The sequence below is a fragment of the Jaculus jaculus genome, chromosome 11 (assembly GCF_020740685.1).
Source record: "Jaculus jaculus isolate mJacJac1 chromosome 11, mJacJac1.mat.Y.cur, whole genome shotgun sequence".
In the NCBI taxonomy this organism is placed as follows: Eukaryota; Metazoa; Chordata; class Mammalia; order Rodentia; family Dipodidae; genus Jaculus; species Jaculus jaculus.
In genome coordinates this window covers 94,244,379-94,493,425 of record NC_059112.1, presented here as the reverse complement: position 1 = coordinate 94,493,425, position 249,047 = coordinate 94,244,379, and the positions used below count along the sequence as shown (strand labels likewise).

The 249,047-nt window shown below is 46.4% G+C and overlaps 2 protein-coding genes and 1 long non-coding RNA gene across 4 annotated transcripts; 2 read left to right on the top strand and 1 right to left on the bottom strand.

Moving 5' to 3' along the window:
* Positions 1–7,337: 7,337 nt before the first annotated feature.
* On the bottom strand, positions 7,338–16,222 carry LOC123453272. Its single transcript, XR_006632720.1, has 3 exons — positions 16,163–16,222; positions 12,812–13,620; positions 7,338–7,395 (listed from the first exon to the last, which is right to left on the bottom strand). It is a non-coding gene; the product is annotated as an uncharacterized LOC123453272 (long non-coding RNA).
* A 1,434-nt stretch (positions 16,223–17,656) lies between these two features.
* On the top strand, positions 17,657–140,623 carry Fam120a (family with sequence similarity 120A). The gene is made up of 18 exons (XM_004652309.3): positions 17,657–18,130; positions 45,987–46,233; positions 47,863–47,945; positions 70,522–70,650; positions 71,313–71,409; positions 85,441–85,538; positions 85,734–86,017; positions 94,469–94,556; positions 96,368–96,595; positions 99,263–99,437; positions 111,553–111,802; positions 118,852–118,966; positions 124,783–124,992; positions 125,781–125,964; positions 126,448–126,585; positions 128,979–129,120; positions 129,563–129,659; positions 139,128–140,623. Exons 1-18 carry the CDS (start codon positions 17,657–17,659, stop codon positions 139,437–139,439), a joined length of 3,351 nt encoding a protein of 1,116 aa, XP_004652366.2. The 3' UTR covers positions 139,440–140,623.
* Positions 140,624–151,504: 10,881 nt separating this feature from the next.
* Positions 151,505–246,163, top strand: Phf2 (PHD finger protein 2). 2 transcript variants are annotated; one of them, XM_045161476.1, is made up of 22 exons: positions 151,505–151,632; positions 204,571–204,656; positions 208,927–209,041; positions 220,178–220,338; positions 221,816–221,957; positions 223,755–223,941; positions 224,914–225,076; positions 226,402–226,489; positions 226,847–226,953; positions 227,386–227,477; positions 228,469–228,558; positions 229,068–229,427; positions 230,255–230,374; positions 230,830–230,945; positions 233,087–233,265; positions 233,357–233,427; positions 234,305–234,468; positions 239,602–239,876; positions 241,668–241,763; positions 242,208–242,317; positions 243,151–243,499; positions 244,240–246,163. In XM_045161476.1, exons 1-22 carry the CDS (start codon positions 151,535–151,537, stop codon positions 244,326–244,328), a joined length of 3,258 nt encoding a protein of 1,085 aa, XP_045017411.1. In that variant the 5' UTR covers positions 151,505–151,534; the 3' UTR covers positions 244,329–246,163. The 2 variants fall into 2 exon arrangements, with proteins under 2 accessions (XP_045017411.1, XP_045017412.1); XM_045161477.1 differs by having other exon boundaries at positions 151,530–151,632; positions 234,308–234,468.
* The last annotated feature ends 2,884 nt before the right edge of the window (positions 246,164–249,047 follow it).

Sequence of the window (249,047 nt, the reverse complement as noted above, 5' to 3'; positions counted from 1 at the left end):
TTCCTGTCTATCACAGTACTAACCTTCCCACTTCATTTGACCTACTTCTTTTGGCTTCAGATTTGAAATTTAGTGATCTTCTAGTAAAAGTAATAGTAAAAGTTTACTACTATGGAGACAGCAGTTTTGGCAAAGTCTTGTAATTAAGCATGGTAATCGAAGTTCATTTTCTTATTATTATTACGTTGAGTCCATAGAAGTATGTCAGGGTTAATCTTTTGGCCCTCAGTGGGCATTGCATGCACGGAAGAACTTGAGAAGTAGGCCTTCAGTTTATTTCTCAAATGCTCACTTGAATTGCCTCTGCTTAGTTTTCGAAAGGTGGTTTGCTGGCTCTCTATTCATTCGAGTAATGCACCCTCTCTTTTCCTTTGTAGATTTGGACAATTCATACCCCTGCTCTCTCCTTAGTGTCCAGAAGTCCTGGTCTATGAAGCATTGTTGCTTAGCAACAGGTTAATGAGTTCTTCCTCTTCGTGGCCTGTGACAAAAGAGCTGAGCAAAACCTCCACCAACCCTTATTTATGCAACAAATATATGTTTCTTCTGCTGTCTTAGTGACGAGCAAAATAATTCTGTCTTTAAACTGCAGCATCAGCATGATTGAAAATCTTTGCTTTTAAAATACATTTATTAAACAGTACAAACTTGTTTTATCTGACTTTAAAACAATTTTTTTGTTTGTTTTTTGAAGTAGGCTCTCACTCTAGCTCAGGCTGACCTGGAATTCACTATGTAGTCTCAGGGTGGCCTCAAACTCACAGCAATCCTCCTTCTTCTTCCTCCAGAGTGCTGGGATTAAAGGTGTGCACCACCACACCAGGCTCTGAAATAATCTTTTTACCTACAAAGATTCTTCCTGGAGAAATGCAGACAATATTTCTCCCCAAATTTAAAACAAAGGAAATAGATATGACTTTAAGCTTACAAAAACACTTCAAAAATCTTTTCTTACTGAAGTTAGTTTATGTGACTAATGTTTGAGACAAGAGTGGTGATAAAATGACCTTCAATCAAATTTACATACAAGGTCCCATTCTCTCTCTCCCTCTTTCCCTATTTCTCTCTCTCAAATAAATAAAGAAAAATAAAATATTACAAAAAAAATGGGTTGGAGAAATGGCTTAGTGTTTAAGGTGTTTGTTTGCAAAGACAAAGGACCCAGGTTTGATTCCCCGGGACCCATGTAAGCCAGATGCACAAGGGGGCACACACATGGAGTTCGTTTGCAGTGGCTGGAGGCCCTGGTGTGCCCATTCTCTCTCTCCCTCTCTTTCCCTGCCTATTTCTCTCTCTCTCTCTCTCTCTCTCTCTCTCTCAAATAAATAAAGAAAAATAAAATAGTTTAAAAAATTTACATAGTAGGCAATTTGGGATACACCTTGAAAAATCTAACATTTCTTAAAAGACATCTATCTTTAAGAAATTCTAAGCCGGGCGTGGTGGCGCACGCCTTTAATCCCAGCACTCGGGAGGCAGAGGTAGGAGGATCGCTGAGTGTTCGAGGCCACCCTGAGACTACATAGTGAATTCCAGGTCAGCCTGAGCCAGAGTGAGACCCTACCTCAAAAAACAAAACAAACAAACAAAAAAAAAAACAAGAAATTCTAGCTGGGTATAATGTGACACACATCTGTAATCTCAGCCCTTAAGAGGCAGGGAAATCAGGAGGTTAAGGTCATCCTTGGCTACATAACAAGTTTGAAGCTATCCTGGGCTACCTGAGACCCGATATATTAAAAAAAAGAAAAGAAAAGAGGGAGGGAGAGGAAGAAGGAAGGAAGCCAGGCATAGTGGCTCACACCTAAGAGCCTGTGATCCCAGCCCGAGGGAGGCTGAAGTAGGAGAATCACTGTGACTTTGACGCCAGCTTGGGCTACATAATGAGTTCCGGGTCAGCTCCTCAAGACAAAAACAATTCTAAAACTGGGCTGAGAGTGTAGCTCAGTGGTCGAGACCTTGCCTAGCATGTGCATGGTCCAAGCTCTGGTCCTCCAGTTCAACTCTATTGAACTGGGAAGCAAATAAAGCCACGAAGCGTGACAACTGTCATGTCATCACAGGAGCTGTAACCCAGTAGGACAATCCTGCACATCTAGGTTGCTAGGGAAAGAAGCGGAAATAACATGGTTTGGTTACTTATTAGAAGAAAGAACAAAAACCAGTTGTCTACAAACAAAGACAAAAATCTTAAACTTAAATGTCACAGGATTTGTAGTCTTAGGCCTGCTTCTGTTGGCTAGGATGCAGTAAGAGCCCTTTAGCCTCGGTCTCACTCGTCAGAATGAGAAATTCTGAATGAAATTAAATATTGACTTCCAGAGGCCTCTGAAAAGTAAATAATGGCAGGCAAATTGAAAGGGGGAAGAGGAGGTATCAAACCCGAGGAAGCAATGGGAACAGGAATGTTCTTCAGCTCTGGGTTAATTCTCCCAGCTTTGACATTTTATGGAACGCTCTGCCTGAGTGCGCAACAAAAAACACAAAGAAAAGTCCTTGTAAACCCCAGAATGTAAGGGGAAGGAAGTCCTCTTTCTCCTCTCCCTTGTTCCCTTCTGGAAAGAATCTGTGAGAAGCTCCTTTCCAAGGCTTTTTTCTCCTGGACTCTCACATCCTCTAGCTCCCAGGCTTCTCTGTGAGGAGAGCTTTTCCTAGAAAGATGAGATTTTTTATTACCTCCCTATAATACCCTATGCCCTTATCAACATAACTACCACTAGGCAAAAAACAGAACAAACAAAGAAACAACAACAACAAAAAAAACAGAAAAAAAAAATAGATTCTGTAGGCCACCTTCAGATCACTAGGTCACTTCTGCCTCTTCCCTCGCTTTGGCCAGAGCTTGGACTCCGCCAAAACTTTTCTCCATGGCTGGGGCTTTCTGGTGACTGGCTAGTTATTTTTCTTGTCATTGTGACAGACTGCTTGACAAAAACTAATTTATGGGGAGGGGGAAAGGATATATTTTGGACAGTTTGCAGGGAAGTGCTTTTATCCACTGAGACATCTCAACTTTCCTTTCTGCATTTTTATACAGTATGGGACCCCAGCCCATAGAATAGTGTTGACCATATCCAGAATGGGTCTCTAGTTAATCCCCAAAGGCATGCCTCTTCAAAACCGGGAAGAACAAGAGCTGTTGCTGAGGAGAGATTGGAAGATCGCTGCTTATAGCCAACTTGAATAAGATTCAATCAGACATGAATTCAGGGGCAGGTGTGATCATTTGAATGGACGCCTTCCAATAGAATCAGAAGTTTATTAAAGCTTGTAACTTAGACCTCCAGCCGCTGGCTGGAGGAGGTGTCAGTGGGTGGATCCTGGGGTCTAACCCTAAAGTGTGTTTGGGGGCAGATCTTGAATTCTAAATGCCAAGCACTTAAGCTTTGTCTAGGACTCCTGGAGTGTGCTTTGCTTGTAGCAGCTGGTAGTATTTCTCTCTGCATGGATTTATAACAAGGAGCCAGCTTCTGCCATGGATCTGTAAGTTTCAATAAATCCTGTTCCTCCCATAAACTGTGTTTAGTTGAGAAGCTCATCCCAGCAATGTAAAGTTGACTATGACAGCAGCCAAGATGGCATCCATGGCTCTGTGGGACCAGTCCCTAGCTACCTACCTATGAGAAAACTACCTTGCTCCTAATCCATATCACAAGCTTCATCTACCTAGTTATCATTTCCCGTTATTTTCATTTGTGTAGACCCAGAGTTTCATCTGATAGAATTTTACTTACTCCTGAAGGCCACCATTTCATAGTTTTCAGGTTTGTGTGTGTATATCTGTGCCCCAGGGTCTTTTGCTACTACCAATGAAATGCCAGGTGTTTGCACTATTTTTTAGCATAAGACTTTTTAAAATTTGTTTATTTTTATTTATTTATTTGAGAGCAACAGAGAGAGAGAGAGAAGCAGAGAGAGAAAGGGGGGGGCGGGGAGAATGGGTGCGCCAGGGCTTCCAGCCACTGCAAATGAACTTCAGATGCATGCGCCCCCTTGTGCATCTGGCTAATGTGGGTCCTGGGGAATCGAGCCTTGAACCGGGGGTCCTTAGGCTTCACAGGCAAGCGCTTAACCACTAAGCCATCTCTCCAGCCAGCATCAGGCTTTTTATATGAGTGGGTGGGAAACTGAAAAATGGGCAGGTTTTGCAAGCAAGCACTTTTAACCTGAGTGGTCTTGCCAGTGCCAAGACCAGGTCTTTGTATGCAGTCTAGGTTAATCTTGACCGTTCAATCTTCCTTCTCTAGCCTCCCTAGTACAGGGGACTATGGGAGTGGTGTCCTTTTAATAAAGATTTTTTGTGTGTGTACAGTCAGGAATTAAACCCAGGGACTTGTGCATGCTATGCAAGCACTCTCCCACTGTGTCATAGCCCCAGCCCTGATTTTTATTTTTTGTTGGCTTTAAGCAATTAGATAATTTTCTGTTAGTGTGGTTTTATTTTGAGACAGTGTCTTGCTGCATAGCCCCAGGTTGGCTTGGAACTCACTATATACAGACTGGCCTCAAACTACACATCCTCCTGTGTGCTGGAATTACAGGTTAACAGTCACCAAGGCTGGCTCTCTTCATAGTTCTGGACTTTCTTTTTAGGCTATTTAATGTGTGGATTTAAAATTTCCATCAAATTTGAAAAATTCTTGAAATGGTTTATCAGTCCATCTGAGGAGTCCACTTGCTTTATTACTCCAGTCCTGTTCTGTGGTTTCCCTTTGTGTCGTTTCTACTACAGCACATGTTTTGCTTAATCATTGATTTCATATAGCGTATTTTTTCATTTCAGACATCGCATCATCTCAGTTCAACTTTAAAATTTTAAAAATGTATCTTTAGGGCTGGAGAGATGGCTTAGCGGTTAAGCGCTTGCCTGTGAAGCCTAAGGACACCGGTTCGAGGCTCGGTTCCCCAGGTCCCACGTTAGCCAGATGCACAAGGGGGCGCATGCGTCTGGAGTTCGTTTGCAGAGGCTGGAAGCCCTGGCGCACCCATTCTCTCTCTCTCCCTCTATCTGTCTTTCTCTCTGTGTCTGTCGCTCTCAAATAAATAAATAAATTTAAAAAAATGTATCTTTGGGCTGGACAGATGGCTTAGCAGTGGCAACACTTGTCTGTGAAACCTAAGAACCCAGGTTTGAGTGCCCAGTATCCACATAAGCCAGACACACAAGGTGTCTGAAGTTTGTTTGCAGTGGCTAGATGCTCTGGTGCACCCTTTCTCTTCCTCTTTATTTCGCCAATAAATTACACACATACAGTTTTGAAAAATGAGCCAGGTGAGGCGGCACATGCCTTTAATCCCAGCACTTGGGAGGCAGAGTTAGGAGGATCACTGTGAGTTCAAGGCCACCCTGAAACTACATAGTAAATTCCAGGTCAGTCTGGACTAGAGCGAGAGCCTACCTTGAAAAAATCCAAAGGAAAAAAAAGTCTTTCACACAGCTGGGTAGACTGCTCAGTGGAAAGTGCTTCTTTATTTTTTTTTATTCATTTTTATTTATTTATTTTATTTATTTGAGAGCGACAGACACAGAAAGACAGATAGAGGGGGAGAGAGAGAATGGGTGCGCCAGGGCTTCCAGCCACTGCAAACGAACTCCAGACACGTGTGTCTCCTTGTGAATCTGGCTAACGTGGGACCTGGGGAACCGAGCCTCGAACGAGGGTCCTTAGGCTTCACAGGCAAGCGCTTAACCGCTAAGCCATCTCTCCAGCCCCAGAAAGTGCTTCTATATGCAAGCATGAGGACCCTCCCAGGTGTGATAGCTCATGCCTGTAATCTCAGGACTCTGAAGGTGGAGCCAAGGATCACAAGTGTGAGGCAATCCTTGGCTAGCTTTTCTTTTTGTGTGTGTGTGTTCATGGGAGCCCAGGCATGTGCAAAACAGGTCAATGCTCACCTATACACCTCATTTGAGGCAAGGTTTCTTGAGGGGGATTCTAGCTCGTGTTGGTTGTTGTGTATGCCATAAGCTTCAGGGAAATTCTGTCCCTGCCTCCATCTTGCCATTTGTGTTAGTTTGCATGGATGCTGAGGCTGGCATGAGGCAGAGCATGATGACCCTGATAAAGGGGCCGCTGAAGTCATTGCAAGATGGACTGTGGTTAGTCTGGAGATGCAACGGTTTTTCTGGATGTATCAGGACTGTGCAAGGACTACTATGGAGCACTACTGGCTCAAGACAGAAATTTCCCTGGCCACTCAGCCCAGTTGGAGGGGCAGAATTGGAAAATCTGGAGACTGTCAGTTACTGGTTATGATATCGGACTTGAGTGGAGGATGTTTGCTTGATGGTTATTGAGTTTGCGTTGGTGCAATCTCTCCTTATGCCTTATAGCAACGGAAATGTTTACCCTGTGCCATTATATGTTTAAAGTATATAACTTGTTTTGATTTTACAGGACTCACAGTTAAGATAGCCTTAAATCTCAGATGAGACTTGGGAGTTTGGAATAACCTTAAAGTTGGGAAAAGACTATGGGACCTTTGAATTTGGAGTGAAAACAATATACTATGAGATGGTTATGAATCTTTTGGGGACCAGGGAATGTTCTCTAATACATCCAGTTTTATTCAAGCTTGTAACTTAGTGTCACTGTGGGTGGACTTTAGGTCCAGTCCTAAGGTATTTGGGGATGGATCTGGAATTTCCAGCTACAGGTATGCAGAATGCATGAGCTCTGCCTGGGGTTCCTGGAGTGCTTCCTTATGATGTTGGTGATGGTTTTTCTCTCTGCTGGACCTATAAAAGGGGGCCACCTTCTTCTGCCATTATGGAACTTCCCCTGGATCTGTAAGCTTCAAATAAATTTACTTCCTCCCATAAACTGTGCCTGGTTTGGAAGTTCATCCCAGCGACATGAAGCTGACTGTGACACCATCACTATCAGAATGCTGGAATTACAGAAGCCAGTTATGGCTTATGGCTCTTTACGTGGGGTCTGGGGATTAAACTTGAATACTCTAGCTTGAGTGGTGTTTTATCCTGAGCCATCTCCCCATGCCCTCTTCTTTGGCTCCATAGTGAGTTCAATGTTAGCTTGGGATACAAAGAGTTAAGCATCTGTTTTGTTTTGTTTTCAAATATTTGATTCATTTGAGAGAGACAGAGGCAAATGGGGGGGAAGATAGAATGGGCATACCAGGGCCTCCAGCTGCTGCAAACAAACCCCAACCACATGCACCACTTTGTGCATCTGGCTTATGTGGGTCCTGGAAAATCAAGCCTGGATCCTTTGGCTTTGCAGGCAAGTGACTTAACCGCTAAGCCATTTCTCCAGCCTGATGGTGCACGCCTTTAATCTCAGCATTCTGGAGGCAGAAGTGGGGACGTTGCCATGACTTCAAGGCTACCCAGAGTCTACCTAGCGAATTCCAGGTCAGCTTGAACTAGAGACACTACCAAAAAAAGAGATAATTTGTCATTTTAACAGAAATTATGATATCACAATAGGAATACTTTTCATTGAGGGTTGTTGTGGTGGTTTAAATGCAAATGTATGCCCCCCATAGACTCAGGTTTTTTTTTTTTTAATCAAGGTAGAGTTTTGCTCTAGCCCAGGCTGGCCTCAACCTCACGGTGATCCTACCTCAGCCTCCCGAGTGCTGGGATTAAAGGTATAAACCACCATGCCTGGCCCGATTCAGGTGTTTTATTAAGCTTGTAAGTTGGCTCTTCAGCTGCCTGGCTGGAGAAGGTGTAAGTGGTGTATGCTGGGGTCCAGCCCCAAGGCTTCACTGGGGGTGGATCTGAATTCCAGCCAAAAGGTATGCAGAGGTCCTTAGGCTTCACAGGCAAGCGCTTAATCACTAATCCATCTAGCCATCTTTCCAGCCCCCTAAATTATTTTTGTTGTTGAGAAAGGGTTTTATATGGCCCTGGGTAGCCTCACTTGAACTCATTATATAGCTGATGACCCCGAACTCTTATTCTCCTGCTTCTACCTCCCAAGTGCTGGGATTACAGGCATGCTCCATGATGCCTGGCTTTACTTACCATATTAAAGCCCTTAGGCATGATAGTGCTTTCACTGCCAGACTGAAGACACGTGGTCCATTCTCCCTTTCCCATGACCAAATATTTTTTTTCTCAATTTTTATTAACATTTTCCATGATTATAAAAAGTATCCCATGGTTAATACCCTCCCTCCCCCCATTTTCCCCTTTGAAATTCCATTCTCCATCATATCCCCTCCCCTTCTCAATTGGTCTCTTTTATTTTGATGTCATGGTCTTTTCCTCCTCTTATGATGGTCTTGTGTAGCTAGTGTCAGGCACTGTGAGGTCATGGATATCCCATGACCAAATCCTGAACAAATGATTACAGCGTCAAACTGGAACCCACATCACTAGTACTCCAGCTGTGTTGTGAAACCTACCCATTCTTGTCATTTCTAGGCCTGGTTCTTCAACTTTTACACATTGAGTTCCTAAGCTTTGGAACGCCTTTTTTTGGGGGGTTGTTTTTCAAGGTAGGGTTTCACTCTAGCTCAGGCTGACCTGGAATTCACTATGTAGTCTCAGGGTAGCCTTGAACTCATGGTGATCCTCCTACCTCTGCCTCTCGAGTGCTGGGATTAAAGGCCTGTGCCACCATGCCTAGCTACATATTTTGTTTTTATCATGTAACTTTTGTTGCCTGTGACTTAAGAGCCTAAATATAGTGTAATGTGATCTTGCCTGTCCAGGCTCATGTTTTATATGGTCTTTTCAGCTAACCTGGCCATTTACTTGACTACAAACCCTAAGTGGACAAACTGTGAGAGGTGTCTATTAGAATGGTGAATCAGGCAACAAGTCGAGCAAGGTATCCTTTTCTTTTTGTTTTTTGAGGTAAGGTTTCACTCTAGCTCAGGCTGACCTGGAATTCACTGTGTAGTATCAGGGTGGCCTTGAACTCTTGGCGATCCTTCTACCTCTGCCTCCCAAGTGCTGGGATTAAAGGCATGCACCACCACCACCCCCGCCAGTTTATAAGCAAGGTATTCTTAAGATTGATAGCCTGGAAAGAAATCAAGAAGCATCTCAGAAAAAGCTCAGGTTGGGAAGTTCTAAATATAGGGGACATAGCCTTATTTTATGATGTACACATTTCTATGAGGCAGAATGGCAGGGAACACTTAACGTCCTCTTCTTGCCTCCACATATGTGCACACATGCCTACACCCTGCCACCCCATAATTTGTACATATCTATAAATGATTTTTTATCAAGACACATGGGATATCATAATTGTATTATGATTGTTAATACTGCGGTATTGCTTATTTACTGAGCAAATTACATTGTCACATGGGGCTAGGCTGGTACAATTATTTTCTTTGGGAATTAAGATCTTCCATTAGCCATGTGTAACTACCTTAATACAACTGAAATTCAGTTTCTCAGCTATATTGGCCACACATGCTCAATAGCCACCCATGGCTCCTGTATGATATAAATCATTCTACCATATTATTATTTTTTAATGGAGGAAAGGATTTGTTGAAACTTACAGATCCAGGGAAAGTTCCATAATGGCAGAAGAAGCTGGCCTGCTTTCACAGGTCCAAGGAGATATACATATGGGGGGGGGGGAGGAGGGGGAAGGAGGGAGGGAGGGAGGGAGGAAGAGAGAGAGAGACACACACAAAGAGATCATAAGCCAAAAGCACACTTTGGGCACTCCAGGGGGAACTCAGGGATTTTGCATGTCTTTAGATTGGAATCTCAAATCCACCACTACACCTTAGGGCTGGACCCTAAGCTCCACCTCCTCTAGCTAGGTGGCTGTAGATCCAAACTACAAACTAATAAAACACTGAATATATTGGGGGCTATCCAAATTATCACAAGGTTTTTTTTTTTTTTTTAATGACTCTTTAATGCTGATTTCTATTCCTTCCATTTTATTTTTTTTTTTGGAGGTAGGTCCACCATAATTTTATTGGACTGTACAGCTCAAGAAAAAAATGTTATCAAATGTATAAACTTTTTATGAATATAAATGCTTCCTGGATACATGTGTTATTAAGTCTTTAGTTAATGGTGCTATTTGGGGGAGCATCTTTGAAGGCTGTACCTGCTCCTCAGCTTTTTTTTTCTTATTTCTACTTCCAATTTGTTATGAATAGCCTCTTCCACCATATGACTGCAATCATGGAATTTTGCCTAGAGCCAAGAAAGCATGGACTGAACCCTCTGAAACTATGAACAAAATAAAACTTTCAACTCTTAGGTTTTCTTAGGTATTTTGGGCATAGACTTGCAAAAATACACTTATTTTTTTCAGTAATAAATAGAATTTGACTTTAAAATTTTGTAGTTTCCTACTTTAGTTAAATTAGGGGTATCTTTTATATTATGGACTGTGCCTTGTAAGTGATCATGCTGAAACTCATGGTCCTGATTACTCTGAAGTGGTAGATGATCCTGACCCCTACGGCCAGTTCTCCCTGCTCAACACTTAGGATGGGTCTTTCTAAGGCTCAGGGTGTAGCACTACTCTGAGGCTATTTGTATTTTAGGTAAAATTTTCTCCCTGCTTTCTGTAAGCACTTACTTTCTTGTTATAGCTCCCCAGGCTCCAATCTCTTCCTTCTGCAGCAGTCACAGGCCTGAAAAAGGAGGCCCCACTATTCACAGGACGACTGGGTATCTCCAACTGAGTCTAAGGGCCCAGACTCCTTGGAGGAAATCATGTCATGTTGTCTAGCCTGGTCAGGCCTGGATGCTTCTCATATTCTGTTATGAGTTGGTCTTTCTGGAAGCGTTTTAACTGGAGAGATGGCTTAGTGGTTAAGGTACTTGCCAGCAAAGCCTAAGAATGCATGTTCGAATCTCCAGATCCCACATAGTCAGACACAGTGATGCAAGCGTGCAATGCTGCACATGCACACTAGGGGGTGCACGTGTCTGGAGTGGATGAAAGACCCTGCACACCCATCCTCTCTCAAAAATAAAATAATAAAAAATTATTTGAGTATTGGTGCACAAGTGGAGATCAGAGGACAACTTCAGGTGTCTGCTAAGGCACAGTAAAGAATGACCTGTGAGCTCAGGCTTTCCTGGCTCCACCTCCCTCTGTTGTGGGTACATTGGGATCATCGACGCATGTACCAGTTTGCATATTGGTTTGGTTTATGTGGTGCTGAGGAACTGAACCCCAGTTTTGCAAGCACCTCTAACAGCTGAGCTGGCCCCAAAAGCATTTCTTAACAGTTTGCACAAGCTTAACACATCAATGAATAGCTAGTCTCTAAATGATTAATATTCTTTTTGCACGTGTGTAGGTACACCAGAGTCTCTTGCTACTGCTAACAGATGCTGGTGGGTGGCTGGGGAATTGAACCTGGGCTGCCAGGCTTTGCAAGAAAGTGCCTTTAATCACTCAGCCATCTCCCCAGCACTCTCCCACCAATAAACAGTCTTAAAATTGTTTTGTACTTGTGAGTTTCTCAAATTTTTGCTGGGGAGGATTAGTAGGTAAAGTATGTGCTGCTCAAGCTTGGGTACCTGCATTTGATCTCTAAATTCCATGTAAAAAGCCAGAAGCTGTGGTGGGCTCTGACCAGAAGATGGACAATAAGTACAGCAAAGAATGAGAGAAAATCCTCAACCTAAAAAACAAGATGGAAGGTGAGGAAGGACTCCTGAAAGTTGTCCTTAGACCTCCACACACGCACTGTGGCATGCATGCACCTGCCTTCTTACACACCAAGAAAATAAATAATAAAAAATAAAACATTGATATTTAGTTCGCTTAATAGTTCAGTGGCCAAGGGTGGTGGTACAAGCACATGGGAGGTAGAGGCGGAATAGTGGCGAGTTTTAAGTCAGCATGGCCTACAACAATGAAAATGTCTCCAAAAATTGGGGTGGGGTGGGGCTCACTCTGGATTCCATCAAGCCGTATTTAAGGAATAATTAAGAAGTTCTGTTACTGGAAGTCCAAAAAGGCACAAGCAGATCCAACTGAGTATTGTCTTTCAAAGCAGTTCCTACAGACATTGTACATTTATTCCAAAGCTCCTAGTACCTATTGCTGCTGCTGTGTGTGGGTGGGTGTGTGGGGGGTATCTTTGGAGTTCCCAAAGGAACCTATAGCCCTCATTTCAGTCTTCAATAACATTTCTTTTTAAAAATATTTTATCTTAATTTATTTGACAGAGAAAGAGGGAGGAGAGAGAGGGAAGGAGGGAGAAAGGGGGGGATGGGCTTGCCAGGGCCTCCAGCCACTGCAAATGAACTCCAGATGTGTGTGCCCCTTTGTGCATCTGACTAACGTGGGTCCTGGGGAATCGAACCTGGGTCCTTTGGCTTTGCAGGCAAATGCCTTATCCAGCCCAATATCATTTCTTTCTTAACTGTGTATGGTGGCTCATGCCTATAATCCTAGCTGAGGCAAGATGATGGCTGTGAGTTCAAAAGCCAGCCTGGGCTAGAGACCCTGCTTCAAAATACCAGAAAAGATTCTCTTATGGATGGTTATTTCTAATTCTACTCACAGCCATTTGGACATAAGTTTGCTGAATGTGATGTGGGACTAAAACAACTCAAGTGCCAGGGACAGTGATGGTTACTGTCTTCCTCACTCTTATGAAGCTGTGTCCCTGTTCTGTTGACAATGCCAGTAGTTGAAGCTCAGAGGGACAATGAACGCTGCCTAGCATGACATTTAGGAGAGGCAGAATTGGGATCTGCACATGAGCTGAGTGTAGTTCGAAAGTACCTGTGAAATCAGTGAGGGGTAATTACCTCCAACTCTCAAGGCAGTATGACCTGGCCCAGGAGGCCTGAAACCTAATTTCTCTGCAAGTATGCTGATGTACTTACCAGATGACACTACGATCTATTTACATGTCCATCTTCCCTGCTGGGGTGAGGTTCTTGAAAGGGACTGCTTTCTTCATGCTCATTTTTTTTTTTTTTGAGGCAAGCCCAACATACTGGCACGTGTGTGCGCACGCATGTGTGTGTTTGAGAGAGAGAATTTGGCATGGTAGGGCCTCCAGCCACAGTAACTGAACCCCAGATGTGTGTTACCTTGTGCGTGTGTGCGACCTTTCAAGCTTACGTCACCTTGTGTGTTTGGTTTATGTGGGATCTGGGGAATCGAACATGGATCCTTAGGCTTTGCAGGCAGGCACCTTGACTGCTAAGCCATGTCTCCAGTCTGTGTTTGTATCTTTAGTAGCTAGTCAATGCCTGCACACACTAGGTGGTCAGGTGGTTTGTGTTACTGTTCTGTTGTTGACCCTACTCTGACATGATACTTCCCCTTCTTGACCTGATGATCTGTGGAAACAGTAGGTGTACAAAGGCCCTTCTAACTTCAAAGAGTTAAATGAGACTTGCAACTGCTTGTGGTGGCAATATGAACAATTTCCAAGACATATTATCTGGCTCTTCAGCGAGGGGTATTTGATTTAATATATTTTTTCCTGCCTTAAGTTGCCATCTTAAGACCCAAGAGCTCTGAGGACTTACAGATCTGGCTACTAATGTGTATCTTGCCACTTCAATGACCTAGTTTTCAAGTTAGTCTCAGGAATGTTCGTTAGTATTTGTGAGGTGCTTTTTTGTTTAATTTGTTTCAGTCCTCTGGGAGACATTTTGTTACTGACCCAACAGCTTCTGGAAATCTGAAAAGAAAGAAGACAATTTACCTATCAGTTGTTTAGAGTATAAAATGCTTGCCGTCATGCTCTGAACAGTGAGATGTTAATCAGTGTCTCCTACGCTCATGTTGGTACATCATGGGGTCTAAATACTAAACAAACTTTTCAACTGCTGATATGCTGGAAAGGCAGTGTGATCAGTTACTGCTCATCACATCCTATGGAGTTAGGGCTAGGTAAGTCACTCTCCTTCATTTCTACTACAATATGGGAGGAGCTAGCAACTCTTTGAATATTCATCATTTGTGGGAAAAAGGCAGAGACCTACCAATGCCTAAGACCTTTCCTACTAGGAGCCTTGTTTCAGGATGAAGAATCAGGAATCTCTCTTTCTCTTCCCCTTCCATCCTGGCCTACAGCAAGTAAAATCTGAGGGGCACTAGGTAGTTCAGTGAGCGTAATTCCAAACCTTTAGTTACAGAAAAGGGATGTGGGAGGAAAAGGGCTCAGATGACCACAGCTGTGGTAGAGGCTTTAGGGATCTGATACAGCAAGAGTGGGACGTGGGGAAGGGACACCTAATAACCCTCCACTGTTGTGGATACAGAGGTAAGGTACAATTCCAGCAATCAAGGGAGTGCAGTGACTATTAGGCTGAGATGGTAAACAAGTATCATTAAAAAAAGTCAGCCATGGGCTGGAGAGATGGCTTAGCAGTTAGGTGCTTGCCTGTGAAACCTAAGGATTCCGGTTCTAGGCTCGATTCCCCAGGTCACACGTTAGCCAGATGCACAAGGGGGCACATGCATCTGGAGTTCGTTTGCAGTGGCTGGAGGCCCTGGAGCGCCCATTCTCTCTCGCTCTCTATCTGCCTCTTTCTCTCTCTGTCTGTTGTTCTCAAATAAATAAATAAAAATAAACGAAAAAAAAAAATTAAAAAACAAAGTCAGCCATTAGCCGGGCCTGGTGGCACGCACCTTTAATCCAAGAACTTGGGAGACAGAGGTAGGAGGATCACTGCGATTTAGAGGCCACCCTGAGACTACAGAGTGAATTCCAGATCAGCCTGGACTAGAGTGAGACCCTACTTCAAAAAAATAGAAAAAGAAAAAAAAAAAAAAGAAAAAATCAGCCAAGTATTTGAGCACTGTACTGATAGAAGTGTGATTTTAAGAAGTATGCTTACACATTTCCACCGGTTTGTCACTTAAAACATTAAATGCATCATTCTTGCTTTAAAGATTGTTACTGAAAGGCAGAATAAATTCACAACTATGCAGAAAATGCTTTCTAATTCCAGAGTACCAAAAGCCCCCAAACAAGAAAATTATCATGATTGTAGAATAAACCTTTCAGGTAATTTCAAGTGACATTCAAATAACAGATTAGGCTTTGGTAATCATCACAGGTTTAAGTCCCTAGCAGGGATTCCTTTGTCTCTTCCATGCATGGTCACAGGGTCCAAAATTAGCTCTAGCTATTCCTCTAATAGGAGTAGTACAAATCTCTGTGATCTTACTTGAAAAACTGAAAATTCACCTATTATTGCTTCAGCTAATTTAAGATGTCATTTTATTTTTAAAACAATGGGCTTGAAAAAAGTTGAGAAGGCAATATTTTTAGTAGGACAGATGGCTTATGCCTGTAATTTCCGTATTTGGGAGGATACAGCAGGAGGAGCATTATGAGTTCGGGCCAAGCCTGGGTTTCACAGTGAGTTCTAGGGCCCCCTGGGCTACAGAGTGAGACCCTATTTCAAAATAAACAAACCAACCCAGGAGCTGGGGAGATGGTTCAGGAGTTAACCATGCTTCTCCAGCCCAGAGATGGCCAAGCTCAGCTCCTTAGAAACCCACTTTAAAAAGCTGCGTGTGGGGCTGGAGAGATGGCTTAGCAGTTAAAGCGCTTACCTGCAAAGCCAAAGGACCTTGGTTCAGTTCCACAGGACCCGCATAAGCCAGATGCACAAGGTGGTGCATGCATGTGGAGTTCGTTTTTCCAACCATGAATAATTTTACTTAAAAGGTTTTGTTAAAAAGGTGGACCTCAGTAAAATAGGGAAAGTAAGCAAAAGTGAATTTTATGGGTCTTATGAAAATTTTAAATTTTCAAAAAGTTCTCAAGCATGAAGCCTATACAATTATATATGCATAGTACGCTATAAAAGCTAACATCTACTGAGCACTTGTACAACAACCTGCAGGTAACTGCTATTAAAATCTTCATGTTACAGATGATAAAAGCCAAACTTCTAATTGGTTAAGTAATTTTAAAAATTTTTTGTTGTTGTTCATTTTTTATTTATTTGAGAGCGACAGACATAGGGAGAGAGAGAGAATGGGCGCGCCAGGGCTTCCAGCCACTGCAAACGAACTCCAGACACGTGCGCCCCCTTGTGCATCTGGCTAACGTGGGACCTGGGGAACCGAGCCTCGAACCGGTGTCCTTAGGCTTCACAGGCAAGCGCTTAACCGCTAAGCCATCTCTCCAGCCCAAGTAATTTTAGCAAGGGCACAGAGTGAGCATGAGATAGATTTTAAGCATAAAAGTGGCATGACTTACTTACCAGGAGTTCTTGAGATAGGGTCTTACTGCAGCCCAGGCTGGCCTTGAACTCATGGCAAATCCTCCTATCGCAGTCTGGTCCAGAGTGCTGGGATTATAGGCATGAGCCACTGCAATTTATTTACTAGCAAGTTGTTTTTTTTTTTTAAAAAAACAAATTAAAGAAAACTTTACCAAAGCACCAATACCATTTCATTTATATCCGTATGTTACAAGAAAAGGAAGCCTAGAATTCGACCTGCCTGTTCTGGAAGACCCCGGTGTCCGCAGCGGCCTGCAAGGGTGCAAGGCGGCGTCGGGTGCACCCCGCTGCTCCACGGGTGGAGCGCAAGGCACAGAAAAGATGGGCACCGTCGAAGCGAAGACGCTCCTTTAAGCGCCTTCTGAAAGCCGCTGGTCTTGGCGAGCGTTGGGTGCAAGCACAGCCCCCCTGAGCCGTGGTCCGCTCGGGGCTTTAGCAGTCATCGCCCAGGACGCGTTTCTTGCTCGGGCGGCGCGGCGCACGCAGGTCGGCGGGTCTCGGCGGTAAGGGGTGGGGAGGAGGGCGGGTGAGAAGCGGCACCAGGCCGGGCAGCGCGCCCGCGGCTCCCCGGGAGTCCCCTCCAGCCGTCCTCCGCCGAGCACGGAGCGCGCCGGGCCGCGGCCCTCGTCACACCCGGAGCCGGGAAGAGGAGGAACGCTCTCCGCGCCGGGCAGCAGCAGCCGCCGCCGAGGAACAGTCGGCTCCTCAGCGCCGCCGCCATCTTGCGGGCGGCCTCCCGAGCGCTCCGGGGGCGCAGGGGCGGGGGCAGCCGGCTGACCGGCCCCCTCGACTCGCCGAGCCCACCGCGCGGCGCCCACGGCCAGGGAGGAGGAGGAGGAGGACGAGGAGGAGGAAAAGGAGGAGGAGGAGGGGCGGGAGGAAGCCGGCCACGCCTCTCGGGCCTTCGAGGCCCAACGCGGGGCGGGGCAGCCTGTGGCCTCGGGGCGCGGCCTGGTTTCGGGCCTAGGCGCCTCCTCTTAAAACCCGCCCGCCCGCTCGCCCGCCAGCCCGGCCGGCCGCGGCGGCCCCCCGAGGGCCCGAGAGGTGAGGCCCGCTCCTCCCTCCCTCCTCGTGCTCCACGGCCTCCGCCACCGCCCGCGGAGCCCGAGCGCGGCCCAGCGCCGCCTCTTCCGCCTTCCTCCTTGCCGGCGTCCGCGCGGGCGGGCGGGCCTTACGTCAGCGCCGCCCAGCCCCGGCCCAGCCTCGGCCTCGGCCTCGCAGCGCGGCGGCGGCAGCGGCAGCGCACGTCCCTCCCCAGACATGGCCCTGGGAGGCGGCAGCACATGGCGGCCGCGGCGGCCGTGAGCGCGCCCCCCGGCTCGCCCCTCGCCTCATCCTAGAGGCCGTTTCCCTGCCCCGCCTGACCTTCGAGCCACGGCCCCGCCGCCTCCCGCCCGGCCGCCGCCGCCGGCCCCGCCGCCGCCGCCGCCGCCCGCCCGCGCTCGCCCCGCCGCCGCCGCCGCCGCCGCCGCCATGGGCGTGCAGGGCTTCCAGGACTACATCGAGAAGCACTGCCCGAGCGCCGTGGTACCGGTGGAGTTGCAGAAGCTGGCCCGGGGCAGCCTGGTGGGCGGCGGGCGGCAGCGGCCCCCGCAGACCCCGTTGCGTCTGCTGGTGGACGCCGACAACTGCCTGCATCGTCTCTACGGTGGTTTCTACACCGACTGGGTCAGCGGCGGCCAGTGGAACCACATGCTCGGCTACCTGGCGGCGTTGGCCAAGGCCTGCTTCGGGGGCAACATCGAGCTCTTCGTCTTCTTCAACGGCGCGCTCGAGAAGGCCCGGCTGCACGAGTGGGTCAAGAGGCAAGGCAACGAGCGCCAGACGGCGCAGCAGATCGTCAGCCATGTCCAGAACAAGGGCACGCCACCGCCCAAGGTCTGGTTCCTGCCGCCCGTCTGCATGGCCCACTGCATCCGCCTGGCGCTCATCCGCTTCCACGTCAAGGTGCGGCCGGGGAGGAGGTGGTGGTGGTGGTGGTGGTGGTGAGGGGGGTGGGGTGGGCTCTTTTAAGAGGCGACGATGATCGGGGCTGGGCCAACGTCTTGGGGGAGCCGGGGTGGATCGAACCCGGGTCTCCCCCCCCCCCACCTTCCCCGCAGATCCCGTGCCCGGGGTTGCTCTTGCCTCCTGCAGGCCGCACCACCTCCCCGGGAAGCCGGGCCGTGGAGCGCTGGAGGCTCCCGAGGAACGGGCCTGGGAGTCGGGGCACACAGGCTCAAGATGGATGTCGAGCGGTGCAGGCCCCGTGCGGTTGAAGTCCGCCCACAGCCGGCCCTCCCCACTGGTCTGCTTGAGCTCCGTCGACTTGTGAGGACACTGGGGGAGAGGACTCGGATTGGCGGTGTCTTCATCATCTCCCAGCCTCCTTTAAGTCTCTCTCCCCCTGGCCTTCGACTCGAGCCATATACTCACCTATCGAAATGGATCCGTTCTTTCCCGGCAACAGGTTTAGCTCCTGGAAGCCTGTGGCATGGGAGTGGGGGAATCGCCAGAGCCTTGGCAAACCAGCGGCTGGAAATAGCAAGAGCTGCCCTCCTTAGCTGTGGGTGGCAAAAGTTAGGTACAGGCCTGTGACTTGGCCTCTTGATTCTCAAGGCAGAGAGCCGTCCCCGTATCTTTGGAAACGAGGTGTTTAGTGAAATGCTTTTTATTTGTTTGTTTATTTTTATTTTTATTTTTTTGATGTTAGCGTTCTAGGCACTGAAAAACGTGACCAAGTGGGAATCTTGTCAGTTTTGTGACTTAGCTGCTGAAGTAATTCCGTTCTCTGTGTCTTCTGCGAAAGTAGTAGTTCAAAATTAGGGGTAAGGATTTGCGGGCCATGCAGTACGCGCATGAACTTGCAGGAGCTATTTTTCTGGTTCACAGTAAAGTGTTCATGACCTTCAGTAGTGCCCTGATGAGTGGGTAATGAGAGCTCTCCGTTGTCGGACTTATGCCGTCCCTTTGGCAGAAGGCTGTGTAACCAAAATTGAGCTAGAGAACTTCAGGATAGGTCCAGCACTTGCATATAAATGATCAAGTTTTTTTTAAAAAAAAACATCTTATGCACTTATTTTCAAGCAGAGGAAGAAAGGGGGGGAGGAAGGGAGAGAATGGACATGCCAGGGCATCTAGCCACTGAAAAACGAACTCCAGGTGCAAGCACCACTTTGAATCCTCCCTCTTCCTGATCCCCTCCACTGGCAGGGATGAGATGGTGGTAGTTAAACCTAAAATGATAGCGGAAGTCCCTCCCATAATCCTGTTGCAATTGGGGAAATGGTGTTTAAGTCTGTGGGTGGAGGCGGCTGGAGGAGTGGTGATTGGCCCATAAGCCTGGCAGATACACTGCATGCCATTTCTCAGGGAAGTTGGAGTGAGGGAGTGTGTACCTTTCACATTTTCTCTGCTGCCTGGGGCTGTTGGAGAGGGAAAGTGGTGCTGTTTCTCTGATGGGCTCCACTTCCAGTTGACATCCTGAGTTCCTACTTTTATTTTCAGAGGTGGAAAATATCACTTGAGACACAGTGAGCTTTACTTACTTGCTTTTGCATAACTTTAGTCAGGGGACTTTTAGGGAACCCTAAATACTCAGATTAGAATATGTGTGTGACATCTTTAATTCTAAGGTTTAGTTTGGGGGCCTTTTTAATTTTTTTTTGTTTTTTCGAGGTAGGGTCTCACTGTGGCTCAGTCTGACCTGGAATTCACTATATAGTCTCAGGGTGGCCTTGAACTCGTGGTGATCCTCCTACCTCTGCCTCCTGAGTGCTCGGATTAAAGACGTGCGCCACCACGCATGGCTCTTTTTAAAAAAATTAATTCTATTTATTTATTTGAGAGAGAGAAAGAGGCAGACACAGAGAGTGAGTATGGACAAGCCAGGGCTTCCTGCCACTGCAAGTGAACTCCAGACACATATTCCACTTAGTGTATCTGGCTGTATGTGGGTACTGGGTTATTGAACTCTGGTCCTTAGGCTTTGCAGGCATATGCCTTTACCATTCAGCCATCTCTCCAGCCCCTTTGAGACCTTTTGAATGCTTCATATACCTTGTAAGTGTTCAGTTTTTATTCCATTGTGTTTGAAAATTAGATTCAAACCATATTCAAGACAATCTCAAGGACCTTGATGGTGCACACCTGTCAACTCCAGCACTCAGGAGGCTGAAGCAGGAAGATTGTGAGTTTGAGGCCAGCCTGGGCTCTGCATAGACCTGTTGAGGGGGATAGGGATGAAAATAGGGATATGACAAACTTAGTTGTCTGAACACAAGATAATTTTCCTTTTAGAGAACCTTAATTAATTTATTTATTTATGACAGGGAGAGCATGGGCCTGCTAGGGCCTCCAGCCACTGAAAAGGAACTTCAGATGTATGTGCCACCTTGAACATCTGGCTTATGTGGGTTCTGGGGAGTTGAACCTGGGTCCTTAGGCTTCACAGACAAGCGTCTTAACCGCTAAGCCATTTCTCCAGCCCTTAGAAAACCTCTTAATCCCTAATATAGAACCCCAGGGTAGTGTTACTTGGGCAGGTTAATACTGTAATGACTCCATTACCCTGACAATCCCTTTCTTACCTGGAAACCTCACCTTTTTGAAAAAAACTTTTAGGAATTTCTTAGCAACCAAGCAAGATAGTAAGGTGAGGTTCAGAGACTATTTTAGGGAAAGAAAAATAACCCTATGTACTTCATTATTCCTGAGAGTCATGCTGTGCTTATTCTATACAGATGATTTTGAGTGAAAAATTTATTTTCAGTATTCTCTGTTTCCAGGAGCAAGGCTATGTGTGTGTGTTTCCTTCTTTCCTTCCCCTTCCTCCTCTCCCTCACTCCCTTTCTAGCCCACATAAAGGGCCATTGCTCAGGAAGTGGAGACAGGATCCATTGGGGCAAGCTGGCTAGTTAGACTAGATTAATTGGTGAGCATTGGGTTCTACAAGCAATCCTGTCTCAGTAAGTAAGGTGGGAAGTGGTTGAAGAAGACACCCATTGTTGATCTCCCACCTTCACACACACCCACACTCAGGTATATCTGCCAGCAACATGTGAACACAAGCAAACACACATACACACAAACCACACACTTTCACATGCAAAAGAAAAAAAAAAATAGCCATGAAAATGGTTTAAAACTTGAAATCATGTGACATCTCACTGTAAACCTAACAGACAGAACCACAGTTAAGGGGGCAGGTTGGTGCTGTAATAGGAGAGAAGTATGTGTGAATACCATAACAGCAGAAATGATCTTGGGATGGTGGAACTGTTCTGTGTCCTGGGAGTGGTTGCATTTAAAAATCAGAACTATATCTCAAAAGTAAATAAATAACAATCTCACCATATGATAATTACTATTTTCTTTAACTTTAAAAAATTATTTGAGAGAGAAAGAGAATGGGCATGCCAGGGCCTCAAGTAGCTGCATGTGAACTCCAGATGCATGCACCACCTTGTGCATCTGCCTTATGTGGGTCCTGGGGAATTGAACTGGGGTATTTTGGCCCTGTAGGCAAATGCCTTGGCCACTAAGCCATCTCTTAAGCCCTTAATTACTATTTTTTTTTTTTAGAAGGCTAAGTATTGGTAAAGGAATTGACATGAACACTTAACTATAATGTGTGAAAGACATTTCTGTTACAAAACTTACCATCTTAAACTTGTCTAGTGTTTTATAAATTGACAGAAAGGTATAATTTTCTATCATCCTTACTTTGAGAAATCTTTATTTTTAGAGAGTGCTTTGTTGTTAGACTACTACCTGTGTTTGTGCAGTTACAATAGCATTTCTTTGAACTTTTCAAGTTGACCTGTGCCTGAAATAACTTTGTTTAGGGCACTAAACAGCCTAACATGAACTTGGCTTTTGCTGGTTACTGAGAGAGTTCCTTCTCGGGTGCCTTGAGTCATCATAACCTTTGAAACTTCAGGGAGTGACATGTTTATTTAAAAATCTTGGTGGCATTAAATCGCTGGAATTTTCCTAAATGCTGCTTTTACAAGATTGGTGGTGTAGGTGTAACGGCTTATCACGAAGTCCTTCCATCTTGTCCTGTATTTGCTTCTGGTGGAGTTGAGTTAAATCAGTGCTCTGCTGTATTTATTAGATCTTACATGAAATGGTGTTGGCATTTTCAGTCCAAGGAGGAAGGGAGAGACTGCTTTCAGGTTTTCAGGGTCAGTGCTCTTCCTGGGAGCTGATGGGGGAGGACGTAACACCAGGTGCTTATTGGTTCTTCCTCCCATTGCTCTGTTCTTAAGCCTGAAGCACTTTACTTGCCCCATTTTATGTGTGAGAAAAAGTATTTGCTGAGTCAATGACATCTGGGTTCCATGCTCTTGACCCCTGCGAAGGAAGTACAGTCAAAGTTTAGTTTGTGTGAGAGTATTTTGGGGGCGTGCCTACCTCTTGATGCCCAGGGTAGTTCTGCCTGTGTGCGTGCAGGTCAGGGGAGAGCTTTCGGGTGTAGATTGGTCCTGGCTTTCCACCTCATTTGAGGCAGGGTCTCTTCTTTTTACTAGCTGGTCTACAAGCTTCTAGGAAATTCTTCTGTTTCTGCTTCCCACCTCATGGTTAGCATGTTGGGATTACAAAAGCCTGCAATCACTCTTGCCTTTCACTTGAGACTCACGCTTGGGTGGCAAGTGCCACTGAGCCATCTCGCCAGATGACGATGACTACTTATTCTCCTCCTCATTATTATTGTTGTTGTTGTTTTTCAGGGTAGGGTCTTGCTGTAGCCCAGGCTGACCTAGAATTCACTACGTAGTCAAGCAGCCTCAAAGTCACAGCAGTCCTGTTACCTCTGCCTCCCAAGTTCTGGAATATAATGCATATACCTCCACGCCCTCGCCTGACTCTTCTTATTATTTTTAAGGGCTTCTAAACTATTCCCCCCCCCCTTTTTTTTTTGTTTTTCAAGGTAAGGTCTCTCTGTAGCTCAGGCTGACCTGGAATTCACTATGTGGTCTCAGGGGGCCTTGATCCTTCTACCTCTGCTTCCCAAGTGCTGGGATTAAAGGCATGTACCACCATGCCCGGCTCTGAACTGTTTCTCACAGTGATTGCATAATATGCTTTTATCATGTGTTGTATACTGTTATAATATAGTTCTAGTTTTTAAATTTTTTTTGTTTATTTTGTATTTATTTATTTGAGAACAACAGACAGAAAGAGGCAGAGAGAGAGAGAGAGAGAGAATGGGTGTTCCAAGGCCTCTAGCCACTGCAAACAAACTTCAGACTAGTGCACCCCCTTGTGCATCTGGCTAATGTGGGTCCTGGGGAATTGAGCCTCGAACTGGGGTCCTTAGGCTTCACAGGCAAGCGCTTAACTGCTAAGCCATCTCTCCAGCCCTAGTTCTAATTTTTTAATTGTAATTTTATTTTTTAAAGAAGGGGGCAGATAGAGAGAGAATGGATGCACTAGAGCCTCTAGCCACTGCAAATGAACTCCAGACCCATGTGCTGTCCTGTGCATCTGACTTACATGGGTCCTGGGGAATCAGACCTGGTGTTTTTTTTTTTTTTTTTTTTTTTTTTTTTGGCTATGCAGGCAAGCTCCTTAACCTCTAAGCCATCTTAACAGCCCCACAATGCAGTTATAACTTTTTTTAAAAAGAAATTTGCAAGCAAAGAGAGATAAGAGGAGACAGAACAAGCCTGCCAGGGCCTCTAGTCAACTGCAAACATACTCCAAGAAGCATGTGTCACTCTTTGCATCTGGCTTTACATGGGTACTGGAGAATCAAACCTGGGTCATTCATTAGGCTTTGCTGGGAAGTGCCTTAACTGCTGAGCCATCTTTCCAGTCCCTAGTCTTATTTTTTTCCTAATTTTTTTTTAAATTTTTATTTATTTATTTGAGAGCGACAGACACAGAGAGAAAGACAGATAGAGGGGAGAGAGAGAATGGGCGCGCCAGGGCTTCCAGCCTCTGCAAACGAACTCCAGACGCGTGCGCCCCCTTGTGCATCTGGCTAACGTGGGACCTGGGGAACTGAGCCTCGAACCGGGATCCTTAGGCTTCACAGGCAAGCACTTAACCGCTAAGCCATCTCTCCAGCCCTTTTTCCTAATTTTTAATATTAATGTAGTTATACTATACATTATTCAGCAATTTGTTTCTTTTTGTTTGTTTGTTTTTGGTTTTTCAAGGTAGGATTACTCTAGCCCAAGCTGACCTGGAATTATGTAGTCTCAGGGTGGCCTCAAACTCATGGCGATCCTTCTACCTCTACCTCCCCAGTGCTGGGCTTAAAGTCATGTGCCACCACGCCTGGCAGCAATTTGTTTCTTATATATAAAAATTTCCTTGACTATACTTAGTTTCTTTTTAATGCCATATGGTATTCTATAATTTGTTCAGCCTTCACACTTGTTGATACATTAGTGTACTCAGTTTTTTTTAAGAGAGGGAGAAGAGAGAATTGGTATGCCAGGGCCTCAGCTACTACATTTGAACCCCAGATGCTTGTGCCACATAGTTGGTATGTACAACCTTGCATTTGCCTCACCTGTGTGTGTCTGGCTTACATGGGATATGGAGAGTTGAACATGGGTCCTTAGGCTTTGCAGGCATGCATGTTAACCACTAATCCATCTCTCCAGCCCCTCCCCTTTTTTTAAAAAAATTATTTATTTATTTGAGAGCGACAGACACAGAGAGAAAGACAGATAGAGGGAGAGAGAGAGAATGGGCGCGCCAGGGCTTCCAGCCTCTGCAAACGAACTCCAGACGCGTGCGCCCCCTTGTGCATCTGGCTAACGTGGGACCTGGGGAACCGAGCCTCGAACCGGGGTCCTTAGGCTTCACAGGCAAGCGCTTAACCGCTAAGCCATCTCTCCAGCCCCCTCCCCTTTTTTTTGAGGCAGTGTCTCACTCTGTAGCTCAGACTAGCCTGAAACTGACTATATAGTCCATCCTGGGCTCGAACTCGATACTCTCCCTGCCTCAGTCTCCATGTGTTAGAATAAAGGTATGAACCATCATGTCTGGTGGTATGGAAGCCATACTGGACTATAAAGTCCATATTGCCAGACCTTCAGATTTTTCGAACAAGCCAGAAATCCAGATTTTATTCCAAGTTACCCCACTTGAAAAAAATGCCAGGCCCAGCAGAACACTCTCCAGGGTAGATTCAGCACTTGAGACATTCACTTTTTCCTTGAGCTCTGATCTTTATCCTTGTCTAAACCTTAGCTATTTTTTTCTAGTTTCAAGTTAAACCTCTCAAAGCCCACTGTCTCTTTCCAGCTGCCCCTTGAGCCCTTCCTGATGATCAGAGCACTTCTATTTCCTGGGTTACTGCACAGTCCTCTAGGCCTTCCTGCCTGGCGCTCTTTTTACTGTCTAGTATCACTTCTTGCAAGATGGAGCCCAGCCGTGTACTCATCAACATGTGACGCTTCCCAGTTCTCACCCTCACTGCATCCCAGCCGTACATGGACCAGGCTCATCCCCAACCTGGTCTCCTAACTCCTCAACTTAAGTGACTTTCTAATTTCACTGTGGCTGTCTCAGTGCTTAGACCACAATAATGAGCAAAGAAAAGTGCCCACATCATTTGTGTCCTTTCACCCCATCTCCTCTTGCTTCCCAGATTTCCCCCTCCCAGCATGTGCCTCTCACGAGCACACACCAGTCACTGCTGCCTCTCTGATTTATACTTGACCATGCTAGCACCCCAGCCTCCCTCCCCTTGTGCCTCTTCGTCATTCTTGATACCTCCACAGAAGCTTACCAAGACTACTCTACAGTATTAACAACTGCTTTGCAAGCCCCTTGGAAGGTTTGATGGAAGGGCACACCTGTGTACACACAGCTGTGCACACACACAGCATCTTGTTTTCAGTGGTTATCCCAGTGTGTGTGACTACCTGCTTCTTTATGTTCTCCTGAGCCCAGGGGCCATGCATCTCACTCTGCGTATACTCCCTATATGTTTGACATACACATTCACTCCCCCCCCCCCCCCCAAGGTAGTGTCTCGCTCTAGCCCAGGCTGACTTGGAATTCACTATTTAGTCTCAGGGTGGCCTCGCATTCATGGCAGTCCTCCTGTCTCTGCCTCCTGAATGCTGGGATTAAAGGAGTGCGCCACCACATTTGGGTCACACTCACTTTTATTTATTTGTTTATTTGAGAGGTACAGAAATAGGCAGGTAGAGAGAGAGAGAGAGAGAATGGGTATGCCAGGGTCTTTGGCCACTGCAAACAAACTCCAGATGTGTGCACCCCCTTGTGCATCTGGCTAATGTGGGTCCTGGGGAATTGAACCTGGGTCCTTTCGCTTTGCAGGCAGGTGCCTTAACCACTAAGCTGTCTTTCCAGCCCATACTCGCTTTTTTGATCAAAATTATTTTCTCTGTCTTTTCTATAGCCAGACAAATTTAGTTATTTTCTTTAAATATCTGGACCATTGGCCATTACTGAAGATGTATTTTTTTTTTTTTTACCTTAGATTTCTTATGTTCTTTTTTCTGACTGTTTTCCTAGGGTGCTAAAGTCTTTCAGCAGACAACCTATGTGCCTGTTATTACCCAGGCATGGAGGGGTGAACATAACTAGGAAGTAAGGAAGCCTGCAGGAAGCATATAGTATGGTAGGGTCATTCAAACCATTTTTCCATGTTAATGTTTGAAGTTTGTTTTGATATTCTAAAATAATACAATTGTGAAGAACTTGAGTTCACATCTAGGGTTGACAGATGAGATGATTGGTGGTGTCTGGTGGCACTTGCTTGTGAGAGCATGTGGGCGTTGGTAGAAGCCAGGGTGGCTGTTGAGTATTCTTCAGTGCACAGACCAACTCCTACAGCCAAGAATTAGCTGGCCAACTCGAAGAAATGCTGATGTGACTCAACCCAAGAATTCCAAGTGTGGGCCCTTTGTCAAGCCATCTAAGTGTTTGAGATCTCTTTAAATACACTCCACCTTTAAGATATTGTTAGACCTATGTTGCTTTTCATTTTAGTTTTCGGAAACTCATGGAAAGAAGCTAATTGACACATACTATACATTCCAACCTCAATAAGCAAACAACTGTAGGAATAAATGTCAAGTACTATGTGATTGAAAGAAATGTTTTAGAATTTGAATCAGACTATTTTCCAATGGATTTATAGACAAAATTTTAGAAATAAATCAGTTAGACATAAAATGAATCAGACCCATCAAATATTTCAAAATCCCCCCAGATGTCTGCATGGTTCATTATTTACTTTATCATAGCTTGTTTCCATGTTTTCTCTAGGAAGTAGGTTCTGTGGAGATCTTGCCTTCTTAGAACAATCCCTGGTCTATCCATGGTGTTTGCAGACTGTTTGAGTGAGTGTGACACATCTGGCGGTGTGACTGTCCTGTAGGGTAGTATGATGGGGAAAGTGGAAGTTTTCCAGCCTGTAGTCAGAATTAATTCCCAACTGACTGGTCTCTGCCTGGCCACCTGGGGCTGAGGGTTTATCTTTGAGTAATCCTTTTATGCTTCTTAACTCAAGACATGCTGTGTTCAGAAGACATAAAGGAGCAGCAGCCTGGGTACATTGGCAGAATTTAGTTGCCTTTTCTCTTTGACGCACCTGATTCTATGGCACATTGTTCCCTGGCATCACAGGGAGCGTATACTGCAGCATCTGTGAATGTGATGGTAACTACATGATAGCAGAGGACCTGCTGTGGAGAAACAGGATTCTTTTGGTAACTTGGTATTTATTTCTCAGTTGTTAGGCAAAAAGAGTCATGTGGGAATGAATGGACTTACCAAGCTTTTGGCATTTTACCAGTTATTATGGGACACTGCTAGAGGGTACCAGCTGGAGGATTGACTCTTCACAGGTCCTTCTGCACCAGCACATTTATGAAGAGCAGTATCCAGCCTGCTCATGCTGCTGGTGAGCTTCTTTAGATCCTGTTCATACCATTGCACCCTTTGGCGCCCTAGAAATTGGCAAGGGTCACTGTCTTAAATTGTGTCAATCTGAGGTTTATTTTTCTGAAATGTGGCAATTAAATTTCAGTATTTCATATTTTACAATAAAAAATTAAATTTTTAAAAAATTAAATCTTTATTATTTATTTATTTAGAGAGAACATCTTGGTATGTCATAGTTGGCAACAGGTGCACACCACTGCATCCCTCTTATAGTGATATTTTAGTGAGGATATATAATCTTGTTAAAGTTTAGCTGGGTCATTTGGAGATTAACATAGTAGGCCATTTTAAATAGATTACAAATACAAATATGTAGATGTCTCCTCTTGTCTTTTTTTTTAATTTTTGTTCATTTTTTATTTATTTATTTGAGAGTGACAGAGAGAGAGAGAAAGAGACAGAGAGAGAGAGATTGAGAACAGGCACGCCAGGGTTTCCAGCCACTGCAAACGAACTCCAGATGCGTGCGCCCCCTTGTGCATCTGGCTAACGTGGGTCCTGGGGAACTGAGCCTCGAACCGGGGTCCTTAGGCTTCACAGGCAAGCGCTTAACCACTAAACCATCTCTCCAGCCCTTGTCATTTTCTTTTTGAGAGAGACAGAAAGAGGCAGATACAGAGAGAATGGGTGCTCTAGGACCTCCAGCCGCTGCAAACAAACTCCAGATGCATGTGCTACCTTGTGCATCTGGCTTATGTGGGTCCTGGGGATTTGAATCTGTGTCCTTTGACTTTGCAGGCAAGCACCTTAACCACTAAGCCATCTGTCCAGCCCGTTTTCTTAATTTTTAAAATTTAACTTGAACTTTTTTTTTATTTTTAGGTAAAAAATGTTTTATTATCAAATAAAAAAAAAAACGTTGAACCAGACTATAACCACATTGCAATCAATCTGCTAAATAGAGAAGGGAAAAGACCAGGGATACCCTGGGAAATACGTGCTAACTGTTCTTATCCCAAGGGAAAATAAAATTTTATGTTTTGATAAGTAGAAGTTACATCCTAAGTCTTCTAAGAACACCCAGAGGCAGAGTGCTTCTTCTTTTTACTCTTGTACTCATAGTAAGATGCACATTAAGATAATTTACCATCTGTTTACTCCTGACACACAGATCACTGGCGTCATGTGCAGTTGGTGCTGGGCAGCTGCTATTACGGTCCATCCTACAACCTTTAATGTTGTTCAACTGAAGCTATGCCCATTACACAAATCCCTATTCTTCTCTCCCAGCTCATGGCATCTGCTTTCTATCTCTGTTGCCAGGTCTTTTGTGTAATAGGATCATGTAGTTTTTTTCCTTTTGTACCTGGTTTGTAATCCTCAGGGTTTCTTCCATTTTATAGCAAGTGTTAGAATTTCCTTTTCAAGTCTGAGTTATATTCCATTTTATGGAAGGATTTTTTAAAATTATTCATATGTGAATAGGTACCTGGGGTACTGCTATTTTTATGAATAATGCTGGTATGAACATGCATGTGTAAGACCATGCTTTCAACCCAGAAGTAGAATTGCTAGATCACAGGGCAATTCTATAACTTTTTGAAGAGCCATTATACATTTTCCGTAATAATCACACCACTCTATATTCCTACCCATGGTACACAAGGCTTCCACTTTTCTCACACATTTGCCTACACTAAATTGTTTTTATTTTATTTTTTTGAATTTATTTACTTGGTGATAGAGAGATTCTTGCTTAGCAGTACTTGTCTTGGAAGCCTAGGTACCCAGGTTCAATTCCCAAGCACCCACATAAGCCATATGCATAAATAGCACATGTATCTGGAGTTAGTTTGCAGTGGATAGAGGCCCTGGTATGCCCATTCTTTCTTTCTTTCTAGGAGGGAGAGAGAGAGTGTGTGTGTGTGTGTATGTGTATAAGAGAGTATGGGCACGTCAGGGCCTCTAGCCTCTGCAAACAAACTCCAGATGCATATGCTACCTTGTGCATATAGCTTATGTGAGTACTAGGGAATTGAACCTGGGTCATTAGGCTTTACAGGCAAGCACCTTAACTGCTGAGCCATCTCTCCAGCCTTGTTTTTCAACTTTTTTATTTACAATCTCCATATAATCCTTTCCCACCACCCTCCTTTGTCCCCTCGTCTATATCCCCCTTCTACTAAACTCCTTTCTTTCTTTCTTTTTTTAAGAAACTTGGGGGCAGAGAGACCTGACAGTTTTTATTTTTATTTGTTTAAGAGAGAGAGAAAGGCAGATTCAGAATGGGCACACCAGAGCCTCCACTGCTGCAAACAAACTCCAGACTCATATGCTACCTCGTGGACCTGGCTTGGGGAATTGAACCTGGGTCTTTTGGCTTTGTAGGCAAGTGCCTTAACTACTTCCTTATTTCTAACTAATATAAACTTATATTTTTGATATCATCATTTTTGTTTTTGTCCTCCTCTTATGCAGGTCTTATAGGTAGTGTCAGCCACTGAGAGGTCATGAATGCATGACCACTTTGTCTCTTACTTTTTTTTCAAGGTAGGGTCTTGCTCCTGAGAGTCCAGGCTGAGCTGGATTTTACTATGTAGTCTCAGGGTGGCCTCAAACTCATGGTGATCCTCCTACCTCTGCCTCCCAACTGCTGGGATTAAAGATGTGCACCACCATGCCTGGCTTTAGCTCTTACATTCTTTCTACCACCTTTTCCACAATGGTCCCTAAGCCTTGAAGCTAAGCCATTTCTCCAGCCCTTATTTTGTTTTGGTTTTTGGTTTTTACGAGGTAGGGTCTCACTCTAGCCCAGGCTGACCTGCAATCCACTATGGAGTCTCAGGGTGGCCTTGAACTCACGGTAATACTCCTACCTCTGCCTCCTGAGTGCTGGGATTAAAGGTGTGTGCCACCACGCCCGGCCCTTATTTTGTTTTTAATGGAAAAATTTTAGGATTACTTACATGTTTTATGATCAGGTTAATATGTGTCTTCCAAATAGGACAATGGCTGGAAAATGGTGTCACATTATTCTCTGAGCTACTTCAATGTTATTCTGAGGAAAAGCCATATAATTTGTTGTGTCTTTTTTTTTTTCTGAGGTAGGGTCTTACTGTGGTCTAGGCTGACCTGGAATTCACTATGTAGTCTCAGGGTTGCCTTGCACTTACAGTGATCCTCCTACCTCTGCCTCCTGAGTGCTGGGATTAAAGGCGTGCGTCACCATACCTGGTTGTCGTGTCTTTATGACAGTCTTTGATGGAAGGTATCAAGAAACCTTTTTCATATAGTTTATTGAAAAAAATAGTAATAGGCATGTTTCTAGTGTTACTTGAAATGATTCTGAGCAGAGAGCATGCAATGTTGAATCATCACAGCTTCCCTATGATGGAGAGGAATGCTATTATTATTTTTTTAAAATATTTTTTTGTTCATTTTTATTTATTTGAGAGTGACAGACAGAGAGAGAGGCAGATAGAGAGAGAATGGGCGTGCCAGGGCTTCTAGCCACTGCAAACGCACTCCAGATGTGTGCACCCCCTTGTGCATCTGGCTAACGTGGGTCTTGGGGTATTGAGCCTCGAACCGGGGTCGTTGGGCTTCACAGGCAAGCACTTAACCGCTAAACTATCTCTCCAGCCCGGAATGCTATTTTTACAGATGAAGAGGTCAAAGGAAGGTACAAAGTGTTAAGTAGGAAGTGCAGTTCATCTGTCTGTTGCCAGGAACAGGAAAGTTCTTTGAAATATGAACTTGGTTGTTATAATTAAGCAGTAGTATTATTTCCAAGGCTATCCTTGCTGTTTTTCACAATTAACAAAATAATTACTAGCTATACTTGCTGAGTAATCTTGAGGAAGTTTTCTGTCATTATTTTGTAAACATAATCTTGATATATCTGTCTTTTTTGGTGGGGGTGGGTTTGAGGTAGGGCCTAGGCTGGCCTTGAACTCAGAGATCCTCCTACCTCTACCTCCTTAGTGCTGGGATTAATGACATGTGCCACCACACCTCGTGGGCCTATCTTTTATGGTATTTTTTTCTTTTAATGAGAGGGAGAGAGAGCAAGAATTTATGTGTGTGTGAGAGAGAATTGGCACACCAGGGCTTCCATCCACTGCAGTTGAACACCATACACATGCATCATCTTTTGCGTGTGTGCAACCTTGCACACTTGCATCACCTTGTGCACCTGGCTTACCTGGGACCTGGAAAGTCGAACATGGGTCTTTAGGCTTTGTAAGTAAGCACCTTAACTATTAAGCCATGTCTCCAACCTGATGTACCTATCTTTTTAATAAGACATTTAAAGCTGTTAACACAAAAAAGAGTAATTAAAATTTTGTGGTAAATTTATAATAGAATAAAATTACCAACCTTAGCTAAATATAAAGTACTTCAAGACCCAAAATGGGACTTTTTTGCTGTCACTTAATCTCTTCAGCACTAATTTTACCTACCTTGTTTATTGGAGAGACTTTAGTGGAGAGGAGGAAACTGAGGTTTTGCAATCTCCTGCTTGCTGTCCTTGGCTGGAGCCTAGTGTGGGTCACTGGCTGGCCCACATACTCATCTGAGCTGAAGTGGAATGTGCTTCTGGGCATGCATGGGAGTTTTGGAGTTTCACTTCCTTGAACTTAAGCTCACACCACTTGTAATATGGCAGATGGCCGGTTACTAGCTGGGATTTCTGGCGATGAGAAAGCTCAATCAACGTCTGAGCCATTTCTATTGGAGGCTTGTTTTATACCAGTTGTGGGCATTTCTAAGTAGTTTTGGAGGCTTAGTTCTTTTTGTGCTTTGGGGGAGTTAAAAATGAAGTAGTCTTCTCAATATGTGCATGTCAAGGGTTATTTTTTATTTATTTGAGAGAGAGAGGGAGGGAGGAAGAGAATGGCCATCCGGGGCGTCCAGCCACTGCAAATGAACTCCAGACGCATGCACCACCTTGTGCATCTGGCTTACATGGGCTCTTTGGCTTTGCAGGCAGATACCTTAACCATTAAGCCATCTCCCCAGCCCTCAAGGGTTATTTTTATTAAAAATGAAATTTGTGTGTGTGCCTGTGTGTGGTGGTTTGATTCGGGTGTCTCCCATAAACTTAGGTGTTCTGGCTGCTAGGTTCCCAGCTGATGGCAATTGGAAATTAACACCTCCTGGAGGCAGTGTATTGTTAGGGGCAGGCTAATGGGTGTTATAGCCAGTTTACCCTTGCCAGTGCTTGACACATTCTCCTGTTGCTCTGGTCCACCTTATGTGGGCCAGGAAGTGATGTCCACCCTCTCCTTATGTCGTCATTTTCTCTGCCATTATGGAGCTTCCCCCTCGAACCTGTAAGCCAAAATAAACCTCTTTTTTTCCCCCCCACAAGCTGCTCTTGGTTGGGTGATTTCTACCAGCAATGTGAACCTGACTGAGACAGTGTGCAAGTTCATTTAAGTGCAGATATACACGTGTGCACGTTTCCAGTTAAGCTCAACTGGCCGGCAGACCTCAGGGATTCTCCTGTCTCTGACTCCCCAGCCCTGGGATTACAGGTGTGTGCTACCAGGTGTAGCATTTTTACATGGATTGAAATCAGGTCCTCATGCTGACAAGGCAAACGTGACCATCTGAACTAGCTCCCCAGCCCTCTCATAGGGTTCTTATTTATTTTATTGTTTTTAAATAGGTTTTGCTATGTAGTTCAGACTAGCCTTCAACTTTCCATCCTCTTTTCTCAGCCCCTGAGCACTGGGATTAAAGGTGTGTGCCACCACACTTGGCTTCACAGTCTTTATTAACTTCTAATATAAAATCAAAGACTTTATGAATAAAGTTGAAGAAAGAGTTTCACTATATAAGTTCAAGAGGAGAGGCAGAAGAGCAACAATGAAAAAGAAAAGGGAGTGAAGCCATTTTTGCTCTTTAGAGGAAGAAGCAGTGTACTCCCATTTGACCCTGGTTCTCCAGCGCTCAAGCCTGCTACTTAATTTTTAGGTTTTTGTACTTTTTAACTACTGAGTCATCTCCCCAGCCCAAGTTTTTATTTTTATTTTTTTGAGACAGGATCTTATGTAGCCTAGGATAGCCTTAAACTGGTCCTCCTCCTTCACCCCCTCTGCACCACCTGGCCCAGCCTCTCAAGTCCCCCTTCCCCCCACTGTAGGGTCTCATTCTAGTCCAGGCTGGCCTAGAACTCACAGTGATCCTTCTACCTCTGCCTCCCAAGTGCTGGGACTAAAAGGGTGTGTCACTTAGCTGGCTTTCACTTTTTTTTGTAGATAAATACCTGACTCTGAGGTCTATTGTGACACAGTATGGAAATCTCTTTCCTAGTGCATGCAGACCTTGCAGTACGTCATCTTTTCACCTCGGTCACATCCTCTGCCAGGCTTTGCCAAGCTACCTTTGACCTAAATCTTTATTTTTATTTATTTATTTATTAGAGACAGACAGAGGGAGAGAGAGTGTGTGTGAGAATGGGCACGTTAGGGCCTCTAGCCAGTACAAATGAACTCCAGACACATGTGCCACCATGTGGGTCCTGGAGAATTGAACCTGGGTCCTTAGGCTTTGCAGGCATGTGCCTTAACTGCTAAGTCATCTCTCTAGCCCTCCCCCCAAAAAAAGAAATACATATTTTATTTGAGAGAGTGGAAGCATATGGGCATACCAAAGACTCCAGCCTCTGCAAACAAACTCCAGGCATTTATGCCCCTTTGTGTTTGACCTAAATCTTAAAAAAAAAAAAAAGTTTGTGTGTGTGTATGTATGAATGAATGCTAGAAAGAGAAAACATGGGTGTGCCAAGGCCTCTTGCCTCTGCAAACAAATTCCAGACAAATGCACCACTTGTGTATCTGGGTTTACATGAGTACTGGGGAATTGAACCCAGGCCTAGGCTATGTAAGCAAATAACTTTAACTGTTAAACCACCTCTCCAGTTCCCTTTGACCTAAATGTTAAAGAATTGTTGACTTTTAAAAAATATTTATAGGGGCTGGAAAGATGGCTTAGCGGTTAAGCGCTTGCCTGTGAAGCCTAAGGACCCCGGTTCGAAGCTCAGTTCCCCAGGTCCCACGTTAGCCAGATGCACAAGGGGGCGCACGCGTCTGGAGTTCATTTGCAGAGGCTGGAAGCCCTGGCGTGCCCATTCTCTCTCTCTCCCTCTATCTGTCTTTTTCTCTGTGTCTGCCACTCTCAAATAAATTAAAAATAAAAAAAAAAAAAGAAAAGAAAAGACAAATCTAGGGCTTTAAGAGATGGCGCAGTGGCTACAGAGGACTTCCTGTGTAAGCATGAGGAGCCGAGTGACTGCTCCGATTCAATGCCCTGGACCCACATAAATAGCTGGATGTGGGTCATGCATGCGGGTAACTCCAGTCTTATAGGGGGGAATAAAAATTGGTGAAGGAACAATGGAATGAAATACCTGTGTTCCACCCCGGCCATTGCAGGCAAGTATGTCACTGAAGGTGAAAGTACGATGCATTACCTCACCCCCCCCCAAACACACACACGGAATAAGAGACACGTTTTTCCCATGACTCTTGAAGGAAGAGGCAGATCTCCCCATGCCGATGGGGTTGGGAGTTTGGGGGAAGACCCTGGCCAGAAGGAGCAGCTGCTTCCAAGGTTGATAAAGAAGGAACAAATGCTGGGCTGGAGAGATGGCTCAGCAGTTAAGGCCCTTGCCTGCGAAACCAAAGGACTCAGGTTCAATTCCCCAGGACCCACATAAGCCACTTGCACAAGGGGCACATGTGTCTGGAGTTCGTTTGCAGTGGCTACAAGCCCTGGCGTGCCCATTCTCTCTCTGTCTTTCTCTCTTCTCTCTCGCTCTATGCTTGTAAATAAATAAATACATTTAAAAAAAAATTTATAGTTGTTTTCATTCATTCATTCAATCCTCCCTTTATAGTTAGCCAATTTCCATCCTTTGTAGACTTTACTCACTTATTTCCACAAGACCTGTGGCAACATTTCTATTTTCATATAATAGGTTTTTAAAGAAAAGTGTTTTACTTTTATTTATGGGATGGGAGAGAGAATGAGCATGCCAGAGCCTTTAGCCACTGCAAATGAACTCTAGATACGTGCGCCACCATGTGCATCTGGTTTATATGCGTACTGGGAAATTGAACCTGCGTCCTTGCAGGCAAACACCTTAATGGCTAAGCCGTTTCTCCAGCTCTCATATAGGCTTTTTGACTGTTAAGTTCAGTGTGCATGCAGTTTGGGTGAGAGATGACTAAGTTCCACCAGTCTGGCAGGGAGATTATACATTGTTTTAATTCTGTAGGAAACATTGTCCTACCTCTTCCTTTTATTCATGCAATTGAAGAAGAAACAGGAGTAAGGCATTATTTTTTTAAAAGTTTATTTTATTGACAATTTTTTGTTTGGTTTTCTTTTTGGTGGGGGGTTCGAGGTAGGGTTTTACTCTAGCCTAGGTTGACCTAGAATTCGCTATGTAGTCTAAGGGTGACCTTGAACTCACAGCAGTTCTCCTACCTCTGCCTCCCGAGTGCTGGGATTAAAGGTGTATGTCACCACGCCCAACTAGGCAGTATTTTTTAAACAGGTAGCTAGTTAGGGACAGAAGTCCAAAGAAGGAATAAAGAGATGCCATTCTGTCCACCCTGGCAAAACTGGAACTGATCCTGTCTCCTCCAAGGGGGCTGCCAGGTACATACCCACCAGGAACTTTCTGTTTCTCAGCTCTGCCTCTCTGAGCCAACCCTTTGAATCCATGAACCCATCTGGTCTCTGCTTACACAACTGTGATTGGATGTCTGATCCATATAAAGGAGGCCAGACCACTCCCCCTCTTATGCCTTTGGCTTTACTTGGGTTCTGGGGACTTGAACCTGGGTCTTTAGGCTTTGCAGCCAACTGCCTTAACCACAGAGTGGTCTCTCTAGCTCCTCTGTGTGGTCTTTTATTTGAAGGGGATGTTTTGGTTCTTTCTTAGTCTTTTCCTTCCACGAATGGGTGTCTCTCACCTTTCCTCTCCCTAGTTTCTAGCTGGACAAGATAAATTCTCTGGCTCCAGTATTTCAGCTAGTTTCCTCCCTTGATCTAAATTTCCCCTAAATAAGCCTCACAAATTATGATTGCTTCCTAAATAAAATCATTTATTCATTTATACTTCTCATGTCTGTTTACCAACTTTTTGTAAAATAGGATAAGTTCCAAAAAATTGGGGTTACCAGTCTGAGAGACCCTCTCAAACTACAGAATTCTGGATCATAATCACTTGATGTTGTCATTATATGGGACATAATCAGTTTGTTTGGGTTCTGGTCCACTACCAGTGCAGACACTCTCCTCAGGACCTCTTTGATTGGTTCTGGGATATGCACCATCCTTCAGTGTAGGGGCTTTTCCTTGCTTTCTTTCTGGCCCTGCAAAATGTTCCAGCTCCTGCCTTGGGGCTGGGGAAGTCTTTATGTACTGGCACACCTGCCCTACCGCGGTTCTGTCTCTACCAATCTATATCTTCTTCTGAGCACCAGATTTTACCTGAGCTCATTGCTAAGCCAGAGCCACCTTGCCCCTTGCTTGTCTATTTCTTCTGCCAGTGAGAACCTGGCTCCATTCCTGTTCACTTTGATCCTAGTATTCCTGCATAGTGGTTTTAGAAACAACCCAGATCCTAGGTAACACACTTACAAAGCAGAGTACAGGGTTTGCCCAGCTCTAAGGCTTCTATCACACATAATTTTCAAAGTCACCAAAGACGGCCTTTGCTCACTCTGTTCAGTGATGATGCATTTGATAGTACAGTTGTGTGTTCTGCCTTGCCATCTCCTGATAGCTTGGTTTACAGGTTGTTTTTTTTTAACTTGCATATACTAAATGTCATTCTTGGTAATGCAAATGTATGAGTTTCGACAAATGCACTGTCATCTCTCTCCTGCCCCCCTCATAGGGTCTTGCTCTAGCTCAGGCTGATCTGGAATTCGCCATGTAGTCTCAGGGTGGCCTTATACTCATGGCAGTCCTCCTACCTCTGCCTCCCTAGTGCTGGGACTAAAGGTGTGCTCCACCATGCCCGGCTACACTGTCATCTTCTGTGCACGACTCCTGTACCGTCAGCTTTTACTTGCTTTACGCTCTTTGTCGTTTTCTTTGGTAGATCCTTCCCCCACACCGGATGACTGCTGAACCATATTTCCACCATTCATCCACTGAGAAAGATAGCCTCTGTGACCTGTTACCATGTGGGAGGTGATTTTTTTTGTTTTTAATTTTTTGTGTGTGCTGAGGATGGAACCAAGGCTCTTTGCATTGAGGTATACCACTGAGCTATACCCCAGCCATGCTAACTTTTTTTTTTTGTATAGGGAGATCCTGGGGACTAAACCTAGTACCCTGTATTAGTTACTTTGTTGTGATGAAATTCTGACAAGAAACACTTTAAGGGCAGAAGGGTTCATTTTGGTTTACAGTTTGAGATTATAGTCCATCATGGCAGCAGGAATATTCCAATAAGTAGCTGGTCACATTCAACTGGCAGTCAAGAAGCAGAGTGATGAATACTGGTGCTCAGCTCACTTCTGTGTAGTTACTTGAGGACCCCAGGCCTTGGAATGTTGCTGCCCATACCTAGTGTGGGTGGATCTTCCCACCTCAACCTAATCTAGAAACTCCTTCAGATATGCTCAGAGATTTGTTTCCTAGAATTCTGAATCCCATCAAGTTGACCATCAGTATTAACCATCATAGGCCTCTATGTCTGCTCAACAAGTACTCTTACCACTGAACTAAATCCAGCCACTTCCCCCCATCCTTTTTAACTTTAAAATGAATTTATTCTGTATCCCATGCAAGCACTGAACTTGAGATTTTCCTGCCTTAAGTTTTCTAAGTAGCTGGGATTAGAATCCCGAACCACCAGGCCTGGCTTAGCCTTGGGTTTCTAAGTCTGCTTTACATTTCCTCAGATGAAGTTATAATGAACACTAGTGGGGGAGGAATGCTAGAATCGTAGAAGGAAAGAAGCTTGAAGAGTCCATTAGTAGGGCAGGTTGTATCATCTCTGACTAGTGTGGTGTGGTGCCTGTTCTGGCTCATGGGTGTGGTGCCTTTACCTGGTGTTGCAGGACAGTAATTCTTGCAGTCAGCTGCTTGTTTAATGCTTTGTGTGCCTTTGGGGAAGGATTAAGGTAGTGTTCATCATTTGCAAATTAGAGTTGTGGTGGATTACTAATAGTTTATGTCCTTTTTTTTTCTTTTTTGTTTTTTGAGGTAGGGTCTCACTGGCCCAGGCTGACCTGGAATTCATTATGTAGTCTCAGGGTGGCCTCTAACTCACAGCGCTCTTCCTACCTCTGCCTCCCAAGTGCTGTGTGTGTGTTTCTTGGCTTTTTATACACTTTTTAAATACATTGGATTTTTGTTTTGTTGTTTATTTATTTGTTTGAAACTTGGTTGGCCTCAAACATGCCTTGTTTTCTGGGATTGTTGGCACTCACTGTCACATCCAAAAGCATTTTCCTTTTTACTGCTGATCTGAAACCTAGTGTTCAGAATGAACAAGGAGCTCTATTGGGGTGAAGGTGACCAGGAAGAACTGCACAAACCATTTTGTGTTGTGAAGTTCTGCATGTTGGCTGCTACTGGGGCTTTGCTTTCTAATTCATATCCATTATGGGGGACTGGAGAGATGGCTTAGCAGTTAAGGGGCTTGCCTGCGAAGCCTAAGGACCCAGTTTCAATTCCCTAGTGCCCACATAAGCCAGATGCACAAGGTTGTGCATGCATTTGGAGTTCATTTGCAGTGGCTAGAGGCCCTGGCGGGGTCATTCTATCATGTCTGCTTCTGTCTTTTGCTTTCTCAAATAAGGGAAATATCCATTATAACTTACAAAACCCTTAGGGGAACTTACAAGATAGGCATTTTTCCTTTCCATGTTTTCTAGGTGTCAGCTGGCAAGCACGATCCTGATCCACAGGTGTTGTGGTCTTCGTTTTTTGGCAAGAGATCCATAAGAAGTGAGAATTTGTCTAAAGTGCTACAGTAGCCCAGAGAGTTGCTTGCTTTCCAGTAGGACTTCACTAGCATATCTTTTGCTCCTTGCTTCTTCTCTTTCTGTTTTGTTCTGTGGATAGAGCCCTGGGCCTTTCACATGTTGGACAAACATGGCAAACATTCCAAAACAAGCCTATATTCTCAGCTCTTAACCAGCCTTTCATTAACGTATTTTTTTCCCCTTGTAAGAAGTCTTTTTTTTTAAAATTATTTAACATGTACCTGGAGTTTGTTTACACACTCTCTCTCTCAAATAAATAAATAAAAATAAAGCTGGGCGTGGTGGCGCACGTCTTTAATCCCAGCACTCGGGAGGCAGAGGTAGGGGGATCGCCGTGAGTTCGAGGCCACCCTGAGACTACATAGTGAATTCCAGGTCAGCTTGAGCCAGAGTGAGACCCTACCTCGAAAAACCAAAAAAAATAAATAAATAAAAATAAAAAATTTTTAAAAGAGGCTTCTAAAAAAATGATTTAGTGTGTGTATATGTGGTTTGCGTGTGTATGCAAGTACATATGTATAAGTGCCACAACACTCATTTGGGGATCTGAGGACAACTTTAAAAATTAAAAACAATTTTTTTTTTTTAATTGAGAGTGTGAGAGAGAAAGAGAGGGAGAGAATGGGTGCGCCAGTGCCTCTAGCCACTGCAAATTAACTCCAGACGTGTGTGCCACTTGTGCATCTGGCTTACATAGGTACTGGGGAATTGAACCTGGGTCCTTAGGTTTCGCAGGCAAGCTCCTCAACCATTAAGCCATCTCTCCAGCCTGAGAACAATTTTTGAGTTAATCTTTGCCTTCTCCTTTGTTTATTTTTTTAGTGCTCTTTTTAAGCAGGGTCGTTCCAGGCTGACCTGGAACTCACTCTGTACCCCACACTGGCCTTGAACTCATGGTGATCCTCCTTAGTCTTCCAAGTGTTGGGATTAAAGGTGTACACCACTGTGTACACTGAGGCAGAGTCTCTTGTTCACCCCTCCATCCATGCACTTTCAGAAAATTCTGCTGTCTCCACTTCCCTTTTTGCTGTGGGAACACTGGTATTATAAAAGTACACCATAGCTTCTAGCTTTTTATGTGGGACCTGTGGATCTTAACTCAGACACTCAGCTTACGTGGGACTTGTGGATCTTAACTCACACTCAGGTTCTGTGGGACCAGTAGATCTTAACTCAGACACTCAGTTTTGTGGCAAGTACTTTATCCACTGAAACATCTCCCCAGCCCTCTGAAGTTTTCAAAGCATAATTGCACTCATATAGTTGTAACTACATCAGTTTATATTCTTATATGATTTGTTTAATGTCTTATGAAACTTTCTTCAAGTTTTTCCACCATAGCCTGCAGTGACTGAATGTATCTGTCTCATAATATTGATTTAGTTTTCTCCTATAGAAGTTCTATGATCGTTTTTTATGCTTTTGGTAAATTTCATTCATTCTTGCGCATGCGTGCATGTGTGTAGTTGGACTAGGAGGGTCTCTTGCCTCTGCAAATGAATGCCTGTCAGGCTTTATGTGGGTTGCTAGGAAATTGAACGCAGGCTGGTATGTTTTGCAAACAAGTGCCTTTAACCATTGATCCATTTCCTGAGCTCCCTGCCTCTAATGGTTTTTATTTGGTGGATTATTTTTTTAGTTTCTGTTTCCTGTGGTGAGATTGCTGGGTCAAAGAACATGAGCGTTTTATAGTCCTTAAAATACATTGCCTATTGTTTTACAATGCTCACAGGGTTATTTGAAAGCTGGTAGGTTAGACCTGACCCCATCAGCCTCAGGCTTTACCTTCCTCCTTTGTTTCTGGTCCCTGGTGGAACCCTGGGTCATTTTGTGCTAGGAATGCATGCCCACTTGCCTCAAACCTTCAAGGTGGGACCCTTTAACTCCTTTTCCTTCAGCCCGTGGTTGAAAAGCCACTCCTCATGAGTTTTTCCTCCCATTTTGGGCTTACAGAGAGTGAGCCATGGGCACGTGGATACCCTAACAGTGATGGAACATCTGCTCTCGGTTTCAGTTTCCCAGGGGACGGAAGGGTGCTAATGATGTGGAATATACATACTCAACTGCTTGTCTTCATTCTGGACCACCTCCCACAAGTGCATGAGTCTTAAGGAACAAGTGGTCATCTACCTTTTCTAGAAATCCTGAGAAGTGGGATGAGAGAGTGGTGACTCACTCACTCCTCTCAGGACCTTCTCAGAATACAGATTTGTTATTAAAGATGTCTAAAAAACAACTATAATGATTTAAAATACTTTAAAACATCATTGAAAGTATAAAGTTCTATACATGAAAATTATTTGAGGATAAGAATTGGACTAAAATACTATTTCTGGGAGGAAAAGGATGAAGCCAGCCTAATTTAAGATTGTTTTTAACTATTCTTTAAGTTTTTTTTTTTTTTAAATTTTCACGTGTGTGTGTGTGTGTGTGTGTGTGTGTGTGTGTGTGTGTGTATGGGCATGCCAGGCTCTCTTGCTGCTGCAAACAAGTGCCTATACAGCTTTACATAAGTTGCTGGGGAGTTGAACTTCGCCTGGCAGTCCCTAAGTATTCTTTCCTATTTTAGCTAGTATATAATGTTTCTAGACTTAAATATAAAGCAACATTTCTCTGCCTTTAAGGGATAAAGCATTATTTGACTATTGTGATTTTAATATATAGTGGTTTTAATAAACTTTTTTGCCAAGATAATTCAGAACGTTATTTTTTTCTTTAAATATGCATTATTAATAGACTTGTTTTGTCTCTTGGTGTGGCTTAATTATAGCTAGTATTTTAACAAGACTTGGAAGCCACATTTGTTTATTGTGTTTTTTTTTGAGGTAGGGTCTCACATTAGTCCAAGCTGACCTGTAATTCACTATGTAGTCTCAGAATGGCCCCAAACTGGAAACTACTTTTATTATAAAAGCCAATAAGAATGAAATTACCTTAGTGATGTCTAGTAAAAATTTTCTGAGGTGATAGAAATGTTCTGTCAGGTCCAATTGGCATATCACTGGTCACATGTAACCATGGGATGCTAGAACTTTTGTCACATGTAACCATGGGGCATGCTAGAATTTACCTTTTTATTTTATTTTATTTTATTTTGGTTGTTTTTTGTTTTTCGAGGTAGGGTTTTGGTGTAGCCCAGGTTGACCTGGAATTTCCTATGTACTTTCAGGGTAGCCTTGAACTCATGGTGATCCTTCTATCTCTGCCTCCCAAGTGCTGGAATTAAAGGCATGTGCCACCATGCCTGGCTCAGAACTTACCTTTTTTAAAGATTTTATTTTCATTTATTTATTTATCAGAGACAGAGTCAGAGAGAGAGAGAAAGAGAGGGAGAGAGAATGGGCACACCAGGACCTCTAGCCACTGCAAATGAACTCCAGATGCATGTGCCACCATGTGCATCTGGCTTATGTGGGACCTGGCAAATTGAACCTGGATCTTTAGGCTTCACAGGTATGCACCTTAACCGCTAAACTATCTGTCTAGCCCTATTTATTATTTTTATGTAAGAGAGGATGAGCAAGCCAGGGCCTCCTGTCACTGCAAACAAATGCCAGATGCATATGTTGCTTTGTGCATCTGGCTTTCAGTGGGTACTGGGGAATCAAACCCAGGCTTTGCAAATAAGCACCTTTAATCACTGAGCTGTCTGCAACACCCAAAACTTATCTTTAATGTAGTTTGCATTTCCATTTAGACCACCCACATGTTAGATTGCAGTTCTAGAAATTTCAGGGTAATGCATGTGCGTGTCCTCTGTGGAGACTTAACTTTCCATTGCTGACTTAATTCCCTAGTTTACTGTAAACTTTGTCTCCAAAATGCTTTATTCATTTGTAGAAACCAAAAATTCTTGAGTTTTAGCAGCATGTCAAAGTGTGGGAATCAACAAGAATGAAATCAGTGGTTTTGGATTGGAAACGTTTTGTGTGTGTGTGTGAGAGAGAGAGAGGGAGAGGGGTGAGGGAGAGAGTAAGAGTTTGTGTATTTTTGTATGGGCTCAACACATGCTACAGCACGCATATGGAGGTCAGCGGACACTGTTTGGGTGGTCCTCTCCTGCCCACCTCACTTGAGGCAGAGTTTCTTGTTCTGGATTCTCACTCTACTTCCCCCCCCCCCCCCCCCCCCCCCCCCCCCCCGTGCGCTTGCCATGAACGTCTCAGAAAATTTCCTGTCTGTCATTCCTGTCTTACCATCAGCATCAGCATGCTGGGATTACAGAAGTCTGCCACAGCTTCTGGCTTTTTTTCCCCATAAGTACAGACAATAAACCATGATAATTCCCACCCACTACCCCTGTTTTCTTCCTCCCAAATCCATCCTCCATTGAATCCCTTCTTTCCAGTTAGTCTCTCTACTAGTTTGGTGTCATCAGTTTTTCCTCCTGTTACGAAGATCTTGTGGAGGTAGTGGCAGGCACTGTGTGGTCATGAGTATCAGGGCCATTTTGTGTCTGGAAGATTGCATTGAAAGCACTACTACCCTTCCTTTGGCTCTTACATTCCTTCCACCACCTCTGAGCCTTGGAGGGTGTGATTGAGATGTCTCAGTGCTGGACACTCCTGTCACTTCTTAGCACTATGGTGAGTTTTGAGTTGCCCCAGTGGTCACTACCATCTGAAAAGAGAAGCATCTCTAACCAAAAGTGAGAATAGCATTTATATATGGGCATAAACACAACAAAGTGCTTAATCCTAGCACTCAGGAAGCAGAGGCAGGAGGATCCCTGTGAGTTTGAAATTACGTAGTGAATTCCAGGTCAGCTTGGGATAGAGTGAGACTTTACCTTGAGAAACCAAAAAGAAAAAAAAAAGTGTTTAGTGGGTCCTGGAGAATAGAACCAGGATCCTTTGGCTTTGCAGGCAAACAAATGCCTTAACTGCTAAGCCATCTCTCCAGCCCTCTCTTTAAAAAGTAAATATTTATTTTAAAAAAATTGGGCTTTTTTTGGTATCAAAATATGGTAAAATATAATTCAGAACTTTGGGCTACATTTCTAGGACTATAGGGAGACTCCAAAGGAATTCTGCTTTTTAGAGATGCTGGTTTTTCTTCCTCCTCTTTGCATGTGTTTGGTTCATGGTTGGGAAGTAAAGAAGCTTTGGTTTAACATTTTCATCATGAAAATGACAGTTGATTTAGCATGAGTTCAAATGACAGTTATGACAGCACAGGACAGTTCTGTTTCTGGTACCTGTGTGCGCCCTCACAAATTTCCTGAACAGAAGGCTTCAGGAATGTAGATGTAGTACACAGGCCTGGTCTTTGGTTAATGAGTTTTTAAAAAGCCTTCTAATTTTCACAAGTATTTAATGCATTAGATCTACTTGAAAGAAATTGTTTAGGTTGTACCAAAGGTGGGTGGTCTCTCTTGTCTCCTTCCTTCCACATTTATTTTCCTCCTTTTGTCTTTTTTCCCCATTTGCTTCTCTTTCAAAATGGTGTCATAGGGATCAATTGAATTTGCATATCTTCAAGCAAAGGCTTGGGGAGATGGCTCAGCAGTTAAAAGTGCTTGTTGGCAAGTTCTATTGGCTTGGGTTGGCCTAGGTTCTATTCCCTAGTACCCACGTAAAGCCAGAAGCAGAAAACTGCATGTATCTGGAGCTCATTTGTAATACCAAGAGGCTCTGGCACACTCCTGCTCTCTCTGCTCCCCTCCCCCCCAAAAAAAACTTAAACAAAGGTGGTCTTTCAGCTTGACACAAATGGAAAATTAATTTGCAGTATAGATGGGATCATAAGTTCATTACAGGGGTCTAGACTCCAGTTTTCCATAAAGATTTCCAATTGGAGCAATATATTTGGACCATTTGGATAGTCTTAGTATCATTAGTTTTTTAGTTTCTGTACAAACAAATCTGCTTGTTGAGCATGCCTCTACATCTGATGACATTTCCTTCTCATTTGTGTAGGTTGCACAGAGCATTGAGGATCACCATCAAGAAGTGATTGGTTTCTGCAGAGAGAATGGTTTCCATGGCTTGGTGGCATATGATTCTGATTATGCACTGTGCAACATCCCCTATTACTTCAGTGCCCATGCCCTAAAACTGAGCCGCAATGGGAAAAGTCTCACAACAAGCCAATATCTAATGCATGAAGTTGCCAAGCAACTGGACCTGAATCCAAATCGTTTTCCAATTTTTGCTGCTCTGTTAGGTAGGTGGAATGGTGTGAAAACTTAATTTAAAAGGGAATTGTACTCTGAACATACTGATCTTTTGAAGATTTTGGTGCTTAAATGTTTTAATTGTGGTTCTTAAATTTAAAAGAATCAAGGAATGGGCCTTTTCATACTTAAGGACAAAACAGCATCTTATCAGCCATATTAAAAAAATTTTTCCAAGCTGGCTGTGGTGGCGCACACCTTTAATCCCAGAATTTGGGAGGCAGAGGTAGGAGGATTGTCTGGAGTTCAAGCCCACCCTGAGACTACATAGTAAATTCCAGGTCAGCCTGGGCTAGAGCAAAACCCTACCTCAAACCAACTCCAGACACATGTGCCACCTTGTGTGTCTGGCTCAAGTGGGTCCTGGGGAATCAAACCTTGGTCCTTTGGCTTTGCAGGCAAGCACCTTAACTGCTAAGCAATCTCTCCAGCCCAGAAATTGCTGCTCTTGACTTGCAGTGAGAAAATGATCCTATATGTTAGTATGTCAGACCTTCAAGCAGTGCAATGAAAGTACACTTGAAGAATGTAGTTTTTCAGCTGAGCATCATTCCTATATAAAGACAAACACAGCCCTAGAGGTAGGATGAACAGCCTAGTAGCAGGCCCAAATAGTAATGCTGATATGCATGCTACAATCAGTAGTCATTGCCATTTTGTCTTCCTAAGGAAGATTTATAACTACAGATTCTACATTTGATTTTTATCCTTTGCTCATATCATTTTGAACCACAACTCTTTCGTTACAAATGAAACCTTAAGGGGATATGGTGGAGAATGGAATTTCAAAGGGGAAAGTGGGGGGGGGAGGGTATTACCATGGGATACTTTCTATTTATAATCATGGAAAATGCTAATAAAAATTGAGAAAAAAAAAATGAAACCTTAGATCTAGTCAGTATATGGCATCCTGGAATTATCAGACTGACTTTTAGCAAACCGGTACTCATTTATTAACACTGCAGGGACGCCGCTTAGGTGTTGCAGTTATCTTCTTGTTGCTGGGACACAGATACAGTATTTGAGCCCAGCTATTAGAGATGGCACTTTCCCAGCCTGCATATCGCTCACTATTGCCAAGATCAGGAGCTCAGGGTCAAAACTTCAGATTGTAATACTTCACTCATGAGAACACAGCAATATATGAGAGGAAAGTTTTTATTTTGGTTTATAGTCTTGAAGGGAAGCTTCGTGATGGCAGGGGACAACATGGCTGGACATCACCTCTGCCACAGCAGGTGAACAACAGCCACAGGAGAGTGACTCAAGTTCTGGCAAGGAGGAGCTGGCTATAACAATCCTAAGCCTCCTCCCAGAAACACACTTCCTCCAGCAAGGTTCACCTCCCAAATTGTCACCAGCTTGGACTAAGCATTCAGAACAAATGAGTTTTCAGGAACAACTGATTCAAACCTTCACAGGTGTATAGCACTTAGTTTGAATTATATTGAAAATTCAGTTATAAAGAATCTGTTGTATATTACTTTATGTTAACATGTGAAGAAATATTTTCTATTTCTGTTTGGAGGTTGTATGTGATGCATTGGCAAACATGCAGTGATTAGAGGTTTCCTGTGTCATTCGTGATTGTTTTTACAACATCCACATTTATATTCTAGGAAATCACATACTACCTGATGAAGATCTGGCTTCCTTTCATTGGAGTTTACTTGGTCCAGAACATCCACTAGCCTCACTAAAGGTACAAAAGTCACTTCATTTCCAGCATTTATACTAGCTAACTGTTGATCTTGTTATTGCTTTTCTAATGTCTTATGACCTTTGTTGTAAAAGATATGCTATAAGCTTAGCAATGTCTTGTTTTTCACTAATCATAAGACCTGCACTGCCTTAATAAACAATCATCTTTGTTCCCAATACCTGTAAGTTAGGTAAATTTATAAATCCTTTGAGGAATGCCACGTGCCTAAATAGGAAGAAATTCTTGAGCTGAAGTTTTTGTATGTTCATTTTTAAATTAAAATTTTTTTTCAATAGGTAATATGGTCATTTGTCACTGCAATCATCACCATTTAGTATAGCTTTAACATTTCATAACTTATTTTTCTAGTTAAAAAAATAATCTAATGTAATGTTACTTGGTTGGTGGGAAACCCCAATTCATTAGGGAAATGGTCTGTTTGCAGTGTTTTATTAACATAAAGTCTTCTCTTAACCTTTCTCCCTTTTGATTTCCTCCACTTCTCATAGTAATGAGCATGTGAGAAGATTTTCTGAAGTGAGGAGGTTATGTATTTGATGTGAGAATAACAGTAATGAGTGAGATTGGAAGAGTCATGCAGACACTTATTTTTTTTTAAATTTTTTATTTATTTATTTGAGAGTGACAGACACAGAGAGAAAGACAGATAGAGGGAGAGAGAGAGAGAGAGAGAGAGAGAGAATGGGCGTGCCAGGGCTTCCAGCCTCTGCAAACGAACTCCAGATGCGTGCGCCCCCTTGTGCATCTGGCTAACGTGGGACCTGGGGAACCGAGCCTCGAACCGGGGTCCTTAGGCTTCACAGGCAAGCGCTTAACTGCTAAGCCATCTCTCCAGCCCCAGACACTTATTAATGACTACTGTGCCTGTGTCAATTGTTAGGTGCTCTTTGTGACTAGGAAAGGGGGTAAAGTAAATGACTTTCAGAGACTGCTTTCCTGTGATTTTCTGAATTCTGTCAGAATGACCCTCCCCACCATAAATAGGATTTAAAAAAAAATTTGTTTTATTTATTTATTTATTTTCTTACTTATTTATTTATTTGAGAGAAAGAGGTAGAGAGAATGGGCACACCAGGGCCTCCAGCTGCTTCAAACAAACTCCAGATACATGCACTACCTTGTGCATCTGGCTTATGTGGGTACTGGGGAATCAGGCCTTGAGCCAGGGTCCTTAGGCTTCATAGGCAAGCACTTAATTGCTGGGCCATCTCTCCAGCCCATAAATAGAATTTTTATGTTTTTATTTGTGTTTTGTTTGTTCGAGGTAGGGTCTCACTCTAGCCCAGGCTGGCCTCAAACTCACATTGATCCTGCTACCTCCTTTGCCTCCCAGTGCTGGTATTGAAGGTGTGCCCCACCATGCCCAGATCATAAACAGTTTTAGCTGGTGTTCGGTTTCAAATATGAGTATTTCTTCCTACTGTTTTTTTTTTTTTTTTTTTTTTTTTTGAGGTAGGGTTTTACTCTAGCCCAGGCTGACCTAGAATTCACTATGTAGTCTCAGGGTGGCCTCGAACTCATGGTGATCCTCCTACGTCTGCATTAAAGGCCACCATGCCTGGCCTCTTTTGCTTTTAAAATTTCCTTTTTCCTCCTTTCATCTCTTTTGTGCTTCACAGAGAAGTTTTCTATTTGCTATTGACAGTAGAAATCCTCCTCTGTGTTCTCATGAATGAAGTGATTTGATCTGCAGTCTTGACCCTGAACTCCTGATCTTGATGATAGTGGGTGAAATATAGGCTGGGGAAGTGCTGTCTCTAATAGCTGGGCTCAAGTACCGTGTCTGCTGATTTGGTCTGTTAAGTAGGCTTTTTTAAGTGGCGACACTAATGGAGACTTGTTTCTTAGGCATATTTCCTTCAGGGGTCTCCTGACATGTTCCAGTTGAGCTGTCATTTCTTTCTGTGCTACAGGCCAAGAAGTAAGCAATGTGAAGAATTACTGGAAAGCTGGTTCCGTTTGCAGTATCTTCACTGATGTCCTTGTCCTTCTCTTGTTAAAGAAAGAGTGGAAGATTTTGTTGTTGTTGTTGTTTTGGTTTTTGAGGTAGAGTCTTGATCTAGCCTAGGCTGATCTGTTATTTAGTCTCAGGGTGGCCTCAAACTCATGGCGATCCTCCTACCTCTGCTTCCCAAGTGCTGGAATTAAAGGTGTGTGCCACCATGTCTGGCTGAAAGATGTTTATTCATGTTTACACTATCTCATCTCACTGACTGTTGACATTTTGCCATAAAGTATATGTGCTTATCTGCGTCATTTTTGTTTTAACTCAGGCTGTTTGGAAGTAAGTTTTAGGTTTCACCACATTTCACACTTCAGCTTGCAACACCAAGACCTAAAAATGGCATTCTCTCAAAATGCATTATTATTACCACATTAACAAAATTAATAGTAGTTCCCTAATATTATGAATACCTTATCCCCCAAAAGTTATCTGTGGTTTTTGTTTTATTTTGAACAGGAGCCCATCAGGTTTCATGCACTATTAACAAGTGTTCCAAACATAACAAGGTATTTTTCTGGCATAGTAGATAGGTAGTCTAAAATATTTTTTTTAGGGTTTTTTTTTTGTTGTTGTTGTTACTTATGGGGTTTTAATCTAATTCAGAAATACTAGTATGGAGCGGATTCTTCCATGTTGTCTTGAATCAGAATCATTGTCTTGAATCAGAGCACTTGTGATCACCCACACAAGAACCTCAAGAGATTGGGCCCTTGATCCTAAAGGAGAGGGACAGGCAGGCTTACAGGGGCTATGGGGCCCAGGAGCCTTTGGGAGATCTTCGTGAGACCTTTTGCTGTCCACGATATGTAGCAGGTGGAAGGGGACCAAAAATTAGGATTCTTCACTGTGATAGCTGTTGGTGTGTCTTCCATAGGGGCTCTTCAGTGATGCACCTTCTGAGATGTGTGCACTGGCTATAAGTCTTTCAGGGAATTCCAGTGGTGTAGCTGCCTTTGAGTCCCCCACACTTCTGTACACAACTCCAATAAACTCATTGGTTCACCAAGCTGGCCTCCGATGGAATCCTGCCTGTGGTTGGGCCCTCTAAAAGCACCTGGCAACAAGTGTACTGGCTTTGAGAAGAGCAGAAACCACATTTTTTGGCTGCTTTTATATTTTGTCTTTAGAGTTTTAATTGGTATTAATTTGGTATTTAGTTTTAATTGGAGTTTTGTTTATATGAATTATCAGATTTATTTATGGCAAAGTTATGAATTGTGAGGCGTATTTAGGAGAAATTGGTATCTTGGAAAGGGCTGGAGCAGTTACACACACATGTGGAAGACAGGACATACAAGGCTCTTTGAACAAAAGACCAGAAAGGGGCTGAGGAGATGGCTCATTGGTTAAAGGCACTTGCTTCCAAAACTTGATGGCCTGGATTCGATTCCCCAGTCCTCATGAAAAGCCAGATACACAAAATGGCGTAGAGTTGTTTATTTGCAGTGGCAGAAGACCCTGGGATACCCATATTCATTCATTCATTTATTCATTCTTTCTCTCGTGAATGAATAATAAAAAAACAAGATTAAGAAATAGTGATTGACTCAGTGATAAAAAAAAATCATAAGTGTCATCCAAGTGAGAAGGTATCCCAATGCATGACACGGATTGAAGGCAAGGAGAAAAATAACCACATCAAGAGAGATGGATCAGTGGTTAAGGTGCTTGCCTGCAAAGCCTAATGACCCGGGTTTGATTCACCAGTACACATGTAAAGCCAGATTCACAAAGTGGTTTATGCATCTGCAGTTTGTAGTGGCTGGAGGCCCTGGCATGCCCATATCCTCTGAAATAAACAAATAAATGAATAAGTAAATAAAATTTTAAAAAGAGAAAAATACCCAAGTCAAGATAAGTCAGGCTGGGAAAGAGAGAGACTTATAGGTGCTTAGGCCAGCTCATGGGGTAAAACTTCTTCTGGATGGATCATACATCCAATCAAGGTGAGTTTCATCAGACTCAGATGTGTAAGCAGAGATTCATGGACTCAAAGGGCTGACCCGATCTTATTTGTTCATGGACTTGGAGTTGACCTAGAGAGACTGAGCTGACAAAGAAACAAAACAGGGCTGGAGAGATGGCTTAGCAGTTAAGCGCTTGCCTGTGAAGCCTAAGGACCCTGGTTCAAGGCTCGATTCTCCAGGACCCACATAAGCCAGATGTGCAAGGGGGTACATCCATCTGGAGTTTGTTAGCAGTGGCTGGAGGCTGTGGTGCGCCCATTCTCTCTTTCTCTTTCTGTGTCTGTCTGTTGCTGTTAAATAAATAAAAATAAACAGAAATTTAAAAAATAAGAAACAAAACAAAGTTCTTGCTGGGCGTGTCACCAGCAGCCATCTGAGATGAGATGGTATCAGATCTGAGTTTTGCTAGGATGGACACAATGGCATTTCCTTGTCCCTGTTTGGGCTTCTGTCTCTGACTAGGGGAGGGAGGGACTACCTGATTCCTGTTTCTTCTTATTAACATTTAAATCTACTGATTCCGGAAGTGGGTTCAAGCAGAATGTCTTTGCAACTTGTTTCATCTGTTCCTCGGTACTTAAAATGATTTTGGGGCTGGAAAGATAGCTTAGCAGTTAAGGCACTTGCCTGCAGAGTCAAAGAACCAAGATTCTATTCCCCAGGACCCATGTCAGCCAGATGTACAAGATGGCGCATGTGTCTGGAGTACGTTTTCAGTGGCTGGAGACCCTAATGGGCCTATTCCCTCTCTGTCTTTCTCTGTCTCTCAAATAAATAAATAAAAGTAAAAAATTAAAAACAGCAACTTTTCATCTCTTTTTGATGTGCTGTGGTGCTAAATTGCTTTGAATTGATTAGATAATAACTTCATTTAGTATTGGCCTTCTGATTTGATTTTGGCAAAATACTATAGCGGTTATATGACAAAAGGAATAGGTGAAGAAGGCTACAACTATTTGTGTATTAGCGCTCTTATCCTTTAGTGCACTTGTACTCTCTTCACTAGATGCCTTGCATCCATTTACCGTGAATATTACCTCATGACTGCCATCCATGTATCAGCTGGAAAGCATGAGTACCAGTGTGTCTACTTTGGGCTCCATGAGGCTAAAATGTGCACCAGGATTGGGAATGATTAAGAGCAGCTGAGATGAGTAAATCCTTGGATAATACCTGCAGAGAAGAAAGCTAGGAGGGAGTAAAATTCTCAGCTGCGCTGCCTTGTTAATCAGCAGCTAGTGCTTGTTCTGGATTGTGAATGACGTGCTGGACGTGCTAGTCACCCATAGTTTGGGGCGGCAATAGGAAGTGGGGCGGCTTAGTCAGGTTTAGGCTGCTTCTTAAGTATCAACATTAAGATATGGTAGAAAAGCAAAGTGGGCATACATTTTCTTAGGCTTAGAAGTAAATAACTTTTTATTTGCATCCAGGACAATGGGAAGCTTTTTCATACGTTGTGAAATTCTAGGATGAGATCAGGGAAGAACTTCTAAGATTTGGTGAATTTTAAATGAAAGAAAGAAAATTAATGCTATGTGTCATGTCCTCTAGGGACATGGCTCTTTAGGTCCCTCATTGTCGTCTTGGAGACCCAGTGCCTGGTTTGTCCTGCTAGTAGGAACATGTCAACAGCAGAGACAAAGCAACCTTGGAGGTGGAGTGGGTGGAGCTGAGGTCTAGTCAGACTCTCAAACCTGAGGCTGTACTTGAACAGCAGATTTCCTGATGGAGGGAATTTCTTTTCTTTCTTTTTTTGCTGTGTGCAGGTCCATATACCCTGTGTCCTTTCATGTGGAGGCCAGAGGACATTAATGTCCTCTTCTAATGCTCTTTCACTATACTTTGCAGAGACAGAGTCTCACTGAACCTGGAGAACCCATTTTTCTGTTAGACTGGCTGACCAGAGAACCCAGGGATCCTGCTATCTCTGTCTCCCTCAAGTGCTGAGGTATGGGTGTGCCTGGCCACACCCAGCTTCTTACATGGATCCTGGGGATTGAACTCTGATCCTCATGCTTGCACAGTAAGCACTCTTACCCACTAAGCCATGTCCTCATTCCTAGAAGAAATACTCCTTTCTAAAAAGGGATATCACAAGCACAATAAATAGAACATCCTTTTAGTGTATTTTTGACTCAATTTTGTAATTACAAAGAGCCTTCATTGTACTTACAATAATGAATACCAGGCCAATGTGTCTTGGCCTTTTGAAGATACTCCTGCTGCCCTTCCTATTTTGGCTGTTGTGTCCATTTGGCCTTGGGGAAGAATGTTCTCGAAGTGTCATGGAAGGCTTCAGGCAGCTGGATTACCAGAATGCTGAGTCATCAGACTCAGTAAATTACTTTACGGGTAGTGCTTGTTAGCCCCCTAGCCTGCCTCCTTCATCCTGAACCCTAGGAATCATGTGGCTACTTTGTCTGGGTGTGGGGATTAGTTACTTGGCTGATCACTAACAACTTCACACAACCTCACCTTATAGGCACTCCACAGAAGGATGTGAGGCTGCTTGGCACAGGGCCCCTGCCTGCGGACACACATTAATAATGTTTTTTTTGTTTGTTTGTTTTTCTTTGAGGTAGGGTCTCTGGCTCAGGCTGACCTGGAATTCACTATGTAGTCTCAGGGTGGCCTTGAACTCTCGGTGATCCTCCTACCTCTGCCTCCCGAGTGCTGGGATTAAAGGCGTGCGCCACCACGTCCAGCTCAAGAATGGTTTTTTAAAATGTGCTTTTGAGACTTTTTATTCTGTGGGGTTTTTTTTTGTATTGTCGACGCAAAAGACAGCTCTCACCTCAAACAGGTTAAGAGAGAGTTTATTTTGGAGCCAAATATGAGTGACCATGGCCTGAAAACACAGATTTAGGTTACCTCAAATTTTATGTTTCAATGTTTTAACAATTTCATGAAGGTTTTATAGTTACAGAACAAAAGAAAGTCATAAATCAAGGCACTTTTCAAATACATTGGCTGGCCTTCAGGTTGGCAGGTTACAGCAAAGGGGGAAGGGGGAGGAATCTCTTCTATAGGCTCAGACATTCTTAGCCCTTGGGTTGGTGGAAGCTGGGATCTGTTCTTGCATTCCAAAAAAGATTACACCTGATCAATTGATAGTTACCAGGATGTTAGTTCAGACATAGGGGGGCAATAAATGGCTATTAAGGGGCCTAAGAGCCTGGATTTAAAAGACATTTATTCCTTGCTAATTAAAATTTTTTTTAAATTATTTGCAAGCAGAGAGAGAGAAAATGAGTGAATGAACAAATGAATGAATATGAGCATGTTGGACTCCAGAAGCATATGCCACTTTGTGTATTTGGCTGTATGTCAGTACTGGAGAATCAAACCCAGGCTACCAGGCTTTGCAAGCAAACTCCTTTAACCTCTGAGCCATCTCTCCAGCACTTTGCTCTTTTTCTTTTTCCTTAACTCTGTCTTTAAAAAAAAATATTTTATTTATTTATTTGAGAGAGAGGAAGTTGAGGGGGGAGAGAATGGGCATTCCAGGGCCTCCAGCCACTCACTACAAATGAACTCTAGATGCATGCCCATCATGTTCGTCTGGCTTACTAGTGTACTGGGGAATCAAACCTGTGTCCTTAGACCTCTCAGGCAAATACCTTAACCACTAAGCCATCTCTCCGGCCCCCTCATTTTAAATTTACACATAGAATTGTTAAAGGGAATAATTTTAAGTACAAAGATTTTCCATTTGGTTGAAAATAAAGGTGGAAACCATGCAGTTTTGAGGAATTGGCTACAATCTGTTGGCACTCAGGAGTAGCTTTCTGTCCCTGCTTTCCAGGTTAGGATGGGTCTTCTGTCTCCGTGCTGGGAGGAGAAGCTTATACATCCGTGGACGAATGCCATGCTTCCTGAAGTGGATAGCCAGGTACCAGGGTTTGAAACCTCACAGGGTCACCTGCTCAGTCTCAGTGGGTCTGTGATATATTAGACCAAGAAGAAGGGAGCAAAGGGAGGCTCCATGATAGTGTTTTTGCCCTCTGTCCTTGTCCTGAAGCAGTGTAATACGAGTCTTAAAAATAATTGTTCACACTTTCTAGCTCAGTTCCTGTCCTTTGAGCCACAGTCCTGGCTGTGTTCCATACTTGCTTCTATCTTTGAAAGTCGTGTTGGCGCTGGTGTGAAGTGAGACTCGGCACTGCACTCGAACCCCTGTGCTGCATGAACCCCTTGCTCTGGGCAGATGGCTGGCACTGTTGTAACACTCTAGCCACGTACTGGAGGCTCCAGGGCAGCTCACACCCTAGAGATTATTGTTTGTGTAAGACCAGACTATTAGTGCTGGGGATATAGTTGGTGGTAGAGCATGTTCTTACATAAGGAAGACATTGGGTTCCATCCTCAATACTGGAGGTGGGGATATCACCCCCTCCTCCCCATGTCTGGTACCGGATTTAGTGCTCACACACATCTTTTCAAGACTAGTCCTTGGTTAGAAACAGGGTTTGCCAGCCTAAGCGTTGTATACTTAATGGCTTCCTTGTGTTGTGTCTCTTGCTGTTCTTCCTGACCTGGAAGCTGTCTTTCCTCATTGAGAATCTCCTCACTCGCCATAGGCTGTGTTTGCTTTGAGTTTCTATGATGGTGTCTCACATTCTCTGTTGTGCTCCCACAGCCACTACAACAGTAAGCCTCTCCTTTACCTCCTCTGTTAGTGGCAACTTCATTGAGATGTAAAATTCAGCTGCCCTGAAAGCTAGCATGTTGTCCAAGTTAACAGCTTTTGGCATTCATAGCTATGTAAGTATCTCGGAATATTTTTGTCATTCCAAAAGACATCATGGAATTATTAACAGTCATCTACTTCTCCCCCTTCCTAGTCCCTTAGCAACTCTCATATACTTCCTGTCTCTGCACATTGCCTATTCTGGACATTTCATTCTGAATAAGTTAGGTAATATGTCATCTTTGAGTCTTGGCATAATAGTTTCAAGGCCTATGTGTGCTGTAGCATAACTTGGCATTGCATTCCTTTCTGTGACTGATAGCACTCCATTGTATAATTATGTTATCTTCTGTTTACTTATCAATTAATGGACTTGTAGGTTTCTACTTTTGTTTATTATAAAGCTGTTATGACCATGTGTGCACAAATTTTTGGACCTATATCTTCAGTTATCTTGAGTGTAGACATAGGATTGTGTAGGCTATGTGGTAATTCCATGTTTAATTTTGTGAGGAGCTTTTTTGTGTGTGTTGCATGCAGACGTGTGGTAAATGCATCTGTGTGTGTAGACGTGCATGCCTATGTATATGTGTGGGAGCTTTAGGAAAATGTCACATGTCCTCCTCTATCACTGTTCCCTCTCATTTCCTTGAGACAGGGTCTCATTAAACCTGAAGCTCATACCACGTTTTTGGCCAGACTGGCTGACCAGCGAGCTTCTCTCTGCCTCCTTCAGCACTGGGGTTACGTACGTGTGTGTGTGTGTGTGTGTGTGTGTGTGTGTGTGTGTGTGTGTGTGTGTGTTTGTGTGTGTGTGTGTGTCCATGTTCAGCTTTTTATGTGGATGCTGGGGATGAACTCAGGTTCTCTTGCTTGTGCAGTAAACTCTCTTACTGAGACATCATCCTGGACCCCCATATTGTTCCTTGCTATGCAGTACTGCATATCCTCAACCACACTAGTTACTGTCTACTGTTGAACTTCAGTCTCCTAGGGATGTAATGAAGTCCCCCTTTTGGTTTTGATTTACATTTCTCTGATAACTAATGACGTTGAGTGTCTTTCCCCATGCCTGTTAGCCATTTTTCTGCCTTCTTTGGATAAATGTCTACTCAAATCCTTTGCACATTTTTTACAAATTATTTATTTATTTGAGAGAGAGGGAGAGGCAGGCAGTGGGCACACCAGGGCCTTCAGCCACTGAAAACGAACTCAACATGCTTGTGCCCATGTGCACCTGGCCTACGTGGATCCTGGAGACTTGAATGGGGATCCTTTGGCTTTGCAGCCAAACACCTTAACTGCTAAGCCATCTCTCCAGCCCCATTTGCACAATTTTAAATTGAGTTATTTGTCTTTATTATTGAGTGGTAGATAAGTTTTTTTCCCCCTATTTTGAGGTAGGGTCTTGCTCTAACCCAGGCTGACCTGGAATTCACTCTGTAGTCTCAGGGTGGCCTTGACTTCATAGCGATCCTCCTACCTCTGCCTCCCCAATACAGGCATTGTGTCACCACGCCTGACTATAATTGGTTTTAATACATTCCAGATGCAAACCTCCTATAAGATCCGCAATTTACAAATGTTTTGGTTTTTACTTTTTGAGATAAGATTAATGAAACTGGCCTCCAATTTGTAATCCTCCTGCCTCTACACTTTCAGTGCTGTGGTTACTGGCATCTACCGACACACCAAGACAGTGGTTATCTTTTCACCTTGTTGATGGTATCCTGCTCCTATCTATGTCATTTACTAGATCATATTCTGTCATTGTCCTCATTCCCATCTCCTAGAACCTCCAGACCTCAGTGAGGCTGAGGTCAACTTAGTCATCTGGGTGGCATTGTTCCTGGTCCTCTAGGACTGTGCTGCATTCTTCCATCTTTAGAGCCCAAAGTTGTGTTTTATTTTCTGGAAGGTTCCACTAAACGTCTTATATCTGAATATTCCTTTTGCCTATGCCACCAAGGCCTTCTGCATCCAGTGCTAGCATAGGTTAACATTTGATACTGGCACTTGGGGACACTTTGCAACCTCACTGGCTTGGGGTATGATGTAACTGCTACCCTATATCATCCACCTTCCCTTCCCACTAAAACTCCATGACTGCTGGGCACTATGATCTGTGCCCTCTCAGTTGAGCAGATGCATGTCACTGTAGAGAAATGGTCTCAATTAAAGAAGGGTCTGAATTGCTAAAGAGATGCATTAGGTAACCCCACTGTCAAAACATCCTCTTATTCATAGCCCTGCAAGATTTTGTGTAGACATTGATTTAAAAATTCATGTGGAACTTCCGAGGAAGGGAAGTAGCAACTAACATTTTCTTTCTCCCTTTTCTATTCTTTTCTGTTAATTGTTGGGATGGGAATTGAACCCAGGTTTCATGAAAGAACAGGTGCACTACCACTGATTGACTTTTCCATTCCCAGCAACAATTTTCTTTCTTTCTCTTTTAAAAAATTTTTTCCCATTATTTTTTTAAGGGGGGGGGGGCGGCAGATAGAATGGGCATGCCAGGGCCTCCAGCCACCACATACAAACTCCAGATATATGTGCCCCCTTGTGCATCTGGCTTATGTGGGTTCTGGGGCATTGAACTTAGGTCCTTAGGCTTCACAGGCAAATGCCTTAACAACTAAGCCATCTCTCCGGCCCTTTCTTTCTCTTTTGTCTTGGTGTGTATGTGTGGGGGGGAGGGTTATTGCATGGTAGTGTCTTGCTCTAGCCCAGGTTGACCTGGAATTCACCATGTAGTCTCAAGCTGGCCTCAAACTCATGGCAATCTTCCTACCTTTCTCTCCTTAGTGCTGTAATTAAAGGCATGTACTACTACACCCGGCCCCAGCAACCGTTTTCAAAAGGAAGAATAAATTTGATTGCTTTTAATACTACCAAATTTCAAGACTTTAAAGCTACCATAATTAAGTCATGATGGTCTTTAGATCAATGGAGCAGAATAGAGTCTAGAAATAGAGCCACATATCTGTGGTCAGTTATTTTCATCAGAAGTCCCCAGGTAACATTGGGGTAAGGACTATCTTTGTGATATATCCATGGGTAAAAATATAAAGAATACAGACATTAACTGTAAAATAAAATGTAAGAGAAAATCTTCATGATCTTGAGTTATAAAGTAAGACATTTTAGTTAAGAGAATAAAAGAAAAAATGCAAATTAAGAGAAAGTAATTGTGGAATAGAATATCCCTGATAAACAACTTATGTGGAGAACAACGTGAGAATTACATAACTCAGTAATAGATGATGGTCACAGATTTTGAACAGGTATTTTTACAAAGAGATGCTGCTTGTCAGTGGGGGATGCACATTAAAGCCACGAGGAAATAACCCGGTAGGGTGGCCGAGTGAAGGGGACTGATGACACGTATGCTGGGAAGGGTGTTGAGCAGCTGCTGCTAGAGAGTGTAGCACCAGCTTGACAGTCTCGTGAAAGTTAGGCGTACCCTTCCGTAGAACCCAGTAGTCTCACTCCTGGATATTTATACTTGGAAATGAAAGTTCATGTTCACGCAGAGACTCTTACCTGAACGTTCATAGTTTATTATAGCTTAATTCATTATAGCCTAAAGACAGTTATTGTTGGTAGGTGATTGGTGGATAAATAGCCATGAAAGGAACACATTACTGATGTTGAAATATGCATGAACCCCAAAGCACAAGCTTCAGTCAAACCCACAGGAAATAAATGTTGGATTTATATCAAACTTTAGCAAAGGCAGAAATTGTTGTGAAAAGAAGCAGATCGGTATTGTCTTGGACCACTGTGGACAGAGACCTCAAAGCATTCAGACTAATTCATGTAATAATACTGCAACTTCTTATAAAACATAAATACTTTATAGATGCTATTTCCTAATCCTTAGTAGCATATTTCAGTACTTCCAAAATCAGCATAAAATATTGAAAAATTGGCCTAGGAGAACCTTGTAAACAGCAGAATTGATATATAACTTTGGCCCTATTCAGACAAACACTTTGTAGACTTATTTTTACTTTTGCTTCATTCTTTCAGCATTTAAGTGCTTTTTTTTTTTTTTTATTTTTAGCAAGGGTAAGAAAGATAGAATTGGCGTGCCAAGGCTTCAGCCACTAAAGTCAAACTCCAGATGCTTGGGCCACCTAGTGAGCCTGTGCGACCTTGCACTTGCTTCACCTTTGTGCTTCTGGTTAATGTGGGATCTGGAGAGAGATTGAACATGGGTCCTTAGGCTTTGCAGGCAAGTGCCTTAACTGCTAAGCTGTATCTCTAACCCCAGTATTTGAGTTTTTAAAAAATATTTATTTATTTGACAGAAAGACAGAATGGTAATATCAGGGCCTCTTGCTACTGCAAAGGATCTCTAGACACATGTGCCACTTTGTACACCTGGCTTTTGTTTGGTACTGGGGACTTGAAACCCAGCCATCAGGCTTTGCAAGCAAGTGCCTTTAACCACTGAGCCATCTCTCCAGTACCTAGTATTTGAGCTTTTAACAAACATTGTTAGGTTTTCTAATTATCTTTGTAAATAAAATGTAAGCCACAAACAGTTGCTTACCACAAACTTAATATGTCATAAAGTATAGCATATTGGAGCTGTGTCCATTTCCCTACTCCAGTGTCTTAACCAAGTTAAAATGTACTTTATTAACGTTTTTATCAAAATCAGATCTCTAATTCAGTTGTGCTAGTTGGGTAAAACTGATTTATTGCCATTTTCTTATATCTACACACACACACACACACACACACACACACACACACACACACACACACGATGGGTAATGAAGCTATTTACTACTTTATAAGCTTTAGTTTTCCTGAATGCCTATGTTCCTAGCATTTCTGCTACTATACAGAAGATGACTGAAATGGCTAAAGATACGTATTCTGAATAAGGAGAAATATCTAGAATGAATACTACTTAAAGAAAAAGTATTATATGATGCCTTTTTCTGAGTCACAAGTGCTGACATTAAATTCCTTTATATGAGCTGGGTGTGGTGGCACATGCCTTTAATCCCAGCACTTGGGAGGCAGAGGTAGGAGGATCACCATGAGTTCAAGGCCAGCCTGAGACTACATAGTGAATTCTAGTTCAGCCTGGGCTAGAGTGAGACCGTACTTCAAAAAAATAACAACAACAACAACAAAATTAATTCCTTTATGTGGATGGCCTGGGAGATAAATCAGAAGGTACAGATACTTCCTGTGCGTATATGAAGACCTGAATTTGATACTCAGCACCCACTTAAAAAGCAAGGCATGGCTATACACATCTGTATTCTCAGCACTATTAGAGGTATGGCAGAGATAGGAAGGTCACTGGGGCTTCCTGATCAGCCAGTCTAACTGAAAAACAACTGGCTCCAAGTTCAGTGAGAAATAACTCAAGAAAATAAGGTGGAAAAATGATAAAAGAGGATGCCTGATGGCCATATTTGGCTTCGTGTATGTACACTGTACATATATATCCCACATGTATACCCAAAAAAGAAAAAAAAAGTTTATGTGCCTATATAATGCCCTTTTAAATCTCATATACTTTGCTGAGTGGAACGAGCTAATTTTTTATATTAAGAAGCTCATGTAGGTCTGGAAAGATGGCTTACCAGTTAAGGCACTTGGCTGCAAAGCCAAAGGACCCAAGTTCAATTTTCTAGGATCCTTGTAAGCCAGATGCTAAAGTGGTACACATGTTTAGAGTTTGTTTGCAGCAGCTGAAGACCCTGGCGTGCACATACTTTTTCTTCCTCCTCCCCCCTGAAATAAAATAATTAAAAATAATTTAAAAATATCCCAACACTTAGGTGGCTGAGGTAGGAGGATCACCATGAGTTTGAGGCCAGTGTGGTGCCACAGAGTAAGTTCCAGGTGAGCAAGAACTAGAGTAAAACCCTACCTCAAAAATTTAAAAAAATAACTCACAAGTGTAAATGAGTTCTTCTAAGTTTATGGCCAATGTAATGCTAAACTTCTTTTTCCCTCAAAATGCAGTGGATATGAATGCTATTTTTAATCACATGTGCAGGGTACAAACATAAGGCATGGTCCATTTCTAACAAGTACTTATGCTATTCTACATAGGAAAAATGGGTAGCAACAGTTGGTTAAAGCAAAATTAAAGCAAAGGTTTGAAAAAGAATGTCCATTCTTATAAAGGAAAAAACGTATAGGGGCTGGAGATATAGTTCAGTCAGTAAATTATTTACCTTATAAGCACAAGGACCTAAGGTTGACCCCCAGTAATGCATGCCTGTGATCCTAGCATTGGGGAGGTGAGGTAAAGACAGAAGAACCGTGGTATTTGTTGCCTAGGCAGTCCAGCCTAATTGGTATACTCAAAACCAGTGACTCTGCCTCAAAAAAAGATATACAGCAAATATACCATTGCTGAAGAACAACATTCAGGGGAGCCCTCTGGCCTCCACATTCATATGCATGCACATACAAACACTTTATTTTTATTTGTTTATTTGAGAGGGTCAGAGAGAGAGAGAGAGAGAGAGAGAGAACGAGTGAGAGAACGAGAGAATGAATGGGTACGACAGGGCCTCCAGCCATTGCAAACTCCAGATGCATGTGCCCCCTTGTGCATCTGGCTTACCTGGGTCCTGGGGAATCGAGCTTTGAACTGGGATCCTTAGGCTTCACAGGCAAGTGCTTAACTGCTAAGCCATCTCACCAGTCCCTACACATACTTTCAAAGAAGGGAGAAATTGGGCAAGGAATGATGGTGCATAATTACAGCAGTAAGGAGGCTGAAACAGCAGGATCATGAGTTTGAGGTCTGACTGGTCACTATACTTATTTCCAGGTCAGCTTTGACACAAAAAAGTGGTGTGCAAGGAGTGCCACCTAACATAAAAGTACATATATCAATTAGTAATTTAAAAAGTGCTCATTTCCCATTCTCTCTCTCTACCTGCCTTTCTCTCTCTTAAATAAATAAATCTTAAATTTTATTAAATTAAAAAAATGGGTTTTTTTGTTTTTATTTTTTTTTAATTTATTTAAGAGCAACAGACAGAGAGAGAAAGAGGCAGATAGAGAGAGAGAGAATGGGCGCACCAGGGCCTCCAACCACTGCAAATGAACTCCAGATGCGTCCACCCCCTTGTGCATCTGGCTAACGTGGGACCTGGAGAATCGAGCCTCAAACTGGGATCCTTAGGCTTCACAGGCAAGTGCCTAACCGCTAAGCCATCTCTCCAGCCCAAATTTTTAAAATTTTTATTTATTTATTTGAGAGCGACAGAGAGAAAGAGGAAGAGAGAGAGAGAGAAAGACAATGGGTGCACCAGAACCGCCAGCCACTGAAAATGAACTCCAGACACGTGCGCCCCCTTGTGCATCTGGCTAACGTGGGTCCTGGGGAATCGAGCCTTGAACTGGGGTCCTTAGGCTTCACAGGCAAGTGCTTAACCGCCAAGCCATCTCTTTAGTCCTGAATCTTAAATTTTATAAAAGGGCTGGAATAATGGCTTAGTGGTTCAAGTGCTTGCCTACAAAGCCTAAGGACCCACGTTAGATTCCCCAGGTAAGCCCATGTAACCCACATAAGACAGATGCATATGGTGATGCATGCATCTGGAGTTCGTCTGCAGTGGCTAGAGGCCCTCATCTGCCTGTCCCCGCTCTCTATCCCCCCTTGTTTTCTCCTAAATTAATAAATAAAGATAAAATATAGTAAACCTTAAAGTGCTCATTTTGGGGCTGGAGAGAGAACTTAGTGGTTAGGGCTGTAGTGTGCGAAGCCTAAGGACCCGGGTTCAATTCCCTAGTACCCACATAAGCAAGATGGCACAATGTGGTGCATGCATCTGGAGTTCATTTGCAGTGGCTAGAGGCCTTATTGTGCCCATTCTCTTTCTCTCTTCTATCTTTCAAAACTAATTTTTTTTTTCAAAAAGTGTTCATTTTTTTTAATTTTTAAAATTTTTTTAAAAGTTTTAAAAACTTTATTGACAGCCTCCATAATTATAGACAACAAACCATGATAATTCCCTCCCTCCCCCCTTCACAAATTACTCCATCATATACTTCCGCCTCTCAATTTTTCTCTCTAATTTTGATGTCATCATCTTTTCATCCTATTATGAGGGTCTTATGCATGTATTGCCAGGCATCATAAGGTTATGGATCTCCAGGCCATTTTGTACTTATAGACTCTAGGGAAGAGTGTCTGAAAGAGTACATTTTAAGCAGTCCTACCCTTCCTTTTGGCTCTTGCATTCTTTCTATACCTCTTTCACAATGGACCCTGAGCCTTGGAAGGTTTGATAGACATATCTCAGTGCTGAGTACTCCATTGTCACTCCTTCTCGGCTCTATGGAGCCTTTTGAGTCTTCCCAGTGGTCACTACCATCTGAAAAGAGAATGTGGTGTATGATTCAGGTGTCCCCTATAAACTTAGATGTTCTGAATGCTAGGTTTCCAGCTGATGGAGATTTGGGAATTAAGGCCTCCTTGAGGCAGTATATTGTTGGGGGTGGGCTTATGGGTGTTATAGCCAGTGACCCCATGCCAGTGTTGGGCACACTCTCCTGTTGCTATTGTGTACCTTATGTTGGCCCTGCTCATGCCATCATTTTCCCCTGTCATCTTGGAGCTTTCCCATGAGTATGTAAGCCAAAATAAACCCTTCTTTCCCAAAAGCTGCTCTTGGTTGGGTGATTTCTGCCAGCATTGTGAACCTGACTGCAACGGTAAAGTTGGTACCGAGGAGTGGTGTCATTTGCTGCTAGACACCTGACTGTGTGGCTTTGGCCTTTTGGAGCTGATTTTCAAGAGGAATGTGGAAGGATTTGAAACCCTGGCCTAAGAGACACCTTGCAGTGCTGTAAGTACAGCTTGATGGACTATTCTGGTCAGAGTTGAAAGATTTGATTGCAGTAAGAACTATAGACTGTGAAGTTTGGCTTATGAGGGTGAGGGAGAGCTTTTCCTGGACAGAGCTACAGGCAGTTTGTGTGAGAGGCTTGCTGTTGGGCCCATGTCCTGAGAACTTGTGCAGGGTTACATTGCATAGAAATGGATTGGTATGAGCAGAGGGATATGGCACAGAAAAAATGAAAACTTTGGGTGAATGAAACTGCTGTCCATTCAGCTACAATTGTGTGAGAGATTGAGATTGGGCCAGTTGACCTGCACTGGGGCAATAGGGAGAATGTAGATTAGTTGCTAATAAAAAAAGATAATTAAATAAATGAAAAGATTTTTAAAAAAAGAGAATGTAGAAGGTACCTGAGTGATCAAAGAGTATCCTGTTCTTCAAAGTCTGCTTTATCCCTCCTGGATTAACAAATTGGCACCCTACCTGGTATTGTGAAGTATAAGAAATGCAGGAAACAGGCTCGGTCACTGAATTTGCAACACAATCTTGTGTTTTGGAAATAGCCATAGGCAGTGTGAAGCAGGTTTGCTGGATGCCTGCATGGAGACCTAATGGAGCCTTGAGGATGGACTGTGGGTTACAATGGAGGGAGACCCAGTGGAGATGCCAGGACCACGAGATGGCTGCCAAGGAGAGCTGCCGGCTCTGGATAAAGTTTTTCAGGACTATGAGTAGCCCAGCTGGAGGGGTAGAATTAGAACACTTGTTGCTCCAGAGATATGTTGTCAGACTTGGAGACTTGTTACTGGCTAGAGTTGGAGCTACAGAGTTTGATGTTTGCCCTGTTTAAATCTTGTATTGGTTGAATATTTCTTTGCTATGCCCAATACAATCTTTTGCAGTGTGTTTGTTTATTCTGTGCCATTATGGCGCTTGGGATTTGGTATTAAGGGTCAGTGAAAAGACCTTGGACTATGGGAATGTTTGAGTATCTTTGCAATATGTTTATTCTGTGCCATTATGGGTTTTGGAGGATTTTTTAGTATCATGGCTCAGTTAAAAGATGTTGGATTATGGGGATGTTTGAACATATTAGGATTGATAAAAAATATGGGGACTTTTAAAGTTGGAAGAACACATTGCATTTTATATCATGTATGGTTGTCAGTTTATGGGGGCTAGGGGTGGAATATGGTGGTTCAATTCATGTGTCCCAGCTGATGGAGATTTGGAAATTAACGCCTCCTGAAGGCAGTAAGTATATTGTTGGGGGCAGGATTATGGGTATTATTAGTTTCTCCTTGCCAGTTTTTGGCACACTCTCCTGTTGCTGTTGTGTACCCTATGTTGGCCAGGGGGTGATGCCCACCCTCTGGTAATGCCATTGTTTTTCCCTGTCATCATGGAGCTTTCCTTCAAGTCTGTAAGCCAAAGTAACCCCCCTCCTTTTTTCCCCAAAAAGCTGCTCTTGGTTGGGTGGTTTCTGCCAGTCATGCAAACCTGTGTGCAACAGAGAAGCTTCTTTAACCAAAAGTGAGAGTAGCATTAATATACGGATTTGAACGTTAAGAAAAAGTTCTTACAGGGCTGTTTGGTGGGCATAACTTATGTATTTAGCCGGACATCAGAAGGTGTTAACACTCCTGAGGTTCATGACCTCCCCTGTCATAGGCTTTTGACTAGGTTTTCAGTATCAGGCATATATTCTCTCCTGTGGAGGGGGCCTCCAGTCCAATTAGAGAGTGGTTGCTTTCCCCCTTAACAGACATGCAACTGTTGCACCTGTCCAGTTTTAAGGGATAATGGTGCAGTTATCTGATTTATGAAGAAAAATGCCTGAATAAAATAAATTTTCAGCCTTAATGCCTGGCATCAGAAATAGAGCGTGTAGATTTTCCCCATGTCTCTGTGAGAGGTAGATCTTGTGTAAATCACTTGTGTAGTGAAGCAGACATCCACCAAAGACTGGCCCTGTGTTGAAGCTGCTCTTTCCCTTGCCTAGAAGGGCTGTATTTCTGTCTACGGGCAGTTAAAGACTCTGCCAAGTTAATCTTTCTAGTGATAAGGTTTGAAGCACTTTGGGTGAGGTTGTAATCCACCTTATTCCATGAAAAAGACTCTTAGATTGTGATTCAATCATTTGAGTAGTGTGTTACAGTAGGTTTAATTTAACAGCTGGAATATAATATGATGACTTCATTTAAATGAATTCATAGTTATAGAAAATATAGTCAAGATAGAATTATAAGCAATGAAATACTTGAAACGAGTCAATAAATAAATAAATGTTTCTGTAGCAGAGGCTGTTTCTTTTGCCTTACTAGTCTGGAAGAGATTGTTTTCTTTGTGCTTCAATTGCTTGTTACAGTGTATTGTTTCTTAGTTTCCTTAATATGCCTCTTGAAAGCTGAAATCAGTGCCTCCAAAGACTCAACATTCTTGTATTAGGGAGATGGCTTAGTTAATACAGTGCTGGATTTGTAAGCATGAGGACCTGGGTTTGATTCTTTGTTCAAAAAAGCTGGGCATGGTGGTGTGTATTTGTAATCCCAGCTCTGTGGAGGCAGAGGCTGGCATTTGTGGCCACTCTAACTTAATAGGTGAGTTGCAGGCCAGTGAAAGAGACTAAGGAACAACACCCAAGTTTGTCCTTTGGCTTCTATGTACTCTACACATGAGAGAGAGAGATATTGAGAAAGAAATAAAGAGAAAGGGAAAATGGATTAATACGAAAAAGATTTTTCTGTGGCTATGGAGAGGGCTTTCCATCCATCACCCCTTTGAGGAACACATGATTTGTTTGCTAGGGACTAGCTTGTATTGTCATGCCGTAAATGTCATCTTATGCTTACCCCTACCCTAAAGGCATCTTCACATCCATTAGTGAGAAGCTGCAGGCAGCTGGCCCCCTGTAGAAATGTCTGCTTTAGAGACAGGCATGGGGATGTGACCAGTCACTACCCACACTACTGATACAGCCATGGGCTCTAGCTCCTGGAAGTTTATTTATTTATATATATTTATATTACATATATAATATATATTATATATTATATATATATGTTATAGATATATATATATATTTATATATATATATATTTTTTTTTTTTGAGAGTGACAGACACAGAGAGAAAGACGAGGGAGAGAGAGAATGGGCGCGCCAGGGCTTCCAGCCTCTGCAAACGAACTCCAGACGTGTGCGCCCCCCTGTGCATCTGGCTAATGTGGGACCTGGGGAACCGAGCCTCGAACCGGGGTCCTTAGGCTTCATAGGCAAGCGCTTAACCGCTAAGCCATCTCTCCAGCCCTATTATTATATTTTTAATAGAAACCCAAGTTAAAAGTTAAACAGTGCCAAAAGGACAGAAGTTTATAGTAGATGTGACACAGGGAAGACTGGTAATACCCTGTGTTGATGAGCTGCCTGTCACTGATGTATAGATGATACTACAATTTTTTTCTAGTAGAAAAGGGTTCAGTTTGGGGAAAGATAATGATAACATAAAATTTTTTGCCCAAGAGGATATTTTACAGAGAGTCTTGTTGCCATGTATACCCATATTGTGTATACTTGTTACTTAATTAAAGCCTGTGGAGGTTTTCCTATCCCCACTTTTTTTTTGCATATAAAATCTTTACAGTGAAACAATTTAGCATGTTATAAATAAGAATATAAACATTCTCTTTAGTGAAACAGATTACTTTCTATCCTTAGGAGAAAAAAATTATACTTGAAATTATAAATGTATGTATTTTCTTTCCATCTCATTTGTTAGTTGAGCTTTTAAAATTCATTTTCATTCTCATTTAAAATAGCACAATAAGCTGGGTATGGTGGCACATGCCTTTAATCACAGCACTCTGGAGGCAGAGGTAGGAGTATCACTGTGGGTTCAAAGCTACCCTGAGACCCCATAGTGAATTCCAGGTCAGCCTGGGCTAGAATGAGACCCTACCTCAAAAATATAATAATAATAAATTAGCACAGTAATTTTTGTTAAGCAGACTGGGTTAAAAATCAAGAAATAAGCGGGCTTGTTTTCTTCTGGTGGCTTCAGAGCAAATGTTTCCTAACTTTTTCCAGCTTTCATCAGCTTTTCACATTCCTTGGCTTTTGGCCTCCTCCTCCATCATCAAAACCAACAGTGGCAGGTCATGTCCTTCTCATGCCAACTTACTATGACTAGCTGACTGCTTACTCTTTTAGAGGGTCCTGTTGTTTGTTTGTTTGTTTGCTTGTTTAAGAGAGGTAGAAAACTCTAGAAGCATGCGCCACCTGCCTTACATGGGTCCTGAGGAATTGAACCTGGGTCCTTTGGTTTTGCAAGCAAGTACCTTAACTGCTAAGCCACCTTTCTAGCCCATAAGACAGTTGTTTGAGGAATACTTCCATTTTGCCACATAACAATATTTACTGCCTCTGGAGAATGGAAGTGGACAGTAAAAGGAAGCAATTATCCTGCTGACCCCAAAGTCCTTATCAGATGGCTTTATTTTCTTTTTAATCTGCTAACTTGTCTTATTCTGATATTAACCTTTCTTGGATAATGGGCTATTCCTATATTTTATTTCATATTCTCTATCCTTCTTAATTCAGTGTGCCATGGAACCTTGTTCTCAAGTTCAGAATTGAATTTGACCTTTTCGAATGGATGCAGGCATTATCTGTATAGTTTCAGGCAGTCATAAGTTCAGGTGCAAAGATCACAGCAGTACTGGCCCTGTCTGTTAAAACAGAAAGAAAGGAAGCTGCTGGCAGCTCTGTTGCTTTCAGTGGGCTGCTTTGTATTAGCTTGTGGGGTGTATGCCCTGTTCTCAGAACTCAGCAGTGCAGGGTTTGAGCAACGAAGTTACGTTTTATCAGCTGAGGAAAAGCTGCCTGCAGTACTTCACGGGCACTATAGGAGCACGATCTCACAGGTAGGTGGTAAGTGGTGCTGGTGGGTAGGAGCCTATGAAGCGCACTGTGCTGCAGTTTCTGGGTTCTGTGTCCAGATGTGCCTGTCTCAAGGCCCATGCCCGCTGCTGATGTGTGCATTTGTCTTCTTCCCAGGTCCGCGCCCACCAGCTGGTCCTGCCACCTTGTGATGTAGTGATCAAAGCTGTTGCCGACTATGTCCGCAACATTCAGGACACCACTGACCTGGATGCCATAGCTAAAGATGTTTTCCAGCATTCACAGGTAAAAATAAAGATGAACAGAATAGGGCCTGGCATGGTGACATGGCCAGGTCTAGAGGCACAAGCTGGTGAGGTGTGTCTGGGAGTGCTGCTTGGCTGTCAGGCTACCAGGAAGAAGCTGTTGGTCAGAGTTGGAGGACAAGACTGCCCTGTATCTTTGCTAGCCGGGTACTCTCAGCCACTTCGCTTTACAGCCTTTCATCACTCCTGAGTTAATCGACCTAAGTTCTGTCTTAAAAAGCGCTATACACCAGAGTTGTGAAAAGATAAAACCACCCATGATTCAATGGTATTTTGGATCTCTGATTTGTTTGTACCTTCCTCTTGGAGCAAAGTAAGGCATGTAAATGAGCTCTAATAGAAGAGGTAAGGTTTGGGCTGGCACACCGTGTTTGTTTACTGCATCCATTCTACTTGCTGCACATAGTGGCTCTAAGCCCTTGAAAGGTCAGGCAGAGAAAGCTGGTCAGAGAAGTCATAGAGCAAGAACCCAGCCCTATGGCCAGCTGAGAATTCTGATTGCTTTAAAAGAACTTATTAATCTCTTGGGTTTTCCCTTAATATTTTATATCTTCCTAAGTTCTTATTCACATTCTGAATTTCAAAAACATGTTCATACACATAACCAATGGCATAACTAAAGTTTTTCTACATCTATTTCAGTCTAGAACAGATGACAAAGTTATTCGATTTAAGAGAGCAATTGGATATTACTCAGCGACTAGTAAGCCTATGTCATTTCATCCACCACATTATTTAGGTAAGTAAATATAGCCTTGCTGATTGATATGGGGCATAAAAATAACACAGCGGTCTAATTATTTACCGTCGAATCTTGTAGGTTTCTTCTTTGGAAATGTGTTTTCTGTACTAGTATGTGTAAGTGTAGTCCGCTTTATTAGTAATCTGTGAGGGAAAATTTCTGCATTTACCGAAAATGAGAGGTTGTGGAGACAAGCTGGTAGAATATACAAATATAGAAGGCTCTGTGTCTCTTGAATTCACTGCAGACACAGGAAAACCTTCATAAATGTTTAGCTCTTCTTTTGGTGCCCTTCCTTCCTTCCCTGCCTCCCTCTCTGTCTTTTTTCCTTCCTTTCTCTCCCCCCATCAGACTAGCAAAGCCTAAGAAGTGGTCCCCCAGCCTTATTGAACTTGTACTGTTTGTTTCATGTCAGCTGTTCAGAAGAAGGAACATTTGCAAGACTTTTGTGGGAATTAGATTATTGATTTCAAAAGTTTAATTCCAAGGTTGAAAAATGACCCTAAGAGCTGTCCTTTACTATAATAGGAGTCTCTTTTGGATTCAAGTATGGTACTGTCTGTGTGCCAGGCACTGAGGACACAGATCAGAGATGTATAGGCTTGGCATGATAGGTTAGAGATGGACAAGTCAATGTGGCTTGTTGAGTGCTCTGGCTAAAGGATGTGGGGCTAGAGTTCCTGCACTGCCTGGACATTACTTGCCCATCCTGTCTGCGCTGTGTTAACATCATAAAGGTAGTCACTACTGATAGGACACTCTGCATTACTCAGTTGCATGTTCTGTAATTTATTTTCTACAAACCAGTCAGTAATGTTTTAAAATTTAGGTTACACTTAAGCCCTTCATTCACTTCTTTTCACATTTGCCCTATACTCCCATTTCCTTGCCCCAGTTACACCCTCACAGCCATACCTGCTGACAACCTGATCCTCATCTGAGGCCCAATCTTTCTTTCCACAAATGAACAAAGCTGGCCTTAGCCTGGCCTTTGCACCAACTATTGTGCCTGGTGCTTCTTTTCCTAACCACCTTATGGTTGGATCATCTCATGTGTAAGATGCAGGCTTGCTTGTCTGTTCTCTGTAACCCTTTGCAGGCTCCTCTGCCTAATTGTTACTCTCCCCTTTTCACTTCTTTCTATACTAAGAGGGTGGAGACTAGGAGAACCGGGGCCTGTTTTGCATTCCCAGTGGATAAATTTAAAAAATCTACCACTAACAGCTTTTAAATTAGGGTTGTGAAATAATGTGACCCATTTGGGGATATTTTTGGAGAAGGAGCATGAGGTGTTGAATGGAGCAGGTATGCACTGTTAGTTAATGTCTTTGTCTGCTGCGTACCTCACAGAGTTTTTCACATAATTGTTCAATGAGATGATGGAAAGCATGAATTTGACTCTAGACTCTGTACCTGGCCCATCTGGTCCTACCACTTGCTAGCCTTGGGCTCCCTGTTCTATTAGAATGGAATCAGTATAGAAATATTAAAGAGAAAGTATATGTAAAATGCTTTAGTGAAGTGCTTGTTCAATGGCAGATATAGTTATAGGCAAAATGGTCAAAAAGGGTACCAGGTGATAGGATGTTGGAATGAATAGTTGGAATGAATAGTTAGAAAGCCTGATATTGCTCACAGAAGCGAGACAGGCATCTTTGAGTATCCCTGCCAACTTTGTGCTCCTCCTGTATATTATTTTGGTTTTCACCACTATACCAACACTATACCAAGATATCTGAAGCTGAAGTTTTTTTTTTTGTTGTTGTTGTTTTTGTTTTTTAAGAAAAAAGGTTTACTTAGCTTACATTTCTAGAAATTTAAGGTCATGGCATTGGAATCAGGTCTGCTCTGGTGGGGCCCTAATAGCAGATAGGATGCACTGGCAGTGCTATACTGTGTTGAGAGATCAATTACAAAACAGGAAGCCAGAGAGAGATGGAGTTTTCACATTCCCTTCCAAGGGCCTTATTCCCGGTAACTACTTCCCATGAAGCTCTAGTGTTGGAAGCTTCCTTCACCTTCAGTACCACCAGCAAAGACTAAGCCTCCAGCCCTTTAATCTTTGGGAGACAGCGAATACAATCTTTGTGACACCTCTCCCTCCCAATCAGTCTCTTTTATTTTGATATGATCTTTTCCTTCTGTTTTGATGTTCTTGTATAGGTAGTGTCAGGCACTGTGAGGTCATTGATTTCCAGGCCATTTTGTGTCTGGAGGAGCACATTGTAAGGAGTCCTACCCTTCCTTTGGCTCTTACATTCTGTCCAACACCTCTTCCGCAATGGACCCTGAGCCTTGGAAGGTGTGATAGAGATATTTCAGTGCTGAGCACTCCTTTGTCAGTTCTTCTCAGCACCATGGTCACTGCCATCTGAAAAGAAGCTTTTCTAACCAAAAGTGAGAGTAGCATTAATATATATGGGTATGAACATTAAGAAAAGTGTTTACTGGGCAGTTTGCTGAGCATAGTATATACACTTAGCCAGACAGCAGCAGACATTACACCCCTAGGGGAAATGACTACTACCCCTGTTGTAGGTTTTCAGTATCAGGGATGTATTCCCTCCCATGGAGGTCATAAGGTGCAAACCCATGGTCTCAAGCATGCTAAGCAAGCACTCTACCATTGAGCTGTAGATATGTTGTGGTATTGTTGAAGGATGAGACAAGAATATATTCAGGTCCACACTGTCTTTGTGCTGTAGATTCCAGAAATGATCTATTCTTAGGTTTTTTTAAAAAAAGTAATGGGTTAGGGAGATGGCTTAGTGGTTAAGGCACTTGCCTGCAAAGCCTAAGGACCCATGTTCGACTCTCCAGGTCCCGTGTGAGCCAGGTACACACGGTGATGCACGTGCTCAAGCTCAGGTTTTGCACACATGCACAAGGTGGCACATGTGTTTGGAGTTTGATTGCAGTGGTTGGACACCCTTGCGTGCCAGTTCTCTCTCACCTCAAGAAAATAAAAGTAACGGGTATAATGAGTAGTTAATTTTTATGTACTCATTGACTTAAACACTGAGAAGGACAGGCAACATTGGGAATGAGGGTGATTTGTCTTTTTTGTTACAGCATGCAGTCTGCTAGAGGTTACGAGGAATCATCACTTTGAACACAAGCACAGAAAAGACTTGTCCCAGTTGAATTCTCAGAATTTGTGGCACTCTTTAAACTAGTAGCTTCAAATCACTGGCAGAAAATTTTAACAGTACAGATACTAGTGTCCCACTAAATATGTAGGCACAAGCTAGTGCTCATGTACATTTAAAAAGCTACACAAGGGCTGGAGAGATGGCTTAGCGGTTAAGCGCTTGCCTGTGAAGCCTAAGGACCCCGGTTTGAGGCTCGGTTCCCCAGGTCCCACGTTAGCCAGATGCACAAGGGGGCGCACGCGTCTGGAGTTCGTTTGCAGAGGCTGGAAGCCCTGGCGCGCCCATTCTCTCTCTCTCCCTCTATCTGTCTTTCTCTCTGTGTCTGTCACTCTCAAATAAATAAATAAAAAATGAACAAAAAATATTTTTTAAAAAAAGCTACACAAGTGGGCTGGAGAGATGGCTTAGTGGTTAAGGCACTTGCCTGCAAAGCCAAAGGATCTGGTTTCGATTCCCCAGGACCCACATAAGCCAAGTACACAAGGTGGCACCTGTGTCTGGACTTCATTTATAGTGGCTTGAGGCTCTGGTGTGCTCATTCTCTCTCTCAAATAAATAAATAAATTACATATATATATGTATATGTATATATCTATCTCTACATAAGTGAGGCCAATGCCCACCAAGGCTAAAGAAATAACACTGTACCTAACTAGCCTTCCGTGTGTGGGAGTAAATAAGCTCCCACTGTAGCACTTGTTTAAGGGGCTAACGTTCAAAGTCCTGACAAAACCAAAAAACTGCTGAAGATGTAGACCAGCAACAAGAGGTATGTTGTTGGTGAGAATGTAAAATGATGCACTTTACAAGACAATTTGACAGTTTATTATAAAAAGAATTATGTTCTTAACATATGATCCAGCAGTCATACTTGTGGATGTTTACCCAAAAGATTTCATCTAACAGAGTTGAAAGCTTTATATCCACATGTAAATGTGCACTTGACTATTTGTGCCAGCTTTATTTATATCTGCCCAAACTGAATGAAGATATTTTTCAGGAGGTGAATTGATAAACTGTGGTATCTCAAGATAGTGGGGCTCTATTTAGCTCTAAGAAGTGAGCTTTTCAGCCATGGAAAGACACTGTAAGTGTATATTACTAAGGGAAAGAAGCCAATCTAAAAGAAGCTTCATACAGTGCAATTGCAGCTGTGTAAAATATACTTCCCTATTTCTATAGGAAAAGACAGAGCTATGTGACGGGAAAATAATAATAGTTGCCACGGGATACAAGGGGGGAACAAGGAATAGGTGAAGCATAGAGTACTTTTTTTTTTTTTAAGGTAGGGTCTCACTCTGGCCCAGGCTGATCTGGAATTCACTATGTAGTCTCAGGGTGGCCTTGAACTCATGGTGATCCTCCTGCCTTCCTAGTGCTGGGATTAAAGGCGTGCACCACCACACCTGGCACATAGAGTACTTTTAGGGTAATAAAGCTATCATGTGTGATACTGTAATGGTGACAAGTTTATTATATGAGTACTGAGCTCATTGCTATGTTCATTCCATGCCTATCACTGTACTGAGTGATGGGGCTGTCTACCACTGGTACCCTTACAGACAAGTGTATATAGGCTAATGGGGAAGTTAGACACCAGATGGTCCACTGAGGGCTATCATGATTGAATTAATATAATTAAATTAGAATTTGGTTGTTTGGGGAGGTGTTTGTGGGTACGGTATGCATACCAGAAGCTAGAGGTTGACATCTAGTGTCTTTCTCAATTGCTCTCTTGCCTTTTTATTTATTTATTTTGGGACAGTGTCTTGCACTGAAACCAGGACTCACCAATTTGGCTAGACTATCAAGTCCTGGTGATCTTGTCTCCACCTCCCCAGGGCTTTGCTTGCAGCAAGTGTTTGGCCCACTGAGCCATCTTCCCAGTCCTAGAGTTTGGGTTGGTATGTGTGTGGGTGTGGGTGTGTCTTTCTGTCTATCTCTCTGTCCTTTAGTTCTGGCTGAACTTCTGCCCAGATGACCCTAGTTAAGTATATAGCTCTGTCTCTCCCTTCCTACTTTGTGCATCTGGCCTTATGTGGATACTGGGCAATCAAAACTGGCTGGCACGTTTTGGAAGCAAGCACCTTTTATGTGCTGTGCCATCTCCCCAGCCCGAGTTTGATTTTTGATTAGTTAATATTGAGAGTGAGCTTTGAAAGTTTGTCAGGATTTTAGTGTGGTATCAATGTAGGAGGAAGTACATTCTGTGCAGAGGAGACATGTGGAGGATCCTGAGGTGAAGAGATACTATATAAGTTACTCTCCTTTGTTGGGACAAAATACCCAATCCGAAGCAACTTAAGGAAGGAACGGATTATAGTTTCCAGGGGAAACCCATCATTTCAGGAGTGACAGCTGGGGTCACATCAACAGGGAGGAAGTAGAGAGGTGAATGCTGAATGCTCAAGAATCTCAGGAGCTAGCTTTCACCTTTTTTTTATTTGGTCAAGGAACCTAACCCATGGAGTAGGTTCTAGGAAATCTCTGACAGACATGACAAAAGATTTGTTTCCATAGTGATTCTAAGTCCTGTCAAGTTGACAACCATCACAGTCATGGTGTTAGAATAGGAAGAAGACCATGTGTGGGGCACAGATGTATTTGAGGGACATGTACCACTGCCTTGGTTTATAGACTTGGAATGATAGGAATTCATTGGAATATTTCTAATTATGAGATCGTCAATGCTTGTGTAACTAATAAAGCAATGTATTTGTCCCTAAACCAATGTTGATATCTAAACTTTTTCATGTCTCTCTGGTCACATTCATACCCTTCTATAAATGCTGTCCTTATAACCTTTTCCTATGTAATTTTACCGTATCTACATTCCTGGGTGCTGAATAGTTTAATTGTCTCTTATTTTCACCCAGTATTCTTATTATCTAGGCTTCATTTTTGTTAAGTGGGCTTCATCTTTGACTACCATATAGCTTTAAAATGAGTATTAAAATTTGCATAACATGTAGTCCATAATTTATATTACATAGAACATAATATTTTTACCAATATGGCTAACAGTTGATAATAGATAAATTATAACATTTTAAAATGTTAAATTTAAAACAATTAGCATAGCTATTTATCCATTCTGCTGTTGATGGGAGGCAGGATTCAGACTGCTGTGTATGGCAGACAGCGTCACTGAACTTTTCTACACATTGCCTACTGTGGACAGGCTTTGGCATTCTGGGCAGACTTCTAGGTCCTGCAGTTGTCCATGTTATTTCCTGGTCTGACTCTACCAACTTATTCTGCCTATAGAAGTAGGCAGACCTTTAGTTATTCCATGTTCTTTTTTTTAATAATTAAAAAATTATTTTTTTATGAGAGGGAGGGAGGGAAAATTGGTGTGGCAGGGTTTCCAGCTACTGAAATAGAATTCCAGGCGTGTGTGCCACCTTGTGTGCTTTCATCATCATGTATGTCTGGCTTACGTGGGACCTGGAGAGTTGAACATGGGTCCTTAAGCCTCTCAGGCAAGTGTCTTAACCACTAAGCCATCTCTCCAGACCAATTACACTTTTACTTCCCTAATTACTAATGAGGTTGAGAAATTCTTAATGTGTGTATGGATCTGTAGTGCTTCTCCCATTAAAAATGCATGCTTAAGACATAAAAGAACATAAAGAACAACTGCCCCCATCTTTTTTTTCTTCTTCTTCTTCTTTTTTTTTTTTTTTTTTTTTTTTGTGGTAGGGTCTCACTCTAGCTCAGGCTGACCTGGAATTCACTATGTAGTCTCAAGGTGGCCTCGAATTTACAGTGATCCTCCTACCTCTGCCTCCTGAGTGCTGGGATTAAAGGCGTGCGCCACCACACCTAGCTAAGTGCCCCTCTTTTTGTCTTCTAATAGTTTTAGTTGGGGCTGGAGAGAGAGTTCAGCAGTTAAAGGCACTTGCTTGCAAACTGTCAAACCGTATCAGGCCAGGTTCAGTTCCTTAGTACCCATGTAAAGTCAGGTGAACAAAGTGGTGGCACATGCATCTGGAGTTGTTTACAGTGGCAAGAAGCCCTGGTGTGCCCATACTCACTCTCTGTCTGCCTCTTTCTTTCTGTCTCTGTCTCAATAAATAAATAAATATTTTAAAAAAATTAAAAAGGGTTTATTTGCTTGCTTGCTTGTTTATTTTGGCCTTTTGAATCTTCCTGCATTGAATTTTGGTTATGACATTTTTCCATATGGATAGCCTGGTGCCTCTGCACTTCTCAGGGACAGGCTGCCTAGCTGTCTTTAATCCAGTGACTCACAATACATGGGTCTGTATCTGATCCTATTGACTTTCCAGCTGTACTTGTGATATTACATGGCTACTTGTTGGACAGATCTGGCTATTTATTATTTCCACAAGTGGCCTGTTGTAGTCAGGTTCACTTAGCTGGCAGAAATCACCTGACCAAGAGCAGCTTTTAGGTAAAAAGAGTTTATTTTGGTTTATAGACTTGATGAGATGCTCTGCAATGGCAGGAAAAATGATGGCATGAGCAGAAGGTGGTCATCACCCCATGGTCAACATAAGGTGGACGACAGGAACAGGAGAGTGTGCCAAAAACTGGCAAGGGGACACTGGCTATAATAATCATAAGCTTGCCCCTGACAATACACTGCCTCCAGGAGGCGTTAGTTCCTAAATCTCCATCAGCTGAGAACCTAGCACTCAGAACACCTAAATTTATGGGGGCCACCTGAATCAAGCCACCACATTCCACCCCTGGCCCTTATAAACTAATAACCATCCATGACATAAAATGCAATGCATTCAGTCCAACTTTTAAAAGTCCCAATACTTAAAAAAATTTTTTTTTGTTTTATGTTTATTTATTTATTTGAAAGTGACAGAGAAAGAGGCAGAGAGAGCAAGTGAGAGAGAATGGGCACTCCAGGGCCTCTAGCCACTGCAAATGAACTCCAGACGCATGTGCCCCCTTGTGCATCTGGCTAACATGGGTCCTGGGGAATTGAGCCTCGAGCCGGGTTCCTTAGGCTTCACAGGCAAGCTCTTAATGGCTAAGCCATCTCTCCAGCCCCCAATATTTTTTTTTTTATTTTTTGTTCATTTATTTATTTATTTATTTGAGAGTGACAGACAGAAAGACAGATAGAGGGAGAGAGAGAGAATGGGCGAGCCAGGGCTTCCAGCCACTGCAAACGAACTCCAGATGCGTGCGCCCCCTTGTGCATCTGGCTAACGTGGGACCTGGGGAACCGAGCCTCGAACCGGGGTCCTTAGGCTTCACAGGCAAGCGCTTAACTGCTAAGCCATCTCTCCAGCCCCCCCAATATTTTTTAAAATGAATCTTAATGATGTTCATACATCCCATAATCAAGCTCTTTTAACTTAGCCATAATACCAACAAAATCCCCCCAAACCCATAATGGCACAGAATAAACACTCACTGCAAAAGATGACATTGGGCATAGCAAAGAAATATTCAACCAATACAAGATTTAAACAGAGCAAACATCAAACTCTGTAGCTCCAAATCTGGTAATTCTAACCAGCAACAAGTCTCTGGAGTTCCGATTCCACCCTTCCAGCTAGGCTACTCACAGTTCTGGAAAACATTGGGGCCAGAACTTTCCTTAGCAGCCATCTCATGGTCCTGGCATCTCTACTGGGTCTCCACTGCAATCCACGGTTCATCTTCAGGCTCCATCAGGTCTCCATGCAGGCATCCAGCAAACCTGCTTCATACTGCCAATGGCTGTTTCCAAACACAAGGCCATGTTGCAAACTCAGTGACCTTCTCTTTCCTGCAAATTTTATACTCCACAATACCAGGTATGGTGCCAATTTGTTAAGCCAGGAGGAAATAAAGCAGACTTTGAAGAACAAGACACTCCTTCAGCATTCAGGCCCCTTCAAAAGACTGCGTTCTTTCTGTTGTCCCAATGCAGGTCAGCTGGCCCAATCTCTAAGGTTGTAATCTCTCATGCATTTGCAGCTGAACGGGTAGCAGTTTCATCCAAAGATTTCTTTCTGTGCCATACCTTCTGCACACAACAGTCTGTTTCTATGCACTGCAACCCTGCACACCTTCTCAGGACATGGGCGTAAGAGCAAGCCTGTGACACAGACTGCTTCTAACCCAGTCCAAGCAAAGCTCTTTCTCACCCTCATAAGCCAAACCTCACAGTCCATAGTTCTTACTGTATTCAGGTCTTTCTTAACTGTGACCAGAATAATCTATCAAGCTGTATTTACAGAACTGCAAGGTGTCTCTTAGGCCATGGTTTCAAATCCTTCCACTTTTCTCTTGAAAATCAGCTCTAAAAGGCCAAAGCCACAAAGTCAGGTAAATGACACCACTCGCCTTACCAACTTTACTGTTGCAGTCAGGTTCGCATTGCTGGCAGAAATCACCTGACCAAGAGCAGCTTTTGGCTAAAAAAAGGATATATTTTGGCTTAAAGACTCAAGGGTACATCCAACAATGGCAGGAAAAACAATGGCATGAGCAGTGGGTGGATATCACCCACTGGCCAACATAAGGTGGACAAACCGGAATGCAGAATGTGCCAGACACTGGCAAGGGAACACTGGCTATAATACCCATAAGCCCTCCCCCTGACAAGACACTGCCTCCAGGAGGCATTAGTTCCCAATCTTCCATCAGCTGGGGAACACCTGAATCAAACCACTGCATGACCTGTGTTGATACTTTGCTTTTATATGTATTTTATGATTCTTGGTCTTATTTCGTAAGACTTAAGAGAGATTGCACATAGATTTTTTGGCATGAGCAGTTCAGGTGAATGATGTCTGTTGGAAGCCAGAGACTAGTGGAGGAAGAAGGAGCATGGTTAGAGAATAGTTTTGAGACATGGATTTTCAGTGTCTTCTAGAATCTAAGTGGAGATTGTAAAGAGGCAAGTGAACATATAGAGTAAAACAGTGGGAGAACTGAGTTGAAGGTCATGGTGGAGGCTCTATTGGTGTATGATGCTGGTGAGGCCATGATAGGTGGTGTGGAGTGTGAGAGCCTGAGTTGAGCCTTGAGCCACATCTGAGTGGAAGGGGATCGTGCAGTGCAGCTGGGTGATCTGAGAATGGCTTTAAGGCAGGCAGGATGAGGACCACTACTTGATGGAGTATCAGAAAATGGCCTAAGTCAGTCACTGTTGCTGGTAAAAGAACTCTCATACTTCATACCAGGCAAGGGATTACAGGAAAGACTGCATCTCGCTCTCCACTTAGTGCACCAAATGATGTAGAAAGGGTGGATGATCTGCTGAGTAGGGCCCTCCCAGGCTGCCTCAGCTTACTCTGTAAACACTGTGCTTTGGAAATAGGAGAGAAACTTAAGAAGGTTTAAGTTGATCAGGGGATGAGAAATAATACAGAACGAGTGTGGCGATGCCATGGCTGTGGTTGATGCCGGTGGTCCGCATGGAAAGGACACTTGCTTACACCTAACACTCACCGTGGGGATCTGCCCTGAGTCTAGCTTATCTTTCAGCAGGGTGGGCTAACCACAGGTGACATAGACTGAGGCTAGGGCTGTGAGGAAGTAAGATAGCTCTGCAAGGAAAAGGGACTAAGAGGACTACTTAAATCAGTGCTCATCACCACCAAGCACAGCCCAGTTAAGCGGTACCCCAAGTGCTTTTATAAGCAGGCAGAGAAGCAGTCTTTGTCATTATTCATTTCTGCTTCTTAGCACATCCCTTCTCTTGGCAACGTGAAATAGTCTTCCTTGGTTTAATTTTTTTAAGTGTTTTAAACAATTTTTAAAAATTATTTTCAAAGACAGAGAGTGTGTGAGAGAATGAGAATGGGCAAACCAGAGCCTTTAGCTGCTGCAAATAATTTTCAGATGCATGCTCCACTTTGTGCATCTGGCTTTACATGGTGTTAAGCTTTGTAGGCAAGCACCTTAACCGCTAAGCCATCCCTCCAGCCCCCCTTGGTTTAACTTTTACCATGGTTTCCAGTTTTTTCAGTTACCTAATTACTTGTGTCTTTTCACTTCCTTAGACTTAGCCTTCTCCCAGCTGACCATCCCTGAGATACTGGTCTTATACAACTAGACTCCTCCTAAACATTACCCTAAGCTTGGGTTCCTACCCGTGGTGTGGCCAGCCACAGGCTCTGAGTGCACATTAGCTCCTCTGGCTCAGTCTGTCTGACTTGTTTAGCCAGTCTTCTCCCTGCAGCTATAGCTGGACTATCCTCTATTTCTTCGTCTATGCTCCAGGCTCCATCCTTGCCTTTCTGGAAAATATCCACCTCTAGGATAATGTAACAGACTATAACAGAAACTCCTCCTGTGGCTTCATGCCTATACTTCTATGGGACAATGGTATTTAATAAATATGTTCAATTGAAATAAATTTACAGTACTTGGCATTTTTACTTTGTGGGAATAAACATTGAAAGCTCATGGGCTGACAGGAGGGATTGTATTGATTTATTCTTTGAAATAGAAAAAATTAAAGCTCTGTTTTCAGCATAACCCTAGAACATCATACAGCAGCACTTATCTGCATTATAGATTTTTTTAAAAAACAAAACACTTACTCTGTACTATCATGTGTTTTGTTTAACATCTCAGCAGTAATATGCCAAGTTAACAGAAGAGTCTTTGTACACTTAGATAGGAGTGGGGGCTGGGCTGTGGCTGACTTCAATTCTAACTTATTCTATTAGCACTGTTCCTTTAAACAGGCATCTCCGTTTAATATAGAGCAAAAGCTGGGCAGCTCAGAGTAGGTGTTGTGAGTCATGGGGGTGGGTCACGAAAAAGTGAGCTTTGGGGTCTTGGGAGGAAAGTCAGCAAGTATTTTGAAGGCTACTGATGGTTGCTGCTTTTCTGTATATTCCTAAAGAAGTTCATAATATATAACACAGTTATCAAAGCACTCTCTCATAGTAATTAAACATTCTTTCTACATTCTTTTCTCCTGTCTATGCCGTCTTTCTTTTGTATACTTTCTAACAAAACTCTGCCTCTCTAGCATCTGTTAGTAAAAAGAAGAGAATGGAAAACCACCCTATGTCTCTTCTTGTGACAGAGAAGGGAGTTCATGGTTCCACTCAGCTGCTACACATAGCATGGAGAACAAGAGCTGATTTAGAGGGAGGCCTGCATCCCCAGGAACAGTCCTGCATGTCTGCAGCCTTTAGTAAAATGTAGACAAAATTTATTCAGCTATTATAGAACTAACATATGAGAAATAGTGATCCACTTTGTGGAGACTCAAGAGTTTGTTTGAGGTCATCAATTGCAAGTGAGTTTTAGAAAATATTTTTTTATAGAAATCTTTGGTTTTATGTGATAATATTGTTTTATTTAAGGGTTTTTTTTTTAAAATAAACCTTTTAAAGGTGTTTTTAGCATGAAATAGCCAAAAGTAAAATTATAAAGAATGTACAGTTTAGATGATATCTTCTAATGACTACTGCTGTGTAATCAGTGAACCTAGCCTTTCATTTTTGTTATTCAGAAATTATGTATGTTATTCAAAACAGCTAGACATCGAAGGTAGGTTTAAGACCTTACAAAGTAGACTTTTTACAGTGATTTGAATTACAATGTTAGAGCCTGGCTATGTTTCAGAATCAGCTGAGATTGGGACTGTAACAGTTCCAGCAACTTTTACCTCATGCTCAAAGGTGGAGAATTAGTGGACTTGTTTCTTGTGTGCAAGGGCATGCATATGCAGTGTGTCTGTGTGCGTGTGTATAAATGAGCCTGTGAACACATGTGCTGGTGTCACTACCTGCAGCTGTTTATGCTGCAGCTTCTTTGTTCATTACAAAGGTGGAAGCCATGCCAAGGCATGTCAGTGAGAGCCAGGATCAAAGGCCTCTTGTGGCATTTTAGAGCTTGAGAGCTACAGGCCCTCAGAGATGAAGACTGCAGATAGAGGGCAGCTTGTGAGGCTCCTAATCTTCACCAGGAGGAAGGAAGTGAACAGTATTCTATGCTTCTTGCCTAGCTTCTGTGGCATGTGCCATGGCTCTCAGAGGCCATGGGTCTGCAGGGTCGGGGCCGTGTGTCCAGTACTATGCTTGCAGTCCTGATTTTACTCTGACTTGCACTGTTTAGGCAGTGTTCTGACAGGAGAGGGAGAGTTAGGAGGAGGCGAGAGTTCCTTGGCTGAGAAGAGTTGGTCCTATGCTGTGTTTCCCTTGCCACAGTGCTGTTTAGATCAGAGGCTAGTGAAGGCCCCTTGCTCCTTAAAGAGAACATTGAGTTCAGGGAGCTCTGAGCTTGGTTTTGTTCAATGTGTTTAAAAAATACTTTTAGGGCTGGATGGATGGCTTAGCAGTTAAAGCATTCGTCTGCAAAGCCATAGGACCCAGGTTCCATTCCCCAGGACCCACAAAAGTCAGATGCACAAGGGGGCGCACGCATCTGGAGTTCATTTGCAGTGGCTGGAGCCCTGGCGTGCCCATTCTCTGTCTGTCTGTCTCTCTCTCTCTCTCCCCTCCCTCTTTCTCTCTGTCAAAGAAATAAATAAAAATAAAATATAAACATAATTTTATTTATTTATTTGAAAGAGAGAGAGAAAATGGGCATGCCTGGGCCTCCAGCTACTGCAAAGTCCAGATGTGTGTGTCCCCTTGTGTACCTTACGTGGGTCCTGGGGAGTCAAACCTGGGTCCCTTGGCTTTGCAGGCAAGTGCCTTAACCACTAAGCCATCTCTCCAGCCTGGTTTTGTTCCATTTTTAAAGCAAGATGAGAAAGCCATGGCTTCTGGAGTTACCTGTTCAGTCCGAGTTTCTAAAGGTTTCTGACAAGTGGGACCAGCGACATTGGTGTCTGAAGGTCAAGGCACATGAACTATGAGTTGGCCCCAGAAATGTCCTAGGGAGATGATGTTCACAGTTGTCTTATTATTTTCTTCCCGTATTGATGAAACAGCCAGACCAAATCCGTTTGGAATGCCTGGGATGGTGCCACCTTATGTTCCCCCTCAGATGCTCAACATTCCACAGACTTCTCTGCAAGCAAAGCCCATGGTAAGGCTTCCACTGAGGGGGTTGTGGCTGAGGGCATGGAGGATACATTTAATGGCTACTAAAACACTTTATTAAATTCTTGAATTGATATATGAGATATTTATCAAATTGAAAATTATCCAGTAGGAGGGAGCCAGCCCAGGCTAGCCTAAGCCCCTGCTAGCATCATGTGCTTACCTGTACCCTGTGTTGCAGGCCTCACAAATGCCTAGCCCAGGAGGTGCCCCAGGCCAGGGTCCATACCCATACAGCCTCCCTGAGCCAGCCCTCACTCTGGACACGAGTGGGAAGAATCTGACAGAGCAGAACAGCTACAGCAACATTCCTCATGAGGGGAAGCACACGCCACTGTATGAGCGGTCCTCGCCCATCAACCCAGCCCAGAGTGGCAGCCCCAATCACGTAGATTCTGCCTACTTTCCTGGCTCTTCTACATCGTCATCGTCAGACAACGACGAGGGCAGTGGAGGGGCATCCAAGTGAGTATGCACTGGGGCTGGAGGCTCCCTTTGGGCTACAGCTGCTTGGTCACTTTTCTCAGGGTCTACTACAGGTGGGTCCTATGCCTATGATAAAAGAAGATTGGTCCTGCTCTGTGGGCTCTCCCCAGTGTCAAGGCTCACTATGTTAGCCCCATGGCTGGAGCTCCCAGAAACTTGAAGAAAGGTTTGACAGGAATGACTTGAGTGGCACTGCTGGGCCTCACGTATATCAACCTTGCCATCTGTAGCACTAACCTGCTGGCCTCTAGGAGAAAGGAACCCTGAATTTCCTCAGCAGCTCATAGGACTGTTCTTGAGATGGCACTGTTTGTCTGGTCAGAAGCATGGAAAGTTACCTGGACTCAGGTCAGAATTCCTCTTAGAGAGTTTTCATTTTACAAATACACAGTTGAAATCTGATTCAGGAAATTCTAAAGGTACTGTCTCCATAAAGGTATTCCGCTTCAAAAGAAAAATAGAAAAAGGATGTCCCCTTTTCTTTAGTTGAGTGCTATTGTACAGGCAGATGAACTGTATTCTGGCTAATGCTACAAAGATATCAGTAGGGCTGGTGGACATTATAACCATCTCTGACTTTAACATAGGAAGTATCAGAGCTGTAGCTTTTAGTGTATATGCAAGTCCTTTGGGGTGTGTCTTCCTGAATTCCTCTTGTTCTTTGCAGATCTGTTTTCAAATGGGAGCAGAGTTTTGGGGGGAGAGGCAGGAGGGGTTGGTTTTTTGAAGTAGGGTCTCCTTCTAGCCCAGGCTGACCCAGAATTCACTATGTAGCCTTCAGGCCTCGACACAGGTATCTTTCAACCTCAGCCTTCCAGAGTGCTGGGATTAAATGTGTGTTGGCATCTCCTGCTTCCAGAAAGATTGTTTTTTGGAGGTAGGGTCTCACTCTGGCTCAGACTGACCTGGAATTAACTATGTAGGGTAGCCTCTAACTAATAATGATTGTCCTACCTCTGCCTCCCAAGTGCCGGGATTAAAGGCATGTGCCACCATGCCCGGCTGTTTCTCCCCCACCCCCCCCCCCCCCCCACCAGGTAGGGTCTCACTCTAGCTCAGGCTGACCTGGAATTCACTATGGAGTCTCAAGGTGGCCTCGAACTCACAACGATCCTCTATCTGCCTCCCGAATGCTGGGATTAAAGAAGTGTGCCACCATGCCCAGCTCCAGATTGTTTTCAAACTAACCATTTAGCAAGATGATAGGTTTAAGACTGTTGCAGTTGCATTCTTGTTGCCAGGACAAGCACTCAACCAGAAGCAGCTTATTTGGCTTACAGATTCGAGGGGAAGCTTCATCATGGCAGAAGAAGCTGGCTCACTTCCTCATACCTCCATAGCAGAGAGAACACCAAACAGCCAAGGCTTTAAGTTGGCTCTTCACACACCTTGTAAAGCTGAACTCGATATCTGCCCCTAGTGGCACACCTACTCCAGCAGGGCTCTGAGGCCTGCTGAAAGACTAAGTCCAGTTTAATCAGAAGTACCTGATACAATGGGGCAGTTTACATTCAAAACACCACAAAGACCTTTTGAACCATAGTCTCTGAGCCTGGACCCATAAATCTGTGTTTTAAACAAGCACTCTGCTGAATTGCTATACATGAAGTCTAAAGACAGCTATCAGGTGACCCAAGACGCTCTTCTGCTCTAGATTTCTGAGCCACTCTCTGTATCTTCTCTCTTTCCCTAAATATTTAATTTTTTTTTAAATTATTTATTTGAAAGAAAAAGGGAGAGGGAGTGGGAACGGGAGAGAATGGGCATGCCTGGGTCTCCAGTCACTGCCAACGAACTCCAAACACATGCACCTCCTTGTGCTTCTGGCTTATGTGAGTCCTGGAGAATTGAACCGGGATCCTTTGGCTTTGCAGGCAAATGCCTTAACCACTAAGCCATCTCTCTAGCCCTTTTTTATTTTTAATTATTTGAGAGAAAAAGGCAGAGAGAGAGAGAGAGAGATTTTATTTCTTTATTTGCAAACAGAAAGGGAGGCAGGGGATGAGCATGCCACGGCCTCCTGCCACTGCAGCCGAACTTGCATGCACCACTTTGTGCGTCTGAGTTTTACACGAGTACTGGGGAATCAAGCCCCAGCTACCAGGTTGCGTTAGCAAGTTCCTTGACCTGCTGACATCTCCCCAGTCCTGTCTCCTTTCTTTTAAAAAACATTCAGTATGTCAAAAAGATATAAATCTATAAAATGTAAGCCTCTTTGAATAGAAACATTCTTTCTAAAGTTACAGATATTGGAAGCCAGGTTGAGGCGGTTACTTGAGAAGGAGGGCAGTGACTAGATGTTGAGGCTATCATCTTGAAGTGGGCATTCAAAAGACAAGTGTTACCCGTCTACATCGATTTAGAATGGGAGCTGATCTAACATTCTTCCCTTCTTCCTGTGTCTTTGGCTTCTAGCAGTTGCAAAAATTCTGGGCCGCTTATCCTGGGTCTTTATAAATTGCACTCCACCCCCCCAAGATTCTCATCATTTTTACTACAGACTGACTTTTTTAAATCATAGGCATTTATTTATTTATTTAGTCCTTTTTTAAGGCAGGGTTTCACTTTAGCCTGGTCTAACCTGGAACTTATTCTATAACCCTAGGCTAGCCTTGAATTTATGGTGGTCCTCCTACCTCAGCTTCCTGAGTGCTGAGATTAAAGGCATGCACCACCACATCTGTCAGACCTGCATTTTTATTATTTTCTGGCAGAGCATCTTGTTCCTGCAGTAGTAGAACATGAATCGCTCGATCTGAAGGGTAGTGTTTTGTGTCCTTGCCACATGAATTTTGTTTGGTGCACATGCAACTTCAGTCCAGAAGTTGGTCTCAAGTTGTGTGGCTCAGCAGAGATTTGTTTTTGCTTGAGTCTGCTTCTACATTTATTACAATGAGACATTGTTAGAAATGTGAGGAAGGAAGGCAAAGATATAAGGGTGCTTATTCCTGAAGCTTTGGGGTCAAAGCCTTGCTTATGGCAGATGATGTGATGTGTTTGGGTTTATGTATGTGCAGGGGCTAAGGGGACAGTGATCATAGTTCTCAGTGAGAATTATACCTTGCTGAATGCATTGTATGTTGTGTGTTATGTGCACCTTAGGGTGCCATGAACCCATACAATTGTCAAATATTTGTTCATAAAGATAAACTGGAGCAGGATGGATATAGGATGTGGGCTTTTTTTTGTCCCTACCTGGCAGGGGGGCCAGTGCTGCTTCCCAGAGATGTGCTGTGTTGTCTACAGAAGACAGTGAGCAAGGGCTGTCTGCAGGGGGCACCGTCACTTAGGCTGCAGGGTTATCCTGAGGAACTGCAGGTGTGCTGTGATGCAGCCAAGGGTGCGTGTACTTCTAGCTGACCCTTGGGGCAGACAAGAGCAGCTCATGCAGCCAGCATGCACTCCCTTTACTTGTTTATTGCTTGTCCAGTATTTTGGTTTCTCCAGTTAGGAGAGTGGTGTGGTGACTCCGCCCTACCTTCCTGTTGGAGCAAAAGTTTGGCAGTTAGGTTTCTCAGTGTGGGCAGGGCCTTTTTCTAGCACAGGTTGGAGATGAGCTGCAAGGACATGCTTGTGGTTCAGTTGGTGACTTCTGAAAAGGCCCGCTCTTTTCTCTAGCTGTATTTATAGAAAAATCAGGCCATGTCTTGAGCAACAATTGCACCAGCCAAACACTAGGCCGGCTACAGTTTAGCAAAGAAATATCAAGGAATTATGTTGCTCTCTAACTAAATTTCTGTCCTATTTTCTTTCATTACAGCAGTTACAGCATATACTTTTTGCCTCATTCGTGCTTTTCTTCCTTTCCTAGCCTCTGTGAGATCTCTGTAGTTCTGTTTTAAGTTAAGATTTACAGCTAAATCCTTATTATAGGTGTTTATATTAGTTTCATCCATTTGAGATTATAGAATTTGAATCAGAATGCAGTTGATAATTTTTACAAAAGTCTGTAGAATTGAGACACTGGAAAATAAAATAAAGAATATCCCATGGTCCTATATCTGGATAAGTAACTATTCAAAAGACTGGTGACTCATTTTAAAACATCTTGTTTTCCCCTCTGCATATACTAAAATAAAATATTTTTATAATGATGAGGTCCTAGGGGCAATGTGTTTTTTTTTTCATTTTCTTCCTTTTTAAAAACTTTATTTTTATTTATTTATTTGAGAGAGAGAGAGAAAGGGGGAGAGAGAGAATGGGCATGCCAGGGCCGCCAGCTACTGTGAACGAACTCCAGATGCATATGCCCACTTGTGCATCTGGCTTACGTGGGTCCTGGGAAAACGAGTCAAGGTCCTTTGGCTTTGCAGGCAAGTGCCTTAACAGCTAAGCCATCTTTCCTGCTCCTTCTTCCTTTTTTTTTAATACCTAATACACCTATGCTAGTTTACACTTTGCATATAAGTATAACAACATACTTAATGCTTTGTAAATACACATATTGCTACATGTTTTTGTAGTCAGCTTAAAGTGTCTATGTAAAAGTTCTGTTCATTTTGGTTTGTGACCTATTTATATACATGTGTTTTGTTTTCTTGAGCATTATGTGTATGCGGGGGTGAAGAACAACATGAGCCTAGTGTAATAGGGATATGTAAATGTGTGCTATTGATTTTTGCCATGGTAACTCAGTAGCAGGGCAACATTTCTGGCACAAGCTTTCTAGTCTCCATTCCTATACTGACAACACATGACTCCTGGAGAATCACATCTGGTTTGTGAAAGATGAGCCCAGCAAGGCAGATTGCTGGATGTCAGTGTCCAAGGGCCTGCCACATAGCCCTTTGTCCTTGCAAGATCTGGACTGGCATTTCCAGGTGCCATCATATAGTTTCCTGCTTATCAGACTGCATTGACTCAGATGTGGATGGAGGGGGAATGCTGCTGAGAATTAAATAAGCTTGAAAGTGCATATAATAAATGGCAGTTATCACTCTTACTCAGAAATTAACTACTGGAGTAATGTAAAACCAAAACAGTGATTTGGCTTTTAATGTAACTTGATTTTGTTTGATGCTTACCCAGCATTTTGGTTTATCCAGTTATGAGAGTGGTGAGGTGGGTCTGTCTTACCTTTCTGTTGTAGTGAAAGGCCTGGTAGTTACGCGTCTGGGTGTAGGTGCTAAGATGTGTCTTTTAATTTTTCTTTTATTTTGAATTTTCTCAAAAATTTTATGGTTCACAAAGAGAACTTAAGCCCCATGTTTTTACTTTTCTGGGATTCAGGAACACCAACCACCTGGGGGCTGCAGGAATGGTGTGTGTATGTAGCTGTAGGCTTTTCTTTGGGTATTGTACCAAACAATGCTCATTCACATTTACATTTTGATTTTTTTGTATGTGTGTTTTCGAGGTAGGGTCTTGCTCTAGCCAGGCTGACCTGGAATTAACTCTGTAGTCTCAGATTGGCCTCAGACTCACAGTGATCCTTCTACCTCTGCCTCCCAAGTGCTGGGATTAAAGGTGTGTGCCATTGTGCCTGGCTATTTTGTTTTCTTTAGTACCTGGTAACATTTCTAATATCTCCTCATAGAAATTATTCTGAACTTCGTATGTTGGGAAAAATTAATTTTTATCTATATCATCATAGTAAAAGGGTCTATTGCACTGTTTGGATGCCTTGTATCAGTTTTTATCACAACAGACAGTAGCTCCCAGGTTGATATATTAGAACCCTCACTTAGGGGCTATTAAGAGGGCAGCTTAATGACTAGAGAGTGAGAAATTCTAACAGTCTGATGAGCTGTGCAGAACAAGCAGGCAAGCCTAGGTTCTGTGGGTTCTCAGGTGACATGCCACTGACGTGTGGGAAAGCATTTTTCTTATTCACAGGAGGAGACTAAATGTGGGACAGGGTTGTTTAGGGCCCAGAACACATTGCCGCCCTAAACAGGCTTTTGTGACTCAAATGTCCCCAGTGAAGTGCTGACTTTAGATTAGCTTCCTGACATCTGTAAAGTTTGCCCTGCCCTGGTGGCCTTTGACTTCACAGAGTCAGTTGGAGTGATTCTTTCCTGTTGCTTGTTGGGATTTTGCACGTGTTTGTGACCCCTGTCTGCACCTGGCTGTCCTGTGCCAATATATGAAATAATGGTCTGAGCTGAATCCTTGCCAGTTGTTGTTATTGTTAGCAGTTTCTTTCTTAGTGAATCTGTAGTTTATCATCAAAGATTTAGGCCGTGGGAATATGAGTGAGGTTTAGAGAGAGAGTCACCCTGTTGCACAGAGCCCAGGCCATGCTTCCCTAGATCCTAGAGGTCGTTGGTGAGTTATATGGTTCCAAAGATAAGTAGACATCCTCTAGAATGAAATTTAAAAAAGTTTATAAAACCAGGCGTGGTAACACACGCCTTTAATTCCAGCATTTGGAAGGCAGAGGTAGGAGGGATTGCCATGAATTCAAGGCCACCCTGAGACTCCATAGTGAGTTCCAGGTCAGCCTGGGCTAGAGTGAGACCCTACCTCAAAACAACAACAACAAAAAGTTTATAGAAGAATTCTGAAGTTCATTTGTTTTTCAAAGCAAGGCATTTATCCTGTTTACATTTTTTGTTGTTTTTAAGTTATAAAGTAATGATTGCCCTCTTGAAGTGTAATGGACTTCTTAAAAGTTGACTGATGGCTGTAGAGATGGCTTAGTGGTTAAGGCACTTACTTGCCTGTGAAGCCTAAGGACCAGTGTTTGACTCTCCAGATCCCATGTAAGCCAGACACACAAAGGTGAGGGAAATACAAGGTTGCACATGCCCACTAGGTGGTACAAGCATCTGGAGTTCGGTTGTAGCTAATTCTCTCTCTCTCTAAAAAATAAAACAAACCAACAAAAAAAGTGAAAGACTTGAAAAAGTTGATTGATGGCAAGATGCTTTCCAGGAAAAGTAATGCTGGGTTTTGCAGTGTGATCATCATTTAGTCCTATGAGTATCTGGATGGTGGCATTATTACACTTTCAGTTTGATGAGCTGTGCAGAACAAAGAGGCAAGTGTAGAATCTGTGGGATTTCAGATGGTATGAACAGTGTCCATAGGGAGATGTGTTGTCTCCTGGGCTGGTGATTCCCTGATGGGTGTGAAGCCTTCTCTGCTACTGTCCCCATATCTATCTTCAGGTGACCTCAGGCATCCTAATCATTAATTTAGTGAGTATTTCAGGTGATTTTCTTGCCTGAAAGCCATTTGACAACTTTTGCTATTCTTCGTATTATATAAGAAATCATCAATGATGCCATCATTGCTGTGCACTCTGAGTGATTTATTATCCTGTACTTTTCCCTGTTGTATATGTCATATCACCACCGTTATTGAGTGGCTGGTTTGTTGATGAGGATCTGTGTGGTTGGATCTGATCCAGCTCTCATCCCACTGTGTTGTCAGAGCTACTTTTTGTGTTCTGTTTCTTTGGAACAGACCCCTTACTTGTTAGAGATTTTGCCTCCTCATCACTGTAGCCTCCTCGTTTGTTAAGTTACGCCTGCCTTTTTACACATGGTGGTGACCTTGTACAGAACAGCGATTTCTCTGAACCTGTGAACCTGGACACAGTGGTGATTCTTTTCCTTTTTCTATTGTGTGGGAGAGCTAAGAGCCTGTTACGTAATGACTGGTATCAAGGAGCTGGAAGGAGACTGAAATATCAACACATGGAACTCTTGGTTTATGATGGATGGAACAGTTTTCTCATCTTTGTTTTGTAGTTTTTTTTTCCCTCTTTTTTTCTTGTATAGACCAAAATGAAATTGATTAGCAAACAAGGAGTGTTAACATTGCTCTGTCTATACATGAGGAACTTAGAAACACAAGCTCAATAGTGTCAATAGGTGTATGTTTATTACCTTCTCATTGGTGTGACTGAATACCTGGAAAACAGCAAGTTAAGGAAGAGTTGATTTTGGCTTATAGTTCAGTGTCATAGCCCAGCATGGCCCAGAAGTATGGTAGCAGGAGTTACAAGCAGCTAAACCCGCTTAGTCTTGTGAGGAAGCAGAGAGCGATGGATGCTAGTATTTGGCTAGCTTTCTCCTCTTTGTCCTGTCTAGAGCTCGACCCTTGCAGTGATGTCACCATGGTGGTGGTCTACTTCAGTTAACCCAATCAAAATAATTCCTCACAGGCATGCCCAGAGGGTAATCTCATGTAGATAATCCTGTCTTGCCAAGAGTCTCATTTCCTAGATGAGTCAAGGTCCTGTCAAGTTGATAATCACTTTAATCCATCACAATGAAGATATTACCCACCCTTTGAATCAGAAAGAAATATTCCTACAATAGAAATACTTCTAAGAGTAAATTCTGGGAAAGAATATAAGATTAGTAAAATATGAAAAGTATTACTATTACTATTAGTCTGCAGGTTGGTTTGGGTGGGTCCTTTTCGTTGTGAGATTGTTGGGGTCATAGTGATCAGTGATCATGTTCATTTTGTGTTCAGCCACGTTAGTGGGAACAAGATTGGCTGGGAGAAGACGGGAAGCCATGTGGAGTCGCAGATGCGAGGAGACCTAGGAGACCAAGGAAAGGTACAGAGCCTCCATCTTCTGTCTTTAAGTTCTGACTGGGTGTGTATGTTAGCAGATAAAGGAAAATCCTCTGTGTGAAGCATGTCCTGAAGTCACATACACCTTTCCAGCTGGGACATGAAGGGCAGGAATCGTTCAGAGCCGCTCTAGTCTGCATGTGTCAGGGAGATGAGGCATCTGGCACAGCTCCCTCTCCTTTGGACCAGGTGCCCAAGCCTTCCTCTGAGCCATCTTAGTGGGTTGTTGAGGATTAACTGAGATAGCACCTAGGATTGATTGATGTTTAAAAAGTGGAAATAAACTAAACTCCATTTCTCTTTTCTTATCCACTCCTACTTGCTAGTAGTGATCTCTAGAAATACCTTTTTAATTTGCAAAGTCATGTTTGCCAGCTGTGGTCCCTGGGAAGGAGCAGGACTCCTTCTGCAAGAAGGTTGGTTTATATACAGGATCATCTGAATACCAGAAATCCACTGAAAACTTTTTGTTGTTGTTCTTTTTTGAGGTGAGGTCTCACTATAGCCCAGGCTGACCTGGAATTCAGTATGTAGTTTCAGGCTGGCCTTGAATTCACAGCAATCCTTCCACTTCTCCTTCTTGAATGCTGGGATTAAAGGCATGCGCCATCATGCCTGGCAAAAACGCCTATCCTTAGTATTGAATGATTATGGATTGGCAAAAAACACAGCACAAAAATACTTTGTGAATAGCTGTCGTTTTCAAGGAACCTTCCAAAGCATTTTGAGTTGTTCAGTATCGGTATTGTTATAGAAGAGGGGAACACAGAAAACAATGCTGAATCTATTATGAGTTATTTCTCCTAAGACCAATTTTGACACTTGTGAATTAAAGAGTAAAATTAGCACTTAATTGCATAGTGTTGTAATGAAGACATTTGTTCCAAAACAGAAAAAAAAAATTTTTTCTTTAGGATGACACTAAGTCAAGCAGTAAGTGGTTCTCATTTCCAGCTTTTATTCTCATTAGAAAAAATGTTCACTGTGCAAATAGTAATTACTCTTGGGAAGTTTTTCAGATGATTCAGACTATGGCCAAGCATCTCCCTTCTGCTTCTCCTTTGCTCAGTGCCCCTGCCTGGCACTGACCTAGCACTGGGCTAGTCAGCCAGGGCAGCATTCATTTCTTGTTTGCATGGTCAGTTGTTATAGAGTGAGCCTTTTCTTCCTAGGAGTATAGTGTCCATACCTTTTCTGTTGGTGTTTATATATGAATCATTGTTTTTGATGGGATTAGCTTTGGTTTGTGATGCTTTTTTGTTAGTTATTTGCTTCATTTTTTTGCCTGTGTGTAATTAATTTTGGGCTTTATATTGACTACAAAGAATGATATTTTTTAGTTAACGGTTTTGTTCTATAAAATGTAAGACTTGAGTCAGACCTGGATATGAATCTACTTCCTTGAGTTCTTGGTTATAAAACAGTGGCCAAATTGCATAGATTCTCTCATGCTTAGTTTTCTCATTAGTAGCATTATTAGAAAGATTGTAAGGATACCAGAAACACAGAGGACCAGATCACATAGTGATCAGAGAGCCAAGCAAGGCCAGTTAGGCAGCCACAGAAAGCTGGAGGCCCTAAGGGAAGAGCCCAGGCTTCCTGAATCTTCAAGCCTCTCATTGCACAAGGAGGCACACATGGACTATATCTGTAGCACTTTTGGTCTTGCTGGCATTTCTGTGCATAAGGCAACTCTGGAAGGGATCAGGTTAGAGAGACAAGCGCCTTACACACTTACGATAATGGGACCAGAATATGAACTCGTGTTTCCCCCTCCTGCCCTTTGCTCTATAGGCAGAAGGTTCATCCACTGCCTCTTCGGGAAGCCAGCTAGCCGAAGGCAAAGGGAGCCAGATGGGCACTGTCCAGCCAATCCCATGCCTCCTGTCAATGCCCACCAGGAACCACATGGACATCACCACACCTCCCCTGCCCCCCGTCGCACCTGAGGTGCTGAGAGTGGCTGAGCACAGGCACAAGAAGGGGCTGATGTACCCCTACATCTTCCACGTCCTAACGAAGGTATTAACCAGGGGCCCTGGAGTAGCTTCTATTATTTGGCAGGTGTTCTGTCCCTTTCTGAATTGTTTTTGTATCTTATTAAAGTAAATCACTGTCCACAGTCCCCTATCTAACTAAGTATTCAAAAAAACTGTGAATATAATTTAAAATTAACTTGTAAAAAGACTCATTTTGCCCGTCAATTATAAATATTAAAATATTTTAAAATTTTTAGAGAAATGACACATAATGTATTATGACTTGTAATTTTATTTTCTTATTTCAACTGAAGACTTATACCATATGTGTGCTGTAATGTCAAGTTTAATTCTAATGTCATATATGGTCCCTGATTTCTTTATTATTTTCCTTAAAAAAGAACGTCTCCCCTTTTGAGTGGCCAGTAGTATGTCTTGCATTTTGACTTGTTCATCTGCCTCGTTGAGTGCAATTTCAATGAAAAGAACAAAAAAAAGAAATAATGGATTTTGTTAACATGTACATGGTCAGAAAACACAGCTATCATTTTATACAGTGTCATAGTTCTATTAGTATCTTACCAAATGTATGGTTAAATATATACATATAGTTGGCATTGTTTTTTAATTTTGTGTCTCAAGTGCATCTCTGTGTATTTAAATTTCCTCAGTAATTTGTAGTCTTGATGTCGGTACAAGGTACTTCAGTGATAGATTCATCATGCAGAATTGGTTCATTATGATCTTGTAACATGTAACCTATGCCACCATCATTTTTTTTGTTTTCCACAATCCATCTGTGATTTGTAAAATGGAGTCAGTCAATGAAAAGACTCCCTCTTTTATACAGTTTTCACGAGGTACAATATTGACCAATTAATCCAAACATTGTTTACATTTATAAGTTAAAAGACACAAATAATGTTTATTTATTACTATTTACTCAGCTCTTGTAATCTATTTTTATTATTTATTTATTTTAAATACTTTTACGCGCCAGGGCCTCCTGTTGCTGCAAACAAACTCTGGATGCACGCGCCACTTTGTTGTGCATCTGGCTCTACATGTGATTCAAATCCAGGCTATCAGGTTTTGTAAGCAAGTGCTTTTTACTGTTGAGCCATCTCACAGCCCCCTTGGTTCATTTTTTAGTTGTAACTGCCTTCAAATTTCATCTTATTATTGGATATAGGTATGCATGGATTAGTATTTGTTTTCAGAGTGTGTTTGGAAGATAAATGTCATCTTTGAGGATTGACCATAAATTAATGAAGGGTGGAAACTTTTGTTATGGGGAAAAGGTTTGATATATTTAAAAGACCAAAGTTTTGGAAGACACCTTTCAAAAGAATGTGTATAGAGGTGGCACACTTTTCCCATGGGGTTATTTGCAGTGTAAGGTGCCCTGGAGCCACCTTCTGCACCCATGCTGCCAATCATGATGCTTGGGCAGTTGGATAGGTCCACATGAGGGGTGCAGACTATACCAACAATCTTCAAGTCTCATAAATTCCAAGAGAACACACTGACAAAATGACTGTGGTTTAGAAAGTAAATGTAACAACTTTTCAGATTTTAAAATGCTACTTAGACTTTCTGTATTTTAGGAAAACGTTTAGATTCTAATACATATTATTTCCTTTGAACCGAATCCCTAATATTAACTTGTCCAGGCTGACACTTGCAGTGACATGAAGCTTCATATGAATGTAGAGAAGTGTCAAAGCAGCATAGTAAAAGAAATAGTGCCCAGATCAAAATATTAGAGTATAGTACTGCTGGATCAGTGAAGAGTAAGAATTAATTATAAGGGAAATGGCTGTTTTGAAATTAAATTTTTGTGAAACAGCTAATATACAAAAGGATTATGGAGAAAATTTATCAATTAGTATCAATAAATATAATGGAATTGAGGTGCAATGTGTATTTTTGCTAATAACAAAATAAAATTCCTTGAAAAATACCTTGAGATGTATTTGTGATGCCATAAAATAGAATTTTGGCACAATCTCAGCTGAAGGCCACAGTCATTTGTCTGTAAGTGGCATGTTCTTGAGTCAGATGAAGCTCTTGCCATTTGGCCTGGGATTGTGAGCTGGGGACAAAGGGTGCTTCTGCTTTCTTCCCTAGCGACTGTCCATGGCTCGCCCACAGTGGGACACATGGTGAGCACCTACCACACTGAGGCAGACTCCGAGGACATGTTTAAAACAGATTCACAGAGAGATTGTTTCCAACATTTGCTAACTTTTAGTGGAAGAGCTTGGTAAAGAAAATCTACCAATTTTTAAAATACCAAAGGCCTTGGATTGTCTACAGGTCATTGAAAATGATAAATTTCATTACACATGACCATCTTTATAAATAAAGAAAAGTTGCAAATTCTCCATGCTTTCTGTTTGTTGTCTAATGTTACCTGTGTAGATTGTTTCAAAGATTTTGGATCATCTATGTGGTTTTCTTCTGTTCTTGGCTTTAGATTAAAAATAAAGTAGTGCAGGGTTAATTTTGAGTCTTTGGATGTACATTTGGACTGTAAACAGCCAAATAACCCCCCCTAATAATCTCTCTGTAGTCAAGATGTTAAGCCATTGATTTTTGAATAGAATTGCAATGTCATTAATGGAGATAATGCAGTATATTGCTGTGAGTTTATTGTAAATTCATCATGAAAAATATGCAATATTATTCTGCTTTCTTCCATGCAAAGGGTGAAATCAAAATTGCTGTTTCTATTGAAGATGAAGCCAACAAAGACCTGCCTCCGGCCGCCCTGCTCTATAGGCCAGTTCGTCAGTATGTTTACGGAGTCCTGTTTAGTTTGGCAGAAAGCAGAAAGAAAACTGAGAGACTTGCTTTTAGAAAGAACAGACTTCCACCAGAATGTATGTACTGTAACAATCCATTGTTTGTTTTCCTCGGTACCTCGTAATCTCTTGTGCCTTTTCTAAAGCCTTAGAAGAATCATGACTGAGTTGCCCTGAGAGCCTCCTTGTGCAGGAGGTAGGCTCTCTTTGAGGCGGTAGGCCAGAGTAGAGTCTTCAGGACAGGAGGAGATGGCAGACTTTATTTCTCAGTACTGTTCCAGTAACAATGTTTATTTGGTAAAATAATAAAACAGGAGGTGTACACTTGAAACTGATTGTTGAACTGAAAACAGTCTTGAATGGCTGCAACTCTCTGTTATTTACCCATCTGGGTTTCTGGTATGCGCGCTCCAGTGTTCATGAGGTGCAAATCTGTTCTCTCCAGCAGCTCCAAGTCCTGGAGAGCAGGTCTTGCAGGGCTCTCCCACAGTGACAGATCATTGCTGCACTATCATGGTTTACTTTAAGTGTCATGTGGATGTATGTGCTGTGCACTTCCAGCTCACTGGCTGTGGGCAGGAGCAGGAATACTGACTAGGACTGCTTGGAATGCCAGTCAGTGTTGGAGTCATAAGCATTTTCCTTCATGAGGCCTGCGTCATGTTGGGCAAGCAGTGATTTCCCTTGACAGTTTCATGTTCTAATGTAAGGGATGCAGAAGTCACTGTGCATTTGCTAGGAAATACAGAAAAGATACTTAAAACATACAGTCTAACATCAGTATATTATGAATTGTGGGAATTCTAAATTATCAGAGCATTCTTTAAAGCAAGGACACTTGGTTACGGCTTCTGCTTTGTGGTGGGCAGATGCGGCCTCACTTGTTCACTAGGTAGTGAAGCACATGGCCAGTCTTCCCCAAAGTGAGGTTTGGAAATTTAAAATCAATACACCAGATCTTACAATACAGCTCAGGCTGACCTGGGCTCAGCAGTCCTCCTGCCTCAGTCTTCTGATGGCTGTGATAACAGGCATGAACATATACCTAACTAATTAAATATATTCTTAAATTTTATTTGTAGTTGTGCCAAAATTGTGGCCTATAAGGCTTTAAGACAAACGCCTCTCACTTTCCTGGGGATAAGTACAATGATTGCTGCTGCTGAGTTGCTTATGTGCCATAGCTGGCTCTCAACCTTTCTATGTCTTCTTGATGGCTGGGAACACTGAATGTTGTGAACAGCATTCTACTCAAAGGTCTAGGGCATTTTCTGGGGGCGGGGGGAGGATTTAAAGGACCTGGAATTCCCTCTGTAGTCTCAGGGTACCTTGAACTCACGGCAATCCTCCTACCTCTGCCTCCCAAGTGCTGGGATTAAAGGCGTGCACCACCATGCCCGGCACTAGGGCATTTTTATATGTTCACAGATTCATTCTTTCCCCACCTTATTAGGATTCATTTATTCATAAAAGAATGGCATCTCTTACCTTGTGCTTGACCAAACACTGTTCTGTGTTCTCCAGGCTAGCTGGGTCCAAGAGCTGAGGATGCCTGTGTCTCCCATCCTGGATCATCTGTCTGCTCAGCCCCTTTATCCTTAGCTGCAGAGCACTTGACTGGTTTTGCAGTGGAGAGTATTTGACTGCAGTTCCAGATGAGCTTGGTGATTAGTCTTGACCCTGATGCCCTGGTCCAGGTCTGTAGGCAGAACCTATACCTAGCCCACCTGTGCCTGGATGTGACAATGCCAACAGGCAGTGGGGACAAGCTTTCTGCAGAATTGAAATGTATAGAGTGCATGGGGAATGGGAATTGCTGGCAGCAGCCATGCAAGACCTTGATTTTAGGGTTATTCACCTGTCTCTAACTTTGTTCCAAGCAGGCCAACCCCAGCTGGGTTCAGAAGTCATGAGATTGAGTCTTCAAGGAAAGAAAAGGCCAGGATGAGGAAGTGTGAGGTAACTCAGGCAGGTACTGCCTAAGGCCTCAGATGGGTGGGCCATTGTCCTGTTGGAAAAAAAAGAACAAACTGCTCCAAGTTTATTCTCTTCAGGCACAGCTGAGTGGCAGAAAGGCCATGGCTTTACAATAAGGATTTGGTTGAGGCTTTCTCAAGGTTGGGAAATCAAATACATTGACTACTGTGGTATATTTTGAACTCTAGGAAGGAGTAGTTGAGAATGATAAATGTTGCAGAGAGAACAGGAAAAACATCACGGGGAGTCATTGTTCTAGAGTAAGGTTGGAGAAAGAGAGGGAAACATCCATTCTTTAGAACCACTGTTCTTAGTGAGGATAGGAAGGACTGGGGATGGGAATAACTCAGGCTTGGTTTGGAAAACAGAGCCAACTCTCAGTGTGCAAAAGAATGAAGGCTCAGCAGTGTGGGTTGAGGAACAGAGGGCATCTTCTCCATGCCGAGGAGTGACTGTCACGTGCCTGCGGTAGTTGTATGTGTGTTGCTCTTACAGAAGTATCTAGCAGATGATAAAAGTGAATGAATAATTGATATGCTTTATTGAGTAGTTATTTAATGGTAAGCTTGGTATGTTAGAAAATTAAAATCCCTGTATGAGAGTACTTGGAATTGCTGAGCTTCTTTGAAAGGTCAGCCCTGGAGAAATTTCAGTTTTTTTGCACATGTGATTTGTGCACATAGTCTTTCACTTTGACATAGAGGTGAGGGACCCATTCAAGGTTTGGTATCAATGGTGTTGCTGTTTAGAAAGATGAGTTAGGTAGTCATGGATAGGTAGACCGAGCCAAAAAGTTCTCTTAGAATGGGAACAAAGACACCTTCAGATGACATGAATAAATAAGGTTAATTAAGTCCCTTCATATTTTCAATGTTTTTAGAAATTTTCTGAATGGAAGTGATTAGTAAACTTGACTATGAGGGTTAAATGTTGTAGGACCTCATTACTGTAAATATGGTGGGTAAGGTTTTTATGAGCAGCTTTGGAATCTAGGTCTCTGTGGTGAGCTGATAAAATGAAACTTATTTGATTCATAGGTTAGGTTCATGAGGGGAAAACAAGTCTATAAAAAGTTTTTATAGGCCTGAGGTGGTAGGTGGTTCATGCCTGCAATCCCAGCACTAAAGAGGCAGAGATAGGAAGATAAGTTTGATGTTAGCCAGTGTTACATATTGAGACCTTGTTTCAAAAAACCAAACCAAATCACAAAACACTACCAATAACAGTTTTTATGGTAGTAATTTTTCCCCACCAATGACCACCATAATTTGACCCCAGCTGTTCTAACATGTTTTGTCCTTAGCATCTCTTGTAACCGTTGAGGCAGAATGCTTTCAACTTGCTCAAAATAAGCCCTCCATGAGAGCTTAGTAAATGGAAGCAAGGTTGGTACAATTGCCTAACGCTCTTGAAGAGCATGCATCAAAATATATCCCTTTGTAAATTGCTTATATATAGGATTTCACCAGACTGAATATCAGCTCTGTCCTTCTGCCCTGGCTATTATTTGTGGCATCATTACCTGAAATATCTATTGATCATTAATCAAGAAGCTGCTACTTCTTAGCGCTTTTAATGAGACAGGAAAATGTGTAATCATACTGTCATGAATTGACCTGAAAAAGGTTCTCAGGAGTACCTGGTTGACTTCCTGGAACAGTGATTGTATTTTGGTCTTGTCTGCATGTGCACTCAAACACAGAGCTATTCTTGGATCACAAGTAGATTATATGGCATTATTGGAGCAAAGAAGAAGACCCACAAAGCACAATGTCCTGAGAGGTCAGGTCCCTGTGCAGGATGCTTCTTTCCTTGGAGACCCCTGGCAGTGGGCTCAGAGGGAGTTTGTTGCTCACGCCACTGGCATAGCCATTTCTGAATGGAAGGTCTGTGATCCAAAATAACTTCAGAATGTTCATGTTTATGCAATCACTGTGAAAATAATTTTCTTAAGATGGCTGGGTGTGGTGGTACATGCCTTTAATCCCAGCACTCAGAAGACAGAGGTAGGAGATTGCTGTGTGTATGAGGCCAGTCTGGAGCTACAACAGAGTGAGTTTCAGGTCAGCCTGGGTTAAAGTGAGATATTGCCTGGAAAAAACAACAAATCTTAAGTGACCTTATTAGAACTATTTAAAAGGCATATTGAAGTCTTAAGCCTTGTTTAAAAAATACCTAACTCTGAAAAAAATGGAAAAATAAATAATAATACAAAGTTATCTAACTTGGGCAGGTATGGTTGTGCATGCCTTTAATCCCAGCACTTGGGAGGCAGAGGTAGGGTGATCATCATGAGTTCAAGGCCACCTTGAAAATACATAGTGAATTCCAAGTCAGGCCAATTAGAGACCCTACCTGGAAAAAGAATACATTTAACTCAAGCTGGGTGTGATGGTGCACACCTTTCATCCCAGTACTTGGGAGGCAGAGATAGGAGAGTCATTGTGAATGTGAGGCTAGCCTGGCACTACAGAGAGAGTTCCAGGACAGCCTGGGCTAGAGTGAGACCCAAACTTGAAAATCTAGTCTTGTGACTAATACATGGAATATTATGTTCGTAATTTAGTTAGTTGTTTGTGTGTGTATCTTGCATAAGGTTCATGGAAGCAATTTATTAGGATATTCGACCCTTAAGAATTCCAGCTTATTCTGGGGAGATAGCTTGTTGTTAAAGGCACTTAACTTACAAAGCCTGAAGGCCCAGGTTCAATTCCCCAGTGCCCACATAAAGCCAGATGTACATAGTGGCAAGAGGCCCTGGTATGCTCACTCTCCCTGTCTCTTTTTCCCTCCCTAGTTCTATCACTCCCTCCCTCCCTTCTCTAATCTTTCCCCTTCCTCCCCATAAATAAACTAAAAAAATGTGCCAGGTATGGTGGCACACACCTTTAATCCCAGCACTCGGGAGGCAGAGTAGGAAGATCACTATGAGTTCGAGGCCACCCTGAGACTACATAGTGAATTCCAGGTCAGCCTGAGCTAGACTGAGACCCTACCTGGGGAAAAAAAAAACCCAAAAGACAAAAAAGCTTTCTTACTGTAAATTTTTTTTTCCAGCCTTTTACAAGTCTACTTGAATTATCTGATGGAACTTTGTTTTCCAGTCTTCTTTTGTTATCCCTGGGTTCTGTCATTTTGCTTTTAAAAGTTCCTTTAAAAAGTTCCTTTTAAAAAGGGATGGGAATGGCAGAATGCTTGCCTAGTAGGGGCACTACAGAAACAAAATCAGTCTTTACTGATTATGGCAGTGTGCCCTGTGAAATTCTGATTGCTGCTGGTGGAATAAGCTAAAATGTCCCCCTGGCCTATCAACCCCATGACACGCATTTGAGGGCAGGGACAGTAGTCCCTGTCTTTGGGGAGGCTGGAGCCCAAGGACTTTTTCTGTTGGACCCTTGAATAGTAGTCGGACTCGGAAACTCCTGCCACGAGGCTTCACTTTGGGAATATAGAGTCTCTAGAGAGTTTCCTAGACCCGTCTCTGCTGCACAGGTGGCTTTGTGTCTCTCTGTCTCCATTCGGAGTCTTTGAATCCCCAGTGGCATCTTGGCTACCCACTGGTTCTCTCTAAGCATTGATGGCTGCAATGAGTTAAGGCAAGAGAGCAAAGGCCAAGTTTTAAAATAGTATAGTGTAATGAGGAGCCTCATTCATAACTAAACAGTGCAAAGTTCAGGATGTAAAAGCTCATTGATGAGCAACACTTTTTAAACGTACCATAATGTACTTAAGCTGTGTGTAGTGGCATACAACTGTAACTCCAGCATTCAGATGTGCAGGAGGTTCATGAGTTTGAGGCCAGTCTGAAACAAAAGGTAAAGCCCTGACCAGACTGAGCTACACGGTAAGACCCTATCTCAAACAAAACATCACTCATAAATTTGGCCGTTGCTTCATGTTTCCTATAAGTCTTTGCTAGTACTTCAAAATTATGGGGAAAAATAGGCTTATAAGTAGATAGAGAACTGGGGATGTAACTTAGTAGTAGTATAACACTTACCTAGCACGCGCTGCCAGAGAATGTGTGGGAAGTGGGGATGGGGGAGGAGAGGTGACAAGAGTGGTGGTATATGCCTGTGATCTGAGCACTCAGGAGGTATGAAATACTCAGAAATATAAGACTTTGCACACTGACTCAACAGTTTTCAGAGCTGGAAATGTAGCTTAGTGATTATGTATGTAGCTCAGTAGTACAGCTCTTGATTGGCATGTGTGAGGCCCTGGCTTAAACTTGAGCACCTTATTTCCCGTCCCCCCCAAAAAGAGGATTTTGAAACATTTATAATTAGGGACTCAGCAAAGTCTATGCAAATAGTCTCCAAACCTGAATAACTATGAAATGTTGAATGCTTTCAGTCCCAAGCATTATTAATTTTTTTTGTTGATTTTATTATTTATTTATTTGAGAGCGACAGAGAAAGAGGCAGATAGAGAGAAAGCCACGTGTGGTGGCACACGCCTTTAATCCCAGCACTCGGGAGGCAGAGGTAGGAGGATTGCCATGAGTTCAGGGCCACCCTGAGACTCCATAGTGAATTCCAAGTCAGCCTGCGCTAGAGTGAGACCCTACCTTGAAAAACCAAAAAGAGAGAGAGAGAGAGAATGTGCACGCCAGGCCTTCCAGCCACTGCAAATGAACTCCAGATGCACGAGCCCCCTTGTGCATCTGTCTAATGTGGGCCTTGGGGAATCAAGCCTTGAACTGGGGTCCTTAGGCTTTACAGGAAGCACTTAACTGATAAGCCATCTCTCAGCCCAGTCCCAAGCATTTTAACTAAGAGATACTCAACCTGTATAGGAAAATATTTATCAAAATAATACTCATAGTCTATAAGCTTGCTGTTTAGTTCCCTACATTTATCTCATGTGCATGTGTCTGCAATTTATGTTCGTTTACTTTTGTTTATTGCTTATTTTATTTATTTGGTTGGTTGTTTTGAGGTAGTTTCTCACTCTAGCCCAAGCTGACCTGGAACTCAGTCTACTCACAGGCTGGCCTTCTGGCTTACTGTTAATTTTTTTGTGTCAGAGTCTTGCTTTGTAGGCCAGACTTCCCTGGAACTTAGTCATTCTCCTGCCTCAGCCTCCCAGGTATGAGATTACTGGTGTGTGTGTTATCACTTGCCGTGGTTTCTATGAAGGACAAGTCACTTTGCATTTCTTTCTTCTACGATGTGTTCTGGGAGCAGCACAGGTGTTTTTCTCACACAGAGAGTTGACCTCGCACAGAAGTAGTTGCTTAGTGCCCTCATCTCCACCAGAGTCTGTGGCACTGCTCTTATGGTTTGATACTTATTTCCTAAGTCCTTGAACTTTGGGGTTTTTAATGTGCTAGGAACCATATATATAAGGAGAATGAGCACTGTGAACAGCATTTATATATGTGTAGTAATAGGTCTGCTTCATGACCTGTGGCCTTTCAAACATCATCTTCCTACAGACAGTGGAAATGCCCAGCCCGAGATAACCAAAAGTTTTTTTTTTTATTTTTATTTTTTTAAATTTTTTTGTTTATTTTTATGTATTTATTTGAGAGCGACAGACAGAGAGAGAAAGAGGCAGAGAGAGAGAGAGAGGAGATTGAGCGCGCCAGGGCTTCCAGCCACTGCAAACAAACTCCAGACGCATGCGCCCCCTTGTGCATCTGGCTAACGTGGGTCCTGGGGAATCGAGCCTCGAACCGGGGTCCTTAGGCTTCACAGGCAAGCGCTTAACCGCTAAGCCATCTCTCCAGCCCCCAAAGTTTTTTAAAAATATTTTATTTCTTTATTTATTTGGGGGGGGGGGAGGCAGAGAGAAAGAGAATGGGCATGCCAGGGCCTCCAGCCACTGAAAACCAGCTCCAGACACATGTGCCCTCTGTACATCTGACTTATGTGGGTCCTGGGGAATTGAACTGGGGTCCTTAGGCTTCACAGCCTAATGCCTTAGCCACTAAGCCATTTCCCCAGCCTGATAACCAAAGTTTTAAAAAAAGCTTCCCAGTTTCTCACCTTCAGGGATTGTGGAGGTGTTTGACAGTTACACCAGTGTTTTAGAGGTGGCGTGCCAATGAGCCCCACATGCTGACAATACTTGGAAAGGAGTGGGCAACTGCCCTATTGAAAGAACAGACTTCAAATTACCAGTTCTTTCTCTCTAATGTGACAGGATTGGATGGTGGCTTTTGTTGTTTTTCTTTTTGGCTTCCTGACTGCTTCAGGCAGTCTCAGAGGCACAACAGTAGCTCCTCCCTATATGAACTTACACGTGTATATACACACACACACACACCAGCCAAATCTTAGAAGTCACTTATGTTACTACATCTTTTAATTGATTGTAACTGGGATACAGGTACACCGACCACCTCTAACCTTTGTTGCTACATTGCACTGAGCTGTAGAGGCCATCGTTGCCAGCCGGTGGGAACTGGCTTATCAAGTGAATCATGCTTATTACTGCTAGGTTGAGGTTGTTTGCTAAGTCAGCCTTGTGACAATTTCCAAGGCAGCTAGGTCTCCTATATTAAGTATGCTGCAAAGAAATGATTAGCAACCTAATGGAAAATGCTAGATTTTTTACAGACAGCTGAAGTATGACAGCATTTTATGCCTCCAAATTGCATTTTGAGGGTATCCTTTCTGGAAAGTAGATATATTATGATTCAGTCACATGGAAAGCTAAGGTAAAGGTGGGCTTGGGGTAAAAGAAAGAAGCCGATCTTGTGCTGTCTTTTAGAAGTGGGCTCCTTCCTGCAATCATGACTTTGTCAGTAGAAAAGGAAAGAAATATTTGTTGAAGTTCTTAGCAACATGAGCTAACCTCTGAGATGCTCTTGTTGTTCTGCTCTGAAGAGGTGCTGTGAGCAAGACTTTGTGCACTACTCTACCATGGAATCATGTGTCCTACTGTGCTGGTCCCAAGGCCAGGCAGTGCCCACCTAGATGTCCTGGTGGTCATTGCCCTGGCACCCTTGAGCAGCATCCATACCCAAGCAATTTTGCAGAAGTGCTAAGAATGCAGGTACTATTAGCTGGTTGGTGTGAGCTAGAGCTCCACTGGCAAGCCCTCGCTCCTGGGCACCCAGGTCTCTGAGAGCAGGTTCTCAGCCATTGCCCTCTTGCTGCCTGGCTCAGTCTTGTCAAGAAAGCCAAGTCTTTGCTTTGTTCATTTCCCAGCACCTTCGAGGCTGCTTTGTCAACCTCAAAATTTGATGTCCCTTGGAATTCTTTAATCTCTAAGTACTATTTTAAAATAAATTCAGCCAGGCATGGTGGCACACACCTTTAACCCCAGCAGTCTGGAGCTGTGTGGTATAGTTAGTGTGGCAGATGGACCACAAGAGTGCTTATTATCAGGTGAAGCTAATTCAGCCTACTACTTCTGGCCCTCAGTTGTCCCAGCATCCTGAAGTTGGAGGCAGTGTTTCTAAGGGAGCCAGGCAGGCAGGACCAGTGCTTCCCAGACTACCTAGATGAAAACAACATAATCAGATTAATTCATGTAGAGCATGCTTGTTAAGACATACTGATATACTGTGATTTGCTCTCAGAAATAAAAATGATTGCTAAAGTCTATTAAAGAGAGGGCACAAAAACACAGCTGACTAAAAGGAAATACTGAAAATTATAAAGATTCAATCAGGATCAATCTCTCTCTCTCTCTCTCTTTCTCTTTGAGGGTAGTTTAAGGTAGGGTCTCACTCTAGCCCAGGCTGACCTGGAACTCTGTAGTTCCAGGCTGGCCTCGAATTCACAAGGATCCTCCTACTTCTGCGCCCCCTCCCCCACGTGCTGTAAATGTGTTCCTTGAGAAAACCCTAAGAAGTCCTAGGTGACACATACATTCTGTGGATTGGGTTTTTTGTTGTTGTTTGTTTGTTATGATTCATGAAAACTCATGCAGTGCGTAGGATATGTATTTGTGGAATTGATGTGGTGTGTATATGAAATGATTTTGTGTGTGTGTGTGTGTGTGTGTGTGTGTGTGTGTGTGTGTATATGAGAGATGTGCTAGGAATCTGGTCAGCAGCTTGGTCTGAAGCTCTCTTTGCTGGCTTTCTCCTCCCTGGACTATGCATCTTTGTATTGAATGTAAGAGGTAGTCAGGGCAAGGAATGGGCTTCTGGAATGGCTGTTTGTGTGATGAGATGTTACTATATGTTCTATTCTGCGGCTGGGGGAGCTTCTGGAAGCTGAGCTGAGCTGTGCTGGAGCTCAGTGGCAGCCAGGTGGGTGGGTGGTGCTTTAGATTGTGCGTCCAAGGACAGGCTTTGCTTGGCGGTAGAGATTTTAATTATCTTCTATTTGACACCTAAAAATATCAAATAAAAGCAAATAAGTATATGTTTATGTATACATGTGCGTATGTCTGTGTTCTTAGTTGATGAACTTTCAAATAAGCATCTTGAATGTTTCAGTTATCCCTTTAACACGTGAACATTAACTATCCCTTAAGAATGTCAACACTTAACATTTACATCTAAGATAACAAAATGTAAATGTCTGATGGCAGCAGTACTTTCCTTGTAAGAAGAAAAATTTCAGTGACTGTCTAGACTTGTATCCCTTTGTGGCCCACTGTGCTTCATGTGACGGAACACCATGTGGAGCCCTTCCCCAGTGTGCGCCCATGATACCCATGTATGTGACATCATTATCTGAACTTTTGGGATTGAAATGTGCTTGAGCATTTTTTTTCTGTTGCTGATACACTGTACATCTAGTACCTAACTCCTGGTGGTTCTCATTACATTTGAAGAGATTATTGTATTGACTTTGTTAGATTTGGAGTGGAACTGGAAATCATCCAGTTACATAAGTAACTGCCACGATTTTGGAGTCTTCTGAATCTCCGCAGCATTAGGCATTGCATTAGAGAAAATGCATCTGGCTGGTTAACATTATTTGAATAGAATTAATGTGCTGAAGATCAAACTAGGCTCCACAGCCCCGTCTGGTTGCCCTGCTGGTGGTGCAGTGTTGGGTACAGGGCCCCTCACGTCCCCACCCTGGTCCCAGTGTTCGCTGAACTGAAGCCACTTGCTACTTCTGAAATGCACACCAAAATTTCACCATCAGATTGTCACCTCAGTGCAATTAATGAAACATTTTAAGTTACTAGTAGCAAAATGGATTCTTATTATACGCCTGCCCTTATAGAATTTCCTTGATATATTTGAAAATTGTGGGGCAATGTGTATGTTTCTGTTTGTAAGAACTAATTAACTCTAATAGTGATAAAACACTGTGGGTAAGAGATCACTATTTGTATTATATGAACTTAGGATAACTTGCCTTGAAATGAAATGTTGGACAATTTTGCACTGTCTTACATCTTGCTGAACATGATTATTGTGCACTGGTATCATCTGGGATTCAGTATTGGAATGTTGATTCAACTTGTGTCTCACTGGCTACATTTTATTAGACTTTATATCTTATTCAAGTAGGAAGTCCTTAATTTGCTACAAAATGCAAATTATTTGTGAAAATATTTATGCAGAAAAAGTTAATCTAATTTGGATTTGCATGTTGAAGTTACCAAGCACATACTTCTGTGAATCATACCCATTGTTATCACTAAGACAGATTTAAACTGCTGAACTGTGCTCACACCTTTGATCCTAGCACTGGAGAGGCTGAGGTGGGAAATGACTGTGAATGTGCATTTGAGCCAGCCGGGGGGCTGTAGAGTGAGTTCCAAGTCAGCCTTGGCTAAAGTGAGAGCCTGCTTTAAAAAAAAAGGGAAAAATATTTATTTAAACTATTAACAAATTTTGCCTAACCTCCTTTTGTTGTTGTTGTTGTTGTTGTTTTTTGAGATAGGGTCTCACTCTAGCCCAGGCTGACCTAGAATTCACTTTGTAGTCTCAGAGTTGCCTTGAACTCCTGACAGTCCTCCTACCTTTGCCTCCTGAGTGCTGGGATTAAAGGTGTGCGCCACCACTCCTGGCCTCACATTCTTGATTTACATATTTGGCACATGGGAAAGTCAAGTCTTGATCTGCCTGTGAATACATTTTTGTGTGGTCTGACTGAATGTCTGAATGAGCCGTAATCACCGATTAGAAGGCCAGACAGACCTAGGGCTTATAGTTAGTAACTTGTTACACAGCCTTGTTAGTTATGAGGGAGACTGGTCTCTAGGCCTATTGCAAGAGAAGGTTGTTTTTGTGCAGGCTGAAAGTTAGTGAGCAAGCCATGATTAGTTTCTCCATTTTTCTCTTCTGCAGTCTCGCCAGTGATCATTAAGGAATGGGCAGCTTACAAGGGGAAGTCTCCTCAGACTCCAGAACTGGTGGAGGCCCTGGCCTTCCGGGAGTGGACCTGCCCCAACCTAAAGAGGCTTTGGCTGGGCAAGGCGGTGGAGGACAAGAACCGCAGGATGAGGGCTTTTCTGGCATGCATGAGGTCCGATACCCCAGCCATGCTCAATCCTGCCAATGTGCCCACTCACCTCATGGTGCTCTGCTGCGTGTTACGGTGCGTGCCAGTATGTGAGAATGGGGACTCAGAGGTTTGGGAGGGAGGGCACAAGGCAGGGCAGACATGGTGGTCAAAGCCTTTTTAGAAAAGATGGCCAGATCACTCCATAGGAAACATGCTGTTAAGTTCTGTTTTACGCTAATGTTTGTAGATATTGTAGGAATGTAGACCACATAAGTGCATGCAACTATTAATTTATACTGTAGAATATAGAGTATATTTGGGAAATATGTGACCTGTGGCGATTATATAATTATTTTAGACATAGTTTATTTTCTTATTTTAATTTTTTTTGAGGTAGGGTCTCACTCTAGCTGAGGCTGACCTGGAATTCACTATGTAGCCTCAGGGAGGCCTTGAACTTACATCAATCCTCCTACCTCTGCCTCCCAAGTGATTAAAGGCATGCACCACCACGCCCAGCCTCAGTTTATTCTCTTTTAAATTTCCTAAAAATTTTATTTATTTATTTATTTGAGCAAGAGAGAAGAGGCAGAGAGAGAAAGAGAGAGAATAAGTGCACCAGGGCTTCCTGCCACTGTAAACAAACTCCAGATGCGTGTGCCACCTTGTACATCTGGCTTACGTGGGTCCTGGGGAATTGAACTGAGGTCCTTTGGCTTTGCAGGCAAACGCCTTAACTGCTAAGCCATCTATTCAGCCTATAGACATAGTTTATTCTTTAAATATTGAAAGCTATGAATGCTTTAAGGGAAATTATAGTACATATTATTTGAAGTTTATAGGAAGGGAAAATTTCTCTTTATTTAATCAATATTAACACAATTATACCTATGTAATAAGTAGTATTCACTTTGTTCTGAGTTGCAATTTGGTACGGTGTTACCTTTTTTTTTTTATTTTTTGGTTTTTTGAGGAGTCTCCCTCTAGCTCAGGGTGGCCTTGAACTCATAGCAATCTTCATATCTCTGCCTCCTGAGTTCTGGGACTAAAGGTGTGTGCCACCATGCCCAACCCCAGTGTTAATCTTTTGTGTACATTGTCCTGGCTCTGGCCTGAGGATCTTTCTTGGCCTGGCCCTTTGGCACATACTCATCCTTTGGTTTGATAGCACTTTCTGTCCCTGTAAGATGATTTGGATGTTTTTGGTTTTGTTCTTTTTTTTTTTTTTTTTTTCCTTCAAGGTAGGGTCTTGGCTTTAGCCCAGGCTGTCCTGGGATTCAGTGTGTAGTCTGAGATTGGTTTCAAACTCAAGATGATCCACCTACCTCTGCCACCTTAGTGTTGAGAGTAAAGGTGTGTGCCACCACGCCTGGCTGGTTTGGATGTATTTTGTTTCCCTGCTCCAGTGCTGACCATCAGCCAGTAGCAGCCTGACTCCCTCTCTAGGAATTATGGAGTAAATGTCAGGATCTGGTGTCCACCTGGGGCCCCTCCACTGGGTTTTTGTATTAGAGTTAGGAGGCATACAGGATATCTATATTGGTTGGCTTACTTTCTTTTTCCTTTTGAAACAATTCCAGGTAAAGAGGTTATGAGTATAGTACAAGATACTTAAAAATGTTTGTTTTAGTCACATATTTTGGTGTGAGTTTTCTAACAAGTAAGACCATTTTCTTACAGAACCACCTGTAAAATCAGCCCATATGAATCCTTTCATCTGTCCCATCTCTGGCACATTTCTGAGTTGTCCCAGCAGTATTGTCTGCGACATAGGACCTGCGGCTGGTTCTCTGTTTTCACGATGGCATTGCACTTGAGTGCAAGGTTTCTGCTGTGGTTGCCTCAGCTGCTCCATGCAGAGTTGGTCTTATGCTCTGTCGCTGCTGTATGTCCTATGGGGGGTACTCTGACCTCAAGGAATGCTTTCTCCTTAGAAAGTATTTTGCATATCTGTGTCAGTGTGAACTTTTCTTCCAGAGGCCTTTGGCCCATGGTACTGTTATTAATTAGAATATTAATAATTATAACATTCCAGCCTGGTTTGGTGGCACACATCTTTAATCCCAGCACTTGGGAGGCAGAGGTTAAGTTCGAGGCCAGCCTGGGACTATAGAGTGAGTCCCAGGTCATCCTATGCCAGAGTAACACCTATCTTGAAAACAGAACAATAACAACAAAAATCATAATAATTATGACATTCCTTAATGTGTCAGCCGGTGTCTGATCTCTAATGGCTCTGCCATTCTTTGAGCACATTTTTTTCATTTCTGCTGATATTCTCCTCCCCACCTCTCTTCCTGCCTAGTTCTAGGACCCTCATTTCCTCAAGTGGCCCTGATCCCTTCAAGGTGGGGGTGGCATTTAAAAATAGACTTTTCTACCAGTGGCTCCTCCTGAGGCATTTATGGATCCATATGATTGCCTGTGTGTTCTTGTTTCCTACTCACCTGGCCCAAATACTGTCCTCTGCATAGGTATGACCTCCTGGTCTGGCATCCTCTTGGCTTCCTGCTTGTTCCTGTTCCCTGTGTGGTGGGTCCCCAGAACCTACCTCTTTCACAAGATTGCTTGTTCTCCCCTTGGCTGCATCATGTGGCAATCCCCCTACCCTGGGTGAATGTTCCTGACTTTAGTTAGGAAAGGGCAAAGCTTTATTTATATTTTTATTTCCTGAAGCTTAAGTTTGTAACAAATACTAAGACCACTTTTGAATTTTAGATGCCTTCTTCTTTTGTTAAAAATATTATTTATTTATTTATGAGAGAGACAGAAGCAGAGAAAGAGACAAAGAGAGAGAATGGGCCAGGGCCTCCAGCCACTGCAAACGAACTCCAGGCACATATGCCACTTTGTGCATCTGGCTTGCATGGGTTCTGGGGAATTGAACCTGGGTCCTTAGGCTTCACAGGCAAGTGCCTTAACTGCTAAGCCATCTCTCCAGCTCTTAAGATGCCTTCTTAAACAGAATGTTGTCAACTAGAACACAGCATGTCAATTTGTTTCCTTCCTATGAGTAGACTTTTTTTTGCTTTCCTCTGATGACAGTTCAATTAAGGACATATTTTGTCCATCAAGCTATATTTTAACCAAATGTTTAAGATGAACACTTTGGGTGCTTTGAGATCAAGTTAGCATAAGTGAATTTCCTCCACGTGTGAACTGATGTGTGGCACCTGACTGTCTACTGCCCACCTGCCCTAAAGTGCATCCTGGAACCCAAGTGATGCATACTATGACAGTGTCAAGTAAGGGATGAGGTATGACATCCATTCTTTATGGTATGGCTGTAGAAGCTGCTGACGTCATGTGCTGGCTATTCTTTTAGCCATTCATGTGGTGGAGACCACTTAAAGGATCGCTTTGTGCCAGCTCTGAGAGGCACAGACACGGAGGAGGGTGAAGCATCCCTACCTCTGTACCTGGATGCATAACTTCTGCACAGGACTCTACAGTTGTAGTTTTTCAGCTCTGCTTGGACTGGCCTTCATTTAGATTTGGCTCGTATTTCTTTGTCAAACTCAATCTGTACATAAGGAGTCCCACATAAGGAGCATAGCAATCTAATTCATCCACTAAAAGCAGCTTTTTCAAAAAAAAATATTTTATTTATGGGGGGGGGAGAAATAAAGAAGCAGATAGAGAAAATGGGCATGCCAGGACCTCCAGCCACTGCAAACAAATTAAAGATGCGTGAGCCACCTTGTGCATCTGGCTCATGTGGGAACTAGGGAATTAAACCTGGGTCTTTACTTTGCAGGCAAGCACCTTAAGTGCTAAGTCATTCCTCCAACCGAAAGGCAGTTTTTTTAAAAATTATAAAATCATATATATATATATATATATATATATATATCATAAAAAAAAAAATATATATATATATATATATATATATATATATATATATATATGAAGAGAGAATTGGAGCACCAGGGCCTCAGCCACTGAAATCAAAGTCCAGATGCTTGCACCACCTAGTGGGCATGTATGACCTTGCACTGATCTCAATTCTGTGTGTCTGGCTAATGTGGGATCTGGAGAGTTATGGGTTCTTAGGCTTCTCAGGCAAGCGCCTTAACCACCAAGCCATCTCTCCAGCCCTCAAAGGCAGCTTTTGATTTTACTCTTGCTCTAAATCTTGATAAGGTCATATTTGACATTCTTTTTGTTGTTGTTGTTTGTTCATTTTTATTTAGTTATTTGAGAGCAACAGATAGAAAGAGGCAGAGAAAGAGAGAGAAATGGGCATGCCAGGTCCTCCAGCCACTGCAAACAAACTCCAGATGCGTATGCCCCCTTGTGCATCTGGCCAACGTGGGTCCTGGGGAATCGAGCCTTGAACTGGGGTCCTTAGGCTTCACAGGCAAGCACTTAACCACTAAGCCATCTCTCCAGCCCACATTGGACATTCTTGTTGTGAATATCCCATTATAATAGCAGTTAGAATGGATAGGGAACAATGTCAGTTTAGTCTCTGGAATCCTGGGTAGCAGAGATAAGGAAGGAGGACATCTGAACAGACGATGTTTTAGGGTAGTCTTTTGTGTTAAGAAAGTAAAGATGGGGCTGGAGAGATGGCTTAGCGGTTAAACGCTTGCCTGTGAAGCCTAAGGACCCCGGTTCGAGGCTCGGTTCCCCAGGTCCCACGTTAGCCAGATGCACAAGGGGGCGCACGCGTCTGGAGTTCGTTTGCAGAGGCTGGAAGCCCTGGCGCGCCCATTCTCTCTCTCTCTCCCTCTATCTGTCTTTCTCTCTGTGTCTGTCGCTCTTAAATAAATAAATAAAATATATTAAAAAAAAAAAAAAGAAAGTAAAGATGAAGGAACATGGCCTACCACTGATGAGCTGGCCAAGTAATGTTTTTCTACTCTGCCCAACTGTATGGAAAATGAAACCTAAAGACAACCCCCCCCCCCCCCCCGCCCCAAACAAAAAAAGGGAGTGATCTCAAAACATTCCTTTTTTTTTTTTTTTAATGAGAGAGAAAGAATTGGTGCACCAGGGCCTCCAGCCACCACTGCATTTGAACTCCAGAGGCATGTGCCATCTTTTATGTGGGTGCCATCATGTGTGCATGTGTGACCTGTACACTTGTGTCATCTTGTGCATCTGGCTTATGTGGGATTTGGAGAGTCAAACGTGGGTCCTTAGGCTTTGCAGGCAAGGTCCTTAGCCACTCAGCCATTTCTCCAGTCCACGTCTCTTTTATTATTATTGTTTATTTGAGAGAGAGAGAGTGAGAGAGAGAGAGGGTATGGGCATGCCAGGGCTTTCTGCCACTGCAAGCAAGCAAACTCCAGATGCATGGGTCACTTTGTGCATATGACTTTTTTGGGGTACTGGGGAATTGAACCCAGTCCCTCAGGCTTTGTAAGCAAGTGCCATTAACTGCTGAGCCATCTCTCCAGCCCCCTGAAGGTTTTAAAAATTTCATGTATTTTGAGAGAGAAAGAGAGAGAATGGGCATTCCAGGGCCTCTAGCCACTGCAAACAAACTCCAGATGCATGCTCCACCATGTGCATCTGGCTTACCTGTGTACTGGGAGTCAAACCTTTGTCCTCAGGCTTCATAGGTACCTTAACTGCTGAGCCACCTCTCCAGCCCTAGAGAACATATTTTTCCCCTAGGCAGGATCTCAATAGCCCAGGCTGACCTGAAATTCACTGTGTTGTTCCAGGCTGTCCTTGAACTCACAGCAGTCCTTATACCTCTGCCACCCCATTACTGCAATTAAAGGCGTGCACCACCACTCCCGGCTCTGAAAACATTTTTAATGCCCTGATAGGAATAAATGATATATACAGGAGTGGGTTGCTATTCTTGCCATCTGTGGGTTCTGGCATCTTAACACATGCAACTATGCACATACTTTCACCCAGTGTTGGTATCTGAGAAGAGCTAACTACTCTTTGTTCTGTGGCATAGAAAGGGGAATAGGGAAAACAGCATTCTGCCCAACATGGACATGTGTTCTTGTAGCTACATTGCACTCTGAGCAGCTCCGCTGCCAGAAAAGCAAGGAAGATTTGAGACTATGGTCAAGGCCATTTTTTTCTGATCCACAAAAGAACCTAGAACTAGGATATGGTCAGGGGACTTAGTGCTCATAGGGCAGAGTTACAATTTGGGAAGATGAAAAGTGTCTTGTGGATGGATGGTGGTGAAGGTGCAGGACAATGTGAGTGTGCTGATGGCATGGAAATGGACAGGTTGAAAACTGTACACTTAGGATAGTGAGTCTTTTGTCATGAGTGTTACCACCATTTATAAAAAGTAACATTGAGGTCTGGGGAAATGGGTTAGTAGTTAAAGGTGCTTGTTTGCAAAGCCTGCTGGCCCAGGCTCAATTCCCCATCCACCCATGTAAAGTGGACTAGGCATTTGTTTGCAGTATCAAGAGACCCTGGCACTGCCCCACCACCAGCACACACACGTTTTAAAAGGACATAAGATAGATTTAAAAAAAAAAAAAAACACTCTCATATGATTAAGGAGTAGTACCATTAGTGTGTAGCCCAGTAGGTAAATACCAGTTATCACCAAAATGAGTAAGGGTATAGCTCTAACTTTGCTTTTTGTTAACTTGATTTAACTCCTGAGAAAGCTTACAAAGCAGATGGTGGAAGATTGTTGTTAGGGATGTCATAGTTTTCTGAACTCCTTCATGTAACTCTCTAGAACTCACACAGGAGTCTGTCATTGGAAGCTAGTTTTAGCTGTTAGCTAGCAACTTGGTCAGATCCTCCCTCAGGTTTGCTGATTGCAAAGAATTGGGACTGTTTGACTTGTAGCTTGACTGTTGTATGGCTAGTCATTCATGTTCCCACAACAGACACTAGCTGAAGTTGAGCGGTGTTTCATGGCCCAGGCTGTTTGTCTCAGCAGACCGTCAGAGTAGAAGACCTGACTAATTAGTTTTTCATATGCATGATTTAAGGTGTCATTTTTTACTATTCTGAAGTACAACTGTCTGGACAGGCTGAATGTGAGTGATCATTTTATTGGCATCCTCCTACAAAGATAAGAAAGCCTTAGGAACCTTCATCAGTCGCATCATCCTAGGCTTACTTAGAAGTTCCTGCTCACTTTAAATAATGGGTGACAGCTCAGTCATTCCTCTCTCCTCATTTCTGTCCCTGACCAGGTATATGGTGCAGTGGCCTGGAGCTCGTATTCTGCGGCGTCAGGAGCTGGATGCCTTCCTAGCTCAGGCATTATCCCCCAAACTCTATGAACCTGACCAGCTGCAGGAGCTCAAGGTAATGTATCAGCCTTGTTTCATTGACCTGGGAAGTCTTACTTTGGATTTCAGAGTAACACAGCTAACTTTCACTGGGCAGACTTAGTCAGTGCACTAAACTAAGGATACTAATGATTACTGTGTGAGCTGAGAGCCTTCAGGGCCAAGGGGATGTGCCTGTCTAGGGATGGATTTGCCAGCCCCAGCTTGAGAGCAGTCAATTCCACTTGTATCAGATTTCCCTTGTTTACCAATGGGTATTTATTCTTGTTTTTCACATCAGGAAATAAACTTCTCTTTTTTATTTTAGGAGGTGATTCCAAGCCCTGGGAGGGCTTGATCTTAAGAATTTTCTAACATCGAGCCAGGATTCTTTTTCTTATTTCATTCCATCGTTCCTAGCTACAACTTTAGTTTTCTCTAAAGCATATTCTTTGCCCTTCTAGTATTGTAAAATCCCTTTAAGAAAAATAACAACTACTTGAAGAACGATGTTACAGCATCATTGCAACACCCATTTTAGTGAGCATTTAATATCATATTCCTTTTACATTTACTTTCTAGTAATTCCTTTTGTTCTTTGTTTTGACAATGTTTATTTTCTCTTAAGTTGTCACCCAGTTTTTTAGTGAGCATCCTTTTCAGCACACTTATTAGTTGCTATGTTCACATAATTACAATTGCTTTCATATGAAATGTTAGAAAGTTCAAGACTTCAAGTTAAGCCAGATTCATAGATTTGCCTTTTCTTTTTAATGCTCAGGGTTTTTTTTCTTTGTCATCAGTTATGTTTTTTATAAAGTTTGATTTGAAATTAATCTCTTTTGACAAACTTTCGTTCAGCTTTTTAAATCTTTTTGCTGTTATTTATGAATACATCTTTTACTGCAGAGGGATTTTAGACTTTATAGATTTTTTTTTTAGCATTTGACAGGTGGTTCTCAATAAATTTCTGGTTTTCTCTAAATTATTGTGTTAAATTGTATAATTTGGTATTGAGTGGAGCTTCCCAAGGCTTCTGATGATTTTGAAACAAGCTAAGTACAAAACCAAAACTTAGCAAAATTATTCTCAAATTGTGTTCTTTGGATCAAGCTTTTCTGTTTGCTAGGCAGAAATTGTTATTGTCGTTAACGCTTTTGTTTTCGGTGTCAGGCAGTGTGGCGGACCCAGTCAGGTCCTCCCGAGTGCCCCGTCACCAACCGTCCTCGCTGCAGGCTGTGCTTCAGGGGGTGGAAACACTGTCCTAGAGTGTGGTGCCACCCTCTACCTCTCCTCCTGTTTCTCTTGTGTAGATTATTCCTTCAGTATTGACATCCCAGTTCTGAAAATCAGACCGCCAGGGACCAGGTATGCCCACCAAGCCTTATTCACCATCAAGTTACTTTAACCAAAGTTCATCTTATCTCCCATCTCCTTTTCATTTTTGGATCCACATGCAGGATGTAACTTTTGAAGATGCTTTCATTTTGGTTCTTTTGAGGCCTTAGTGCTTTCATGGTTTTCTCCTGGTTCTTCATCTAAGTCAAGGCATTTCTAGAGCGGTATCAGAGATACATTCCATGTACAGTGGCCTTCTGTCTCACTCATCACTGCCCTGGGTCTTCTTGTGTGGAGGTTGATGGTCCCCTTTTACAAACACAGCCCACACCCTATGAGTGTTATTGTGAGAATTAGTGCAAATTTAAAAAGAGATGGGAAAATAGTGCTTGTTTGAGGGGAAGACAGTTTGCTTATTTTTTTTTTTGTTTTGTTTTAAAGAATAAAGATCATCTCAAGCTATTTGACTAAGAAATGATAGGCATATCCTTATTTCAATGTTAACCAAAATACCTATACAAAAGTTAGGGTTCCAAAATTCAGTGACAGAAAATTAAATTTTAAAACTGCTTTTTCATTTAACTATTAAAGGTTTTTGATGTATCAGGCAATGATGGTGCTTTTCTGTAAGACGCCTCTTCACCTTTTAAGACACAGTCAGCTCTTGACTGTTGCTGTTGCTGTGCCGGTACTGTTACCCGGTTTGTGGATTGCCTAGACCCTATCACTCTTGTCCTGCCAATATTCAGTACACACTTTGCCATCAGGGAAGGAAAACAGCTTAAGAAAGGACCCACTTCTGCCAGATTCGACTCTTGTCAGCTTTTCTGAAGAGAGGGTTAGGGGGAAAAAACATCGCAACCATTAGCTAAAATGAATTTTTAAGAATTTCATCTCATCTGTGCTTTCTCTGTCCACTGTGTCCATGAATAATTGAGCGTGTTCTGTGTGGTTTTAAGTACCTGTGACAGTGATTGATGAGCCTCATTTTTTTCCTGTTATATTTTCTAAGCTGCTCTCCTAGGTTACCAGCATGAATATAATTATTAAGGTAAAATTAGCATTGAGCCTGGGCTCAAGGAGGGCGGGTGAAGGACGAGGAGAAGGAACTTTGTACAGTATTTGTCCAGTTTCTTCTCCCATGTTCTTGGCATCCCTATAATTGCCTTAAATTCTTTTAACAGTCTCCCATGCCAAGTGCAGAATATAAAAGATGGAAAATGAAGAGCTTTAAAGACAGTATTAGGGGCGAGCAACATGTCTGTGGTACCTGTAAGAATTATTTTGCATATAGGTAAATATGAAAAATTAAAGTAAACATCTGTTGCCCAGTAAGTAGAATTCAGACAAAGTTACTTTACTAGAATTTGGTTCTTAAACTAATTGGGCAGAGATTAAATTCTGTAACTGTATTTCCTATGAAGTCAGAAATATTTTTCTGTGCTTCTCGGGTTGAAGGACTTTGAATAATGAATATTTTATCTCAGTTTGCATACAAAGTAAGATTAGACTGTAACTATTGCAGACATTTCTACAGTTGAGGGTTCAGATTTGAATTCTACCAACCACCAGTACTGTGATGGTCTATACAGTGGAATACTGCTAGAAATTGCTGTGTCTTAAGGTTACTGAAAGCTGAAAATGAGATCATATATATAAAATAATTTTCAAAAGTTTTTAATATATATTTTTAGTAATACCCAATAAATAGTCTAAGTATCTTGTGTATAACATTTGAAGTAAGAAAAACCCTGTAATGTCGAGTCTTAGAAAATGTTGGCCAGGCACCATGGTACAGAGTTGTATTTTTAGGACTCAAGAGGGAGAGGACAGCCTGGGCTATACACATTGTTAGCTCAAAAATAACAACAACAAAATTGAAGAAAATAAAATCCACATGATAATACAAAATTTATTCACATAGTTATATAGCTTTTATTTTAAGCACTTTAATCTGTAAAACCAATGGTAGTTGTAATTGCTAAAATTGTTAATTGCCTTGAAACTATATACTTTTAATTTTTATTTATTTATTTTGCATCCTTGGGTATTAAACCCATGGCCTCATGCATATCAGGCAAATGCTATACCACTGATCTACATCCTCAAACCCAACATCATTTTTTTTTCTTTCTTTTGGTTTTTCAAGGTAGGGTCTTGCTGTAGCCCAGGCTAACCTGGAATTCACTGTATGTATTCTCAGGGTAGCCTCGAACTCATGGGGACCCTTCTATCTCTGCCTCCCCAGTGCTGGGATTAAAGGCATATGCCACCATACCTGGCTCCAACATCATTTTTCAAATTCACAAAAAATACAGTTCTTTAACCAATGCTGAGGCTAGTGTAATTTATGTGTATTTGTGTATGTACACATATATACACACATCTGCTGAGATTTCTTAAACTCACCATGCAGGGACAGTTGGCCAGTATGTTGGTCAGTAGGGCATTGTATTTAGATTGACCATGAACAGCTCATCACCTCAGTAGTTGCCTTCAGGCTGTTGCACATGTGCCTGCGGGCAGGCAGCGTGGTAGTCTGTGCAGGATGTAGCATAGAGATAAAACTCTTCAGAGCATCTCCACTTTTCTCCCTTTACTTTGACCTTGATTCTCCATCCTCTGAGCATAGGGTATAGAGGACCTGAGCTAGAAGCAATAGCTTGGGTGACTATAAGAAATTCCTAGTCATTGTCCCATAGAGTGAGGAGCACTGGAACCTATGTCCTAGAGTGGCTATATATACTCACAGCCCTACCTCTTTTTGCTCCTCTCAAATAAGGCCAGCTAGCTCTCTTTTCTGTTATGTAGGTTCTCTTTCCTTCCTGTAGTGCACAGCTGACGCAGCTGGGGTCTCAATAAATGAAATGCATTTTTTTTCATTTTGCTGTAGGTTGACCCTTTCTCTTTGTTACACATAAATATAAAAATATATCTAATTCTGTCACCCAGCACTACTCACTCCCCAACAAGTATATAGATGCTGGTGATACATTAATGATCAGGATGGACATATATATATATATAATGCTTCTAAATTCATGAGCAGACTCCTTGAGGTTTTGGAAGTTTAATTGCATCCCCTTAAAATTTTAGAAAAGGTTGGAAAACAGTATTAGCTGATGGTAGGAAATATTGACACAAACATTATAAAACAGCAGATAATCATAAAGCTATTAGCATTTGGTACCAAATTAAAGCAAATATTTCATTTATTTATTTGAGAGAGAAAGGGAGAAAATGGGCAGAACAGGGCCTCTAGCCACTGCAAATGAACTCCAGATGCATGTGCCACTTTGTACATCAGGTTTATATGGGTACTGGGGAATCTAACATGGGACTTTAGGCTTCAAACACAAGGACCTTAACTGCTAAGCCAGCTCTCCAGTGCCCACCCCCCAATTTTTTAAAATGTTTCATATAAAGCCATTTTCCCTACCATAGTCAGGCCTTGCATAGGTTGGTAACCACAAAAGTCTGCATTGTAGAAAAGTCATTGAGGTGATAAGACAGAAACCAAAGTAGTTAGACCTTTGTCCTGGATAATCCACAAACTAGGTCCTTTGCACGCAGATGATCAAGAGTTGACTGTACTTGGGCCAGGTGTCTTACCTAGCCCCATTGTATGTGAGAGGAGAGAGCTCTGGCTACTCACATGCCACCGCTCAGCACAGGAAACACAAGTTTTGCCAATTACAATAGTGTGTATTATTTAAATATGGTATTTCTGTTTTTGCATTTTCATTCATAAGCTATATGCATCTCCTGAAACATTTAGACGATTTTACAAAGTTGTTCTGAAACAACATATAACAAACAGTGCAAATTTATTTCAAAATGAAACTATGCCAGCCTATGTTTTGTTTTCTTTATTTTTAAATTTTTATTTATTTATTTGCAAGGAGAGAGGGGGTGGATTGCCAGGGTCTCTGGCCACTACAAATGAATTCCAAGACATGCACCACTTTATGCATATGGCTTTACATGGGTACTTTGGAACTGAACCTGGGTCATTAGGCATTGTAGGCAAGCTCCTTAACCACTGAGCCATATCTCCAGCCCCCAGCCTATTTTTTAATACAGCTATAAAAATGCAAAATCTTAAACATGTTCCTATTTGCCCCCTTTCTGTTTAGTGCATAGCTAGGGTTCAGATCAGAAGTATGTTAAGTGTTATTTCATGACAGGATTGTGAACCTCTGGGCTGTGAGGAGACTTGGTTCCTTTGTTACATCCAGCCTAAATACTGTGTTTGTCACACTGTGTAACAGTTTATAAACACCAACTGAAGTATTTTAGTATGTTCATAATACATGCTCTTAGATGTTTTGATGCAACATAAAAAGCAGTTTTCTTCAAGTAGGACCAGGCTGAGTGAAGCCAGAGTGGTGGTAGGACTACTTAGTGGTGCTGTTGTCACAAGGAGTGTGCTCTGTAACTTTGGGAGAGTTTTAGTGGGGCAGCAGGAGCATTAGATACTCTTATTCCATAGAAATTACTCTTTTCAATTTAAAGATTGAAAACTTAGATCCCCGAGGAATTCAGCTATCAGCCCTCTTCATGAGCGGAGTAGACATGGCATTGTTTGCCAACGATGCGTGTGGGCAACCCATCCCCTGGGAACACTGTTGTCCTTGGATGTATTTTGATGGGAAGCTTTTCCAGTCCAAACTCCTCAAAGCCAGCCGGGAAAAGACCCCACTCATCGACCTCTGTGATGGTCAGGTATGTTTTGGAGGGGGGGGGCATCCCTGACATAAGGAAATACCACATGTGTGCTAAATCTGTCATCTTTTATTTCATATGTAGCATGAAACCATCATGTGAGGGATGTTCCAAATGGATGTCATTAGACCATTGAACTCATTCCTTGTGGTAGTTAGGTCCCAAAAATCTCCTTGAACATTGAGTTAGTGATTGTGAACTCTTGTTCCTAGGAAGTGAATTCTCAGGCCTACAAGGTTCACTCACATGTTTTTATCCAGTGGTCAGAATAACCTTGTTTTCTGTGGGTTCTGCTTTCAGAGCCTTCATTTAATATATGTTTGGTCGTGATTGTTGAACTCAAGGCCAACATCACTATAATTCATGCTGAAGGAAGCTTCTCTGACCCATATTTCTCCATTCCCATCACAGCTTCATGTGCATTTAGACCCTGGAGAGCACTTCATACTGGGGACTGTCTTAAATAGTGATTAAAAGGCACAGAAGTGCAAAAGTTGTGACATTAGAGCACATTTTCAGAATGAAATGAAATAAGCAGGCCAGCGTTATTTTATTTGATCTTAGAGGGACCATTTCATCATTCCCCACACTATTCCCTATAGATCTGTACATGACCAGAAAGTGGCCTGAGTATTGATATAGGGATTATGAATAGAAGTCGATAGTAAGTCAATGTCCAGATACAGAACTTGTTTGGCAGTGACTATGTCTTAATTTGTTAATGTTCATTCAAACATGATTTAAATGCTATGGATGAGATGTTTACTTGCTGGGTCCTTGAATTTCAGGCTGAGCAGGCTGCCAAGGTAGAGAAGATGCGACAGAGCATCCTGGAGGGCCTCAACTTCTCTCGGCAGAATCACCCACTCCCCTTCCCACCACCTCCCACTCTGCCCTTCTACCCCGCCTCTGTGTACCCTCGGCACTTTGGGCCTGTCCCACCCTCACAGGGCAGGGGCAGAGGTTTTGCAGGTGAGTTATGTATTGAGACTCATTGAGGTGCGGGCAGTGTGTGATTCTTCTAGTGGCAACCATAGCTTCTGTCTTGAGAACAGTCATTGTAGGTCTTAGGAAGTGTTACAGCAGTAATAATTCCAATTAGGAAGGAGACAGTTGGGTCCTGGAGAGGATGGTGAGAAAGGAGAAAGGGATTCTTCACCTGTTTTCAAGGCTATTGTTTTAGGGGGGTTGTAAATACATATGGGTCAGCAGGAGCTCTCTTCTAATTTCATGTTTCTATGGGCCTATAGGAACCCCAGCAGTACCCTGATGGATGGCTGCTGAGGGAAGGTAGCTGGGAACAATGGAGCACGATAGTGAGGTGGTGAGAGGATCCAGGAGAGCCCGTCCCAGTGGCTGAAGGAGATGGGTTACTCTGCCTGGTGTCTCACCCAGCAGGTCTCCCTGAGCCCTGCCCTTCATGCTTCTTCCCTCTCTCTACTCTGGGTTCCACAGGAGTCTGTGGCTTTGGAGGCCACTATGGGGAAACCGTAGCAACAGGTCCTTACCGTGCCTTCCGAGTGGCAGCAGCAACTGGACACTGTGGAGCCTTCTCAGGCAGCGACAGCGGCAGGACTAGCAAGTCCCAGGGCGGTAATTATACCCACACCCTCCTGAGCTTCTGCCTGCCAGCACTTCCTCTGCTCCAGCATCTGGCACTTTCCTTCCTTGACTGTCCTTGTGAGCCACCTCTTCCAACACAGTGCCCTTTCTCACGGGTCCCCAACTGACCCTCTGCCCTCAGGTCTGTGCAGTGGCCTTGTGGTGGCTATCTCTCCTTCCAGGGTAGGCCAGAGTGTCCACCTAGAGCAGAACCTGTCTGTGCGGCTGGGGGACCCGACCCGGCCAGTGCCTCGTGCTGATAGCCTGGGTTGCTGGCTCATGCAGTGGCATCTCTCCCATGCAGCCTTCCTTGGGTAAAAGTTCTCGTGCTTATGTAGAAGATGCTAGCAGGCGCGAACTCCTGGCACAAAAGCCTGTCAGTTTGTTTCGTAGAAATGTTTTTAAAGAAAGATCTAATATCAGGTACATAAATAACCTGGTTTACTGTAAATTTTCCTTGCTTTTCATTTGTATTAGTCTTATAATGGGGAACAAAGTCTTAACATATATCATTGGAAGTAGTGCCATTGATACTGCTGTCACTAAAAGCTTGTGACTTTGAGTTTTGTCCTCATCTACTTTTAGGGAATGTTGAGCTAAATCTGGCTACCAGGTCACATTGCAGTGTTGTCTTGATATATTTTGAATAATATTTAGGATGGGCAAGTGTTTCTGGGTGGATAATGTTTCTTCAGCTCAGTTACCAGGAGACATGGTGTATGGAAAAGAGATTTGGCTGTGGGTCAGTGGCAGCAGCCCCGAAAGGCCCTTGTCTTTCCTCTTGTCCCCCAGCCTCCCACAGGGCTTCTCTGTCCCATGGCTCTCTTGTGGTGTCTGGACTCTACACTGGCCTATGGTTGGGGAACAACAGGGGGATTGAGGTGCCACTGTGGAGAGTGAGGAGAGGAGGGCATGAGGAACCTGTTTCCTGACTTTGCAACTCAGACTTGTGCTATAGGTAAATGCATGACATAAAACATAACCGTAGGCCATGCACACATGGAGTGCTTCAGTTGTGGTCACTAAGTACAAGAATAGTTTTTGAAGACAAAAAAAAAAAAAAAATAGATACAAAGACAAAGTAGCTCATTGATGTTTTATTTTAGCAGAATTAGTGATCCATGCCTGTAATCACAGCATTTGGGAGCCAGAGGCAGGAGGACTACCAAATTTTAAATCCAGCATGATACATATAGCGAGTGCCAGGTCAACAAGGCATTGTGAAACCTGTCTCAAAAAATTAATCTAAATTGCCTAGTTAAATATTATTTGAGTAAAATAAGATATTACTAAAACATTTTGTCTGGTTTTTTTTTTTTTGTACTTATTTCACTGGAAAATTTAAAAGCCTATTATAAGTATGCTATCCAGTGCTTTTGTAGCTGTTGTGAGGATTATAGGGGCCCAACTAGCAGCAGGATGGCTGATAGATTCTGGCAAATCCATTCCTTGCCAGAAAGATGTTTATGCTCTAATTTGTTTTTGTTTTTGTTTTTTTTTTTTTTTACCAGTTTTGCTATTAGGTAATGATTTAAGAATTTTCCTAGGTCAGAAAACCATTGGCAATTGATAGAAGTTGGTAATTGCAATGAATATTTAGGCTTGTTCTTAAGGAAACTTTAGTTTAAACAATATAATAACTGCAGTGCTGGGTGTGGTATGCTTGTAATCCCAGCACACAGGATTAAGAGTTGAACCCAACTGGGTGTCGTGGTGCACGCCTTTGATCCCAGCACTTGGGAAGCAAAGGTAGGAGAATCGCTGTGAGTTTGAGGCCAGCCTGAGACTACAAAGTGAATTCCAGGTCAGCCTGCGCTAAAGCAAGACCCTACCTCAAAAACCAAGGAAAAAAAAAAAAAAAGAAAAGAGCCCAGCTTAAACTTCACAAGGAGACCCTGTCTCTAAAACTCCTGGGCTAATAGTGTAACTCAGTGGTAGAACACTTGCCTAGTGTGTGCCGTGCCCCAGGCTCAATCCCTCACATTCAGGGAGGCATGGGAGGAAGGCAGGTAGGCTGGCTGCCTCTGAATTTATTGATTAGTTCCTCTAATGTTTGGCTAAGGAATAAAAGTTTATTATGTATTAGCCGGGCGTGGTAGCACACACCTTTAATTCCAGCACTTGGGAGGCAGAGAGGTCGAGGATCACTGTGAGTTTGAGGCTACCCTGAGACTACTTAGTGAATTCCAGGTCAGCCTGAACTAGAACAAGACCCTACCTAAAAAATAAATAAATAAAAATAAAAACAGTTCTTGTAAAGTGATGTAAAGTAGCTGCAGACTACGTGATATACCCAAACTGAGAAGGAATTGCTTTGCTTGTTTGCTCCTTGCCAGTCTTAATGTGATTGTAAAGATTGTATCTTTTGTGTATTTTTTGTGCAGGAGTCCAGCCTATACCTTCTCAGGGAGGGAAACTCGAAATAGCTGGCACGGTGGTGGGCCACTGGGCTGGGAGCAGGCGAGGCCGTGGAGGCCGGGGGCCTTTCCCACTGCAGGTGGTCTCTGTAGGAGGACCAGCAAGAGGGTAAGCTCCAGGCCCTGAAAGTGTGCTTTGTATAAATGTAAAAGGGGGAAACCATGGAATTTTACTTGCTTTGTTTTGTTTTTAATTTAGTGGAATTGTTTTTATGTCACTGGATAATTCTGGTTTAACATCATTCTTAGTGGTTGCATGGGATTTCCCTGTATTATATCATTGTTTAATTAACTTATTAAATAATGAACCATATATTAATTGACCAGTTGTCTTTTTCAAATATTTTTAAATACTATTTTGCAAGTTTATGCCTTGGATATGAACCAGAAAAAAATATGATGATTCCTTGAATCTTTGCTGTTACCATACTTATAAACTTAATGGTTCATGGAGTATAAGATTAGACCCCCTTAAATCTACTTAATATTTTAAACTTGGTTTGGGGCAAATTTAAGTCTGCTTTCCCTTGTTTTTCTTTATTATCCCCCAGACGTCCAAGGGGAGTTATCTCCACCCCGGTGATTAGAACATTCGGGAGAGGTGGAAGGTACTACGGCAGAGGCTACAAAAGCCAGGGAACAATTCAGGTAATGTCTGCATGGTGTCTCCATTTCCCCCTTTTAGGATAATCTCCCTACCTATATTCTAACCAAAGGGTGGGGGGTGTGTTCTGTAGGAGTCAGGCCTCTGACACGATACCTAGCTCATAGGTGCCCCATTTCCTTGCCACTTAGAAACTTCTTCAGGGTGGCTCTGTCCTTTGCTATGACACCTGTGATGTTCAGCAATGTCTTGTGTGGGTCAACTAAGGGCCTAACTCCTCTGATCATCCCATCACTCAGGGTAGTCACTTCTTTAGTTGGAATGGCATTTCCAGACCACAGACTGGGCACTGGCAGCTGTCACTCCACAAAGCAGGTCATGGCTCCTAGACTCTTACATAATTGTGCCCGCAAGACATACTAGGTGCTGGTTTTCTTTGCTTATTATTATTATTTTGTTTGTTTGTTTTATGTGGGGTGTTTTGTTTGTTTGTTTTTATTTTTTGCAATGGGGTTTCACTCTAGTCCAGGCTGACCTGGAATTCACTATGTAGTCTCAGGCTGGCCTTAAACTCATGGCAATCCTCCTACCTACCTCCTACTTGTGAGTACTGGGATTAAAGGCATGCGCCATCATGCCTGGCTCTGTTTCGTGTTTTTTTTTTTTTTTTTTTTTAAATGCTCATGTTTTTCTGTTGTTTCCTGATTCTTCTTTCACCTCTTCTCACATGTCCATGTTTTGAGGAAGGGCGTACCTGCTTATTCACACTCTAGAAGTATGTGCTGCCCCTCTCCTCGGCTCAGTAAAATACTTTTTGAGCATGTATCAGAACTTCCAATTTCAGCATGAGAGGAGAATTTTGTTTACCCTCTTATAGCATCAAAATGTCCTTCTATCCATTCTGAGAGTCTTGGCTTTGAAGAAGCTGGGGTTGATTAAATTCAATCTCATGAGTCATTGCTTTGTCCAGTATTGCATGTTCAGGGTCAGAATACCTGCTCACAGTGTCATCCCCAACATCAGTCACTGAGAGCAGCTAAAGGAAGGAAATGCTTGCCTATGTCTTCCCCTTCACTCTCGAGAAATAGTTATGCTGTTCTCCTCTGTATTGTATTGGCAGGCAGCCATGATCCACTATACTTTCCTTTTTTTTTTTTTTTTGCCTCATTTTTCTTTGTTCTTTCTGTAAATTCTTTTGAGTCTATGTCCTCTCCAGTTCCTAGGCATCCATTCTGGTCTCTAAAGCCCTTTTTTTTTTTTGTTTTGTTTTGTTTTTTCAAGGTAGGGTCTCACTCTGGCTCAGGCTGACCTGAAATTCACTCTCTAGTCTCAGGATGGGCTCGAACTCTCAGCGATCCTCCTACCTCTGCCTCCCGAGTGCTGGGATTAAAGGCGTGCGCCACCACGCCCGGCTTCTAAAGCCCTTTTCTTGGTGAGTTCTGCAGCAAGGCCCCATCGGGAAGGACTTGGGGGGAAATCATTAAGTGTAAAGACTTTTCCTCATTAGGAAGCACTGGTCTGCAGGTTTTCTCTCTTTATCTTGCATTATTACTTCATTTTCTTCATATATAAGCCTTTGTTATCAAAGACTTTTCTAATATTTTTCCCTTTGAACTCACTTGTGGATTTGATCTAAGTGCCTGGATTGTTTTTGGTTTTCCATGAATGTTTAGTGGCTTTCCTTAGCTGACTTTGGCACGGTTGTTAATGGATCACCACATTTGGTACTGTGAGTTCAGGTCTGCTCTGTTTCAGAATGTTCACTCCAGTTGGTACTATTTTCGTTCTGTCCTTTTTGTTGTTTTGTTTTCAGCTTTGGGGCTCCCATTGCCTTCATTCTTATGCTTCTGGGGGATGGGCTATCTTCAACATTTCATGGATTCTTCATTTATCTCCATTCTTTTTTGAAACATAATTCACTGTAAAGCCAGATGCACAAAGTGGTGCATGTATCTGGATTTTGTTCTAGCAATGGCTAGAAGCCCTGGTGCACCCACACTCAGTCTTTTTTTCTCTCCCTCCCTCCATATCCCTATCTATGACTATCTCTCCTTGCAAATAAAATTTTAAAATGTAGGCTGGAGAGATGGCTTAGTGGTTAAGACACTTGATTGCAAAACCCAAGAACCCAGGTTCGATTCCCCAGTATCCATGTAAAGCCAGATGCACAAGTGGCACATGCATCTGGAGTTCATTTGCAGTGGTTGGGGGCCCATTCATATTCTCTCTTTCTCTCTCTTTCAAAGAAAGAAAGAGTTTTTTAAGTGTACAGTTCAGTGGTATATTTTTATTTTGTTGTGATTGGTAGTAATGAAGATTGAACCTAGAGCCTTGCACATGCTAAGGCATCTGAGCTGTAGCAGTAATTTTTATTAGACTTATTTTATTCCAGTTTTAGGTCCACCACACTAAGAACGGGAGATTTCTCTACAACCCCACCACAACCTCCCCGTTCCCTTCTACATCTATCATTAGAGCGAGACATTTTGACAATTGATGTGTCAGAGTCCATGGTTTACATTAGCCTTCCCTCTTGGTGTATACGTTCTCTAAGCTTGGGCAAAGGTAGACTTTTTTAATGGTTTTTAAATTTTTTTGTTCATTTTTATTTATTTATTTATTTGAGAGCGACAGAGAGAGAGTGAGAGAGAGCACCAGGGCTTCCAGCCACTGCAAACAAACTCCAGATGCGTGCGCTCCCTTGTGCATCTGGCTAATGTGGGTCCTGAGAAATCGAGCCTCGAATGGGGGTCCTTAGGCTTCACATGCAAGCGCTTAACCGCTAAACCATCTCTCCAGCCCAATATTTAAAAAAAATTATTCAAAGGTAGACTTATGTGTCTACCATTGCAGAACTATCAGAGTGGTTGCACTGACTACTTATCCTCCTCTATGCTGAATATCTTACTGTCTCCCAGGTTTGTTTTTTTCTAGAATGTTAGATGGATGGAATCGCAGTCTGTTGTCTTTTCAGACCAACTTTACAATATGCATTTCAAATTCTTCCATCCCTTTTTGTGGACAAATAGTACTCTATTGTCTGGACATACCACAGTTTGTACCATTCACCTAAAGGCTATTTTGGTAGCTTTCAGTTTGTGCAGCTGAATAAGCATAATTATAAACATCTTAGTGGGGCTGGGGATATCGTTCAGGGGTCAAGTGTTTGCCCCAGTATATGTAGAGCCCTGGGTTTGATTCCTAGTACCACAAACAAAATGATGATGACAATCTGTGTAGTTAACTTTCACTTCCTTTGGGTAAATGCTAAGGAACAAGATTGCTGCATCATATGGTAAGAGTATGGTTAGCTTTGTAGTAAACCACTGAACTGTCTTCCAGAGTGGCTATGCTATTTTTCATTCTTACCATTGGTGAGTGAGAGTTCCTTTGCTCTACATCCTAACCATGTTGACCCTTCTAATAGTTGTGTAGTAATATCTTTGTTTAACTTGCATTTCTCTGACATAATATAAAATATCTTTTTCTGTTTATATGTTATTATCATCTTTCTTGGTGAGGTTTCTGTTCATGACTTTGCATTATTTTTCTTTCAGGTTGTTTTAATTCAGTGGTTTGTAGTCTTGTCTGAAGCTCAAGTAACTATCATTATTAATTCCACCACTATACACACTTCAAAAAGAAGCTCTTTGCCCATAGCCAGTCACTTCCCTTTCATTACCCCTAAAAGCTGGCAACCACTGGTGTACTTTCTTTCTAGATATTGCCAGTTCTGAGATTTCTCTTAAGTGTATATGTTATACAGAGTGTATTTCATTCTTTTTTTTTTTTTTTTCACAAGAGGAAAAAACTCCAGTCTGGTTTATTTTGAAAGGACAGAAGTCATGAGAGGGAAACTTAAACCTGCATATTTTTCCCTGGATATCTACCCTCTGCGGTGCTGGATGCTGGTCCCAGGCCATCCTTATAAGACAGTTTCTTCTGTGTAACTCTTGATAGTCCTGTGTTTGTAGCTCTGGGCCCTAGACTGCACTGTCTCCTGGCCCAGGATGGCTGGGAAACTCTAGTCCATGATGTACACATTTTCTGCCTCATAGGGGACATAGGTCATGTAATTCCTGCCCCTCATGGGCCACCAGCGGTCAAGGCGGTAGATGGCTGGGTAGGCCTGGCGCTTCTGATGAACACAACTGAAGATGGCCTGACTCCGATCCCTGGTCACAGTGGGCAGGTAGAGCAGCAGCATGTCCAGAAGGTGGCCAGGTCAGAAGGAATTGGGGTGGGTGAGCTGGATACCACTGAGCCTCTTTGCTGTCAGCTTCCCAGTAAAATCCTGGAAATCCTCAGAGTTCATTTTCTTGAGTTTTCTTAGATATTTTCTTCTTATCCCCGGTCTTATGGAGGTCCTGGGTCCTGAGCATAGCCAGAGTATGGGTGATCTTCTCATCTACGTAATATCCTCCAGGCCGCCGGATCAGTTGCACTTGGTCATTCAGGGAAATGATATTGTCTCCTGGGTATAGCAATGCCAGAACTCTGTCCTCAGAGCTTCTCTCTCACCACGCTCAAGGCTCCAGACCCCCACAGTGTCAGCTGATGAGCTCAGGCCTCTGGGCTCATGTTCCAGAAATCCCGTTTAGCAGTAGCCAGGCAGCTGTCCTCCTGTCTTGACCCTCCTTCCCAGCATCTGTATTTCATTCTTTTAAAAAAAAATTTTTTTTTTTAAATTTGAGAGCAAGAGAAAGGAAAAGAGGCAGATAGCAAGAGAGAATGGTATGTCAGGGCCTCCAACCACTGTGATTGAATGTATGCATAACCTTGTGCACATGTACAACCTTGTGCATGCAACACCTTGTGAGTCATGGAATCTGGGGAGTTGAACACGGGTCCTTAGACTTCATAGGTGAGCACTTTAACCACCAAGCCATTTCTCCATCCTGCAAACAAGGACACATGTACCACCTTATGCATCTCGCTTACATGGGTACTGGGGAATTGAACCTTGGTCCTTAAGCTTTGAAAGCAAGTTTCTTAATCACTAAGCCATTTCTCTAGCCCTCATTCCTTTTTTTTTTTTTTAAGTTGTTCAGTCATGTTTCATTATAATCCCACTATCCCTCAATGGACATTTAGGTTATTTCTAGTTTGGGACTATTTTGAGCACTGCAGTTCTGATCATTGTACTATAAGTTTTTGTATAGACATCTGTTTTCAGATTTCTGAGGAATGTATGTCAGAGAGGTTCTGTGCTCACTCACTGTAACATTTTGAGGAGCGACAAAAATGTTGACCACAGTAACTACATCATTTTTCATTCTTACCAACAAGGGTTCCAAAATCTTCACATCCTTGCTTTATTATTTTCCATCTTTTTTTTTCTAGCCATCCTAATGAAGGTAAAGTGGTATCTTGTGGCTCCCCCCCTTTTTTCTCTCCTACCTCTGTGTGTGTGTCTGTGTCCATTTCTGTCTGTCTGTGCATCTGGTTTTATTTTGATACTGGGGAATAGAATCTCAGGCCAGCATGCTTTACAGATAAGCACCTTTAACCTGAATTTCTTCTAATTTAGGCTTCATTTCTGGAATGTTGTTTTTCTTTTTGTTCTGAATCCTTAAAGTTTTTATTTTTTTTAACCTCATTTCACCTTTTTGAATTTTTTTTGTTTTGTTGTTCGAGGTCGGATCTCACTAGCCAAGGCTAACCTGGAATTCACTATGTAGTCTCAGGCTGGTCTCAAACTCACAGTGATCCTCCTACCTCTGCCTTCTGAGTTCTGGGATTAGTGCCAACACTCCTAACCCCTTTTTAAAATTTGACTTGTAATATACTTTTATGTATCCAATAATTTTATTCTCAGGTTTAGACATTAGAAGAGGCATGTTTTTCTTTCTTTCTTTCTCTCTTTCTTTCCTTCTTCCTCTTTCTTTCTTTCTTTCTTTCTTCCCTTTCCTCCCCTCCCCTCCCCTCCCCTTCCCTTTCTTTTCTTTTCTTTTCTTTCTTGGTGTGCTGTGCCTGGAATTTGGGAGCACATACATGCTATATACAAGGAAGGGTTTCAATCTAGCTCAGGCTAACCTGGAATTTACTGTGTAATCTCAGGGTGGCTTCCAACTCACAGCAATCCTCCTACCTCTGCCTCCCAAGTGCTGGGATTAAAGGCATGCGCCACCACACCCGCCTTACTCTCCCCATCTTAAAGTTTTTTAAGAGACAGAGCAGGTAGAGAGAAGGATACAGATTTATTTTTATTTATTTATTTGAGACACAGAGAGGAAGGGAGGGAGAGAGAGAGAGAGAGAAAGTGAGTATGGGCACACCAGGGCCTCTAGCCACTGCAGACAAACTCCAGATGCATGTGCTGCTATATGCATCCGACTCATGTGGGACCTGGAGAATCAAACCTGGGTCTTTAGGCTTCACAGGCATGTACCTTAACCGGTAGGCTATCTCCAGCCCTAATTTTTTTTTTTTTTTAAGTCAGGTCCTCACTGCAGTTCTTAAACAAGGCTAAAACATTGCAGTGTACCAGGGATTTCAGGTCTGGAATACCAAGCCTTGACTGCTCTCCATCTGTGTTTCTAGACATGTCTTGCTGCCATGCTTTTCCTCTGGGTTGGGAGTTGTGTGTATTCCTACTTGTTGGCAGTGTCAGGTGTGTGTCTGTGGAGTGCCTATCTCCTGCTTGACCTTTGCCTGGTTTTATGTTCCTTGAAAGGATGTAATACTGGTGACTGCTCTTCTGTTTGTATTTCTTGTTAAATATATGGCCACTTGCTTCCTGCAGTTTCTGGACCTGCTGTCTCCTTGCTTTTCCTATCCCTGTCCACATATTCTCAGGGTGGAGTCGTGGCTTGGTGAGTGTTGCAGTCAGGTTCGCAATGCTGGCAGAAATCACTCGACCCAGAGCAGCTGTTGGGGGAAAAAAGGGTTTATTTCGGCTTACAGGCTTGAGGGGAAGCTCCATGAAGGCAGGTGAAAACTGTGGCATGAGCAGAGGATGAATATCACCCTCTGGCCAACACAAGGTGGACAATAGCAACAGGCGAGTGTGCCAAACACTGGCATGGGGGAGCTGGCTATAATACCCATAAGCCCACCCCCAACAATACACTGCCTCCAAGACGTGTTAGTTCCCAAATCTCCATCACCTGGGAACCTAGTATTCAGAATACCTAAGTTTATGGGGGACACCCGAATCAAACCACCACATTCTACTCCTGGCCCCTGTAAATTGATGACCATTCATGATGTGAAATACAATGCATTCAGTCCAACTTTAAAAGTCCCCATAGTTTTTATCAATCCCAAAGTTGTCCAAACATCCTCATAGTCCAAGATCTTTTTAATAGAGCCATAATACCCAAACAATCCCCCCAAAACACATAATGGTTTAGAATAAACATTCACGCTGCAAAAGGTGGCATTGGGCATAGCAAAGAAATATTCAACCAGTACAAGATTTAAATAGGTAAAACATCAAACTCTGTAGCTCTAAGTCCAACTCTAGTCAATGACAAATCTCCAAGTCTGATAATTCTTTTTTTTTTTAATTTTTTTTGTTTATTTTATTTATTTATTTGAGAGCAACAGACAGGCAGAGAGAGAGAATGAGTGCGCCAGGGCTTCCAGCCACTGCAAACGAACTCCAGATGCATGTGCCCCCTTGTGCATCTGGCTAATGTGGGTCCTGAGGAATTGAGCCTCGAACCGGGGTCCTTAGGCTTCACAGGCAAGCGCTTAATTGCTAAGCCATTTCTCCAGCCCCAAGTCTGATAATTTTAACCAGTAACAAGCCTCTGGAGTTCCAATTCTGCCCCTCCAGTCTACTCACAGTTCTGGAAAACTTCACGTAGGGCCGGCAGCTTTCCTTAGCAGCTATCTTGTGGTCCCAGCATCTCCACTGGTTCTTCACTGCAACCCACTGCTCATCCTCATGGCTCCATCAGGTTTCCATGCAGGCATCCAGCAAACCTGCTATACACTGCTCATGGCCATTTCCAAAACAGAAGACAGTGTTGCAAACTCTGTTTAAGGGGGGACTCCTTAATCAAACCATCACAGTGAGTTAGGTCCCAGTAATTCACTTCAGGCACGGAGCAATGCTGCTCCCTCTGGTAGATTTATTATTTACTGGAACAGCAGGAACTCCCTCACTCAAGAAGCTGGTTGCAGTCACTCAAGGCCTATTTTCACACAGGGAAGAGCGTGTTGTCCTTTTCAGTGCTCTGTGTACACCCTACCCCGTCCTTGAGCAGTGAGTGCCTGTGACTGCCCCAACGTCCCTGCAGCAGGTGTCCAGGAGCGACTGCCTCCTCACTGGCAGTCTGGGGAGGTGTTGGTTAGACCTCCTGGTAAGCTTGAATTGAGAGTGCCTTTGTGAGGTTTGCAAAAGTGTGGAGAAGATCCTCAGCATTCTTCTTTTTTTCTTGGTTCTGCTGTATTTTTGTATTTGTCTCAAGCTAGGTTATGGCTCAAGGCCCTAGGTTTGATCCCAAGAAAACAAAGCAAATTATTTGTTTTAAGTTTTCAAAGAAACAACAATAGCACTGACTTGGGGCAGTGTGAGTATTTCTGAGTACTGGAGATGGCAGTGGAAGTGATGAGAAGACAGTGTAGGAGATGGGGATGGGGCAGCTTTTTGGTGAGGACCAAAGGACACACTCCTTTCCTGAGTAGTACGAATGCACTTTGTTCTCAACAAGACAGATCCTTTTCTGTTTTCATAATAGGAGGCCTGAAAGGTGCTGAAGGCCACCACTACCCTGTGGAGGAGAGGGCGAGGGCTTCCTGTGAGATTTCTCTTTCATTTGAACCATAACCCTTCAGCTCTGGTTCAGCCCCTGCCAGGCATCCTTAGCCCTGTCAATGTTGCAGATGCTTATTGTCACAACTTGGTGCTGGTGTTACTGGCTTTCAGGGAGTGGAGGCTGGGAGTGCTATTGCTCTTGGCAGACCCTGCCAAGCTCACGCTTTGATGCCAAGGAAGATCGAAGCAACTAATGCCATCAGGCTATCTTATGAGAGCCTTGTTTGGGAAATTTACTGTGCTGTGTCAGGCTGAGGTCTGTTGTGTTAGCCTGCTTAGAGGAAGTAGGTGCATCCGGAAGGGTGTGTTCACAGCCCACGTGCAATTATTAGAGCAAATTTCCTTCTTGTTGAGGTTAACCATCTGTGACTTTGTTTCCCCGGTTGACTAGGGCAAATATGATGTCATATATTCTGGGCCCTGTGTGTTTTGGAGAGGATGGGAGCAAGCTCCATTTCAGAGGAGAAAAAGGATCAGGTGCTGTGTAAAGAATTATCTAGAATGCCGCAAGTGGGACTTGCTCATTAACATTAGAGAGGTTGAGGGAAAATGCCACAGAAGGAACTGGCTTAGACAGGAGAACTTTCACCAGCTGAAGGCCATGCAAAGCAAAGACAGAGCCAGACCAGCCTAGCTGTGTGATTTTTGTTCTTGGGTCTTTAGACGTGGTCTTAGGGCAAAGCCAGTGTTCTCTCCACAGCTGTTTATCTGAGGTTGTTTTACCATCTTTCTTCCTTGTCAGCAGGGCAGACCTCCGTATGCTGCTTCAGCGGACGAAGTGGCCAAAGAACTGAAGTCGAAATCTGTGGAATGCAAGTCCTCTGTCATATCCTCAGATGGGTCCCTGGCTGAAAACGGAGTGATGGTGGAGGAGAAGCCGGTGCCCCAGCTGAATGGGAGTGCGGGCGACACCAGGGCCCCCAGCCACTCCGAAAGTGCCTTGAACAATGACTCTAAAACGTGCAATACAAATCCTCACTTAAATGCACTAAGTACAGACAGCGCCTGCCGCAGGGAGGCTGCTCTGGAGGCAGCTGTCTTAAATAAAGAAGAGTAAACCTATTTTTTATAGAGGGTGAAGGATGCTGGAAGGGTAAGGATTTAGGACTATCTGGAGAGAAAGAGAGCCTGCAGTTATGTACATTTTGTCCTTTCCGTAAGAGAAAAATGAGGACTTTGGAAATTCAGATCCCTCTTTGATATCAGAGATTTAAACAACACATGTTTACTTTTAACCAGTTGTAGTCAAAATGCTACAATAAAACAAAAAAGAGAGAAAGAAAATGAAGAGCATTTGACTCCCGCACTTAAAATGAAGTACACAAAGTTTAAACTGGTTATGACAAAAGCCTATAGTTGTGTTTCTTGAACTATAAAGAAAACAAATTTTGGCAGTCTTTAAGTATATATAGCTTAAAATATAATTTTTAGCATTTGGCACCATATGTATGCCATTATATTTGATTTTGCATTACTGTTTCACAATGAAGCTTTGTTTAAGGCTTTGATTTTTATGATTATGAAAGAAATAAGGCACAACCACAGTTTTTCTTTACTTAAATTTCATCACTGTTGATGTGGTTCTTTTGTGTTGAAAAAGTGCAACTATCGAAACTGAAAATTATAGAGTAATATTGCCGTTCTGCTGATTTTAAATACACAGTACATCATACATACTTTACAAGCAAGTTACATGGAGATAAAGTTGAAATCATAGAAGATGCAAATGACCTTTCAAAATCAACACAATGTGTTCTGAAACTTCGTGACGAATACCATGCATCTGTGATCAATGAACTATGTGGTTTTGAATCGGATGTAGACCATTAGTACTACTACTTGAGCTAAACTTCTGCATGGTTCATAATTTTTAAAGTGTGTAGTTAATATTATGCATGTTATTGTCCTTTCTTCCATTCTTACCAGTATGTGCCCATTTGCAAAAACAAAAATGCTAATAATCAGTAATAGTCCTATAAAAGATGTTAACTCTGTTTAGTCATTGACTGATCTTGCTCTAACCTTAAAATTTTGTGATTATTGACCTCTGTTGCATTTATTCTGAAACCCCCGAAAATTATCTAGCCGTTTCAAATATTGACATTACCCTGGTGTATTCACTGCTGTATGCATTATTGTTCTTTGTTGCTGTTTTATGCCTTCATATTAGCAAAATATGAAATTCTGTGAAGAAAAAAAACCCTTGATCTTAAAAAAAAAAAAACCACCCCCCCTTCTGTAGCAGGAAACAAATTTGCTTGTTCTTGAGAACTTTCCCATCAAGAATTTAGTAGAAGCAGGTATACTTCTATCATTTTGATGTTTTTGTTAATGTTTCCAAACAATGTACTTTGAAATCAGAATCACTTCTTATCGTTTTCATATACTTCTGATGCTCTTCATCACATTAGTGATCAGAAATGAGGTGTAATTCCCCAACCCCTGCCCGCAAGAGCTAAGTAGGATCTTACTGTAAGTTGAAGGGAGTTCTGCCCTAACTCATGGATTGTGAAGAATGAACTGCTGTTGGGTCTGATTGACTGTCGATGGATTGTGGTGTGGCGTATCCGGAGGCTATTGAATGCAACTTACAATGCTTAATAAAAATCTTTATTCTTTTAGTATAAAGTATGGTGTGGCTTTTTAATTCGCTTGTAAATGCATACATTTTATAAAAGGTTAATTCAAATTTAAATAGTTCATGAAGGTTAGATAACAAAAGAAATACTGTGCCCTTTCAAAGCCATTCACATTTCTAGCTCTAAGAGAATGTTAACACATGGCCAATAGGAAAATTATGCTGACGTGCAATGTTAGTTTGAGTTCCAGTAGTTAGGTTTCATGAAACCAAAAAGAAACTGGTTTTGAAGTAGAAAACTTACTTTTAAACTCTGAGGCAAAGAACAATTTCGGTCTTGTTTCAATCGCAGAATTACAGGTGTGGGCAGGTTTACAGGGCGTCATTTTGACTTGGGGTTCTCCGTGACTTGGCCTAGAACACAAAGTGCCTGACCAGGCCCAGGACTTGCGTGATGCCGCCAAGACCAGAGCGCCTGCTCTGGAAGGAGGCGGCGCGCCGAGCCGGAGGGCGGGGCTCACGTCGGCGCGCGGGGCGGGGCCTTTCTGGCGCTCAACTTGCTCCGCCCACACCCGCGGGTGGAGTGCGCGCGCAGCTCGGGGCGGTCCCGATCGGGGTAAGGCCGGAGGCGACCTACGCAGCGTCCCGAGGGCCGCAGACCGCGCCTGCTCAGAACCTGCGCGGTGAGCTTCGGACGTACAGGGACGAGCCGGAGCTGTGTGTGCTGTGCGAGCGTGTAGATTTGGCTCTAGATTTTGAAGGAGATAAAGCTTCACCCGGTATCTCCGACTCTGACCCCCGCGATCTCAGGGACGAAATTTGAACCTTTGACCTGCTTGCCAGCGGTATGGTCAGCGCCAGGCCACGAAGCCCTTGCTCTGTGTTTGAGAGCCAGGACAATTACGAAAAGCCACTTTTCCAGGGAGACCTGTGGCATATGGAGGGGCAAGTTTTATCCATTCTAGATGCCAACGGAAAAACTCAGCGACTGTTTGAGAGGACTTTTCCCCAGTTGGCCTTTGCCGCCGTGCCAGTCACAAACCCCAGTATTTCGGCTTCCTCTAGGTTCAGTTCATTTCACTTGAGAACAGCAGTCTGGGCCGTCTCTCCGATCTGGCTTGGAGAGAGTGGCCCAGTACAGGTAATGTACAGTAAAGTCACTAGAACAGGAATTTCAGGGATGTTCCCTTTGTGAAGCCCACCAGCTATCACATCACTTTCGCAATTGCGGGTGCTCTAGGCCCTGTGAGATTTCTCTTGGCCCCAACGCAGGTTTCCATCTGCTTGCCAGAACACCAGGGTTTATGCTTGAGCAGGACAGAATGCAGGAGGTTCCAGGGACATGGGTCTGGAACGGCTCTTGGCTATACTGGTGGTTCTTCCCACACCACCAGAATTCCAGAGTAGCACCAAGGGATTCTTCATGTGCCATTGATTGGAGCTCAGGACCAGTTCTGAGGCTGGGTGCAGATCCAACATGAATTCAATCCCAGTGTCATTTCTGGTCCTGTGGCGCTCTGGGGCCAGGATTGACACTTTTCCCCTCTTATTTATTGTATGTGTGATGTCTGTTTATGTGTGCGGGGTTGCAGCTAGAAGAGAACTTTAAAGGTCAGTCTTCACCTCATTTGAGGCAAGATCTCTCATTGTTCACCTCAAGCTTTTAGGAAATTCTTTTATTTCTGCCTCCTGAATTTCAGAAACCCACCACCGCTTTAAGCTTTTTACATAATGTATGGGGATTTGAACTCAGGTACTGAGTTGCACCAGCAAGTGTTTCGTTCATTGAGCCATGTCCCCAGTCTCCTCTTAAAATTTAGCTTTTGGGAGCTGGAGAGATGGCTCAATCAGTAAAGGGCTTGCTGTGCAAGGATGAAGATCTGAATTCAGATCCCCAGTACCCAGTTGGCATGGTGGCACATGCCTGTAATCTCAGCACAAGGGAGGCAGAAAGAAGATCCTAGGCTGGCTTGGCTAGCCAAATTGGTGAGCTCTGGGTTCAGTGAGAAGGCCTATCTCAAAAAACAAGATGGAATGCCAGGCGTGGTGGTGCATGTCTTTAATCCCAGCACTAGGGAGGCAGAGGTAGGAGGACTGGTGAGTTCGAGGCCACCTGAGAATACACAGTTAATTCCAAGTCAGCCTGAGCTAGAGTGAGACCAGACCTTGAAAAACAAAAAATAAAAATAAAAAAAAAAACAAGTAAATAAATTGATTAAAATGAGGTGGAGAGCGATTGAGGAAGATCTCTGGTGTCCACCTCTGTCATTCACACACGCGTAAACACACACACACACATACATGCAAAATAGCTTTCTTATTTATTTTTTCCAGGTGGGGTCTCACTGTGGCCCAGGCTGACCTGGAACTCATCTAGTACCAGGCCAGCTGTGAACTCGCAATGGTCCTCCTATCTCTGTCTTCTTGAGTGCTGGGATCAAAGGTGAGCACCACCACACCAAGCAGATTTTTTTTTTTTTTTTTTTTTTTGAGAGACAGAGACAGAGAAAGAGAGAATGATGACTGGCAAGCTGGGGGCCGGGGAGCCTCTCACTATTGCAGATGTACTCCACGCATGGTACTATTATGTGTCTGGCTTTAGGTGGGTACTAGGAAATTGAACCTGGCCTGGCAGCCTTTGTAAACAAGCACTTCTAACTGCTGAGCCATCTCTCTAGCCCTTGATTTTTTTTTTTTTTTTCTTATCTAAGTAATAGGTGTTTATTTACTGTAGCAAACAAAGGGCAGGGGAGCCACCAGTAACACTTCCATTCTGAGACAATTACTGTGAGTACTGTGTGTCCTTTTTAGATGCAATACAAATAATTTTTTTTTCTATAGAAAAGAATTATGCATATGCGTACCATTTTTGCCACCTGGCATCTTGTTTATCTGCCGGCATTGAGGGGACATTTGGCTTACTTGTTCAACAAGTTCTCCTGGAGCATTTGTACTATGCCCTGCCCCACCCCCAGAGGACTAGGCATAAGGCCCACACATTTGAATGGAAAAGCAACATCCATCTGCACAATTAAGTATAAGCCAGGTGGAGCCGGGCATGTGGCCAACGCCTCTAATCCCAGTACTTGGGAGGCAGAGGTAGGAGGATCACCATGAGTTTGAGGCCACCCTGGGACTACAGAGTGAATTCTAGGTCAGCCTGGGCTAGAGTCAGACCCTACCTTGAGAAACCAGGAAAAGAATAAGCCAGGTGGGCTAGAGAGATGGCTTAGCGATTAAGGCACTTGCCTGCAAAGCCAAAGGATCCTGGTTCAATTCCCCAGGACCCAAGTAAGCCAGTTGCACAAGGTGGCACATGTGTCTGGAGTTCGTTTGCAGTGGCTGGAGGCCTTGACGCACCCATTCTCTTTCTATCTGCCTCTCACTCTCTCAAGCAAATAAAAATAAGTAAATAAACTTAATAAAAAAGAATAAGCCAGGATTGGAGACATGGCTTAGTGGTTAAGGTGCTTGCCTGTGAAGCCTAAGGACCAAGGTTCGATTTCCCCATACCCACATAAGCCAGATGCACATGGTGGTGTATGTATCTGGAGTTCGTTTGCAGTGGCTAGAGGCCTTGGAATGGCCATTCTCTCTCTCTCTCTCTCTAATAAATAAAAAATTTAAAAAATAATAAGTCAAAATGGGAGGAAAAGAGATGGGGATGAGAGGGATAATGCAATGAGAACACTGGGAGTAGAGGATGGAGGTCTAGCAGAGGAGAATCCATGAGGCAGGGAGTGGGGAGAAGCCCAGGGCCACCCTGAGGTCAGTGTTTGGGTGACCTTGAATATGAGGCTGGGGTGGTTGAGCATGCCTTTGATCCCAGCCGATGGCGGCAGAGGTAGGAGGATTGCTGTGAGTTCCAGGTCAGCTTGGGTTAGCGTGAGACCCTATACCCCTGCTCCCCGCAAAAAAAAAAAAAAAAAAAAAAAAAAGGCTATGAGGCAGACTGTAGGAGTACTTGCAAGCTTAATGTGATCTAAGTGTCTGAGATATGCTGTCAGGGAGTCTTGTGATGGTCTGTCCTATTCCTGGCATCTCACCATGAAGAGTTGCTTCTGGTGATGTGTCTCTGGGATGTAGGCTGGTGTTGCCTAAGCCCCACCCTAGCCATCTGTATGAATAGGCTCAGCTGCTGGGCAAGGCCGGGCCATTGGCCTTCGCCAATTTGGCAGGTAAAAATGGGCTTTAATTTGCATGACTTTGATTTCCAGGGAGAGTAAACATGTCCTCTCTTATAATGTTCCCTCCATTTCTTTGCTACTACAGGGAACTTTGGATGGTAATTCCTATATACACCTTCATCCATATGACCTCCTGCATGGACAAAGGAACTCAGGGTCAGGCCACCTGACCTCTGTCTCCTGATCCTACTCAGGGATGGCCTGTGGCTGCCCTGCTAAGTACCCATCAGGCACCAGCTCTGCTGGTAGAGGATGTCTTCTTCCATCCAATGCATCCCATTACCAGCTCTGAGATTGTCACAATTTGTTGTACCTCCAGCCCATACCTCCCTATTATGTCTTGGAAACAAGCACACTGTTTCTGGACTGAACAGGGCAGAAGGAGGTTTTTTTTTTTTTGGTCAACAATCTGTTACTGGCCACCCTGTCAACCCTACCTGCATTGTCTGTGTGCCCTAGGGAGCCACAGTGGGGTACTTGGGTCATCTTAATCCTATGACCTCTCAGGCTCAAGCTGAGGGAGCCCCCCCCCACAAGGCCTTCAGGTGACGTAACAAGACTTTTTTCCCCCACATTTTATTTGTTTATTTGAGAGAGAGAAAGAAAGGGAGAAGGGAAGATAGAGAACAGGTATGCCAGGGCCAATAGCCACTGCAAACAAACTCAAAATGTATGTGCCACCTTGTGCATCTGGCTTATGTGGGTATGGAGAAACTGAACCTTGGTCCTTAGGCTTCACAGGTTCTTAGGTTTCTCCTGAGTAGAGGGTTATCCATCCAGGCTTCTATTCACCCACTGGTCACTCTAGGAGGGCTACATGAACTGGTGTTGAGCTTGCTGCAGATGGCACAGTCTTCCTGGGCTGTGATACTTCACTTGAATAGGGAGAGCACAGTAAACATGCAAGAAAAAAAGGACTGCCTGTAAAATGCAACAGCAGAGCTGGGGCGATGGTTTCACTAGTGAAGCACTAGTTACGCAAGCCCAACAGCCCAACTTTTGAGTCCCCAGAACCCACATAAAGTTGGATGGATAACATGGACCTCTGTAACCCAAGCACACAGAGAGACAGGAGGAGGAGACAGGACAGTCCCAATCTCATGGGCCAGCGACCCTGGGGAAGGGACAAGAGAGACCCTACCTCAAGACAAGATGGAAGACTGGGACCAACACTCAAGGTTATAATCTGACCTTTGCACATGAGCTGTGCCATGCATGTGCCCGCATTCACACAATGTACTCACATACACACACTCAGACACACACAGTTAAAAAATTAAATAGCTGCCGGGCGTGGTGGCGCACACCTTTAATCCCAGCACTCGGGAGGCAGAGGTAGGAGGATTGCTGTGAGTTCGAGGCCACCCTGAGACTCCATAGTGAATTCCAGGTCAGCCTGGGCTAGAGTGAGACCCTACCTCGAAAAAAAAAAAAATTAAATAGCAGGAGTGTGGGCTGGAGAGATGGCTTAGCAGTTAAGCGCTTGCCTGTGAAGCCTAAGGACCCTGGTTCGAGGCTTGATTCCCCAGCAACCCCGTTAGCCAGATGCACAAGGGGGCACACGCATCTGGAGTTGTTTGCAGTGGCTGGAGGCCCTGGCACACCCATTCTCTCTCTCTCTTTCTCTCTCTGCATCTTTCTCTGTCACTCTCAAATAAATAATTAAAAATTAAAAAAAATGAAATAGCAGGAGTGGTAGGTTCTAAGAAGGAGAAAAGCAGAGAAAGTTAAGACCTTGCACGGGAGTGGTGGAACGAAGTGGTTCTGAGGAATGCCCTGAGAACACTAAATGCATCAGGGTGGCCCTACGTGATTTACGCCTTCATGTCAACCCTTGTTAGAATACATGACTTCAGTGCAGAGCAGGGCACAAGATCAACAAATTAATAAAAAACAGTTTTGGGCTTGAGAGATAGCTTAGCAGTTAAGACACTTGCCCGCAAAGCCCAAGGACCCAAGCTCAATTCCCTAGTACCCACAGTAGCCAAATGCACAAAATGCAGCATGCACGTGAAGTTCATTTGCGGTGGCTAGAGGCCCTGATGCACCCATTTTCTCTCTCTCAAATAAATAAGTAAAAACCCAGTTTCGTTTGCATACAAACAATGAACAGCCTAAAAAAAAAATTAAGAAAAGAATTCCAGGGTTGGGGATGTAGTGCAATTGGTAAAGTGCTTGCCTAGCATACATATAACCCTGGATTCAATCCCCAGCCCTGTATAACCAGAGCATGGTGGTACACATCTGTAATTCCAGCATTTAGGAGATGGAGGCAGAAGGACTAGAAGTCTGTTATTCTCAGCTACATAGCTGTTTCAAAACAGCCTAGGTTATATCAGATGGTCTCTCTCTCAGTTTTTCTTGTTGTGTATGTAATGTGGCGTGTGTGGGTGTGTGCGTGTGTGCATGTGTGCGTGCGTGCATGTGTGCGTGCGTGCATGTGTGCGTGCCTTTGCAGCGCCCCTTGTGCTCCACCGTGGTGGGGAGAATGTGGTGGGCTCGCCTGCAATGGCCAGCATGTCAGGTTTCCCTCTCTATTGTTCAAAATGTTCTCTTTTTTTTAAGATTTATTTTTACTAGAGACAGAGAGGGGGAGAGAGAGAGAGAGATATAGGGAGAAAATGGGCATGCTAGGGCCTCTAGCCACTGCAAAAGAACTTCAGACTCACGCACCACCATGTGCATCTGGCTTACGTGGGACCTGGAGAATCGAACCCTGGTCCTTAGGCTTCGCAGGCATGCGCTTTATCCGCTAAGCCATCTCTCCAGCCCTCAAAATGTTCTCCTTTAAAATAGTTTTTGGGGGGGCTGGAGGGATGGATTTGCGGTTAAGCACTTGCCTGTAAAGCCTAAGGACCCCAGTCTGAGGCTTGATTCCCCAGGACCCACATTAGCCAAATGCACAAGAGGGCACACGCGTCTGGAGTCTGTTTGCAGTGGCTGGAGGCCCTGGCATGCCCATTCTCTCTCTCCCCATCTTTCTCTCTCTGTCTGTCGCTCTCAAATAAATAAATAAATAAACACATTTTTAAGTAGTTTTTTGGGGGGCTGGAGAGATGGCTTAATACTTAAGGCACTTGCTGCAAAGACAAAAGGACCCAGGTTTGATTCCCCAGGACCCACGTAAGCCAGATGAACAAGGTGGCGCATGCACCTAGAGCTCGTTCGCAGCAGCTGAAGGCCCTGGCACACCTATCTGCCTCTTTCCAAATAAGAATATAAATTATTTTTAAAAATTTTATTTGAGAGAGAGACAGAGATTGAGAGTATGTAGGAACTCCAAGGCCTCTGGCCCCTGCAAAACAACTCCAGATGAACGCACCACTTTGTGCACCCGGTTTTACATACCTGGGTACTGGGGACTTGAACCTGGGCCAGCAGGCATTGCAAGCAATTGCCTTTAACCACAGAACCATCTCTGCAGACTTAACCCATTCTTGTTTGAAGGTAGGGTGTCTTACTGATGTCAGAGCTTACTGCTTTTCATGGTCTCTGCTTCTCCTCTTTGTGGGTTCTGGAGATTCAAACGGTAGGTTATAGGTCCTCATGCTCTCATGCTTGTGCAAGAAGCGCACTTAAATATTGAGTCATCTCTTCAGCCCTCAAAAAGTTATTTTTAGAGCTGGGTGTGGTGGCACATGCCCCTAATCCCAGCACTCAAGAGGCAGAGGTAGGAGAATTGCTGTGAGTTCAAAGCCAGCCTGGGCTAGAGCAATACACTACCTTGAAAAAACAAAAATAAAAAAAAAAAGAAAGAAAGAAAAAAAGAAATACATACTACATAGTGAATTCCAGGTCAGCCTGGGCTAGAGGGAGACCCTATCTCATAAAACAACAATAACAAAAAAGATTGGTTTATAAAGAATGAAATTGTGGGCTGGAGGGATGGCTTAGCAGTTAAGGCGTTTGCCTGCAAAGCCAAAGGACCCAGGTTCGATTCCCAAGGACCCATGTTAGCCAGCTGCAAAAGGGGGTGTCTGAAGTGGCTGGAGGCGCCCATTGTCTCTCTCCCTCCCTCTTCCTCTGTCAAATAAATAAATAATATTTTTTTAAAAGAATGAAATTTCACCTAGTATGTTTCCATTTTGTAAAGGGAAGAAAACTAACTTATCAGTGCCAAACAGCTATCATTTTACTGTCATTGGCATGCCAGGGTAATGTGGTGCCACACAGCTTGACCCTACACCTGCTACACCTGCTTGGGGTGGCCACATAGGAATACAGCTCAGAGTTGTGAGGCATGGGGGGTGTTCCCTTCCTGCCCCCACCACTTATGCTTTTATTTTTTTATTCTTACTGTCCCCTTCCTTGGGCTTGCCTGCAGTTAAAGCGCCTTCATGGACCGTATTCTGAGTTATGGTCTAGGGTCCACTTGTTTGGGGAGGGTGGCTACGGCTGAGGGAAGAGGGAGGACCTTAACTGAGCTGCCCGCAAAGGAGCAAATGGATGATTGGTAGTTGCAGGTTGGGCAATGATAGAACTGTGCTTTTGTTTTTTATTTAATTTTATTTATTTGAGAGAGCGAGGTGCAGACAGAGGTAGAATGGGTGCACCAGGGCCTTCAGGTGCTACAAACAAACTCCAGAAGCACGCGCTACCACGTGTATCTGACTTACAAGGGTTCTGGGGAATTGAACCTGGGTCCTTTGGCTTTGCAGGCCAGCGCCTTAACTGCTAAGTCATTCCTTCAGCTCCGGACTGTGCTTTTTTTAAAAAATGTTTTTTCCTTTTATTTATTTGAAGAGAGAAATAGGCGGGGGGGGGGGAGGGAGGGAGGGAGGGAGAGACAGAGAAATGGGCGTGCCGGGAAATCGAGCCACTGCTAAGGAACTCCAGATGCGTGCACCCCCCTGTGCATCTGGCTTATGTGGGTACTGGGGAGTTGAACCTGGGTCCTTTGGCTTTGCAGACAAGCGCCTTAACCACTAAGTAAGTGGACGCCTGAGACTCTTGAACTCACCTGCAGAGATGAGCATCTCCCAGTATTATGTGGGGACAGATAAGGCCTTATGTCTGGCAGACAGGTTACATAGTAGGAATATGGCCTGCCCCGCAGGGGTGCCTAAAGAAGGATGCATCAACATGGAAGTGAGGGGAGAGTCTCCCTGGGGGGGGGGGGCACCTTCTGCATCCTGTTCTTTCCAAAAGGCACTGAGCAGGGGAGGTGAGGCCAGAGAGCCAGCTCAGGGCAAAGCTGCCGGGACGACAGCAGCGACACCCTAACCCCTCGACTTCTAGACACCCTTGCAGCGCTGATGCGGGGTTGCTGGACTGTCTTCTCACTCCTTAGATAAGAGGGATCCTGGATGACACAAACGTCAGGTAAGCTGAATTTTCACAGAACTGCCCCATGGTAGACCGCTCGCAGGTCCCCTGACTTTTGTCCACCTCCAGCATCGGGAAAGTCTATGGGGATCGCTTTGAGAGAGCAAGGTGGACCCCAGTTAGGAACGAGAAGGGGGAAGTTGTGAGCCAGAAACTCAAGTGAGAATTCGGGATGGGCTGGGGGTGGGAGGCAGCCAGGCCCAGGCAGAGCAGAAAGGTCCCCCTCTCTACCCCCACGTTGGGGGGTCAGAAGAAAGTTAGGGCCAAGGAGTTGCTTCTGGGCCTTTCGGATGAGGGACGGACGGACACCGTGCGGCTGGCTCTCTTCGGTACCACCGGCGGACAGACAGGCTCTCCCTCCGGAGCCTTCTCCCAGCCCAGCTTCTTCCCGCCGGGCTTCCCGGGGCCCAGGTTCTCCGCTGAGATCTTCCCGGGGCCCACCTTCGCCTCCCCGGGACCCTCGGCCCACCTTCTCCTCCGTCCCGCCTTCCCGGCGGCGGGAGCGCAGGGGCCCAGGCCGGCGGGCGGAGGCGGCGCCACCCGGGGCGCTGACGTAGAGGCCGCTCGGCGGCCGGGGGGTCCCTTCGCTGGGGCCGCGGCTCCCCGCCCGCCGCCCCCGCGCGTCCATTCCCTTTTGTGTCCCGCGCGCGGCCGGGCCCCCCGTGCGCACACACACGCACACGCGCGCACACACACACACACATACATACACACACACACACACGCTCACTCAGCACACACGCGCGCCCTGCGCCCCGCGGGCCCGGCGGGCGGCTCCCGGCGCGGCCCCTCCAGCCAGCGCGCCCGGGCATTGTGTGGACGCGCCGGGCCGGGCCGGGAGCACGCGCCCGCGCCCGCGCGCGCGCGCGCGCGGGGGGGGTACCCTGGAGTGCGCCCCCCCTGTCCCCGTCTCCCCGGCCCCGTCTCCCCGGCCCCTCGGAACCGCGGCGCCGTCTGCGCCCCGCCGCCCCCCGCCGCCCTCGCGCGGCCCGGCCCCCCGGCCCGGCCCGGCCCGATCCGGGCAGCGCAGCGGCGGGGCGAGCGGCGGCGCGGCGCGGCAACATGGCGACGGTGCCCGTGTACTGCGTCTGCCGGCTCCCCTACGACGTTACCCGCTTCATGATCGAGTGCGACGCCTGCAAGGACTGGTTCCACGGCAGGTGAGCGCGCCGCGGCACCCCCCCACCCCTCCGCATCCTCCCCCAGCCCGGCCCGGTCCGGCCGAGCCCCGCGCCCCCCCCTCCTCCCCGCTATCCAACACCTCCCCCTCTCCCCCGGGCTGCGCGCCCCAGGCCCGGCTCGGGGACCGGCCGCCGCCGCCGCATTCCGGGCGCTCGGATCGGGCCGGGCCGCGCGCCCTTTTGTGCCCAGGGCGGGGGGCGCCGCCGAGCGCTGGACCCGCGCCGTGCGTCCCCCCCCCCCACCACCCACTGGCCGCCGCGCACAAAGCCAGGCCCGCGGGCCAAGGGGTGGGTGAGCTCCGGCAGAAGCGGGGTTGTGTGTGTGTGTGGGGGGTGGCGCAGGGAAGTTGGGGCGCCGGGCCGCGGCCGGGGACTAGGGCCGAGCCGTTTGACAGCGGGGCCCGCGGCGGCCTGGGAGGCCGGGCACCCGAGTGAGGCCCAGGCCCCGAGCGCCCCTCGCCGCCTGCTCCCCCCACCCCACCCCACCCCTCCTCCAGCCCTGCGAAGTTGCAGGAACTTTCCCCGCGCGGGCTCGGGGCGGCCGGGCTGGGAGAGGCGGGCGCGCAGCCTTGGCGCGGGTCCCCGGAGAGGCGCGACTGGCGGGCTCCGGAGCTGGCAGGGCTGGGGAGGACGAGGGGGCTCCGGGGAGGAGATGGTGGCAGGCAACCCCCACTCTCGGCTGTAGCTTGGTCACCGGCTCGGACCTCATCCTGGCGTGTGGGACCCCTCCGGGCTCCTTGCGTGGTTACTGGCCCTGACTGGCCTGTGGGCCTGGGCGGGAGTGTAGTGACAGAATGGTGTCGGTGTGTCGGTGTGTGTTCGTGTGTAGGGGGAGTGGGGCGACTGTGGCTTTACCCCCTCTTTCCTAGCCTCCACTGTTTCCCATCTCCTTCCTCTGCTCCATGCAGGGGCACCCCAGTTTTGACATGACCTTATGCTCTCTAAGGAAGATGGGGAGGGGGAAGGAGGCAAGCCTGCAGATACTGAAATCCGCCCTCTTGGCTCTTGCCCGTGGCCATGACCTGGCCAAGAGCCTTGTTTTCAAGAGCTGAGGTCCCTTCCCACCCAGAAGTGAAAGGAAGAGGAGGAGGAGGAGGAAGAAGAGGTGATCTTCCTGCCTAAACTGCTCCAACAGGTTCTCTTGTCTGACTTTTACCTGTGGGATGTTATTGGGCCTCAGAAGGGCTGGTCAGGGCTGTCTGTCCTCTGGGGACTAGTCTTTAATAGCCAGGAGCAAGCTGGAGGGAGAGGAGGGGGTTGTGGGGCCCGAATCTCCTTCAGAGAGGAGAGCCTCCTGTTTGCTCACACCACAGGGCTCTTAGGGGCCCTTCGGTGTGGACCATGACCTCTGGTCCACTTGCCTTCACATGTAGTGAGCTCCAGGGCCAGGGCTCACTAAACTCTGCTGAGCTTCCCCGGTTGCCATACCTAGATCTGTAGGGCTCTGGTGAGCCCTCAAAGCTAAATTGACCGGGTGTGACCCTTAGGCTCCTTCCCAAACAGGGCCAACTATAAACACCAGTACCAACACCCTGCTCCAAGGGAATCATGGCTACAGCATGGTGGATAAGAGTCTGGATGCTCAAATCCAAACATGCTGAGAAGCTGGCCCTGGATCACCTGAAAGTGGCAAGACCTCTCCCTTCTCCCCATCCCCACCCAGGTCTGCAGCACCCTTGGCACCTATCAGCTCCTGGCTGACGAGGGTGGATGAGAGGACTTGGGAAGACATTTGTCTTGTGCCCAGGGCAGTCCTCTGAGAAGAGAAGGGTAGTTTTGCACTGGACTTTCAGCCTTGGGGAAAACCTAGAAATAAAGGGCAGGTTGGGGAAAGAGAGTTGGCCTGACAGGCTAATGACAGCTGTGTTGGTCTAGGCAGAGAAGCAGAGGTAGGAGAGAGGTGACCAGTTAGGGGAAATGTGACCGGTGACCAGTCCTGAAACTTAAAAAAAAAAAAAAAAAAAAAAAAAGAGTTTTGTTTGTTTGTTTTTTAAGGTCTTGTCATCTTATTTCTAATCCGAGGTTTTTCATTTGGTCCAGGACAAGTAGCTGATCAGCACAGACTCGTATACCTATTTGGTGGTAGGCCTGAAATCTAAAAGGGGCTCTGCCACCGGAAGGGCTTTCTCATGTCTCAAATCAAGGCAGGGTTCACTTGCTCAAGTGAATTCTCAGTGGGGCAAGGGCTCCTAGTGGGTCTAGACCCCTGGCTAGCTCTGGGCAGGGTCAAGGGTAGAGGTCTGGATGAGGCAGGGAGTGGGGTCTAGACCTCTTCCTGCACCTCCTGCTTGGGGCAGACCCCCCTCATGTCTCTCTTATCCAAGAGAGGAAGGTGTGTGGCCAGCCCTAGCTTGTCTACTGCCAGCTGTTCATGGATGACACAGTGACTCTTCAGTTCTGTGTAGCACTGGGTACTGCCATTTACTTCATAGTTCACATGTTGCCTCACTTTTTAACAGTTTGGATACTTTTGTGTTTTTGATTTTGTGGGGACTTGGAGTTAAAAAATAAAACCTGTAACCCAGCACTTGGGAGGTGGAGGCAGGAGTTCAAAGCCGTCCTCAGGAATATAGTGAGTTTGAGGCCAGGCTCGGCTATGTAAGACCCTGCCCCAAATCAATCAATCAATCAAACAAACAAACACTCTAAAACAGCAATAAAACAAAACAACAAAAGCCCAGTCAGACATGGTGGCACATACCATTAGTCCCAGTACTTGGCAGGCAGAGGTAGGAGCAGAGCTGTGAGTTCAAGGCCAGCCTGAGACTACAGAGTGAATTCTAGGTCAGCTTGGGTTAGACGAGACCCTTCCTCAAAATTAATTAATTAATTAATGTGGTTTCCTTGTACATCTCCGCCATCCCACCTCCCCTAAAGTGAGCGTGTGACTTGATAACTACCATCAGCTTTAAACAAAGTGACAGCCCTGGCAGTACTGACTGAACTACACGCTTTATTCCCAGTGCTTCAGACAGATTTCCCTCCTTGCTGTCCTTTTCCTGTGCTTGGGTCCTGGACTGCATTGAATGCACATGTCTCATTACTCTGGCGAATATTTCTTCTAATAGGAAACTTCGTGTCATTCCCTGAAATAGGCCGTTAGTGTAACTTGTTATACACAGTAACTGTAAAAATAAACAGTAACTGTGGGCGACAAAAGCCTCTGTTTGTCCTACCTGGTTACATTCGTCCAGCATTCCCCCGTGAGGGAGGACTAGAGAGAGGGTCTCTAAGTCACTCTCATTACTGGTGGTGGACTCTTTGCTCTTGGCCGCCACCTTGGCCTTGAACTTGGCAGCGCTTTCTAGGGCCTAAGCTTGCTTCCAGGGTGAGTGTGTGTCTCTGCAGGGGCACAAAACTCCAGCACACACCTCAAGGCACTCTCCTTGGGGTGGGTGGCCCTGCTGGGCTAGTCTGTGTGTGTGTGTGTGTGTGTGTGTGTGTGTGTGTATGTGTGTGCCATTATGGAAGTTATTCATGTTGCATTTCTGGGAATGGGGGTGAGGAAAGAGACCCTCCTTTCAGTCCCTGGGATGTATGTGCTATGCTGGCATTGCCTCTTCCTGGGAGCCCTCAAAGATTCCTTCTCCAACCGTGTCTTGGCTTTGGCTGTTGCACCCATGGCTGGCCCTTCATAGTGCTCACTGGTGTCAGTTGTGGTGCCTGGGGACTGGGCCTTCCAAGTTTAGAAAGGATGGCAGGACCTGGTAGGAAGAAGTTGGCGGCCAGTTGCCACCTAAGGTATCTTGTCTGATGCATTTAGTAAGGATCTGGGGCCCCACATAGTCTTGGGGACATGTCCTCTCATTTTAGGGCTCTTGCTCTTATTCAGAGTCTCGTGCCTATGTTATCCATCAGGGAGGGACACCATGCCTTCAGCATGTGTTGCAGGACCTGGCCTCTTGCTTGTCACTGACTTGTTTGGAAGAATTCTGACCTCTTGGAAGTCTCTTGCCTCTGACCCTCTTTTAGGTGCTCAGTCTATCAGAAAGCTCTCTGGTGGCATCACCAGTAAAAATTTGACTTGAGAAACTCCAAAAAGATGTGCAAGTGATTTTAGTGACAAGTTTCACTTATTCCTCAGTAAATATTTGCTTTGCTTGTAATTGTACAAGGGGCTCAGAGCTGGCTGTGAGGCCTTTGGGGATAGCCAGGCAGATCTCTTGCCTCTTTTGGCACTTCTTGTGTGTGGAATCAGATTTGTAGATGGAGTGCCAGCTCATTCTTGGTGAGTCTTGTCAGAGTGGAAGAAAGAGGCCACCCAGGGGGCCTGTAGTTTTAGTCAGGACTCAGTTTAGGGCGGGAGCTACTTTGGGGCCTCTGAAAAGAGAGAGGGCTTTTTGTTGTTGTTATTTGTTTGTTTTGTTCCCTCTCTTACTTTTCTTTTTTTTTTTGGGGGGGGGAGGCTGTCCTCAAACCTCCTGATTGCCAGGATTGTTGGCACGCACCACCTCACCTGTTCAGATTGAGTTTTTAACACAGTCTCAAAGGCTGCTGTGGGAACAGTTGAGGAACCAGCCATGAAGTGACATCCACCATCCAAGTGAGAGGCAGGGCTCATATGGCAGTAGTGGTGTGGCGATGGTTGTCGGTTATGCTGCTTCTGAGCCCAAGCCTGTGTCTGTCTCTCTATCTTGAGTTTCATCTGCTCTCTCCTTTGATGCCCCCTTTTTTTTTTTTTTTTTTTTGTATCCATTGCCCTCAGACTGAGTTGGCCTGTGGGGGCTTTTATGGCGTTTACCCAGCTTCCGGGGATATAACCGTATCTGGGGTGCCCGGGGACATGGGCCAGGGCTCAGCATGCCAGCTCTGCTGTTGGCTTTTTTCTTTTTCTTTTTGGTTTTTCGAGATAGAGTTTCACTCTAGTCTAGGCTGACCTGGAATTCACTATGTAGTCTCAGGGTGGCCTCGAACTCATGGCGATCCTTCTACCTTTGCCTCCTGAGTGCTGGGATTGAAGGCGTGCACCACCATGCCCGGCCCAGCTCTGCTGTTGGCTGTTGAAATGTGCGTCAGAGGAGAAGGCCCTGCTAGGGGTCAGACATCAGCCTTGAATTTGCAGTGATCAGAGCCTTAGATCTGAACAGTATGAAGGGACCTTCCCTACCAAGACAGCATTGTACTATGTTTAGGAAGAGCAATTTATCACTTTAAGACAAGGGATTCTCCTTGTGTGAATTTTCAAGGTTTGGGAGGAGGTGGGAAAATGTCTGTCCTGCCAAGAGTACTGCAAATGCCCTAATGGCATTTCCCAAATGAGGTGTGTCCGAAGGAAGCAGTTTGGTGCAAGCCTTGTCCTGATCGCCAGAATGTTTGCTTTCATTGGAAATATTTGGCTAGAAACGGGCTTGGTGTGAGCCTCAGGATTGCAGCCCACGCTTGTTAGAGGCCAGTTGGACATCAGGCATAACTACAGATGGCCTAAAGTCTGGAATGCTTGGTGTCAACCCTGCCACCCTGGGCCACCCTCTTCTTTTTGGCCATTTCCTCAGGGGAACCTCACACTTGCCAGGTCCGTATTTCGAAAGAATGAAGGGATTTGCTGTTGGAACGCGGCCACGGTGTAACACTCCATGGTGTAGGGCTCTAGAAGAGCATGCCACTCCCTTCAAGCTCAGCGGGAACACGTCTGTCAGTTGGGTTTTGAAATTACGGATGGTGACAAGAGTGTACAGGAGGTGACATCCGGACAGGGTTTGAGGCCTAGGGCAATGCTGTGCTCCTTGTCTTACTTGGCTTCCGTGTCGACTGTGAAAGGAATATGTGTTGTCATCCCCATTCTGGAACTTGGTCACTCGCAGCTTTCCTGACACCATGGTGACCCCAGCCAGGTGGGTGTGTCCTCACCTCCAAAAGGGTGCCCATGAGGAGGCGGCAGTGGCTAGCGTGCAGTCTCCTGGCTCAGATCTGAACAGACGCAGGTGCCGCTAACACCGAGTCCACACGGGAGCCCACGGAGGAGGACCGCAGTGGGCGTTGGTAAGGAAAGATCTCCTCTCGACCCAGCCACTTGCCCAGCTCTGTGCTGGATCACAGTGTGCCTCCCATCTCTCGGGAGCTCTCTCTCACTGCAGCACCCCCCTCTCTGCCCCCTTCCTTGTCAGTCACCTCTAGTCCCCTCACTTTTGCCAGTCATCATTCCCACCTTTGCGGCTTGGTGGCATCCTACCAAAGTGCTGGAGGAAAACAGAAAAAAACAATGTGTCTGGACTTCTAGCCGGACTGGCTTTCACCTCAAACTCCAAGAACCGGACATTGTTATGGTATCTGTTCAGGTAAATGAGAAACCAGCCTTTAGTCTTTCATTTAAAAATTGGGGTGAAATTAGTTGACATCAGACTGACCACTTTAAAGTACACAGTGTACCTCTGCACCGCACTGAAAATACAGCTCAGTGACATGTGGGGTACACATAATGTTGTGCAACCCCACCTCTGTGTAGTTCCAAACATCTTCGTCCCTCCCTCTGGAGTAAACTGCTGTCCATTGAGCGGCCCTGTTCGCCCACCGCAGCCCCTGACACCCACCAGCCTGCCTTCTGGCTCTGTGAATTTTAGTTATTGTGGATAGTTCATATAAAGACATATTCATATAAAAAGGAGACATAAAGGGTAGAGAAAGGAAGGGAGGAGGATACTTAATAGGTTGATATTATATATATGTAATTACAAAGATTGTAATGGGGAGGTAATATGATGGAGAATGGAATTTCAAATGGGAAAGTGTGGGGGTGGGGAGGGAGGGAATTACCATGGGATATATTTTATAATCATGGAAAATGTTAATAAAAATTAAAAAATTTAAAAAAAGAAAAAAAAATAAAGTCTCATATAGGGCTGGAGAGATGGCTTAGCGGTTAAGCGCTTGCCTGTGAAGCCTAAGGACCCCGGTTCGAGGCTCGGTTCCCCAGGTCCCACGTTAGCCAGATGCACAAGGGTGCACGCGTCTGGAGTTCGTTTGCAGAGGCTGGAAGCCCTGGCGCACCCATTCTCTCTCTCTCCCTCTATCTGTCGTTCTCTCTGTGTCTGTCACTCTCAAATAAATGAATAAATAAATTTAAAAAATACATTAAAAAAAAGACTCATATAAATGGCCTTTTGAATCTGGCTTCTTTCACTGAGTATGTTTTGAGGCTCATTCACATAGTAGCATGTGTTTCATGTTTTGGTTTGCTTGTTTTTGAGGTAGGGCCTCATTCTACCTGACCTGAGTGCACTATGTAGTCCCAGGCTGGCTTCGAACTCACGGTGTTCTTCCTACCTCGATCTGCCTCCCCAGTGCTTGGGATTAAAGGCATGTGCTACCACGTCCAGCTTCAGCTTCAGCTTCAGCTTCAGCTTCATTGATTTTTTTTTTTTTTTTTTTTTTTTAGTTTTTCCAGGTAGTGTCTCACTGTAGTGCAAGCTGACCTGGAATTCACTTTATTGTCTCAGGGTGGCCTTAAACTCACTGAAGTCCTCTTACCTCAGCATTCCAAGTGCTGGGATTAAAGGCGTGCCCCACCACACCCGGCTTCTTTTTTTTAATGGCTGAATAATACTCTATTATATGAGACCACAGTTTATCCATACATCAGTTCAGTTGGGCTTGGGCTGTTTCTGCCTGTGGCTGTTGAAAATAGTGCTGCTATGCACATATGTGCATAAATGTTTGGTTGAACACCTGTTTCGGTTCTTTTGTGCATACTAACCACATGTGTTACCACTGAGTTACACCCTCAGCCCTATATTTAACTTTTTTAGTAACCAACAGAATGTTTTCCACAGACAAAGCACCACTCTCCACATCCTTACCAACACTTGCTATCTTCCTTAAAAAAAAAAGTATTTTTTAAAAAATTTTCTAAGCATCCTGGTGGGTCCACACCCACCAGGTATCTGGTGTTTCATGGTGGTCTTTACTGTGCTTCCTTGGTGGTTTCTGTATGTTGTCTTTGGCTCTGGAAAAAACCTACTCATGTCTTTTGTCCTTCGCCCACCCCAGTTCTTGAGAAAGAACCTAGAGCTTTGCACATGTTAGGCAAGTGTTCTGTCACAGAGCCACTATAAAATTGTTCATTTTAATATTTTTATTTATTTATTTGCAAGGGGGGAGAGAGAGGGAGAAAGAGAGAATGAATGAGGATGGGTGCAACAGGGCCTCCAGCTACTGCAAACAAACTCCAGATGTGTGTGCATCTGGCTTTACATGGATATTAGGGAATTGAACCAGGGTCATTAGGCTTTGTAGGAAAGTGCCTTAACTGCTGAGTCATCTCTCCATCCCTAAGATTGTTCATTTTAAAACTAACTTTTGGGACTGGAGAGATGGCTCAGAGGTTAAGGTACTTGCCTGCAAAGCCTAAGGACTCCAGTTCCATTTCCCCAGTGCCCACATAAGGCCAGATGCATAAGATTGTGCATGAAGTTTGTTTGCAGTGGCTAGAGGACCTAACACACCCATTCTCTCTCGCTTCTCTCTCTGTCATATAAATAAATAAATAAATAAAAATTTTAAAAAACTGACTTTTTTTGTTTGTTTGTTTTTTGAGGTAGTGTCTTGCTGTAGCCCAGGCTGACCTGGAATTCACTATGTAGTCTCAGGCTGGCCTCAAACTCCTGGTGATTCTCCTACCTCTGCTTCCCAAGTGTTGGGCTTAAAGGCGTGTGCCACCATGCCCAGCTTTTTTTGTCTTTTTGTTTTTGAGCTTTGAAAGTTCTTAGTATACTCTAGAAATTCTATCCTTGTTTGATTCATAATTTGTAAATTGTTCTTCCATTCCACCAAGATGTCTTTTCCCAGTCTTGATAGTGTCCATTGTGCTCAAAAGTTTTAGCTTTAATAAAGTCCAGCTTATGAATTATTTTGTTGCTTCTGCTTTCATGTGTCAAAAATCTGGTGTCTTGGAAGAGGGAGGGGATTCAATGGAGAGTGGATTTGAGAGGGGAAATGGGACTGGAGGGAGGGAATTATTATGGTTTTATTGTCTATACTTATGGAAGCTATCAGTAAAAAGTTAGAAAAAAAAAAAAAAGAATTGGTGCCAAGTCTAGATTTATGGAGGTTTACCCCAATGATTTCTTAGAAAAGTTTTGTGGTTTTAACCCCTTTATGGAGATTTGTTTTTAAAAGAAGACTTTTAAAATTTTATTTATTTATTTACTTATTGGAGAGGAGAGAGAGAATGGGCATTCTAGGGCCTCTAGCCATTGCAAATGAATCCCAGACACATGTGCTACCCTGTGCTTTTGCCTTACGTGGGTACTGGGGAATTGAACTTGGGTCCTTAGGCTTCACAGGCAAGTATCTTAACCGCTAAGCCATCTCGTAAGCCCCCTTTATTTAGATTTCCGATCTATAGCATGATGTAGGATATTGGGTCATTCTTTTACAAAGCTAACAAGCTTTTCATTGCTGTGATGTAATTCCCAAGATAAACACCCTTTGAGGATGAGGAAGAGTTTATTTCAGCTCATGGTTTCAGAGGTTTCAGCCCATGGTTGCTTGGCTGTGTTGCTATAGGCTTGTGGGCAGTATGTGGGGTTGACTACCGGGCAAAGAAGGGAATGCCCGACATGTCCTAGCGTGGGAGGTGCTCATAGGGCTGGGTGGGTCTAGAGGAACAGATCTACTTAGTGTGTTTCCCAGAGGGGCAGAGGTCCCTACAGGGAGCAGGTCTAGACAAGATTGGGGGTGCTTCTTTGAGTCCAGGGTCACAAGGAGCCTGCAGGGAGGCCTTCATCCTTTCTCCCATCTCTGCTGCCTCTCCAAGGTTAAAGAGCAGACAGAGGGTCAGGGAGGAAGGTACCTGACTGGGCCCCTGCAGTTAGACAGTGAGAAGCAGGGATTTGAACAGACTGCCCATTGTCTGACCACACAGTTGTGGTTGGAGAGCCCAGCGTGAGAGTGTGGGTGCTATCGGTGGTGGCCAAGGGCAGCAGAAGCAGAACCTGCTCCTCTGGGATCGGATGGCGGAAGCCCCGCTGTCCTATCTCACTGGGGCAGCCTGAAGAAGCCGAGGATAAGCTCAGGCTTGGCAAGGCTGTGTGCTGGAGAGGGCTGCATCCTTGGGATGCTTTGGGGCACAGTCTGTGGCCGTGTGTACACAGAATGGGTTTCCCAGGTGATCCACATGAAGTCAAGGTAGGTAGCTTCCTAAGAGGAGTGTAAGGCCGGCCTCTGTTCATTCTTGAATATGGCCCATGGTAGGCTGGGCACAGGGCCACATACTCAACAAATATGAGGATCTAATGGGTGGTTGACATGTTCTGGGGCCAGAGTCTAGGGTGGGGACTGATGCCCCCACACTAGGCAGCCAGACCCTGGCCTAGACCCTGAGCCTGGCACTGCACCAGTGTGCCAGAGGCGGGAGTGCTGGCAGAAGCCTTGGACACTCAGACCGAAGTCCTTGTGGCTTTAGGTGACTTGGCTTCTTCACTCACCTTCTCCTTGGAGATTCCCCACCATGACAGATGACGTTGTACATCTCCTTGAAAGTCAACCAAGGTGACGGAGTAGGGAAGACATGCTCCTGGGAACACAGGCTGGCCGAGAGGTCGCACTGTGGGCTATAAGGGACCCACAGCGCCCAGGCTGATCGGCATTGCTGGTCGATATGGAGTCCTCTGACCTTTCACATCCCAGAACAGTCCAGAAACTGTGGCCTGAACTAGTCTGTCTTGCAAATGAACGTTCTGGGGAAAGGACATGTCACGCTTGAGGAGAGGGAAGGCTTCCATACCCACGCATGCGACATCCCAGCCATCGCAGTGCACTTACACCCTGTCCCCTGAGTGTGAGGACTTGTCACCGTGGGCACTTGTGGTATTTCTTTCCTGGAAGTGATGGGCACCTCTGATGCCATCTGGGGCTTTGCAGCATTTCCTTAGTGGGCCTTGAACACTTGAAGCTACTCAGGAGAAACTAGCCCAACAAGGGTCAGCAGTCCATCAGTTGCCCAGCCAATCATAGGACTCCTTTTCTTTCTTTCTTTTTAGAGAGTGAGCCACTAAGAAAGAGAGAGAAAGAGGGGGAAATTGGTTTGCCAAGGCCTCAGCCACTGCAATAGAATTACAGATGCTTGCACCCACCTAGTGGGCATGTGTGACCTTGCACTTGCCTCACCTTTGTGCATCTGGTTTCCATGGAATCTGAAGAGAGATGGAACATGAGTCCTTAGGTTTTGCAGGCAAGCGCCTTAACTGCTAAGCCATGTCTTCAGCCCAACTTTTTCTCTCTTTTTTATAAAAAATATTTTTATTTTATTTGAGAGAGAGAGAATGGGCACACCAGAACCTCCAGCCACTGCAAACAGACTCCAGACCCATGAGCCACCTGTGCATCTGGCTTATGTGGGTATTGGGGAATCGAACCTGGGTCCTTTGGATTTGCCGACAAGAGCCTTAACTTCCAAACCATCTCTCCTGCCCGGGACCCCACTTCTTTCACTCTAGCCAAGGAAAAGGCAGGCGGTGCCACTCTTGGCTGTTCTTGCTTAGCCACTGCTCATGACACACACAGCCCCCGAGTCTCAGGCAGGCCTGGGCAGCCCACAGAGGCCACACAAGGAGTCAGGAGGTATGATGGTGACTAGACTTGGTTCCTCACCCGTATGTCTGACCAGGTGGCCACACTTCCTGAGATCCCTAGAGGGGAGTTGGGCACCGTGTGAGGCAGTCGCAGGGCTCCGGGTCCTCAGAGAGCACTCCGTAGCAGCAGGCTCTACTGGGTGGCCATGGCTATAGCAGCTCTGTGGGGTGGGCACACATTGCAGCTACTCACAGGTCTGTGTTATGATGTGTGGGAGGCGTGTGCATAGAAGAGACAGCTGGTGAGAGAGGGGATATGCTGTGGGGAAGACACCTTAACTTGTAGGTAACTGGAGGGAGTTCCTGTTTCATCACCAAAGCAGCAAGATCAGCAGAGGAGCACAACACAATCCAGTTCCTATTTTCCAAAGACCTCTTCAAAGACTGTAGCGGCACGGACAGTAGGGAAGGATGAAGACAGACCAGAGACAGCCAGGAGCTAACGGCTTCAGGAGTCCTGGCTGAGGGATGACAGGGCTCTGAGGTGAGGGATGAAGGAGTTCTCTGAAGAGGAAGAAGGAGTCCTCTCATAAGGACGACAGAGCCCAGGCGTGAGCACTGGGGGAGTCCTGGGGTGAGGGGGAGCAGAGTCTTGGGGTGAGGGATGACAGTGTTGGTGTGAGCCATGGAGGCTCTCAAGGTGAAAGACAGCAGACCCCTGGTGGTGGATGGGTCTTACAGGAACACGTCTCTTGCTCTTTTCCTGCATGCCCCTGAGAAGGCCCAGTCTCTACCAGTAGTTGCTGGAGGGGAAGACAGTTGCTGCCTTTGGCATCAAGGTTCTCATAGTACAGTGTCTCCATATGACCTTATCCCACTGTGTGCAGCCAACTCCCAGGGCCACCCAGCTCCCTTCTCTGTTGGCCTTTCTGGTCTGTTGCCCTGCCTGCTGATGAGCCCTTCTCTGGGCCTTGGCCTTGTGTTATGTGAATTGGAGCCAGCATGCCATGAACAACATGCCAGCTTGGTGGCTGCCCGCAGCCTGGGTGCCTTCAGCAGTTCTGTGTTTGAGCCACGGCTGGGCTGGGCCCCTGCGTTCCCGCTCCAGGGCAGGCGCGTGTTCCCAGGCAGCAAGGGAGAGATGGCCGGCTGGGGTCGTGAGCTCCATGTCAGCCGGGCTGAGAACTCAGCTCTAGCCCGGGACTGTGAGAAAGAATTGCCCAGGCTCAACACGGTCCTTCTCAACTTCAGGCAGAAAAGTAGGCATGAAGTTTGAGCGTGAGTTTGAGCGTGAGTCCCTCGGAGCAACACAAGGCGAACAGAAGCCGGCTGATGTTCCTCCCCTGGTACCTGCTTGAGCTTTGAGGATTAATGAGGCTCCAGCGTCCCTGGCTACTCATGGCTGATGAGCCCTCAAGGAAGTAAGACCATGGGTGTGCCCTCGAGGGGTCCCGGACCTCAGCTCTGACCCTCTGGCCTTGTGCGCTGCTGACCCTCAGGTCTTTTTCAGGTTCCTTTTTGCAAAGCAGTCCCCTCGCTCACCGAGGCGGGAAGAATCCAAGTGTGGATTTTAGCATGGGAAAGGCAGCTTTGACAGAGAGGGTTGGATTCAACCTGTGAAACTTTAATAATAGAAACTGGACCCCCAAGGGACACTGTCTAGGGATGCAGGGACTGTGATAGACCTGGGTGTCTCAGTTTCAATGCTGTAGACATTCTGGGCTGGAGAATTCTTTGTGATGGGGCTTAGTCTGTGTACCACAGGATATTCAGTCCTGTTTTCCATCCTACACATGTAGAACACCCCCCTTCCCCCAATTGTGACAAAGTGTCTCCACACATTGCCAACTGTTCTATGGCAGACACAGTGGCATACAGTTTGGGGGAAGAAGCAAGTAACCTTTTCCTAAATATGTGTTCCTTTTTCTGGTAGAAAATTGTGCTCAGTGATCTATTATTATCTGTCTTTGCTTATGTTTATTTATGTTGGGGGCTGGGGAGATGGCTCAGTGGTTAAAGGTGTTTGCTTGCAATGCCTGATGGCTCAGGTTTGATTCCCCAGTACCCACTTAAAACCAAATGCATAAGGTGGTGTTATGTGTCTGGAGTTCATTTGCAGCAGCAAAAGTCCTGACATCACACCCATATTCACCCTCTCTCTCAAGTAAATAAATAATATTTATACTGAAAAGCCAGAAACAGCATTCATTCATTTAAAAAAGTATACGTGTGCGCATTTTGCGTGTGTGCTTGTGATACACACATGTGTAATCATAGTTTGTCCTTGCCTTCTACTTTATTTGAGACAGGGTCTCTGGGGTTCACTTCTGAGTTTGCCAGACTACCAGGGATTCTCCTGTGTCCGCCTCCCGTCTTGCTGTGGGAATGTTGGGATTACAAATGCTGGCTTTACATGTGTTGTCAGGTCCTCAGCACTTTAACATGCTCATCTCCACAGCCCTAGTTAAAAAGTTTGTATGGGGGCTGGAAAGATGGCTTAGTGGTTAAGGCGTTTGCCTGCAAAGTCAAAGGATCCTGGTTCAATTCCCCAGGATCCACGTAAGCCAGATGCGCAAGGGGGCACATGCATCTGGAGTTTGTTTCCAGTGGCTGGAGGCCCTGGCATGCCCATTCTTACCCTCTCTCTCTCTCTGCCACCTTCTCTCTCTCAAGTAAATAAATAAATAAATAAATAAATAAATAAATAAATAAATAAAGCCTTTCTTTAAAAAGTACATTTTGTTTGGGGGCTGGAGAGATGGCTCAGTGGTTAAGGCACTTGCCTACAAAGCCTAAGGACTTAGGTTCGATTTCGTAGTACCCACATAAGCCAGTTGCACAGGATGATGCACACATCTGGAGTTTATTTGGAGTGGCTAGAGGCCCTGGAGTGCCCATTCTCTCTCTCTATCTGCTTCTCTCTATCTCTCTCAAATAAATAAATAAGATGAAATTTTAAAAAGTTAAGAAGTTTTGTTTGGTTATTAAACCCAGGGTCTCATGCATGCTAGGCAAGGGCTCTGATCACCGAGCTATACCACCAGCTCTACTAAACATTTTTTTAGTTTGAATTATTTTGCAAGTGGGGCACTGTCTTGTGGCTTAGAGAGAAAGAGGAGCAAAGACTCCTGCTATCAGAACCAAGTCTCAGGGTCTCTCATGTTTTCACAACGACCCTTTCACTTCTCCTCACACAAATAGAGGTGCCCTGTGAACCCAGCACTGCATGTGTCGCTGGCCCCCACCCAATGCCACCCAGGCTTCGGCAGCCAAATCCAGGCTGCCTATAACTCCTTGCTCATCTTGAGCCGCTGTAGTGCTACACAGCGAAGGCCCTGGTCTGTCCACTTTTGCGTATTCATACATGTGCATCTGCCGCGTGCACTTTCAGAAATAAAGGTGCTGGCCCAAAGGATGCACCCTCCTAGGTTACATTGATTTCTCTGCACCCCAGGCAGCTGGACTTCCTGTGCTTTGTTGTGATAGTTTTAGTTTGCACTTACCTAGTACTTCAGCTCAATCACATCTACAGCCTTGGCATTCTAACAGTGGTTCTGAGGCTTCCTGATGAAGACAGAACTAGCAGGTTCAATGTGCAGTCACGTTGAAGAGAGCTTTTCTCCAGGCTGTTTGTTAAACGTCTCTTGTTTGAGTCCTGCCATGAAGTCAAAACTCATTCGCATTTATTTCTTTCATGCACTTTTTTTTTTTTTAAGGTAGGCTGTCACTGTAATCCAGACTGACCCTGAATTCACTCTGTAGTCTCAGGGTGGCTTTGAACTCATGACAATCCTCCTACCTTTGCCTCCTGAGTGCTGAGATTAAATGTGTGTGCCACCATGCCCAGATACTCTCTTTATACCCTTTTTTTTTGTTTTTGTTTTTTTGAGCTAAGGTCTCTCTCTAGCCCAGGCTGACCTGGAATTCACTATGTAGTCTCCAGGGTGGCCTTGAACTCATGGTGATCCTCCTACTTCTGCCTCCCGAGTGCTGGGATTAAAGGCGTGCACCACTACATCTGGCTCTCTCATACACTTTTAAGTTGAGAATTGTTTTGGATTCGCAGGAAAGTTTCAAAACGTGGTCTGGGGTATCTCTCACACCTCTGTTGTTTTCCTTAAAAGTGTTCACCATTTATACTGTCAGGGTCGGAGCCAAGATCTGTCCCTGCTTATAAGGCAGCGGGCTTGTGTGGTCTGCATCCCTCCCTGCAGGGATCTTCTTCTCTCCCCTGCCAAGACCCATCCCAGAGGCTGTATGTGGGCTCCCATTTGTTCTTCTAGGTGCCATGACAACCTCTCAGTTTCCTTTGTCCTGTGACCCTGGTAGATGAGAGACAGATTTAAATATCACTTTGGATAGTTTCTGTGTCCCAGAGGGGCTCCTTCTCCTGAGAGAAGCCAACACACCGCCCCGTGAGTCCACAGCTGGAGTGTGACACCTTGACAGCTCATGGGGCCACACTGGGTCAGGCAGGTGGCAGGCTGCTGCGACCTGGAGAGGGCTCTGGCACCGCTTGGCAGATGTGCATGCTGCAATCACACTCACCCCTGTTCTGCCGACATACGGGTCCCAGTGGCCTCTCCACTGTCTGGTACTGGCCATGGTCTTGAGCACAGTTCACAGTCATAGGTGCTTTTTCCTGGTCACTGTTTCTTCCTGTCTCAAGGGTTGATCATGTTTTTAAGTGCTAAGCCACTCTTTAGAAAGAAGAGAATTGGGAATCAAGGTCTTTGGAGTCCCATCTGGTAGAGGTCCCATCTGGGGACAAGTTGGGTTTGCTGCAGCCCTCCCTGTGAGCAGCTTTACCTTGCCGCAGCTCTCAGGGCTCGTGTCCTCTGTGCCGCCTTGGCATAGGATGCACAAGCTGGTGTGTGTGTGTGGGGGGGGGCTGGTGGTGGAGGAATGTCTCAGGGAGCATTTGGTCTAAGCTTCTCTTGGCAAATGGAAAAATGACACTGTGCAGCAGGTTAGGGCATAGTAGGGGCCAGGACCCCTGTCACTTCCCTCCCTTCTCTTTGCTTCCCTTCCCTTTCCTTTCCTTCTTCCCTCCTCCTCCTCTTCATTATTATTATTATTATTGGTTTTTGGAGGTAGAGTCTTGCTGTATCCCAGGCTGACCTGGAACTCACTCTGCAGTCTGAGGCTAGCCTGTAACTCATGGCAATCCTCCCACCTCTGCTTCCCGAGTGCTGGGACTAAAGGTATGCACCATCACACCCAGCCTCCTTACCGTTTTTTGAAGTAGAGTCTCACTCTAGCCCAGGGTGACCTGGAACTCACTCTGTAGCCCAGGCTGATCTTGAACTCAGGTGATTCTTCTCAGCCTCCCAAGTGCTGGGATTAAAGGTGTGTGCCACCACACCCAGTTTTTTCTTCTCCTTCTCCTTCTCCTTCTCTTCCTCCTTCTCTTTCCCTTTCCCCTTCTTACTTCTCCTCCCCTTTCCCTCCCTCCCTCCTCTGCTCTTCCTTTATGGTGTGTGTGTGTGTGCACGTGTCTGCGTGCATGTGTACAGAGACCAGAGGAAGACATTGGATGATCCCTTTTTTAATGTTTCAAAAATATTTTACTTTTGGCTGGGCATGGTGGCACACGCCTTTAATCCCAGCATTCGGGAGGTGGAGGTAGGAGGATTTCTGTGAGTTCGAGGCCACCTTGAGACTACAAAGTGAATTCCAGGTCAGCCTGGGCTACAAGACCCTACCTCGAAAAACAAAATCAAACAAACAAAATTATGTATATATATATACATATAACTTAAAATTATTTATTAGAGAGAGAGAATATGAATGGGTGTGGTGCCAGAGCCTCTAGTCACGGCAGATGAACACCAGATGCATGCACCACTTTGTGCATCTGGCTTTATGTGGGGACTGGGGAATTGAACTCGGGTTTTTAGGCATTGTAGGCAAGCACCTCATTCGCTGAGCCATCTGTCCAGTCCTGGATGTCCTTCTCTACTGCTCTTTTGCCTTATTTCCCTGAGATCATTTCTCACTGCACCTGGAAGATTGGCCAGCGAGCCCCAGTGATTCTCCTGTCTCCTCTTCCCCTCAATGCTGGGGTTACAAGCATGCATGACAATGCTGGGCTTTTTGCATAGGTGCTGGGGCATCATGAGGTCCTCATGCCTGTGCAGCAAGCACAAGCCATTTCCCCAGCCCCTTGCCTCCTCTCTCAGGCTGGCATTCTTTCCTATGTGCTGTGTCTCAGAAGGACTCTCTGGAGCAGGGCAGTGTGGAGAGATCCTCCAAGGGCTGGTCAGGCCCGAATCTTCTGTATTGTGGCCACAGTGGCTGGAACCCTGTCACTGTCCCCCTGATCTGCACCCCTGTGATTGTGGTGTGTGCTCCCTTCCCCCACGCCCTTGGCCCCACTCCTTTCTGCTGGGCCTGAGGCATTGCTCAAGCTGCTTGCACGTAGCTTGGTCCTTGTCTCGCTCCTGGCCCACTGTGGCCCTGGGGCTCTCGGTTTGCAATGTAGCACCCTATGGCACCTCCCTGGCTGCTTTGGGCTCCATTGCGTTCTGTCCTCTGGTCATCTGTGCAGTTGAGCATTTGGCTCTTTACCGTGAGGCCCTTGTGTCCTTGAAGCCTTGTTCACCCAGGTCAATCCAGAGTGGTCTACTCTGGGACGTCCCCAGTCCTGCCCCTGGAGTGGGTGGGAGAATGAAGGGCTCTGTGGATACTTTCCCAGTATGGAGGCACTTCTAGTTCTGACCCACTGGCATTCTGGAAGGCTTGGGGTTTTCTTCTCATACTCTTGTGAAGGGAACTGCGGGGATGCCACGGGATGGGCAGCAGGGATGCTGTACCATCAGGAATGCCCGGTGGGGTAGACAGCTCACACCCTGGGAGAGCAGTGTCCCTGCACCCACCCACCCCCACCTGCTCTGGGAAGACCCTCATGCACTCGTTCCCACAAAGCTCCCCCAGCAGCACCCAGTACCCAGCGATCCTTACTGGTGGCTTAGTAAGTGCACTGCTCAAGGCACTTCCTCTGTGGCTGGAACTCAGGGAGGAGTCTTGCTTCTCCTGGTGCCTTGGAGGGGTTCTCTGCCAGTTACGTTGAAAAGCTCTTGCTCTAGCAAAAGTGCTACCATGTTGTCTGCTCATCCGTCGTCTGTCTCTCCATTGGCAGGAGTTACCTGAGGGGTGGTTGGGAGTCTGAGCTGATGTTCTGCTCTTGGCCCTGGGAGGTGAAGCCACATCCCCTGTCGTGCTGAGGAGACAAGGAGACTAAGCCAAGAGAGCCTGCAAGGCCCGTGTTGTTGCACTTGGGCTCTATCCACCCAGCTGAGAGCCTCCCCTCTCCCCACCTCGCCATGGGCCCCACCCGGCCTCTCCTGGAGGGGGTCACCAGGAGGCTTGGCCTGACACAGTGGCCTTAGGGGTCAGGGGCCCACCTGAAGGCCCTGGGAGGGGCTCATGCTGCTCTTGCTCAGCCAGGATTCTATTTACTAAGCTTTGTTTTTCCTGTTTTTATGTGTTCTACGTTTTTAAAAAAGTAATAGATAAGTGATAGTCTGGCAGGATGCATCGTAGGGTTCCCCGGATGTGTGGCCCCGGGGACCTTTGAGTCCTGGAGTTGTCAGGAGTCTCCTGGCTACACCTCTTACTCCATGGTTGTTGCCTCCTAAGAGCCACAGCGCAGAGCTATCTCCAGACTCCGTCCTCTGCCAGGGTCTAAGCCTCCCTCGATCCGGAGTCCCTCTCTGTCAACAGGCCCTTGAACTGCATTTGCTCTCTAGTTAGACGTGTGTCTTCTGTCTCTGAGGGGTTCATCCAGGTAGAAGGCTTTAATTCCCAGAGCTTCTGGGAAGAGATATTTATTCTACATCTGCATACAATTGGTTTCCTTAGAAACCACTGGAGTAGATGTTCCTGAAAGCTTGCTTCTGATTTTTTTAAAGAGCCCATGCCCTTTATCTGGAAAATCCGTAAAACTCCACAGAACAGTTTTAAAGTCCACACAGAGACAGTTTTGAATATTCATTTAATATAGCAAGAAGCCTACACTGTTAAATGATCGAGCTAAGGGGATGATTAAGTAAATGACAGTGTATGCACACAATGGGAAATTAGTCATCAACAATGTGTTTACAACAGGTTTTAATGACTTGTGGGAAATATTTATGATGTAACATTAAACAAAGTGCTATACACATTGCATGATAGCTGCTGTTAGTTCAAATGAGAAATATGCTAGAAATTTTAAATCTTTAAATTTGAGAATTAAAAATTTAATTATTTATTTATTTGTGTGTATATGGGTATGCATAACACTTCAGGGTTGTTGGTGTTCCTTTCACCTTCATTGAGACAGGATCTCTGGCTTTACTTTTGTATTGGGTAATTGAGTCTGGGCCAGCCAGCTTTACAAGCAAGCACCTTTTACCAATCTTGCCAGGCCTTAAATTAAATGTTCTTTTTTCAAGGTACAGTTTCACTCTAGCCCAGGCTGACCTGGAATTCACTATGTAGTCCCAGGCTGGTCTTGAACTCGTAACACTTTTCTTACCTCCGCCTCCTGAATGCTGTGGTTAAAGACTTGTGCCACCATGCCCAGCTACATTTAATATTTTATTTTATTTTTTAAATATTCTTTTGTTCATTTTTTATTTATTTATTTGACAGCAACAGACACAGAGAAAGGCAGAGAGAGAGAGAGCGGGAGAGAGAGAGAGAGAGAGAATGGGTACACCAGGGCCTCCAGCCACTGCAAATGAACTCCAGATGCATGCGCTCCCTTGTGCATCTGGCTAACATGAGTCCTGGGAAATTGAGCCTCGAACTGGGGTCCTTAGGCTTCACAGGCTAAGAAGAAATGACAGTGGAGTGTTCAGCATTGAGACATTTCTATCATACCCTCCAAGGCTCAAGGTCCATCGCAGAAGAGGTAGTGGAAAGAATGTAAGAGCCAAAGGAAGGGTAAAGCTGGGCATGGTGGTACACACCTCTAATCCCAGCACTCAGGAGGCAGATGGAGGAAGATTGCAATGACTTCAAGACTACCCTGAGACTACATAGAGAATTGTAGGTCAGTCTGGGCTATAGTGAGACCTTACCTCAAAAATACCATCAAAAAAGAAGGGTGATGCAATCTTCCAGACTCAAAATGGTCTTGATATTCATAGCCTCACAATGTCTGATACTACCTGTACAAGACCTTTATAATAGGAGGAAAAGATAATGATAATAGGAGTCTAACTTGAAGGGGAAAGGAATTCAATGGAGGGCAGATTTGAAAGGGGAAAAAGGGTTTTATCATGGTTTATTGTCTAAACTTATAGAAGCTGTCAATAAAATGTTTTTTAGAAACTTAACCTTTCAGTAGTTAAATAAAATTTTAATGTTAAAATATTAAATGTGGGCTGGAGAGATGGCTTAGCGGTTAAGCACTTTTGAGTCACCACAGTGGTCACCACCATTAAGATATTTTTCAACCCTGCTTATGCTTTGCAAATAGTTTTCTAGGTCCCTCATGTTACTTTTTTGTTTTCATCCTTTTTGCTTGTGTGCATGTTTCTATGTGTGCAAGAGCATGTATGTGGGGGTGCATATGGAGGCCAGAGATCAACATTGGGTGTCTTCCTTATTTGCTTTATACTTTATTCTTTAAGACAGGGTCTCTCACTGAACTTAGAACTCTGAACTCTAGCTAGCCAGCAAGTTTTAGGGATCCTCCTCTCTGTGCCTCCCCAGAGCTGAGATGACAAGTGCCCACCACCTCACCTGGCTTTAAAGTAGGTGCTGATCCCATGCTTGTGAGCCATCTTCCCAGGCCCTCATCATGTGACTTTTATTACTAGAGATTAAGCGTGCTGTGTATGGTGGCACATACCTAAAATCCTCGCACTCAGGAGGCAGAGACAGGAAGATTGCCACAAGTTCAGTGCTAGCCTGGGCTACATAGTGATACTTTATTTCAAAAGATGATAACAAATACCCCCCTCCAAAATTAAAAAAAAAAAAGGAAGAAGAAAAGGAAAGGAAAAGAAAAGGAAATTAAGTACACCAGGAAATGAGCTTGTCAGAGTTCAGAAAGCGTGGTGTCTGGCCTCCCCTTTTGTGGCTTATGGGCCAGGAGTCTTATGAAAAGTAACTGGAGCAACCTCCCAGTCCCATAGCCACTGGTCTCAGGCCTCTCCTCTAGCCCACTCCTTTTCTGCTATCATTACCCCCATTAATGCACACTGTCTTGCTGCTTGCTTTGGCCAGAGCCCCACAAGGACCTCTCGGTGCCATCGTTGGAGTGGTCAGTGCAAAAGGGCCTGCACAGTCAGCCTTCAGCCCAGGAAGGGGCTCTTGTTCCCAGACTCCTAGGTCAGGATGGGTCCTCCCTTAACCCTTGGAGCAGAGACCATCCCATCCTGGCACTCCTTCACCCCTACTGTCCACCCTACCTGGGGACCCAAACGAGTGGCTAGCTGTGGAGGTCACCACAGCTGGCCTAGGTGATCCTGATATTTTCTTCCTTCCGGCAGCTGAGCTCCCATTGCTGCTCCTGTTATGACACAGGGATGAGTATTTGGCACCTTACACCACATGCATGCGCTGCGGATTATGTGGAAATATGAGCCCGACAGACTCCAGCCTTGACACTGGCAAGGATACAGACTAGTGGATGAGCTGTGTTCTAGACATGCAAAATGTTCTCCTGTAGGCGGCTCTAAAGGCGCGGGTACTTTGCGCTTCTAAATGATTTTCAGCAGGTACTCAGGCGCTTGCAGGTATGAGATGATTGCTCACAGATGCTTGGGTGCTCACAGATACTGAATGATCGCTGCCAGTCGGTTCTTGAATGCTTACAGATGCCAAACAACCGCTTACAGATACATATGGGGGTGCTTCCAAATAGTAAGCAATTATTTACTGGCACTTGGCTACTTACCAATACTAAATAGTTACTTCTAGGTATTCAGGATCACTGACTGCAAACAATTATGAGCAGATACTTGAATGTTTATAAAGCCTAAACTATTGCTTAGAGATGTTAATTTTTAAACATTTATTTTATTTATTTGAGGGAAGGCAGAGAGAGAGAGAGAGAAAGAAAATGGGCACGCCAGGGCCTTCAGCTACTGTAAACGAACTCTAGATGCATGCGCCACCTTGTGCATCTGGCTTATGTGGGTCCCTGGGAATTGAACCTGGGTCATTTGGCTTCGTAGGCAAACACCTTAACCGCTAAGCCATCTCTCCAGCCTAAAGATATAATATTTTACATGTAGTTTCCCCACCAAGTTATGTAAGGCTGAAATAATGAGGAGCACTTTCTTTCTTTCTTTTTTTTTTTTTTAAAAAAACATTTTATCTATTTTATTTATTTACTTGAGACAGAGATAGGGGAGAGAGAGAGAGATGGGGGGGAGGATATGGGTGCGCCAGGGCCTCCAGCCACTGCTAAGCCATATCTCCAGCCCTGTTTTCTTTCTTTTTGAGGCAAGCCCAACAGACTGCCCTGTTTTTATGAGAGAGAGAGAATGAAACAGAGAGAGAGAGAGAGAGAGAGAGAGAGAGAATTGGCATGCCAGGGCCTCCAGCCACTGTAATCCAACTTCAGAGTGTGCACCACCCTATATACATGTGTGATCTTGTGCATGCGTCACTTTGCACCTGCCTTACGTGTGATCTAGGGAGCCTAGCATGGGTCCTTAAGCTTTGTAGGGAAGCGCCTTAAGTGCTAAGCCCCTTTCTTTCTTTTGAGGTAGGGTCTCACTTTAGCCCAGGCTGATCTGGAATTCAATATGTAGTCTCAGGCTGACCTCAAACTCATGGCAGTCCTCCTACCTCTGCCTCCCAAATGCTGGTATTAAAGGCATGCACCACCACACCGGGACCCTTTTTCTTTTTGCTGCTTCCTAAGATCATCAGTTGAGATCTCGAGAGTGTCAGCTGGCCTCATGGCTCTTTCTAGAGCCAATGGCTCCATTTCACTCTTCCTCAGCATCCAACCAATTTGGGGCAGTGAACATCAGACCTCTGGGAGGGAGGCCTGCCATCTCTGCAGGACAGCCACCTGGAGCTGGGGTCTTAAGCCCAGATGCTGCTAACAGGAGACGGAGGAAGAATCCAGACCACCCGTGGGATATTTATTTATTTGAGAGAGAGAGAGAGAGTGAAAGAGGCAGACATAGAGTGAGTATGGGCATGTAAGCACCTCCTGCCACTGCAAATGAACTCCCAATACACGTGCCACTTCGTGCATCTGGCTTTATGTGGGTCCTGGCGAATCGAATCCGGACATCAGGCTTTGCAAGCAAGCCTTTAACCACTGAGGCATCCCTCCAGCCCTGGGGTATTTATTTTGATAGGTGAAAGTTAGACTTAATATTTAACGTTGATAACACTCTTTCCTGGCCAGTGATGGGTTTCTGTTGCCCCGCATTGCATAGATGCCATTGCAAGAACCTCAGCTCCCATCCCACTGGATACAAGTGGTCAGGAGGGACACTGGGTGTGTGTGGGGCAGGTGGGCTGTCACATCTGCCCAGCACTTATGTTGGGGGTGGGAGTGGTTCCAAATTCAGGTCCTCATGCTTGAAAGGCCAGCTCTTTACATACTGAACCATCCACCCAGACTAAAAAATTTAATTCTATTATTATTATTATTATATTATCATTAATTTGAGGGAATGGTTACACCAGTGCCTCTTGCTGCTGCGAATGAACTCCAGACAGATGTGCTATTTTGTACATCTGACTTTATGTGGATACTGGGGAATCGAACCCAGAACATCAGGCTTTGAAGCAAGCACCTTTAACCACTGAGTCATCTCTGCAGCCCAAAAGTTTAATTCTTTTTGTTTTGTTTTGTTTTGTTTTCCTTTTGAGGTAGGATCTCACTCTAGCTCAGGATGTCCTGGAATTCACTATGTAGTCTCAGGGTGACCTCAAACTCATGGCAATCCTCCTACCTCTGACTCCTGAGTGCTGGGATTAAAGGCGTGTGCTACCATGCTTGGCTCCAAAAGTTTATTTCTTAATTACCTTCGGGTCACATAAGAATGCATTAAACAGGGCTGGAGAGATGGCTCAGTGGTTAAGACACTTGCCTGCAAAGCCTAAGGACCCAGGTTTGATTTTCCAGTACCCCATGTAAATAAAGCCAAATGCACAGGGGGGACATGCATCTAGAGTTTGTTTGCAGTGGCTAGAGGCTCTGGCATCTATCTACCAATCAATCTATCTTCGTTCCCTCCCTCCCCTCCTTCCTTCCTCTCTCTCTCTCTCTCTCTCTCTCTTTCCTCTATTTCTTTCTTTTTCTCTCTCCTTCCTCCTGCTTTCTTGCTTTCTCAAATAAATAAAATACTTAAAAAGAAAATAATTAAACCTAAAAGGAATATATTAACCTAAAATAACCTTGCCTCTGTGTTCTATACAGCTCCCTCCCATTGACCTGTCCCTGCCCTTGCTGTTCTTGGGGGCTGTCCCCAGGCGCCCCCAATTTGACATGGGCTAGTATGTTTGGGCAGCCCTGTGAGCGGTTGTATGCATTGCTATGCTCTTTGGAAGCTCAGGCCCCCTCTCCCCCGTTCAGTGGTTTCCCTAGGGACCCTCTCTAGATTCCCTGTCTTCTGTATTTACAGGAGCTCCTGGGGGGGGCACGTCATGAGCTGCCTTTAAGTGTGCCCATAGCAAAAGGAAGCTCACCTTTCCTAGGTTTGGTGTGTGTGTGTGTGTGTGTGTGTGTGTGTGTGTGTGTGTGTACACCCAGCACACATACCGTCAGCATCCTCGTTGTCACGGGACAAGAGGCAGGGACTAGTTGACAGTGGCATGGCTGAGAGTCATTGTGCCCTCTGTGACTGCCCACTGGGCTGTGATGCTGTGCACATCCCTTGATTCCTTGGTGGCAGCCCTTCTACCCTGGCAAGTGCAGCAAGTCGAAGCGCAGTGGGACCCAGGCAGGGGCCCTAAACAAATTCCCAGGGAGCTGTGGCACTGCTGGATGAGGATCTGGGGGCACGGCAGGTGGACGGTGCCACTTCAAAAGCCAGACTGGAGCCAGGTGTGTTGGCTCCTGCCTACATGTTACGGCGCCGGGGAGGCTGAGATAGGAGGATTTCTGTGAGTTTGAAGCTAGCCTGGGCTCCAGAGTGAGTTCCAGGTTAGCATGGAAGTAAGCTGGAGTAAGACCCTTGCCTCAAAAAGAAAAGCAGAATGGAAGAGTGTCCACTGATATTGAACCAACATTTTACTCGCACTGAGAACTGGCTCGCAGGTCACCTGTCTGTCAGGGACAGCCAGTGGGCACTTGGGGTCACCTTTTCTGCCCTTTGCTAGTTGTAGTGCCACACTAGGGCTGTTGTGAGCTAACCCTCATGTTCCACGTAAGCATCGTAGTGGGGGGACTCTGAGCGGAAAGGGACTTGGATGAAGGGGTGCCGTACATCACGGGGACACCCAGTTCCCGTGCATGCCTGCTTATCTCATACTGACACTAAACTGCTAAGTCCTGTCACCAAGTGCAGACCAGCCCATCATGGTGTCAGTGACGATGCTGAGGCTGTCAGAGGTAGAACCCGATCGGCATCCTCAGCTGCTGTAGAGAGGTCAGCCCTCCGACTTCCTTGCCACTGAGCACCGAGTCAGCAGCTTGGCCTGGTCAGAGGCGAGCCCTGGTGTGTGTATGTGGCCGCTGTGCCTGTCCTATGTGTTCTGTGTCCTGTGTTGTGTTCTGCACGTTCTGTGGTGTGTGTGTGTGTGTGTGTGTGTGTGTGTGTGTGGTGCACAGGGACACTCTTAAGAGAAGAGCCACCTCAGAGGATCCAGTTCTTTAGGTTTCAATGTCTGTCTGATAGGAGAGAGAGAACCTCAGCCGCTCTAGACGCCAGGGAACCGTGTTTAGAGCGATGTTGCGTTGTGCTGGCAGGAAGGGTGGCTGTCTCCCGAGCCTGCCACTGCTGTCCCCAGGGATGTCTAGTCTCTGTGGTCTCAGGAAAGACTGGAGGGTGGTTCAGTGTGCAGGGAGGGCCTCAGCTCCCAGCCGCCCTCCCCTCCTCTCTCCTCCACTCCCAGGGCTCTTCCTGCCTATGCAGGTCATTCTAATTCCCATTTCCTTCCTTAATGGTATCATAGCTTCCGGCTGCTTCTTCTCACTTCTAGGGATTCTCATTTTTCCAGTTTATCTGATCATTTTATTCTCGTGTGTGCACTTCATTCTTAAAAAAATTTTTTTTTTGTTTCCCTCTCCAGTCATTTAAAACAGATCTTGTATCCCATATCAGATGACTCTAACGCGTTATGTTCTTGAATTCTGGCCTGACTGTCATATCTGCTGCCAGGCTCCATCTGTGGGACTCGGTGCTGTCCTCGTGGGGAGCGGAGCCCTGCGGTGGCGCAGTGCGCAACCCCCCCCCCCCCCCCCCCCGCCCAGAGACCGCACAGGCGGCGTTCAAATGTATTTCTCACATACAGTCTCCCTTTCCCAGACCCTCGTGTGCATTTGTAGCCTGTCTGCGTGATGGGTGGGGCTCAGACATGGGTGCTCCGGGGGGACTTCTGTTTCCTCATTTGTAGTCCAGGCTTGGCAGGGGTCTTCTCTGCCATCATCGGCGGTGTGGCCTTGCCATGCCCCTGGCTTTCTGTGTGTGGAGTTGATGGCTCATTTTGCCTCTCTTGACCCACATTAATTTCAAAGCCCAAGCTTTGGGATCTAAGACTAGTGGCACGCTCCCACATCTCCCTGTCCCTTTGGAGCCCAGAGCCCCTGCCTACTGCCCTAGAACTGTGTATTTTATGGGACGTGTGCCCACCTGCCTGTGTCCCTCCACAATCTGTGGTTGCACTAAGTATTAGTCACTGTACTCATTGCTGTGACCAAATGCCTGGCAAGAAACAGATCAGGGAAGGAGGGACTTATTTTGGCTTACAGTTCTACAAGATACAGTCAGTCATGGTGGGGTAGGCATGGTGGCAGGAAGCATGAAGCATCTGCTGACATTGCATCCATAGGCAGGGAGAAAGGAGACAGACAGACAGAGACAGACATTGCCTATGGGAGACAGCTCACATCTAAAGCACAGCAGATTGCGCTGGGCTGGAGGAAGCCATCCCTGTGGAGCGGGCAGCTCTGGCAGTGCCCAGCCTTGTGTATCCTTCTGCTACCTGCTCCGAGCACTGTGAGGCCAGATCCAGGCTTTCAGGCCCTGTGGAGCCGAGCCACCCAGCTGTTAGGTGCTGGTCCCTACCATGGCATGTGCCTGTCACGCTCCTCAGGTCTCTAGGTCCAGCTTCCCTGCCCTTCTAGTCATCTTCCTCTCCCCTCATGGGCTTGCTTCTTCAGTGAGATCCTTAAGTCTTAGATTGAAGGCTAGCCATGGCAGGATTGGTATAAAAGAAGGAAAGAAAGAAAGCATAAGAGAGGGAGAGAAAGAGAGAGAGAGAGAGATGATACTATTGCTGTGGAGGAGAGGAACCCCAGAGCATGTGTGTGTGCAACCCTGCCACCAAACACACACTTCTCAGCTCTCAGCTTCTCAGTCTGTCCCAGGACACAGGCTACTTTCAGATAGCTGGGAGACTTTCTGGGCTACTATAAAGGTATCAAGGCCTCTGATTTCTGGGGTGCGGCTCCCCCTAAATTCCTACTTTCTGCCTCTCTGTTGTGAGTCCCTGGTAGCATGCTGAACATCAGGAAACATCCTTTTATGTTCCTTGGGATCCTTGAAGTGACCTCCCAGTGAGGTTACTTGGTCAAAGGAACAGCCTTGTTTTATAGCTCATGAATTGTGATGTTGGCCCTCAAAGAGCTTCTCATTATGTCAGAGCCTGACCCCACCCAGGAGCCAGCGGGGCAGAGGTGGGGAGCTGGGAAATGGGATGTCTATCCAGCTCTGCTCTCCTGGCTCCTGGTCCCAGGACTGCTGAGGCAACTGAGCTGGCTGGCCACACTGGTGCCAAGAATCTCCTACATGCCATCTTGGCGCCATGTGCTGGGATCTGTCCTAGTGTGCCACTGGACAGGTTCAGCAGGGGCCAGCCTGTATGCTTGCTGTCAGCCTGAGGAAACTGGTTCTCCTTCCCCAAGGACCCGACCAGTGTCCATGGCAAGGAAGGACGGTTGTTGGTACATCGGGCTGGCACTTGTAAGAGTGGACACGAGAGGTGTCCTTGTGGTTATTTCTCAGCATGTGTGAGTTCTCCAAAGCACTGTTGGCATTGGATTCTGCAGCACACCCAGTTTGAGTCACACAGAGAGTGGGGACCAAGCTCCAGTATACCAGTGTTCCCTCTGGCTCCAGGGTCCACCGCAGCTGTCATAGCCTCTGGAGCTTACAAACAGTACAGGACCCATGATGCCTACACATCCCACGGCCTGAAGATTTAACTGGAACCTCTTAGCCAGGCCAGGATGTTCTGATCGTTTCTAGACTGACAAGGTGTGCACCCCAACCTTTGTCTAAGTAGTACTGCTCACCTGCCTAGGAAGGCCTCCCTCAGCCGGCACAGCCTCTTTCAAGAGGCCATCAGATACCATCCATGGCCTCACCCAGTTCCGTGGACCCTGGTACACTGCACTCACCCTGTGCCTCCCTCTAAAACTGGCTCTGATGCGTCACTTCCAGGTCCTCCAGTCTGAGGTTGGCTCTGGCCTCAGCACCATGTGCCAACCTTGGTAAGAGACAGGCGGTGTGCCTCTTCTTTGCCTGGCTGCTGAAGTGACTTAGGATGTTGGCTCACCCAGGGGGCGTTTCTACATAGTTAGGCAGAGACCCAGGTTTGACTATGGGAGCTGACGAGGCAGAGCGGGAGGGGTGTGGGCAGAGAGGAGACCTCAGGATGAGGAGGCCTCTCCGAGGTGGGTGGGACAGGTCGTGTGTACAGGCAAGAGGCACACAGCGCCAGCTTGTCTCAGGGCAGGGGTGCTGCTCCTGTGCCAAGGAGTCCCAAGAAGGAATGAGCTTTGGCAGGGGAAGGGGACCCCTTTGAATGAACATAGACTACCCTCTTCACTTTTAAGTGTAGCGAGTTGATAGTCCTTTCCATGTATTTAGGTTTTGAAGGTGGTGCCAGCATATTTCATGGCCACCTTGCCCAATAAATCAGCATTGTGAATCCTTGTCCATGTCCCTTAGTGTGCTCAGTCTTCTTTTTGTTTTAAAAATTATAATTTATTTATTTGTAAGCAGAGAGAGTGTGGGGGTGGAAAATGGGCACACCAGGACCTCCAGCCACTACAAACAAACTCCAGATGCTTGCACCACTTTGTGCATCTGGCTTTACATTGGGTACTTGGTGAATGGAACCTGGATCATTAGGCTTTGCAAGCAAGCATCTTAACTGCTAACCCATCTCTCCAGAACCAAGCTTTCCCATTCTTATTTAAGTAATACTGGGAGAGAATCATTGCATCCCAAGCATTTCCTTCATGAGATATCCCCATCTGGTTAGCTTTTCACCGCACCTATCATGTTCCCACCACGAACCCTGACAACATTGTATCCTTCTCTCAGATTTTCCAGGTTAGGAGACACACACACTTCTTCCTTTCCCCTTGCCTTTCGTGTTGTCTCTAGTACTGGGAATTGAACCCGGGGCCCCACACATTCTAGGCAAGCACTCCAACACTGTTCTGTATCCCTAGCCCCCTTTTTAATATTTGTACTTTGAGGGGTCTCACTAAATTGTCTGGCTGGTTTTGAGCTCACGTTGTAGCCCGGGCAGGCCTTAAACTTGCAATTCATTTGCCTCAGCTTCTTGGGTAGCTGGAATTAACAGGTTTGTGCCACCTGGCCCAGGGTGATTTTTAATATACATAGGTGTTTGTTTTTTTGGTTTTTCGAGGTAGGGTTTCACTCTAGCCCAGGCTGACCTGGAATTCACTCTGTAATTTCAGGGTGGCCTCAAACTCATGGCTATCCTCCTACCTCTGCCTCCTGAGTGCTGGGATTAAAGGTGTGTACCACCATGCCCAGCTAATATACATAGTTTGTAGACTAGTTTTAGATTTATAGAAAAACTGAGCAAAAAGGACAGAGTTCCTCTGCAACTCTTCCTTCACTGCTTTTCCCCATTTATAACCTCCTGTAGTGGTATGGTATGTTTGCTACAGTTGAGGAGCCAATACTGGTACTTTATTATTGACAAAGTTTGTAGTTTGCTTCATATTCATTCTTTAAATTTTTTTTTTATCTTTTCACAATTTTTATTAACATTTTCCATGATTATAAAAATTATCCCATGGTAATACCCTCCCCCCCCACACTTTCCCCTTTAAAATTTTTTTTTTTATTCTGTTTTTATTTATGAGAGAGAGAGAAAATGGGCACTCCAGGGCCTCCAGCTGCTGCAAACAGACTCCACATGGCCACCTTGTGCATCTGGCTTATGTGAGTCCTGGAGAATCTAACCTGGGTCCTTTGGCCCTGCAGACAAGCACCTCAACCGCTAAGCCATCTCTCCAGCCCCAGATTCATCTTTATGTCATACATCCTATGGGTTTTAACTGTAATATGGGATCGTACGAGGTTTCCCATTTGTCCTTTCTGCCTATTCATCCCTTCTCTCTTCCCCCAACCTCTGATGCCCACTGATCTTGTACTGTCTTCATGTTGCAGAGTGTCATATAGCTGGAATTGTAAAGTATGTAGTCTTTTTGGGTTGGCGTCCTCCACTTTGTAATGTGCATTCCAGTTTTTTCTTTGTCCACTCATGGCTGGATGGTTCATTTCTTCTGTGTGTTGGGTACTGTCCCCTTTTTTGGATGTGCCACAGTTTAATCTATTTCTCCACTGGAGGGTTTCTGGGTTGCTTCCATGGTTGGCATTTATGAATAAAGCTACTGTAAACACACATTCACAATTTTTTTATTTTATTTTTCTAGGTAGGGTCTCACTCTGGCCCAGGCTGACCTGGAATTCACTATGGAGTCTCAGGCTGGCCTTGAACTCACTGTGATCTTCCTACCTCTGCCTCCCGAGTGCTGGGCTTAAAGGTGTACGCCACCACGCCTAGCCACATTCACAATTTTTAATGGTAACACGGTTTTCATATCTTTGGGTAGCTATGAAGGAGAGCAGCTACTGGATCATAAGCAAGAATGGGTTCAGTATCCTAAGAAAATGCTATGTAAACAGACTGCACCATTTTCCATCCCCACCAGTGATGAGTGAGCATTCCCGTAGCTCCACATCTTCACCAGCACTTGATATTGTCAGCATTCTTAATTTTGGCCATTCGAGTAGGCCAGTAGTGGGAGCTTATTGTGTTATTTTTGCATCTTACTGATGACAAGCTGTTGACCTCTTTTTATGGGCTTATATAATTGCCATCTGGCTATCTTCTTTGGTAAGGGGCTTGTCAAGGTCTATATGGCCCATTTTTACATTGGGTTGTTCATTTTCCTATTGAGTCTTAAAAGTTCTTGCAAATTTTGGATACCAATCCTTTAACAGATATGTTTTATAAATATTTTCTCCCAGTCTGGACTTGTCTTTCTACCCTCACAAATAGTGTCTTTGGTTTGAGCAGATGTCTTAGATTTTAATAAACCCAACTTGTCAATTTTTTCATGAATTAAGGCTTCAGTGTTGCATCTTAAAAGATATCACTGGGCTGAAGAGATGGCTTAGTGATTAAGGCACTTGCCTGTGAAGGCTAAGGACCCTGGTTCAATTCCCCAGTAGCCATGTAAGCCAGATACAGAAGGTGGTACATATGTGTGGATTTCATTTGTAGTGGCTAGAACCCCTGTCATGCCCATTTTCTTTCCAACTGCCTCTCTCTCTCTGTCTTTCTCTCAAAATAAGTAAGTAGGTAAATAAATAAAATATTTAAAAAGAAAAGACACCACTAAACCCAAGGCCTTTCAGATTTCTTCTTGTTATATAAAAGTGTTAAGGTTTCACATTTTACATTTAGATCTGGGATCTAAAATTAATTTTTGTGAAATGTGATCTGTGTCTAAATCCTTTCCTCCTCTTTTGCATGTTAGATTCCAGTTGTTTCAGCACCAGGCTCTGCTCCATTGCATTGCCTCTGTGCTGTGTCAGAAGCTGGTTATGTGTGTGGGTCCACTTTTGGATTTTTTTGTTCTGTCCTTGGGTTTCTACTGTTATTTCACTATTACCACATGGTTTCTATCATTATGTCTTAGGGCTTGAAGCTAGGTAGTATTTGCCTGTGGGCTGTTCTGGCTCTTTTGCCTTTCTCCATAACTTTAGAATCAGTTTGTTAATGTCCACAAAATAACTTGTTGAAGTTTACTGGGATTGTATAGGTTCAGTATATCAAGTTGGGAATAACTGACTCCAAGCAATATCAAGATCAAGTCTTTGTATTTGTGAACATGAGTTATCCTTCATGTTTTCAGTTCTTTGATTTCTTTCATCAGAGCTTTGTAGTTTTCCTTGTATAGACCTTCTATAAAAAGTTATATTTCTGTTTCATTTCACTTGGAAGTGCTAGTGTAAATGGTGTTTTTCTCTTTTTTTATAAATGGTTTTTATTATTTTTAATTTAGAGAGAGCATGAGAAAGAGAGAGAGAATTGGTGTGCCAGGGCCTCAACCACTGAAATTGAACTCCAGATGCTTGCACCATCTAGTGAGCATGTGTGACCTTGCTCTTGCCTCACCTTTATGCGTCTGGCTTATGTGGGATCTGGAGAGTCAAATGTGGGTCCTTAGGCTTTCCAGGCAAGCGCCTTAACAGCTAAGCTGTCACTTCAGCCATGTTTTTTCTTTTTTTAAATTTTACATTTCAGGTGTTTGTTGCTAATATATAGGAGAACATCTTTGATATATAATTGTTTATTAGTTCCTTGAGATGTTCTGCATAATCATGCCATCTGTGAACATTTGGAAGAATTCACCAGTGAGCCCATCAGGGCCTGGTGCTTTCTGTTTGGGAAGGTTACTAATTATGATTCAATTTCTTCTATAAATAAAACTTGCATTTCTGTGCCTTCTTGTGTGCATTTTGTCAGAGTGTGTCTTAAGGAACTGATCTTTTTAAACTGTGACAATGAAATTTGGAGTCATAGGGTTTCATTCCTTCATTCCTTTAATTTTTTTTTAAATTTTATTTATTTATTTGAGAGCGACAGACACAGAGAGAAAGACAGATAGAGGGAGAGAGAGAGAGAATGGGCGCGCCAGGGCTTCCAGCCTTTGCAAACGAACTCCAGACGCGTGCGCCCCCTTGTGCATCTGGCTAACGTGGGACCTGGGGAACCGAGCCTCGAACCGGGGTCCTTAGGCTTCACAGTCAAGCGCTTAACTGCTAAGCCATCTCTCCAGCCCCCTTTAATTTTTTTTTTCTTCAAGTTTGGGTCTCTCTCTAGCCCATGCTGACCTGGAATCCACTACATAGTCTCAGAGTGGCCTCAAACTCACAGCAATCCTCCTACCTCTGCCTCCAGAGTGCTGGGATTAAAGGCGTGCACCACTACATCCAGCTCATTCCTTTAATTTCAATTTGCCTGAGTTCATTTGTAAATGGGTTTCTGGTGATAATTGTTTTTTTTCCCTATCCACTCAGATAGTCTCTGTCTTTCAATTAGTACATTTAGACCATTGAGATTTAAAGTGATTAGTGATGTAGCTGGATTAATACCTACCATACTTACTTCTTTTCCCCACTCTCTCCCCGTCTTCTGTTCTTTTGTTATGCCTTCTTTGTTCTTAATTGAGCATTGTTGTAGGCAGTTTCCTGTTGCTGGGATGAATTTCTAAGGTAGACACAGTTTATGAGAGGAAGGGGTTTATTTCAAGCTTATAGATCCAGGGGGAGGTTACATCTGTGGCAAAGCAGCTGCTTCCTCACATCCAAGTGGAGAGAGACCATCACCTGCCAGCAGACACAAAACCAGCACCAAACAGCAGGGATCCCACCAGAGCTCAAACTGCTCTGCACACCTTTGGCTACGATTCAGATCTGCCTTAAACACACCTTGGGCTGAATGCCAGGATCTGCTACCAGTGACACCTCCTCTAGTCAGGCGGTGGGACACAAGCTTTAATAAAACACCTGAGTTGGGGCTGAAACGATGATTTAATGGTTAAGGCACTTTCCTGCTAAGCCTTTCGATTGCTCTGTACCTGCATAAGCAAATGCATAAAGTGGCACGTGCATCTGGAGTTCATTTGCAGTGGCTGGAGGCTCTGGTGTGCCCATTCTCTCTCTCGCTCTCTCTGTCTGCCTCTGCCTCTCTCCCTCTCAAATAAAATAAAATAAACCCTGATCTGTGTGGACATACATTCAGACTACCACAAGCATATTATATGATTTCATTTTTTTCTTTTCTTAGTGTAGCAATAATACTTTAAAAATTTAAATATGGGCTGGAGAGATGGCTTAGTGGTTAAGGCACTTGCCTGTGAAGCCTAAGGACCCAGGTTCAACCCCTCAGCATCCACATAAGCCATGTAAGGGGGCACCTGTGTCTGAAGTTTGTTTGCAGTGGCTAGAGGTCCTAGTTTGCCCATTCTCTCTCTATATATATTTACCTCTTACTCCCTCATAAATAAATAAATAAGGAAGGAGAGAAAGGAAGGAAGGAAGGGGGGGAGGAAGGAAGGAAGGGAAGAAAGAAAGTATAAATACAAAGCTGGGCATGGTGGCTCACACCTTTAATCACAGCACTCTGCAGGCAGAAGTAGGAGGATCTCTATGAGGTCAAGGCCACCCTGAGACTACATAGTAAATTCCAGGTCAGCCTGGGCCAGAGCAAGACCCTACCTTGGAAACAATTAAAATATATATATATATATATATATATATCCCTTGCTGGTCTCAAACTGCTATGTAGCTAAAATAGTCTTGAACTTTGGATCTTCTGCCTCTGCCTTCTGAGATTACAGGTGTGTACCACCATGCCTGGTTTGTGCCAGTGTTGGGGTTCAAACTCAGGGCTTTGTGCATCCTAGGGAAGCACTTTGCCAACTGAGCAACAATCCTTTTTAAATAAATATCTACAGTGGTTACCTATACAATGTACATTATATCGGATCCAAGGCCTCTTTCAAAGACTACTATAGCAGTTCACAGGTAGTATAGGAAACTAGAGTCTTGCTTTCTTTTCTTTCCTTTCCCTTTCTTTCTTCCTTTTTATTTTTGCTTGTGTATGTGTGTGTGGTGTGTATGCCTATCTGAATATGTATGACAGCATGAATAGGTGCACATGCATGTGGAGTCCAGAGTTTAATGTTGAGTGTCTTCCTTAGTTGCTCTTTGCCTTATTTATTTATTTATTTTTAATTTTTTAAAAAATTTTTATTTATTTATTTGAGAGCGACAGCCACAGAGAGAAAGACAGATAGAGGGAGAGAGAGAGAATGGGCGCGCCAGGGCTTCCAGCCTCTGCAAACGAACTCCAGACGCGTGCGCTCCCTTGTGCATCTGGCTAACGTGGGACCTGGGGAACCGAGCCTCGAACCAGGGTCCTTAGGCTTCACAGGCAAGCGCTTAACCGCTAAGCCATCTCCCCAGCCCTATTTATTTATTTATGAATGACAGGGTCTTCTGCTAAACCCGGAGCTTACCAGCTCAGCTCAATTAGCTAGTCTTGGAGTCCCAGGGATCCATCTGTCTCTGCCTTCCCAGTGCTGGGATTATAGGCATATGCCATCATGCCCGGTTTTAGGTGGATGTTGGGCATCTGAACTTAAGTCCTCATTTTTGCATGGCAAGCACATTACCCATCTTCCCAGCCCCAAACAAGAATACTTTTATTTATTTGACACAGAAAGAGAGAGAGATAGAGATAGAGATAGAGAGAGAGAGAGAGAGAGAGAGAGAATGAGAATGAATGGGTGTGCCAAGGCCTCCAGCCACTGCAAACAAACTCTAGACCTGTGCGCCCCCTTGTGCATCTGGGTGACATGGGTCCTGGGGAATCGAACCTGGTCCTTTGGCTTTGCAGGCAAACACCTTAATTGCTAAGCCATCCCTCCAGTCTCCCAAACAAGAATATTTTTATTGACTGCACCTCCAACATTACAACATTCCTGTTGTTCATTTGACTTATCCATAAACTATAGTCACAAAATACACTACTGTCATTCTTTTGAGCTAACTATTATCTGGTAAACCAAGTAAGAATATGAGAAATAGAAACTTTCACTTGTTACTTTTTTATAAAACAATATCCATTTTTACATTTAAGTTTATGACCTTAATAATTTTTCTTCTCCCTGGAGAACTTTAATGTTTCTGCAAAGCAGGTCTGTTGGTGGCTAATTCTCACAATTTTTTAAAAATTTCTTTTTTAAAAAAACATTTATTTGCAAGCAGAGAGAAAGAAAGACAGAGAGAGAGAGAGAGAGAAGGAGGGAGTTAGTAAGGGAGAGAGAGACAGAATATGGGTGTGCCAGGGCCTCCAGCCACTGCCAGTGAACTCCAGATGCATGTACCACCTTGCCATTTGGCTTACATGGGTACTGGGGAACTGAACCTGGGTCCTTAGGCTTCACAGGCAAGCGCTTAACCGCTAAGCCATCTCTCCAGCCCCTTAATTTCTTTTTAGACTTTTGAGATAGGGTCTTGCTCTAGCCCAGGCTGACCTGGAATTAGTTTCAGGCTGGCTTTGAACTCACAGCAATCCTCCTACCTCAGCCTTCTAAGAGCTAGGATTAAAGGTGTGTGCCACTACATTCAGCTGTTTAGTTTTTTGTTTATTTTTCTCAACACTTTAAATATTTCACTACACACTCTTCTTGCTTGTATGGTTTCTAAGAAATCAAATGTAATGCTGTCTTTTCTTCTCTATAGGTCGGGATGTTTTCCTCCCAGTCACTTTTTTTTTTCCCCAAGATTTTCTCTTTGTGTTTGATTTCTGTTTTTGTGGTTTGAATGTGATTTGCTTTGAAGTAGATTTGTTTGTTTGTTTGTTTGGCATTCATTTTGTTTGGGGTTCTTTAAGCTTCTTGGATCTGTGGTTTGGTGCCAGCTATTAATTTGGGAAACTTCTCAGCTCTTGTTATTTCACATATGTCCTCTGTTCCTTTCTGCTTTTCTTCTGTGGTATAATTCTTGGCTATTTTGTTTTGTCACTGTCATTCTTTTTTTTTTTTTTTTCCTTTTTTCATTTTAGCTTTGGGAGTTTCTATTAACATGTGTTCAAGTTCTGTGATTGTTCCCTGGATATATCCAGTCTATGGATAGCCCATCAAAGGCGTTCTTCCATTATTTAATTATTTATTTATTCATTTATTTGACAGAGAAAGAGGGAGGGAGGGAGGGGGAGAGAGAGAGAGAGAATGAGAATGGGCATGCCAGGGCCTCCAGCCACTGCAAATGAACTGCAGATGCATGCATCCCCTTGTGCATGTAGCTAACGTGGGTACTGGGGAATCAAACCTGGGTACTTTGGCTTTGCAGTCAAACATCTTAACCGCTAAGCCATTCCTCTAGCCCCCATTCTTCCTTTCTGTTACAGTATTTTTGACCTCTAGCATTGTCTTTTGGTTTGTTCTTAGAGCTGTCTCTCTGCTTACATTGACTATCTATCTCCTTTTGAAGTTTTCTTTCTTCTAGTAGAGACCTTAGCAAATTAATCATAATTATTTTATATTTCTGTCTTGATAATTCAGTATCACCTATTTGGATCTGGTGTTTGTACTTGCTTTGTATCTGCAGTGAGGTTTTCTTGTTCATTTGCTTTGGGGTTTAGTATGCTTTGTGGGTTTTATTGAAATGCACAAATTTTAAAAACAAGAAGTCTGTCCTCTTACACACTGCCATCCAGGGGGGCTCAGCCATGGCGCCTGTGCGCTCACACTGTCCGTGCACATTGTCTCCTCTTGGTCTTCTCTCTATAGCCAGCACATGCTGTTGCCTCTTTCTTGCTCTAGTCTTGTTGTAGAATGGTGTGTTTCCTGTCTCAGGCACTTGCCTCTGGTGCTTTGGTCTCTGTTGCTTTGGAGTTGCATCCTAGAAGGCTTCTCTCTGCACACTGGGGCCCCTTCCCACTGTGGTGAATGGTAATTGGCTAAGGAATGAAAGCATTATGGGTAAGCACTATCCCTGGGCTTGGCTTTTGTAACTTTATGTCACCAGCCAGCCTGGTGGACCCTCAGTCATTACCTTCTGCTGTTTGAGAACATTATATCCTCAGTCTGCTTTCCCTGGAAGTTCTGCACTTACCAGCTCTTGCGTTTGACTTGACTATAAAGAGTAATCTGTGAGGGTCATAGACAATTTTTAAGAGTGTATATACACTTATAAATTCAAATAATTGTGACTGAACCCAAATCAGTTTGTCATGATTAGAAATATCCTTTAAGGGCTGAGTGTGTTACTTTAAAGCAACACACACTTTCCTAGCATATGTTCAATTATATGGTCGACGTTCAATTCCCAGCACCACACACACACCTTTAATATTTTGTTGGGTGGTGAAGAACCTGTCCCTCCTTGCTGCTTACCATAGCCGTCAAACCTCTTCAAAGATGCCTTTCTGGAGCATTCTGACCATAGGTGAGCATGCTCTTGGATTTCTTTCATTCTCTCCCCAAATTGGGCGTGCGTCTCCATTCCTTTGTAGTGTATGTGCGTGGCCCTTTCTTGGAGACTGTCCAGATTGGCAAGTGTAGGGCTTGTGCTCCTGCAGCTTCAAAAACGTTTCCTGTGATTCCCGAGGACGGGCACATCTGCCGGTGAATGGCCTGTGCCCGTGTGTGTGACGGCTACAGTGTCTCAGAAGGGGACATACAACGTGTCTGTGTTTGAACTGTTGGCTGCCCCACCTCCAGGGATTCATGCTAATGTAGGTTCCTGTCAAGTCCGATGAGTGTGCCCACATCCTGCTCTGTGGCATCAGGGTTAAGGTTTGGTTTAGATTTTAAGTCTTCTCAAAGAAGGGTTGGCTCCAGCCTGCTGTGCGCTTGGGAGGTGGAGGAACCTTTTGGAGGTAAGAACTAGTGTAAGGGAAGTCAGTTCATTGGTGGGGTACCCTCACAGGGTGCATTGGAACCCCAGCCCCTTCCTTCTCTTTCTCTTTCACTTTACTTCCTAGTTACCGTGAGGTGAACAGGCCTTCTCTGCCTGGCACTCACCATGATGCACTGCAACCACCGCAGGCCCCCAAAACAGGCCAGCTGACCATGGATTGAACTCTAAAACTGTGAGCCAAAATAAGCCTTTATAAATGATCATCTCTCTTGCTCTTTTTTTTGTTTTGTTTTGTTTTGGTTTTTCAAGGTAGGGTCTGGCTGTAGTCCAGCTGACCTGGAACTCAGTAGGTATTCTCAGGTGACCTTGAACTCACAGCGATTCTCCTACCTCTGTCTTCTGAGTGTTGGGATTAAAGATGAACACCACCACACCAGGCTTATTAACTTTTTTGTTTATTTATTTATTTATTTGAAAGTGACAGAGGGAGAAAGAGGCAGAGAGAGAGAGAGAGAGAGAATGGGCACACCAGGGCCTCCAGCCACTGCAAACGAACTGCAGATGCATGTGCCCCTTGTGTATCTGGCTTACATGGGTCCTGGGGAATCGACCCTTGTGCTGGGGTCCTTAGGCCTCACAGGCAATCACTTAACTGCTAAGCCATCTCTCCAGCCCACTTACTAACTTTTTAAAAGTAATTTATCTCAGCTGTTTTGTTGCAATGACAGAAAGCTGATGAACACGGTCAGTGAGACCCTTTGAAATGTAATGCCCAATGTGTGAGAAACCCCAGTACAGCTCCAGAGACATTGCTTGCTGCAGTGTTTTTGCCCATCTTCTCATACGTTAACAAGGCGCTGATGTGCTGTTTTCTGCAAATTGTTTAAGCCACAACTTAAACCACTAGCCAGGGGGATATCATTTCCTCGTGTTTTTTTCCTACAGAAAAGTGCCTTCTTCTTGCCACATCCTCTGCACATTTCAGCCCAGACTGAGCTCTCCCTTAGGTGCACATGGCCATCCTGATGTTTTTCAGAGTAACGGGGAGTATTTCCATTGTTTTGAGTTGTACTAATTCTTGTATCCACGAGGGGCTGTGTGACCGCCATTCTGCATCTCCACAGAATGTAAGTAGGAGCAATTCTTTTTTAGGCACACATCACAGCCCTCCTTGGCATGGTTGTTACGGTTGTTGTTGTTGTTAAAAGTATTTGTGGGTTGCAGAGACAGCTCAACAGTTAAAGGTGTATGCTTGCAAAGTCTTCCAGACGGGCTTTAATTCTCCAGTACCCACATAAAGCCAGACACACAAAGTGGCTCATTCATCTGAGTTCCTTTGCAGTGGCAAGAGGTCTTGGCATGCCCATTCATTCTCTCACTCTCAAAAATAAAAAAAAAAAAAAAAACAATTTATTTGCACGTGTGTGTGCTTTGCCCGTGCACACGTGTGCATGTGCTAGGGTCTGTTGCCATTGCAAATGAATGCCAGATGCATGTGTTGCTTTTTGTGTCTGGCTTTATGTGGAAGCTGGAGAATTGAACTTGGCTGGAAGGCTTTATAAATAACTACCTTTAGCCCCTGAACCATCTTCCCAGCCTCAATTGTTGTTTTTGAGACACAGTCTTACTTTAAAGTTACTATATTGATTAGGCTGGCTTTGAATATATAGTGATCCTCCTGCGTCTGCCTCCTGAGTGCTGGGATTACATGTGTGCACCATCAATATGTCTGGCTCCTGACATGGCTCTAATTAGAGTACCAAGCTTGTGCACCTTATTGACTTTTCTCCAGCAAGTTTGTAGTTTAAATAAACTTGAAAAATCTGGTTTGGACTTTTAAATGTGTTTTATGTCAGATTTTTTTTTTCGAGGTAGGGTCTCGCTGTAGCCCAGGCTGACCTGGGTCACTATGTAGCCTCAGGGTGGCTTTGAACTTACAGCAATCTTCCTACCTCGGCCTCCTAAGTGCTGGGACTAAAGACGTGTGCCACCAAACCCGGCAGAAATTAGATCTTATAAAGGCAAGAGTGCCTTCTGTCAGCTAAGTCATCATGAGAGCCTTGGACCTCAGTGTCATGGCCACTTGCTCTCCTCTGTGCTTCTGTTTGCTGTGAGACTTGGGGACATCTCTGCTGTGTCCACATGGAATGATCATGGCAATGGGACTCAATGGAACCCGAAGGATTCCTCCTCTGGAACTGGGGACAGCTGTGGCTGTGGTCACAGAGCATTGGTCATTGGGAACATTGAAGGGGACGTTTGAAGTGTGCCCAGCAAAGGACTTAACTTTAGAGCTCACCTCATGTTTAGGAAGGTGTGTTCTGTGCTTGGCTTGGGGTTAACAAGGGAATTCTCTGACACAGGCTCCATTGCTGGGTGTGAGCACTTTATGATGGGGTGCAAATACAGTGGTGTGCAGAAGCTCTATGGAGAGGTGCAGATGCTCTGTGGTGGAGTAAGAATATTCTATGATGGGGTGCACATGTTCGATGGGTGTGTGTGAATGCTCTATGGTGATGGGGTGCATGTTCTCTGTGGTGGAGTGGGCATGCTCTATAGCTGGGTGTGCGTGCTCTATAGCAATGGAGTGCAGGTGTTCTGCGAATGCTCTGTGGTGAGGTAGGAGTGCTTCATAGCTGGTGTGAATGCTAACTAGAAAGCAAGGCCGTGCAAGCTGCTCATTTTCATGGGATTCTTAACTCATAGCCTTGATGGATCGTGGGAAGCTCAGGAGTGACAGAGTCACTTAGACCTGGGTCCCCAGCTTAACAAGGACCAAAGTCAGGACTTGTCTCATACTTCCGTGTCTGGCTGGTCTTTAGGGACAGACTCTGGTCCATGGGCCTTATAAACAATTGGGAGTGGGGTCCAGATTTTCTTCCTTTTTTTCTTTTTTTTGGGGGGGGTTCAAGGTAGGGTCTCACTCTAGCCCGGGCTGACCTGGAATTCACTATGGAGTCTCAGGGTGGCCTGAAACTCATGGGAATCCTCCTACCTGTGCCTCCCAAGTGTTGGGATTAAAGGTGTGCGCCACCATGCCCGGCGGGTCTAGATTTTCTAAACCTTTGTATACATGTCTGTGACCCAGTATCACAGTAGAGTGACTTCCAGAACACATTGCAAAATGGAAAACCCATCAGGGTCACCCATAGATGCTATGCCCACAGCTCGGAGGCCCTGATTCATGCTTTGACAATGGAGAAGTCTGGGAAACTCACCTTAGCCAAGAGACCCCGGTCATGTTCCCTGCTGGGGTAGCCTGGTGCGCACCTGTCACTTAGACACACAGCATCATGCATAAGGCACATGCCAGTGGTCTTATGGAAACAGCAGGCTGGCCCAGATGGGAATCTCTGTAGGAGACCTATAGCCTGGAACATTCAGAAGTTATACTGAGAAAGATAAGAAGTTTGGTGCCAGTTTAAGGAGCCCTCAGACTTGGCAGCCAAGCGCTACACATGACCTTGGGCAAATAAATAGCAATCACCAACCTTTTGGACCCCTGGGAACATGTGAAGCTATGTATTTACAGATGAGACAATCCAGCTCATGGGGTCACCTTGGTCTGATGCTGGTATTGCAGTTGTGGGTTTTTGTTGGTTGGTTGGAAGGGCCTGAAGTTAAGAACTTACCTTCAAGCTTTGTTAAACAGACAGAAAGCACATGAGCAAGCTATTAGAAACTCAGGGGCATGAGAACAATTATTCATTGTACTCATCTTCCAACATTTCTGTAGGGCTGTGTGTGTGTTATGCATGTGTGTGTGTGAGCATGCATATATATGTATGTATGTATATATATGTATGTCAATGTCAGGTGTCTTCCTCAACTGCTCTCCACTTTTTTTTTTTTTCCAGGTAGGGTCTCACTCTAGCCTAGGCTGACCTAGAATTCACTATGTAATCACAAAGTGGCCTTGAATTCATGGTGATCCTATCTCTGTCTACTGAGTGCAGGGATTAAAGGCATGTGCCACCATGCCCAGCCTTCCACAGTATTTATTATTATTGGTTTGTTTTTTTGTGGTAGGGTTTCACTGTAGGCCAGGCTGACCTGGAATTCACTGTGTGGTTTCAGGGTGGCCTCGAACTCACAATGATCTTCCTACCTCTGTCTCCCAAGTGCTGGGATTAAACGCTTGTGCCACCACACCCGGCCCACCTTAATTTTTGAGACAAGATCTCTAACTGAACCTGGAGTTCACTCATTTGGCTAGAGAATCTAGCCAGCAAGCCCAAGGGATCCTCCTGTCTCCTCCTCCCCAGCACTACAATAAAACAGAGATGCTTTTATGTGGGTGTTGGGGATCAGAACTCAGGTCTTCAGGCTTGCGGAAAGCACTTTACCCACTGAGAATCCTCTCAGCCCTCCGCCCCATTTCAGTAAGTCTTCAAGTTTCCGGGTAGGGAGCCGATGAGGAAAGCCTTCCCAGGGATCCGGGACACTGAGAACAGTCGCCTACACGCTTCTGCCTCGTCCTCCCTTGCCCTGTACCTCCTCAGTGCCAGTCAGGCCCCGGCTCCTGACCATCCTCATGTGGCACCAGCTGGTTCACAGCCTCAGGAAGTTCATGGAATTTGGGTTCACGTTTAGGTTTCATTGCCATCTCTGTGCTCCCCACCTCCTGTTTGAGGGGGAAGCTGTCTGCCCTGGGTCGCCAGGGGCTTGGGAAATGGGGGCTGTGTGGCTCTGACATGTGGAGAGCAGGTTGTGTCCCTCTTCCTGGTAGGGGTTCTCCAGCGCAAGTGGCAAGTTGCAGGCCAGCCATCTCTGCAGTGCTCCGGGTGAGCCTGGCACTGCAGTGTCTCGTAGTCTGTGTCCATTTCCTCAGGGTTTAATCCTTAAAACTGCTTTGCAATAAGCGCCAGGATCCTTTCCGGGTGAAAGGGCTGAGTGCCCCTGTCCCAAGGCCACGACCAGGATCGGCATGGGATGACAGAACTTGTCTGACATCTCCAGGTCATGTCCACGAGGGTGAGGGCATCAGCTTACATGGTTGGCACTCACCACGTGTGCGCAGCCACTGAAGAAAACGCTCTGTGCTTTACGTGTCTGCTTCCCTTGTGGGTGGACACAGGGGGGGAAACATGCTCCCTTGAGAAGGTGAGGGCACACGGCATCACCTCACTGCTGCGGAACGAACGTCTGCAGATCCCGGGGAAGACTGGGGCATGGCAGAGGCTCCTCTCCTGCCTGCCCACTGGTGCCTTCTGTGCCCCTGTGGCCTCTTATCCACCCCATAACACCCGAAAAGAGGAAAGAGGTGTGAGGCTTCTTCACACCCGACTTCAGGTTCCTCCTGCAGACATTTGTTCTCTCAACTGCGTATGGCCAGGAATGCAATCTGGTGTTCTGGTCAGCAGGAGATGGTGATAATGATCAGGGGAAGGTGTTGGTGATGATGGCGGCGGTGGTGATAACGATGACTTTAGGATACTGGAAATGATGCCAATGGTGGTGGTGATGCCAGTAGTGATAACAGTGGCAGTCACGTTGATGGTGGTGATGATCCTAGTGTTAGTGGTGATGATGGTGGTGGTGGGTGCAAGGTGGGACACAGGCCAACTATCCCATACACACACACCTTGTACATGGATGTGCACAGACAGAGCGTATTATGCATGCACACAGACTTGGACCCACATACATGCACAAGCCTACACATATCTGCTTGCCTTCACTCCTGTGTCCGTATGCACACGCATACATGTGTATATATGCATGTTCACGCATGCACAGGGGCACACACCTATACACAGTACTTCTCACATACATAAACATGACATAGAGTCACTTGTTTGGGGTTTCCCAACAAAAGGAACTATGTCTCACAATTCCTATAAATACATCTTTTCACTTAACCATGTATTACGCATATCCCTCCATGTGAGTGTGTAGAAAATCTACCTCATGCTTTTTATTATAAAATTGTTTTAGCAGTGTTGTGGGCACACTTGTTTCCAAATGCTTAGGTGTGTGTCTGCACATGTGTGTAGGTGTCTACATGCTTGTGTAGTCTGCTGCGTCCTTTTGTGTATAAGCATGTGCGTATGTTTGCATTTATGTGCACATTCACATGCATGCCTGCCCATGGCATATGTGTCTCTGTGTGTGGCATGCAGCAGTCTGGACCTCGAGATCAGGTGCCTCCCTGGTGTGAGTCTCAGAATCCTTTTGTGGCAGCTCAGTGGGAGGTGCCTTACCCGCCGAGCACAGCCTGGAAGAGGTGAGCAGTCCAGGCCACCCATGTCCATTCTACCCTAGGGAGGCCTTACTGGTGGCAGGGGGGAAGAAGGAGGGGTAGAGTGATGGGGAGCAGGAGTGGTTCACAGGCTTTGCTGCAGGACCCAGGTGGGTGAGTGAGCCTGGTGGGCAGAGCCACCCCCACCCTGTGAGGACCGTTGAGGGTTCACTCCTCTTGTGCCAGCATATCTGCCCTGGGTGGGTGCATACAGATCAGCTCAGTCTGGTTGCTGAAGTGTCATGTGGCCCATCAGGTGTCCTTCAGAGGAGGAGCCCCACTGGGGCTGGTTCTACAGGCTTGTTGAAACTGGCATTCACTGTTCATTTAACCACTTTAAATTATTGAAGGCTGGTGGGTTGAACTTAGGCTAATGAGAAATTAATGGCTCAATTTTTGTCTTTAAAATAATGTACTCATCACGCCGGGGACACAGTGCAGGGTCACTAAGGACATTTCCTGTCCCTGAGTGGATAGCATTAACAACTCACACCAAGGGATTGGGGACCATGCAAGCCACAAAGCTCTGAAGTATACAGAATATAGTATCATTTATTCCTGGTTTATGGCAAATATTTCTCAGTTTTCTATAGCTACTATTTTCATATCTTTTTTTCTAAAAATGTAATTTCCCAAGTAATTTCTTAGTCTAGGAAAGCTTTGTAATTAGTGACCATTGTCAGCAAATGGCCTGTGAGTGAAGGTGACAATGTCTTCAAAGTGCCCAGACTTGCAGAGTGGATCCCTCTGTCCCTGCATGACCCTAGAAGCTGTGTGCTGGCCTGTCAGCTTGGGGATCCAAGCAGTCAGGGCTGGAGCAGTAGTGACCGAGGGTCAGGGCCCACAGGGCCTTTAGAGGCTGTACTTCCCATAGCCCCTGTGGTCATCCCTGGCCTGGCTCTATGGGTGCCACACCTGCCCATGCCCTTCATGGCTTTCTCAAAGTGAGGGGCACTGGTGGCCTCAGCTCACTGAGCTTGTTTGGAGAAGAAGCTGAGGGCCCCACCTGCTACGACCACCTCTATTTTCCCCTATAATTCCCTAGAGTTTCCTGCTCAGAGCAGCAAATGACTGATCAGGGTGCCCATCCTGGCTGGGGACAGCCACCTGCACCATGCCCTTTATTTCTTGCTCGGTAGCAGGTGGTAGCCATGCATGCTGGAACAAAGAAGTCACAGGGAACGTGGCAGGGTGGGTGTGGATCTGCTGACCCACCCACCCATCAGGGCAGTATTTTCCACTTCTGTGCTTTGCCTGGAGCCCAGAGCCATGTGGAGGATGTGGGGAGCGGGCTGTGTGAGCTGCATGCCCGTCTGCCCTTTGGAGGCTAAGGAGCAAGGAGCAGGTTGACAAATACCATCACATGCTTGCCTTCTGAGAGCCACAGTTGGGACCCCCATTCCATGCTACAGTTGGCACTGGGCAGTTAAAAACATGTTGTTCCCTGGGGACATGCCTGGCAGCTGGGACACTTAAGGTCTTTCCACAGACTGAGGTGCTTCCACCTCCAGCAGGATGCAGCCAGCGCCACCTTTATCGTACTCAGGGGTAATCAGGACAGCAAAGGCAGTGCTCTGTGCGTCCCCTGTTCTGGTCTCAGAAGGACTTGGATTGGGCTAAGGCCCAGGGTTGCTAGTGAGCAGCTCAGGTACGCAGTGCCCAGCCCAGCATCTCCTTGTCTGTGTGCCCTCCTGGCTGTGCATGGGCCCCGCCTCCCCGCCGCAGGGCGCCCAGCTGCTCTGTTTGTGGCTCTGGCCCTTTCTCCCAGTGGGAAGAGCCTGAGAGTGTAAGGTTTAGGGAGGGAGACTGTTGGCCTTCCACACTTGTGTGGTTTCCACCTTGTGCTTTCACACTCAGCATTAATGATGCAGAGCATTTCAGTCCATTGGCATTCCAAATTTCCTTTTCACGTTTTTTTTTTTTTCTCTCCTTTGTAAAAAGTCACTTTGGGGCTGGGAAGATGGCTAAGCAGGTAAGAGTGCTTGTCACTCATGAGGACCCGAGAGGGCTTCGGACCTCTTGAGTTTGATTCCCCAGCACCCAGGTGTACACAGCTGGCTGTGGTCACATATGTCTCTAATCTAGTCTGATGGTGGGTTGGAGGCAAGGAGGAACAAGAGAACCCATGGAGTTTGTTGACCAAAAATAGCAGCTCCAGGTTGAGTGAGAGACTCTGTTCTCAAGGAAGCAAGTGGATGAGTGACATTCTGCTCTGGTCTCCACATGCATGTGCACAGGGCTTTCACACGTGTGTACAGCACACATCACACCACACATATACAAAAAAAAAATCACCTTGTATCCTGAGAGCAAGTGACGGTTCCATTATGATCTGCTTTTGATGGCTTCCCCAACTCTTGGCCTTTCAGATGACCTGGGCTTTATTCTAGTTTCTGTTTTGAGGTACAACTTGTGTCTTCAAAAATCTTCCTCAGGATTGCTTTGTGCCTCCTGCTTTGCTGCCTGCAATTATTTATTTAGGGGAATGAGAAAGAGGGGGCGAGAGAGAGTTAGAGGTAGAAAGAGAGAGAGAATGAATGGGCCTGCCAGGAGCTCTAGCCACTGCAAACTAACTCCAGAGACATGCGCCACCTTGTGCATCTGGCTCATGTGGGCTTTGGGGAACCAACCCTGGGTCCTTTGTCTTCCCAGACAAGCACCTTAGCCAATAAGCCATCTCTGCAGCCCTGCAGTCTGCTTTTGATCAGGCCTGTGGCTGATGCAACAAACCAGCTGACTAGGGCCTGAGACCCTGGTGAGTGTCAGCCATCATCCTTGGAGCTTTGGCGCACCTACCCAGGGCCAAGCCCAGCGATGTGTTTACCTGACTCCTTTGTGCACCTGCAGCTGCCACAGGAATGAGAGAAACACTCTCTACAGTGAATGCCTCCTGTGCCTCGGTTTCTCTATTCCTTCTCTTTTCTTACAAATAGAGCTAACCCCATCATTGAACAGTTCAAAAAAATGCATTTAGAGGGGCTGGGGGGAAATGCTTAGTCAGTAAAGTGCTTGCTGTGGGAGCGGGAGGACCTGAGTTTGGATTCCCAGCACCTATGTAAAAAGCCAGGCATGGTGGCACGCACCTATAAGCCCTGTGCTAGGGAAGGGGGACAGGAGGATCCTTGGGGCTAGTCTAGCCAAACTGGCAAGCTACAGGTTCAGAGAGACCCTGCCTCAGTAAGGTGCAGAGTGATTGAGGAAGACCCCCCCAATATCGACCTATGGCCTCTGCACACACACGCATGCACACTTGCACAGGAACATGTCCATACACATACACCACACAAGAACTTTAAAAAATGCATGGAGAGTTCAAGCACGCTGTCCACATCACAGTGAAGGTCAAGATGATGATGGTAAGTTGGTGATGGCAGATGGTGGTGATGAGGATGGTGGTAAAGGTGCCGATGGTCATAGCACTGACGGGGCTGCTGTGGAGTGATGCTGGCGATGCTGGTGGAGGTGGTGGGGATGATGGCGCGGTGCGTATACGTCGGGGGTGGACCCGTGGTGACCGGATGATGGTGGTGGTGTCTAGTGATGTCAGTGAGATGGTGATGATGGTAATGGTGTTGCTGGTGATGGTGAAAGTGAGACTGTCAGTAATCTGTCTTCCTCTTTCTGTGGCAATAAACTTTACATAACTCAAAATTAACCACATAAAAAAATGAGTAAATCAGTGGCACCTGGTACATGTACAGTGCTTTGTGGCCATTGCCTACATCCAGGTTCAAATCATTTTAATTCTCAAAGGAAAGGCCATACCCACTGTTGCAGTCAGCTTCTGGTTGCTCAGCCAGAAGCAGCTTGTGGGAGGAAGAGGTTTATTTCAGGCTCACAAAGTCCAGGGGAATACCATCAATGGCTGAAGAGGCTGGCTCACGTTCAGAGGTCCGAGCAGAGAGACATTACCAGACAGCCAGCAAACATGAACAGCCAGTTCTCCGTACACCTTAGGGTGCGCTGAAGATCCACCCCCAGTGATGCGCCTCTTCCCCAGTAGTGCTTCACACACTGGAGACTCAAGTTGCCAGCGTGGGCCTGTGGGGCCATCCATTCAGACATTCACCATGACTCGGCCCGCCCCTCTAGATTTCTTCTTCTTTTTTTAAAAAACATTTTTTGTTCATTTTTTATTTATTTATTTGAGAGTGACAGACACAGGGAGAAAGACAGATAGAGGAAAAGAGAGAGAATGGGCGCGCCAGGGCTTCCAGCCACTGCAAACAAACTCCAGACGCCTGCGCCCCCTTGTGCATCTGGCTAACGTGGGACCTGGGGAACTGAGCCTTGAACCGGGGTCCTTAGGCTTCACAGGCAAGCGCTTAACCACTAAGCCATCTCTCCAGCCCTAGATTTCTTCTTATGGGCATTTCATTTCAGTGAAGTTGGACGGCGTTAGTACTTGTGTGGGGGCTTTTGTTACTAATGTGTTGTTGAGATTCATCCGTGTTGTAGGCTGATACTCACACACTTTCAGGGTTGAGGGATATTCTGTTGTTCATGTGATCATGTTGTTTGTCTGTTCACCCATTGGATACATGAGTTGTTTCTACCCTTTGCTTAATGTGATAATCACTGTCACTTCTCTGTACAAAGATGTTCTTTAAAAAAAAAAAAAACTTTTAAAAAGATTTATTTTATTTATTTATTACAAACAGAGAAAGGGAGAGAGAGAGATAGAAAGTGAGAATGGGCACACCAGGGCCTCTAGCCACTGCAAATGAACTCCAGATGCATGTGCCACCATGAGCATCTGGCTTATGTGGGCCCTGGAGACTCGAATCTGGGTCCTTAGGCTTCCCAGACATGCGCCTCAACCAGTAAACCGTCTCTCCAGCCCAACACGGATGTTCTTAATGCTAAACTGTACACTTAAAACTAGAATTGCTGGGTCACATTTCATTTTGTTTACTTTCTGAGAAAAGCAGTTTTTTTCCATAGTGACTATATCATTTTATATTTCATCAATTGAGGAAATTGTAAAAGGGTTATAATTTCTCCTCATTTGTGTTATTTTCCTTTCCTTTAAAAAAAAACAAAACCAAGATATAGCAGTCCCACTGGGTATGCAGTTGTGTCATTGTACTTTTCATTTGTGCTCCTCTAAGAACCAAGGACATTTCATGTCGTGTTGATCATTTATATATCTTCTGGAGAGAGATCTGTTCACGTTGTTTGCCCAGTTTTTTTTTTTTTTTTTTTGCTTGTTTGTTTTTTGTCAAGGTAAGGTCTCACTCTAACCTAAGCTGACCTGGAATTCACTTTGTAGCCCCAAGCTGGCCTTGAACTTGGTGATCCTCCTCCTACTTTAGCCTCTTCAGTGTTGGGATTAAAGGTGTGTGCAGTCATGCCCAGCAACTTTTTAAAAAACATGTTCTTGCAAGCAGAGACAGTGTGGGTGTGCCAGGGCCTCCTGCCACTGCAGATGAACTCCAGATGCATGTGCCACTTTGTACATCTGGGTTTATATGAGTCCCAGGGATTGGAACCAAAAGGTGCAAGCAAGCATGCACCTTTAACCCCTGAGCCATCTATCTTCTTAGGCCATTTGCCTTTCATTTTTATTTTCATTCCTTGGTTTTTCGAGGTGAGGTTTCTCTACTCCAACCTGACCTGGAATTCACTATATAGTCTCAGAGTGGCCTTAAACTCACAGGGATCCTCCTACCTCTGTCTCCTGAGTGCTGGGATTAAAGGCATGCACCACCAACGCCTGGCTCATTTGCCCATATTTAAATGGAATTGTTTTGTCTTTTTTCTTATATTGTTGAACTGTAAAAGTGCTTTATATATTCTGGATGCTAATCCCTTATCAGATATGTAATTTACAAATCCTTTGTCCCACTCTGTCAGGGTCCCTTTTGTTCTCTTAATGATGTTCTCTGATGATTAGTTTTGATAAAGTTGAGATGCCTGGTTGCTCTGTCTGTAGAGCATGAGACTTAATTTTCAAAGTCCAGCTTGTTTCTGTCTTTCTTTTTTTGCTCGTGTGTGTGTGTATGTGTGTGTGTGCGCGTGCATGCACTTGTGCGTATGTAATGCAGTGTTTGTGTCTGTGTGGTATCTGATGTGTGTTTGCCCTTTTGGTGCCCCGTGTGCTGACCTGTGTTGGGGTTCACTCGTCCTTGGTGGCTGGAGTGAATGTCGGGTGTGGTGTCCAGCTCTGGCTTTTCTGCCTGGTCTTGTTTTGGACTGGAGTCTCTCTCTTTTTTTTTTTTTTTCACTTCAGAGCTTTGGGCTAGGGGAGCTCCACCATTCTCTGGCCTGTGGTCCCCTGTGGGATTGGGGTTACGAGTGTATATGGCTATGCCTGGTTTTATGTGGGATCTGGGGATTTGAATTTGAGCAGCCTCCAGCTTGGATTCTTTTTTTTTTTTTTTCTAATTTTTTGAGGTAGGGTCTCACTGTAGCCCAAGCTGACTTGGAATTCACTATGGAGTCTCAGGGTGGCCTCGAACTCACGGCAATCCTCCTACCTCTGCCTCCCAAGTGCTAGGATTAAAGGCGTGCGCCACCACGCCCGGCTCAGCTTGGATTCTTTAGAAGTCTGTTGTGCTGAGATAGGTTGGACCCTCTTACTGGCTTTCTATTGGGATCAGGCTAGTGTCTGCTCCACAGGCAGCTGCTCCTGAGCTGTGTCTCTGGAGGAAGCCCAGGAAGGGAATAAGAAAGAGAATGTGTGGGGTCTTATCCTGCCTGCACCTTGCCGTGACCCTTCAGTGCCGAAGAGGACAGGTGACTTGTGGGGTGCTCTAGGCTGCCCAGGAATGTTCTGTTCTCCAGCCACCATGGAGGATGTCTTGCTGGCTCCTAGATACATTCTTTTTTTTTTTTTTTTAAATACTTTATTTATTTGAGAGAAAAAAAGAGGCACGCCAGGGCATCCAGCCATTGTAGACAAACTCCAGATGCGTGTACCCCCTTGTGCATCTATCTGGCTTATGTGGGTCCTAGAGAATTGAACCGGGATCCTTTGGCTCTGCAGGCAAGTGCCTTAACCGCTAAGCCATCTCTCCAGCCCCCTAGACCCATTCTTACTTTTCCTGGGTCCTGAGGCAGAGGCGTCACTCACCTCTACTGGATGAATGGCCCATTCAGTGGGTCCTCTTAACGGGTCGCTCCATCTGTGTGTGGATCTGCGCTGCAAATTCATATCCAGGAGGGCCGCGCTGAAGCCCTCCCTGCCCTCCCTCCTTGAGGTCCGTTGTCCCTGCACTGCTTGGCTCCATCCTAGCAGTGCGCGAGAAGCCGTCCCTGAGTCTGGTGGGTGGAAGGTGCTGAGGGAGACTGCACGCCAAGGTCACGGTCTTGTCTTCTCCTGTTTCAGCTGTGTTGGGGTAGAAGAGGAGGAGGCACCAGACATCGACATCTACCACTGCCCGAACTGTGAGAAAACCCACGGGAAGTCCACCTGTAAGTACAGCAGCCTGTGTCCCCGGTGCCAGGGGACACCCTCAGCCTCGCCTGGCTGTCGTTTATGGCTTCCAGTCTCCTTTTGATTGGCTCTTGCCCCCCCGCCAAGGCATCCGTGCAAAGCTTCCACTATACCCAAAGTCTGAACCTGGGCCACATTAAGTACCCACAGTGTTCAGGCCAGCCAAGATGTACTCTTTGGACTCAGATAAGTGGTAATGAAGGTGTATCCAGGGACCCCAGTTCAACCTAGCCTTACCCAGCTGACCACTGCTCCATGGGGCTGCCTAGACCCTCTGCAGATGCATTTGTGGGTGGCTCTGATATCTGTCCCCCCCAAGCCCCTGTTGCTTCCCCCAGCACCATTCCAGGTAATCTTTGGGAACCTGGCTTTCCGACATGACCTACCTGGTGCTGTGTGTCCCACGGTATCCCTTTCCTTCCCATGTCCTCTGAGCCCTGCCTAACAGCAGGTCCTGGGGAAACACCCAGAGTGCAGGCCACACTGTGCAGATTCATCCAAGGAGGCTTTGAGCTAGGGCGCAGTGCTGTGATCTGCAAGGACCTTGGGAGAGGCATGAAGACTGGGCCCATGTTGTGTGTGTGTGTCTGTGTGTGTCTGTGTCTCCCTTTGTCCGTCTGGCCTCTGGCCTCCTCCTTTGTTGGCGTGTGAGCACCCACAGACACTACAGGCTGGGCGTCCCCTGGCTGCTTCTGTGTTTCCACCTTGTGCCTTGTGCCTGGGCTGGCTGAGCGGGGCGTGGTAGGAATTTGGGTGGGACAAGGGCACTGTGTCCAGATCCAACCACTGCCACTCTGAGACTCTCCCCTTCAGGGAGCCTCATGCAGGTGTCCAGTACAAGCTGAGGGGCCAGGCTCCCCAGCTGCCATGGAATAAATCCTGCAGACACAGTGAGATTAGTGGGAGGGTACCATGGGGAGAGACAGGCAGGCACCAGCAGTGGGGGTACACAGACACTACGGGGTTCAGGTAGTCAGGAGCACAGGGAACTGGGGAATGCAAGGCAACAAGGGACACGGGCAGCAGAAGCCCCCACAGGCCCACTCTGTTGGCCAAGGCTTGTCTGGAAGCCAAGAGAAATTTAGAGACTGGCCTGGCTCCTGGTGAAACTGTTGCTGGGTGGAGTGGCTCTCCCCATTCCTGGAACCTCGCCTCAGTCTCTTGGCCTCTCCAGGGCCTGGTTCACATCTGTTGCTGTGTATGGCCCCTCCTGCCCCCAGCACACCCTCAGCACCTCGTGCTGCCAGAAACGCTTGTGTGTGAGGATCGAGCTGGCGGGTCCTCCCTTCTAGACTGAGGGTCTGCCTGGGAAACAGTGCAGGACTCCTACGACACTTCCCTATTCCAGACTCCACCACTCGATAGACAGTCTTTACACTCAGACTGTGTGGCAAGCTAAGTCACTCTGGTGGCTGCTTCCAAACTGAATAGCAACAAGGAGTGTTCTCATGCCCCTGGCACCTTGTTGAACTCAGGGCCTGCATCGTAAACCAGCCAAGCACACTGGGCTTCCACCAGGACCTGGAGCTGGATTATGGCTCTTGAGAGGCTGGAAGACCCAGGACACGTGTTCTCTAGGGGGTGGGGAGGGGGGGGCTGTGCCCCATGCACTCATCCAGCACTCCTGGCAATGGCACTCTGGAGGCTGCTAGGGTGGCACTGCCATGGTGGTTTATGTGAGCGCCACTTCAGAGGAGATTTCACACTCAGGGAAGAAAGAGATGAAAACAGGGCTAAGGCTTTCCACCCTGGTGGGTGGCATGTGTCAAGGGGCCTTGCCTGGCGTTTCTTGCACGAGTCTGGCCGGCGTAGAATGGTAGTGTGGTGTGGGGCTGAGCAGGTCACATACATTGGTGAACAGTTTTGATTTCTTCGCTGTGCTCAGATATCCCCAGAAACTCCCTTTGCCCAGTGGTGGCAGCCTGTTCACTGTGGGAGACTTTACCCAGACCATGCCCTGGGCAGACTTTGGGCAGAGGCGCGATAGTCAGCTAGCAGCCCAGGTGCTGGCTCGTAGGAAGTGACACGGGCATAGGGGGTGGGCCTGCATTTTTGTCTGTATGTGTTGTGTGTGTGTGTGTGTGTGTGTGTGTGTGTGTGTGTGTGTGTGTGTTGATATTAGTATCCATTAGGGCCGCTGTAACAAAAATACCACAGGCTGACTGGGTGTTTTTAAATAATAAGAACTTTATTTCTCACCACTCTGAGGACTGGGTAAGTGCCAACTCAGAGCACCCGCAGATTTGATGAGTGCTGGGCGTCAGCCTGGTTCCTGGTTGAGAGGCGTAGCACCTGTGTGGAAGGACGAGGGAGCTCCCTGGGGTCTTATATAAGGCTGCTAATCCCACCACAGCACCTCAACTCTTAACACCATCGCCTGGAGGGTTTCAACATTAGGATTTGCAGTGGGGGGGGGGGCTGTTACACATTCAGTTCATAGCATGTGCATGTGTTATGTGTATTTGTCTCTCCCTGGGTGAGTGAGTGTGTGTGTGTGTGTGTGTGTGTGTGTGTGTGTGTGTGTGTGTGTGGTATTATGATTTGTCTGTTGAGGGACATGAACTTCTTCGGCACAAAGGCCCATAGCTCTTGGACTTGGCCAGTGTGCGTCCTCAAACAAGAGACGCGGCACCCACACTGTGACACCATTTCACCTTGAGCTCCACTCACACCTTCCACGCCCAGACCGTAAGACACATGATGCCCCTCCATATACCTGGAAGATGTCAGCCGGGGCTGCTATTAGAAGCTGCCTGGTGGCGTCAAGCCTGTCTTGCTTTTCCTGCCTCGCTGTCCTGGCCTTCCCATGCTACCTTCTCTCTCTTTTTTTTTTTTTTTTTTGGTTTTTCGAGGTAGGTTCTCACTCTGGTCCAGGCTGACCTGGAATTAACTCTGTAGTCTCAGAGTGGCCTTGAACTCACGGCGATCCTCCTACCTCTGCCTCCCGAGTGCTGGGATTAAAGGCGTGCGCCACCACGCCCGGCTACCTTCTCTTTATTATGGCCACAGTGGTGCGGATTGCCACCCCCACACCCTCCCCACAGTCCCCATGCACCCCTGGAGCTGACTGTGGCCTGTGATCCTTGATCAAGGCCGTGAGAGGTTTATCTGACCAACATAGTCTTGGTGCAGGGCCCAGGGCTCCTAGACAGGGAGTTGGCAAGGTGTCCCCATGTGACCAAGGGGCCAGAGGAACAGGGAAGCCTGGCAGTCACAGAAGCTGTGACAGTGGTGGGTGGGACTTGCTTCCCCGTCCTAATATAACCCGTCTCCATCATGCTCTGTGCGGTTGGGGGGGTGGTCCGAACCCAGGTGTCCCCAACACTGTCCTCTGCTTCTTCGAGGGATGATTGATAACTGGTACCAAGCCCTGCTTGGAGACAGCCCCGTATCCCAGGCCACCTTCATGGGCATGCTGTCCAAGGGGAGGGGACACATGCAGACGGAGGTGGAAGAGAAAGCTGACTGACAGGGAAGGCCCTGGCAGGTCTTGACACGGAGACCAAGCGCGAGGCCTGTTCCATGGGCTGGAGAGGCGGTTCAGTGGTTAAGAACACTCCCTGTGCCTGCTTGAGCTCGATCCTCAGGACCTACATAAACCATGCGTGTCTGCAGGGCAATAGAGACCTGGGGGTTGCTGACGCGCCCGAAAACACGGCAAGCTCTTGGGATTAGCCAGAGATGGTGGAATACGACACTGACTTTCTGCTCCGGCCACTGCAAGCTGGTGAAGCCTGCTGCAGCCAAGCTCACGGGGCACTGTGTAGACACACTTGTGCATACATCACACACACACACACACACCACATCACACACACATACACTCTCACACACACACTCAAGCCCAAAAAGAAAAAGGGATATCCTCCAGCTATGGGGTGGTGGTTCTCCAGGCCGCAGACCTTCCAGCAAGTGCCCGCTGTGGTGTCGGAAGTGAGCGGGAGTGAGGGAGGGCCGGGGCGGGGGAGAGTGGACTGCTGTGATGGGGAGTGAGGGTGAACGGCACACCGCCTCCAGGAGGCGTTGATTCCCGAATCTCCACCAGCTGGGAACCTGGCCTTCAGGACACCTAAGTTTATGGGGTCACCTCAATCACACCACCACACTGTGCTAACGGGCTCTCCAGCTTCCTTCCTTCCCGCTGTGGTGCCCAGCTAGGTCCTCCTACAGGGCGGTGGGTGTGAGGGCCCACGAGGTCAGGGGAGGGCTGTGCTTGGTGACACACCCAACTTCCTATGTCCCCCACAGTAAAGAAGAAGCGGACTTGGCACAAACACAGCCCCGGGCAGACTCCCGACGTGAAGCCCGTGCAGAACGGCAGCCAGATCTTCATCAAGGAGCTGCGGAGTCGGACTTTCCCAAGGTAGGAGACCCTCGGCTGCGCGGGCCTTCGCGTGTGAACCGGACAGTGTGGGCTGACGCCTGCCTTCCGCCCCCACCTCTACTCACTGCGCCCGGGGCTCGGTGCACCGTCCCTGTCAATCCTTCTCTCTTTCACCGAGGGCTCCCTCTTCCAGGGAGCAGCAGATAGGCCACTTCTCTCTTTCCTCAGCACCGCCTGGGGACAGGCGTGGATGACCCTTTGGTGGCCCTTCTTCCCCCGGGTAGAAAGTCCTTCTCTTCCCACCTGGCGTGCTGGGCACCTGCCCCATGCTGTTCTCATCCTGGTCGATGTCCTTGACCCTCCCTGGGAAACCTGGTGCCGCCTGAGCCCTGGCTCTGTCTGAGGCCTAGCCTCGAGATGAGTCTTGGTGGGGCAGCTGCTCTGAGCTGCCTGTGGTGTGAGATCGTGTCCTAGGTGGAAGGATAATACTTCTGGATATTTCCAGTGGTGGGTTTATTTTTGATGCGTTCGCTGTCCCTCCCCTCTTATTTGCCTGACTTTCAATGAGAAATCCCATGGCTTTTAGTGGTTTGTTCTCTAGCCTTCCCACTAATTTCTGTTGAAATATAATTTACATTCTGTTATTCATCCATTCACACCTTTTTTTTTTTTTTTTTTTTGGCTTTTACAAGTAGTGTTTCACTCTAGTCCAGGCTGACTGGAGTTCACTGTGTAGCTACAGGGTGGCCTTGAACTCACAGTAATCCTCCTACCTCTGGCTCCCAAATGCTGAGATTAAAAGTGTGCGCCACCATGCCCAGCTCATTCACAACTTTTGATGTGTCCAAAGATGTATGCATCTTTGTGGTCAAGTTTAGAACCTTTTCACCACCCTCAAAAGAAATCCTGAGACTTTTTTTTTCTTTTTATTTATTTTTTTGTGAGCCACAGACAGAGAAAGAGGCAGATAGACAGAGAATGGGTGTGCCAGGGTCTCCAGCCACTGCAAACGAACTCCAGGTGCATGCGCCCCCTTGTGCATCTGGTTTGTGTGGGTCCTGGGGAATCAAGCCTTGAAACCGGGTCCTAAGGCTTCACAGGCAAGCACTTAACTGCTAAGCCATCTCTCCAGCCCCTGAGACATTTTTGTTTGATTTTGTATTTGTGTTTGTTTTTGTTTTTTCAAGGTAGGGTCTCACTCTTGCCCAAGCTGACCTGGAATTTACTATGGAGTCTCAGGGTGGCCTCAAACTCAAGGCAATCTATCTTCCTCTGCCTCCTGAGTGCTGGGATTAAAGGCGTGTGCCATCATGCTCAGCCCCGAGACTTTTTAAAATCACCCTAATCTTCTTTACTTTCCCTAACTGCCCTAAACAACCACTAACCTATTTTCTTGTCTCTATAGATTTGCATACTGGGGATATTTCATATAAACAGACTTACACAGTATTTGGCTGGTTTCTTTTATTCAGCACCTTCTTAAGGTTCATCCACATCATGGCGTTTGTCAGCACTTCATTCCTGCCTCGGCTCAGTAACACCCCAGTGCAGGGCCGGACCACACACTGCTCGTCCATCTCTCAGGTGCTGGGCATTAGAGTTATTTCTGCTTTTTGACTGCTAGGAATAATTGTGGTCTAAATATTTACACACACATTTTGTGTGGTCATATATTCATTTCTTAGCATAAACCACTGAGTCGTATAGTAATTCCATGTGGAGTTGTTTGAGGATGTGCCAGATGTCTTCCAACACAGCTGCACCATTTTAGACTCCTGCCAGAAGTGTGGGAGGGTCCAGGTTGTCCACGTCCCACTGGCTCTTGTTACCCGCAGGCTTGGTTCTACCCACCAGCGTGTGCATGAAATGGTCCCTCTCTGCAGTTTAGTTTGCATTCCTCACATAACTGAAGAGACTGAGCATCTTCTCTTCCTTGGAGAAATGTCTTTTGAGATCCTTTGCCTTACACTTCTTTTTAAAGTCTTGTCGAGTTGTAAGGATTCTTTATGTGTTCTAGATGCATGTCCCCTGTATGTAATGTGCAGACACTCATTTCTGTTCTCTGGTTTATCTTTTGACTTTCCTGATGGTATCCTTTGAAGCAGAAAAGTGATTTAAAAACTAGTTATTTATTATTTGTAAGGAGAAAGAGTGAGAGAGAAGGAGAGGTAGAGAGGGAGAGAGAGTGGGTATGCCAGGGCCCCTTGCTCCTGCAAACAAACTCCAGATGCATATGCCACTTTGTGCATCTGGATTTACATAGGTACTGGGGAATCAAAGCTGGACTTGTAAGCTTTGCATGCATGCCCTTTAACTAACTCTGAGCCATCTCCCCAACAAAAAAGTTTTTTTGTTTTATTGAGGTAGGGTCTCACTCTAGCCCATGTTGACCTAGAATTCACTATGTAGTCTCATGGTGACCTTGAACTCATGGTGATCCTCCTACCTCTTTCTCCCAAGGGCTGGGATTAAAGGCATGCGCCACCATGCCTCACTTATTTTATTTTTAAAATTTTTTTGTTTATTTTTACTTATTTATTTGAGAGCGACAGACTGAGAGAGAAAGAGGCAAAGAGAGAGAGAGGGACAGAGAGACAGAATGGGCGTGCCAGGGCCTCCAGCCACTGCAAACGAACTCCAGACGCGTGCGCCCCCTTGTGCATCTGGCCAACGTGGGTCCTGGGGAATCGAGCCTCGAACCGGGGTCCTTAGGCTTCACAGGCAAGCGCTTAACCGCTAAGCCATCTCTCCAGCCCTATTTTATCTCTTATAAAAAGTTATACTCTTCTATTCTCTCTCCCTCATCCCCATCCCTCTGAGGGCCTTCCTCGGTGGGGTTATTGATGTCACTGTGGAGTTCTGAGGGCCTCAGTCAGCCTCTGTGGCTGGGCACCACGCCTCAGGCTAATCCTACCCACCCTGCAGCCCTTACGATCTTTCCGCCCCTTCTTCTGAACCTTGGCCCGTGTGTTAGAAGTCTGACTTAGCATGGAATTCTGCGTAGCCTCTGGCTGGCTGTCTTGATGAGATCTGAGTGCTCACACCGTCTTTTGCCATCTCCCCGGAGCTGGTCTTCGGGCTGGCAGAGAGGGCAGCACCTGTGTTGCTGCTTCCCTCATCATGACTTCTGGGCTCCGGCAGATGTTGTGGAGGTGACCCATCTTGTGGTGGGCAGTTGGTTATCTTTACTTGTTCCATTGGTGTGTCTGGAAGCTTCTCAGTATTCTCTGCCGTCTGTAAGACAAAACAAACAGAAACAAAAAAAGTGAGAGCCGCTTGGATTCAAGGGGATAAGCATAGTTTGCGAGACGTTGTGTGTACTCGCTCTTCTCAGCCAAAGAGCTGTGGAGGTTCTCTCTAGAGTCTGCGAGTTTCCTGTCCAAGGGAAGCTGACTTGTTTCCCAGTACCAAGCATGATTTCTCTACCACGGAGCAGGTCTCATGTCCAATCAGAGAACAGTTGGTTACTGCACGAGCTGAGGTGCCACTATTGCACATGTGTGTACTTTTTTTTTCAAAATTTTTATTAACATTTTCCATGATTATAAAATATATCCCATGGTAATTCCCTCCCTCCCCACCCCCACACATGTGTGTACTTTTTAAAAAAATATTTTTTATTTATATATTTATTTGAGAGAGAGAGAGAGAGAGAAAGAGAGAGAGAGAAAATGGGCACGCCAGGGCCACCAGCCACTACAAACAAACTCCAGACATATGCACCACCTTATGCATCTGGCTTATGTGGGCCCTGGAGAGTTGAACCGGGATCCTTTGGCTTTGCAGGCAAATGCCTTAACCGCTAAGCCATCTCTCCAGCCCCATGTATGTACCTTTTGCCTGGCTGATTTCTTAACTTGCAGGATCTCCTGCTTATTCACACACTTGGTGACCATTATCTCACAGCAGCTCCCATGGCACTTTCTATCACTAAACCATGAGAAATTATCCTCATGTTTCTTCCGAAAGTTTTGTAGTTGTAGCTTTTCATTTGTTTGCTGATACATTTTGAGTTAATTTTTGTATATGATGCTATGTAAAGATATAGCTTCAGGGCTGGAGAGATGACTTAGCAGTTAAAGGACTTGCCTGCAAAGCCTAAGGACCCAGGTTTGAGTCTCCAGGTGCTATGTAAGCCAGATGCAGAAGGTGGTGCATGCATCTGGAGTTGGTTTGCAGTGGCTAGAGGCCCTGGTGCACCTTCTCTCTCTCTTTCAAATAAATAAATAGATGAATAAGTAAATATTTTTTTGAATAAATAAATATTTTTATGTGTGTGAGAGAGAGGGTGAGAGTGAGAGAGAGGATTGGTGTGCCAGGGCCTCCAGCCACTGCAGTTGACCTCTTGGTGTGTGCGCCCCCTTGTGTGCATGTGTGACCTTATGTGCTTGCCTCACTGTGCGTCTGGCTTACTGGGACCTGGAGAGTAAAACATGAGTCCTTAGGTTTGCAGGCAAACGCCTTAACTGCTAAGCCATCTCTCCAGCCCTAATATATATATGTATGTATGTATTTAAAGATCTAGCTTCAAAGCCAGTCGTGGTGGCACATTTGGGAGGCAGAGGTAGGAGAATTGCTGTGAGTTTGAGGCCACCCTGAGACTACATAGTTAATCCCAAGGCAGCCTGAGCTAGAGTGAAACCCTATCTCAAAAACAAACAAACAAACAAAAATCTAGCTTCAAGCCAGGCGTGGTGGCACATACCTTTAATCCTAGCACTCAGGAGGCAGAGGTAGGAGGATTGCCATGAGTTCGAGGTCACCCTGAGGCTACATAGTGAATTCCATGTCAGCCTGAGCCAGAGTTAGACTCTACTTTGAAACCCCCCCAAAAAGATCTAGCTTCATTATTTCTCTCTCTCTCTCTCTCTCTCTCTCTCTCTCTTTTGCCTCCATTTGTCCCAGCGTCATTTTTTAAAAAGACTGTTCTGCTATTAAGTGGTCTTGGCACCCTCGTGGAAATCGCTTGACTGGGAGTGTTGTTTTTTTTTCCCCTGGGCACTCAATTCTGTGACTGCCCTCATGGCAGGACCACACAGCTTGATTACTGTCGTGTAAGTTTTGAAGTCAAGAAGTGTGAGACTTGCAGTTTTGCTTCTCATTTATAATCACTTTGGTTATCCTGGGTCCCTTGCATGGTCCACAGGAACTGTTATTTTATTTATTTATTTTTTTTTATTTATTTATTTTTTTTCGAGGTAGGGTCTCACTGTAGCGCAGGCTGACCTGGAATTCACTATGGAGTCTCAGGGTCACTTCGAACTCATGGCAATCCTCCTACTTCTGACTCCCAAATGCTGGGATTAAAGGCGTGCACCACCACAGGAATCTTTAGATCAGTTTGTCAATTTCTACAAAGAAGTCAGCTGGATTTCTATAAGGGGTTTCATTCAGTCTATAGATCACACTGGGAGTTTTGCCATCTTAACATTGTTAAGTCTTCCAGCCCAAGAACATGGCGTATTTTCCCTTTTAGATCTTCTAAAATTTCAGCAATGATTGCTGACTTTCAGAATAGGTATTTTGCACTTCTTAGTTTAAATTTATTTGTAAGTATTTTATTCTTTGGCTGCAAATTGTAATTGTAATGCAATTGTTTTCCTAATTTTATTTTCAAGTATGCAAATAAACATTTCTTTTTGTGCATTGATCCTGTATCTTCCAAAATTGGATGTTTGTTAGTTGAAAACAGTCATGTTTCACACTATACACACACACACCCACACATACATTTTTCTTTTTTGGCTTTTTGATGTAGGGTTTTGCTGTAGCCCAGGCTGACCTGGAATTCAGTATGTAGTCTCAGGGTGGCTTCGAACTCACAGCCATCCTCCTACCCCTGCCTCCTGAGTGCTGGCATTAAAGATGTGCACCACCATGCCCGGCTCTGGCTTTTTTAAAAAAAATTTATTTATTTTCAAGGAGAGTGAAAGGAAGGAAAGTAAGAATGGACTCACCAGGGCCTCTAGCCACTGCAAATGAGCTTAGGTGTATGCACCACTGTGTGCATCTGGCTTTATGTGGGTACTACAGAGTTGAATCCAGGTCACTCGACTTTGCAGGCAAGCGCTCTAACTGCTGAGCCATTTCCTCAGCCCCTGCTTTCTTGGTTGTCTCCTTTGAAGCACAATGATTTCAGTTTTGATAAAATACAATATTTCTTTTTTTAAATTTTTAAATTTTTTTTATTTTTTTAATTAATTATTTATTTATTTGAGAGCGACAGACACAGAGAGAAAGACAGATAGAGGGAGAGAGAGAGAATGGGCGCGCCAGGGCTTCCAGCCTCTGCAAACGAACTCCAGACGCGTGCGTCCCCTTGTGCATCTGGCTAACGTGGGACTGGGGTCCTTAGGCTTCACAGGCAATTGCTTAACCGCTAAGCCATCTCTCCAGCCCTAAATACAATATTTCTATTGCTCAGGTTTGGTGTGTTTTTTTTTTAATTCAGATATTTCTGTTTTTATTTTTTGTGTTTTTTTTTTTTTTTTTGAGGTAGGGTCTCACTCTAGCCCAGGCTGACCTGGAATTCACTATGTTACCTGAGGGTGGCCTTGAACTCAAAGTGATCCTCCTACCACTGCCTCCCAAGTGCTGGGATTAAAGGCGTGTGCCACCATGCTTGACCTGTTTATTTTTAATCCAACAGTTAGCAAAGAGAAGTAACACAACATTAAGCAACTCCAGATTACTTTCCTTAACCCGGTGAGAAACGTCGACTTCGCAGGCACTGACTTGAGGACACCTCACGTCCAGTGCTGTATGGCTGCCTCCATGGCCAGGCTTCACATAGTAGAGTGGATCTTCCTCCCTATTGCTTTTGTTTCTGTTCTGCCTTTTAAAAGAGCCGCAGGACACTGGCAACCATCTGCCACCTGAGCTGTGCCTCGTTGGGTTTAGATGAGCTACGAGCCTCTGGTCGTCTCAATGGGAGACAGCACCCTATAAATACATCTCCCAAGATGCCACCGTCATGCCATTTCTGTACTCAGCAGCAGAGGCAGGGACAGAAAAAACTTTCTGCTTTTTGTTAAACCAGCCAAGCTCTTTGATGTTCTGTTCTCATCCTATAGATGTTGTCTTTTTACCTGGATTTTTGATTTTTTTAAATTCTGAATTGGGACAGGAGAGATGGCTTAGAGGTTAAGGCGCTTGCCTGCCAAGCCCAAGGATCCAGGTTCGATTCCCCAGTACTCACATAAGCCAGAGTCACAAGGGTCACATGCATCTGTAGTTCCTTTGCAATGGCTTTAGAAGCCCTGGTGTGCCCATTCTCTCTAACTGCCTCTTTCTCTCTCGCTCTAAAATAAATAAAAACTTTTTTTTTTTAATTCCGAATTGTGCTGGGCGTGGTTGCACATGCCTTTAATCCCAGCACTCGGGAGGCAGAGGAAGGAGGATCGCCATGAGTTCAAGGCCACCCTGAGACTCCATAGTGAATTCCAGGTCAGCCTGAGCCAGAGTGAGACCCTACCTCCAAAAAACAAAAAGCAAAAAACAAGCAAACAAAAATTCTGAATTGCTGTTCTTTTGTTAACAAAATACCTCCCCAAAACGGAGCTTGACTTCAGTCAAACATGAACCCGATGTGTGATAGTCTAGACCCCTAAAGAACAGGCAGGACAGTCACCCTACCCTGCTGTCCTGTGACGGCTCAGGCCTTCCCTGTACGGAGAGCAGCAGAGAGGAAAATGGCAGCGCTGCTGGGATCTCCAAGACTGCTCGCGACTCCAGACCCCCCCCCCCCCCACCGCTTCGCACATAGCTGTATGCAATTTGAGCACACCGTTGTTTATTCCACCTGGTACCATGTGCCAGCCGCTGGGGTACCACGTGCCTGCCACCGGGGTTCCATGCTGGTACTTCTTGTGGAAGGCTGCCACCTTGAACTTGAATTTTCCCTGCTCCGGTCTGCAGGTCAGTTGCTGAGAACGGGCTTGTCATACTTAGCGTCGCGTCCTGCACATAGACCAGGCAGCCAGACGTCCAGTATTGGTGGAGACCCTTGCCGCTGCCCGGCTGGGAGCCCGTGTGATCAGAGAGGAGTGTCCCCCCACTGAGATCACTACCCTTCATGTTGATTGCCAGAAAATGGTGCCATTCCCTGAATTTGGGATTCTTTCTGCTGAGTCCATCTGGGTCTGTGAGGACCAAGGGGTAGAATTTCCCTGAATCGAGACCATCCCACATCCCCTGCTGCTGGCTCTGTCCTCAGTCTGGCTGGTGTCAGCACTTGTGTAACTCTGCCTCCTTCCTGGCAAAGGTGAACACAGTGCATACTAGAGCCGCTCCTTTACCTCCTGCAGACTCCAGGGCCTGGACCACGGGCTAAGGGTGGCCAGCATGGTGGGGCAGAGTGCGTGGTCCCACTGGGAGTGTGTGGGAGGCCACACTTACGCCAGCAGCGCCAGCCCGAGTGCCGGCAAACTCTGTAGTTTGTGTTTTTTGGTGTCATGTCTAAGAAATCATTTTCTCATCCAAGATTATGAAGAGTCATACCTTTTTTCCCCTGAGAGTTTTTAAAAAAATATATTTTATTTATTTACTTATTTGAGAGAGAGAGAGAGAGAATGAGAGAATGGGCACACCAGCGTTGCCAGCCATTGCAAACGAACTCTAGATGCATGCATCCCCTTGTGCATCTGGCTTATGTGGGTCCTGGAGAATTGAACCAGGATCCTTTGGCTTTGCAGGCAAGTGCCTTAACCACTAAGCCATCTCTCCAGCACCCCCCCCCCAAGGGTTTTTTAAAATATATTTTTCTTAGCCGGGCGTGGTGGCACACGCCTTTAATCCCAGCACTTGGGAGGCAGAGGTAGGAGGATCACCGTGAGTTTGAGGCCACCCTGAGACTACATAGTGAATTCCAGGTCAGCCTGGGCTAGAGTGAGACCCTACCTCGAAAAACTAAAAATTAAAAAATATTTTTCTTTATTTATTTGCAAGCAGAGGGAGACACAGAGAGAAAGGATATGTCAGGGCCTCTGGTTGCTGCAAACAAATTCCAGATTTATGTACCACTTTGTGTAACTGGATTTATGTGGGAACTAGCGAATCTAACTCAGGTCATTAGGTTTTACAGGCAAGTGCCTTAACTGATGGCTGGCTGGCCTATGTGCAGGACAAGGCGCTAAATATGACAAGCCCATTCTCAGCAACTGACCTGGAGACCCATACAGGGAAAATTCAAGTTCAAGGTGGTAGCCCTCCACAATATAAGTATAAAAGTTTTAGCTTTTATATTTAGATCGCTTTGAAATCTTTAGTACTTATTTTGAGTTAATTCTTTTTTATTTTTATTTATATATTTGAGAGCGACAGACAGAAAGAGGCAGATATATATATAGAGAGAGAATGGGCACGCCAGGGCCTCCAGCCACTGCAAATGGACTCCAGATGCATGTACCCCCTTGTGCATCTGGCTTACGTGGGTCTTGGGGAATCGAGGCTCGAACTGGGGTCCTTAGGCTTCATAGGCAAGCGCTTAACTGCTAAGCCATCTCTCCAGCCCTTGAGTTAATTCTTATATATTGTGTGAGGTAGGGGTCAACTTCATTGTTTTGTGTGTGGATGTTCAGTTTTCTCAGCACTTGCGCTGAAAAGAATGTGCTTTCTGGATTGAGCTGTCTTGGTGCTCTTGTTGAAAAGCAGGTACTGCAGAGGCCAGGATTCCCTTCTGGACTCTCATTTCTATGCCTCTGCTCTGTCTGTCTCTTCTTAAGCTACACCATGCTGTCTTTTTTTCTTCCTCAGTGCCAGGATTATAAGTGTGCACCACTGTGTCTAACCCACATCATCTCATTGTTGTAGCCTTGTAGTGTTTATTTAGGAGCTGGGAAATGATCCAACAAGATCATATGGGGCCCTGGAACTCCCATTCAGCATTCACTTTTGGTAGGAATTTCCAGTGTTCCTTGAATTCAATTCCTTCCTTCTAGGTTGTGTTTCCTTTCTGTTCTGGCCTTTAGCAATTCATAGGGCAAGGCCTAGGGACAAATACACTCTCTTGTCTGATATGTTTTCAACTCCCTACTTATTCTTGCATAAGTCTAATATTTTGAAAAGTTCTAGAGTGAAAGTTAGTTTCCTTTAACTCTTACAATGTTATTTTATTCTCTGACTTGTTTGTTGTTTTGAGAAAGGGTGTTCCTAGGTTGGCCTAGAACTCACTGTGTAGCCCAGGCTCGTCTTGAACCTGTGGCAGTCCTCCTGCCTCCACCTCCCACACTGCCATCGCAGGCATGGGCTCTCACGCCCGGCGCTGGTGTTCATCATCTCGAGGTCTCCACGGCAACTGGGCCTCACCTTGACAGCTTCATGCCTCAGGGCCTCGCCACACATCTGACCTTGCCACACGCCGTCTGCCCTCAGCAGCTTTGTAGAACCTTGGAACAAACATCCATGGCCTTTTATTCTTACATCCTTCACAGCAAGTTTTACTGCCAGTTTGTCATGGAAGCCGTTCCCCCTTAGATCATAGTTGCATCTGTGTGTGGCCCTGGGGAAACCCTTCCCTCAGTGCTTGCTGTGAGCAGCCTTTGCAAAGGCGTTGTCACAAGATGGAGCTTCCGTTCTATGAGTGGGGTCAGATTTCTTTTATTTATTTATTTTTTTTTGAGGTAGGGTTTCACTCTAGCCCAGACTGACCTGGAATTCACAATGTAGTCTCAGGGTGGCTTCCAATTCACAGCGATCCTCCTACCTCTGCCTCCCTCTGCCTGATGGAAGCAACTTACGTCAGGCTCATTTTGCCTCACAGTCTGAGGAGGCATAGTGATAGGAGTGTCACATTGCCTCCCCAGTCAGGAGACAGAGCCATGAATACAGGACTCTTACTTACTTTCTGCAGGACTCCGGTCCTTGAAATGGTGCTGCCCACAGTTTGGGTGGGTCTTCCTATCTCAATTAACCAAACCCAGAAACTTCTGCACAGGCATGCCCAGAGATTTGTGTCCTAGGTGCCTCTAGATCTTGTCAAGTTGACCGTATCAACCATCGCAGGCTGGGACCTCAGTCTGCACTCCGATCGCGAGTGATGGGCGTTCTGGAGTCAGCACTGTGACTCCGTGCAGCTACCCAAGTGGCCCCCAGGGTGATGTCACAGGCTGACCTCCTCCAGGGGCCTGAGAGGCATGTTGAGGTATGCTTGGCCTCTCACGCATGCCTCCCCCACAGTGCTGAGGACGTGGTGTCCCGTGTGCCCGGCAGCCAGCTCACACTGGGCTACATGGAGGAGCACGGCTTTACGGAGCCCATCCTTGTCCCTAAGAAGGATGGGCTAGGCCTGGCTGTTCCCGCGCCAACATTCTACGTGAGTGATGTTGAGAACTATGTAGGTAAGTACAGTCCCTGTTGTATTGGGGGGTCTGGAGTCACCCTGTGTTGGTCCCACACCCCTCCTGTGCCATCAGGTTGGCAGAGAAGGGAGTCATGATTTCTCACACCCGGGCTGGTGGTGGTGGCGTCCCTGGAGTGAGGCACAGCAAGTTGCTGTGTCTCGGGTGTTTCCTGTACGATGGAGCTCAGAGGCCTGCTCAGCCCTTCGGGGTTTTCACAGGGGTCCTTCCTGGGGTGGGTGCTTGACAGACCGGTGGTGGTGCTTTCATGGTCAGTGAGACCTGGTACCCAGCCTCCTCTGACAGCAGATATCCCAGCACCCACCACCTCACATCTGAGCAGCCACAGTGGACCCTGGCAAAGGGCACTTTTGCAGGTCCAGTTCAGCCTTGCTCCTCGCTCTCTTTTTTTAAAATATTTTATTTTTATTTATTTATTTGAGAGGGAAAGAGGGAGGGAGAGAGAGAAAGAGAGAGAGGGAGAGAAAATGGGTACACCAGGGCCTCCAGCTACTGTAAACAAACTCCAGACACATGTGCCCCCTTGTGCATCTGGCTTACATGGGTCCTGGGGAATCGAACCAAGGTTCTTTGGCTTTGTAGACAAGCACCTTAACCACTAAGCCATCTCTCCAGCCCTGCTCCTCGTTCTGTGGATCAGAGTCTGCTGCAAAGACTTTGGCCTCTTTAGTTTCTGGGATTTTTCTTGTCCACTATAGAAGAGGCTAGATAAGTGTTTACTCCTTTAGTCATCAATTAACCATTTAGAATAGAGTTGATGCCTTTATTTGCTTGGTGTCACTATAGCAAAGTACTTGAGGCAAATAACTTCTAATGGGAAAAGGTTAATTCTGACTCACAGTTCGAGAGGTACCAGTCCGTGCTCCATTAGCCTCGTAGCTTTGGGCCGCTGACAAGTTTGTATGGGGTACAGCAAACAGCTCACAAGCCATGAAGCAAAAGACGAGATCAGAATTCTATAGTCCCTCCCAGGACATGATGCAGCTCCTCCCACCAAGCCCCACCTCCTGGCGGTTCCTTGACCACCCAGCAGGAGAACAGGCCGAACCCTTTCACACAAGAGCCTTTGGAGGACACTCACAACCAAAGCAAAGTCCTTGGAATGCAGAATTCTTGACTTTTAATTTTTCCATTATTCAGGAAGTACTTGCACCAAAATATTTTTGTTGTCTATCTGAAACTCAGGTTAACTAGGCAGGTTTACTTGCTGACCTGGCAACTTTTGCCAGAGCCTGAGGTCCACTGTCTCACAGCATCACCAGGACCTCGGGATGGTTAGAGGCTGGGGGCAGTCATGCTGGCAACCCGGGGCAGTGGCAGACAGGGTAGACCTTACGACCCAGCCCCTTTCTTGGGAGGCCACAGCCATGGCACTTGAGTGCCCACTTCACATCTGCCATCGAAGGAGACCATGCCACTTTCCTGGCGTGCTCATGCCCTCCCACTTTCTCCCCAGGGCCAGAGCGGAGTGTGGACGTGACAGACGTCACCAAGCAGAGGGACTGCAAGATGAAGCTGAAGGAGTTTGTGGATTACTACTACAGCACCAACCGCAAGCGGGTCCTCAACGTCACGAGCCTCGAGTTCTCCGATACCAGGTGGCTTGGGGTCCCTCCTTGCCTAGGGCTGCTGCCTTCCTGGAAGCTGCCTGGAAACCCCAGGCCAGATGTTACAGGAGTGTGAAATGCCAGACACTGAGCGGGCTCAGTTCTAGGGAGAGAGAGAGACAAACTCTGAACAACTCAGACAGAATAGGTGCTAGAGGGAAACCTCCCTCAGCCAAGGGCAGAGCGGACCTGCCAAGAGGCAAACTCGTCACACGCACTCATGACCCTGGGACAGCACATATGCACACTCACACTCGTGACACACAGACACTCATGGGCACACTGAGACAGTACATCCTGACATACCTGTGGCACTTAGACACACTGAGACGTAACACACATACACACTCCTGACAGTACACTTGTGACATCGAAACAACCCCCTTGCCAACACACTAACAAGCCACCAAAACGCAGAGCAGACCTGTGCCTCTGACTCCCTGGCACGTGCACGGATCCCCTTGCCCATGCACTCAGACGTGCTCCCCAGGAGCCACCTTTTGGCTGCCGCCCCGTGCCTCTTCCCTAGACTCAAGCTGCTCATTTCTTGCCACGAGTGACGAGGCCTCACTCAGGTGCCCGTCATCGACTTTGTCCTACCAGGCTGCTGTCAGACCCAGTAGCTGTGGGTGGAGCACCCTCAAGCAGTTACGCTGGGTGGCAGGACTAGGTTGTCATCTACGGTGGTCTTTTGACTTGGCATCTTTAAGTTGGGCAGATATCCTCCACCGGTGGAAGTAAGGATTTTATTATAGACCCTGTAGCGTCATACACACAAAGGTTGGAGCACAGGCAGGGATTGGCACCTGTGGGTCAGGGTCTTGCTGGATCTCAGGGCCTTATTTAAGTGGACTTCCTATGAGGGTTTTCATTGGTAGGGTTGAAGCAAGCAGGCATGCATTCATTCCCTGACACTCCACTGCGATCCAGCACAGTCGCTGGGGCAGGCGTACACTGCCATGCCCGGTGGGGGGGGTGGTCGGTGGGGGTTAGGCATGCAGGCTATGCGTAGTATGCTACAGAACCTGTCCCAAGGGCAGACTCTGGGTGGGCCACCTTAAGGATGTGTGAGGAGGCTGGAAACTAGGGACTGTGGTAAAGTGCCTGAGCCCCGGCTGTGGTATGAGAAAGGCCAGTTCATCTGCAAAATGAATGCCTGGGCGTTGGATTATAAGAGTTTGCTCCAGGTGGCTTGGTTTCTAACAGAGGCAAACTGGAGAAGTGAGGTTCCTTAGGGGTTTCAGGCAAGGAAATTGGAGGTGAGAGGGAGAACACTGGGGTGTGGCAACAAAGACGTGCAGATGTGGTTCTCTTTTGGCTGAAGTGTCACTAGGGCACTGATGAGCTGGCTGATGTGAAGGGTAATCGTCTCTGGCTGCCTGTGCTCTGCCCTTAGTGGGAGGGGGTGTCTCCAGCTGTCCATGCCCTTCAGGGGCCATTGTCCCAATGCATGAGGGGGTGCTGGGCTGTGTGTGAGAGACCTCTCCATACAGGGTCCTGCTGCGGCATAGTAGTGTCAGTGCTGGCTGGACCTGGTGGCCCGCTCTCCCGGGGCCTTGAATGCTTTGCCCTCCATCCTTTTCTGGGGTAGAGACCAACATCCCTGGCTTGCACAGCCCCATGCAGTAGCTGGGCTCATAGTGTGTTTGCTCATCTAACAAGTGAGGGTGACACCTGGATCCTCAGGGAGAGGTAGAGTGTGGGGCAGCACTAAGATTCCAGGGCACGTGCAAGACAGAAGCCTTGGGTCCCCCCCTCTGCTGACCGCTCCTCCTCTGCTGGTCTCAGAATGTCAAGCTTTGTGGAACCACCCGACATTGTGAAGAAACTTTCCTGGGTGGAAAACTACTGGCCTGATGATGCGCTGCTGGCCAAGCCCAAAGTGACCAAGTATTGTCTAATCTGTGTGAAGGACAGTTACACCGACTTCCACATTGACTCCGGGGGCGCCTCCGCCTGGTACCATGTGCTCAAGGTAGACCACACCCTTCGGGGCAGGCCTCCCATCGTTCCTCTGCAGGACTCTCTACAGCCCCTCCAAGCCCTGTCTGTGGCCAGGTGGTCACGCACAGGAGGGTCACTAGGGTCACCAGCCCTGGATCAGGAGACCAAAGTGGAGGGTAGAGGGGTATCTCGGATGGTGGTGCACTTGTCACCTTTCGAGGCTTGTTAACAACCCAGGGGAGGCCAGTAAGTTACCTAGTGCTCAAAGTGGGGTGAAAAATGCTGGGGAAACTTCCTAGAAGGGGGATGAGCCAGAGCCAGGACCCTCCCCAACAGACGCCATCAGGTAGAGCGGTTGGCATGGGAGCCCGCAGGGACAATTGAAGGGATCATCCCTGGGCAAAGAGACAGACAAAAAAATGAAATGCAAATAACGCCCAAATCCTCAGGATTTGGCTCCAACAGCTATATACTGTGGTTCTCAGTCCAGTTGGGACGTGAGCTGGAGTGGTGGGTTCCAGTGCCAGTTCTGACCCTCCAAAGTATTGAGCAAGCCATCATGCCCTCTGGGCTTGTCTTTGCCCCCATATATCAGAATGAGGGTGCTGCTCCTCTGGGTGCAGAGGCCAGTCTGAGCTTGCACAGGGCTACCTGGGAAATGGGGCCCGGTGGCTCTTGAGACCAGAGCTACCAAAGACTTGCTGAGCAGCTGTTCCCAGTTTTACTTACTCCACGGGCACATGCCATACAATCATGGCATGGGGGCTGTGGGGTGCTGCATCCGACGGTGCTGGGCTCACAGACCATCCTAACAGGCAAACTTCTAATTTGCGAAGCAGCATTGCTGGGGACTGGAGGGCGGGGGAGGAGGCTACGCTTCCCCAGGCCCCGGCACGACGTGATGGGCTCTGCCGATTCTGCCCCAGTGTCCCCAGCATGTGGTGGGATCTGCCCTTCACCCCACTCCTGCCATTGCGACTCCGCCAACCGGCTTTCTTGGCAGGGGGAGAAGATCTTCTATCTCATCCGGCCGGCCTCTGCCAACATCTCCCTGTACGAGCGCTGGCGGTCAGCCGCCAACCACAGTGAGATGTTCTTCGCTGACCAGGTGGACAAGTGCTACAAGTGCACCATCAAGCAGGGGCAGACCCTCTTCATTCCCTCAGGTGAGCTGCCCATGGTCACAGGTCCATCCCCCCCTCCCCCCGCAGCTGACCTTCATCCAGGTCACTGTTCGCTCTCCCCCCCATGCTCCACATCCCTACCGCTGTGGTATGTGGTTGTTGTGGACTCCCTCTCTGTACAAGGACCACCAACATGCCTCAAGCCACGCTGCTAGCTGGCCCCAGCTCGCTAGCACCTGAGGAGGGTGGCGGTATAAGGAATGGTTGAACCAGAGCAGGAAAAAGCATGTCCTGAGTAGCTGAAGACCCCCAGAATTCTCCTGAGAGTAAATTCCAGACGTCCTCTTGCCCCACCTGAGCCCATCCTCAGAAAGACCTCTTCCTTGATGGAGCAGGAGGGGTGGCTCGGCGAGTCAGTGCTGGGGCCACAAGCATGAGCACTTGAGCTTGATCCCTGCGCCCACGTAGAAGTTGGGTTTGGGGGTACATGCCTGTAGTCCTGGTTCTCGGGAGGTGGAGACAGGGAATCCCCGGACTCACTGGCCAACTGGTAGAGCTGAATTCCTGTGCTTAGCTTTGGAGCTCAAGGAGCAACCGAGGAAGATGTCCATTGTTGACTTCCACTCACGCATATGCACACGTGCCCACATACTTTCAAACACGCACACACATATGCACATACCACACATTTGCACCCCCACCCCCCCCTCAGCAAAAAAGACTAGTTACTCCACCGTATCTTGTGAGCGGGTAATCACATCGTCACACAGCTCCTCTGTGTGCAGACTTCTCATTGGCTGTGTGTGTGTGTGTGTGTGTGTGTGTGTGTGTGTGTGTGTGTGTGTTCCTTTACAGTCAGGATCCAGACGAGGTCATCAGAGCTCAGCTAGCCTTTGACTTCCCTTCCAGCTCCCTCACTTTGAGAGAGGTGGCGTGGGTCACTGGTGTCCGACTCCAGCCCAGCTCCACCTCTGAGGGTCAGCTGGGGGTGAATCCCAGCTCCAGGAGAGCAGCACTGCCTCTCTGGGCCCATTCACGTAGCCCTGAAACGTAGACTTGCTCTCTTGGTGGTGGTGTGCCCTTGGGTGGCCTGTGCTTCCCCCCCCCATTGACCTCGGGTTTTGGTTTTCAGCTGCCCACTGACCGTCTGTTCAGCTGTCTGTACCGCCATAGACATGTTCTGTCTGCCGTCCTCCTCAGAGGGTGGGTGGACCTGGCCAGGCAGCTCCTTCCCAAAAGTAACCGGGTCACGTGCGATCACCCAAACTCAGGCTGACAGGAACCGAAGCCCGTGATGGGTAGAAGGAGATGACCGCAGGTGTGGGAACAAGGTAGAGACTAGCCGTGCCTTCCTCTGTCTCCCTCAGGCTGGATCTACGCCACACTCACCCCTGTGGACTGCCTGGCCTTCGCGGGACACTTCCTCCACAGTTTGAGTGTGGAGATGCAGATGAGGTAGCGCCCCAGCACCATCTACCCTGGCGTTCTGCCTGCCAGGCCTCCCCCTGTGTGGGCCCAGCCTGTGGCCTCACTGTGCTGAGGGTATGTGAGGGAGGGGCATCATGACCCAGGCTGGGCTCAGGGTCACGGAAAGTCACTGCCACCACTCTCGGGCTCTGGCCAGACCATCTAGCAGTGTAGCCCCTGCCTCCATCTAGGGCCACCGTCCTCCTGAGCCTTGTAAGGGACCAGTAGGGAGGCCTGAGCTGGCCTAGTTAGCCTGGATTCACCCTCGGACATGACCTGCTTGGTGTTCCCTGCACTGAACTTTTATCTTTTTCTTTTTCTTTTTCTTTTTGGTATGGCTTCCAGAGCATATGAGGTGGAAAGAAGGTTGAAACTCGGCAGTCTGACTCAGTTTCCCAACTTTGAAACGGCTTGCTGGTACATGGGGAAGCACCTGCTAGAGGCATTCAGAGGTAGGTGCCCGTCACTACAGGTTGGGTGGCTTGAGCCTGCGGCTCGGGTCTAGGGCCCTGATCTGGTCCTGGGCCCACTCTCTTGTCTGGGCAAATGCCATCATGGCGCCTGGTCACAACCTACAGACACGGGGTAAGAAGGCTCCTGGAGGCTTGGCGTGTGGCTGCTCTGGCAGGACTGGGGTCCTGTGCAGAGAAGCAGCCTGCTCAAGTTCCTTTGGGCTGAGCTTTGGGGAAGATGGGGGCAGTGAGAAGGTAGGCTACTCCTCTGCATGGCAGGTGCCAGGTGGGCAGGCACCCCGGGTTCCAAGAGGAACCGTTGGCAGTTGGGCAGGTGACCCAGAACAGTGGCCCCTAAAAGGTAGGGGCCTATGTGTCCCAGCCTCCTGCTGAGTTGAGCAGCCACCAACATCACCCATGTCTCCTCCCCAGGCTCTCACAAGACTGGGAAGCAGCTTCCCCCTCACTTAGTCCAAGGGGCTAAAATTCTCAATGGCGCTTTCAGGTCATGGACGAAAAAGCAGGTAGGGAGCAGGTCTCCTGTCGGTCGGGGGGCAGGTGGGGGGTGGGGGATAATGCCTAGGGTGCATCCTACTCAGTCGGTAAGCATTGTCTGCTCAGGCCAGCCTGGGGTCATCAGACCCAGGACCAGAGCCCTTGCAGAGTCTGGGTGTGGGAGGGAGGGCCTGGGAAGCAGCCAGCTCTCTGACCATGCGTCTGGATCTGGACAGGAAGCGTTGGGGATGCACTCTTGGCCCCTCCCACTAAGGAGCCCTATTGCCTATGTGGGTGAAGCCCCCCAGCCAGCTTGCTCTGTGACCCGGAAGCCCTCTCCTCCTCTGCGCCCTTTCCCGTGACCCCTCAGCACTCCCCTCCCCTCCCACGGGATGCGCAGACGGTTTCTCAAACAGGCCCCAGGGAAGCCAGCCTGCTGTTTCCTTTCTCATCTTTCTTAGGCTGTGGATACAGAGGAGGGGTATTCTTGAGACATTGTCCCCTGCTGGGGGCTCTTGCTGTTCAGAGCCACCTGCCCCACCCACTGTCTGAGGGAGTAGGTCTCCCTTCCACATTCAAAGAGAGCCAGTGGGAGACCCCAGGGGACGTTGAGGCGAGGGCCAGGTAGGGTAGGGTCCCTCATGCGCAGCTGGTCTTACTCATGGGTGGGCTTGGTGGGAGGGGCATCCAGTGCCCTGCCACAGCCATCCTGTGGCCACTATCTCCTTGAGCCTTGAGGCCAAGGATCCCTCCTTCCCACCGCAGTTCAGCCACACGGCGAGGAGGAAGAGAGAGGCCTGCTGCCACTCCACAGCCAACTGGTGGTGGCCCCAGGCAAGGCCCCAGACTCCGCCTCCACCTGTGTGATGGGGTTCACAGAGAACCTTCTCGTCAGGCAGGGCCCTAAGGCCTCAGGCACCACTCCCTTGCATCCCCTCACCCCATGCGGTGGCTGTGGTCCTGGCTCAGTGGGCCGGGGAGTGGTCGAGTCATGCTGATCTCAACCCTGTTGTCCCACAGGCTTTGGCAGAGCATGAGGACGAACTCCCCGAGCACTTCAGGCCCTCACAGCTCATCAAGGACCTGGCCAAAGAAATCAGGCTCAGTGAGGTAGGGCCACACGAAGGTGACAGACCCCTGGGGACGAAGATAGGCCTGGGAGCCAGCCTGACCCACCCTGGGAAGCATCCTTGCATGAAAACTCAGGCTGAGGTCATTGAGGCTGGGCTGGGCACTCGGTACGAGTGCGGAGGGAAGAGAGAACGGACGGAGAGAAGGGTGGGGACCTCCGCCACTCCTTTGTGGCAGGGAACTTGGGGACCCCCAAATCCATCCCTTATGCCAACATCCCCGAGCCTGGAGGAGCTGAGCAGCCTCTCTGTCCTGGATGGGGCAGAGGAACCTGAGGAAGTAGGAGATTGAGTGGTGGAAAGTCTTGGAAGAATGAGTGTGAACGTATTTTGATGGTGTGGGCAGTATGATAAGTGTGTCACATAGTGACCTGGGCTGGGTGTGCCTATCTAGGCTGCCTGCCTCTCCCAGTGTGGCTGTGAGGGTTCTCCCAAACCTTGTCATGAAGCCCTCCTTAGCTGTGACATTTTCTCCTTTCCTCACCTCAGAATGCTTCTAAAGTTGTCCGGCCGGAAGTGAACGCTGTTGCCTCCCCAGATGAGGTCTGTGATGGGCACCAGGAGAAGGAGGAACCCCCATCTCCCATTGAGGCCACCCCACCTCGATCACTCCTGGAGAAGATGTCCAAAAAAAAGACTCCCAAGACTGTGAAGATGCCCAAACCGTCCAAAATCCCCAAGCCCCCCAAGCCTCCGAAACCCCCCAAAGCTCTGAAACTCAAGGACGGAAGCAAGAAGAAAGGGAAGAAGTGCAGGGAGTCGGCCTCGCCCACCATCCCCAACCTGGACCTGCTGGAGGCCCACACCAAGGAGGCGCTGACCAAGATGGAGCCGCCCAAGAAGGGAAAGGTGGGGCTCCCCAGCCCCTGCTTCCTGACATGCCACCATTGTGGCTCCTGCTGTCTTAGCCTTTCCGGGTCTTATGAATCCGGGTGTAGAGGGGAGACTTAACTACTCTGAGCTGATGCTCCCAGGGAGTGCAAGGGCCTGAGGTCTTGCTGAGAGTGAGTTCACCCCGTAAGTGTGTGCTTCCATGCCCACACCAGACCAAGACCTGTGTGCCCATGCCAAGACCCCAGCCAGAGCCTGTAGAGTGGTGAGACCCGCACAGAGAGAGACAGCGTGGGGTGCCTGTGCTCTGACACAGGTGACGCCCACCATCTGGTCAATGCAGGGCACACAACGGTCTTCAGGAACAAGTTGGCTTGGCTGTTTGAGAGTACTAGAAGCCATTTCTGGGGCTAAGGCCTGAAGGTGTCGGAGGCTGCACCTTGTGCAGGGAGTGTCTCAGGGAAAGGGACTTTTGGCCTCTGGGCTGAGAGGTGGGCCCGCCCAGTCCTCAGCTCTCTAGAGGGTCTCACTGAGCTCCTGTTGGCTGTGAGCTCCTTCTGGGTTGGGGTACCCTTCTTCCTGTTTCCTCACAGGGTGTCAGCGTTCTACTATGTTGTCTTTCTCAGTGGGAGGAAGGGAAGAAGGGGACAGGGAAGGAGAAGGGGAAAGAAGGAGAGAGGAGAAAGGGAAGGGCAGACAGTGAAAGAACGAGTGGACGGGCAGGTGAATGATCAGGTGAGTAGATGGGTGCGTATGCTGTGTGTCAGGTAGGGTTTTGTGCTGTGACTCACGGCAGGCTCTGACCATCGCGTCTGCCTTTGGGTCCTGACTGCTCTGTTTCCTAGGCCCCGAAGAGTGTCCTGAGTGTTCCCAATAAGGACACAGTCCACACGCAGAATGACGTGGAGAGGCTGGAGATCCGAGAACCAACTAAGAGCAAGTCAGAGGCCAAGTGGAAGTACAAGGTGGGAGAGAGGGGGAGTGTGTGTGTGTGTGTGAGAGAGAGAGAGAGAGAGAGAGAGCAAGAGAGTACGCATGTGTGTTGTGAGAGAGCACAGACACGGACCTGTGAGGGTATGTGCAGATGTGTGACTGTCCCCAAGAGATGATGCCACAGGCCACATCTTTGTAGATCTGGAGTTCGTGTGGCCTCTTGCCAATCACCCTCTGGGCAATGTGGTGTCAGGTGCCGAGCATTCATCCTCTGTGATGACAGCATCCTTCACTATCTCCATGTCCCGGTCTGCTCATCTCCCACTTCTGGGGCTGGGCAGCGTCCCAGGGCAGGTCCTGCATGCAGGTGACCAGCAAGCCCATGGGAGCTGTGAACAGCTTTCCCTCACCTTTGCCCACTGACATGGGTTTGGATCCCGGCCTCCCAATCCAGTGGGTTCAGGGACAGCCTTGGTCTTGCTTTCAGAACAGCAAACCCGACTCCTTACTGAAGATGGAGGAGGAGCAGAAGCTGGAGAAGTCACCCCTGGCTGGAAACAAAGACAAGTTTTCCTTTTCCTTCTCCAACAGGAAGCTCCTGAGGTATGTGAGAGCTTGGGCAAGAAGATGACCACGAGATACGCCTCATCACACACACCCCTCCTACACGGCATGTCCCCCACATCACACAAACGCCGTGCGTGCATCCTGCACTAAACACCTACCACACGGGCGCCTCGCGTGGTGTCCTGCAGACAACACATCCGCCACACACGCCCTCTCGGGTGGATAGACCTTACAGTGCTTCCCATTGCACATTCTCTACACAGGCACCCTGCATCGTCTCCACAGGTAACCTCATGCTCACTCTGCATATACACACGCCATCGTACAAAAACACAGGTACCACATGCATCAGATACGCACCTCCATCACACGTATAAATACACACACACACACACACACACACCACATACCTACGCCATGCACGCTCATGCGGCACGCATACGTGACAGGCTTTCTACCTTCTCTCTGCCACACCCTGCATATACCCTACATCATATGCGCCTCTCACAAGTACACTTGCACCCCTGTACACAGTGTGTCCACCTAGCCCCTGGGTCACGTCCTCAGGTAGGCTCAGCTCCCAGCTGCCGACGTCTCTGTGCAGCTGTGTGGGTGGCGCGCAGACTCGCCGGGGCCCAGGCCTGGAAGAGCTGTGTTTGCTTCCACCGTGTTCACGTGCGGAGCGGGCGGGAAGAGCACGGCCTGCAGTGAGGGCGAGGGCGGGCGGCGGGCAGGGGGAGAGCCCGCTGACAGGGCAGCTGTCACGCGCTGGCACTGAGGACACGAGTGGGGGTGGTTAAGGCCACGGCTGTCCGAGCCCAGCGGCGAGAAGCCTGAGGCAGTGTGGACCCCCTTAATCTCAGAAATGCACCGTGCGTCTTCTGGCAGTGACGGGTGCCTTGGGACAGGACATGTGGGCCCCTGGGTGCTAAGGGTCTGGGGGAGATGGTACTGAGCTGAGGAGAGCAGGGTGCCCACCCGGGAGCCCGCTGAGACTCGGCATGGCCGTGCAGGCCTCTTGGTTTTAGTTGTGGACAGGGGCCATAACCACACAACAAGCAGCCCGTATCTCACACACGCTCCCCAGGGGCACGGACGTGCCCGGCCGAGATGCCCGGATTACCTGCAGAGTCAGGTCCTTCCGGGGAGTGGCAGCGACGGGTCTGCCTTGGCTGGTTTCTGTTTCTCTTCTGCGAGGGGAGACGGCCTTCCAGGTAATGGAGAAACAGGCTGGGGCCGGGCATCCATTAGTGGATGTCCTCACCGGCTCAGTGGCAGAAGGGCCTACAGGGGTCTGGCCTTCTCATCCTTACTTGATGGCCCTAAACACGTCCCTTTAAATAAAAAGCTTCACTTCCCCCACGTAGCTTAGACTGTGAGATGAAAAGACGAGTGAGATTCTAGCCGAGTGTGCGCACATGTGCTCATGTGTGCCTGTTCCGTGGCCCAGTCTCCAGGCATCAGGGCTGGCCATCACCCTTCACTGCGGACTTTGGACATTGGTCGCTCAGATTTGATGCCTGACCCCTGCCTGGAGCTGCAGGCACCGAGCTCAGCCTGCTGGCCCCTGCTCTCAAGAGAAACTTGTCCTAGAGGCCTGAGGGGGCCCGGGTGGGCCAGAACTGCTCGTAGCACGAGGACCCCATGGGTGGGGCCTGCTGGCAGCAGCCTTGCCCAGCCTGGCGAGGAGACAGTTACGCCGCGTTTCGTGCCCTGGTATGGGTACGCCGTGGTCCGGGCTCCAAAGTGATTTTTTCCAAAGCAGCCATGTAGGAAGACATTGGGGTTAATCCCGCTCCTACCTGTGACTGGTTTGAAGTCACGCTAGGATTTCACTGCTGGCTGGAAGTGTTCTGTTAGGCCGTGTGTGTGGGGGACACAAGCTCTAGCACCTCCCCTGCCCAGGGCAGGGCTTTCTGCACTTGCCGCGTCCATGTCGGGACCGGACACCAGGGCACATGGAGAGAAGGAAGAGGCCGTGGGGCTACGGGGTGGGGAGGTGTCTTCTCCCTGGACAGAGACTTCTCACAGTAGCAGCTAACGGTCCCCCAGCTACTGCCCGATCTGCCACCAGCGCTTGGTGGCCTCCAAGAAAATGCTTATGTCCAAGTCCCTGCGAGGTTTCACTGCCCATCGTCCTTGGGCCCACCCCCCTGACCCGCTTCCTTTTGCCCTAGCTCCAAGGCTCTGAGGCCCCCGAGCAGCCCGGGTGTGTTTGGAGCCTTGCAGAACCTCAAGGAGGACAGGGCCAAGCCCGTTCGGGACGAGTACGAGTACGTGTCGGACGACGGGGAGCTCAAGATAGATGAGTTTCCCATCCGCAGGAAGAAGAATGCCCCAAAGAGGGACTTGTCCTGTGAGTCCCCTGGGGCCATGGGCTGGGGGACTTGGAGGGGAAGGGGGTCCACTCCAGACCTCCGGTGGACTCCTGTCTGCTTTGCTTTCAGTCTTGTTGGACAAAAAGGAAGCGCTCCCCACGCCCGTCTCAAAGCCAAAGCTGGACTCGGCGGCACGCAAGGTGAGCCGTCCCAGCCGCGCTCTCGGCCTCCAGGACAGCCCCTGTCTCCGCTGGGGTGGCACGGGCATCCGTCCTCCCCGCCGCCTGCTTCTTGACGCTCTCTCCTGGGGAGACCGTGGGCTCAGCTATGAAGGCCTTCCTGAGTCCCTGGCTCCCGGGGCTGAGGAGCTGCTCACCCAGAAGAGTCTGTCCCCCACCCAGGGACATCGAGGCAGCAAGGCTTGCCCCCAGCTCTGGAAGCAAGGGCGCTGGGGCCTGCTGGGTGAGCAGGTCTCTCTAAGGGAAAGGGGTCACTGCTGCTAGGCAGAGCATGTTCCCTTGAGCCACCTACCCCGGAGCTATTCCGACTATGTGATTTTTAAAAAATATTTATTTGTATTTATTTGACAGAGAGAGAGGGAGAGGGAGGGAAAAAATTTGGGCACGCCAGGTCCTCCAGCTGCTGCAAACAAACTCCAGATACATGCACCTCCTTGTGTATCTGGCTCATGTGGGTCCTGGGGAATGGAACCTGGGTCCTTTGGCCTTGCACGCAAGTGCCTTACCCACCAAGCCGTCTCTCCAGCCCTGGATCCGTGACTTTGATCTGATTCTGTAGGTCCCTTGGGGGCAGGCACTCCCTACTTGCCTGGTGGAGCCAACAACATCTAGGTGATACATTGGGGCTCACTCTTTGGTAAGATGTCTTAGAAAAGCAGTGAGAAGATGTAGCTATGTTTATGCCATGTCGGGGTGGCACCCCGTGAACCACTGCTGGGGCCACCACGGTCTTCGGCAAGGGGTTGCCCTGCTTAGTTTTCGAGAGTACAGGAAGCTGCTTCTGGGGCTGAGGCCAGAACGAGTAGGAGACACCTATGCTACTCTGTCCCTGGCACAGCAGAGTGACGACTCTTCAGACGAGGGCTCTCTGCACATCGACACGGACACCAGGCCAGGCCGCAATGCCAAAGTCAAGAAGGAAAGCGGGAGCTCAGCGGCTGGCATCCTGGACCTGCTGCAGGCCAGCGAGGAGGTCGGGGCCCTCGAGTACAACCCCAACAGGTAGGCTCTGCTGGCTATGTCCTGCAGCACTCGCAGGGCACCCACCTGCCTGGCCAGTGCATGGCTGGCCATGGGTGTGGGCCCAGGGATGCTTCACGTGGAGACACAGGCTCCCTACCTTTGCATTCCGGAGAACAGGGCTTGCCATCCAGGAGGGCCGGGTTCCATTTCTCTCCTGACAGTCCCAGTCACATTTCCCGAGTTACAAGTGGTCAGTTCGGGTTTTAAGCGCTTGACCATTGCCTTTTCTCACTGAAGTCATAGTGGGATCTCCGTGAGCCACTGGCAGGTGCCGGAGTGGGCACAGCCTCCATATCCAAAGGTCTCCCAGGGCCATGTGCGGTAGTTCTGTCCCGGACTCCCAGTCAGTCTCAGGACGGGGGCAGATTCCCGCTGTGCTCTTGAGGAAACGAGGCTCAAAGAGCTTAAACAGCTTGCCCATAGCACCGCAGAGGCAGTCCACCTTCTAGGTCAGCCTGATTCTGCCTGCTGAAGAGTCAGTGGGCCGCTGTGGATGCCGGTCCCCCATGGTCCTGCTGGGGGAAGGTGGAGCCAATAGGACCTGCTCCTGCGTCTGCATCAATGGCTCTGAGCCAAGTGCCCAGCATGGCGCTGCAGCACTGAGGGCTGCTGGGGAAGGTGGAGGCCCAGGGCAAGCCCATCCTTAGATGGACAGGGGATCCAGTGAGGTGGATTAAGGGCCTGATTGAAATGAGCCTTTTCTAGACCATTTGGCCATGCTTATTTCATAAATGAGTCTTGCATGCAATATTGTGTTCATAGCCAGCCAGCCGTAGGCACTTTCTTGGGATGGGAGGGAAGCCTGCGTGACAGGAGGGGTATGCGTGCCCTCGGGTTACAGATGCTTGGTCCACTTAGACATGAGGCTGTGAGGAGCTGCTGGTGGCCAGGAGGCAAAGTCTCATTGCGGGGCCCCTCCCCACTGAAGGCTGTGGCCCTGTGTAGGCCTCACGCGACCTATGGGGGATGCCTAGTTTCTGGGAGGAAGTGTGTGCTAGTTGACACCTGTGACTGACCCTGGGGGTCTCAGAGACCCCTGGCACTCTGGGTCTCTCATGACATCTGTAGAGAGACCTGGGAGATTAGAGCATGGGATGAGCCTGAGGCCACTCAGGATGAGAGCAGACAGGGCCAAGAGCCTTAGCCTGGGCCCTCGGGCCACAGGTGCTATGGAGAGGGGACTCTGCTGGGCATGAGAGTGGTCAGGGAAGCTGTGCGCTGACCTGCAACTGGGCACTCTGACTGAGCCAGGGCTGGTGCAGCCATCTGCTAATGAGGAACCCGAAGCGTTCATGCTCAGCCCCTTCTCCTCTCCACAGGCCCCCGGCTAGACTCTGCACACACCCAGGGTACTCACTCACTCACACACGTGTGCACACATACCTGCTGGGGCCTGTGAGGCCCGCTGCACCCCCCCCCACCCCCGTCTGCCCGCAGGCAGTTCCTCTCCCAGTCTCCCATTTGGAGCATAGGTCAATTTTTGATGGTCCATTTGCTGTGTTTTAAGTATTGGCTGTTTGGTGGTGGTGGGGGGGGTGGACTGCTGAAGAAAACAGAGGAAAATATGTTAATTTCTTGTGGCTGGTTTGCTTAAGGGGGAAAGGGAGAGGATTTTGGTATGATAATTGGAGGATTAAAGTATTATTTTCCATGCCGACTGGCTGCTCATTGATTCACTGGCAACCACGTGGATAGATGGACCAGCTGGGCGTGTGGTCCCCACTCTCAGGGGTCACCCAGATGGCATGGGCAGGCAGCCTTACATCCCCGCAGCTCCAGTGGGGTCCTACCACTAGTGTCTAAGGGCCTTGTGGTGGGTACCCTGGCATTTCCTCACGGCCCCGGGGTTGGGAACAGGACAGAGCCTTGTACTATAGGGTGCCAGGTCGGCTGTTTACTCTTGCTGGTCACCTGTCCCTGCTCAGGAAGATGTGCAAAGGCAGGTACAGGTGCACTGTGCCAGGTCAACTGCTCGTCTGCGGCAGCACAGCCCAGGCCTTGAACCTGTGAGGGCGGCACCCGGCAGGGCCTCCCTAGGAGCACAGGGCTGACTGAGGAGGGCTGGCTTTCCACTGTGGCTTCGGCTGGGTGGAGGGCTACAGAGACCGTGGCTGTCCTCTCAGCCCTAGGCCCAGACAAGTGCCTGTCCCTCGGTCCATGAGGCACTGGCCTTGGCGACAGCTGTCGTCCAGCTTTGCCTGCCTGGCCCCAGGGCTGTTTGTCCTCACTAGGGACAGCACTGTTTCTCCACGCCCCTCCCTCTGGGCCTCAGTCTCTAGAACCCTCTTGCTTCTGAGCAGTCCAGGTCCTGGGTAGGGTTGTTGCCTGAAGCCTTCAGCATGTCTGGGCAGCCTGACTGCTACTCCCTCTCCCTTCTCACGTGCGTCCTCTCCAGCAAATAGCCATGTAGGTAGAGAGGCCTCAGGTCTGCACAGGGCCATCTGTGTTCATCCCCGCTCATGATCAGCACTCAGGTCCAGCGCCCAAGCTACCCTTCTTCTCTGGAGCCTGTGCTGCCCTCCTGTCAGTGGTCTTTCGGAAAAGGGCTCCATGTTCCTGCTTGTAGCTCCCCTGTGCACAGGCAAGGACAAGGGGAGGGCTGGCAAAGATACACAGGAATCTCCGGAGGTCAGGCCTAGGGAGTGGAGGGAGGGCAGAGTGGGGGTCCTATGTGCCTCTGCCCCCTGGGCAACTGGTGTAACGTCCATGATGGTGGCAGGATGAGCCTTGTGCACTGGCTGGGCCACTCGATGCTGAGTGCTGGGCTAGGGTGAAGACCAGAAAAGGGGCCCACTAAGAAGCCGCCTGCCAGGGCTGAGCTCACTGGGGCTGTGGGTGCAGCCTCTCTGCCTGGTCTTCATCAAGGCCGGATGCATTTTTGCTTTCACACGTGTGTGTGTATGTGTGTGTGCGTGCTCATATGTATGTGTGCACGTGTGTATGTGTATGCATGTGACATGCCTATGTGTGGGGGCCAGTGACGGTTATGGGGGGACCTTTCTCAGTTGCTCTTCACCTTCCTCTTTGAGGACCAGTTCTCTCACTGAACCCGGGGTTCGGTGATTGAGCTAGACTAGAGCTCACCGCGAGACCCCTGGATCCCCCGTCTTCGCCTCCAGTTACACGCACGCACGCACCGCCACGTCGGGCGCTGGGCCGACCGGACCCGAGTCCTCACGCTCACACAGCAGCCCGTCCTCCAGCCCCAGGGGGACGGGTCAGCAGTGTGCCCCAGAAATCACCAGATGGCCTGGACGTGGGCATTTTTAGGCTGTCGCTGAGATTCTGATCCAGACAGGCAGGTGGGGGTCTTGGGTGCGTGGTGTGTGGGATGGGGCTGGGCAGGGTTCCATGAGGAAACCTGGATCCTGAGCGGGTGGGGGGGTTGGTGGGGTGGTGCCTGGAGCAGACAGCTCAGGTGGTTGGGATGAACTTCCAAGTCGGGCACCTTATGGAGGAAGGGATGCTTAATTGAAGCGTACAGATGCAGGGGACGTTCCACAACGGCAGAAGAAGCTGGCCCCCTTTCACAGGTCCATGCTGAGAGACAGAAAGCCACCACCAAAAACCAAAAGCGACACCATACAACACTCTTCAGGAACTCCAGGCAGAGCTCAAGCACTCTGCACGTCTTCAGACTGGAATCCCAAATCCACCCCACACCTTAGGGCTGGGCCCCGGGATCCACCCACAGTGACACCACCTTCAGCCAGGTGGCTGCAGATAGATCTAAATGACAAACTTGAGTTAAATCATGAATATGTTGGGGGCCATCCATTCAAACTACCACAGTACCCAGGACTCTTGGTGTTCAGCAGCGTCCACACCCAGATCTGTGGAACAATAGCACCCCTCCCTGAGCCAGTTTGAGGCGCTCTTTCTGGACGTCAGGGCACCGGTGAGGGCATGGGCAGGGGACAAGGACACAGCCAGAAGAACACAGAAAGAGCTCACTGGGCAGGTCTGGAGTTGGAGGGTGAGGAGGTCTGGGGAGCAAGAGAAAGCCTGTGGGTCTGTGAAGAGCCCCAAAGAGGTGGGGCTAGGCTCGGCTGGGGTACAGCTATGGGCATGGGTGCAGGCATAGACCATAGAGGTGCAGGTGTGGGGTCAGGTTTAATTGGAGGTAATATTGCAGGTGTGGGCACAGGTGATGATGCAGGTATGGATGGACGGCTGTATTCAAATGTAGGCAGGTGAGAGTGGAAAAGCCGGTGTGTTTAGGTGCAGATGTTGGTGTAGATTTAGGGGTGAGTGCAGATATATGTACAGAGGTGGGTGTTGTGAAGATACGGGTAACGTACGGATGTGGGTACAGGCCTAGATGAGGGTGTAGGTGCCCAGACGGGTGTCGCTGTAGATGAGGGCGTGGGAGCAGGTGTACGTGCAGACGTGGGTGTTGGTGTTGAGGGTGTTAGTGCAGGTGGGTGTGGACATTGGTGCAGGTGTAGGAGGGGTGGGCGCAGAGATAGATGAATGTGCAGGTAAAAGCATTTTGAGGGTGTGGATCCAGGTGGAGATGCAGAGGTGGTAGGTACTGGCATGTGTGTCGAAGGATGGTTCGGGTCACCTGGGGAGAACGTGTGCCATGGGAAGGCAGGGCTGTGCCTCTGCGTCTCAGCATGGGAAGAGAAGCTGCGGTTCCTCTGGTTAGTCCTCGGGCTAGGGTTGGCACAGTTGGCTGAGGGGTGCACAGAGCTGGCAGGGTGCAGGGCGGGTGCCTGAACTCCTGGCCATCTTTGAGGTGGGAAACACCAGTGCCTAATCACGCCAGACGTGGACTCCCATATGCCTTCCTCCTGGGTAGCTCCTGTGCAACTCATCTCTGCCCCAGGGTCTCCTGCCCTCCTGGCGTGTGGCTGGATGAACAGAGAACCGCCCAGCCTTTTTCCATGGGGAACTCGTCGGCTCCTCACCTCACATCACCTCCTGGGGCCCAGGCTGGGCATCTGTGCCGCTCTGGTCTTCGGGCTGTTGCCCCCGCACCCTGAGCCTGCAGGCTGCGGGTTGCGGGCTGTGACATGAAGTGCCCTGGGCTGAGGGCTCTGGGTTGAGGACCGCGGGCTGTAGGCTGAGGGCCATGGCTGAGTACCTGTCGTCTGTCTGTGTCCCCAGCCAGCCCCCCGCCTCCCCCAGCACACAGGAAGCCATTCAGGGAATGCTGTCCATGGCCAACCTGCAGGCCTCTGACTCCGGCCTGCAGACCTCGTGGGGGGCCGGCCAGGCCAAGGGCAGCTCACTGGCGGCCCACGGTGCCCGGAAAAACGGGGGGAGCAGCAAGAGCGCCGGCAAGCGCCTGCTGAAGAGGGCCGCCAAGAACAGCGTGGACCTGGACGATTACGAGGAGGAGCAGGACCACTTGGACGCCTGCTTCAAAGACTCGGATTATGGTGAGCGTGCCCACCGCGGGAGGGCTGGTGCCCAGGGCTAGCAGAGCTGGCTGGGAACACAACCAGGGAGGCCTGGGAAGCCAGGGCCTGTTTCCTTTGAGCTGTAATTCCCCAGCTGTACAACCCTTGCTTTACAAGGATATGACTTGGTGGTTTTGTGGCAACCTTAGAGGTGCGTGCAGACACAGCCACTGTCAGCTTCAGGACTTTTTTCCCCACATGGAGATCTTGTGCCCCATAATAGTATACCGCCCCCCGGCCCTTCCTTCTCTATCTCCTAGAAACTTGGCATGTGCTTTGGGTCTCTATGGATCTGCCTATCCCAGACATTCCATATGAGTGGGTCATAGAACACATGACCTTTTACCACTTCAGTATAGTGATTTTGAGGGTCTTCTATATCGTGATATGTGCCAGAACTTCCTTCCCTTTAAAGGCTGCATAGTATTCCTTCATGTGGGTGTGACGCGTATTGTTCAGCCGTGAGCCCATCCGTAGGCCCGTGAGTTCTTTCTTTTTCTTTGTTTTTTTTAAAGTTTTATTTATTTATTTATTTGAGAGCAACAGACACAGAGAGAAAGACAGATAGAGGGAGAGAGAGAGAATGGGTGCGCCAGGGCTTCCAGCCTCTGCAAACGTGCACCCCCTTGTGCATCTGGCTAACGTGGGACCTGGGGAACCGAGCCTCGAACCGGGGTCCTTAGGCTTCACAGGCAAGCACTTAACCGCTAAGCCATCTCTCCAGCCCCCGTGAGTTCTTTCTGTGACTGCTGGGAACATGAACGTGCAGGCTCCCATGTGCACCTGTGTCTTCATCCCCTTCAGTTATGTGTCCGTGAGGCAGGAGGGCACCTCTGGGTCACAGATGCACTTAGTTTTCCCACCTGCCAGGTTTCTACACGGGCTTTCAGGTCAGTGCATCCACCTACCTGTGTAAGGTACAGAGATGTAGGTCCAAGATAGGCCTGTGGCCACACCTGAGCTCTGGCATCCACACAGCTCTGGCCTTCTGCCACGGGGGGCACGGGCTCTCCCATCCCCTGGTAGCTGCCTGGTGCGGGCTAGGCTCTTTCAGGGAGAGAAACCAGAGGACAGGACCTCTTCTCAGAGAATGTTCCTGCATCATGCAGGGTACTGGTCCAGGCTCAAGGCTTCCAGGGCCCCAGCATGCTGGGCTTAGTCCAGAGGCTCGGGTTTGGCAGAACCCTGAGAGAGGTGGGCCCTATATATGTTGCAGGACAATTGAGGTCTTCAGTGGACGGGACAGTAGTGAACTGTTTTTTGCAGTTTGTTTTTTTTTTTTTTAAATGGGATGAAGCATGCCGGGCTCTGCTGTGGACTCCAGAATCTCTTGGTCTTGGAAATTCAACTGGCCTTTGAGGTTGAGGGACCCCGACAGGCAGTGCAGGGGTCACCAGCAAGTCAGCGTCAGGGCAGCCCACGTTGGCCGCCCGGGCGGTGTGCAGGCCCTTGTGCACCTCACTGGGCAATCTGGGGCCTCAGAGCCCTTCCTGCTCCTTCAGCCATAGGCGCTTCATCTGCTCAGCTTTCCTCAGCCCTCTGTGCAGCAGTCTTCAGTGGGGCCTTGGGTCCACACGACGGTAACAGCTTCATGGACTGTAGGCCTGAGGCAAGGGACTTGTGAACATCAGACCGGGCCGGGTGGACACGGTTGGCAGATGTCCTTGCTGTGGCAGCTTCCATTGCGCGGCAGAAACTGGCCCAGGGCCCGTGTAGCACCACCCCAGCAAGCGTCTGCTCAGGGGCTTATCCTCGTGTTGCTTCCCTCAGTTTACCCCTCACTGGAGTCTGATGAAGACAACCCTGTCTTCAAGTCCCGGTCTAAGAAGAGGAAAGGCTCCGATGACGCTCCATACAGTCCCACAGGTACCGCGGAGCCGGGAACCAGTGCGTTTTCAGGGCCTGTCTCTGGATATGTTGTTGTCCCTCTGGCCAATGAGGGTGTGGCTCAGGTTTGTGTGGGGCTGTGTTCGGGGTCTTGGGACCTCCCTAAGCCCAGACCTCACTCAAACACTTGCTCCACTGGACCAGACTCTCCTGTTTAGTGCTGTCATTGAGAAATCCCGGGAGAGATGCCTGCTGTGGTGGCCAGTGGCATGGGGTGTGTCCACCTTTCATGGTCCCCTGGCTGCCTGGCTCCCCCTCCCAGCTTGCTGGGGGCATCCCAGCGGACCACCAATCTAGCCAAGCTGTGATGTGGCTCTCCATCTGGACAGTGGGGTGTTCACAGTCCCCCCAGACATGGGAGTGAGCTGGGTTGGGGTGGGCTGCCCCTGTCAAAGGCTAAGCGGCTGTTTCTGTCTTCCTCAGCAAGGGTAGGCCCGTCGGTGCCCAGGCAGGACCGGCCAGTGCGGGAGGGGACCAGAGTGGCCTCCATTGAGACGGGGCTGGCCGCTGCCGCAGCGAAGCTGTCCCAGCAGGTGAGGAGGAGCCCAGGGGGTCCTTCTGAGGGAAGGTCCCTATGCGCAGACACCCGTTCCCCCAGGCTCGAAGCTGTCAGTCTCTGGGATACTTGACTGTATGGAGGCCAGTTCCTCCTTGCTCCAAATTCTGAGTGGGGGTTGGAGGCCAGGATTCAGAGCGTGTGCCTGTCACCCAGATAGGTACCTGTCACTCGGGCTGGGCTGCTCTCTGGCACATGGGGATCCAGAGGGTTCTACTGTCCCTCACTTAACTGTACATCTCTGGGGACCCCTTCTGATCCCAGAGGCCATGGGTGGTTAGGAGACGGTCTTGTCTCCACCGCTCTTCCCCCCCTCACCCTCACCAGCCAGCTCTCATTCCTCCCAGCCCAGAGAGACGCCTTCCCAAAGCCCAGCTGACCTCACCCAGGCACCTCAGGAAGTTAACAGGATGAAAGTGAATATTCTTTCATAACCGAAAGCCCCGGGCAGCTCAGAGTGGGGTTGGTAGGGTGGCACTGTATTGGGAAGCTGGGTGAGCAGCTGCCAAGCTCCCATGCCATATCTTGGCACTGCCCTGTGTCTCTGAGACTTCTCTATTGCTCAACTCCATGAGCTTGAATTTCTGCTGTCCCAAGAGGGGAGGCCCAGCATGTCAAGTGAGCACGCAGTGGCTGGGTGTAGGCCACCTTTTTTTTTCCCCCTCAGCTCTGTAGGAAAGACTTCTCAGCCAGAGCTCTGGGCTTCCTACCCTGCGGAGGTCGAGCTGGCTGCTCCCCACGGGGATGACCAGAGCAGACTGGATTCGCGGCAGCTCTGTGAGTGAACATGTCTGCTCACTTTGTGCCTAGGAGGAGCAGAAAAGCAGGGGGAAGAAAAGCACCAAAAAGAAGCTGACTCCCAACACCACCTCCACCTCCGCCTCCGCCTCCACCGGCACCACCTCAACCTCCACCACCCCGGCCTCCACCACCCCGGCCTCCACCAGCACAGCCAGCAGCCAGGCCTCACAGGAGGGCAGCTCCCCCGAGCCCCCAACCGAGTCGCACAGCAGTAGCCTGGCTGACCACGAGTACACAGCGGCTGGCACCTTCGCGGGGGGCCAGGCTGGTCGCACCTCCCAGCCCATGGCCCCCGGAGTCTTTCTCACACAGAGGCGGCCTTCTGCATCATCCCCCAACAACAACACCGCTGCCAAAGGTAATCGTGCTCCCGCTGGGCCTTCGGGGAGCCCCAGACTCACAGAGAGGACAGCCCCCCCCAAAGGGGCTGCAGCTGTTGGGGGGTGGGCGAGTTCCCGTGCAGGCATCGGCCCTCCCTGCGCTTCACACGAGTGTCTGTGGTTGGTCCGCTCAGGCAGCGGGCCTGGTCATCGTGGGAAGGGAACAGTCCCTCCACGTGAAGAGATGAGGGCTGGACGGTGACCTAACCCGTGAGCGCTAGGTCCTCAGCTCAGGGGCTGGCCTTGGTGTGTGCTCAGTCGTTCTCCCGGAGTTAGGCTGGCAGTGATGGCGGATGAGGGAGGACACGCTGGCTTAGGTGGCAGGATTACGAGCCTCGCTGTATGGGTTGGGGTGACATGGCGTCTTCATCATCTTCAACTCCTGCCAGATGTTGGGTCTCCCTAGTCCCTGCCTGCCTGCCTGCACCCTGGCCTGGGCCCTGCTGGCCCTGGCGAGAGCCCGGGTTGCCAGGCGTCTCTTCCTTGTTGCTTAGTTACACTCTGTAGTCCTCGCCCCGCCCCCTCTCCCCCACCCTGCACCTCTGAGCAGGCGCTTTGGGCTCATGTGGGAACTTCTGAGTCCAAGGCATGGCTTCCTCCCGTTCTGTAGAAGAAGCAGAGTTCAGGAGTCTGTGGGATCCCACCCTGCCCACTGCCCCGCTCCCCTGCCCCTGTCACTCATCTACTTTGTGTCTCCACGCCCCCCCCCCCACCTTAGGAAAACGTACAAAGAAGGGCATGGCCACTGCCAAGCAAAGGCTCGGGAAGATTTTGAAAATCCATCGGAATGGGAAACTGCTCCTCTGAGGCTTGGGAAGCCAGGATCCTTCTGCTGTGCTCAGGACCCCGGAGCCCCGCTGTACCAGCCCCCCAGGAGGGTGGCCTCCACCCTGCCCAGGGAGGGCCTTGCCTCCTCCCAGCCACCTCTCCCCCACGCAAGCCGGCGGGGCAAGTGGAGCGTGGCCGTCCCTCATTTCAAGTACGGACATCCTTTCTCACGTTGCTTAGAGTGACCAGTTCCCGAAAAGCGGCCCTGCCAGTCTGAGGACCATTCCAGGTTCAGGTCAGCCTCCGGGCGTCCCGCCGAGTGCCGTGGGGCACAGGGCCTCCGCAGCTCTGCTTGGGAGCATGAGTCCTTCGAGGAAGGCACAGTGAGCCACGCTCACCAGCTACCAGCCCGTCTGAGCTGGCCACAGGCTGAAAGCCTCCAAAGGCTTAAAAAAAGGCAAAGGACACAGAGAACGAGGAGGAGCCACTGATGTTAACACATCCCCTCCCCCCTCTTCCTGAGTCAGTCTCAGAGAACCAGTGAGAAGAGGTCCCCCAAGCTTCTTGGCTGGCAGGTCGCAGGCTAGATAGTGGGTATGACACCCGGAATGTCCAGGGGACATTTCTTGGGGTGGCCAGGACCTGCAATTAGGTTGGTATGTTAGTAGGTGGAGGAGCCATTGTGGAGTCCCTAGGGAAGGATGAAGAGGACTCAGTCACGTCTCGGGGTCCAGGGGACCCAGGCCAAGCCACGTGGAGGGCCCCGCTCTAGAGCAGCACTTCTTGGCCAAGGCGACCTGCCCTTAGATAGTCTGGTGGGCAGGGCTGTGGGGCCTGAGCACGCAAGGTGGGCGCTTGTTCGTTGTCCCATGTTGGGTGTGTGGCATGGCCAGCGTGGGCCATCCTGGATGGCATGTCCGCCCATCAACACGGAGGGGCTGGGTTTGTTTCTCAGGCAATCCTGTATTTTAATTTTAGATGTATTTCCTGAAGCATATTTTTTCATAGAATGTAGCGTGTAAATAGCTTTTTAAATGACTTCTTTTTTATAAGAGTAAAAGTATCTTTAGGAATTTCTTTCTATAGAGTCCTTCATTAACCTTTATACGAGTTTTTTGCCGACTATGATGGACAGTTGGGTTCCAGTGCTTTTTCCTTTTCCTTCTTCTTTCTTTTCGTTGTTATCCTTCTTTTCTTCTTAGGAACTAAGGTATTGCCTGAAAAACAAGTGTCGTGGCGCAGCCTTATCCTCTGTCTTTACAGAAGCAAGCCGTACACAGATCTGCAGGCGCGCGCTCAAGCCGCGTCTTCAATTTCATACCAGCTCTTTGCTTTCCTTGTCTGACGAGGGGGTCGGGGGTACAGTTATTTTACTAGCACCTTGTGAAGTGTTTCTGTGTTTTGTGATGCTGTAATTTATTAATGTTTGTAGCTTTTTATATTTGTACATTTCTTATGAGCTTTGTTTATACACCCGTTACCTGGATGTTTCGTCCATGAGGAGAAGCAGCTTGGCGGAGGCCTTATCCACTCCCACCTGTCCTGTTCGGAGGGACACTGACCCCAGGGCCTGAGGCTAGGAGAGGAGAGTCTCGCGGGCCCCGGGCTCACTCAGAACTGGTGTTTTTAAAGTTTTCCTTGACTGTCCTTGTGAACATTTATATAATCTTAACCGGGCATCAAGCTGTCTCTCTTTTTCTCTTTTTAATTTTATTATTATTTTGGCAACATGTACATTTCTAACAAAGTTTATCGTGGCTATTAAAGTGTTTTATTTCCCAATTCATATTACTCTTGTATCGAGTCCATGAGGTCTAAGGTGACTTAGACCAAAGTTTTAAAAAAGTAAAAATATTTCAGGTTTTGTACAGAGCCATGTCTGTGTCATTTCTGCCTCGGTTGCCACCCCGTGCTGCTGCCATTACCACCGTGGGATCCCCCTGAGGGCAGGAGGCTTTGGTCTCCCCGTCTGGGATGCAGGCACCAGCGCTTCCTGGGGACAGCCTCACACTACACTCCAGAGCAGCTGCACCCCATCCTGGCCAGCAGGGGTGGAAGAATTGCTTCTGGGACCCTCAGGGATGGCATCCTGAGATCCTCACCCCAGAGTCCAGCCTGAGGCTCCCAACCCACCTGACCTGAACCCTTGGTCATGTGCCTACCGTTTGCTTAAATCCACTGGGTGCTGGTAGGTGTGCCTGGCCCGGGTGCCGGCTTCCAGCCTCTTTGATACTCACAGCAAACCAGCAGAAACAGGCCTGTCCACGACAGCCCCTGCGATGACCGAGCGGGAAGGGTGTCCGTTGTGGGGACTAGATGACTGAATGTGGTGCACACAAGCAGGACTGAGGGCCCTGTGAGTGCCTGTGGCTGAGTGGCCGGTGACCATATGCATGAGACAGCCACCAGACTTGCCTAGGTAGTGCCAGTTGTGTGAGACAGGGATTCCAGCAAGGGCCAGAGAAGGATCCTGCCCACTGGCCACGCCCTCCCCGGCCAATCAACCCCCTTGCCGTATGAGCCCCGGGAGGACCTGGGTCTCAACCAGCAACAATGACATGAGCTGGGCGTGAGGGGCTCCTGTTTCCAGATGTGCTCGGCTGCCTGGGGGCCGGGGACTGAGCCAGTATGACGGCAACCTGTCAACACCGTAAACAAACCTAGAAGCGGATCTCCAGAAAGACCCTGGGCTGTGTTGAACCCCTGACCACAACGGGGAGAGAACTGGTGCGTATGGTTCCTCATGTGGCATCTGTCACAGCACATGGGGTGGCCTTGGGCCAGCTCCTGCTCCATTGGCATTGGCGTTCTCCAAAGCTTACGGGATGCTCAGGGGAGAGGGCGTCTTGAGCTGTTTGTGGATCCCCTGAAGGGACCCCTGTGCAACTAACTCCTTGGGGAGTCCTGGTGCTGCCACTAGGTGGCGCCATGGGCGTATGCTGGCCTCTGGGACATTCCATGGACATGACTCTAAAGAGATGGGGAATAGCCTTACAGATCCCCACCAGCGACCACTGGGAAGCTGTCCCCATTTCATCCCTTCCTGCAGCATGGGTGGCAGTAACCAACCCTAGGCTCCGAAGCAGCACCTTAGCCGCGGCTCCTGACCCGCTCACCACCCTCTGGCTAATCCACCCAGAGCCTGGAACCCCTGCAGTAGAGCTGTCTCGGTGCTTTGTTGGTCCTCATTCCACTGAGACCGTGGGAACTGTTGGGGAACTGAAGGTCTTAGGTCTGGGGAGAGCTTCCCATGGTCATCCAAGATCTCCCAAGGCCAGGATGGCTGTGAACCTCACTGTGAGCCAGGCAGCCTGAATGTGTGTGTGTCCATGGGAGGGAGGAGCCTCTCTGAGCAGGGGAGGCTACCATCTTTCTAGACTGTTTCTCCCCCACGCCTGAAGGTCAGTGAGGTTGGGAGGACACTGTCCACAGCCCAAGTGGACACAGATGCCCAGACTCTTGCCTCCTCAGAGTAGCATGGTAAGGCCCTTCCATCGTTGACTTCTATGAGCCACCAGGAGGAGCTGTCTTGGTCTGCCCTAACCCTCTCTTTACTCTGAGTGACTGCTATCCATTTTTGTTGTTGTTTTGTTTTTTGAGGTAGGGTCTCACTGTAGCCCAGGCTGACCTGAAATTCACTCTGTATTCTCAGGGTGGTGTCTTTTATTTTTTGGTCAAGGCCAAGTTCTGAGACAGGCTTCCAGGCAAGCAGGCAGAAAGGACCTAGGCACCTAACCAGGAGGAACTGAGTGGCTAGACTTGCTGAGTTCCCTGCTAGGCGTGGGGAGAATGGGCACGTGCTAAAGGAAGGAGCCCCTTGCTGTGGCCCACCCAAGCTTCATCTGTTCAGCCTCGGCAGCCCACAGTGTGGGTGTCCCCACCGCCCCCCGCCCCCCACTGCTGGGAGCTGGCTAAGGATCCTCCTTTTGGTTTTGTCAACAGGCCTGTCTGAGCGACTTGGGGTCTGGCTGGCTGCTGGGAAAGCATCATATCAAATCCATCCTTGCTGGGCACCTAGGTGACCACTTCCCTCCGCTCCCCCGCCCCATTTCCTATACACGTACACACATCCTGGCCAGGGTCTGGGGAGAAGTGGCAGTGTAGATCTGTCTGTCTTAGGACGCTATTGCTGAGCTTCAATGGATTTAGCGAACCGTGCCCTCGATGGCTCCTCCTTGTGGTCATCTCCCCCCCACCCCACCCGAGCTGCAGGAACAGCCAACTAGGAAGCCTTGGAGGACTTGAACACCAGGCTGAGCAACCTGTGGCCCAGCCCCACAGGAGAAAAGAACACGCTGTGTGGACACATGTCGCTGAGCCGGGCCCCTCTGGGGCACGGTGGCCCCCTCTTGGCTCCCACAGATCTTCATCCATCCCCTGGGGATGCCTGGGGAAGGGAAGGGCCACCTGGGAGGGGTCCTGATTATCTCAGCTGCTGCAGGTTGGGTCCTATGGCCTGAGGGGAGACATGTTGGTTCAACGATAGCAGTTACTGCCCAGCGTGGTGGCGCACACCTTTAATCCCAGCACTTGGGAGGCAGAGGTAGGAGGATCGCCACAAATTCGAGGCTACCCTGAGACTACATAGTGAATTCCAGGTCAGCCTGGGCTAGAGGGAGACCCTACCTTGGGGGTGGGGTGGGGGGGATTCCAACTGGGATCCTGTGGGGGGCATTGCCCAGAGTGAACACCAGGGGGCAGGGCAGGGCCAGGAACAAGGCAGCCTACCACCAGAGGTAATTTAGTGCCTGGACTGGG

Bases quoted from the DNA above. Each gene is read 5' to 3' on its own strand.
- Phf2 (XM_045161476.1), top strand. From the start codon at position 151,535: ATGGCGACGGTGCCCGTGTACTGCGTCTGCCGGCTCCCCTACGACGTT. The intron at 204,657-208,926 runs GTAAGTACAGCA...TGTCCCCCACAG, and splicing joins AACCCACGGGAAGTCCACCT to TAAAGAAGAAGCGGACTTGG. The intron at 242,318-243,150 runs GTGAGGAGGAGC...CTTTGTGCCTAG, and splicing joins CAGCGAAGCTGTCCCAGCAG to GAGGAGCAGAAAAGCAGGGG.
- Fam120a (XM_004652309.3), top strand. From the start codon at position 17,657: ATGGGCGTGCAGGGCTTCCAGGACTACATCGAGAAGCACTGCCCGAGC. The intron at 18,131-45,986 runs GTGCGGCCGGGG...TCATTTGTGTAG, and splicing joins TCATCCGCTTCCACGTCAAG to GTTGCACAGAGCATTGAGGA. The intron at 124,993-125,780 runs GTATGTTTTGGA...CTTGAATTTCAG, and splicing joins TCGACCTCTGTGATGGTCAG to GCTGAGCAGGCTGCCAAGGT.